At 40.8% G+C, this 260,696-nt stretch overlaps 3 protein-coding genes and 1 long non-coding RNA gene across 15 annotated transcripts; 1 reads left to right on the top strand and 3 right to left on the bottom strand.

The window, feature by feature from the left end:
- Nucleotides 1–10,453: 10,453 nt before the first annotated feature.
- Nucleotides 10,454–11,115, bottom strand: LOC309876014. The gene is made up of 3 exons (XR_014317107.1): nucleotides 11,016–11,115; nucleotides 10,635–10,770; nucleotides 10,454–10,485 (listed from the first exon to the last, which is right to left on the bottom strand). It is a non-coding gene; the product is annotated as an uncharacterized lncRNA (long non-coding RNA).
- A 20,409-nt stretch (nucleotides 11,116–31,524) lies between these two features.
- On the bottom strand, nucleotides 31,525–54,371 carry CEP57L1 (centrosomal protein 57 like 1). The gene is given in 12 exon segments (XM_082757328.1): nucleotides 31,525–31,770; nucleotides 33,945–34,089; nucleotides 35,740–35,981; nucleotides 35,985–35,993; nucleotides 36,078–36,158; nucleotides 36,920–37,018; nucleotides 38,775–38,852; nucleotides 39,138–39,254; nucleotides 39,663–39,784; nucleotides 40,366–40,545; nucleotides 42,231–42,375; nucleotides 54,368–54,371. Coding segments are annotated over 11 exon segments (1,440 nt in total). The 5' UTR covers nucleotides 42,373–42,375; nucleotides 54,368–54,371; the 3' UTR covers nucleotides 31,525–31,545.
- A 238-nt stretch (nucleotides 54,372–54,609) lies between these two features.
- SESN1 (sestrin 1) lies at nucleotides 54,610–125,266 on the top strand. Of its 9 annotated transcripts, none has more exons than XM_082756950.1 (11): nucleotides 54,610–55,033; nucleotides 116,107–116,172; nucleotides 117,071–117,271; nucleotides 118,190–118,372; nucleotides 119,590–119,820; nucleotides 121,091–121,238; nucleotides 121,885–121,994; nucleotides 122,241–122,431; nucleotides 122,748–122,892; nucleotides 123,654–123,707; nucleotides 124,141–125,266. In XM_082756950.1, the coding sequence occupies exons 1-11, from the start codon at nucleotides 54,695–54,697 to the stop codon at nucleotides 124,225–124,227; spliced, it is 1,755 nt and encodes a 584-aa protein (XP_082613076.1). In that variant the 5' UTR covers nucleotides 54,610–54,694; the 3' UTR covers nucleotides 124,228–125,266. The 9 variants fall into 9 exon arrangements, with proteins under 9 accessions (XP_082613076.1, XP_082613075.1, XP_082613077.1 ...); XM_082756949.1 differs by having other exon boundaries at nucleotides 54,611–55,033; nucleotides 121,882–121,994; XM_082756954.1 differs by lacking the exon at nucleotides 54,610–55,033 and adding an exon at nucleotides 111,105–111,164 and having other exon boundaries at nucleotides 121,882–121,994.
- Nucleotides 124,626–193,434, bottom strand: ARMC2 (armadillo repeat containing 2). Of its 4 annotated transcripts, none has more exons than XM_082756945.1 (20): nucleotides 193,388–193,434; nucleotides 193,172–193,292; nucleotides 189,539–189,793; nucleotides 188,195–188,267; nucleotides 185,785–185,953; nucleotides 184,385–184,595; nucleotides 181,061–181,111; nucleotides 171,069–171,139; nucleotides 167,132–167,224; nucleotides 164,061–164,239; nucleotides 161,447–161,549; nucleotides 157,742–157,962; nucleotides 152,761–152,906; nucleotides 150,571–150,670; nucleotides 139,266–139,587; nucleotides 137,705–137,827; nucleotides 135,711–135,824; nucleotides 134,159–134,291; nucleotides 131,689–131,846; nucleotides 124,626–128,928 (listed from the first exon to the last, which is right to left on the bottom strand). In XM_082756945.1, the coding sequence occupies exons 3-20, from the start codon at nucleotides 189,754–189,756 to the stop codon at nucleotides 128,771–128,773; spliced, it is 2,643 nt and encodes an 880-aa protein (XP_082613071.1). In that variant the 5' UTR covers nucleotides 189,757–189,793; nucleotides 193,172–193,292; nucleotides 193,388–193,434; the 3' UTR covers nucleotides 124,626–128,770. The 4 variants fall into 4 exon arrangements, with proteins under 4 accessions (XP_082613071.1, XP_082613074.1, XP_082613072.1 ...); XM_082756948.1 differs by having other exon boundaries at nucleotides 164,061–164,236; XM_082756946.1 differs by lacking the exon at nucleotides 193,388–193,434 and having other exon boundaries at nucleotides 193,172–193,312.
- Nucleotides 193,435–260,696: the final 67,262 nt, after the last annotated feature.

Raw genomic sequence — 260,696 nt, 5'->3', positions numbered from 1 at the left:
CATAGACTTCATTGTTAAACTATTATCAACCTAACTTAACACTGTAAACCAATGCAAGCTACAATCAAAGCTTCCCGTTCTGGATTTCACCTCCTGCTTGCTCAGGATGGATGTACTATAAATTCAACCTACTTGTTGGTTTACTATGTCACTCAGCAGCTGGTGATGAAGTTGTAAACAGATGCATTCGTCTTTGTAGGTGTTCACAAAATATTCAAGCTTGAGATCAAACCGCGGATGTTTGTGCATGATGTCAATTATTGCTTGGGCCAAAGCAAATCTTTCTTCTGGGTCCAAAGCATGTTGGTAAGCTTCAAAGTAAACATCTAAAAGCTGCAGAGATATTCAGAAGCACATTGAGAATTGTTTATTCACCCAAATATTCATTCTTTTTTGGCAAGGGATTTCTGAATATGGAGGTTGCCACCTGTATCAAACCAACAGTGACCTGCCATGGCATCTTATTTTTGACACAGGATATTACCAGGTGCTTTGTCAGAAGGATCAGGAACAGAAAATAGAATCACCTGCCCACAAGAGAAATTTCTTCCACAGCTTGCGCAGTTAACATGCTGAAGCATAGTGGAGCATGAAAATTTTTATTATACATATTTTTCCCCTTGAAAAGTAGCACGGCAACGTACGTTCTACTCAAAAAAACACCTACTTCTTTCCAGATCAAATACCCTTTTTTTTTTTTTTTGTCAAGCACACATACTAGTTTCATGTCTTTGAAAAAACTCCATTTTCCCCTGACCTGAAACCACCAGATTTCATGTAAGACTCGGTTATCTCACGTGGCAATGACTGTCACAGTTACTTGTCAGTTTCTGGAGAAACTCCAAATTAATTATAGATGCGATTAAAGATGTATAAAGACACATGCCCTCTTCAGGCTCCTCTACCAAGAGCAGCTGTAAAGTTTAATTTAAATAAAATAATAATAATTACAAATTCCCATAGCCTAGGACAGAAAAAGAAATATGCCAACTTCTTGGCCGGTGGCAATTATGAGATTAAAAATATGAACTTGTGCTGCTGTTGCTTCTGGACAAATTGGTTGTATCAATATAAAAAGATCTACAGTGGGCTGTTTTGCATTGACACAGAAGTAGAAACTCACTCATGCTACTTTCCATGCTGAGACCAGAAGACTGTGGAAGAGGAAGATGCAAAACATCTCAGAGGTAACTCAGTAGCTAAGAATAAAGATTTCAATGGAAACAGTCAAGTTCTCTGGTTTAGACCTGTCTGACCTGAACTGCTCTGCACGAAGCTAATACAGAGCTTGAGCAATAGGCCACAGACAAGTTTTTTTGCCTGCCAATAGGCAAAGGCAAGCTGTCTCAGCTGCTGAACAAAGGGCTATTGTTTCCTCTCTCAGAAAGAATTCTGTCCCAGTTGGGAACAAAGCTAGGGAGACGCATTTCTATTTCATTTGAGCTAAAAGCAAAAGACCTCCAGGAACAACACATCTGTACATCTAATGCTGCCTAGAGAGTTGAGCTGTGAGAGTAGTTTCAGAATATGCTCTTTGATGTTGTTGAAAGAGTATTAGTGCATTGTTGGTGCAGGAGTTTCACTCTTCACTACTGGGATGTTTTGTGTTTGGTTTGTTTGGTTTTTGTTTGTTTGCTTTCTTTTTCTGAAAAAAAAAATCTTTATACAGAAGGCCTGTGATAAAAATAAAAGGTAGATTTGTTGAGGTAACTTCACACAGCAATGGAAAGTGAGGTCTATTGGGATGAGAGCAGAAGCTTAGTGAAGTAGGCAATTAGATAGCATTTTATATAGTTGCCACATGAAGCCCCTCTACTAAGGTCCCTTTTCCACTTTCATAGAGTTCCTACACTATATACAACCATTTTAGTTTAAAAGGTTTTCTATTTAAAGCTACTTCAATGGTACACAGGAGATTCCCTAACACCCCCTGGCATTCCTATTTTGAGAACTGCCCTGCGCTACTCCAGGGCTGAGAATAAAACATTTCAAGAGTGTGAAGGTGACCTTAAGTAGAGACATTTCTCCCTGCTTCTGAAGTGGGCTATCTGCTCTTTCACACTTCCTGATACTCACTGTATTGTCCTGGGGTCTGGTGAGTCCCATACATAGAAATATATTTCCAAGCTTCTCTGGGGCTGTCACTCTGAACTTGTCAAATCTTCATCTCAAGACTGTAATCTTTGGGCAGAAACGCTACATGCATTCACGTCCCATGGCAAAATATAGATGTGTGACTAGACTCGGGGAGTGGAAGGGGAAAGCAAGTAGAATATGCAGCACCCCTAGTGAATGGCAAAGCTACAAACCACTTAATATGCATATCTACTGTTTTGTTGTTTTTTTTTTTTTTGTTTTTTTTTTTTTAAATATGTTATACCATGCAAAGTCATGTCATTTTGTGCTCAAGTGGATTAACTAACAAAGAAGAAACAAATTTATGATATTTACAACCATATATACAAAGGATTATTTTTTATGGTGTAACAAGCAAAATACCTCTCTGGTTCCTTCTGACAAAGGGTAACCCAAATGATGATCCTAGCCAACTGCAGACTGAGTCTCTTCCACCTGGGCTTCACAAAGGTACAATGATTACAGTTCTAATGACAACCATAAGAAATTCTCTGCACCAGTCCCAGGCAGCAGGGACAGCCAGGACCACAGAAAAAAAAAAAAAAAAAAAAGCATCTCAGACTCCCTGGTGGCCCAGGCTCTGCAGAGCTCAACCTGGTTCTCCCAGAACATTCTGAAGTTTGGCTCTGGAGATGGCCTTGTCCATCCCAATCATCCCTTACACTGATGGGTGGTATCACTAGGGCCTCGCAGAAGTGCTCCCAGCTAACAGCAAGATCCCAATGCATCTGGAACCTGTACCACTACCCATGGTCACCAGCCCTAGCACCCATGTGCATTTGCAACGGGAAATGCTGCTGAAAGGCAACCTTAAACAACCTGAAGATTGCAAGTCACTGTTTTCAAACCAAGCAAAGCTTCTGTACCTGGCATTTTTTTTCCAAGAGAGCAGCTTCACAGGTCCAAAGGTCAAGCAACACAGCGAATCGATCCACAGAGGCATGTGCCCAGCCAAGGATTTTGCTGCCACCATACTTGCCACAAGTTACATTGCCTAAGAAAAAACATAAGTAGGAAACAAGCAGATGACAATATTAGAGGGATTTCCATATGCCTAAAGTCCCAGGGCTTGTGATAATTATTTTTATTTATAGTCGGGGATTATGGTTTTTTATTGCCAGGGAACCTAAGGTCAGAAAAAGAGGAAAAGATTTCAAGTCCCATAAGCTTTGGAGGGCCCCAGAGTATTCTATGAGGCAAACAAGTGGACCAGGCATTTGGTTTAACACATCTCATCTATCATCTTTTAACAAGGTGTAAAGGCAAGGACTGGAGTTCAAAGAGACCCACATCAAGAAACAAAGACAGAGAAAGCACAATAAAACTACTGGAGGAAAGAAAAGAGATACATAACTCTTCACAGCATCAAATCATGTTGGGATAATCTTCTCCTCCCCTTCACTCTCAAATCAAAGAAAATCAGCACAGACTGATCAAAGATAAATTTTACAAAGAGATATACCAGGTGCCATGGTTTGGGCTGGGACAGAGTTAATTTTCTTTGTAGAGGCTCATATGATTCTGTGCTTTGGATTTGTGATGAAAAGAGAGGTGATAACAGGGGGATGTTCCAGTTGCTGCAGAGCAGTGCTCGCACAGAGCTGAGGCCTCTCCTGCTCCTGGTGCTGCCCAGCCAGCGAGGAGGCTGGGGGTGCCCCAGGAACTGGGAGGGGACACGGCCAGGCTGCCCAAAGGGATGTCCCACACCGTGTGGTGCTGTGCTCAGCGATAGCAGATGGGCGAAAGGAGGAGGCAGGGGGGATGTTGGGGTGATGGTGTTTGTCTTCCCAAGGAGCCGTGCTGTGGGGTGAGCCCTGCTCTCCTGGAGGTGGCTGAGCCCCTGCCTGCCAATGGGAAGCAGCAAATGGATTCCTTGTTCTGCTGTGCTTGTGTGCAGTGAACCATCTTGGTCTCAAACCATGAGGTCTGGCATTTTTACCTCTCCAATTCTCACACCCATCCCACCTGGGGAGAGTGAGTGAATGGCCGCATGGGGCCAAGGCGCCTGACAGGGTTGAACCACAACGCTTGTGCAGAGTGCAGACCCAGAGGAGAGTTTTCTTTTCAGATAGTTTGCTATTAGAAAAGTCAGTCTTCATAACTTAAAAATTACTGTGAAGAAAGTAAAAGGATTGCTACAAATATTTCCGCATCAGCACCGCATTAGAAATCCTGAAGGAAAAATGATTTTGGTGTCTTGCTTTTCAAACAATCTAAATCATACCTAACTTTGACCCCCCCAAAAAAGATAATACAAGCAGAGTGAACCTGAGATTTTTAGAGTTTTGCAGAATTAAAAATTAGTCTTGGGATGAACTGAAGAGGCTTCACCAGCTACTCTTCAGTTCTAGACTTTTAAGAGCCCCATCTTTCAAAAGTTGCAAGAGAGTCATTTGAAGAGCATGGTTACTGAAGAAGTCAGCATTAGAAGCATTAGCGTCCATGGCAGTTGAGTTCCCTGCTTCTTCAGCATGTACTTTCTTTGTTCACCCACAGAAAAAGACCATAAGAAGGAAAGAGACCATAACAAGAGGTCCTAGCTTCCTAAGAAGCTAGGATGGGTTGTACATTACTAGAGGATAACAAAGTGACCTGAAAACATAGGAACTGCTATACCAGACTACCAGAGCACCCTACCTCGTTCAGTAGTCTCTCTCCTGTAATGACAGAATCACAGAATAGTTGAGGTTGGAAGGGATCTCTTTGGACCCTCTAGCCCACTCCCTGCCCCAAGCAAGGTCAGTTAGAGCGGGTTACCCAGGACAGCGTCCAGATGGGTTTTGAGTATCACCACAGATTTCACAACCTATCTTGGCAACTATAGTAGCGTTTGACCACTCGCACATTAAAATACATGAAATTCCATCTGAACACAAGAAAATGCGTTTTTAATTTGTGCCTATTGCCTCTTGTTCTGTCACTGGGCACCACTGAGAAGTCTTGCTCCCTCTTCTTCATTCCTTCCTATCAGTTTTTTATACACTTGATGAGATCCTTCCTGAACCTTCTCCAGGACAAACAGTCCCAACTGTCTCATACTCTCCTCATACAAAAAAAATGCTCCAGGAGAAGGCCCATACTGAGGACCTTCAGGGACTCCAAAAAAAAGTCCTAGCAGGTAGTTAGGCATTCACATTTGTAAGGAATAAGGGTTTGGGTCTTCTAAATCTTTGGCTATGACCTGTGTTGCATGCCCACACATTCAGTTTTGGGGAATCATACTAAAACTCCAAAAACATTATCCCATCCATATAGAATGTTATTCCAGTGACTCAAGAAATATTTTCTGCAATTCTCTGAATATCATAGATGTACGTGTCATTTATTACTGTTTTCTAATGGCCCTTCCCCCCCCCCCCCCCTCCCAGTTTTCTACAGTTTCTGGCTTCTTCCTCCTCACTGTTCTAGAAATATGGCCACTCTTTTTAGAAATCTGTAATCCAGTCTGCCTTATCTCAGTTCTGACTACAAAAAAAGCAACAGGAAAAAAAAAAAAAAAACTCTGCAAAAAAATTATTTTGCAGCTTCATTTTACAAACTGAGAAAAGTTCAAAGCGGTTGAAGGTAAAATTTAGTTTTGCAGAAAAGCAATCCAATACATTAATTGAAAGACATTCAGAAACAATTAACATTTTTCTTTGCTGACTTGCTCTATGCCTTGAAGATGTGCTTGCTCATTATATTACTTAAATACATCAGTAAATGTCCCTTCTGTGTTATTTTCCCCTCCAGGATGACTTTGATATCTATTACCCTGAATAAGTGCACAGCTTTGACATCAACAACATGTGACATGCAATTCCATGTGCTCAGTTAGATCTTTATATAACATTCATCACTTAACTAACTAGGAAGATAAAGAAAGGTCCTAAACATCCAGTCAGAACTTGGTCCTGTAGATATTCAAGAAGTCATAGGATCAGTCTACCTTGAAAACAGCAAACCAAATTATCACAAGTGTTTTGGACCTGTAGCTATCTTACTTTTATCTTTCTCAATGTACTGACTGGCCACAAGCAGCAGCTGGTTCTCAAGCTTCTTCAGGTCCTCTAAAGCCACATCATACATTATGTAAGCCCCTCTCTGGTCCTGTGTGTGAATATAGCCATCTTCACGAGTGTGGAAGTCATCATGGTTTTCCACCTCTGCAAACTCCATGAACTGAGCACTATGCACCTATGTGTGAAAAACAGCCAGAGACACAGAGATATAAACAGTCAGTTCTACACGGACTCCACTTCTGTATAATATGCAGATCTAACAGTGGACCAGGCCTAGTAACATGGTATTTTGTCATTAGCAAAGAACAAGAACAAAATGTTGCTGAAATATTTTTTTCCTGGTAACACCTACACTGTGATTTCATTTATACTATAATGGTGTAACACAAACTGTATGAGATTTCTGTTGTGTCTAGTTTTTCCTTCAGGCATGTAAGTCCACAAAAAGCACCAAGAAGGTATCAAAACTGGAAGATAAGCTCTCGACCTGGGGTACAACTTCTTCCACTTTATATAATTTAGCTCAAATTTGGCAAAAGAAGTCTTAAATTCTGCCATTCAAATATGAAGTCAACACATTTTGTAAAGCCTTCTTGGGTAATAACACTGGCAAGATTTGGAGATAAGCTCAAACACGAGAAGACTTTAGCACTAATTAATAGGAATGCCCATTGACTGATGTCCCAAATTGCTGTAAGGTCAGAAGTTGTTCAACAGAATAGTTTAAGAGTGAGTTGTTAAGTGAGCTGAAAAGCTTAAGGCTTTCCTAAAAAACATCAATGTTTTTAAAAGACAGTCATCTCTGTGTGCAATGAGTCACTACTAACTTGGTAACGCCCTGGGCAAGAATTCAGTTCTACCTCAGTAGAAGTGGCACATTAAGTTTCAGAATATTGTCTCTTCACTAAGAGTGCCACAAAGGCAATTACACACATCTGTCTTTAGGTGTATAATTACAGAAATTAATCTCCCAGTGTAAATAAACAGTATGTCTATAGCATTAGGAATCTTTAAAAATGGTTCTTCTTTTAAGAAGACAGCAAGTAAATATACGCTCTAGTTTTCCACTGTTTGTCTTTACTATTTCCTTGTTTGTAATGCACCTTTGTTCTCATTTTAGTGCCACACAATGGTGCACAATATATTGGCACTTCCTCCTTTCACTGGCTTTGCTAACATTTGCCTTTACAAAATCCCCAGTGCTACCCAAACTACCTGCTATCACCTGGATGTGTTAAAATTCTGTTTTAAGAATGGACAGAGAAAAGGAAGAGGTATTTGTTTTAGTCATGGCAAACTTAGCCAGTCAAAAGTAACTGTGCTGGGAAGTACAGCTTGCCAGCTTCATAGATCTATGTTGGATCAGGATTCACTCTTTACCATAAAGGTAATGAGGGAGCCCTGCAAAACATACACGTAATTTGAACATAATCTTGGATCAGCCTGGGCAGAGATTCCTTTCCTTTTTTTGATACACTGTTCTGCACTCTCTGTTCTTTCCTTGTTCTTCCAAATGGACTATTTGTTTCACCACTCTTAGTGACAGGCTGCAGAATTTGTTAAAGGTTAAATCAAAGCCCTTTGCAGAAGAATTAAATTTTACTTGGTTTAGGTAGCTAACTGAGCAAATACTAGTCCAACTTCCCCACAGAAGGTAGAGGGGTTTTCAACTGTGTTTTTAAATATCCTTATGGAGAACACTCATTGAAATGCCTACCCTTTCAACCTCTTGAATTTTTTCAATGATTCCTGCTCTGTACCATACCAAAAAATCTTGGTTAATGACAACTGCATTCTGCAGAAGGGGCATGTGACACAAAACTGGAGAGTTCTCACAGAACAACAAAAAGATTTTCTCCCTGCAGAGTTTGTTATGAGAGTCATGTTCAAAGATTACTATGCCTTTTTAAATACATCTTATTCCATAAAAACATTAATACCCAGCTGTACATCTGTAGAAACAAATCAAGCAACTGGATATTTATGTGAGATTTTTTGCCTGCAGATTTTGGTTTTCCTCCAGTAACTCTGCTCAGGTTTACTGGGGCTTAGCAAATCCCTTTTGGGTTATAAAATAACACTCATGCTCCTACATATATTTTATCTATTTTCTTCCAAGCTGAATCTCAGCAGGGGACAGAATGAGGTTTAATTTAATGTAATGCATTGTTTGTAAGGCCTTCTGTCATTGAAGCTAACATTGCTGATGACCTCCATCCCAAGCAGTCTGCTATTGAGGGTGCAAAACTGCTTCAGACTCAGTTTCAGACATATTTTGTGCTGAGCCATCACAATGGCTCAGATTACAATTTGAAAGGATTCATAACACAATTTTGGACATAGATTAGATGTTGAAAGTATTTAAAAAAGAGTGCCATACGGTCCTCATTTTATAGCTTACATCAGAGAGTGTGTTAGATAGGTCTCAATTAGTTTGCCAGGAAAATGGCTCTATTATTGTTTCAGTTCTTGAGAGACAGTCTGTGCAGTATATTAAAATTAAAAAAAAAAAAAAGAAAATCACATTAGAAACTATTGTTAAGGAAATACTGTTGTCCATGCTTTTAAATTCATTGCCAATTAAACTGTAATAGGATTAGTAAATATTTATCTAGGCTCTAGTTGAAGTTCAAGCATATATATCCATATCTATGTATTAGTCTAGGGGAAAGAGAGGCCATGGTGAAACAACGCCTCCCTCACTGCTAGGGGCTCTTTGAAGTATCTCACAGATAATCACCAGAACAGTGAGTGCTTAGATAGAAGGTCAGAATTGATCTTTGCATCATTTCTCCCACTTTGCAACAGGAAAAAGGGAATGAAAATAAAGATGGATTATGCACAGTTCTTCCAGAATCAGAAGAACAGTTTGTCAAAATGCCGGCGTCCAGGAAAACTAAATTCTCCACTGGAAAGAATAATTTTTTAATTACTTTTTCTGAACTGAAAATTTGGAGATGCTGGGCCAACCCATTCAATATTGATTAAATGGAAATTTTCTAGTTCCAAGTAGCTTTCCATTTAGGCAGTTTAAGAGGTTGGGTTTTTAAAGATGTTTAAAGGATAAAAGTGTTCATATTAGAAATAAAACTAAAGATACCTTAAAACTATCAGCAACTTCATCTCCTCCCCAAAGGTTTTATTTCTAAAGAGGTCTAGACTTTTATCATGTTTAGAGACAGGAAGGTTTTTTTGGGGGGGGGTTGGGTGGGGTTGTTTTTGTTTGTTTGTTAGTCTTAATGTAAGAAAAGTCTTAATGTAAGAAAAAATGTGGGCAGGAAACCTATTTCCTTTTTAGTTATAGCCACAATTCCTCCATGAAGTAGCAATGTGCTTGTTTCTATGCATTTCTACAGCAAAAACAAGCAAACAAGTCTTCAGTAAAGGGCTGAAGAAGTAAAGTGCTCTAGTGCTTCTTTAGGATTTTTATATGAGAATTTTAACTGAGTTTTAGGTAGCAGAGATTAAAAGAAATTTTACAGCTCAAAAGACAAGACATTTTATCACATCAAACCACTAATACCAGCATGATATATTCATTCTGCTTGGTATATTTTACAAAAAAACAGATGGGGAAACAAAAGCTTGATATAGCTTAGGAATTTAATTGAAATGATTTTTTCCAGTCTGTGAAGGTAAGTGTACTAATTTTATCAGTTCAACCACATACTCTCATCTAAGGTTCAAAACAAACCTTAAACTGTACCTACATCTAAATAAATCGTTTCCTTAGATCACAAAATGCCTCAGATTTCTCAGGAACATCTACTGTGTGAAAATCCCACACATAAAGGTCTTACTTCAAGCGAGTCAGCAGCGCTAGTCTGAGTTAATGGTTATCTGGCCAGTGTTACTCACACTGAAGTATTGCATGCCTGAAGTTTCTCATGGGTTTGTTACAGACTGCTGGCAGATATAGGTACAAAGTCCATAAACGCAAGACACATGGTTTTGAGGAACAAGTTACACCAAATCCCTCAGGTGACTCAGCAATTTATCGCAACACAGTTTGCATGGAAGTAGAAGGAGAGATTAGACACTTCTACTGAAGCACGTGCTTTGGGAGACTTAAGGCTAGGTCTGCAAACCTGAATGTCTACTTAGAGCTAGGTCCGCTAGGCTTAAGGCTAGGCTGACCACTCACCTTGTAGTCAGCTGGCGTGTAGTGAATATAGGGCTGAGAGCGCAAGCCACCAGAAACACCAGTGCCTCCTTTGGCAGCATTGACCCAGGAGGTGTCTTCTGCGCAGGGAATTAGATGACCAGCCTTGAAGGAGAGGCCTGAGGTACTGATGGTCAGGCTTCTCTCCACAGACCTGAAATAGTTCAGGATCCCCAGGCATACTCGCTGAAATGAACCAGAACAACATACAGTTGTGTTTGCATTTGGATGACAGCCCTCACTGTAAAAAAACAGCAACTCTGATCCATGCAGATTTTGAGGTTTGTTTTTTTTGTTGTTGTTGTTGTTTTTGTTTGTTTGTTTGTTTTTTTTACCTTTAGCTCTCGGAGCCTCAGGTGACGTAGGAGAAGAAAGGACAGGTAGGTTCCTCTTGTCACCACATGTTCCTTGTCAGCAATTGTTGATCCTTCTTCCAATCCTAGCAGCTGCAAGGTGCTCATATAACTATACCTTTTTCCAGACAGAAAAAATGTAATTATGTTTTTGCTACTCAAGGAGATTTCTAAACCTTTTTAAAGTAAAGACTTTTGCTATGTCTGTCGCTACCTCTGGGACTCACTGTCATGGAAACCTACAGTTTGGAATAATGAAAAAGAAGAGGATGGCGCTACTGCTTCCATCAGAGAAATATTGGCTGATATTTTTCTTCCTTCAGGTTTTATGAAATGCAAACATATATACAAGAAAATTTTTACCCTCTTTCACTCTTCTTTCTGCAGGATCCTGGGGGCTTACTGGAGCTGGTGTTTTCTACATCCTCCTCACCATGAGCCACAGCTGTGTGATCATCCTTAGTACTTAGTTCCTAGTTACAACACATACAGTTAAAGACTGCTTTGGTAAGTATGCTTATGTTTACCACTTGACAGCTTTATGCACAAGATTTATTAAAAAAAGGAAAGAAACTGCCATACAGGAACAAATTAATAATCCATCCAGCTGTGAAATTACAGTGGCATAGAAGTCGTCAATATTTGATTGCTCTCCAGTCCTTAGTGTTTTATCCTCATAAAATCCCTGGGCTGTATGAAAGAACTATCCCTATTTTAAAGACAAGACAGCAGCAAGGGTCAGATTAAGGAACTTGTCCAAAAAAGTTCAGAAAATCTGTTTCATCAAAACCTCAACCCAACTATGGTTAGTTACATGTTTGACCTACTAATCTGTCTTTTCCCTTCCAGTAAAAAGTGATTTCTGGGCTCCAGTAGACGATGGGCTGAGGTTGGGGCAAAATCATAGTGTGGCAACAAAGAAGTAACATCAGACGAGGCTGAGGAAAAGTTTTACTGTGATGTGTACACAACATCTCCACCACAGTCATATACTAAAAACCATAGTTAACATCCTGTAAAATTAAACACAATCTTTGTTGTTTGGTTTTCCCCCCTCACTCCTTTCCAGCACGCTCAACAACGCAGTATGAACAGTAGCAGAAGGGCAGCAAGCAGTACGTATAAGTACATACACTTGCTTTGTTATCAACTCCAAGGCTTTCTCACATGAATCAGGAGTTACTCCACCAACATCAGTGAAATTAAATTGGCATTAGTAACAGTGTAAATGAGAAGATTGCTATGAGTCACACAATATTTATTAATTGTGGAGCATTATGGGCAGTGATTTACTAGGCGTCATCCAATTAATTTCTGCAAATAATCAGGTAGACGTGAAAGATTTGTCCTCTTAACCCACTTCCCTATCCCAATTTATTTTACTACTTCATTTGAACTTGGATGGCATAAGTTGGAATACTTTTCAGTGTGCTAAGGATTTTATAATATTGATTCTGGCACTGTCTTTTTCTGGTTATCAAAAATCATATTAATATTCACAAATATTAATTCACAAATTGGTACTTTTAAAAAGGCACATGTACAAGCAACACAAATGAACTCCAGACTTGGTTGGCTGTTATATAAATTTGCAAGTTGACTTGATTATGTTGCCTCCAAAAATTCCTTCAAGCTAAACAAGTCATGAGAAACTGTCAAACACTGATACATTTTTTTTGTATAATCACTGCTATGATAGATTATCTGTTAACTGATTTTTCTATTCTTATCTTTCTCCCAACCATGACCATCCTCATTCATCCTGTTCCTGTTGATTCCAAACAATATCTAATTTCTTAAATTTTAGAAATACTAGGTCCTTCAATCACTATTATTAAAAGTAATGTGAGCTTAAATAGAATTATCGTATAGTTTTACGAATCAAAAGCAGTATTTTTGCATCTCTATTAAATATCATCAGTGTAATTATTTGAACTAAGCATGACATGAAGCATGTCCATTTAAAATTTCCACTTTAAAGCAATACAGAAACTGCCATTTTAAATATGCCAGTGAACTGACTAAGAAGCCTGATGCCATATATTTGAGTAAAAGTTGAATTTTGTTTTTAAAAGCACTGGGACCTACATAGTGCTTTTCTTGTGGCAGATCTGAGTTTAGCCTTGCTATACCATCATGACCAGGCTGATTTCAAAATTCTTTTTTTAATTAACCTAATGCTACTGAGATCAGTCATGTCCCTTGCAAAAGAACTCTTTCCCAGTCCAGTCATGGAGTCAGTGTACTTTTCAGGAGAGGTACAGTGCAAATTTATTTATTTTTTTATTTTATTAATCCTTATGTACTTTGCATTAGTCAACCTAATGTTTTGTTTTGTGTTTTTTTCTTTTTTTTTCCTGAAGTTTCATTAAGTAATCAAATATTTCCTGTATCCTGGGTTAAAGTCAACCTGAGGTAAGAAGAATTGCATGTTTTTACATGTGTGAGCTTTTCCTAACAAAAATATGTGTTTTTATTTTTATGCACAGGGTTGGTAGCAGACTTGGAGCAGATTCATCAGCAGGAAGGAGGGAATGGGGAGAGATTAAGTGATGTCTTTCTGCCTCTGCGGTCTTTCTGCCCTGCTTCTACATCACCCACTGCCCTGCTTGATCCTGACCACAAGCAGAGATGCAGGACCTTCTAATTGACACTGGGGCTGCATCTAGCTCCAGTAGCCGGGACTTTTCCTCTTAAAATAAACAAACAGTGGGCCAAGGAGATTCTTCAGCCCTTTCTTAATTTGCCCAGGGCCCACTGGTGCATGCGGCCTGACACTGGTATAGTGAGCCAAATGAAGCATTCGACTGGTGATACAGAAGATTCTGATATTTAAAAGTTCTGTATGTAATGCTTTTACTTTTGTTAAAGCAGCAGCTCTGAATGACTTTTGAATCAGAAGGGTGATAAAGAGGTAATCAAAGTCCATCAAAGGAATACCTTCTGATTCAGACGATTAATAACAGAGTTTGAGTATGCCATATAAGAAATGCCACACATTTCCCAGATACCCAAGAGGTAGACCCTACTTCTTATTCACTTCCCTGTCAGTTAGGCCATTTGTCTTTTTTTCCCCCCATCTCCAAAACTTGAAGATCTCTCACAACTTTTCTTACAGCTACTGAACCTCCTTAAGGCCATGCCCACAAATTCCACTTCCTCCTTGAAAAGAGGAACTTGTTCTCTTGCAGGTGTGAGAACAGGTCCCTACACAAAGCAGATATCTGCTTGTGAGATTCACAGGTGCTCAGCTGCTGGACGGCCTCCAGCAACTGCTGCACAGCCCCTAGTGAGCTCCAGGGAAGAGAGGGCATCATGTACATAGTTTGGACAAGCAACCATACATTGCAGCTGGGCAGATATTGTCTAGCAAGTAAAAGGAGACTAAATTTTGAAAAAGGGAGACTTATCAGTTAGAGGAGCCTCCTATTGGAACTGACGAATACTAGCTAGACACATTCATTGACTATTACTCATCTTTTCCTCTTCCAAGTACCTGTTGATGCTCAGAGAAGGCATAGACCTCCTTCCAGATATGATCGTAATTTGGCTGTCCTGAGGCATGAGAGGTGGCAGAACTTGACTGCGAAGCATGTGGTTTGAGCACCACTGCTGCATGATTCTGGAGACCCTCCAGCACCCTCTCCATGTCCGAGACCTTTCGACAAACCACATGAAACACAGAGGAAAGATTCACAAGGCAAACAAGTCAGCATGCCAGAAAGCGAGTCAGTCAATTCAGAGCATGTAGCGAGGGAGCACAGCATTGCCCACTACTGCTTCTCTATTTGGGAAAGTTGTCTGCTGCCCACTCTCTGGGGTGAAAATATAGAAATGGACTTGTCTGTCATTGCATACTGAAGGAATGCACCAGGCTGTAAAGGACACAGAAGCACTTTTTTTCTTACTGGGATTTGTGGAGGGGTGGGACTCCTGGGTAATTCTTTTGCTGTTACTCCTTATCCTTAAGAAGGTATATATATTTCTTGACCAAAACCAAAAATACAATATTTGCTGAGCAAATTACCATGGGAGAAGCAAAGAAAAGGATTCTTTTTTCATTGTCTCAGTGAGCTGAAAAGCCATTTTTTACTTTTGTTAGTGGTGATGACGGCTTTTGCCCAAGCTTTCCAGAGAAATTATACGCTGTGGCAAGATCTGAAAGAATGGTTTCTTTGTGAAATATCTGGCGTGGTGAAAGGGTCTGAAAACAGGAGTCATAAAAGAAAGCTTACTTTAGTCCTAAATTAAAGAAAAAAAGCTACAGTAAATACCTAATCTTGTACTGCCAAAAACACGTTAAATAAAACCTGTCATGGTACAAAAGGTAATTTCTGAAAAATATATCTAATCTTGCAGGATTTTTTCATCACTTGTTTCAAATATATAATTTGAAGAACATTGTCATGCCTTAGCAAAGAAATGAGAGGCAGTAATCTCGCCATCTGATTGCCAGATCAGTTGTGTATTCTGAGGTATTTATACAGACCCAATCCTATAGTACTAGCTCACCATCTTAAGTGTATTAATTCTCCTCATCCTTTAAGAGGCAGAGAACAACTGTTATACCAGTTTTACAAATGAGGATGCCAGACACATGAAAATGTCACAGGAAAAATGTGATAAGACTCCAGAAAGCCCTGCAGTCCCTCCATGCAGTTGCAGCAGGTGTGAATGAGCAGAGCTTATTGGGTACACACAAGTCAGCCCTTCAGCCGTACAGGCGTAAATATGATTTAATTAGGACAAATGAATATTACTCTTTACAGTTGAAAGTGATTTGCAAGACAATGATGTGAAGTGTTACAGGTCCCTAAAACCCATTGTGGATGCAAAGCAGGCCTGATCTGTGAATGTGCTGGAGGGCAGGCAGCGTAGATGGAACTGGGCTGGCCTGCAGGACATATCCAAAATGGCCAGAAATGGCAATATATCACCAGAATCAAGAGAACCTGTGAAGCTTGGTTACCTCTCTGTGAGTCACAAGCAGTCTGTGTTGTGCCTTACCAAGTTTTAGACTTGTGCTTCACTATAGGAGCATCTCCCTTGTCTTTTGACCACAGGCCTGAACCCTGGTCAAATGAAAAAGAAAAAAAAAAAGAAAAAGAAAACAAAAACAAGCTGTTCTGAGCAATTCCTCTGACACTTTTGACACAAATTCTGGGGCTGACTTGACCTGACTTAGGTGAACTTCAGAGCTTTTGAATATTTATGCAAGTGTTCAAGCTGCATTTTGAAACCACTGAACTGAGAAAGAGGGGAAAAGAAATCTCTCTATAGCACCTTAGTAATGCATCTTTAATGAATTTAGGCATAAACAGATGATACACAAACCTGAGGCAACCTTTTTCTAGATATTCAATTTACCTGGAAGTGTACAATAAATAAATTACAGTAACTTTAAATGAGAAGTTACATTACCTCTACAAATTTTGAATGAAGGTCCATCATCTTATCCACTTTTTTCCATTGTTTCAATTTTATCAAAAGCTTTTGCTGCCAGGGGTCTACTTTAGGCTTAATCTGTTTGACATAAAAATAACCACGTAATTCATGAATATCACTACATGTTTTTGGGATAAAAGGCAATATTTAGCAAGGAAAGTGCAAGATATTAACTTTTACTTTTTTATTTTCAACAGACATGAACAGGAGCTCTTGACTATGCAGATATATATGCTATATATATATATATATATATATATACACACACACACACACTATATATATATATGCTATACTTAAGTATAGCAGGTACTTAAGACCTGACTGTTCAAAGATCATCATCCTATTTGTCAAAAAAGAATTATTTCTTGAAATATATTTTGGTACGTCCTGAAAACTGGTTAGGACTTTTTACTAAGACAATTAAAAAGGAATGTTCCTCACAGTTACCTTTAAAAAGGGAATCCAATTGGCTCTCTTCTTCAAAGCCCTGGTTGGATCTAACATGCCCCATTTATCTGATCTAGAAGCCTGTGTGTCATAAACTGGAAACGTTGTCATCGTCTGCTGTTTGCTGAAGATGCTTCTAAACTTTTTGACAACCTGAAGTATAAAAGGAGATGGCACGGTGATAAATTTCACAAGCAGCGTATTAAATTCTATAAAAAGTAATAGTGCATATAATCAGCTGAAACAAAATAAATAACTGGAATGGTCAAGAGACAAAGATGACATTTTGGTTCCTTTTTTTTTTCTTCTTCTTTCACTTCCAGCAGGCAAAATGAAACTCCCTGCTATTAACTCCAGAGCCTCCAAAAAGAACACCAGGATTTTCAAAAATACTTACTCTCTTCTGGTCAAAGTCAGTGATAAATCTATTGTCATCAACTTTGGTAGGAATAGCATTCACCAAGAGGAGGTTCTTTGAAAATCCTGTTCAAAAATTAATCAAGCACCACTGGCCTACAGTGAAGGCAATTTGCATTATTTCCTAGTCTATACTTATCTTGGGTAGTTCAGTGATTTCAGCAGGGCAAGTCAAATTTGATGGCAGACTTACAGACCAGTTTATGTAACCAAACCTTTGTCCTCTTCATCTGTACCACCAGCTCCACTACAGGCCATGGTTTGTAAGACAGGACACATATTTAAAAGCAATGCTCTTTATGTTTCACAGCTATACATCTCTTTTGGGCCCTGAACACAAAGTGGAGGTTTGGGGTTGTTTTTGCCTAGTAGGTGACAGAACAGATTAAAAACAGTTTTCCTGCTGATAACCCCTAACTGTAGCAGCTTGGCAAAGTCCCTCATGATGGTGTGTAGAAGCCGACCTCTAGTGGAAGTACCACAGCTCTGGGATGCACAACACAGGGGCAGGAAAACTCGAGAAAAACACACAAAAGGCACGAGTGAGAGATGGGAGAGCAAAGGCACAGACTCAGAGCAGTAACACTGCAAAATACAAATGCTGTAGAACTGTCAGAGTTTGCCACAGCTTAATGGGAATGATCCAGGCTTTTCTGCCACTTCCCATCAAGAACAAAAGTGACCATAACCTTATTTTTCCATGACACAAAACACTGACTTGTCATAAATGGAACTTCCTTGCATATTTTTAAAGGCTTTTTTTTTTTTTTTTTCCCTTAAGTATAAAGAAACACATTTCAGTTACCAGGGAAAAGAGCTCCATCTCATTGGCTGGGTTCTTCAGATCCTCAAGGTTGTAGTCAATACCAAAGTGAGCCATCAGAAGCTGGAGCTGGGGTCTCAGCTCCTCGGTTTCAGTGCTGTGCTGTGGCAAAGTGAATCCAGTGTCCTTGTGACAGGATTCTGCAAAAAGCCATAATCAGACCAGCTGGAGAACATTTTAAGCAACATGACTGCAAAGAGTACTGTCAGTGCCCTTTGCTTTGCATCCATACAATGATGTAATTTCCTTTTTCCAGACTGAAGCAGATCTATGCCAGAGAAAGAAAGAGGGAGGGAAAAGCCCACACTCATACGGATTTTTATTTTTGTTTTGCTTTTAGGGAAGGGCCTTCCACCAGACCCTGAAAGTCTAACAGCTGTTGTAGGTCAGGTCACCTCCATGGTCCTTGGAGGAGTGCCTATCTTCTAGCTGGAAAGGATGCCAGCTAACAAATCCTACTGCCTGAACAAAGAGTCATAGCTCAGGGGCGTACAGCATTCTTATCACACACACACACCTCCCAAATCTTCACATGCCACAAGAACTTCAAGTATGTTACTATTTTAGGGTTACCACTCCTCCAGTATCTGATACTGGCATGATGCTGTTATCACAAACCTCTGAAACAAGGGTGTACTAGGGATGGCTGAGTGGCCTGGTATCCGTGTTGAAGAGTCTTGTCTGCAGTATAGCACCCATTTTTAGAAGAATGGAAATGTTTTCTCCTCCTTTACCTCGTCTCAGGTTTGCTCGAGGTTTTGGTGCTCCTTCACCTTTGATCAGACAAAACTACTGTGTTCCTGTATGTTTTGTCATCTTTTCACCTCTTTAAGAAGTAAGTTTAACTCTATCTTTTACGCAGAATCTTACAGTTTGCCCTGTGCCATCACCTTTCTCTACAGAAAGATTACCACTATTCCAGCTGCCTGGTTTCTGTCTGGGGCCAAGCTATAACAAACTGCAGCATTGTATCTGCTACTTCTTTTCCAGAGAATTTTGAAAGTCTGAAAAAATGCCAGCTCATTCTCCTTTACCCAATACAGATGGGTACTGCAGATACACACAATGATTCTAATAGGTAAGTTATTGTTTGCTAAAGTTCAGCAAAACTCTCGGGGTTTAGTGGAACTACAGGTAATCTAATTTATTATCTCATTGTTTCAGCAATAAAGGGCCATCTGCTCTTCTGTTCCATGCTTTACTTCGTCTTTGTTTTTAATGTCTTGTTTAATCATTCTGTTGTTTCATCTGTGAAGCTCAGATCTAGCTAGGAGATGAATGAAGCTTATGGTGGTAATATGCTACTGTGCCTCGAATATTAGATAACTAAATACTGAAGATCAAAATGAGCTAGATCACTTCTGAGTTGCTTTTTAAATACCAGTAAGCATCTGTTTCTCAGCAAAATGAATGGCTCACATCAACCCTATAACATATTGGAGGTCTAGTGCCCTTCTCCATGCAATATTAGCCCACCATATGTGGGATCATGGCTTATCCCTCCCTCTCCCATCCCACTCGTGAGAGAAATGTGGCCTGTCTGAGGGGTTTTATCAGGGAAGAAGTGTTTAATTGTCCTCTCCCTGTGCCTTAACACTGACAGTGCTGCTTTCCTGGTGCAATGCTGCCATGCCATGCCTGGGACCCCTCTGGGGCTAAGGTTAGAAAGAGTGCTGCACCAGCAAGGCCAGTTAGACCAGTCTGAGATTAGGCAGACAACAACTAAGAGCTAAAGGCCCTGTGTCTTTCCCAGGTAAATGTGCACCCTCCTTAGCACTGTTCTTCACCTCTTCCCTTCCTACACCATTCTCCACAAAGTGTCCCTCACAGGGCAGCATCATTCCAGGTCAGTGTTGTGGCCTGCTCCCCCTTGCAGGCCCACAGGCACACACCCTCTGGGAGAAGTTTTCAGTGGAGAAAGGGAAGGAGGAAGACAAGTCCCAGTCCCCTTTTGTTCCTCCATCCCATCAGTCCGCTTTCTGACTGCATACACCCTGCCTCACCCCCAGGAGAGAGGCAGGGGCTATGCTTTTCCAGAGACAGTCCCGTGGGCTCCTACAGTGCAACACCATTCCCACTCTGTAAAAGCACAGGTTAAATTATAGGGTTTAAACACTCTGCAACAGGAATGCTGTCAGGCTAAGTACCATTCACGTGGGTAATTCCACATAAGCAACATCACTCCCTTCCTTCAAAAGGAAAGAGAACTTGAAAATAACCACAAGGAGATTTTTCTAGAGATAGTTTAGTATGGGTCTGAGAACAATAGATCCCTTTTCTTAGTTTCTCCAGAAACCGGCCACCCACTGAAATATTTTAAATAGTATCTTTGCAGAAAGTTGGAAGGGTGAGTTTCAGGGTTTGGCATAATCAGGACAACATCCTGGATTCTCCACTGAGCTGATCCCACAAGTATTCTTCTGAACTGCCTGTTTCTGCAGCCCAGTGCACAGTGAGGCCAGAGCAGGAACCGCCACAGATTTAGGGCTCCACACTTTGGAATTTGGACACCAGACTTCCAGGATTCTTGCTGACTTCAAAAGCCATGCTCCAAATTTCTCAAGCATGTAAACCAAGGACAACATTCAGTATTTCCCACATTTGCACTGTTGACCTTTCTTAAAGAATGTACATAAACAAATGCATTATCCATAGGACTTTTAAAGGAAAGCTGATCATTTCTCACCATTTCCTAAAACTCTTGAAGAGGAAAACATTAATAGTCAAAATACCTGAATTCTTGTCAAAAGCACTTAATTTGTCCCAGTTGTCTGGGATCACATCAGGACATTTCTCATCAACCACATTCAGTCTATGAGAAGCAGGCAAATGCTGGAGAATCTGGATTTAAAAACATATTTGTTGTTATTCTAAGTCAGTTAGAAGGCATACAACTATTCAACTGCAAATTTAGTAATAAAATAAAACACAGAAGAAAAAAATATAGTTATCCATTCTGTATAATTATAGAAGTTCATTCACTGTCAATGACTTGTAGCACTAATAAAATCATTAAAGAAACTAGATAAAATAAGGATGTACTCAGATTTGTCTTCAAAAAGCAACACTTAAACAGATACTCCTCAAATCTACTAACTATTCATCAAGATGAGTCAACCGTTTCATAACATTCTGCTCTATCAAAACAGTATCAGAGTAACAATATGGAAAAAACTCTCAGGCTTTCTCCTCCTCATTCTAGATCTTCTTAAATCCAAGAAGCCCAAAGCTGTTTACCCTGCAGCCAGAGAACTCATTATTCCACTTACAACAATGACAAAGCTGAATTTAGGTGTTTTCTTTCCAGCAAAATCAATATGCTAAAAGAACTGAAAGTCATATATATGCAGTTTGGCTCAGTACCTTCAAAACCTTTAGATTTTTTTTACACTGAATTTTATCTTACTGAATTTACTTTCTTACCCAGGATTTGAATGCTGTGTAATTATATTTTCACTGCTCAAAATGTTTGTCTTACCTGGAGAAAACGGTGAATGCCCTTCAAAGAGTGGAAGTGGCACACTAACCACTGAGTATAAATCATCAGATCTTCCTGTGTCACCAAATTCATTGGATTTTTCTTTCCTGTCAGGAAATTCTCCCTTGCAGCTGAAAGTCTTGCGGCCCTCTGAACTGCATCATTGTATTCCTCCATGATGTGACTAACTCGCTGCTATTTAGGAATGTAGAAGAGAAACTATCATTTTTGCACTTGTGCATCTTCTCTAATTAGCTAGAAGACCATTGCATTCCCTAAGAAGTCTCAGTTTGAGAATAATCTCTAAGGTTTAATTTCTTCCTAAATGCTTAAGAATGGTATTTCCAACGAGGAAAAACAAATTTCACTCTAAATAGTGAATCTCTCTACGCAGCTAACACTGACCATAAGCAGACAGCTCGGAGTATACTAAGTCATCAAAGTGTGAATGCAGACAGATTAATAATAATGTTGAAAAACATGTAGGGATCTTTTCACATGTTTTCTCCATTTAAATAGGCCAGACTCTTCAAGTAACACCAGAAAAGGTGAGACTTCACATACAAGTGCCCTGCTCACTCAGTATGTTCCATTAAAAGACTGGGCAAAAGTGCAGTTTTTTAAAAACACATCTTGCTGATGTTAGAGAACTTCCCGTTAGGGAATGGCTCATCTAGATGCTCATCTATGCTGGTCAGAGGCAGCCTGGAACTGGCCAGGAACTGGAAATACACTTTGGCCATCATCTACTCAGCATTTTCCTTTTCATCAATAATGGCAGAATGAGTTACTTAAGTAGTTTTAACAGCACAGGATCTGGATAAGCATGCACATAGTTTGCCACTTTCTCTGCCTGCACCAGAGCATCAGTTTTCTCTCTTTCCTGGCCCTCAGCTCATACGTTTCCCAAATAGTTCTGTTGCAGATCTGCTTCTTGTCATCAAGCTCATGTGGGAAAATGGTGGATCTCTTCACTGTCTTCTTTACCAAAGCTCTACCACCATGATTCCCAGCAGTCACAACCTTCAGAAAATTCCACCCACCCAAAGAACAAAAGATTTACTGAGAATACTGGCACGACCGTGCTTAGCAGAAAATAGAGTTGTTGACAATAGAGATGATTTAACAGAAGATTCCATCAACAAGTATGAATTACAACTATAAAGAAGAATAGTCACATAGTAGCAAGGCAGTTATTTAAGCTATTTTGCGTGACATTTATTTGTGTCTGAAGGGGAAAAAAACATTTTCACCTGTAAGAGAACTCAGTTTATTTGCAGCAAAAACTGCTTCTCCTGGAAAATTGAAAATATTGAACTGAGAAAAATAACTGCTATTAAAGTAAATAGCAATAAAAGCAGAGATAAAAAGTAAAAACTCTCAATCTTCCTAAACTGGACTTGAGATGCTGCTTGGCTACAAGTGCTTACATTTTTCAATAAACCGTAACAACTGTAGTTAAATAGGGTTAAATGCCTATTACATACATAATACGAATATTATGTACTAACAGGCGGAAGACAGGGATGTGGTATTCCAGGCAAGCATTGCATTGCTTGAAAACTTATGACTGGATTATATTAGAGGTCTTTTTAAACCTAAATGATTCTATGGTTCTATAGAAAGCATATAAACAGATGGTTTATAACTAATAAACTAATACCAAAATCTAAATATTAAAAAGTCTTATAAATTACCCTTAATAGTATTATTATTTTTATTTGGATGAAAAAAGCAATTGCTAACACTGAAAAAGACTGTTTTTCATGAACATCTACTAAATGTGCTAGAATCTACTTTTTGGATCCTACCTGATAGAGAGGATAAAGCATCTCAATAACACTGCTGTGTGTACAAAATCTCTTCCATCTAAGCATGTGCAAATATTTACTCTGGACTAGCTGAGTGATTCTGTCTGTAAAAAACTTGAATAAAATCAAAAATAACCAACACATCACACATTAGTAAACAACAGCAGTTTAACACGACAGGAAACTTAAGCAGTATATAGATCATCATAAGCATCAGGCAACAACACCAAAACAATAATCAGTCAAAGACCCCTGAGCTGTTATTATTATTAATAATATAAATATTCTATACATTTACATTATGTTGGGTACTTGAGTTGTCACAGTGGAAAGAAAGCAACAACAAGATAATCCACCTCTTACTTTGGGAATGAAAAAAAAACCACTTAGTACAAGGAAAATGGCAGAATTCCATCCATTGGGCCTAGAAATTTGAGCTCCATTTTAAAAATTGGAATAAAAATATCCCACAATGCAGATATAATAGAACAGAGCAAAAGCAGCAGGGAAATACATGAACACCGTTCCAGCCCATCTGATCTGGCTGAGGTTCCCATTCTTCAAAGAAACAGAATAGGATTATTTCACATCAGACAAGGAAATGTTTTAAACTGCAAGCACTAATACATTCATGCCTGTTTTCAGGAAGGAGTTGCATACCATTCTTATTTTAAAATCACAGTGCAACCTGCTGGGCTAGAAGAAACTGCCTGGAGCTTTGCAGCAAGCAGAAATCCTACCTGGTGCAGCAGCAGAGGCAAGCTTGCTGCTGTGTACTCCCTTCTCCAACAGCTCTCTAACTCCCTCTGCATGACATCAGCCTGAATAACAAGGGGTTTTGCCTCTGTCACCTGCAAACAGAGCGTATTTTGAATCTCCTGAGTGGTGAATATAGAAAAATACTCAGACTTTGAATTTAGTTGGGAGCTGTGGCAAAGAAATATTACAGGCCCAGATTGTTTTTCATTCCACAAAACATATCACTTTTCCTGAACTTAATTTTCACTTCTGACTTGGTAAAGAGCAAAGTGACCTATTTTAAGCTAGTGTATGATTTAGCTACCTACCTGTAAGACTTTTTTCAGTATTATCTCCCTTTCTTTTCTGAAATAAGTTACATCCTTTGGAACTGGAACAGAGCTGCAGAGAAAAAGAAAACATTCAGCAGAACGTTACATACAAGCCTGTAGAAAGCAAACATTGGTAAGGCCCAGCACAACTCAAATGGTGAGGTTAATAGTGAGTTGAATGGTATAAAAACCTATACTAAAGCAGCATCATTTATTTAATTAGAAGAAATTTTTTGGCACACTACTTTCTTCCACCTCCATTTTCTTTAGTCAAAGTCTTTAAAAAGTCCATCTGGATGCTTGTCAATTTTATGGGCATATATGACAGCCCACAATTATGCAGAGTGCCTTGACAAGCATCCTTCATAATTAACCAGCTTCTTACCAAAAATGTCTGCATCACAAGGGGCTGAGAAAAGTTGTGGATGAAAACTGTTTTTTCAATTTTCACGCATCAATAGACTTGCAGCAAGCATATGTAGCGATTTTTTTATTTAACTGAATAAAAATGTATGCATGTAAATTAAAAACATAGGTGAAACCTGGGCCATTAGAAAATTGCTTCTGAATCTTGGCCAAAAGTAATATATGGGAAATGCCTCTGGAACACTTCAGAACCCTAGTGAGGTTGGACTGGGGGGATTTTTGTGATCATCTAGCACTCCAACTGCTCTAAGGCAGGAAAAGTAAATTTTTGCTTTCAAATATGTATCTATCTTGTTCTTAAAGGCCTCCAATCATGAATGGTCAGCAACCTCCTCGACTAGACATCAGTGTTTAATTAACACTGTATTTGGAAAGTTTGAATTTTAGCCCATGTTTTTTTCCTATTCATAAATGAAAACAGAAATGTGTTCCCCTTGTCTTAATGAGAATCTCCCATGTGTCTGAAGATTTATAATTCAGAGTGGAGTGGAGACAGTAGCCCATCTGCTTTCCTTTTTGTCTCAAGTGTCATAGTCAAGACTGCTTGATGTCTGTTTTCCTTCAAATATTCTCCAGGTGGTCTACAGCTTGCCTGAAGCCAAACCTGGGTGCATTGTCACAGTTTATATCTCATTATGGCTGAGGAAAGTAAGAGCAGCTGTCTTACTTGTGACCATTCTGTTTAGACATCCCAGCATTATGTTTAAAGCTACTTCCTCTTCACCACAAGAAAGAAGTACTTAACATGCTAGGCAGATTTAAAGTTCTGTTTGCAATACATGACATGAAATGGGATTTAGTTTATGCTTTCACATTCTCTTCCATTTCAAATGTAATGGTGGGGTAGACACAAAGAAAAACCTGCTATTCCTGGTTCCCATGTATGTATTGAAGTCACTAAATTGAATATTTAGACACGTGAAATCTATATTATTTGAAAAAAATGAATAAAAGGCAAAAAGAGAGAGATGCAATGCTTTGTTATAATCTCACTCTCTCCTACATGCCTCAGGAAATTATCGTTACCTGTATGCTCTGCTTGGTGTTCCCTGGAGTACCCCATTGTCTTCTATTTGTGCCTTCAGCTCTGCCAGCTGTGCTGCTAGTTCTCTTTCCAGCTGCTGAACCTTCTCAGTAGAAGAGATCTTGTATACTTCATCCATTTTGTGTATTTCCATTTGGCAGACCAAAAGACAAAGCAGTCGAGAAGAGGAAGCTCCTTTCTCAAGAACAAATCACCTGTTAAATCTGGACCTGGACAAATGTCTGTGTAAATAGCATAAATTCCCACTCCTATATATTGTTTATATAAAAATACATAAGTGGATATATAAAAAGTATATCACACATAGCATCTTCATTAAAAAACTGTCTATTCAGCATTTCCGTTAATGAGAATTTTATTTTAATAGCTGGAACAGAACTGGGTGGAATGGATTCTTCCCATTTTGAATACTAGCCTGAGGAAAATAGGAGATAACTGTTCTGGGCCAAATTTTTTCAAGACCCCACCCTAATCCCGCTAACAAATAGTATCTCCTCCCTTCTTCACCCAGTTAATTAAGGACACTCCAGAAACTTTGGATAATCAAAAATGAAATTTGATATGCTGAATAAAACATTTTACAAGAAAACAATTGATGCTTTTTTGCTTTAATTATTTTCCAAAATAAAAACCACTGAGCTTCAAAATCTATTTTTTCACTATTTCTCTCACCTGAAACTATTACTTGAGGTTGACCAGAATACGAGGAGTAGAAAAACTTGCGAGAAATGCCACTTTTTGACAGAGTGTTGTCTGCAAATAATCCCCTTTTACTAAAGTCACTCAGTTCTCATGGGAAAATCCTTTTTTTTTTGGATAATTTCTAAAGTAGCTGTGTTCCTTCCCCACATCTGGAATTATAGTTATTTACTACCTTGTCAGTTAGATGTGTAATCAATTAGAAAGCAAAAAATAAAAAAATTGGAGCTGTCTTTTTAAGGAAAAGCAGCAAGTCATTGAAGAAAGATTTGGGTTTTCTTTCTTGGGGGCAAAGGGAAGGAAGAGGCAAGTTTATTTGTAATCAACCACTAAGCAACAATCTGTAGCATCTGTTTCTCAGTGGTCTGCAGAATCTGTTTGGCAGCTGTGGGCATACGGTTTCTCCCTTTTTCTTAAACAAACAAACAATACAGAGGTTGAATACAGAAGTGTAGGATATACATTATTGCAGATCTTCTTGGTCAACGGTATCCTAAGGTCTCAGGCAAATTCTTGTCTCTGTTAAGAGATAGTAAGAGCTGCAAACTAAGGAACCAAAGAAGGAATTGGAGAATTCAGTTCTCTGAACTTCACATGCAAGAGAAGATAGTTGTGCTCAAAATAAAAGCAGGGTAAAGAGCTTGTAAGAAAGGATGGTGCAGCCAATGAAAAAGTTAAAGGCAGAGAATGAAAACAGGAAAAGAAACAAGTGCTGGGAAGCCCAGAACTAAAGCAAAAAATACCAGCTAAACTAAACACTGGTAAGGAAAATAAAAAGCAGACAATCCTTGTTAGCAAGAGGGGAAAAAAAGATGCCACTATGCAGGCAGTAGAGTTCAGATAAAAATAATTCAGATACGGCTACAAACTAATGGGAATTACTTAGCTCAGGCTATGATATAGAAGATGGAACTGAAGTTGAATTAGGTGAGGGGAGTGAAGCAGCAGGAATATAAATTACCACTTCTCCAGATAACCAGAAAAAGCAAAATTTTTGGCAAAATAGTAAATCTGCCCAGAAATAAACTCAACTTGCAGAAGGAACTCATCTGAAGCATCAGCAAAATACACTTTTATAGTATGAGAACTGGGTATAAATAGTCTGCCTGGTTTTGGGTGCAACTCTATAGGTTTGTGAAAAAATTATAGAGATAGTATACGGTAGGGAAGGAAAGGGCTCCATAGGCCATAAAGGCCTGGTAGTGATCTGCTTCTTCCTCAACCACAGAGCATTGAGACCCTGATGTCCTAGTTTCAGGTCAGTGAGACTGCTCATCTTGGTAGAGTTACCCTGAGAGCATTTTTGAGAAGGGGACCCACACTTAGGCCAGTACATGTGAGGCTGGCATGAAGACAGGAGGACAAATGGTTGCAAGCAGTGTCATGCACAGGACTCGCAACCCATCAGCAGCCCTACACTTAAGCAGCACTTCTGTCACCATGAATTTTGAGGAGTTAATCCAAGATTCCCAGAAATCAGTGGAAAAAGCTCCATGTTCAGTCAGAATTTATCTGACTAAAATCTATGTTAACACAAATATCTTCATTTAAGCTCATCACCCTAGGCTCCCTTTGTAGCCTGTGGTGAGAACCAGGTGTCTGGGATGAAATCCACCTGACCTATTTTAGCTGTTACCTCAGTGTGTGATACATCACACTTTCAGAAACTCTTACTTCCTCTGCCAACTTAAGAAAGACCAAAGGAGCCACACAGGGAGCCTGTGGAGCTTCACATGAGCACCAGCCCCACAACCCAAGGACTTCCAGAAGCTTCCATAGGCCCCAGCAGCAGGCACTGGAGAGGCAGCCTTGCCCACTTCAGTACAGGCACGTTGAGCAAAACAGCAAATGCTTCATCAGAAATAAGAGCATATGTTTTATTATCCCCACTTCCTTGTTTTTCTGCTATAAAAATCACCATGTGTTTGTATGGTATTCTTATTCTGGGAACGTCTTTCGGTCCACATAAACATCTGCACTCGGTTACATTAGCCGCTCTCCAAATCCCAGTGAGATCCTGCTCTGATATTTTGCTAGGAGTGTTTTTGCCAGCTTCTATTCCCAGAACAAACTGGATTTATAGCTATGTCCAATCTCTAGCTTTGCTGGTTAGAAGATTGTAACACACATTTTCAAACTGAATGCCTTTTGTACTGGGACAAAGTCTTTCCAACAGGCTTAAGTAACAAGCCATTAATTTGTGCTAGCATATTTCATTAGCAGCAGGAAAGTGAATTATTATTGGATTCAATCTGCTGTTCTGTATTTTTAATTATACTGTTTGACCTACATCTTTTGTCCAATTTCCTTAAAGTCTAGCCATAAAATACAACCCTAGATTAAAATACTAACAAAACCTGTTGTCAATGATCATTCTTGCTGTGGCAATTTTGCATAACTCAGCATAAAAGAGCCAGGATTTTGAGTAAATAAACCAATTAGTCTTTTTTTGGGATCACTGCATGTTTTTGTCTGCTGCCCTTTATAGCTGGATTCAAAACATTTATTAAAAAAAAAAAAAAAAAAAAGGAATATACAGTTTCACTCAAGGAGACAAACAAGAACATGCAAGATATAAATCAAAACAAGAATCTGTAAAAGAGTAGAGCAAGCATTTACTAAGCCAAAACATACTGTTCTTATAAAAAAGACTGCTCTAACCACAGTGCTTTCTCCAAATATATGTTTACAGAGTCCAAGGCCAGCACTTTTTAGAGCGTTCAGATCCCGCTGGAATCTGGGTGCCTGATCCCCTTGGGACCCGGACCTTGCCAACACTCATGCACAAAGTTCACCTCATCACTGCCGTTCTGTGTCATCGCTCATTGCTGTGTATCTCTCTGAAGGCTTACCTTATGTGGTTGCCAATTGCTCCAAACTGAATGTGCTACTAAATAAATACACAAGCTGATTCCCAACCCCTCCCTGCCCAGCTGCTGACAGGACCCGTTTTAGCAGTTTTTCCCTTTTCCCTCCAGCCCCTCACCCCACAGAATAGCAAGCAGAGCAGCTTAATTCTGGGCTCTGGGACCAGATATCCCCTGTCAGCAGGCAGGCAGGCACATTTTGAAGCCCAGCTATTCAAGGCTTTCATTGCTGAAGCACTGCCCCATCCGATACCTGGCTGCCTGCCTGCCACCAAGCTGCTGCCCTCCGCCACACGGAGAGCATGGGTCCTCCTCCTCCAGCACCAAGATGGCACCTTCTCCCCTGGTTTCCACAGACAACACAAACACCAGGTCAGGGCACAGATGGAGCAGGTGACTGATGTGCCAGCACCCTGCCCGGACAGGCCCAGTTCTCCCTATAGCAACCCCAAGCTACCAGAGCTGTGACGGCCTCAAGCCCCACCTGCAAGGCCTCAGGGCCTTCTGGCTCTCACTCCTGCCCATTTTTATGTATTTGGGGCAAAACACTGCCAATTTTTCTCTCAATCCAACGTCTGAGTATTTTCATGTCAGGCTGGACCTCTACATGAAAGACAATGCTTTAGGCTCCTTAAGGCACAATGAGCCCTTCTCACTTGCACATACAGAGCTTCAGAGGTTATTTAACTACCTCTAGGAATGGCAAAGGCTTATCTCATGACAGCAGGATACATACAATCTGAAAATGTTAATAGCAGAAATACTCATTTTTCTTTTGTCTCCACTATCAGCAATTCCAGCACCCAGAAACATGTAAGCCTACCTCAGAAATGCTATCTATACCAGGAAAATACCATGTTTAAAAATGTGTTCAAGTGCTTTTAAGCATACAATGTGCTTTTCTAAGCCAGAAATAATCCATAACAAAGAAGGAAATGTAGAATGGAGGAATTTCATCCCCAGGTATCTGCTGAAAAACCTGTTTTCCCACAGTCCCCATAAAGATGTTTATGACATATAAACTTCACTGCCCACCTCAAACCTGTCCTAAAAAGCTCTCACACACAACTCCTGTCAAAGATCGTAACAGTTTATTCTAAATTTTAAGTAATTGTCTGAAAAATGTCACAACCCTTTCTCTTGTCAGGTGCCAGAACAAAACAGTGATTTGAAGACCCAACTTTCCATTGTGACTACAAATCACTAGCCTTTCTTCAAAGCCCTAACAAGAAGGCACACTTCCAGGTGTTTTTTTTTTTTTTTTTCTTACCTGTAGAGGAGCTTGGAAAGACCACTTGTTTTCTTTTCATACCTGAGATATGCAGTAGAACATTTTTGAAAAATGGGAACACTTTTTTCTTCCCCTACCCGTCCCTCCTCATTCTTGCATCAACCTGGGTGCTAAAAGAAATTTTACAGAGCCATAAACACAGTCTTGGAATGGCAAGCAAACCAATATTCTCCTCCCAGATCTCACTCCTTGCCATTTCCTCCCCTACATGTGCTTCTTAAGTCCTTCTGTTTCCTTCTTCATGTCAACATTCACTATCACTAGTCCTGACCCTGCAGATGCAGTATCTGCTGGGGACAAACACATCAATTTACTGACTGTTTTTGTGAAAACTTCTACTCATAGGCACAATGAAAGTCATTTAAAATTGCTTATTCTTCTTCAGAGTTTTAAGTCAGCTACTTCAAACTTGTCAAAACAACGGGATGCTTAATAGGAAGTTACCATGAAACAGCTGTTTTTTACTAGGTCTGAAGGGTTATACATGGAAAGCTGCATAGCTATTTGCTTCCAATCCCTACCATTCCCTGACACTAAGATTGTCAATAAAGCTTACATAATAAGTGTAAGTATATAAACAAGAGACAATTCCTCTTTTTTGCCTCGGTTGCGATGATCTGAAGATTCAGATCGTGAACCTTCAGTTAGTAGAGAAAAGGGAAAAACACTGGCTTTCAGAAAAACACTGGCTTTCTTGGAACAGAAGCACTAGCCGTTGTCATTCTGGAAAAGCAAACTTTAAGTATCTTCTTGGCAGGAGGTAGGGAACAACAGGACACCAAAGGCTTCGTATTATTTTAAGTTTAAGAAGGGTATTAAGTTTTATTTGACAAGTTAATGCATAAGCATTTCATCAATCCATTAAAATACTTTATTACAATTCAGTGTAGTGGAATTATAGCTATGCTACATGAAAGTTAATTCTGAGGAGAACAAACTGACCTACTAGTTGTTAAATACTTTAGAATGTGAAATGCTATATCTATTTTATTTTTAAAAGATACGTTGTGAAATTTAAAATTCACTAGCTGTCAAACAACTTCAAAACTTCTAACCCAGTAAACTTCAGAACTACTGTTCCCACATAATATCATCTTTTTTCAGTGTTGACTGAAGCTTCTGCACATTTTTTAGCAGCTGAAGAGAGCTGCTACTTTTCTGTCCAGCATGAGATTTGGACATACTTTGCCTTACAGTGACTGCAATCTCCTTTGCTTCCTTTTGGTTACCATATTTTAGTTTGACATGAGCTGCCTCTTGTTTCAATTTCTGAGTCTTTCGCTTTAATTTCTGCACCTAGAAGAAAGATAAATCATTAGAATGTTACAAACTTGGAAGAACTACTGCTGCATAACTTAAATTTCTACCAAACTCCAAACTAAAGATGCCTAATGGCCTTTTAAAAAAATCATTAAAACCTACTCATCTTGCATACAGTTGTCTTGCTGGAAGTTTTACAGAAAACTGACCTCGCCCACACAGAAAGCATTACAGAAAACTGACCTCACTCACACTCAGAGCACTGTTGAACCTCACCACTCCCTAAAGTAAAAATGCTTGCTTGAGAGAGAGAGCCCAAATATCATCTGTTACCAATTTATATTTATGATGGTCTTTTCACATTTCAGATTTTACTACCCTATTAACAAGAATCTATACAGACTATTATAGATTACCATATCTCAGCTTACTTGGAAGCCTCACAACAGAATCAAGAAACAGAATAAATATGCTTGAATGCTACAGAATGTTTTTTAAATGTCAAATAAGTCTTGACTTGTATTTGGCATGAAAATGTCAGTCCTGAAGGTAAAATTAGGGTGGCAACATTCCATATGCCAATTCAGGCTTTAAGTCTACTTCTAAAAATAATGGATTTTAATTGCATTCTAGAGTATATTATTAACTGTAAAACAAAGATAGCTACAGCATTTTTAACATGACAGGTTCTAAATGCAGAAACATGTACCAGAGATATTAAGATTGATTTGTGTAAAATACAAATAGAAATGTCTGTATGCAAAAGCACCAAAAAAAGAATAGGTCAAGGTTTACAGGAGTGGCTTGTATTGATAACCAGGGCATGATGGACAATAATCAAACAGACAAACATGAATAATGTGCTATTTACATCATGACCATAAAGACATGTGCTTTGATAAGGCTGTACCACAGCACAGATATGTGCCAGCAGAAGATGTGCACTTTGATAACACACAAGGATAACAAGGTTGTACCACACCATACGTGCCATTCCTTTTCCCATCATCCCAAATGAAGGCAGACGGTTGCCATAAAGATATGCAAAATGAAGAAGCAAAGATACAGTTGTTGTCCACTGTCTAAAGTTCATGAAGTCAGCAAGATTCTGAGGCAAAGAATAACACTGTAATTGTTGGCTCTTCAAGAATATAACTTATTTATCCAAAAAACAGTAGACATTGCCAAGAGAGACAGCAAGGACTCAGTCAGTGTCTTTAGTTTATGTTGCTTACATGCAACCCTGACAAGACTACTTTGATAAGTGTCTTTGGCTTGCGAGTATATGAATAATAAAAGGTTTAAGAGAGTAAAATCTATCAAAGAGTGAATGTGAGTGAAGTTGTTCACACTGAAATCAAATATAATTTTCCCTTTCCTTAAGGTCTCACACTGAGTTCTGTTTTATTTCTTATATAAGTAAAGCTCTTAGGTGAGCTTATTTATCCTGCAAAATAAGGTGAAAGATCAGAAGAATATCTGGCAATTATAGCTTGCATTTTTTATTATGTTCCAAACCAAATTGCTACAGGGGGGATAAGCAGCTCATCTACAGAAGTGTGGTATTGTATGGGCATATATGAAAAGCTGTTATTTATGGCTCTAAAACAAATACTGACAGAATGTGTACAGGTTAGGGGTTAAATGAAACTAAAAGGCTTATCCAGCTATGATTTCTTAGAAGTTGCAGTCAATAAACTATTTGGTTAATAAGAAATTCAATATTTCAGTAATATACAAGACATCTAAGCCAGTCTGTACAGGAATTATGCATTTTATTTTCTCATTCCCCACAGGGACAAGGTATAAAGGAATAAAATCTCAACAGTCTGTCTTAACACAGTGAGCAGAAGCAACACACTGAGCAACCTAGCTCTGTATTGCAGAGCTGCTACAGGACAGGAAGGTTTTTTTCACTGTCATACATATCTGGCTGCCAGCTCTAAGTACTTTTTCTTGTTTTGTTTTTCGGGTGTTTTTTTTTTGTTGTTGTTGTTGCTGTTGTTTGTGTTTTGTTTTTGTTTTTTTTTGATCAGGAGAAACTGGGTGTACAAGAACACTGCGCTAGCAAGCTAATTTTAATCATCCATATTGGAACATCCTAGCTTAAGCATTCCAGTGACATTCCAGTTAATGTCAACAGGAGGCAGAATTGTGGTAGCCATTTAACTAGAGTGTTACAGGCTGGACAGTTTACTTTTTTTTCTTACACTAGTCTGGTGCTTCTTCAGCTTGGATATTTGTTCTTCTTTAATGTTCATTTGTTTTACAAGGCAACTTAGCTTCTGTTCTAGATCTTCACGAACTTTGGAGTCCTGAGTTTCTTGTATCTGCTTCAGAAGTTCTTGATGTTCACTATTAACAATAAAAATGGTACAGTAAGTATTCATTATATAGCCCATAGGATTTCCTCCAGTACTTCTAGTGTATTGCATGAGATGCTAGCTGTTTTGTACAGAGTACAGCAATTTAGCATTATTTACCCCTTCACACAAAATACATTCACCTGGAATATATTCTCTAGAAAAGATTTTTCCATGGGGTCTGATTTTCTCACTTTAAATTTGTAGTTGATGTACATCTTATTCCTCTCTCTTAGCCACAATCACAACAACTATATGTCTAACAGTGTGCAAAATGAAAATTTTGAAAGTAAATAGGGGCTAATAGCAGCTATGAAGTACTGTATTTTCACCTCTTGCCCAATTTAGTGCAGACTTTGAAGGTTTAGGATAATACAGGAAAGTGTTGTTTAAATTAGTAACTTTTTTCTAAACCAATTTAAGTTACTAATTGAAGTACTAATTTAAACAACACTTAGTTATTTTCTGATAGATTGTCCAAATTGAAAAATTGTACTAAAAAAAGATTAGCAGCAGGTCCTTAATTAAAAGGAATGGTGTAGATCTGCTTGGTACCTAACTAGCTGAACAAATCAAAAGCAGAGACTCTGTTAGACAAGTAATATCTTTCCAAAGATCAAAGAGTCTTTTCTGACTTCTGAGTAACTGTTGATTCTTGACAATTTAACTGAAGCAACTGGTTGCTACTATAAAGAAAAATATCCCTGTCCTTGAATTAGTATGATTAGGCCAACCATTACTTTTTGAAGAAGAGATTGGTTGCCAGTTTAAATTTTGCCACATCAAGGATTTCAAACCAAGTGTCAACATCCTAACTGGTTTAACCAAAATGTCCTTCTTTGTTCCAACCACAGCTCATCATGTTGACATGTGTACTATGACCAGGTGCATCACTTTAACCCACAATTCTACAAGCTTGTGTTAATGTGAAGATGTATAAGAACACAATCCACATTTACTTGCATGGCTAGAATGCTACGTACACTTGCATCTAGAGTGTTAGCTTCATCCTGCCCCTTTTCTGGCAGGAAAGTGTGCCTCTTTTCACAACCACCTTACAGGACTGGTAAGTTCTGCTATCAACAAGGAGTGGGAATGCACCCTGGACTGCCTCAGCTCAGAGACGTATTAGGTATGCACAGATAGACAGAACACCAAGAGTGAGGACAAAGTAACATAGGCTAGATTTTGTGACAAAGCTATTCCTACCACAGCTACACTAACCTGTTCTACCACCCAGACTGACTCCATGATACAGGCTTACTCAATATTAACACTACCTTTGCAGCATTCTCCAGGAGAGTAGTCTAGGTATACTTTAGAGATCTTAGAGTATATCTTACATTTCCAAAAATCATAGGCCTGAAAGATTTTTCATTTGCTTCAGCTGTTACTTCAGTAGCAGCACAGTTAAGTACAAGAGAAGAAACCCAGCTGAAGAACATGTTTGCTTGCTTCCAATATCAGTTAAATATCAGGACAAGAAGAAATTTTTGAATGAGAAAAACCTTACCAGTCAGGCCTGCTCAGGCCATTCTCCCAACTAGTCCTACATTTATGAGGCTAGGTTTGAGTACAGCACACCCATAGCTTCACAGGGCTACTGCTGAAGCCACTTGTAACACCAGAGACGAGTACTCACAAGCTCATTTGGCTCCTCTCATCCTGTATGGCCAAGAGAAGGTCAGAAAGACTTCCAGTGACAGTTGATGATGTAGAGCAAGAGGATACAGGTTTTGAAAGAGCAGTTTGTCTTGAAATCCCAGATGTAGCTCCATCTTGTCTTTGTGATGTGATACGCGGACAGCGATGCTTCATAATATGCAACACACTTTGTACATTTGCACTAACAGAATGGCTGGAGCTGACAGACTTAAAGCAGAATTAGTAAGTGGTTTACAAAAGTGATTAACAATTACAGTAAAGAGACTTACTGAAACAGTAGGAGCAAATTTAATGAGAACATTTGGTTTCACGCACCTTCCCAGCCACAAAAGGTAGCACGCCCGCCTTTACGTGAAATTGAGAAGGGTGCGTTTTCTTCATTGTGGGATTTTTCTGCTGTAAGACAGACAGAAAATTAAGACAAGATATCCCAATGTGCTGACCCAACTTCTTTTTTCTTTTTTTTTTTTTTTTGGGGGGGGGGAGTAAGTAAAATTCAAATAAAATAGCAGTGAAATGCATCGTCTCAGTTTCCCTCTTTTTAAAAAAAATAATTTCCTTTCTGTATGTGGAACGAGTAGAACTTTCCAACAATAACAGATGAGATAAATAAATTACCTTAACTAAGGAGATACGAAGATGTTCTTACTAACAGATAGTTTGACAATTAAATTGATATTAAAGGAACTGAGCATTACTTGCTTAAGTTTGCAAAACCAGAATTGCAAAATTTTGACTGACCTGTAACATGTGTTGCAAAATATTCTTGATTTCAGCAATCCCCCAACATGCCATCTTAGGCACAATATGCCATCTTAGGATGTCCTACTTAAAATTACTTTGGAAGCTAATGCTAATTTTGCCAGATAAAATGAAAAGCAGCAAGGACAGGACACAGAACAGCATTAAGACTGTAACAGAGGTTATTATCATGCTGGTACGGGAAAGTTTTCCTGTGAGACATTACCAGCCCTATCCCAGTTTTAATTACCAAAAGGAAAAAAGAGGTATTCAGTACTGTTCTTCACTTTGGAAATGGAATAAAGTGCATCAGACAAATCAAGTGGCTCTTACATCACCATTTTTCACAAATTCCAGTCTCTGTGTGAGTCAGATGCTATCAGCAACACCATGCTAATGAAAAACTTTCATGTTACCTTCTTGTGTTTATTTTTCTTCCTGTTTTTCTTTTTACATTCATTTTCAGATGATACTGAAGACATCAAAATTCTGCTTATCTCAAATCCTTTTTGAAGCTTTGTGAATAATAAAAAAAAAAAAAAAAACAAGTATTTAATGTAATGTTAGAAGACTGAAATCACACGGTCTAATTAATTCCCTCTTTCATGAACAAATGAGAGCCAATTAAGGGCACTATTAACTGTTCTGCTTGGAAGATAAGCTATGCTTAAAAACTGAACAGATCACTAGGATGGCACGGTATCAGACAGCTATTGCAGCTCTGTTTTACCAGTTCCCATTTTCCAGCTGCAGCAGGTGTACTTTTCCACTATGATAACCTAGCAATTGAGATAAAACAATCCTTTTGCTTGCTGGGGATCTGAAGATAAAATCCAAAGAATATGAACATTTGGATCTCACAGCCTGGGGGCAGAGAGAAATGAGCCCATCTGTGTAACATAAAGGTCAAGCCTGTTGGATAATCCACAGATTTCTCTGCAGTTCAAAGTTGATATAAAGGCTCAGGATAAACAGGATAATAGCCATTCCCAATCAAACACAGGACAAGAACTTTGTTTTGGCATGTGTAACAGTTCCGGCTAAACAATGCTGGAGGTTCATCACTAAAGTGAGATTATTCTGATTTTTCTGTCATCAAAAGGAAGCTGAACCAGCCATGCCACGCCCTGTGTTTCCCAACACAGATCCAACAGACCTAAATTGATCCTACAGTGAACCAAGGAGCAACTAGTACTAGTTTAAGACTCAATTTACTTCACTTAAGTCTTTTCTTGAGCAAATGTTTATACTACTGCTAATGTCAGATTATCTACTCTGGGAAAGTAATTTTTACCATGTTACTGAGATGATAAAATCTCTGCACTAGGCTTTCTGCTCTGCAGCAACAAAAACAGTTTAAGAAAGAAACCCAAAAAACTGCAAGTTTTCAGCTGTGCCACTCCACTGTATTCTGGAGGTGATCAGATATCTGGGCTACAATCTGCATGTTAATTCAAAGTTCCTGGACTGAGGAATAGGTATAAAAGTGACTGCAGTGATTAATTAACATAAGCTGTCAGCTTTGCTTATGACTGCATTCTCACAACACTGTTCTCCAGCTTTGCACCCCCCTCGCCAGGGAATACCATCATAAACAGCTCTTTCAAAGTGGCTGCTACCTCTCAATGAAGTGAGGTTGAGAATATCTGAAGTTACTTTGCTCTTTTAACAAAAGATCACTGTGTTTCTTTGATTTTGGTTTCTTTGGTGAATATTCCTCAGGTGAATGGTGGCCCAACAAACCAAATGTGACCTCATAGAACAACGTGAATGTGAAACTCAAACTCACACTTAATAAATAATGTGACAGCATCACTGATTAAAGACTTTTCCAGGTATAGTATAGTACATTAGATCTCAGCAAATCTCAACAAAAAAAAAGGAATACAAATTAGAACAAACAACCTTACTCGAAGTATAAGGTTTTCTACATGACCACTTTCTACTTAAGGTTATCTGACTCAGTAGAAGTTTCTCTAGAAATTCACTCTTCACCCAGATCACTGATAGCAGCTTTAAGGCTGATGAATTCTATCATTAACAAACAAAAACAAACAAACAAACAAAAAGCAGAATCTTTCTTGATCAAGACAAGCTTTTTCCTATGTAATTTATAACCAGTCTACTCAGTACTCCAGGAATTCTTCCAGGAGCTAGCACTCTAAGAGTTAAATGTGGAGTTTATATGTAATTAAAAAGGAATTTTGGACAGAGAGAATAGTTTCCTTCAGTAATAAAAAAAGGAGATAAAATAATACAGTTTCAGTGTACCTGAGCAGCTTTGTCTTGTAGTAGCTTGTGCTGATGCTCTTCTTCAGAAAGCTTTTCTTTTAAGTGTTTGATTTTGTCCTGAATTTGAATGTAAGAATGTTTAGCCACACTTCAGTTTGCCGTACTGAATCAGAAGCCTGAAGTAGCTTGCAATTGTAATCTGGGATAAAACAGGGCTATAGGAATTTTTAAGGCCCAGACTGAAAAAAAAAAACAACTTATGCAAATGAATCCAAGGTAGTCAAGCATTCAGTCAGGTATGTTTTATGATCTCAGCTTTAGCAGAGGAAACTTTTGCAAGAACTTTTACACTATTAACAGTACCAAATGAATAACTTTCAGACTAATTCCATGCTTGCTTACCTCTGCAATTCTTTGAGTAGCAGTAAGTTTAAGACACTCTTTTTCTAGTACTTCAAGTTTTTCAAGTTTGGCATGCAGTTCCATCTGGTTCTGATCTTTCTCTTTCTGAAGCTGGGTCTGGAAAATGTAAGCATGAGTGAAGATGCCAGTTGACTGAAATTATTTCAGACAGCAAAAAACAACAAACACACTACAGTAGAAGTGTTTAATTAGTTTAAATTTAATATTTTTTTTAATTGCAAAGTGATGAAAAACACCAGGCAGACGAAGAAGACATAAGTTTCAAGCAGTCTTTTTGTCTACCAAATATGCAAGTATTAGCATGGCTTTGCTCATTAGGAGTTCCACCTAGGGAGTCTTTTCATACAATTGATTGAATGGCTGTCAACAGCCAGTCAGACAGTAAATTGCTTTTGTTTGCTATCACCCTGAACAGAGCTGAGGAAGGAAGATGTTCAGCTCTTACACATTTTTATATATATTTTTATTATATTACTACTTCGTTAGTATGTTAAAAGGCTTCACCTGTTGCTCTAAAACCATTTTCTTTTCCAGTTCCGCACTGGAAACCATTTTCCTCATGTAATCCAGCTGTTTCTCCAGCAGGGAGCAGCGGGATTGTGCTGCATTTAACTGCACACTTATATCTACAGAGAGAAGCAAAGACATTCAGTACAGCAATGGGAGTCATGGATTTAACCATCCTGTCATCTCTTTGAGGAATTCTCTATCTCCAAAAGAGAGAAGAAAAGTTTTGTTAGTCTGAACAAGTCATGTGGTTAAAATATATTTTATATATGACAAGGGAATCAAGATGCTTTTCCAGAGCTAGTCCCTAATATGAATTCCAAAGGTGTGAGCACAGCTGTTACTTTGATTAATATCAGTAGATATCTAACCAGAATCTGGTTCCTTCCCTTCCACTTACTTTTCTCAAGTTAGCAGTGTTATACAAGTAAGCAGATGCTTCGTTATCATACGAGTTAAACACACCACCTGAAATCTGCTTATTCTTTAAAACAGCTCTATGGGTTATGCAATACTTGGTTAATATATGTACAAATACGATCTAAACTTGATCTGCAATTATCAGGCTTCTGCCTCTCCCCAGTTCTGAAGCAAAAAAAATAAAGGGGGGTTGTATTAATCAGCTGTTTGTCAAAAAAAACACTCCCTGGATTATACACTTTGAGTTGCTGTGGCTACAGCTGAGCACTCAGAGAAATACCTTTCCGCTGTTGCATCAGTTCTTGATGTGCTCTGTCTTTTTTGTAGGATTCATGCTCTAAGGCCTTCTTATACTGAGCAGCTGCTATGGAGAGGCTGCACAGATTATCTTCAGCTTGTGATTTCTCCAGCTCTAGACGGTGGATCTTTTCTTGAAGAGTTCTCAGGGCTGCCACCACAGCTAGCAAACAATGCAACAGTTATATTTAAGCTCTTATGACAGTTCCTTACTATTTTAATAAAGCACTTCAAACAGGAAAAATACTACCTAGATTTTCTTTCTAGGATCACCTCTAAAATGAATGACATTCTCCAACAGTACAATAACACACTCGCAATGTATCTAGGAGAAAATAAACATGTTTACTGCATAAGTGAGGTAGAAAGCACAGGTCCTGTGAGAAAAGCTATTTTCACTCCAAATGTTAGCAAGCACAAAGAAATCATAGCAAATTCAAAACAGCAAACTCTGGGACTTAGGACTATTAGCATTTGTTTACAAAGAAGCAAGAAACACAGGTATCCAAGTTAGGTCACAAGTTTTGGTGTAATGCAACTGGTGTGGGCAGATAAAGGACACTGGACAGGCGGAAAAATCAGATGCAAGGGACGTTTTAGCAGAGGATGCATTTAAAAAAACTTCATTGTTTCAAAAGGTAATGATTCAACCATCTCACATCTTGTTTTCAATATCTTTTTAAAACCATAAAATCAAATCTGCAAGATTTTACTTTTAGTCACAATACCAGTCAAAATTACACCAAAAATAAAATCAGAGTTCCAACTTCAACTACAAGAAAAAGTTTACTAGCTCTCCAAAAAGCATACATACCTATGGAAGTTTAAGACATGTTCTGTAACAAGTTCAGCTTTTTTTTCCTGACATTTCATAAGCCTTGATATTTTCCTTATACCAATTCACTTGGTAGAGGAATATCCAGCAAATATTGCTAGCTCCATAACAACTCTAATCAGCTTCCCACAGCCTCCTTGGAATAAATAACTGACACCAGAGAGCAGAAAGACGAAGTGGGAGCACTTCCTCTATCTTTCTATTGACATACTATTTAGCTGCCTAATATTAAACTGAACATTTTAATCCAAAAAGCCCAAACGTCGTATGACAGAAGATTATTACTGAAGTCACAGATTCTTCATATGGGGAAGCCACAAAACAAAGAACAATAATGAAACGCACAGGCCATGCTACGTCTGTGCAATATTGCAAAGTTATCTGTGGCATTAAATCCAAGTATGGTACACTTGTGATTCACTGAGCTCTCTGGACATGCTAAGCCCCTAGGCATTTGTCCTATGAGCTCTAGGGAGTAATCATTGATTAAGGCACAAGACAATCATAGTGGACCTGTATTTCACACAGACAAATACACTGATAACTTTCCTGAGAGTCTGTTTTATTCACAAGTTCTCCCAGTAAATCATACCACACACAAAAAAAAAAAAAAAGCTTAGAAGTAATTTTAAGCTAGAGAGAGTTGAATAGCACTGCACAAAGCCAATTTTAAGTCAAAGTACTGTATCTTTTTTTGCTGGATTTAAAGCGTGAATTGCTTCTGTTGAGTTTGAAGCATTCTCCTTTGCTTTTAGAGGAAGTCTGACGATATTTAAGTTAAACAATTTTCAAAGCCAAAGTTTATAAGGATGTTAGAAGACTTGAAGCAGTTTCCATTCCAGATGCATGACTTCAGGGAGACTACTCCCTCAGGACACATACACATCCTGTCACTGTCAGCCTGATAACCACTGCAAGTCATTGAACTGAGTAAAACAGAATGGGGAGTTTGCTCAAGAGATTTCACAAGGAACAATTAAAAACACAACTTTAAAGACATATTTTGGCTTTACCTTGGTTATTGGAGATAGAAGGCCCGTCAACTCCAACAGCTGCCAACTTCTTTGATTCTATATAAGCAAAGGATGCAGGAATCATTTTATCTGGTGGCTGAAGAAAGCTTCCTATGAAACTGTCCTTTGATTCAGAATCCATAGCCTGCAAAAGGAGAGTTAAATAACGACATTAGCTCTTCAATGAACTATGTAGCAAGGCATATCACTGGGCAGTCCCTGGCTCTGTTTACATCAAAATAGGTTATTTGCATCAAAATAATAATTAAAAAAGCCACATGCACCCAGAGGTATTGTGTATTTTAATGCAATTCCAAAACAATGTCTTCTGTAACACTAAAGACAGCTCTCCCCAACCAGCCAAAGTTTTCTAAGATTTTTCTTGGTGTTTTCTAATAATTTATTTCTGGCTTTTTAAAAGCCAAGGATTGACAACATTTTTCATAGTACATATGTACTCTATGACAAGTCATCGAAGCCTCATTTTGTTGTTTACATTGGGAATGCTATGACAACCAAGCATGGTCTACAGGTCATGTGAAGGAGGGCTACAGATCATCCGAAGGGAAGTGGTATAAGAGAAACTAACATTAGAGCCCTCTTTACTAAGTTTGGATTTACAGATACTGTATAAATAAACTTTTTCATTGTATTCTTCACTCCTCTACTCATCTACTAGTTTTACTTAGAAACAGCAGAGACAATTCCAATGCCACACAAATGTTCTCCTCAAAAATACAAGCTTTCTTCCATTTCCAGGGTCCTATCAACTTACACATCTAAAGTTGAGAGAGATCTCACTTCTGAGAGCTCCGACCAGATTTTGCTAGTCATTGGAAGTGTGAACACAATACCAAGAGAGGGAAGATAGAGCACAACACAGCTACCTTTCAAACTAGTACCAAGCACTTCACTTGATATAGTTTAAGAAATGAAGATTATATTCTGCTTCAGTTGCTAAAAAACAGCTTATGTGAAGGTTCAGTGATACAACTGTGGTACCTCTCAAGTTTACAATACAGAGCAAATTGTTCTGATGGAGCAGCAGCAGCAGCATGTGATGCTGTGCTGCAACTTTCAGGAGACCCACTGAGTGGGGTTCCTGCTTGGGCAGAGCTATTTACAGGCACTAATTCCCAAGAAGTAACAAAAAGGAGGAACCTAGCAACAGGAGGAAGAAATCCTAACCCAAACTGGAAGATGATGACAAAGCATAACCCAGGAAAATTCATTCATACTGGGTGGGGAAGAAAGTTTTCAATGAAGGAACAGGTTTCCAAGAACAGCTCTTCCAGCGGTGTTTCAGAGGCCATACAAAACAGAATAAAAAAATCAGCATCCATCCTCACCGCCCCTTCAAGAAGCACACAAAACCAAAGGTACATTAAAATACTTTCTTCCTTCTCCAAGTTGTCATCACAGAGATGTTGACATCAGCAACTCATCGCCAGGGCTTGCTTGACTTCAGGCCTCCCAGACACCACTGTTTTTGCACGCTAACACCCCCAGGACAGATCCCACAGCTCAGGGTGGCCCCCCGGGCACAGACAAGGCCTTCCTGGCACTGAGGTGGCTCCTCCTTGGCCACCTGAGCTTAAGAGGGAGAGCTGCCCACCCTTGCACCACAGGATTTTTCTGGAGACCTTTTGTCAGCCTCCGCCAACATCTCGGGGTTGTGGCTGGTCACACTGAGCCCAGGCAGCTGGCCTTTGGGGCTGGGTGGGCAGGGAGGCAGAGGGTGGGTGAAAGGTCCCACCTGGTGGCCCTGACAGGTATACGGCATGTACAAGTTGTTTGAGGACCTCCACAGCTCTGTCCTGGAGGACCACGAAACCCAACTAACATTTGGGAAGTCCCACAGATGGAGAGATCAGGGTTGGGGACAGGAGAGAACATAATTCTGGCATGGGGCACTGGCAGGATATTTCACAAAGTACCTGGCATGGCACAGTATGATATTCCTTGAAGTACAAAATAAGCAAGACTTACCCGTTTTCCTGTTGCTTCTCAACTCCTACACACTGATGACGAAAAGGACTAACAAAAAATGGTCTTTAAAAATACACATACACACACACACACCAAACTTCCTGCTGCTGCTATTAAGTGGAACACAATTTGGAAACTGAAGTGTAAGGTCATTTTTGCCCATGCCATCTAACCCTTCAGCAGTTAGCACAACTGCAGGCTCGCTTTTTCATCAGTTACCATCCTCCAGTGGAAGGCACCCTGCTTTCTTGCATGTCTGCAGCTGCTACAAATCAATTAGTTTCCTTATTGCCTTCACGTAAACAAGTCCTGCTGTTTCCAAGGAGATGGGTATGCAGACAGTTGTAGGAAGGGCAATGATCCGAAGCAAATAACAAATAAGAGAGGGAAGGAATAAAGTGCCAGAAGATTTGAGAAATCCTGGTCAAGCTCAGCAACACAAGGACCGGGGGGGGGATGCTATTTGGGAGAAAGGGAAGAAAAATACCCTTTAGTTCAGCAGGTGAAGCAGGAAGAATGTGAAAGAGAAGAGGCCAGGTCACCAGCCCAGTGATGGTGATCTAGCTAATCCCACGTGGGCTTTGGCACGCACAGCCACCATTTTACCAGCACAGCAGAAGGTAATACGCACCCTGGAGCAGCACGAGCAGCAAGAGCTCCCCAGGCTGCTCTTCAGATGGCTGTGAAGGTAGGTAGCAATTCACAAAGGAGACGCTGATGTTTGCAGAACCCCTGCTGTGGACACGGTTACAGACGCCTTGTTTTGCCACAGCTTCTCGGAGACTAAAATAGGCTGAGGGAACGGTTGCTATAGCATTTCTAGGTTCTGCCAACACAGTTACTTAAGTCAAAGTGCTCTGGTGTGGATGAGCCCTTTAATATCTTGGGAGGTAAACATAGTTTATAAGAACCATCCCACACAGGAGCAATATCTACAATGCTGCAGGCCCCAGACAAGGAAATGGGATGGGAAAAGGACCAAGTCACTCTACACCTGCAAGACACCATCAAAGATCCTAAACATTTTCAGCCCACGAAACCAAGAAACTTACCAGAAAGTAATTAAGGACCCAAAATATATTTGGACATCAACTGTCCTACAACCAACTTTTTCCCCAGGAGTATTTATGTCTATAAGACCATCACAGGCAAACTTAACTGATTGCTATTTACGGCCATGCTGCCATGGATGCATGTACCTAGCCCTAGAGAGGTGCTTTAAAGCAGATACTCTCCCTGCATGGTAATGTTTGTGCTGGTATACCTCTGCAGGGCCTAGGAGGATGTAGCACTTGAACAACACCAGTTAAAGCAGTCAAACCAGTGCTGTTTAGACAAGCTCCTCACTGCGGAAATCAGTGCACCAGCTGGAGTTTGGGGAACAACCAGGGGAGAAGTGTGAGCATTAAATATAGGCTGACAAAACACCCAGGTTGAGGCTCTGTGGCCCCAGTAGCAGAGCCTGGGGAGAAGCACTTGTGGCTGCAGTTCACATTGAGACTCACCCTTTATTTTTTCAGCTGGAACTGACCCAGTCTGTGTTGGTGGCTGCAGCAATGATGCTCAGATCACCGCTATTATTTAACACAGAAAAATGCAAAATAGGAGGTTATACATAATCAACATCAAGCATGGGCAATTTAGTGCTGCCCACAGGCTTCCCGTTAACCTTTAGCCTGGCATAGCCACCTATGTTGTCTCCAAACCAAAGCTGGCCTGATCCAGGAGGCTTTCTGGCATAGCAAATTAGCTCTGTGACAGCCCTGCACTAAAGCAATTGCACTACCTACCTCCTACCTTGCTGGAGCCGATGTGCTCATGCCCTGGGGGTGAGCATGAGCAGGCCCATTTCATTCCGGCAGGACCACTTCTGGCTCTTGGCTCACTGCCACATGCAGGCCAGAGTGAGCTTGCACAAAGGCTGTTGGATGGTGAACCTGTCTTTAGGTCCGTATATATCTATACATTACTCTCATACCTCTGAAGAGTGCAAGCAGGCTAGAGTTTGTTACTTAAAGCAAACAATTTTCCATTTCATTAAAGTCATGTAAGTACTGATATCTAGCCCAAGTAAGCACATAAACAGTGAGGAGCTACTGAGCATCACCAAAATCAAATCACAAAAATGTCACACAGTGTAAAGCAGCACATGGACAAGCTTTTTAGGAATGAATTTTAATGGGCCCAGGGAATAATGCTGGCCTAATAGTTTCCCTAAAGATATACACCGGAGGAATAATGTGACAATGTAAGGGATGCTTTCACTAAGTTCTCCAGCATTTGCTATCTTAGAGAGGTCCTGGCTTATTCAGATGAGGGCAACCTTTTAGAACTAAACAAAAGAGATGTTGTCAGAACAGCTTTAAAGAAGAAAAAGAAAAATCAGAATAAAGCATTATTCAGAAAGAAACACAAAGATATCTATCTTCTGACCTGACCTGCTGGGCATATTTTTTTCTGAACTGAAAAAAAACTCTCAGATAAATCAAAGAATGATGCACTGTTTATCTGACATTTTATAGGAAAATCTCTAAAGAAATACCCCTACACAGGCTATATCAAGAAACTACCAGAATGCTGGCTGCTGCCTTGTCTATTTGAGCCAAGTATTGCTGGCAAAAGGTTATGTTAGAGGCCATTTTCATGACACAATCCAAATCGGTCTATTTTTTTTCCCCTTTCACTTTCCTTCCAGAACCATGAAAAAAGCTTGATCAGCTGTACTGGATGTGCTGTAATGCTCTTTTAGCCTCATTCTGGACAGACAAAGAACAGCCTTTCCACTGACCAAAATAAATAAATAAAGTTGCAGGCAAACTGCATTGTTGTTTTGGGAACACCCAGTCTCTAGCATCCTGACACAGCCACTTTAATCAGCTTGAAACACACGACCTTGCTCAGGCCATATCTAAGGAACTGGTACTCCTGTGCCTTCTTTGATCTAAAGGGGTTAGATATGCAATGGTGACAGCTGCAAAAGTAATAGGAAGGGAGAGCTAACTGAATCAATAAACCATTTCAACATGTTTTTATGTTCACTTGATCCTCACTGTAAATGAGTTTAGAACAAGCGACTAAAAGTTGTTAGACCAATTAAGGAACTTGGTGGCAGCGGGGAGTTTTTTCAAAAGCTGACACAGGCAAATCCATGGGAACTGTGTTTTTGTTTGTGAGAGTGAAGTCTCAGAACTGGATATATAAAGGTCTAGTGCACAGTTTCTTTGACACTGCTATACCAAAACCTATTCATTTCTAAATCTCAAGTCTCATGCTGAACTTCAATACAATTATTTTTTCACTCTTGGAAAAAGGGGGAAAAAAACATTGTGTTTTCTTATGATCCTATGTACTGTAAAATATGGTAAAACCTAGTATTGTAATGAACAGAAACTCTTAAGGCTTTTATTCATTGTGTCAGTCCTTCTAAACATTCGTATCGTTATTACTGCAGTTCCTGTTTGCTCAAGATAAAAAATAGAGAACAAAAACGATGAATAAAGAAAATGGAGTGAGTTACACAAATAATCTGGGGAAAGAAATAACGAGGTTGGGAAAAAAAACAGATTTGAGATTTTTTATTTTTATTTTTATTTTTTTTTTAAGAATTTTAACCTGACAGCACATGAAGCAATCTTGGGTCATAATGAGTTTTGCTATTTTCTTCTAAGAGTGCAGCAGACCCAATTCCTCATTAAACTGGGCTATCAGTCATATGTACATGATAAAATCATACCTTTGTGGGGAGACTGAGCTGGTGCAAACTGCTTTAACCTGTACGTGCAGCTGATAACTGAAGTTAGCACTCAGAGGAGCAAGACCACAAGTTCCTATCAAGTAACAGCAGATAAGTTAGCATGAAAGCACCTGGCCTGGATTAGTGTTAAAAAAATTACATTTCTATACCTTTAATCAGTCCAAAGTAATGAAATATAACCTTTATGTAACAAGCACCAAATACAAAAACAAATATTATCAATGGTCACTAACATACTTCCTCACTTCCCTTGTAATTCTGTTTCTCTCATCTTCTCCTTTCATCCACCCCCATGTTATAGTTGCTTTTTCTCCCTCACTTCCTGTCTTTCCCTTGTATTTACACCATCCTACAGCTTTGTTCCTTGCTCTTCTCCCTTTGGGCTTCTTTTTCTCCCACTCCCTCTACTAGCATAGATATTTTTTTTTTTTTTTTAAACAAGGTTAGAAGGGACATTTTCTCTCATGCAAGAACAACTATCAAGTTTCTTCCCTTCATGCTTAGGATTCAGTTCCAACAGATCCTGTTTGCTCTTAGTACACTGACTGATGGGGAAATTAAGGTGCTCTTTTCAGTAGTCTTCACAAAGAAAGCAAAAAGTTACTTTTTCTCCCCACTATTTTCTGATGATGATGCCCTCATACTGTCTTTCACATACAGTTTGCTTAGCTTGCTCACTTCTCTTTACCCTCCAAAATGCACTCTTTTGCTCCTTAGACTGGAAGCATTTTTCCAGCTTTTTGGAGAGCAAAGCAGAGTACAAGTGAACAGACAGACTGGAAGGCAGGAGGAAATTACTGACTCTGCCTATTGAACCTTGATTTAAAGAGGAAGACTAGGTTATTGAGCAAAGGGAACAGTTTCAAGAGAAACTATCTCCAGTATAGAAGACTATGTATCTGTGCAGAGGCAGAATAATTAGAGATTAGAAAGGCAAATACAAAAAGAAAGACACATGTTCAGGTAGGGTGTGGGTTATAATATACGTGTGGGTTGACATGACAAACATAATGAAGAAATCTAATGAAGTAGGGGATAGTTATTGCAGGCACTGACTCATTCACAGTAAACGCTTTTACTGCACGATAATTTTCACCTTTTACATCTCAAATATTTAATGGGATCATTGAAAGATGGTTCTCAATGTTGCAACTTGCCCTCTAGGCAGATAAAACAGACAGATTGTGTCCCCACCATTGCCTTGGAATTTATTTTCAAAGTAAACTTATGTTTTTACAAATGCTTTCTCAGGAAAGTGCCAGTCTTCATCCACCATCCTTTAACCTAGAGTGGAGTAGGAGGTAGATCTTTGGCCAGATAACTGGAAGAGCATGACATGGATGAGATCAGAAACAAAGAGAATAACTGTTCATAGGATTTGTCTCCTTTTACCTACTGCCACCCCTACATTTTTTTTCTTATACTCCTGTGCTGTTGTTAACTAGGTACCTGGCAGGGAACAAGAACTCTATTGTCTATTTGTACACCAGGCAACCTAAGAATGACCAAAAATACATAAATAAGTATTAACGAGGAAAATATAAGTTTTTCTCCTGGCAAGAAATGATTCTCATAGTCATCTTTTGTCACCAACAGCTGTCTGTAAAGATGCAGAAAAACTGCAAGCAGATTTAAGAGCAATTCCTCAATCTTCTTTTGGAGATCTCTCGTGCTGAAGAACAATGTTAAAGGATAGCATCCGCTTGCATGACTTAAAATATTCACAGCAAGTCCAGTACATCCACATCGTGCATCCTGAGCACGTACAATATTCTAACTATTAATGCCAGAATATGCACATAGTATGGCATAATGTGTACTCAGAAATGCAAAAAAAAAATGGTGTATCACTATGTTGTCTGGGAAAACTTACAACATTCAAAACCATGCAGAAGAATACTTGCTTCATATAATCTGTATATTTCAACTTGCATGACTTCAGAGGTGCAGGAAAAATCTGAGTAAGATGCTATGAAATTCTGCATGATGTCACATATATAAAACTAATTTCAACTGATTTTAATATAATTAAGAGACTTTTCTCCCCTGATGCACAGTTTCTGACTGCCAGGCAACTTCGAACACAATTGTGGATCTCGAGGGACTTGACTTGTATTCCTGGTGTTCTGTGTGACCTTAGTAAATCACAGAGGGGTGGGACTGATATGGGATTGATGTGCCAGGATCAGCCTCAGAGCTGGATCCCGAGTTTGGTAATGATTGGCTTACATTCCCTGTGTATAAAAGAAGTGTAGGTATATGGCCAAAACAAACAGCATGCTTAGTAGGGAGCTAACAAGAGCTGATGCAGGGAAACGCTATGAACATGGATGTATGTGAAGTCCCACCCTGGTGCTTGGCACCTTTGTCCTCTTAGGACTCAGAATTTGGAGTCCTCTTCTAGTGGTGAGTGCCAGAATCTGCTCTTTAAAACAATGAATAAAGAGTCCCTGTAGCTTCTCCGCTCTGTGATTTCATTTCATGTCTGCTGCCACAGCATTTTTCTTTGTGTTATTACTGGAAAATACTGAAGCCTGTGCTAATACACAGCCTGCCAAAGGTGTTTGAAAGCCCTATTTGGCTGTCAGCAAACAAAAAATTCCCAATAAGCAGCATTCATTTTCTTTTAAAACATAGCTTGAGGAAATAGTGTCCATCTTCTCTACGCTGTTACCCAGTGGTTAGAGCACTGGCCAGGAAGCAGGAATTTAATGGCTTTCCTGGGAAGCATTCATACCGCATCCCTGACCACCATGCTGGGGCTGGGAGGAGGAAGAGTAGGAAGGAAGCAGGGAGTCACCACCTTTTCATTTGAAGTTATGACCCCGTGCAGACAGGGCCTATAAGAGCACAGGACAGGGAGATGGCAGCCGAGGCAGAAGACAAAGTAAAACAAGGATGAGTCTCTGATATGTAGTTAACCACTTGAAGAGAGTCCTGGGCTTTATTTACGCATCTTACTATTTCTATAGTAAATAGTCCCTGGATAAAAATAAATAAATAAAGCAGCACTAGCTTGGGAATAGCCTCCAGAACCCCGGAGTCCCTTTTCCTAGGAAGCGCCTATGGCTACAAAACCATACTCCACCTTTGTGTCTCTTTCCTTCTCTTTCACAACAGTTTTGATGTCAAACCATATGTTTGCCTTCTTCTCTGACAATTTCAAGTAATGAGTGGATGAACATTTCCCTTCCACTTGCAGTCCTTCCGAGCACCTAGGACACTCTCCTGGTAGATACCAGGTGTTCACAGAAATCCCTTTGAGCTGAAAGCTGCTTCTCTCATCACTGGCTTGTCACACTGAAGGTGAGCTCTCCACCAAATGCAGATGGGCACCAAAGCCTGCAGTGGCTATTGACAGAAAAAACTGACCTTACTGGGGTGATTCTGCTGGGCTCAGAGAACTTCTCAGCTGGACCTCTCTCAAAGCTGTTCAACTTACTGCCTAGACCACAAGTGGGCACAAACAGGAGACAGGTACCAAGATGCCCAAGATGCTTGGGGCAAACCTGGACCTTTCTATCCAGAAACAGACTAACAGTTCAGGTGGCAGCTCAGTGGCATGTTTTGGATCAGAAGTTTTCGTTTACACATGCTCTCTCCTGGGGTCTCGCTCTTAAGCCTTTGAGGCTGCATTTATACATTCAACTGGAGCACAGCCAGAAAGCTGGCAAGCACTGCATGACATTAAGAGGTCTGTGCTTCTGGTTCATCGTAGCCAAGCTCTTCTCAAAGCAACCCGTGCTTCAAAAAAGGCGAAGGTGAACTTTTAGAAGAAAGAGATCCCAGGCTAGGTATATGCTAGCTTGAATTAAATCAGCCTCAACAAACAAACAAACAAACAAACAAACAAAAAAAAAAAGGGGGGGCATAAATGACAGCATTTGAAGGAATCTAATTCAAAAAGCAGTTCCTTCTAAGTTGCATGAGTTTTACTGTGTTAATGACAGTTCCCAGTAACATATTAAAGAAACTCTACAGTAAAGTGCTCTTTTGTGAGCATACAGAAGCTGGAAAAGACCTTTTGAAAGTAAATAAAATATAATTTAGGTCTTGTTTATAACTTAGAGGACATGAATACAACTACTTTATATTTTCAGAAAAATAATTCTGCATTTGGGTATGATTTGCATACTGTTATAGAGGTCCTTATGCAGTTAAAAGAGAAGGAAGTTGATAAATAATCAAGGAAGGAAACACTGAGGTTTAAAACAGCCACAGATTTGTTTTACTTCAGCTTATCATTCTAAAAACTCAAATGCTGTGATTCTGGATGGGTTGCCAGATTGTTTCCTTCATAATTCTGCCTCTCTCTTATCCATTCTTTAGGGATCAAAAACAAGCATATTAACTCCAGCCAGCGAACACACAAATCAAACAAACACATTCCCCTAACTTCAGGCTCTGATTAATTCTGCTAGTAGCCTTTGACCTTGATTTCCACAGTGTCTTGCAGTACACACAGGAGCTTGACCCAGTATCGGAAAACTGCAGAGATTTGGTCTGGAAAAAATAAAGCCACCTTCATCTCCATTACCAAAGCGCTACATTAAAATCTATCAAACAAAGAGCTGAAATCTGAAGTTTAGGCCTTGGAGCCAGTTTCACAATCTGTTTCCTGTAGCCAGAGTTCATTCGCAGCCAGTGGAAAAAACAACTTCTAAAAGATAAAAGGCAGTGCTATGACTCTCAATCAATCTTAGCGTTCAGTGTGGGAATATAAGCCGTACTGAAGTCTAACATCAAGGCGTCAGTTTTGATTTGATTTCACCTTATTGATCCCTGATGTATGTAGGTATTGTCAGAGACACCCAGCGAGTACAAACTTACCATGGGAAAAACAAGGTACATCCAACCCCTGAAGATCAAGATTTAGAAAGAAATAAAGCAAGCATTCATGACTTGCCTACTCACAGGAAAACTGGGAGACTGTAATGAGTGACAACAGAACGGGACAGGAAGCTGAATGGCAGCTAACATTAAAAAAAAAAAAAAAAAAAAAAAAACATAAAAGGCCCTGGCAGCATTATTTTCTTTGAACCCATCAGTTATGATGGGTGGAGGCCTCAAGTGCTTAGAGAAGTAAAGTCTCGCATTTATTGCAGGTGGTGATGATTTTGGTAGATATATTGTTCACAAGGGTGCCAAAGGCCTAGAGGAAGCAGCTGCGTGAAGCAGCCCAGGCCTGTTCACGCCACCAAACAATGGTAACTCAGCCTCGCTGCAGAAAGGTTTTTAGAGGAGGAATGGGGAAAAATGGAACGGTCTGCCTTGAAAGCTACAGGTAATGATGGGATGATGTTTGTTTTGCAAGCTTTGGAGAAACTGTGCCAGGAAAACGAAAGGAATGCCTGATGGAGAAAGCAGATTGTTTGCAAATAAAGGAGCTGTTGATGGCTAGTTTTTGTGAGCTGGTCCCAGCTCTGCGCCTGGAGTTGGAGTTCCTACATATTTCTGTGATGTTGCTTGGTCTGTATTTAACTTCAGGCCTGAGTTTTGAATGTCAAGAGCAGGAAACATGCATGCCAGAAATGCAAAATACCTATGCCAGGCCACATATGGCCAATGTCTTGTTTCTGATTTACCTGCAAGTGCTCTTTAGCCCTTCAGCATGCCCCAAGCCATGGTGGCTTCAAGGTGGCAGCCGCACCTGGGTGGCTCTGCCCCTGCCTGCACACTTCCTGCTCCTGACAGCACCAGGAGCCATGCCAGGAGGCAAATTGGCTCGGGGAGCTGACTGGGCTGAAAATTAACTCTATTACAAAAAAAAAAAAAAAAAGAAGAAAAGCCTTGTTTCCTGCAGAAAGGGAGGAAGGAGTCCCTGCAGCCAGGGCAATGGCAAGGCAGCCCATGGGGCAGCAGCCTGCACCTCAACTGCATCAGAAGATTGGGGACCTGCAGCTTGATTTTAATATCACAGGGAGGATTTTTTATTACTATTCCTGTTTTATTTTTAGTTTTAAGAAGGCTGCTGTACTTGGGCATAGGCTGTTTGCCTTCCCTGCTGCTGCATTTACTTAGGCTACACCAAAGGCTGAAGGTACCTACTTGATAAACCTTTCTGGTTGCCCAAAGCCCAGTGTTTTATCATTATTATTACTTATTTTTTACTTATTACTTTATTTTTGCCAACACAAGCTTCTGAACTTTATTTTCTTCCCAACCGTCGCCCAGCTTTTTGCTTTTATTTTTGAAATAGCTGTTCGGAGACTGAAAAGTTTTGAAATGTTGGACTTCGGGGAAAAGAAAAGGGCCCCCGAAGAGCCCTAGTAGAGAAATAACATCGACTTGACAGAAATAACAGCGACTTCCCCCCCCCGACCCAACCCGCCCCACCGGTAAACGGGGCTGAGGCGGAGCGGCACCGAGCACCGCCAGCCCCCTCCCTCCCCACCTCGCATTGCCTCCTGGGACGCGTAGTTCCTCCTCCCACCACGTGCACAGCGCCTCCCTCTGGGCGAACTACGCCCCCCGACACCCCTCCTTATACCCACCTCGCCCCTCCCCGATTGGCCCCCCTTCGATGAGCTCTGCGAGCCGATTGGCTGTTGGGCGCGCCCATCACCCCTTGGGGGCGGGGCGTCCCCTCCCCTCCGCGCCCGGGGGGCGGGGCGGAGCCGCCGGCGCCGCGGGGTGGTGGCCGGCTGGAGGCGAAGCCCCCCGCCGCCGGCTGCCGTTGAGCGGCCGTTGGGCGGCCGTTGGCGGCGCCGCTCCCCCGCCGATGCGCTGCGGGCAGCGCCCCGCGGGCTCCTTCTCCCTCTCCTCGGGGGCGGCTCGGCTGCCGCGGCTCCGCCATGGGGCGGCCGGCGCGGGGCTGCTGAGGCGGCGGCGGGGGGGGAGCTCGATGGAGGAGCGGGAGGGCGACGTGCGCTGGGACGGGCTCTGCAGCCGCGACGCCGCCGCCCGCGCCGCCGCCTTGGAGCACCTCGGGCAAGCCGTGCTCCGGCGCGGAGGGGCGGCCGCCGCTCCCCGGGTGCTGGCCCGGCTGCTGCTGCTGGCCAAGCGCTGCCCCTTCCGCGACGTGAGGGAGAAGAGCGAGGCCATCCTGAGCGGCGTGCAGGTGAGCCCGCGGGGGTGAGGGGAGAGGGGCCGGCTGCGAGGCTGCGGGGGCTGGAGGTGGGCTCGGTGAGCCCTGGGGGTCCCTTCCAGCTCGGGGTATCCTGATCCTCTGACAGCTCGGGTGCCTGTGCTAACAGGGCTGGGGTACCCCCGGTGCAAAAGCAATAAAGGTTTGGGTCTGCGCATCCAGCGGTACGTAACATCTCCCAACTTCTCTTTTCTTTCCCAGCTCTCAGGAGCAGGCGAGAATCCAGCCCGCGCAGGATTAGCTTTACAGACCTGCTATGCTAACAAAAATAAATGTTACTTTGTACTCTTCCCCCGGTTCACAGTCTAATTATAGGCGCTGGCGTCGCGATTTGCTCCCTCACCTGCAGTTTTTGCGAAGGTCCCGAAGTGCCGCTCGCATCAAAGGGCGCTGCTAAAAATACTGCTTTCTGCAGGGTAGGAAAAGGAAATAAAGGGATTTCTTTTACTCACAAGCACACGCATAGAGCTGTACTCAGCGTTACCTCCCCGATTCCCACTATTGTGCTTTTTCCCCCTGAACGTTAACAGTCTTCATATGGGGGAATCAAAGGAAGAAAAACATCCCTGTGTGTGTGTGTGTATATATATAGGCTTTGAAGGAACTTGTAGCTCTGTTCTACTTTGAACTGGTTCAAAGAAATTCTTGGTTTGGATTATTGAAGCTGACAGAGGCTTATTTTGTAGGACTTGTCAGTAGCATGCAATGTGATGAATAAATATGCTATAATTTAATTTATACAGTGTGAGCTGTATGGGGCATGTTTCTTGAGGCAGATTTTACCAGTAAAAGCTGTAAGCATATACATGTTGTATATATGTGAAAGGTTTGAGGATCATACTGTTTCTCTTAAACAAACAACAACAAAACCAATAAAACCTTGAGTGTGAAGTTGAAAACTTAATCTGGCACCTTTGCCTCAGTACCTTGCCAGTTAAAAGATACAGCTGAGAAGAAAGGTGGCCCGTTACAGTGAGAGTGGTCAGTCACTGGAGCAGACTGCCAGAGAAAGACTGACTTTTAGCAGGCACCACTTGTCAGAGCCCATTCAAAGGCTAAATATGTGGTAGTCTCTGACCTGAATCTTGGAGGGGGTCAGGCACCTGATCTCCCAAGTCTCTTTTAGTTTTGCATACATGAAATTACTGGCACGTTAAGCTATTAGTCTTGTTTAGGAACTTTATTACTAGCTTTTCTGATAGTTCCAACAGAAAACGGGCAGCTGCTTCTCCACGCAGCATGCCCAAGTTCAAAACCCATGGTTGTGAAAGAGGTACATGGATATGAAAACCATTGCATTTACACAAGCTGCAGCAAAGGGTTTACAACGAGTTAAGGAAATAAAATCAAATCCAACGTGACTTGAAAAAAATCTTTGAAAGCTGCTGTTGTAGCTTTTCTGCTTAAGTTCATTTTCTTCTTAGGAATAGATCTAAAAGAGAAATGTTTTATGATTATAGAGTGGCAAGTCTTGGCTCTCGTACTCGGAAATAAAAGTGTTTGTTGTAATCTTTGGATAAGCATTTGTGGAAGAAATAATCCCATCCAAGTATTCTACTTTGGATGCTGCGGACTATTGTCAGGCATGAAATGGTTTTTGGTTGATGGCCAAGAGGAATCTTATTCAAATCTCTGCAGTGAAGATGGCAGATAAAGCAAACTATTAAATGTAGTTACCCCATAGAACTTTTAGCAGTGTTTCTAAAGTTAAATAGCTTAGGAACGTTATAAATGCAAAATCCTGCTGAGGATAGTATCCTTGTTACAGGATTCACTTGTATAATGCTATCTCCCTGTGCTGGGATAAGGCTTTAAGCCTACATTGATACATATCATTATGCTGTCTAAAACTTATTCCCTACCAAGCTAAGGGCATAGAGCCCAGGGCAGGGGGCGGCAGCTCTGAACCCAAAGGTTTTTCTTTTGGGAACGGGCGGTGCTGCTGTCCTTCCTCATGTAGGATGGTCAGTCTCAGGCTAGTAGTCAACATAGGCTGAATTTTTTGCATGAAATGATTTGGAAAATGTGCTGTCTTCATCGTTCTGCTCTGCATTCAGGATAGGTCAGTGAGAAAACCAAAGACCTGGATTTTCCATGTTGCCTGGTAGCTATTTCTTTCAGCAGCTGGTGCCTTCTTGCCTGGTGGGGTAACCAACGACTATTTAGGTGCAAGCAGCTATACAGCTAGTGTTCTTGTGGATTTCTGTCTGGAGCAGGCTGGTAGAATATATTACGTGGCTAGCATAAGCTGCAGGCTTGGCAGCAGTTTATGTCAGCATGGCTCCTTTTTAGGATCCTAGCTTGGCATCCTCAGAGTCTGTCTTTGTTATGGACTTCTATTTTTTCCTGGAGAAAAATTGCTCGGAAATATAGTGGAATCCTAAGTGTGCGACTTTCTTTTTTTGTTTCTGAATAATAAATAGTATTATCTGTATAAAAACGTGTAAAAACTGTTACTTAAAATCAATTCCTATTTCTCTGACTTGTGTGCAGGACCACGAGTTTTTTAGTGTAGGTGCTAACTATCTACATATATAGAATAACGGGTTTTTAGCCTATGAGAATATATTTGATTTCTCATTCTGATTAGACAAGTTATTTTTGCAAGAATTATTACAAAGAAAATATCAGCACACTGACCCCCTTTTTTCTAATTTAGACTTCCTTGCTTTTGTTAATGATATCAAGCTGATAAAGTCACTTTATCATCAGCTTTATCACCAAACTTTAAACATTTCAAAGCTATTTCATTTGCAGTGTTTTAACAGTGACAAGATCAACTTTGTATGTTTTCACATTTTCAAATATCTCAAAAAAAAAAATCAGTTATCAGATAAAACCCCAACTATATTAGAGCTTTTTGATGACTTCCTGTAAATACATTATTGTGCACGTATTTATGTCATAATGCTCATGACCTTGCAGAACAGTGGGTCCTTCCACCCGGTCTCCTAGGTGTCTGCGTGCCAACACAAATAGGTGGGGACTGGCCAGCAATGGAAGGTCTTAATGCGTGATTGTTAAAACTGTTCTGCTCAGCCTCTGTCACGTTAATTAGATGTACGTAACTGGAATTTGTATAAGGTGTATGTCAGGAGCTGGAGAAGAGTCATCCAATGTATGAGTTTTGCTAGTTAAATTCTCTTAAAACCATCCAGTGTCTTCTGGGAATGACTGTGCAGAACATACTACTCTGCTGAGGTATGTAAATTCATGAAAGTAGTTTTTTAGATTAACAGGGGAGTGGACTGAGAATTCATAGATGGAAACGAGGTTCTGCATGAATGACCACAAGGTATTAGCCCACAGAGCATGGAAGATGACAAAACAGCAGGATAAAACCCACAGGTGTTAAAATACTCAGAATTTGGCACGTGAAGTGTAACTGGAGGTATATCTAAGGAAGAAAGAAACTGGTCTCGGAATACTTCAGAAGCAACTTGATAGTATTAAACACTTCTCTTGAAGGGAAAAAGTAGCAATGAAAGAACTTTGCTCTCTGTTGACCTCTTCATTGATGTGAAACTTGCAGAATACAGAAAACAGGAAATGTAGGTTGCTGAAGATGCATGTGAAGGGCAGTAGGATGTGTTTGGTTGTCGCAGTTCTGCTTGTACATAATAAGGTGCATATTGGAAATAAGTAAGGAAGAAAAGATCCAAAGATTAACGGATTAAGAGATGGTGCTGAGATGATTGAAACATTCTCTGAAATAGTTAATCCAGCAAGTGTAGTTAAGTCATGACAAAATGGTAAATAGTGCTTGGCCTGGATTAGGCGGGGGGAAACTGCAGATTACTTAGATAAGCAACAGATTTTTCAATCTGGTAGGGCATGATGAAATTCATTCCAAGGTGCTTAAAAAACCTAGCTGAAGTAATCTCAGATGTGCTAGTGGAGAGATGTAGTAGGCTGAAAAATAATAATAGTGCATACCTCTTCAGTATGACACAAGTGGGGTGGGAAGAAGAAGGAACTGGTGGGTTTTACTTAAGCTGAAAGAAAAAAAAATACTGGAATGGTGATAAAAACACATTTTGAGTGCCTAGAAAAAAGGTTGAGCAGCAGCTGAAACAGACTTACCAAGGATAAATGATTTTAAGTCCAGTATTTCTTCCACTTCTGTGATGGAGTAACAGGTCTTACAGTGCAGAGAGACTGATAGATTGAAGTCCTTGACATTCACACAGTATTCTCATTAACAAGCTAGGTAATTACGAGCAAGAAAGTACCATGCAGTGAGTAAAGTTAGCTGGAAAACTTGCCTCAGAAGGTGAGTGAGGTCAGGACAGCCAGTGCTCGGTGCGGGTTGTGCAGGTTCTGGCCAGCGCCACCTTGATCAATGAAGATGTGCATGTGATGAACTGGAGAGTACAAGCTGGCAGGGAGGGTCAAAATACTGGAGAAGAAGGACAGAATTTAAAGTTGCAGTGATGTTGGATGGCAACCTGCAACGTGTCTTTGCGATCTGACTTTTATTATTTGTTTTTGTGAAGAAAGGTTGAAGAAGTTGGTGGTATGGTCAGCTAACAGGAAGGCTAACATAATATGTTCCCAGATCAATGGGGGATGGAAAGGATGAAAAGACTCCTGTGAAGAATAAAACATGGGCTGGAATGAATGAGCAGTTGATCTGAAGTTTAGCAAAACTTGAGTTGGACATTTGGAGGAAAAAATCAAGGATTGGGGAAGTAAAGCAATGGCATAGCCTGTTGAGGAAGAATGAGTCATGTTCATCACTAGAACTCTTTGTCTAAACTGCTCTTAAGCATCAGTCAGGAGTGATATGTTTGTTATCTCCCTGGGAAAGGGCGAGCATTGCCAACTGGCTGGCTTTTACTTCCAGCCTCTGTGTTTTGTGATTGTGAATGCTGGGGGGGCCTCTGAGCGCTTTCCCTTTGATCTCCAGGACCATGCTTACCAGATGGGTGGCACCAGAACGTGGGGAGCCTCTGCCTCTTGCTGAAAAGCAATGGTTGACTTGGGAGGACTGCAAGTACGTTGTCAGTGGTTTGGTTTTTGTTTTTAGGTCTGCCGCTCTAGAGAATGAACGTTCATGGTTGATCTCTGTGGCGCTTAATTGTTAGAGTAATGAGAGGGAAACTCAAATATGCTCCTTGTTCTCAAATGGCTTATCCCGATGGCTCTCATATTAGGGTGCAATTCAGGAGACTTTGGGTAACTTCCCAGATCTTTCATCTGCTTTTGATGTAGTCTTTGATAAATGACTTTAGAACTTCCTTGCCAATCTTCACAGCCTTCCTGCAATAACTCCTTAGTCAATGTGAAAATCTGGAGCTGAAAAGTGCTAGGCACATCCACCAGGTGATGGGGTTTCTGCCTAAGTTATTTGACTGTGTCCAACTGCATGATAGTGGTGTTTCCCCGTGATGCCTGCTGCTGGTCTGTCACTGCAGAAAGGTACCTCACCGAAAAATTATGGGTTGTTCAAGCCCATGAATTTAGTTTCCTCACTGGTGGTGGTGGATCGGCCCCATCTGGAAGCTGACTCGTTTCCTTGCATAATGCAAATGCCCATATTGTTTTTTGTTTCCCGTAGTACTCTTATGTAAAGTAACTGAAAACATATCTTTCTTTTTTTGTGTGTGAATTCACTTCAGTGTAAAAGTATGTTCTGTTTCTTCCAGCCATGAGGTGGAATGGGTTTAATTATCTATTGTAGGGTGCTCCCTTCAAAAGCCACGAGTTACTCTGCCAGACTGCTAATTTAGAAAACATTTTGTCTCTTGGCTTTTTTTTGCCGTCCAGATACTCTTGCTCTTACTGAAGTATTAATATATGATGCATTTAAATGATAAGGCTTATTTACAGCTTCTGCTAGCCTACCAAAAGAACAAGCAGTATCTCTGCCCTATTTATTGTAAACACGCTGTGCTGCTGCTGGGCCTGTATCACGTATGCCTAGCGAGGCTGTGTGGAGAAGTTAAGGGAGGAGACCTAATCTTGAAATGTCAGGGAATGTTCCGAGCTGGGGTGTGGATATACATAAATATACATTTATATTTTATATTTAAACTTCAATTGTTAATAGTCCTTAGCTGGCCTTTTCTCATCCCTCCTTCCTTCAGCCTACTTGCCTGCTTTCTGAAGGCTTCGGTCTTTGTGTTGAGTGAGACTTCAGGAAATTTTCTGTTGTTGAGTTTGTCAACTGCAAAATTGCCTCACCCTGAGAAGGTCTTTGGCCGGAATAAAGAGTGGCTTGAAAACAGTGGAGGTTCACAAAGTGATGTAAAGTGAGGTATCTGGGTCACTTCGAATGCTGTTCCCGTGTTTGGAGCCTTTCCATCCTTTTCCATGCTAACTGTATTCCATTCTTCTTGCCTGGTAATGGGCTTCGCTTACTCAGCTTTTTCTTACAATTGTTTGGGATAAGTTGGTCTGCAGCTGTAAGGGTTTATGTGATTCTGGTTTTCAGGGCACCAGAACTAGAGTTGTTTTGAAAAGAGGTGTGAGGTGAAGCAGGCGCTTGACACTGGCTTGGTGATTTTTTTTTATTTTGTGACTGAATTGAAATGCTTTAAAGTGAAGAAATTAAACACAGACATTTCCTCATCTCTATTTACTGCTAAGGAAAGCAACAAATGTACTCCCTACAGTTGCTTCCATAAAAAGGAAACAAAAAGTTTTGTTTCCTAATTTATTTTTTTTCCTAAGAGGTATATGTAGAGATCTGCAGAGCCAGAAATACTTGAGCTTGAATGCATTTTGTAAGTAAGAGCATTTGTTCTTCTGATCTAGCAGGTGGGACACTAACTGTTTTAGACTTATTTTTGCTTCTGCTTTTCTCACTAGAGGCTATTGCAGAGGTTGGCTGTCCCTTTAACCTCCGAACTGGAGATGATTCTTTCCATACTCGTGTATTTAAATGTCAGTTTAGGCTTCTGTCTTAAATTATTTTTCACATCCTGAAGGTAATGTAGCATGGGTAGCAGCGATCCTTTGCCTCTCTGCACGGATTTTGCTAAAAGCTCTGCTCAGCTTTAAATTGCCAAAAAGCCAGTTTATTTCTACCCTCTCTTTAAAATACTTATAATTTAGTTTCCCTATTTAATATATAAATAACTGTCTGAATTTTGAGACATTGGCTTGCATTTGGATGCTTTTTTATTCATATATGGAGAAATTTTTAATATCTTCAAGATGTTCAATCAAAGTGAAAAGCGCTAACAATTTGGAAAGATTTGGAAGTTAGCATACTATAGAAGCATTAAGTTAAAAAAAAAAAAAGAAAAAGAAAAGAAAAAAGTATGGGCTCCTAGGTTATATAAAATAATAAATTTTCATCTAGTTTGACCAAAATAGATTATTTAAAAGAAAATTGTTGTCTCACTGTTACTACCACCAAGGAGACTTTGAAGAAATTCTTGCTGCTTTGTCTTCTTACTCCTGACTTCTTCAGGTCCGTGTTTCTCCTTTTCAAATAAACATGTGGAAAAGTACTGAATATACCATTGTGGGACAGAAAATAGTTTTGAAGGCTTGAGTATATTTTCCTGTGGATACTGAGTGTTGAAATTTCCAAAAATATGATTTGCTGTCACACGTATTCCAGTAAGTTGTTTACAGTTTAAGGATGAAAAAAAAAAAAAAAAAGGACAAGGCTCAGAGCTCTCTCCAGAAATCAAGTCAAACATGGAAATCTTCACTTGGACCTACATCCATGAATTAAATCCAAAACGTTAAGTGGTGGTTTTTCTGTTGTTTACCACTTTCTTGAAGTTTCCAATAACTTTGACTTTATTTTTTTTCTTTGTGTATTCTTCTGGAAAGCTTGGATTATATCATTGCCAGAAGTTGGCTTGGGAAGGTGAACTGGGTTAGTTCTTTTTAAACCTAGTATGCAATTAACCATTTTCATTATTCTAGCTTTGTGTAGAAACCAACCTTCTTCTTTCAAGTCCCTTTGAGTCAAAAGTATCCAGCGTTGTGTACCAGTGCCTGCATATCACCCGAAAATGCATTGGGCTGGTATTATGTTAAAAATAGAGGCAGTGCTACAATGCATACTGCTAATTATGTCATGTAATCTGATATAAGTCTTCCTTCTGTGCATCTACAAGCACTTGCTTTCAATCCAGGCATTGTGCTAAAAGAACGCACAGTGCTTCTGAAAACATGTTGGTTTTTAAATGAAAATAAATTAGAAGTTATAACTTTTTTTCTCACTTTTCTATTCTTTCTGAAGTCAGCAATAAGATTTTCTCACTTGCAGTTCACTCCTGCCAATTCCTTTCTTAACCTAAACACCCAGCTCTGTGAGCCCAAGTTTTGAGACTTAAGGCATAACAACATCTTTGTTCAATTTTCTTCTCTAGGATATTCTTGCTTGGTGTTGAATTGTTTTTCAAGTTTTCCTTCTGAAATAAGTGTTTTAGTTGAAGACTTCTTAACTCCTAGAGAGTAAACATGAAATAACATGATATTTGCTCAAAGGAGGAACAAACTTGAGAACGAAAACTTATTTAAAGCTCTAAAATCTTTCCTTTGTGCTTTTTCTTTTTTTTTTTTTCCTTCTCTCTCCCTTTGAAGGAGAAAAGGAACCTCTGTTCTGAAAGATGTTTCCATTGCAGCTTGTTGCTGAGCCTCCACTGTTTCTGGTGTTTTGGTGCAACAAAACTTTAAACTTTAAAACGAAGCCAGTTTGCCAGCAGTACATTCCACTCAGATTAAACTGCTTGTTTGGGTTTTCCATTTATTTAAATTTTAGTTGTAATCTAGATTTGCATTGGTTTCCAAGTAGGAGAGAGACTGAGGAGAGGAAAAAGCTTTTCTCAAGCTTCTTATTTTTCTGAATTTCCAATCAATACTAAGAGCAAATTTATGTCTAGGACTAGGACTGCTTGACAGTACTAAATATTTAGCAGTTGCCATGATTTAACATTTTCTGGAGTTTATCATGTTATTATGTATCTAGATATACACTTATAAACTGCCTGTTTAAAGATGATTTCAAGATGACATGTCTCGAGGTAGCGTATCAGATATTTTGCAGGGGGTGCTGACCAGGTAGAGTTGTTTTGTGTTTTAAGAAATAAGTTATTTCTTAAGAAATAACTTGAAGCAAGGCAGGAAGTCCTTCTTTCCAGTTAGTATGTTCAGCCAAGAAGGAAAGATTCTTGGTTTTTAACTTCTAATTTCGTATGACATGGAGGAAAAATCTGGACAGAATGGTCCTTTGAATGGTCCAGTTTAGTGTCTATACCCCCGAAGTAATGCTTAGAACTTTTTCACATCTGTTCAGACTGCTCATCTCAGTCCAATTTCATCAAAATTTTGGGGTGCTTCTTGTAAATTGTCCATAGGCAATCTGAGATTATTCTGAAGTTAATGGGCGAAATGTAGATATATCCCCAAATCCTTGTAACATCTGGATTTGAGGCTTAAGTGGTGTGCTGTCTGGGGATTGTTTGGAATTCTTTTTATTCAGAGCTGGTTACGCTAGGTGCATCAGTACTTACCTTTTCTTGATAAACCAGGGTAATGCAGCAAATCCAGCAAAGCAGCACTGACAGATGACTTCTCAGTGCCAGCCCCATTTAACCCTAGTTTGTAATGGCCTGTTTCAGTTGGCAGTGGGAAGCTGCCTTTGCGCTCTGTGTCTGCCTTTATTCAGGCAGGGGAGGATCAAAGCAAGTTGTTTCAGTGGAAGTCTACTACCTCGTGCTAAAGATATAGCTTTGTGGCAGACTTATCCCAGGTCATTCTTTGCTATTATAACCCGTTTGGCTCTGTCCTCTGTAATCAAGCCTGGTGTGCATGTGGAGATTCTGCAGTAATAATACTTTTCACCTCTTATTTCCTCTTCACACGCAGAAGTTGGCAGTGAGATGCCTTGGACCAAGTGGAGCAGGTGCCACAGTGGTCATCTGCTCGAGTGACCTTTGCTGTCTTCTTTGCATGTCTCAAATCAGTGACCTCAGAAGGCAGTTGAATACATGGAGTCGATCTCCTCAAGCAGTAGGAGTTGCATGTTTTTCTCCTAAACAGTAAATATCTTTTTAGAGCATTTGCCTTGGATGAATGAGCATCCCATTCAAGCATGAGTAGCATCTGGACTGAACTGGAATTTAAAACCAGGTCTTCCTCATTTCAGACTCCGAACTCAGTTTGCAAGGTCTTGTTTGTTGACAGGATGTCAGATGGTGAAATAAGTATCCGAGGCCTTAAAACTTCCTTGGGTTAGAAGAGAATACCTGCTGTTCAACTGGTGCAAAATTAATTTCCCTCAGTGCAGAAGTGCTTGATATTAAAGCCTAAGTAGCAAAGAAGTTTCTAAGGCCTTCTGAAGTGCGATGGTGGATTTTGCTCGACCATGTAGTTGTAATACAGTTTTTAGATTAATGAGGTGAGCTGAACAGTGATTTTAGTTAAGACTGACACATGCTAAAATTCTTTTGTCAATCACAATGTTCAGTATGCAAATACTGCTTCTTTTCTAGAACACTTCTAAATATTTTAACTTCAGAAAACCAGGATAAATTTATACGACTTTTTAAAGCTACTGGGATCCTTTAAATATATATATATATTTATATATGCATTTTTGTTGTGCTACAGCATCAGGTCAGAATTTTCTTGTCCCAAAAGGCAAAGCATTTTTCCTTTTTTATTCAGATGATGTTCCTTGTTATGATATTAAACAAACATATTCATTTAATTAGAGGACTGTTGTGCATGGCTCTTCATGTTTTTTGTTTTGTTTTCCTGAGGATTTTCATTTTGAGCTGGAGTGTTTGTTGTCTTAGCATTAGTACTTTGGCCACCTACTGTCACATTTGCAATGGGAGCTGTTTGCTGAGGGTAGTTACATTATTACCATCTGATCAAAGAATTAGGCATGGAAAATAAACCAGCAGGTACTTCATTAACAATGTTGTGTATAACAACATTTTTTTGACATTAAGCAGTTGTGATTTTTTTTTTTTTTTTCTTTTCAGGAGAATGTTATTGGGAGCAGCCCTGAGTTAACAAGACTGCCCATGTGTGGTAAAGTGAGGCATACATGTGTTTACAGGATTAAGGCTGTGTGCTGGCAGGCTTGTCCAAAAGCATCTTGATACTCTGCTGCAGGACTCCATTTCAAAACACTGTTACTGCTTCCTTATATTATGAACACTGGTGCGTTTCCTCTTACAGGTTTCAAGTTTCCTGGACCTGTTGTGACCACTAAGTTTGTGATCACTATGCCGAGCTACCTGGTCATGGTTGTCTCTTAATTCAAGATGTTACACTATGAGCAAAGAGGTGTAGGAAGGAGTTTTTGTGCTGTGATGAGCCTGGAAGCACAGGATCTGTATTACCCTGATATCATAACTTCTAGCAGGGTTTAGGAGGTTAAATGTAATGTCATGTGAATGCAGCTGCAGTGTTTGCAGGACCAAATTGGCTTGCTGATTGTGAGCTCCCAGGTGTGCCAGTTACCATAGCAGTAAATAGATAAATCCATGCCAATGCTTACATTTAAGTTAGCTTAAGTAAACTCTTGTTGACTTGTGTGCTTCACATGAGAATACCACATAGAAAGGGTTTCCTAGCAGGTAGCTAGCTGCCTTGAGCTGACAGCCTGCTGCTGTTCAGCTCTGCCACGCTGCTTGGAGACAGCAGTAGCAGTTTCTTAGATTCCTATCTGTACTGGAGCAAACCATTTGCTTTGGATGGTGTCCATATCTTTTTGTTTCTTACACAGATTGTGTTTTAACTTGTAGATCACCTACATGAATTTAAGCTGATGTGCTTGCTGCAGAAAGATGTAATGAATTTGAAGGAACACTTGGGGGAGACTTCATGTCTTTTGTTTTATTTCCAGTTTTTCATTTGTTTGCAATAGACTTCAATTCGGTGATGTTATTATTCTCAAGCTCTTGAAAAATGAAACTTCTGTCGTTAACTTATTTTCTTGTGCTATTTCTGGTTACAGAATAGTTTCTACTGAAAGCTTCTTGAGATGGGGCACTTGCTTTTCTATTTTTAGTTGTGTTTTTTTTTGTGGTGGTGGCAGCGATGATATCTTAATGCAAGTTTTTGTTAAGAGTGATGTAATTGTAGCTGACTTTTTCTACCTAGATATGAAAGCAATGATGAGCGATACCTTTGTGAGGAAAGAAAAGAGAATGCATGAAAAAGAAATTTGTGATAGTAGATGAAATATAGCTGTAGCACTTCATATTTTACAGCTACGAACACTCACCACTGTATCAGTTGTATACCTGTTTGTATTTTAATTCCTGATTTTGCAGTTTCTCAGTATTAAAAATAATTTATCTGCAACTGAAACTTTCCAGATTTTATCTCCTTTGTTAATCAAGACTTTGCATCAATGTCTTTGATGCAAAAAAACAAAACTAAAGAAGTCACACAGCAAGAATTTACCTCTTTTCATCACAGGAGAAATGCTTTTACCTGTCTTTAAAGCAGAGCAGAACAAAAATATTCCACACCACTACCAAAAAAGAAATCTATCATCCCAGCTACAGTGACATTTCAATAGTTGAAACAATTGGGGTCAGAAAGCTAATCCATTCCCTTTTTGAGGGAAATCTGTCTTCTGAGAATCTATGATGGAGTGTTACATTGCTGGACACTGAGTAGACTTTTCCTAATCTAATCAGAATATATTAGTGTAGGTACTAGGAGAAACATTGCTATCGGTCTGTTTTCTTTTTTTCTGAACAATCTAGCAAGAGACTGAAATAGAATTTTTGTGAATATCTAGATTTCTAACTTAAATTATGAGCTTAGCAATAAAAAATTTAAATTAAGATAGTGGCGGCTAACAAAATTTCTGATTTAGGAAGCCACAAAACAGTAGATTATAGTTTGGGGGAGGTGGGGCATTATTTAACATTTTGTATTCTTATAGCTCATGTTAAATAAAACTGGTGAATGTGTTTAAGTTGTTACTAGAATAACATTATTTGCTGAACTATATTATCTGTAAAATCATAGGATGCATGTTAGTGTTACTGCTTGCTATTCTACCTTTTTTTTTTTTTTTTTTCCTATTACAGGCAAATCAAAACTACTTCTGCATTGTCCAGGGTGAGTTTTGGAAAATTCTATTTAAATACTGTTAATCTTCCACTATGGCAAAGAAAGATAGTGGAAGAGAGGGTTTCTTTTGTCATTGGCAGTTTACACTCACTAGAAAGAAACAGAGTCCTTGTGCTCTGAGTGCTCAGTTGCAAAGGTCTTGCTCAGATGTGCTCAAAAGGACCCTGCAGGGTGGAATATCCTGGCTGCTGTGCTGCATTTTAGCTTCCCTGCTGCCAGGTGACGTGATGGCAATGACTTCTCCAGCTGAGGGGTGTTCTGTGTAGTTCAGCCTTGGCTGTGGTCAAGACCCAGCAGACCATGTGTCCCCTGGGTTCTACTACTGGTCTCTAATGCATCAGAATGTAGATTACTTCTAGTTAAAGAAGTGGGGAGCTTAGGTGAAAACAATTCTAAAATTGTTTCTGCTCCTTTTATTATATGTGTGCAAGTGAAAAAGAAAGTTACGCAGCTATATCTTTGAGGAGTTGTCATCTTCAATACTGTACTTCTTGCAGCTCTGGGCATTGGATTGCTTCCTTGAGCAGTAATTCAGACATTTGTGTGTATGCTTAGATCATGTATGTGACAAAGTATGTTTATATGATGATTGTGTCAGAGCTTACTCTTCAGTATTTTCATTGATTGCTTTGTCTCTGCTTTCTTTGCAATGCCTAGCTCACAATAACTGAAAGAGGTGAGGTTCTTCAACAGTTTGTACTGTAGGAAGCATGACACCAATTGAATATTTTTCCCTACAACAGAAAGTGAAGTTGGAATCATCTGGGTAGGCTTATTTCTGATGCTGTGAGCTATACCAGAGTGCTTTGTTTTTTCTAACTTGATGCTTTTATAAAGTATGATTTTTTCTGAAAAATGGAATGGGGTATCTTAAGAGTTGTGGCAATTGTGATCAGCACCAAGGGGATTCCTCTGTCCTGATCATTATTCAACAAGACAAAGGTCCTGGTGTTTACTAAGTCACTGTAAGACAATTCTGCAGCCTGTAGCCGAGTTCCAGAAAGCTTGTGTTTATGCCTTAACTCAGCTCTTCAAAGCTCAAGGTCCTTTTAGCCCTGCAGGTGAAATCGGTGAGCTCCTAGGCAGCAGAACCTCATCAGATGTTCAGCCGTGCATAGAAATGTTTCGGTTCTGGAAGTGGGCGATGATTTCTTGCCTCTGCTCAGGCTCGCTCTGCATCCACAGATAAAACCATTTCCTCTGTCTCCTCTCGGCGCTCGGGGAACACGCTGTTCTTGGAGCGTGTTTATTGAAGACCTATCAGATGGGCTTTGCACAAAACAAAACAGAGCTACCCCTCCTACTCCTGAGTAACAGCTTCGTGGTTAGAGCATGCCCAAAGAGCGAGGACTCCAGGTTCGGGACCTTTTCTGCCCGAGGTGATTCACAGTCATGTCTCGTACATGCCTAGGCTCCCAAGGTGGGAGAATTGCAGTAGGTTTTGCTCTCATTTCTGGGCCAGCGAGCACCTTGGGGATTGCATGTGAAGCGGGACCAGTGCAGTTGGAAGTGCTGACAGCGTTGCCATCATTAAGCAGCTCAACTTTTGTGTTTTAGGGAGGAGACGTTGAAATGGCTTTGGGCTTATTAATAACTTGAACTTGGCCTCTATCTTACTAAAGGGATCTAACCACTGAGGTGAAAGAGCCAGTCTTTGGGCTTCAGGTTGTGGTCTTGAATAGATGCAGGTCCTTTTGGTGGTGGGCAGCAAGCCCTAGCACACTGAGAGATGAGGCTGAAGATGCACTCCGGTTTTCAGGGCTTCCTGATGGCTAATTTAGGTGGCTCCCAACTTGATCTGCAGGCTTTTGAGAATGCTAGTCTAAGGTGCATTGCCCTCACAACCTTTATATAAATATAATAAATATTAGTTTTGCATTCCTTGGTGATAGACTGAAGTGCTCTGAGATCTAGGCACTGAGAAAGTGTTGTTGTTCAGAGTATCATTGGACTTGTCTCTGCAGTGTAAAATTTGATCCTCTACTAAGATACTACTTCTTTTAAATACTATTTAAAGGCTTCTATACCAGGTAACTACTTTTGTTGCATTCCTGTGGTAAGAACAAACATGAAACTTTCAGCCCACAAGCACTTGAAAAGGCAGTTGAAAATGGAGCTGTTTGTCATTTGTTTCTTGCACCTGTTTATAGTACGTAGGCTGTAATGAAAAAGGGCAAAATTTTTTATTTTTTTTTTGGTACAAGGACATGTGTTTTTCCATTAGTGAAGGTTCTTTTTCAAAAGCCCAAGAGCTTTTCTCTTCCAAGTCTATGTCCATACTTCCACTTCACGTCCCCTCACACATGAGGGCACTGTGGGTTCAGTCTTTCTTTACACTTGAATGCTCTGCAGGGTCTTTGTGGGCGTCTGAACCAGAACTGGGTGTCCCTTGCATCTTATATTTGGGAGTTTTCCCTACTTATTTCTGGTTTTAGAGGAATACATTGTGATCTAGAAAGGAAAAGTACTTCAAAATTCCGGCGTTGTTCGTGTATTACTTTGTTTTACAGTTTGGCACTTGCTCTTTGGTGGACTTTCAACTTGCTTTCCAAAACCAGGTGCAGCAAGACGTAAATATGTAACCTGCACCAATGCAGCTGAGTGGCTGAAACAAAGTCCCAGAAGCAGCAGGACGGTGTGGAAGAAGAGCAAAACTGCATACACTGTACTGAGTTTAATACAGGGTGAAGTTTAAATTCTTCTTGAAGAGAAAAATGTAATCTTATTGCTATTAACGTTTACTCGTGTCAAGCTTTCTTACTTGACTGTACTGTACAGGAACTAGATCATTACCATTAAAAGAACCTGAAGTTCTTCCAAGTTTATATTCAGGCCAAATGAAGTAAGCCTTTAGCAAACATGCAACCAGATGACATAATAGCACATATTAAATGTGCCGAGGCCTTCTTGTTTCCCCATCCCCTAATTATATCAAACAATAGGAGCTGAAACACGTCTCTTTAGTGATGCTGTCTTTCAACTCTGTTTAATAGCGCTTCATTCAAACACAGATCCATGTGCAGCTATGTCTTACTCGCAGTGGATGGCCGCAAGCATCCCAGAACTGCAGAGGTTCTGCAAGCAATGCTGTGAAAATCTGGAACCCGAACAGCAAACGAGTCTTTCTTAGAGACAGATCTCACCGGGTATACTGCAGCACTTCCCTTCCTATCCAGGCTTTCTGATTTAGGGGTTCTTCACATGACTGCCTGTGAACTAAAAACTACCGTGTCTTAATGAAGTTCTAAGTAGCTCATCTGTAAAAACTGACTTGTCTGATTTGCTGTGTTAAATGGGAAATACATGGCCAGTTGCTGTGGCTGAATTGACAAGACTTAACTCACAGCCATGGTAAATTGATTGTTTGCAGTTGTGTGAACCTCTGGTAAGAGCTCTGACTAATGCTTGCCTTGATTTCTGTGTTAAAGCATGCCTACATGTTAAGGCATATATCCCATCATCTTCAAATATCTTTTCTTAAAAGATTTTGGACAGGAAGGAAATGTAGCAAATGCCAAACACGAAGTGATGCTGTAGACAATTATTGGTTTAATCTCTTGGCACAAGATTAAAGAAGGTGGCAGATGATGGCCACTTCTTTCCCTGTTTTCCCACAAGGCTGGGCTAATAGTTTCCCCCAGCCCCCTCCAAGTGACATGAATTAGTTACACAATTCCTGGGGTGAATGTTTAGTGATGGCCTAGTTGTAAAAGCTTTTCTGAATGTCAGAAGTCTGGAGTTATAAATACCGAACTTCAAAATGGTGTGGGTTTTTCAGTTCTTTTTGTTTGTTTGTTTCTGGAATAGCTAGCAGAAAAATGGAGCAGGCTTCCTCTGTGGCGATGCCTTCCCTCTTGTGAAGTCTTAAATCTTCAAAATATCAGATAAAGAAGCAAGAAATTGAAAACACATGAAAATGAAAAGGTAGTTTTTCTTTTAAGGTTCAGTTATCAGCCTTCCTGAGAGGAGGGACAGACTGTATTTGGTTCTTTATTGTGCATTATTATGCTGAGTGTCTGGAAGCAGGGAATGTAGGGGTGTAGGGAGATTGTGCTTGTGTAATGCCCAACTGCTAGTGTTTGATTTTTCTGTGCTGGAAATCTGGGAATCTCCCAAGCCTAAACTATGTTTATTAAAGTATTTTATCCCACAGTGACTTGTTCCATTGTGGGCCTAAAATGTTTGTCAGTGAGGCTGTTGGTTACCAGACCCAGCTGGATGGGGTGACTAGTACAGAGGCTTTAGTGACTATAGCTGGTCCTATGCCTGGAGCCAAGAGACTCCAGGAATAGCAGATGTAAAGAAAAAGTAACAAGCTCTTTGGGCTCCAACAATTTACGTCTTCCAAGTGTTACTTTATGAACTATAACTTCTAAAAGAATAAAGTTTCAAGCTGAGGGGGATAACAGGCTTTTATCTCCAGCATTAGGCTTTTGTGGAATGAGGATCCCATTGCTTCTAGTCATTTCTTTTCTTTCTTAAGGTAGAAGAATGTAACATGAGGTTTCAAGATAATGACAGACGGAGTTGGACCTCTGGCTCGAGATCCATCCAGCCTCTTGAAGGGCTAAGGCTTTGGGTGAGATTGGAGCTAGGCAGAGCCTTGCGCAGAGGTGCTGGAGGAGCCATGCTCAGAACTGAGCAGGGATTGAAATGCATGCTGTTTGCCTTGTTCAGTGAAGGGAGAGGTAAAACAAGAGGTGAAGTCTAGTTTCCACTTCTGGAGTGGGAAAGAGAGGTATTGGCTGGTGGAAGAGGGATCAGTGCAGTAGGTTGGGAAATTAGAAAAAAATTTCTTATGCTTAAGAGTCACCTCTCTTTCATTTAGGGTACATTTAGGGTAAGGAAAGTTCCATACTTAATAAAGTTTGTAATTTATTTATTTATTTATTTATGCATGAGAACATTTAAAATTAAGCAATATTTCTTAGTAAGTTAGAATTTTGTCTGGGTGTTTATATGGAGCAGTAGGGAAAGGTATGAGGAAAAAGTATAGCGAATAGGGGAACATTTATGGTCTTACTAAAATGTATCCACCTCTGGCTGCTTGTTGGGTGTTCTTTTCCATGAAAGTGCCCTGTGGAATATGCAGATTTTAATGGACAAAATTTTCAAAACACTTTCTTTTGCTTGCTTTTAGCCTTTTAATAGTCTGATAGGGAGAAGTTCACTCTATGCTAGGTTGTTGAGATAACCAAGCAGTAGAATCATCTCTCTCGTGTCAATTTTGTACCAGCTCCCAGATAACTCTGTACTGTTGGAATTAAATAGTATATATCCTGCTAAGTCAGAAGAATACTTGGCAGTGAGCTATCAGGCATTTCACAAAGCTCTGTAATTTAGGGAAGAGTGGAACCTGTAAATGTTAGACTGGAAGAATTTGGAAATGAAAGCAGTGTGAGCGGTAACATCCATTTGATAAACATCTTTATGCTTGGCTAAAGATGGTTTTGTTTTGTTTTTTTAATGGTAGTGGTTTTGTTCTGTATGCCCAGGTCAATTAAACTTGCAGTAGATTATTGTTGTAGCCTTTTTAACCTACACCAGACCCTTCAATGTTTTCTCTATTAATTTTCTTTGAGGCATTGGAATGGGCTGCCCAGAGAAGTGGTTCAGTCACCATCTCTGGAGGCCTTTAAAAGACGTTTAGATGTAGAGCTCAGTGATATAGTTTAGTGGAGGACTTGTTAGTGTTAGGTCGGAGGTTGGACTTGGTGATCTTGGAGGTCTCTTCCAACCTAGATGATTCTGTGATTCTGTGAGGTAGACTGCCTCTTGGTGTCTGACTTGTGGTTTCTGTTTCCTGTCTGAGTCCTCTGTGCACAGACCAAGTTCATGTTTACATCTGATGCCTACTGTAGTTAGCAAATCCCATATCGAACTTTCAGTCTTTCCCTTCCCAAGTTTCTCATTAACTTTGTCTTCTCATTGCTCTTGCGTACAACTTTTGCCATCATCTTACTGTTTGCTTATAGTATTCTTATAGTGCTCTGTATCTGAAATCTTGATGTTTTCCCTCCATTACTCTGAAAAGTGTTGCCCAGTCTTAGCACAACCCTCTTGTCTGTATTTGTCTCATGCTCAATTTGGTATTGTATTTAGGCTTGTCTTTAACTTCCAAGACTTCCTACCCCAAATGTGACTCTGAGTCAAGTGTTTTTTTAACTTCTGTGACACTTATGAAACCTTATCTGAGATGGCTTTCAGTCTTATGCCTGCCTTTTAAGCCTTCCCTCAACACGTTTACCCAAATATTCTTGTGTAGAACAGAGAAAGACAGGTATGTCACAAAATCAACCTATGTTCAGTGCCACTGAGTGCGTGAAGCTATTGATTTCAGCATCAGCTGTACAGACAGGACCTGACCTCATGTGCCTATGAAGTGTGTACAGCACCATGCCTCTGCCAGCCCTAGTCCTTCCAGATTGCAGGTGCTTGCATCATGCAGCGGGCTGCTCTGCAGCAATGCGTGCCTCTGACGCACCCATAGGAGCGTCATAGAGGAACGTGCTGCTGGGGCAGGGCAGGAGGTGAGGAAATAGGGCAAACAACGTGTAGTTGTCTGAAATCCCGAATGAAAGAAAAACTGTCAGTCTGTGGGGAGCAGCGACCTGGTGTTGCGGCTGCTTGACAGAGCATGACAACTTAGCAGCATCCGCGTAAATCGACGATACGGCTCTCAGAGCTGAAAGCAGGTACGTGGAGCAGTATTTTTATTCTTCTAGGTTAATTTGGCATGCCTTTTTTAAGGCATGTTTGCACAGCGTCCTTTTGCACTATCTCCCCAGTGCTTTCTGGTGAACCGAAAGAAAACACGCTGGTACATTGACTAAACTGAGTATTATATCACCATTAGCATATTATTCAAAATCTCTAGTTTGGGCCCATCTGAACATAGAAAATGACAGTCCTTGTCCTGAAATTCTTCTTAAAGGTGCTAAGCTTTTCCAACAATCTTAAACTGATTTCAGGATGAAAAGCTTCTCTAAGGTGAGACTTAGGAAGTAACATAAACTGTACAAATAGCCAAATGTACAAAATTCCTCTAAAAGGAATTTTGATTTGTCCCTGTAATGATTTGAGATTGTGGTTATTTATTCTTTTGTTAAGTTGTCATAGTTGCAGAGTTTTACAATGAATGTATGAACTTGCCAGCTTCAACTTCTGCTAATAGAAGCTATTGTGGGTAATCTTTAAGATTGTATCTTAGCCTTTGCCAGCTTTGCGTTCTTCCGTTGGAAGGTACAGTCCCATTCATGCGTCCTGTTGTTGAAAGCTACAGTCACATTCACGTGTCCTTCTGTTGAAAGGTACTTTCAGCGTTGGTTTCTTGTAAGGAGTGGAAGGAAATATAACTGAGACTTTGATCTTGCAAGGACTTGGCAAGTGCATATTCTCTCTGACTTCCCAGGACTCTTTACTAAGAAAACCCACTCTGGCATTTCTTCCTAAAATGCACCTTCTGGCTTCAGTAATACTGAAATGGGCATAACAGTTCTGGGATTGGGCTGGAAGCACAGATGAGCTACTGCCCCACCTCATTTTGCTAATAAGAAAACTGGCAATAATGCTCATAAAGCTACAGAAATTTTAAGTTTTGTGGAAAAAACAACTGGAGCAAAGTCATAGGGGTATGGATAGCTGAAGCTGCAGTACTTGCAGTTAACTCAGACACTACTGCACTTCAGAAAACTTCTACAGTGCAACATATAAATATGAAGAAAATTTTATATAGAGACCAAATGTAATGATCTCTTTTTAAGTTGTGAGCAGGCAACCTGCAGTGCTATTTTGCATTTTTCATTTTATTGCTATTTCACTTCATTTTTAACTTTAAATTTGCTTTAAACTCAGAATGGCTCAATATATGTTGCTCAAATGTATATTGGGGGTGGGGGGGTTGCTATTCTCATCTTTAAGACTGAGCTTTTCTTGCTTGCCATAGCAATGTAGCTGGTTTTAAGAAGCAAGTAAATTGTTTCACAATTTACACAACACAACAGTGCAGCACAGTATCTCGGGATACAAAGAATAAGGTACTTGGAAGCCTAAGGGAAAGCAGGATTTGGCCCAACTGGGGTCTGGCCAGAAAGCTTGGGCTTAATTTAGTCAACTTGTTTGAAAACAAAACATTAAAAAAAAACCTCTTTGCTTGTCTCAATATGTTTGCCAGCCTCCTCAGCTTAGTATTCGGTAATGGGCTGCACTTGTAAAGCTTTCCTTTGAAACAGTGACCTTCAGAGCCAAACGAGATTGGCATACTTGATGCTCGCACAACCTCAGCGCCACTGCAAGACAAGCAAAGCTTGTGTGTTATGCTTTTGTCTATTTGAAGGGCATATTTTAATAAACATATTCTGCTTGCAGATTGCTTCTCCTGCCATCTTACAAGTCATACTGCACAGTGGGTCTGGCAGCAGGAGGGGGAGAGGTGGAGAATGCCATCAGCTGGAAGTCTGCTAGCACTGCAGTGCTGCCCTTCTAAAAGCTGCAAAATCATGTTAGGCCAGGTCATTTACTTTCCTAAAAAAAGGCATAAAACTGTAGTAAACTTCCACAGCTGCTTGCAGAAGTTTCCACGCTCAGTTCAAGAACAGAAGAACAAATCTAAGCCACATTTTCACTTACATAAATGATTTCTCTTGTGCAATTCCTATGTGTTTAACATAGGGTGCCTGGCTGATCACTGCAGCTGTTTAAAATAGAAAAGCAGATGGGACAAATAGAAAGGTTTACCACACAGCTCGATCTCCTCACTTGAAGCAGCCATCCATCAGCAGCGCTGCTGACACAAACAGCCCAACAAGTTTCCCTTCAAAGCTGTGATTGGGCTCGGAGAAGCTGCAGCACTGTGCTACAGCCTGGGGATTGGGCGAGCAGGAACACACCTCTGGAATCTGTTTATTTCCTAAAAATAAGATATAATCTGTAACATTTCAGCTGGAGATCTTTTATCTTGCATTTAATACCCAAATAAACTTGAGCAAACATAGTTAACCTCTTTGGAACTGCTGTAAGGCTTCAGCTGAATGAGTAGAATTAATTTTTTTTTTTCATCCTGAGCACAATGAGGTCTGTGTGAGTTTTCTAGATCTGTTTATATTTTTCTGTGTGGAGTATACATGACAGCTAAGATGCAAGAAAGTGCTTCAATAAAGCTGAAAGTTGCTTTTCAGACTTCATCATGTACTGACTTCAGCTTACTATGAAAGGAGTTATTCTTTAAAGCTGTTTTATGTCCCCTCAGTAATATTCTGTTTACAATTGCAATCATGTTTTTCCTTTTTTTGTAAGTGCCTAGTAACTACTCCTGATCATGTTTCAGTGAATTATGGCTGTTTATTTCACTGAAATCAGTTTAAACAGATCTAATCTGCTTGGAATTTTTTTTTTTTTTTTTTTTTTTTGGGAAAATTGATGACTTAAAACCCTGAACTTCTATGCAAAGCAACTTCAGATCATTACCGAAGGAGAGATTTGATCAGCTGCAGTGAATGTTCCAGCTGAATGAGTATTTGGCATAACTGAATGCATCAGGACTCATTAACCTACTTCCTCACCAAAAGAAAGGGAGGAAAACTATATGGAAAATAAATACTACTTTTGTTGTGGTTCAAATGAGATGCACATAGAAAAAAAAAAGAGCTTTTTCAGCTCATTTATGAAACAAACTAATGTATTTATCAAGTAACCTATGTTTTGACAAGCACCAACTGCAGGAATACTGACTTATAGGGGTTAGTGCCTTCAAAAAGAAGAGGCAAAGATACATAGGAGAATGAGAAGGGAAACAGGGATTAGAAGTGAGACTAAAAGCAAAGAAAAGACACCTACCACAAACATCTTTAAACCTAAGTTCAGATTTTTTTTTCCTGAATAGTTTTTCCTTATGGTATATTTAAGTAAGAGTAAATTTAGTAGCTGATGATACTTGAATTACCAGCTTGCTTTTGAATAAGCACCTATATTTTCCTGATCTATATGCAATTAATGTCTCAAGATTTTTGGAAGAGTAGCCTTGCTATATTAGTACTAATTGGTTTAGCTTAACCAGTCTTAAATGTTACATTATTAAACTCTACACCATTGCTGATGATTTCATAAACTTTGAAATTACCCCATTAAAATTCTTTGCTCTTCGGAGTGAAGTGCTGAGGAATTAACACCTGCATTTATGGAGGAATCGCCAGCAAAAGATATTTTAAATTGTGATGCACAAGTCTATGTTGTTTTAAATTCTTAACCCAGAAAAGTGGCTAAATAACAAGCTATATAAAAATGTAATTAGTTATGTGGCAAGCAGAAGTCATTTTTGCTATAAAGAACAACTTTTTCCTGTTGGAGAAGAATGGAAGAGCTTGTTTATGGTCACTTTAATAACTGGTGACCAGTTTATTTTTGAATTAGGGTAATTAGGGATAACTGCGTGAAGGAGGGGTGCTTGCTCTCTGATAAAGAGGCTCCTAAAGACCTGCTGCTTGAAGAAAGGGGCTTCTCTGACTGCTTCCCCCAACCCTCATTTTCTTTTGTATGCTGTAGGAAATCCCAAGAACCTTTTATAGGAATGCCATAGGGTTTCCTTGGCTTACCACCATTATGCTTGCACAACCTGAGATTTAGTAAGCCTCAAGTACGAATGTAGGCTTTAAGAAAGGATCTGACTTTGGAAGATAGCTTATAGGTGTCTTCCAGTTTGCATTTGAAGATGTTGAACAGTGCATGCCTCAGCACAAAGTCCTTCCCTCTACATAGTTTTTGTTGCTGTTCAACCCCTCTGCAGGCTTATGGACACTTCTCCCTTTCTCCTAGAGAGAAAAAGATAAGGAGAAAATGCCGAGAGGTCTTATTTTATTAAGTGACGATCTCTTAGCCTCTTGAAGGATTTGTTGATACTACGTTAGTTAGCAAAACTGGCAGCTGATCACAGAACTGCAGAAAGTGTGATCTGATCTCAGATGACACTGCCTATTGACAAATGCAAGACGTGCATGAAGAGGAACCTAGTCCTAATGGGACATCCTGTGGTGGGCTGTGTTTGAAGCGTTTGCCACTCAGCGAAATTTTAATAGGTTCATCCCTTGGATTCTTGGTCAAATAGCAACCAAAGAATGAAACAGACTCATTATAACAGTTCATCCTAGGTGTGTTCCAGCTGAAGAAAGAAAGTATAGAAAACCATAGGAAAAAATTGTGAGCTGTACTGCTCAGGGAGAATCTCAATTGCAAGTAGAAAGAAAAAGGGCAAGGGTCAAAAATGGAAATGAAAGGAGGGCACCTGCTAACAGGGTTTGCCTTGTTAAAGGTGTCCCGAGGAAGTTGTTGGAGGCTGAATGCTTTTTCTCAGAGCTCTCCATAAGTCTGTGAAATGAGATATGGAGGGAAGAAAATAAAAGCAGAGTCTGTGGCTGCTTACATACCTGCAAAGCTGTGGCTCAGCAGAACCGTCCTCCCCAGCTCTGGGGGTCCTCAGGTGGGAAAGGGTGTAAGTAAAAAGGGAAAGGGAGAAGTGCAACCAAAATCTCAAAATGATAGTTTGAGGAGTTGATGCTATTCTGGCACGAATGAGAGATTGTCTCCTCCTTTCTGTGCAGTGAACAGCCAGGAACTTCACAGCCCCAGGGAGGGCTTTCCAGCTGATGTGCCTCGCATGCTGTGTATCAGCTCTCAACAAAAGCAACCAGAACTGTTAAAGCCTTAATTCTTTCATGCAGCATAACTTGTCCCACAAATCTCTCGCCAACTCAAATTCTTGACTTTGATATCAGAGAAACGATGCCATTTTTAAAGCTAGAGGTGTAAGTACTTTGTTTTGCATGCTGTTGGTAACATTTGAAGCAATTGAATTGCTAGGGGATTTGGTTTCTGTTCTCATTTTAGGCTCAAGAGGCCTGGATCAGTTTTCTTCTTCAGAGAAGAATGTGTTACTAAAGTAATATTACGCAGTGTTTGAAACAACTGCTAAAGAAGGAAATTCGTTTCAGTAGGTGTGGGTGACAGGTGTTTAGAGATACTGATAGGAAAGAACTTAGTGCTTGTTTTTCTCGGGGAGTCTGTCACCACACTTTTGACCTAAACGGTGTAACATTTGATTCTTTTTAAAAATTAAACTCAGCCATTTTTCTTTTGGCTTTGTAGAGCATTCCTGGATTTTGTCCAATTACTTTCAACGCTTAAAAAGGTGCACAAGACCTCAGGAAAAAAGTCTCAAAACCAAAGGCTGTCTTTGAAAGCTGCATTCTTGGATGCACAGCAGGGACTTCAGAGGCACAGACTTACTTATTTTGCATCTGAGTGTTTCTAGATTATGAATTACATACCCATGGGGAAGCCACGCTCAAGGATGTTTCCACCTGATCTTTTTCCCCTCATACGTATAAAATAGGTTTATTCATCAAGGTTGCTACTTCTGTACACATGCTGTTCTCTTCCTGGGAAAGGGGTAAGAGACAAAAAGGGATACTAGCGGCTAAATTTGATGACACTTTACATACAGCTGTAAGGCGCTGATATGCTGATAACAGCCAAAGGGGATCCTTCACAGAATAGAACTGTGAATCTATGTAAAAGGGGCTTAACACCCTTGTTTGAGTCAGGTATGCATTTAATCACATTGACTTTATTAAATAAAATGACCTTTTAAATGACACTGAACAAAGGCAAAAACATGTAAATGTTTAACAATGGTTACAGTAGTTTATGGGAATGTGTTTGCATGGCTTGTAAATAGTCTTCCAGAGAGACCTTCTCTAGGTCTCCTGATCTGCTTCAGACCAAATGTAGCCTGCATTTTTTATAGATAGATGTATTTGGACTCCTTATTCTTGCCTTTGCATTTGTCTTATTATATACTTTTTTTTAATCTCTTCATTTTAATCTTGGAATACCTAACGGGTATGAGTTGCCCAGAATTAAACAAAAGGTTTTTCTTTCTTAAGCAGAGGAGACAAGCCTGCGCTTGTCATCCTTCATGCTATCGCCTCCGTTTAGTGAAGGGGAAAAGATGGAGTGATAGAAAAGAAGGAAGGCATCCTCATTCAGGAAAGCACTGATCCATTGTCTGGTGAAACTGGAAAGGAAGTTGCAGCAATTAAGATGGTAAACTAACTCCTTCAAGAAGAACAGATGGGGGAGGGCAATTACAGATGTTTGGCTGGGAAAAATGGAAAGTGGATTGGCTGGGATAGCTCAGAGAACTGATTAATTCCTCATGCTGAGAGGACACAGTAGGTTCTAAATGCTGAGAATAAATTTGAGAGAAAAAAAAATCTCTTAAAATTTCTTTTGCACACTAGTTTCTCCATTAAGTCTTTAAGGAAAACTTTTGTTTTGTTTTGTTTTGTTTTAAGTCTGGAGTTTTTTAGAAGGTAATAGAGAAAGGTCAAAATTCTATCCTTGAATGAAGGAAATGTTTAGCTTAGATTATGCTTGCTTGCTTGGCCAGGACCTTTCGTCATGCAGCCCAGGGAATAGGCAGAGCACAAACATTTAATGAATTCAGAGATTAAATTACTTGTCCCCTGGAGGAAGTGGGAACATGTCTGTTGTGTCAGCAATTAAAAGCTAAATAAAGAAATAGGTTTTATCAAATCTGTAGTGATTTCAAGGTTAACATGAACTCGGTACCAATTCCAAACATCAGACGAAGTATTAGCTATATCAGCTGGTGATAACAATTTCTTACAGTGATGTATCTTAATCTAGAAATGGAAGTGAAAGCCATATAGGAGTTTTTGGAATAGCACGTACCACACCTGTTAGATGGTGAGACCTGACAAAAGAAATCCAGAGTTGCAGAGAGGGTTTGTAGGTATGCGTGTGTATATGAAACTGTCAGTTTTCTCTGTAGGGTTAGATGTAAATTGTTCATAGTACTGTGAACAGTTTAATTTGGGAGCATGGGGAGGGGGGCAACAATTCCTGAATATACCAACAACCTGCACGGTGCTGTGGCTAGACATACATTAACAGTGTTTGCTTTGGTAGGAAAGTATTCAGAGTTGGAAACCTGTCAGGGTGGTTGTTAGAATTGTGTTCCCTGCACTGGGGGACATTACCCTTTCTGTGATAGCCTTTTTATCTTGTGTTTCTTGTTAAAATAAATCACAGGCTGCTGTGATAAATGGCTGCACAGGAAACACCTTGGTACCCTCAGTGCCTTAAAATAAGAGGTAAGAGAAAGCTTTGCCAAAAGGAAGCTGATAAATAAGTGCTCCAACACAGAGGGGTTGGACTGTGTTACAGCATTTTGCTTCAAGTGGAAACTAAGGGGAAAATATGTAAACAGTTTGTTCGCTCACTGTAAAATCTCCAGATCCTTAAACCCCCTCCTGTCTGTCTTTATTTATGCAAGCAGATGGCTGTAATCTCTCTTTACAGAAAAACTGAAGGAAAACAGAGAAATCCCCCCAAATAAATTGATTTAAGAATAAAGACAGACTTGAAACAAAAGGATAGGTTACAGGTGACTGATCTAATGCTTGAGATGAGTAAATCTGAGTTGGAGAAAATGCTGAATACCATTTAATTTAGGGGGAGCAGGTGCTCGATTCAAGAATTTGAGTTGGTGTATTGGCCTTTAGGTCAAATAGAACATGGAAACCACCATGTGTCAAGATAAGGTTGGTATTTTTACACCTTCTAGGGCTTTTTTTCCCCGTTTTATAATGCTACTACTCAGAAATATTTCTGCCAGTCTAAAATGTCCACAGCACAAATTCTTCTCCATCTTATCAACAGGTATGAAACGTAGCAATGGATGTACTTTTATATTGGCATTACTCTCTCCGCATTTGGGAGTTTTACAGTTATACCCTTATTGTTTTTTTCTAAATCAGTATTGCTTTGCATTACTGTGGCAATACTATGTGCCAAAATGGCACAAATATGCCCTAATTTTTCCTTGGAGAGGATAGTTATGACCTTTCCTATGTGAAAGCCTTGCCCTATCCATTTTTTTTGCAGGTGGTCTTTTGATATTTGGCAGGAGCAGATGAACTACACAGGAGGCCTTCTCTTTGTCCTATGTGCCTACCACTCCCATTTGTCAGGCATGTAAGTGCTAAAAAGAGGGATTTCCCTTTGCTCAGTTACATCCCTGTGAAAACTTTGCATCAGTTTGGGAGCAGGAGGGAGCTGTCAGCTCAGTTGTGATGGAAGGGAGGTGTGAGAGGGTCAAAGTGGGCTCTGCCCACAAATCTGCAGCCTGGTCACGTAGTCCTGGCAGATTATCTTTTCCCCTGGAGCTGAAATGGAGGAAGATCAATACAGTTGGAAAATGGGTGTAAAAGTTTCTGTTCACTCAAATTGCCGGAGTTTAAAAGTCTGTGCTGTGTAAAGAAGCTTCTCCGGGTGAGCAAAGATATTTCTGCACCCCATGGTTGGCGATGTGCCACAGAGACAAAGCTTCCAAGATTGAGGTTTAGTGAGAATTTAAGCAGGGTGCTGGTTACATTTGAAATCATTCAGGCAACCTAAATTCTGTCCCCCTTTTTTTTTGATGTAGCATATTATATGGATCAGGGGATCCTGAGACTCAAAAAAGGGAAGTTCCTGTATTTGCGTACATTGTCTCAGATCTCTGGTGGAGCTCTGTTTCATTGTTGTAGTCTATTTATGCCTTCCTGCAAGTTCTGGAAGTGCTGAAACTGCAGAAAACAAGAGTGTGGTGCTGAGCAGCTTTGCAACATGTTCTATTTTAATCGCTTTCATCAGCTTTATCCTGCAGTGAAAGCTGTGTGCCGTATCTTCTCATCATGAGAGGAGAAGGGGGAATGGAAATTGTAATTAAGGCCCATTTTAATATATGGTTTACATATGAAAATCATAAATATAAGTGCTGCAACCTTTCCTAGGACTGTTTGAGTGCTATGAAACAATAAATGGCAGGCTGAGCAATTGCACACCAGCAGTTAAAATACAAGCCTATTGGTATTTCTTTGTCCATAGATTCAGAATTAGGAAAAAAAGATAGGAAATCACAGTTTGCTTCACATAATAACAGCTTCATAACGTTAATTTGATATTAAGTAGAAAACTCCAAACCGCTCCAGATTCTGGAGAACTGCGTATTTGATCTCTCCCAGGCATTTTTTATTGTCTGCTTAAAGCAGTTTGACTAGGAAACAGCTACGCACTGTTGGTATTGGTACAGAAGCAGGGGTGAAAAATATCAGGCAGCCTGACTTTTTTGCCAAGTTTAGAGTTGCACTTCCTAGGTAGGTTGCATATGCTGTTAGCTTCCATCTGAACGTCAAAGTATTGACCAAAGCAGGCAACTTCTGATTGCTCTGTTCAGCTGATGAATAGTTTGCTGGAGGAGGGGTAAGTCCTGGCTGAGTAAAGAGGCATTGCTGCTAAAGCATCCCTTGGGTCTTAAATAGCTACAGTTTGGAATTTCACAATCAGCTCGAAAAACAGATATTTACAATGATAAATTGGGGCTCAGTAAGTATGAGTTAGTGTTAAATATCTACCTTAAAAGCAGTTCTCCAGAATACTTCAGAATGTGATGCTTCTGTTTTAAATGTCATTGATTGAATGTGCTGTTAGTCAGGCTTCTGTTTTAGTGATACCACATTGTTCTTCTGTGTAGGAAGCACTGTTTTGAAGACATCTGAACTTCAATTCAAATGTTATGAACACTTAAAATCAGGATTTTAGAGGTGTTGCTAATCTTAGCAGTTCTAGAAGAACACGGTGTTAACTTGCCAGTTGTTCAAGTGGCTGAAAAGTAGCCAAAGCATTCAAAAGAGGAGCAGAACCTACCTTACAATACTGTGAAAAATCCCTCCTGTCTCCTAAACAAACATGTCTCAGTATGCCTGGCGGAGCGTTTTTTTTCTCAGAATGTTTCCCGTGTTTGTTAGATGGCTTAGCTCCAGAAGTGCTTTAACACAGTCAGCTTGTTCTTTTCTCCTATGCCTCGCTGATGACATTTTCCTTCTCTTAATTATTATAATTTCCTTTTCTTCCCTGCACATCCCCAATGCATGTATACATTTCCTCACAGATTTCAACTCTTTCATATTCTCTCATTTCTGTGTTGTGTATAAAATAGGATTTTATCTTTCTGTCCCATGAGCTCCAAATTTCGGTTCAGGCAGAAATGGGACTTCAGGATTGAGCTGCTGTAGCACAATCTATTTTTTAAAGGGCACATTGCCATATTGCCCTCTGTTCATTGCCGTATTGCCCTCTGTTCTGTGGGACATACAGCACACCTATAGAAACACATGGTCAATACACATAAGATTCCAAATCCTAATTATTTTATTACTGAGACTAATGGAAGGATAGCGTAGGTCTGGCTAGTACAATGAAATCACATTTTCACTTTGAAGAAATTCAGAATCCCCTTTTATTTTCCTGCACATGACAGCCCCAAATCACAAAGTTCTTTCCATAGCCATTTTCTCGTCTAATATGTACCACACTTAATCCTGTCTGTGGCTGCTTTGCTTTGCTTTTACTTTTCTCCTGCACTCCCCTTTGTCTCTTAGGGTTCTCAGGCTTTTGGAGACAGCTGTAGTGTCACATCCTTCCATTCTTCTATTCGGGGACTTTCCAATCCCCACATCGTCATCCCTTAGGACTCCTTTCCAAGAGTTCCTGTCAAAGCTCCAGTACCCACATTGCTTAATCTAACTGCATTTTTTCAAATGTTACTAATGCATTTCTTCCAAGCTAGAGTTTGACTGTTTTCTGTTTCTCTAACTTAATTTACTGTGAAATATCCTCCAAAACAGCAAAGAAGTCCTAAATTTTCCCCTCTTCTATTATGAATTATCTTGTCTTGGCTACTTTGGAATCATATATATGGACACAACTTAATAAATCTTTCTCCTTTGTACATTTTTAGGAATCCTTTCTAAATTAATGTCTTCATTCAAAAAAACAGTTATGTTTAATTTGTTTTCCAACCACTTCATTATTTATTTTGACATGAGATTTCATTATTACTATTTTATATTTTGTTTTGGTGGCAGCATTGTGGCGAAAACATTGAGACCTTAAGCCGGGGAGCTGCAACTCATCAGCATGTCAAATTTTTTGCTGCCACAGAAAAGAACCAGCTGTACCAGCATTTTTCAGTTTTCTTGAGCAGACAGGTAGCATGAATTAGGTACCTTGCTGAAGTTTCCTGCTGAACATCCAGTAGCAGCCTTGACAGTGTTTTGGAGTGCAGCTGGCTGCACTGCTGGCCAAGGGGAGAATTTGTTCTAGCAGTAGTCGTTAGGATGGGCTGAAGGTTAAGTTGTTATGACAGTAACCACACTTGGAAACAATCTATTATTGGAAAATTCTCCCCTGGTTGTTAGTACAGGGAAAGGAAAGATTCCTTTGGAATTGCTAATAGAGTAATTAAAATGTAAACACTGACTATATGTGAAGGGCATATACTGGAGGTTTAGAGGTGGGTTAATCAGTGCAACAATAACAATAAAATGCATCCTTTCTGTGACATCCCTGCAAGCAAAGCGACTTTGAACTGCTTTGTCAGGCAAGTCTGTGGCCTCACAGCCCATGAAGAGTTAATAGAAAGCCTCAGCTCCAATTAACATAGGACATGTCAGGCAGCCATCAGGGAAAGTGGAAGTCTGTTTTTTCTTCCCATCTCTTTGGGGGTAGATGAGCTTCGTTTCTTTTTGCATGCATTTCATGCCCAGGGCCTTTTCAAAAGGCAGCTCACCATTTCTTAACTGAGGGATAGTGGGCATCTTCCTCTTGCTGTATTGGTTTTTCTCCTTGCTTCTTTCTTTCCCCTGTGGCCCTTCGAGTTTTCTACTTTGCTGAGTCTTAAAGCTCCTTTCTGGCTTTGTGAAATTGAAGGGGGAATCTTTCTGTGGCTATTGCCTTTAAGGGACCTGAAACAGCATTCTTTCTGCCTGTTTCTGTGTCAGGTCACTTCTGCATTCGGTCCCTTTGGCTCTCTTCTGCTGCAAAATGCATAGACTAGCAGCATCTCCTAGAACAGCCAAGGGAAATAGGTGTTCAGGCTGTTAGGCCAGGTTAGATAATTGTGATTATCTGATTTGATCTCTTGTATATGTAGGTCATGGAGTTTGTTTTTCTCCCAGAAGCTGAAAGTAAGCTCATCTTTCTGACAGATCTCTATTCTCACTTAAGAAAAAAATTGAAACAGGGGTGTTCATTTCCCATAGTAAGAGCTTTCAGTGTTTAATTGTTTGCTGCTAGGAAATGGTACCTCTTCAGGATAAAGTTGTCTAATTTCAATTTCCATTCATTGCAGTTTTTCTGTGACTTTATGAATCTGAAAAATCTCATTGTTTCATTTTTTTCTCCTTTTCTGAAATCTTAACAAGTCTAGAGGTTTATGTGTATTCATATAAATGTGTGTGTGTGTGTATATATATATATATGTGCAAAAAATCAAGCCATCTTGCAACTTGCTCTGTTATAATTTGGCTTTAAGCTTTGTACTACGAGGCTCCTTTTCCTTATCAAGTTAAACGGGAGTCTTACCCATCTCTCCAGTGTTTCCAAATCCTTTGTAACACTAGGAAAGTCACCATATTCTTAAATGGTTGGATCGGCATAGTGTATGGAGGAGAGGTTGTTCTTTATTCTACCTGATATTCCTATTTGTATACACTTAAGATCAAACTAGCCTCTAAGCAGCTGAACCACACCATAAATGGACAGTGGAGTCTGATCTGCAGTTCCCAATTTGTTGGAGTTTGCTTTCCAAATTACTTTCCCATGTGTTGATTAGTTTCTTTGTCCTTATGTGTGGGATAGCTTACTACATTAAAATGTGTTTTCATAGAACCATAGAATAAGGAAAGTAGGAAAGGACCTGAAGAGATTTGTTAGATCTGTCAATATGCCCCAGGGAAGAAGCAATTATTGTACCTAGGCCATGTCTGGGAAGTTTCTCCCACTTGTTTAAATACTAACCAGCAGTCAAGACTCTGCAGAATCTCCTTTCTCTTCTTAGTCTCTTCCTCCATAGGTGAAATGTCTCTGGTGTTTTGGCTTTGCTCCCTGTTCCTGGTCTTTCTCCATCCTCTTTTCTAGGCCTCTGATGATTTTTGTTGCTGAGAGTGCAGAGAGCAGCATTCAGTTCACATCTTTGATATTAATTGACCAAAACGACGGGGTATTCCTGCTTGCTTCCTCTGTCATGCAAGCTAAGTTACTGTATACAAATCACAGTAAGGTATGTGGGTTTTTGTTGCGTTCACACCAACCTCATGATGCCATAATACTTTATTATGTTTAGTTCTTCAAGCAGAGTGTCCCTAGCATCTTGTTTCCCTTTCCTGTCTTTATATAGTCAGTAATTTCTATTGAAGACTAATAATTGAAATTTCTTTCATAAGAATTTAATTCTCTTTTTAAGGTGAATACGAAACATTTTCCAGTTTTCAAGAGTTTTTAGAAATTCATCTGTCCTCCAAAGTTTTGCAGTCTTTACAAGCGTTAGTTATTGGCTCATTACTTCAGACCTTCTTTTGATTCCTTAATTGAGGTAATCGTTCTGTGTAGAACCAGATTTAGGGGTGTTTCCTGCGGAATCCCACTCACTGTGTCTTTGCATATTGGCACTGAGCCATTAATGGCTGCTTTTTCAGCTGAAGACAGATTGGTGTTCCTATTACAGCAGTCTCATCGAGGAAAAGCTTTCTTGGCTGTCTTAAAGTTAGGATTGTAATATGCTGGCTTCTTCCCTGTCCTCAGACCTACTACCCCACTGAAGAATGCGATTTACAAAGGTTTGTTGAGGATCTGTCCTCAGCATGCAGTTCAAACTGATTTTTGGCTTTCACTTAGTCGCTTATTATCATCTATGCACTTACAAGCTGTTTTGCAGAATTTTTGTCTTTTTTTTAATTATTATTTTTTGTTCCGTTTTGTTCAATAATTGAAGTTTAGCTGGCTGAACTGGTTCCTTTTATATTTCCTTCCTTAAATAAAAGCGGTGTTTCTTGTTCCTCTGTTTTGTGATCCTTCTCCCATCCTCTATAGTTTCTTGAAAATACCACTAACCAATACCACTATCTCACTAGCCAATGGACCTCAGTCAATTCTTTAAGGTGAAATTAATGAAGCCCAGTCAATTTAAAAAGATGTATGTACCTTAAATTCATTTTAGCCTGACTTTCCCTTTTCTAGTCTGACGATTTGTGTTGATGCGGAGATCTAGTGGTTATAAAAGGAAACTCAGATGGTTTTGTATGAGTAACGTTACTTTGTTTTTTTCCGACCCACTTATGGCCAAATTTCAAAATTTTTGCTTTTAATTTCAGGTTAGAAAGGCAATAGATGCTGAAATACTGAACCTGAATTTCTGGGGTTTTGGTACCTCTTGAATTGTATCAACTCTCAGGGTTTTATAATTGTGTTCCATGATATGTCTGTGTGTCGCCTGCGTCACAGCATCTTGTGAGGTCCTGATTGCATATGTTAGTGGGCGTAACAGCTGTGGCAAACCATCCACTTTATTTTTTTTTACCATTTTTTTACCATTAAGAATACAAAACAAAATAAGATAAGCAAACGAGAATGACATTTCTAATTGGAAGATGCCAGAAGATCCAAATGAGGCTTGTTATTAAGGTAGTAACAGGCTGGCTTGGCCTTAGTACTTGAACTTTTTAGCAGATTGTTAGATGGCTTATACCAATGTTTTCCTGGAGAAGTAGCAATGTGTACTTTTTTTTTTTTTTTTTTTGGCCTTGACACATTATTTAGGTCTAACGAAAGAGCAGGAAGTCAGCTATGGCTTTTGTAGCTGAGACCAGTTTCCTTGTCAGGAAAATACTTTAATTTTAAAAATGCATATTGTGAATAGTATGGTTAATGCAAAAATTTTTGGCTGCTGAACAGGTTTAAAAACAGATCTCTATAGTACAAGATTTCTTGCCATTTTTATGGAAGATCTTCCCAATTTATGACTGTCATTTAAACAGTGCAGCAGTCCCTATGTTTACTGAGTAAGTGTGAATTGTTTAGTAAAGTCCCAGTAATTTACTGTCAAATAAATTATACAAATGGTTCATTAGCTTAGCAAGTAAAACTTCTTTACCTCTCCCTTACTTTTTGAATGGGGAAGAAGAGCATATCACGCAGGCTATCTCAGCTACTTTAAAGACTGCTGCAGATCCACTTAAACTTCTGTTCTGGTAGCATTAAGCAATGCAGCATACTTTGTTTGGGTAATATAACTGATGTCTCTGACAATTTTTGATTTGAAAAATTATGTATGTTAGAGTATCTGTATTACACTACACTGTGGAGAGACAGTTCCCCATCATACTTGACTTATGCATTCCCCCAAAACCACGTTATTCCAATTCAGGTAATGTAATTTTTGGTTTAGAGCACATATAAATGTATCTGAGAAATAAGGGAGGTTGATCCTTCGGCAAATGAGCTTTGTAGATGCCTGAGTAATGGTTGAGTGATTCTTGTGTTTCTTTCCTGTCCTCCCCCATTTATACTAAATGTATGAAATTAACATTTCAACACTAAATTGACATCAGCAGATTATTTTGAATGCCATTTTTTTTGAATGCCAACTGCTCGCTACGCCTAAATTACAGTCAAACGATATGCAGATATTTGAGTTATGCGTATATAAATTTGCTAATTTGGGAGATAAGATTTTCATAAATGTATGGTCTGAAGCTGAAAAGGACTAAAAATTGGAATCCGTCTTGGCTCATCCAGTATCAATAGGCAGTGTCAAGTTCAAATACTTGAACTTCTATGATTCTATGACTTTTAGTTTTCTTGTTGAAAGTCCTGAGTTACTTGCCCTTACGTCACAGAGAGCTTTTGTTATCCTAGGCTATTTATTAGGATGAAGATTTAAAACTGAATTCTGTCTTTATTATAATGTACTCCTACAGTGTCTCTTATCAGATCTTAAAATGCTTACACTTTCACAAGGAAACCACAGCAGTAGCTGTTCCCAGGCTGACTTGACAATAGTGCAAGAACAACAGTGTAGCTGTTGTCAGTAGTCTGTTTTGCAAATGATCTTCCATACATGCCCAATTTACCAGTAAAATATAAGCTACTTTAGCTCCTGATGTAAATAAATGTATGCTGGCTTATAAAAGCTTCTTATTGACTCAGTTTTTATCTCTTTCTTGTTTAAGCCATTTGTAAACAAGTGTTTAAAAAAGTACACACACAGTCTGTGACAGTTTAACCAAACCCACTTTAAATACTTGGTAGCAGTTTAACTACAAGTATTGCACACAGCTGAGGCTATGAAGGGGATGCTTCCTCATCAAGTCTCCTCTCCTCTCATGATCCAGTTATCTGCTGAGCACAGCAGCTTGCATGAATGCTCACTGCTTACAGGGCCTGTAAGTTTGGGGAACTGTAAGAATGAATCAGGTGGTGGTAGTCCAGGATTAAGAAGCATCAGCAAAAGGCAGCCGATTTCCTTCTCGTCAGATGCTGGGTTTAGTTTGCACCATTATTAATGAGCTGAGCAGAGTGAGATTGCATGTATCTGGGATGTAACTTGACCTTCATTATGGTTGGCTGTCTTCCAGCAGGCTTCGACCTGTTTCTCATATCAAGAGGCAGGGTTTAATAGCTCTGAAATGGTGACAACGGTGTCGTGGTTGTACGTTTTCTGGACTGAAGCTGGGTTTCATTCAGGCGCCTTGTTGCACTGGCACAGTAAGTGTAGGATGGACTACTCTCTGTAGGCATCTGCTTTAGGCTTTTGAACCCAGGTGAATTAGTAAGCCTAGCTATGTGTAAAAAAAAAAAAAAAAAAAAAAAAGTTTTAAAAGCTTTTGTTCATGGGCTAAGTATATTTCATACAGAATCACTGAGAATGTACTGCAGGGGTGACCAAATAATGCTGCTTGAACAAAACTACATTTTAAAGCAGATGTAAAAACTCCTTCAGATGTGAACTGTCTAAAAAGAAAAGAATTGCCTCTCTTGATGATGGAGTGAACTTTCAGTTTCAGTTAAGTACCATACTTTGATAAATAAGATCAACATATTTAAAGAGGACAGTAATAGTAACAAATCTTTATCAGTTATTTGTGGAGTGGGATTTCACACTGAGTTTAATTGCATACGTGGGCTTTTTGCCTCGGTGGATTAGTGTACTAATTCATATTATCATTTGACACACAGCAGATTTCAGCAATTTTCCCTATGTATTCATTTATTGTTATTGTGTTATGGCAGCTCCTAGAAGTTGCAGTCGATTGCCTTCCCACTGTGGTAACTGCTTTAACATGGTGCTTTCTTTTTGCTGTTCTCTGGTGAGATTGTAAGCTTGTAGGCAGGGAAAAATAAGTGCCTTTCAAGGACTTTGTCTTCATGGGAAGTTATTTTGTATAGATAGATGTACCTGATCATTGCCTCAAACTGTTGTTCAGTAATTAACAGAAATCCTGAGTCATAATGATGAAAAAACAACCAGTTTGTTAGAGAAAAAGCATAGCAGTGATTCACAAATAAAGGGAGAAATAGGACTTAAGTGCATGACTGAAGATTTTTATTTCAGGGGTTCTTGAAACGAAGCAGGAGTCCCAAGTTACTTTTGGGATAGGAAGACAGGAGTTAGTAACACTGGATGTGAGCAGACGTCCAGTTTTCTAAGAACCTCCTTTCCCAGATTTTGCTATGCCATTGTGGATATGTCCTCTCTCTGGAGCAAAAGTTCAGAAATTTGTCCAGAACTATGCTGGAGAGAAAGGTGCTCATCTCAGTGACAGCGTCTGTCAGAGCTAAACTCGGCATTTTTTTCTTTTTTTTTTTAAATTTTTTTCCTATGGGATTTATTTATTTATTTATTTATTTTTATCACATGTTATAGGGCAGGCAAGCAGTAGTGTCATTGAGCTACTGTAGGCAGGTGAAGAGCATGTGGGGGGCCTGCTGTATGGTGTCTTTCTTGGCTTTCCTGAGACATTTGGGAAGATCCACATAAATGAGCATGTCTACCCTGGTACGCATCCATTTGTGCCTGTCCATATTCCTTCCTTGGTAATAGACTGAATGTAACAGCTAACATATTGAACTTGCCACGGACCATTTAAAGAGGTCTTAATGGCATAACAGAGTGTCCTGTCACTGAAACAAACTGGAGGAGGGAGAGCTAGTGGCCTTTGGTGTGCATCTCTTTTCTTTTGGATCAGACTGCCCAAGTTGGCTTTCCTTGAGGCAGCTCTGGCTGTCTTGGTTGACAAGAAGCGCTGCTTCAGTCATGTTGAATCACCTCCAGTTTCCTTCCCTCAGCCTGTGTCATGTCTCATTCCCTTTGTTCCTACATTGGATTTCAGAGATGTTTATTTGCCTCTAACCACCCGTCTCAGCTCTGGAGATTTCTAGCTCTGAGGAGCAGGAAGACTCAGCTGCCGCCTTTCCTGGTAGCTCCACTGCCCGCTCTGGAAACTGTATTGTTCTTTAGAAAATTTTAAATCACCCTTTGCTTTGTCCTTGTTCCCCTGCTTCTCAGTCACAAATCCAGTGCGGCCATAAAAGAACTGAGAACAATAATGCTTTGAGCCATGCTGAAGTTGAAATGCCTGCTGTCAGCTGTACTTCTGTCACGCATTACGCTTGATGCTGTTTGTTCCTAGACTTACATTTGTGTCACTTTTGTCTGGATGAGTATGGTGGCACAGACATGCAGTTAGTAATGGGGTAATAAAATCTTTCTTAGCAATATCTACTGCGGCTATGAAAAAGAAGTGGTGGTGCGTGAACTTCTTCAGCGTTTAGAAAAAGAAAACACTTTTTTTTGGTGCGACATTGAAGAGTCATTCTGTGCTCACAGATTAAGTCAGATGGTGGTGCCGGGTAAAATTTAGATCTTAATAATCAGGATAATCAAGCACTGATTACCTTGGGAGTCATGGCACGTCTGTCCTTAGAGGCCTTCGAACACATTCATCAAACCTCTGCTGGGATGCCCAAGCGGGAGCTGACTGAGCCGCGAGGCAGGAGCTGGCATCCTTGCCTCCAACAGGCCTTCAAGGTCCACCTCTCCTTTGTCTACAGGCACAGTAACTTCCTAATTTATTTGCGACTGTCGCCTAAATATTTTGCATGCTTTGTTTTACAAATTTTTCCAGGTGTATTTCTGCCAGTGGTTATGGAGGTTAAATCAGTGAATAATATATAATACTCTTCTGTCACTGTTCCCATCAGGTAAGCCAGGCAGAATTCAGTAGCTATATATTGAAACCAAACAGCCACTCACTTTATGATGTTACCCCCAAAATAGCAAAGCCCGTGGCTAAAGCTCTTCATCACCTGACTAGCATGAAGTTTTTCTCTGAAATCCTGCTTAATCCAGAGCATGTATCTCTAAAATAAGTAGTCTGACCAGCATTTCTTCTGCGCTGGCAAATGTGGCAGTGCCACCATCAAGGAAAGAATTAATTGCTTTTTTATGGGGAGAAAAAAAAACAAATAAAACCTTTTAGCAAATGTTCTAAACCTGTTCTTTCTTTTTTTGAATAGAAATAGTGTTGTAGCTGTGAAAAGAGCAAACCAGACCTGTGGGGAGAAGTAGTGGCTTTTCTTAGATCAGCTCATACAGCTGGGAAAAGTAGATAAGCTTTTAAGCCTGATCTGAAATGGAGCTTGCCCCCTGTAGTTTTCTGGCTACATTAAGGTTCTTCCTCCTGATAACCCTTATTTTCTCCCAGGATTCTGTGGTAAATAACTTGCAAACCAGCAACTTCATATTCAGTGCTAGAACTGATGTATCTTAATCTTCATAAATCAGTATGGAATAAGGACGTGAGAGGTGGCTTCTGCTTCCTAAGAAGCACCACTCATCAAAGATACGTTGAGCCATAGTCCAAATTCTTCCAACCTTTTCACAAACCTTTGGTTGGAAATCTTTGTCACAGTGAAGTGCCAGTGTAGGATCTCAAGTCTTGATTATGCTTAGCAAAAGATGTTTCTGCTGTGTTTTTTTGTGCTTTGTTTCTTAAAGTTGTTAAAGGACTGCCATGATTAAGTCCTTAGTGCTCTTAGAGATGTTTAGCTCAAATTTAAAATGCTTGGATCTGGGAGGTTTTGTTATGAATGTGTAACGTTTGAGTATGGTTTTTAATGAAATTTTTGCTTCTCCAGTATTAAATCTAAGTGGCACAGTGCTCAATACCAAATGAAAGGGAAAGATCACTTATGAATACTTTCTGCCATGAGTGTACAATCAAATTAAATTTGATTTGATTGTTTAAATAGTGCCTCTCCAAAATGCATTCGTGGGGAGAATCTGTCCCAGCAGCATCCATGTGGTCAAACGGGAGCTCTGGAGTGCTGCTGGCAGTTCTTGTCTGTAATAGCAGAGTACTTCCGAAGGGAAACGGGTATTCAAAAAGGAAGGCTGCTGTTTTGGGAAATACTGTTTAGAAAAGTTCTTCAGAGCACGGTATGGTAATTTACCGCAATAGCAAGAGACTCTTGTGAAGGAATCCTTGTCCTTTCCATAAATTTCATTAATGGAAAATTCTGTAAGGGGGTGGTAAGGAGGGGAAGAAAACTCCCGGGAGCCCTATTTGTGTGTTTCTGGGCAACACAGTAAATGTTCTTCATAGAATAAGCATAAGTACTCTCAGAAGCTTGTTTTTTTTGTCTGTGCTGTGTTTACACAAGCTGCCTAGGTGAGATCACTCACTCTGTGCGATTGGTATGTGCCATGCTATTAGCAGCTCTCCTGCACGAAGATCTGACTATTCACAAATGCCCAAACAACATCATGAGGTTACGGTGACAAAGCCAAACTGCACTTTTTTAGCTCATAATCCTCCAACTACGTGCACTGCAGCAGGGGACCTGTGACTAACACTCAGAAGGAGTTTCAGTGAGGCTGCTGCCTGAGTGCATTCAGATGCAGGGCTGACTGTCAGTGTTTAAGGTTCACTTCCTCTTTCAGAGCCCTTCTACAATGCCAGTCTGGTTCTTTTTCCTGTCACACGATCAGGTATGGGCACTGATAAGAAGACCCAGCTGTCTGATCTATGCTGGCTCTGCAGCCCAAACAGAAATAAGTACCAATAGACCCCCTTTTGCAGCAGTGAGAACTCTTAAGAAAAAGAGTGATGAGCTCAAAAGAGGGATTGGATTTGCTACGCTTGCTTTCATCTCCTTCACGTGGTTCCCTGCCTGTGTCCTCCAGAGGAAGGGCTGGACTGTGAACTCGTTGCTGCAAAATCGATACTCACAAACATGTTTTGAATGACTGTACCACAGTGACTTTACAGGATGTAAACCCATACTTGTAAAATGCAAGGATTAACACTCATCAATACTGAGAGCATGCAGTAACCAGATAAGAATTGTATGATGAAATCTGTTGAATGAGGCATTCACCAAACAATATTTAGACTAGGGCTTTAGCTTCCTCACCTATGTGAAGACAAGGGAAGTCAGAGAAGTTTCTGCTGTCACGGTAGTTTCACATGCTGGCAGACCAATGGAAGCAGGGATGTGCTGACATACAGTAAAACTGCATTTTAAAGATTAACTTTGTGGTCGTAAAAGTTAGGAAAGTATATCTCCAACAGAATCAGTGTTTTCTGTGGTTTATACCAATACAGCAAGCAAGCTGATTAGCTGTTTGAATCTCCCTGGGGCTATTGTATGTTGATGTTCTTCATTTCCACCCTAGGTTTGCATGAAGGTAATGTACTCTCAAATACCCACGGCTTGCTTGTTTGTTTCTTAAATATAACTCTGCTTCCCAGTGGAATAGCTGTCTCTTTCCACAAGTAATACTCCGGTTATATTTACCTAATGGTTTGCACGATCCCTTGGAGAAGAGCATAAGCTGATAAACATCGCAGATAAGTCATCAGGATATGTTTACAGCATGTTTTGTGGTGCCCTGTTGGGGACACCTGAACTAGCTCTGACAGGCAGGTGTGGCGCAGGGAAGGGAAGGGAAGGATGAGGAGAGAAGCTCAGGTCCCAACACCACTGCTCTTCTCTTAGTGCCCTGCGCTGAGATGGACATGGTGCTGACCAAGCTGGCTTGTTGAGCTGTGCTCATCAGTGCTGTGTGTCATGGCTAAATAGTCCTCATGCGGATCAGTGGCCTGGATTCTTAGAGGGCTCTTTCATAAGGCCCTTATTGTAGCCTGGATGAGACCAAAGGAAGCAAACGAAATGTTCAGCTATGTTACAGGCTATGGAAAGCAAGACAAGACGTGGCATTGTACCTTTTCACCTTGAATGCTCTTTAGCTTTGGCTCTCTTACAAAGGGCTCATCAGAAATAGGCAACTTAGGTTACCAGAATAGGCTGGAGTTTGGAGTGAAGATGAGAAAGGGAGGGATTAATGAATTAAAAGAACAAATTGCATGCTCCGGTCTTCTTATTCTAAGAAGTGGTACAGAAATTTAAAGCTGTAACAACCTTTGTGTAAAGCAGAATACTTCTGAGGCAAGGAAAAAAAAAATTAAACCAAAAAAAAACACATTAAAGCCTGGTTCTTATCTCCCACCCACTCCTCCTCCCAGAAATCCCCACTTGCCTCCCCCATTGTCAATATTTACACGAGTTGTATTGAGGTACAGTTTTAAGTCTAGCAGAGAACAGCAAGATCATCAGTTACGTAAAGGAGGGAAAACACCTAATGGTTAGAGCATGCCTGGACAGACTCTGGCAATTTATGCCTTTTTGGTACCTGCTAGCTGTACCTGCTGGGGATGGTAAATGATGATTTTCAGTGTGTAGCTTTAAAAGGGGGGAGTGAGGAGGGAAGGGACAATATAGCTCAAAGCACTCTACAAGCATTAAATAGTCCAAACACAGAGCCCACCTCACCGGCTGTATGTAAGGCAGCCTGTTTTATCCCCACCGTGTGCCAGGAGACGGGAACACAGATAAGGCTAAACAGCATGTACAGAATTCAAGGTCACAGTTTCTTTTGACTTCCTTATCTGTGCAGGCTTGATTGGCTTTTAATCCTTCTTAAATGGGCCGTTTAAATCCCATCAACACCGTTTATAAAGGGAGAATTTTTCATAACTCAGCCATACTCAAGCAGACAGTTTGCAAATGGCTCCTGAATTCAGTAAATCTCTCAGTGTTGCCAGCTGCCCACTACTTGTTGCCTATTGAAAGTCTTTGGATCTCTTTTTATTTGGGGACTTAACTGTTTATGTTAAACTGTGGTAACTGGTACTCCTATATCATTTGTCACTGGCCTGTAGTGTTAATTGCAAAGGTAATGATAGTTGGATGTCTCTGAAAATCTAGGTGAGAATTAGAGACTCTTTGTAATTGTGCTTTATTGTGTTTATTCTGAAGTGAAGAAATCAAGAAAGGCATCTGGATTTTCTTTCTGTAATTTTATTAACAAACAAGGTTATCTTTAAATAATGCTGCTGGGTTTAGGAGATAATTATAATAAAATCCATTGAGTTGCACTGAAGACTGATTTTTTTTCTTTACCACTGCCATGTGAACCCATGATGTAACCAGCTGGAATAGTCCCAAGCTTGGGTGAGTGTTTGTCCAAAGAGAGAAAACAAATACAGTAGCTGTGGTGGAAGGAATAGATAGGCCACTTTTTTTTTTTTTTTTTTTTTCCCACATTGACTTTGTGTGTTTCTGTTTGCAAGCAGCTCTGCTTAATAATAGAACTGACAGCGCCATTCGAGCAGCTGAATCTGTCTGCAGAGTTTATACAGCAAACCTACAGCCCATTGGGAAGGATTTAGCTGCAATTTGATCACACTCTGATAAAATCTTTGTTTTTGTGAGATTCCTGCCCAGTCTTTCACTACTCGAAACTTGAGTGAAGTTACCGTGTTTAGCAATCTCATGCCAAACCTTATCCCCCCAAACTGCTTCCAGGCTGAGGGACGTGGTTTCCGCTCATCGCTGATACACTACCCAGCGACTTATGGAGCTGCTGTCCTGGGTGAGTATGTACAGTCCCTGTGCTAAGGGGGACTGGACTGTCATGAAATCAGATAGGCAGAGGGATGCTTTTCCCTAGGAGTCCTTGGCTCTTTCTCCATCTCCCCATCTAAGGTCTGGTTTGTCATCTTTCAGTTCCAGAAACTGCCTTTTGTCCCTAATGGATCCAGCTGTCAGACAGCGGGCAAGAGTGCGGCCTGATTTCTTCTTTGAAGGTGGTGTACAGGGAGAGTTTTCAGTCTCTCCTTTCAGAGCTCTTCTGAGGTGGAAGGAAGCTGCGGTGTGAAACTGGCTGAAACTCAGTCTGCACTTCGGGACCTCATGCGAGTTTCAGGTTCATGATAACGTGCTCAAACCCAGGGAACTTCTGCCAGCCTCTGTGCTTCCTGGGGCAGCGCAGACGTTTCGATTTGTGCCTTTGATAGTGAGCCACCAGCAAAATAATAACTTGCTCTTGTAGAGCTAGAGATCTCATGGCAACAGCAGCAGCCTGTGGCATAGCAAAAATTGGACTCTCCCACACCTTGAAGTGGGGTCTTTGCAGGTGAAGGCTTAGAGGAGTACTCGGGGCCTACTTTGCTTGTGGGCATTTTCCTGGAGCTTTAGTGTGGCACCTCAGCACCTTGTAGTTCTCATGTCATGGAAGAGCTGAGCTGTCCTAGAAGGAAGCAGTGAGGGCAAGAGAGACTGAAAACAGTAGAAAAATGTTATACCAATTTCTGCCAGTATTGCCTGGTTTCGTATGTTACTGTGTGTTTCTATGCCTGCTAGGACTCGGCTAAGCTCTGAAGGGAGGACTAAATCTAGACTGAATCTAAAGCCCTGCTGTTCTCTGGAGGTTTTCATCCCTTTGAGATGTCTGCTTTGGTAACTGGTCTTTCTGTTCTGAATTTTGTGACTGAGTTTGCTGGAGGAGCTTCTTACCAGGAAAGGACATGGTGTACAGGCACTACCAGTATATGTGTGTTAAGGTCATGCATACATGCACAGGTCGGTGCCATCTACCTGTAAAGAGTTCCACTATCTACATTTAATGCATATTTAAGCAGATGTAACTTTCTATTGCATAAAATAGACCCCATGAACCTGGGGGCTTGCTGAAAAGTCTCTGTGCACTCATCTGAGTCTGCTCTCTGTGTTTGGCTGTATGAGGCACTTTTCAACAATACCAAGCAAAGCAAAAAAAGTTGGAAAACAAATTCAAAGCATGGAACAGATGTACTAATTCCTAGAAGAAACGTAATTGAGAAATTAACTGAAAACCTTGGAAGCATTTGTTCTGGGTGTTTCCCAACCCACTGTGACACTCAAGCTGGGCTAAGGGCACCTAAGATGGACTCCTCCGCTCGATGTGAGCTGTTGTTTATAAGCGGCAAGCCACGGAGGTTTAAGTCTTTCCCCCACACAAACTGAATGCTTTCCAGGGTAACATACACAATGCACTTCTGTAGCACTGGACGCTGTTACCAGACTAAAAATACATGCTGTTTCTCCTGGCAGTTCACTTAAATCTTCCAATCTAATTTGTTGACTCCAGTTGCCTTCGTCTTCCTTTCACAACGTGCTGATAGCTACAGACTTGCTGAGCGGCTACCCACTCCCTTTGCCCCCCGAGACAACCGGGAACAACACGGGGGTAAAGGTTGTAGGTGGTGTGATCAGGAAGTTCACGTTAGTGTCACACGCAATAGTGTAATCTTTTTTTTTTTTTTTTTTTTTTTTTTTTGTGAGGAGAGGAGGAAAACCATGTTTTTTTCCTCTCAGGGAAAGAGACTTGTGTAATACATGGGAGAAGAAGGGGTACAGCTGTGTTCCTTCAAATCTGATGGTGAACAAAATAGCAGGATAAATGCCATCAGCATTTAGTTGATACTTTGCTAGCTGACAGAAAAAACACGGAATGCATTCGCTTTTATAGCAGGATTTATTTGCTGTTTGAAAACCATGATGTGAAGTGTTGTTACTTGATTCTGTCAACAAACTGTTTATAAGAAAGAAAAAAAAGAAACAGTTCTCATGATGTTTGAATTTTATACCTTTTTTTTTAACCATGCATAACTTAGTTATGTTATTAGTAGGATACTCAAATGCGAACTTGAGATACTTTAAAAAGAGTGGAGGAGGCATCTACTTGCCAAATTCAGACTCCTGCTTCTCCTGCAGCTCATGATGACATCCCTGCCTCTTAAATAAGCTTCAGGCCTGTCCATGCTCTGTGTGCTTGGGATTGAGCATGTTTTCAGCTGGTGCTGACTGAGGATCATTAGTTGATAACTCTCAACGTGATGTTGATTGCTTGAAGACACTTTACTTGGACACCTCCGTGTCCAGCCTTCCTTAGTGTGGTACTTTTTTTCTACAAGTTTTGCGTGGTGACTTGTTTGTGGCTATTCCCTCTTTTTTAATAGCTGCAGAAATGTCAAAAAGCTGGCACGCAGGGCAGCGGCATAGCAGGCTGGAGGATGACTGGAGCCCCAGTACCTTTTGGTCGGTCACTATCCAGATGCCGTCTTAACTTACCCCCTCTTGGAGAGGATCTTGGGATTCTTCTATAGTCAGAGCTGGCTTTGGGCCATCTACCCCATAACATGCTTGTTGCTTATGGCCGGGCAGGCCCGTCTGTGCTCGAGGATTGTAGTGCCCCTCTCGTGGGGAACTTGTGGCCGGTGAGGCTTTCTTAAAACAAAGGAGCATTTGTTGATATAGAGAGCAACAATTCAGAGGCAAGAATATTGAGCCAAAAATCTAAATGTATGTTTTGTTTTATGTGAACGGCTGTCTTGTTATGAGGCTGAGCAGACAGTTGTGTTGTTTTTTTCACCAGCCAGTGCCCTTGCAGGGAGTCACTCTGGTGTTAGGACCCCATAAATAGCTCTGTCATTACCCACACACATTCCTGTGCCTTCCACCCCTCCTGCAAGACTGTACAGACAATGGGAAAAAGCAATTTGGCCATTTGGGGCTTCTGGTGGTTAGAAAGCCTCTGTAAAATGGCTGCTATGTGCATACACCCAGGCGTCTGATGTGTTTGGGACACGTTCAGACTGACTGGACCTGCCATACTGGGATGGCCAGGCAGTGCCTGGTGACCTAGGTGCATGCTGGATGCACTCGAGTTACTTTTCGTATTTTTACAGTCACAAAATTTGTTGAGCTAGCATCACATATGCTCAGCTGCCTGGGCTGAGCCCGCGTTCCCATCCAGAAATACAGGGCCCCTATCTGATGGTTTCTTAAACTGAGGCTCTCTGTGGGAACCAGCCTGTCTCAAGCTTCTTTCTTCTCCTTTCTGTCACTTGGAGCAGCTGTTAGGACAGTTTGTCCACTAGCTATATGTGAAGCAGGGCAAAGTCCACCACTCCTAACATATTTACTCTACAAGTTATATGGGGGTTATCTTCCTTTCCTGTTCAGGTCAGCTTAGGCGTGGCCAGACGATGAATTTTGATTGCTTGTACAAGACCATTTCCCTCAGCCAGGGCAACGTTGCTGCCAGAATCAACCTGAGGTCTCAAGTGGCCCTGATATAAACATTCCCTCCCAGTAATGTCTTGATTGTATTTCAACAAAAGAATTAATGCAACCCAGCTATTAAGAAAGTGCTTGCCTGTGCATGTAATGCTGCTGCGTTAGTCTTCTGGAGCCCTGAGAACAAACTTACTGTAGAAAACGTGGCCCTTGGTTGTGAAAGAAAAGGAAGAATACAGATGATCTTGCAATATGAGTTCAAGGGGTGTAGGGCTTTATTCATTTATTCTTACAAAGCAGAGAGTCAGCCTCTTAGAAACAACATTCACGCTCTTATTTTATTTTTTAAACCCTTCAGGTCATCAGATCAAGTTGGAGCCAGTTCACAACTGATCAGAAATCATGGCTATCGAATGGGCACATGCCTGCTGTACCCAGAGCTGCTGGTCTTTAATGCTGTCCTAGCAAAAATCCTGCCTTAGCCTGGGGTTCCTTCTTGTTTGCCACAGCTGTAGCTGCCCTTCTGGATCCTGATGCAAGCTCTGGGCTTCACCTGCAGGCTGTAGACACTCACACACCTTGCCTTAGTAAATTGACTCCCACCAGGCTTTAGCCAGGTGATCCTCAGTAGAGCCTGGTTCTTGAGTCAGCCCTGCCAGACTTTGCTGGTTGAAATCCTAATGCACACCCCATTTCTCTGTGAGCCCCAGGCCTAGGCCCACCCCAATGACTTCTCCTGGACTCAGCTCAGTCCTGTTTTAGCCATCACGCAGTGATCCCTGACAACTCCAGACCTAAGCTATGCCAAGTCATTCCATATTAGCTGCAGCTCCAGGAGTCAGACACTGGCCCTTGGTGGCTACAATCCTAACCTGGGTTAGACTCAGCCATCCTTGTTGGTGAAAAGTGTGATAGTACGTGTAATTTTTTTTCATTTTTTTTTTCAAGTCAAATTTCACATTGGCATAAACCATTTGCTGCTCTTGAAACTTGTCTTTTAAAAGGGGAAATACATTTACATAAGTAAATGCAAATAGTTAGGGCCTGTTTTTTTCCAGAATAAAGAAATAAGTGATTTTTGTGGCAGTCTTGTCTCATGAGTAGTAGTTAGAAGGTAAGAAATAGGGGACAGGTATGATTTGTAGCTTTATTGACACAATGAGAGGGTTTTTGAACGGTATAGCTTCATGTCCTGTAGACCAGATTTGTGAGATCAAATGTCAACTGTAAACACCAGAGCCCTTTTTTAAGGCTATGATCCCTATTTTAATACTCTCTTAGTGTGTGCTTAGTATTGTATGTGTGCATTTGTATTTATTTACTCGTACTTATCCCAGAATTCCTCTGACATTTGAAAATACCATAAATCAGGCTTTAATGTTCTCGTGATTGCAAAAATATTGATTCTGCTATGGAAACCTGAGAGCATTGTGTCTTTTTGTGGCATGCCTGCTGTACATATTTTATGTGTGGTTTCAGTGCATTTGAATCTGAGGGGCTACCCGTACAATGCTGGCCTTTCTCAAGACTTTTGAAGTGTATCATATGGGTGAAATGCTGGACAGTAATTAGGGTGGTCCAGCAATGGTAGGTGGCCTTTAGTCTCTCACAATAGCAACGGATTTAAAATTATAATTGTTAATAGTGGTTTTATGGCTAAATTCCCATATTGTGGTTAACTTTGAAAAACAAACAAAAACTGTATTTCAACAGAAAGTGCCAGAATTGGTTTCAAGCCTGCTTTGACTTCGGTCCAGTTGCAAATACATCTTTGAGAAGGTAGGTGGGTGACGGCAAGGACAGATCCACAGTTTAAATGTCACCGATGCAGGCAGCAGGATCGCAAAGCCCAGAAAAGTCTGTGGTTTTGTTGAGATCCCAAGCAGCGCAGTTGCAGAAATCTTCCTGTGATTTTCTGGTTGTCCCGCAGGGACCCAAAGCCTCTGTGGCCAGCAGTAAAGGGCTGAGGTGGCCGTGGAGGTAGGAGGGCAAGGAGGTGGTCCTGCAGGCAGCTCAGTGGCAGGCCAGGCTGTCCCAGGTGCCCCGGAGGAGCTCTCCAAGCTCGGGACAGCTCCAGGATTTAGGAAGATGGGCTGTACCCCAGGGACTTGCAGCACCCAGAGGATGGTCTGTTTTCTTTACTGCTGTAATTAGACATCAGGAGATGTTCTTCCACAATGATGTGCTTAACTTGTTGCCAACACAATGTTCTGAAGGAGTTGACAAATCCTATAATATTGTTGTACTTGGCTCTGTGTATTAAACAAATACGGAGACAGAATCAATCTTGAGGAACTTACAACCGTAAAACATCAAGAGAGGTCATTACAGAAGATGCTAGGAAAATAAAGCTTTATAGGTATTTAGATTTTTTTTTTTCCTAATAAAGATCTGATGGTTTTCTCCAAGCTCACAAACTCAGATAAATACTGCATGCTATTTGGGTCACAGCTAGACCATGGAAAACTGAAAATAAAAAGTGTTTTTTAGTGTTCCCCCCCACCATCTGCAGCTCTGGGCTGTATTGGGCACGTGCCTGAAAGTAGCAAGTCTAAGAAAGCCACAAAACAGTTCCCCAAACTGCTGTTACTGATATAAGGGCTCCTGAATCTCTTGTGGTACTTCCCATATTCGTTTGGTATTGTTTCACTTGATTTTATCTCACTTCAACAACCAAGCTGTAGAAAAAGAGTTGAAAACCTTGAAGTGCATTAAATGACATGACACGCTTTTACTGCATTATATTCTTCTTGATTTATTTTCACGGGGAAAGCATTGAATTTATGGGGGGAAAAAAAAAAAAAAAAGAAAAGAAAAAGGAAGAAAACCGGTTAGGTTTTGGCTGTAGTGTGAGATTAAGGGTGGACTCAAAGAAGTGCAACTGTAATAAGCATTTTATAAACAGCCAGTTTATAAAAAGGCTCTGGGTCGCTTGCTGTCATGGTCTCACCCAATTCCAGTACATCAGGTTAGCACTAGTACTCCTTCAGGTGTTTTGTCTGTTTGTTTTGTTTTTCTCAGCGCTTGCTGTTGTGTCTGACGTCTGTCAGAAGCTAATAGTGAGCTGCCTTTCAGTGCTTTCGTTTCTGTTTTCATACAAGGACTATTTCCAAGGTCAAATGTAGTTCTAAAAAAGTAGAAAAACTCACTCGGGGGTGATTCAGCTCATCTTCCCTTGCTTCGGAGATGCAGGTTTGCAGTGTGTAACAGGTTTTGTTTGCAGTGGATCACCCAGAGTGATAAGGCAACTTCCATCCCTGTAGGAGGGGCGTTCCAACAGCACCTTTACACGGCAGTGGTGGAGCACTGTCTGACAGCATTCCAGCTAGGGTAACAAATAAGGTATTGCATGGCCTCCGTGCTCTTAATTGAATCAATTATGAGGGCTCGGAGTTGCAGGAATTTCCCAAGGGTGAATTTTCACTCAACCGAGAAAGGATATTTGTCCCTTTCCAGTGTTCATTTTGGGGACAGAGCGCCTGAGAAAAGAGAGTAAAATGGATCCCAGCTCCAAGGAGCTGTTGTGGGTGTTGGTGTGACCTGGCAGTTTGGTAACTGAAGTGGAGAGCAGAGACCTCTTTAGACAAAACCGGTGCTAGACGGTTATAAATTCAGCGTTCTTTTTCTTGAATGAACTCCAAATGCACTCTTATTAAATGAGTTTTGTTTTCAACTTCGATGTTTATGTAGTCTTGAGAAAGACTGCGGAGTGGCTGGCAGCCTGCAGATGCTCTGCTCCCCAGAGAGTGGCAATGTGCAGCTGGACAGCTGATCCCCTCGCCTTACACCCTCTCCTCTGAAAGATCAGCAGTTACCAGCGAGTTACCAAGGTCAGTTTTGGAGCTGGTTAATACAGACTTTCCACCTGGGAGAGCTGTGCCTAAGCGGGGAGATGTTAACCAGAGTATTCTTGCGTGGTGCACAAGCCCCAAGCCACCTCAGAAGAAAGAGCCCACTTTGCTAACATGGGATGTTCACAGCAAGCCAGATGAACAACTTCGGTAGTTCACTGGCTGGTTATCAGCCTAGGAGGAGCTGTGTACCCTTACGAAAAGGGGAAAGGATAATCTGGTAAAACATTCTTTCAGTCTGCTAATCTTTAGAAACACATCTTTAATCTACCTAGTTGGAGTAGTCTTAGAAACCCTAAATCCGGTTTTGTGCCAAAGCGTGAATAATCTCAAGATCTCAACTTCTTGTAGCTCCCTAAACTTCGTACTTCTGCTACCTAATGACTGCAGAAGGGGATGTTAAATTTGGGCAAGCTCTGAGGGGGAGGAAAAAAACAAAGCAACAACTTGTGGTTTAGAGGTGGGGCTGAACTGTCGAAATCTAATCACAGGCAGAAATTGCTAGAAGAAGAATGACTGTTTGGGGATGGGGGGCATAAGAGTCCTGAGTGACAAACCAAATAGTTCAGGGAGCAGATAGAGGCATTGGAGATGCTGGAGCTTGGTGAGTTGAAGGCAGTGAGAGCAGCTCAGATGTAAGAGCTGAGCCTTGCAGCTCGGTAAGCTGGGAGAAAAGAGGCTGGGGCTGCAGTGGGCTAGGAGTTACCTGCTTTGTAATTACTCACAAAAACCCTTTATTACTTGCAAGTCATTTGCGCATTAGGGTTGAAGGTGTTGCCATTAAGAAAGCAGCATGTAAATAAGAGCTGTAAACAGAGAAGTTGCATTTCAGGGATGCACATGGTGGACAAGAACAGACAATAAATATTGTCTCTTAATAGTGTAAAATGTTCAGTCTTAGCCTTACATTCCTAAAGACTGCAAGGTGGAAAGCTTCTGTAAATTGGTCTGATCTTATTTCCTGATGTGGCCGATTTTCAGCCTTTTGTTCTCCTAAACAACTTGTTTTTGTCCCTGCTGTAAAGGTATCAGGTGCAGTGCCGTTCCTAAGGGCTGGTCCCTTTTGACACACACAGCAAGAATTCAGGCTCAGGTATGCACAAAGAATACAGTTTACCTTCCTCCCTAGAGTTATGCGCTGATGCTAATAATAGAGTGCAATTTTTTTGGAGACTGACAGATCAGATTGTTAAGTTTAAGTAAAAAAGAACGCTTTGAAATACTGATCAATTTTTCTTGACCCGCTGATGGGCTGATAGAGTCTCCTATTTAATTTAAATTCTTTCATCGCTGTAATTAGTGGTTCAATTGCTGCGCCTCCCCTCCTGTTATCATGATAAAGATTTTTGCTATTTTAGAAATAACAAGCGTATAATAAAGGGATAGAAGAGATTAGGAGATATGTTTGAAATTTGTTATGAAAAGGGTAGTGGCTGTGGACAGCCAGGAACGAGAGGAATCCACAGGGAAACGTTCAGAGCTGCTGCTGTGGGGCTGCTCAGTCATTGCCGAGGCACCTGGCGACTTCCTTGAGGCACCAGATGAGGCAGAGCTGCTCGAGCTGTTCTTCTTGAAGAGATCATTGCCCCCGTGCTCTTTGCACTGCTGCTTTGCTAGGGGTCATTGCCCCCTGGGATTTGTTTGTGGCTAGGAGCGCCTAACCTCTGTCAATCAAAATGTGCTAAAAATTGCCCAAATAATACAAGAAAAGAAATTTAAGAAACAAAACAAGTCCTGAGTCATTTGGACTGTAAGCATCCCGGTGTGAAGCTGGGTGGAAGAGCCCCTTCACCTCTGCAGGCCCCAACATCTTGGGCTGTCAGTTGAAGCTGGGAGACAGCACCCTCAGCCACTGCCTTATGGAAGAAAACACAACAATGCAGTTCAAAGAACTAAAGCAAATCAGGTACCTCAGAGCACCAAGGAACTCCTTGTTTGCCTTTGTAAATATTTCTGGGAAAGAATTGTCCGATCGTCCTCTGAGCTGCTAATTGGATGTCCAGCGCGGAGCAGCACCAGGCGTTTGGAGTGCTCCTGCTTGGATAACTTTCCTATGGAAAGAATTTGAGATGCTGGCTTGCCAGTTCTTCAGAGTCATCTGTTTGTGCTGAACTTTCCTCAAAAAGTCGCCCTATTAGACTCAAATGGCCCTGCTCCAAGTCACAGAGGGTAAGCTCAGACGTGTGTTTGCAGGATCAGGCTTTTCACATCGTAACTGATTGGTCTCTTCATAGCTTCTCTATTACACTTCCTTCACTGCAGCAACAAGGAAAGCTTGCATTTCTGATGACCAAACCTCGTGAGCACAGATGTCGAGTGCCATCCTTTTATGCAAACAACTTTTATGGAAGTGCCTGCTGAGAAGTATGCTTCCATGCTGTAGGTGCTGCTCGCCTGAGGTGACCCTGTGCCTGTATCTACCATATGCTCTTTCTGGGTGAAAGGAAACTTGGTATCTCCCTATATTCTCACGTTAAATATTTGTTGTTGGTTTTTATGCAAACTGCACCATAGATGTGTCCCCACATCCCCTGGCTGCACGGGATTCTGCGCTCAGAACCCAAACAAGCCTCGTGCCGGCATTGAACCATATTCCTCTTGACATCTCTCATACTATGGGGGGTAGCTCGCCTCGCTAGACCCAGAATGGAAATAATTTCAGCGTGCAGCTGCGTACTGACTTATAGATCAGCTCTTGGCTCCGTTTTGTGCATTCCTTGATCTGGGGAAGCTGCACTTTGGAAATAGTCGTGTGAGCGCTGCTGTGAGACAGCACTTGCAGCAGAGCAGGCTGATGAGCTTCTGCTACAGCAGGGACGTACCTGGGGCCTGAGCAGAGCTTGTGTGCTCAGGCCATATGGGAGAGCTTTTAAGAGCATTATTATTTGTTTGCTACAGCTGTGTGACTTCCTCTTCCCCTTTGGACATGCTTTTTCTGACATGTTGCCACTGCCTTCATCTATCCTGATACAGAAAGCAAAGAACACAGCAGAATTTTCTGCTGTCGAGTTGGCCGTTTCATGGGAGAAAATTTCCCTTGGATGATGTCAGAGAAAAATCTGTATCTACTGAGGTTCTTTGTATAGGAGCAAATATCAGCATAAACAGGCTTCCTCACAAATACTCAGACAAGGCGACCCGCTACAGTGAGGGAAATAGAAAAACATTTCAGGGAACTGAGCGCTGTCCTTTTTAGTTATTTATTTTTCTTCCAAGGACGTTAACAAATTCACTGAAGGGCATTACATTTCATCTGACATCCAGGAAGGCTTCTTAGGGTGAGGCATCTTCGTGCATGTCAACTTTTCAGGCCATTACTCTCTTTTTCAACAGTTTTTTTCTGAGCACCAGCCAGCCCTTTGCCTGTGTTGCAAGAGGAGCCCATTCCTCATCTCTTTGTTAAGTTTTGGCCTGAAGTGAGGAAGTAGCCAGCGGGAATTAAGCAGTGCTCTTCATTAGTTTATTTTATTAGCTCGCAAAACGCAACCCTCCTCGCCAGTGTGGAATTCTTCTTCTTTTTCCATGCTTCTATTGAGCACTTTATGAAGTGCAAGCAGGTATGACACACGCTTCATTTCTTCTGGAGAAACAGGGCAGCATAAAACCAAGTCCCCCAGTAAGGAGCTGTGGCACTTGCACATCTCTGGGTAATTTAATGTGGTACTGCAAAGCCTTTGGAAGCAGAGCATCCTTCCACTCTGCTGAGTTAACTGTGTAGCCCAGAGAGGAGGCAGTAGCTGGAAAGTGGAGAAAAAAAAGAAAGCTTTGAAAGCTTTAGCATCAGAAATTGTTCCCCTGACAGCCCTGACCTTGGTGTTTTCTGCATTTGGCTGCAGGATTCATACACCCATACCAGAAGCCACCAATGAAGGGTTTTTCAGCGTTCAGTTTTGCATTTAAAGGAGTAAAGTTCAGTGTCGTGGAATTTCCCTGCTTTCTTGTTACCAGATAGCTTGCTAGAGCTCAAGATTGAGTCTGGGGCATTGCAAAGCATAGGCAGGAGCCTTCATCCCCCAGGGGACTGTGTCAGAGCTGTCCTGGCCTCCTCCACTCTAAACTGCAACTTCTCTTTGTGTCTGTCATTTTATTTTAATTCACAATATTCAGTGGAACATGATATAACACACTTCAGCTCCGTAAACCCTAGATTGCTTTGGAAGATGAGAAAAACTCAGGGCGTCTGGTTCAGAGGCGTGTTTCTGTTGAGCTGATGGCTAGCCTAACATCCCACCCCAGCAGAGGTGGGAGATGGCAGGCAGCTGGCAGCGCGTCCAGCCCCGGGGGGGGCAGCGGGAGAAGCACAGGCTGCAGCAAACAAAGGCCGAGTGTTTTGCTGATGTGATTGCAAAACATATGTTTGCCCGGGACTGTTATGATCTTGGGAATAGGCGCGAGGCCAAATTTCTGAAGCAGCAGCACAAATATCTGCGAAATGTTAGCCTCCCGCCACGGCTGGGTTTAGCAGGCGGTGAGGGAAGGTGGTGAAATGAGCCGGGGACAGAGATGGTGGCGGTGGTGGTCTCAGAAAGAGGGCTCGGGCTGCCCAGGGGTCAATCCTTGGGGCTGCGTGAGGGGAGGCTGGACGCGGTGCTTGGGGACGTGGGTGGCCCTGGTGGCAGGGGGGCGGCTGGGCAGGGTGATTTTGGAGCCATGACCACGAAAGCCAAGCGGGGGCGCTGCCCGAGGGCTCCAACCTCCCCTCAGCCGGCTCGGGGCCCGCCTCACGGCCGGGGCCCGCCTCACGGGGCGGGCGCTGAGGTGAGGCAGGGCCCGGCCCCGCGCTGCCGGCACAGGCTGGGCCGGGCGGGCGGCGGCAGCGGCAGGTACCGGCGGGGGCTGAGGGGCCGGGGGGAGCGGGGCTGGCCTCGGGCAGGGGGTACAGCGCTGCTTCGGAGCTGGGGTGCCTTGATACCTGTCTGACTCGAGCCCTGCAGCCTGGGCTGTTGATGAAACGCGGTCTTTTAAAGGATGTTGAGGCATCGGGAGAGCGTTCCCGTATTGATTCTTAAAGGGTTTTAATTAATATAGGAGGAAAACGCGCTCGGTAAAGCAGCAGTTTGGCTGCTGTGCGCTGACAGCGCTTTGGAGCTTGCTCGCAGGTCTCCGTGCGTGTGCGGGCATGGCCAGGGCTCGGGCTGAGGGACACCTCCGGGGGACCCAGGGAGTGGAAGCGGCGTTTGGGGTACGTGGGCATCTGGGGACTGCTATTATGGGACCTTAATAACAGTCGGGGTCGGTTTGAGAGAGACACAGCGATTGCACAGGCTTCTGGATTACATCAGTGAGCAAAAGAGGAAAAACTGCCTGGTTTGGTTAGCCCTGCGTTTAGAAACTGTAGTGCTCATGAGCTGTGGTGTTTTTTTGTTTGTTTGTTTGCTTGTTTGTTTGTTTTGAGATAAAATAATTTCCTTTTAATCCCTACTCTTTGTTTCTTAATCCATCTGCTTGCAAAAGCTACCCATCCGATAAGGTAGCCACACGAGCAGGACCAAAAATACATCTTTTAGGCTGAGTACGCACCAGCATGGTGCTAAGAGCACAGGGAGAGCAAAATAACTTGTCCTGTGAGCCCAGCCTGGCAGCCGTTGTCATTAAGATCTAAACGAGGAGTCTCAGACTTCGTGGGCTGTCAGTGGCACCAGCAGAGATCTCGCTGTCGGTGACCTTTAAAGGGGAAGCAGGAACCAGACAGAGCGAGGGCAGCAGCAGCCTCCCAGACGGGTAAGTGCCAAAGCCGCCCTTGGAGAGGCAGTGCCAGCATCTCGGACACGGAGGTCCTTTGGGTCTTGTTAGCCTAAAAGAGTGTAAAGCTCTAACTGAATGTTTTTAATGTCTGCTGCAGATGCCACAGCATCCTAAACTGAATTTCCAGCACTGGCACAGTGGAAAAGTGGGGGGATTAAGTCTACCGGGGAATTGTGCTGAAGAGGTTTGAACCCACAAGTCGTTTATTGTGCTGTACTTAACCCTGAGCTTGGATAGGAATGTGCTTAGATTACATAAAATGACCACTGGCCGTCTAGGGAAAAGTTACCCACAAAAAACATCACCTCAGACTCATTTCCCTCTGTATACCTGTGCTGATTCATTTATATTGCATTAAGGAATGGGACTTCCATAAAATTTTGTTTGAGTCGAGCAGTGCTTAGTGGTTAGTCAGGATACAGATGATTCGGGTGAAGATGTTAATCCAAGCGTGGTTTAGTGAGGTAAATTGATAATTCTCTTTTCACTTCGCATGTGGCTTGTCTGTGACAAAATGTTCTGTTCTGGCTGTTTCGAGGGGCTGAAGTGGGTATATAGATCAGCATCTCCGGGAGATACAGCATTTGATATTGGTGCTGATGGTACTTGAGGGGAGCAAAATGACTCATTGTGTTTTAACCCAGGCAAGCAGTCTGAAGATTGTGGTTCACGGTTAGTGCTCAGCTGGTGAATCCTGAATTACCGAAAATCAGAAGTTTGGTGGCTGTCACTGTACTCGTCTGACCGAACCATGATTGAGTTCTGGGAGAAGTTTGGTGATAAGAGGCAGAGCTTTAGCTGCCAGGAGCTGGTAGCAGGGATCTGAAAAAACATTTAGGCTCAACTACGGAGCAGTAGCTGTAGCTGGGGTTACGTGGCTGTTCCTGGTCTCAAAGCCCTGCATCCCTGCACGTAGCTCAACTCTGCTTCAGTATTTCTAGGTGGAATTTCTCACATTGGGTGTCTGCTTAGCAGTGACTTTTTTTTTTCTTGTTTTGAAAAGGTTCAAAACCAAAGTAGATGATGATCTGTTACAAACAGCACTGAGAACATCGTCCCTCAGGTATTAAAATGCATCTCCTAAGCATTTGCAATTCAATTTTGCATCTCAAGCTTTTACTTCCATTTGATAGGAGTGCTGTTCTTGACAAGATACTCTAAAAATTTACCTAAAAACAGGCTGGATTGACAGTGTTAAGCTACAGAAAAGCTGTAAGTAGAGTGAGTTTCTACATGCTGATGGATTTTTAAGTGGCCTTTGCTCTGCATATCTGTGCATGCCGTACAGATTTTGGGCTCAGTTGGCATCATGGAGTTAGATAAATGGAGTGAGAGATGGGTGAGAGAGAGTGGTAACTGGGAAGCTTAATTAAGTTTGCAGACTTGTCTCATTAACTCCTCTGCCTGCATTCTGAAGAGCTGTTTCTTGGTGTAGATTTGCATAAAACACATATTTCCTGGTCGAGAAGTCTCCGAACAGACACGGTCTGATGGTTAGGGCATTAGCCTGTGACTTGTGACCTCATCTTAAGCCATTGGTCTTCCTGTACCAGCCTCGGGTAGACACCCAGCTTCTGCGTTTCTCCTTTTTTGTCTAAGGGGGAGATATTACACTTGGTTGACTCTGCAGGACACAGGAGAGAGGTGCCCTTCCCGTGATTTCTGAGGGAGCCTCCTCCAGCCCAGCGACACAGCATTTGTACAGCTGCAGCCGCCCGCGGTGGATTATCGCTACGAGGTCTTACTTGCACATCAAGCCTCAGTTGTGGTCGGCTTTCTGCTGAGCTCGGAGCTGGATTCAGCTGCGGAGTTCCTGGTTGGAATGGAAGCGGCGCGGCAAGGTTAACAAAGGAGGAAAGAAGCCAGGAGAAGCTTGGTGGGGAAACCGCAGCGCTGAGGTCACCGGTGCGCAACCTGATGGGCTGGAATCACATGAAAGCCGCTTCGGCTTTTGTCAGAAGCAAAATAAATGTTGGTTGTTTGCATCTGCTGCTCGGCCTGGCCCCTGGCTCCTTCGCCGAGTGCTTGTTGGTGTCCTGTGAGGGGTGTCCTTGCCAGGAGGCAGAGGGGCAGGGGTGCTGCAGGTGGCTTGGGAGGTGGCTCGTCCTCCGAAGGAAAGGCTGGAGGGAGGTGTGTCTAGGATGGATATCTTTGGAAGGCATCGTGGAGCTTGGAAATAGAGCAAAAAAACAAAGGAAGGTCCTCCGGGAGTGTTCTGGGCGTTATTTCTGGGCTGTCTGTGTCATGTCAAAGCGTTGGGGTGCCATCAGCCATCATTTGAACCCCTGCCATCATTTCAGGGCCTGAGGAAAACAAGGCGACTTCTTCAGCCCCCCAGGAAGCCCAACGTCACTTTGCAGAGAGGGCTCGCTTTTTATTTTAGCGTTGCCTTCCTAACGCTGCCAGTTCTGTGCAGCGTAAACACAGCAGTTTGGCCCCGGCGTGCTTTAAAAAATGTAACACGTATCGACGTGGATGTGTTTCAGATTGCTGGGCAAAATAGATCAGCGGTCGCCTCGCCTTGTGTCTGAAAATTTATTTTTTCTTCTTCCTTGTAACTCCCCTGGGACAGGGCCGACTGAAACGCAGTTGTTCAGGAATTAAACTTCAAGGTGTTGCTCTTGGAGTGGCTGAGCTGGCAGACAACTGCAGGCATCTGCGAAATTACCCGACGTGTACCGCCGGTCCCTCTGCTGTCATTTGCATGTAAGGTGTTTCTCTAATTTGCTAGCGCGGCTGCAGCTGGGGTAAGAAGCTGCAATATTACTGAGGAAGAGTGATAGGAAGCTTGGGGGAGAGAGGGCTTTTAAGAAATGAATCCAAGTGGCAGTGCTGTAGCACCTCAGCTGACAAGCAGGGTGTGTTTGTGAATGTCAGGAGGAGGAAAAAGCCCCATCACAACCCGTAGTGGGATATCCTGTGGGATACCTGAAAGGGCTGCTGAGAGCTGGTTTTTGGCCTCCATTTACCCTGTAAGAGAAATGAGGGCTGCTGATTTAGGTCTGAGAGGTGCTGGAGGCCGGTGGAGTCTGGTGAGCTTCGGTAGCTCTGAGATGGATCCGTGCTGGTTGTTTCCAGCCTTCAGAAGCTGGTTTTTAGTCTTAGTGGAAAATTCAGGGAACGGGAACTGATGAGTAAAATTGCTTCTCGTGCGATGAACTCGTGCAAATAGAAACCTCAGCTAAGGACAAAAGGTGCACTAGTAAGTGAGAGCAGTATTGCTTGGCTGTAACAGCCTTCACCTATGTAGCAAAACTTAAATTTGGCTTTGGCAGGCAGCTTTTAGGGGCTCTGTCTGCTCTTGAATCCTAAAAGAGCTGTAGGCACCCCTCTGCTCTGTCTCGCCTGCAGTGCCTCAGTACCGCAGGGTGCTCCCCCTCGCCTCCGCGTGAGCCTGAGCAGCTACTTACCCTGTCTTGAAAAGAAAGCCTTGAAAAGAAAGCTGGCGCAGATGTAGATCAGGTACTTTCAGCAGTTTAAGACCTCTTTGAGGTCGGGGGGAAAAAGCAATCTGATTAGGGTTACAGCTGTTTCATTTCCTGACAGATGCACGGAGTGTTATGTGCTTGCTGACTGCGGATGTGCACACATCCATCAGTCTCGTTTTGTATCAGTGGCATAACCGCACAGCAGCCGGCTCTGTACTGAACAACATGTCCCGGACGCCCTGCCAGAATATCTTGCCTCCTGCACAATTTTTCTGTGAACCAGGTTGTGCTGTGCACACACGTATAGCTCTATTTGTGTCTTTTTTTTCTGTGGTCGACAGGGCCTTTGTTGTTGCCGTTTTTGTAGCTTGGAGTGGGGCTGCGCTCTGTAAACAAGTGTGACTGGTCCTCAAGTACTTGCGGAAAAATAATTTGCATTCGTACAAGTGGTACTGGCGAAAGTACCGGTGGCAGAGCACCCCGAGTACCCAAATAAGCTCAGCCCTGAATGGCAAATTCTTGTCTTTCTTGCAGCCGCAGCTAAGAGGCTGTTTATAACCGAGCGCTGAGATGGTGTGTTTTTCTTTTCTAGGAACTTGGAATACGAATTCCTAGACCACTGGGACACGGACCAAGCAGATTCATCCCAGAGAAGGAGGTGTGGTGGTGTTTTCAAGTACACAGTGAACTTTATGCTTTTAAGGAACAGCTCTTTTAGTAGTCACCCACAGTTGGTTTCAGGACAGCTGCTGAACTGCAAAACATTTTCAGTTGCGATCACATTCAGTCCTGGCGAGCCTTTGGCCACGGGTCTGATGTGCAAAGCAACGAGAGCCCGGGGGAGCTCTGGAATAGTTGTGACACCTCCTGCACTGCTCTCTAGCAGCAGAGAAACCCAACACTGCTCTGTGTCAGAGCGTGTGTTTCCCTGTGAACATCCGGATGTAGTTTCCTACTGGTCCCCGAGGTACCTGCCCCTCTGCTCCGGGGTTAGTTTTTCTTGAGCTGCCACCCTGAAGATCTGACAAACTGCCGAGTGCCTGAGCAGTGCTGGGGCTCCTCTCCTGAGCGACTGGTAGGAGAACTTGGAGCAGAGGGCAAGTCAGTAATATGCCTGTGGTTTTCTAGGAATTTCTGAGCCTTAAGCTTCAGTTTCCTTTTATAATTCTCGCTTGTCATCTTAGCTAGCTTTTTATTTTTTTGCTTTTTCTTTCAGTAAAAAATATTTTTTCAGTTAGCTCGCTCTTGATATAATAACTTCAGATGAATTTGGGGCACTCAAGAAACTGAAGGTGAGAGTTAAGGAGAAGTCAGTGTTGCATGAGAGAAAGTATAAAGGCAAAAATCTCTTTGCTGCTGATAAAATCATTTGGGATCCAAATGAGAGGTGCTGAGAGGATCTCCTGCTTGCATTATGTGCACTGATTTAATGCCATTAGGAGAGATATCTTACAATTCCTTTCACTGGGGGCCTGGGTGCTGCGGTAATACTTTTTTTTTCTATTTTATCAGTACTGCTCAGACAATATTATTGATCTCTCTTTCTGTTAACGCAGACCATTCAAGTGGGAAACGAAGACGCCATGATGCACACGCTGTTTGCAGAGTCTTTCGCCACGCTGGGCCGACTGGACAACGTTACCTTGGTGATGGTTTTCCACCCGCAGTACCTCGAAAGCTTTCTGAAAACTCAGCACTATCTGCTGCAGATGGATGGTCCGCTCCCTCTTCATTACCGGCACTACATCGGGATAATGGTATGCTGGAACGTAAAGCAGCGAGCAGAAACAGCCGCTTTGGCAACTGCCTCTGATCTTTTTTAATAGCAGTGTTTTGCAGTTTCTAGTTGGCAGGGCATTTCGTCAGAAGCTAAGGGGAAAAACAGAGTAGGTTTGTTTGTGTCTGTTTTACAAATTGTTTCATAAGATCAGTACTTTATGCTCATAGTTTCGGTAGGAATGCAAGGAAGAGAAAAAAAATCTGTTATAAAAATAAGAGTTGTTTATTCCTGGTTTCCTTAGTATCTCAGAAACTGGTTTTCAAGACAGCTTTTTGTATGCGTGCTCTGTCAAATGCACCTCTCTAACTCGGTAGTCCCATTATCTGCTTCTGAATCTCTGAATTCTGAGCAGGTTTTCTGCCAGAAGTGGCTGATTTTATATTTTTTATAATCTGCTGGTGCAATGGTCAGCAATGGCCTGCTGAAGTTACACTGAAGATTTGCACTGCATCATATTTTGAAGGGAAAAGCATTAATGCTTGAATAAATGACACTGGATCTCTTCTTTGCTGAAAAGCTGCCCTTAGTTCTTTTTGCTCTATGCATTCTGAAACCTGCTTTTCTTTTAGCTGGTAAAGATTTGCCTAGAAGCAGTCTTGATTCCTCTACACCGGAGAGTACTGTGCAGGACACTACAGGTCATAAAATAAATTTATGCCTGGATGTAGGAATGTTGTTCCTGTAGCCAGCATCATTAGAACCTAGACAAATGAGGAATATTTGTGTTATGAGAACAATAATCAAAACAGGCTTTTTTTTTTTTTTTAATTCAGCCTTTGAACACTGCAAGTCTTACTCTTGAATATTTTGAGGAAATGATGACTTGTGGCATTTGTTGTAATGCACCAACTTACTGTCATTGTTTTCTGTACCACAACCGTGTTTTCCTTTTTAGGCTGCAGCAAGACATCAGTGCTCTTACCTTGTTAACCTCCATGTGAATGACTTCCTTCACGTTGGTGGAGACCCTAAATGGTTGAATGGGCTGGAAAATGCACCTCAAAAACTGCAAAATTTGGGAGAACTGAACAAAATGTTGGCTCACCGACCCTGGCTTATCACCAAGGAGCATATCGAGGTAAGTCTTTCATGGAGTAATGTGAATGTACCCTCGTTTTTCAGTAAATGCAGTCTCAGGGTTAAGAGCCAGACAGGGTGAGAGATATTCTGTGTTTCAGATCACTTTCATTTCTGTGTTTAGTCACTGCGATACTGTGTGCACGATGTATCACTTGTGCTAACCCCGTCAAGCTGGCATAATCATTCCTGGTCTCAAACCACAAACCGATGTAATTTATGATAGGCCGCTATTTCAGAATTGGCATGGCAGAATTCTGTTGGTGCGGCGCTGCTGTGGTCAGATGTGCGCTTCCTGAAGTTGGATGCTGGCAGTAACCAGAAATCCCCAAGCACTTCTGAGGCGGTGCCAGGCTGAAGGCAGACCACCATGTGTTTTTTTTTGTCCCAGTATTCGCTGGTTCAAACACTCAGCTTTCAGAGCTCTAATCTCTCCGCAGGCACTTCCGAGTCCCCTGGTGTTTACATCGAAGATAATTTTATTTGGGGGGAAAAAAAGTCAGTACTAAGAACCAACACTTTGGGTGTGCAGCAACAGCAGCTCGCACAGTAGGGGCACCCTAAACGTGGCTACTGGGGTAATTTTCCCTCCCCTGCCCTTTTCTTCACCCATAGCACGGAGGAAGTGGGTGCTGGGACTCGCTCAGCGCTGCCTGCCAGGTGGAGAGCGGAGGCAGGACCCTGGGCTGTGGGGGAGGACACACGCTTTGCCAGGAGGCCTGAACCTCCCACACTTTCCTGCCTGAAGGGGAAGTTGGGGTTTGAAGCTTCTTGTCAAACGCAGAGCATTCCGCCCACGGGGACCGGGCGCAGGGAGCCCAGCCTTGATGCCAGGTTGTTGCACAGCTGATCTGCCAGGAGGTGCCAGGGTTTTCCAAGTCCGTAAAGACAGGTCGAAGAAAGAGGCAACTGTTGTGGTTGCGTCTTCACCAGAGGCATGAAATTTCGACACGAGTCAGTCTGGTTTCAGTGCGAACCGTACGGTGCAAAGCAGAAACCCCAACTGCCTCGATAGCTGCTTTGGGGGCTGGAGAGGGGAGAGAAGTCAGCAGGTGACCTGTTAACAGGACAGCGAGCACGCAGGGAGTTAGGAAGCAATTGTGGATTTTGGAAAGCTAATTTTACCTGTCAAATGCAAGCGCTGATAAATTGCACGAAGGTGGAATTGTTCGAACTCCTTTTTAAACGTAAGGCTTTTGTCTTGCCTTGTTTTTAAAGCAACTTCTGAAGACTGAAGAGAACAGCTGGTCCCTGGCGGAGCTGATCCACGCGGTGGTTCTCCTCACACACTACCACTCCCTGGCTTCCTTCACCTTTGGCTGTGGAATCAGCCCGGAGATCGACTGCGAAGGGGGTCACACCTTCAGGCCACCTTCCGTCAGCAACTACTGCATCTGCGACATGACAAATGGGTACCACGGGGTGGATGACATTCACGCCAGCCCAACTGTGAGTATCTCAGGAACTGTCTGAACACTCTCCTTCAACAGTAGCTTCTTTGTAAACTGAACACACCGAGGTAACCCGTGCAAGCAGCTCTTTTTGTTCAGTGGGATTGATGGCCTAACCTAGCTGAGGACTAACCTGGTGGAAAGGTGTATTTAGGAGGAGCTGAAGTGGCACTGGGGAAAGCTAGCAAAGGAAGAGCCGAAGATACAATCTCTCGTGTCTATTTTTTTGATCTCTTATCTGTTTGCCTATCTGAGGGACTGCTGCTGACCTCAGCTAGATGGTGATACATGACCTGAGTAGCAGTGGCCAGGAAAGCTTTTTATTCCACGTGTGCAGTGGAAACTTGGCTCTTCCTTTGATTCTACTCTTTGATGCCCTGAGGTGTTGGTGGTGCATCACACAACAGATCGCTCACACTTCTCTGACCCTGTGTCTAAAACAGTACTTCCTGCCTGCAGCGCTTGTGCTCGCTGTGCTGCACTTGCTTCCAGTTGGTGAGAAGCATGATGTGAACCGAGCGGTGACAACAGGATATTTTCAATGTAGGTTCCTCGCAGGTTCCTCTACTGTAATAGCGTGGGTGGCACTCAGATCTTGTCAGATCAGCTTGCCGGTTTTCTCAAGGAGCGAGTCGACTGCAAAAGGCAGAGAGAAGAAAAGGGAGAATAATTTAAACTGAAGATAACTTAATTTTGCTTTGTAATGATGGATTTTTACAGGACCAGATACTGAATTAAGAGCATATTGTGGTGGTGTTGAAACAGCTCTTGTGAAGTAAGATTATCTTGCGCTAGCTGTCCTTTGAGGCTTCATTAAATCTGCATTACATTCACTCTTCCTTTCCCTTTCAATATGTTTTCTTCAATACGTGAGCAGAGAAAGGGAAAAATACAGTTGGGTTGTAAATTGTGGTTACTTCCTCTATCAGAATTTCTGTTACAGCCCCTATTTTTTCAGTTGTTGAACATTTAGATTAGATAAAAGAAATCGTTTCAATCTTAGTGTGACAACCACTGGTTCCAAAAAGCTGTGAGTCTTAAAAGATACTAAAAATACCAGAGATCTTATTGAGAAAAGATGATGACTAAATGTGAACTGTTAGGTCAGTACAGATTTCTTTCAAGAGCCATTTTCCTGGAAAAATCAGTATTTAATGATTTAAATGAAGGACACAGCCTGCATTTAAATTTTCTGGCTTGACGATTTCTCCTGTAATTGTCAGTTCTTGTTACACAGGGAAATGAACTGTTTGTGTCTCCTTTTCAAGACTACAGAGTCCGTCTGTGAAGTTGAGGCTCTCATGGAGAAAATGAAGCAGCTGCAGGAGTGCAGAGATGAAGAGGAAGCCAGCCAAGAAGAGATGGCCACCCGTTTTGAAAGAGAGAAGAGGGAAAGCATGTTCGTGTGTTCTTCAGGTAGCGCTTCAAAGCAAAGCAGTGGCAAGATTTATGGCACCGCAAACATAAGTATTAACTTACTGACCAATATTGTGTTTAGTAGAAGTTTATTTCCAACAGCATGTGAAACTTTTAAACCTCTTTCATGAGGTGCTGTAAAAATAAGTCCTTAGATGTAGCTTTTTAAGTCTACAAAACGTTACAGATGACTGTGAAATAACAATCTGTTTGAACCTGAGGGTTGTTGCAGGTTCTTTAGTGTTTTCCTGTAAAATAAAGCTGGCACGGAGGACTTAGAGGTCTTTTTTCAATAAGCTCTCTGTTCCAAACCAAGTTTCCCCTTTACAGTTTTAAAGACCTCCTGAGTTCAGAGCAAAGTACCCCCTAGGCCAGGGGGATAGGGTGAAGACTGGTACATAAAAGAAAGGAAAAAAGATGTTTGCAGATCAGAAAGATTCTCAGTGTTTTTCACGGAATTGCCTCTAAAGAAAGGATAGTTGAATTCACACTGAGGTGTACCAAAGAATTTTATTACAGGTATTCCAGTGAAACTGTGTTTATTTAAAAAAGCACAGGCTCCCATTCTCCTGTAACAGTTCCCCTAGTACATTGCCAGTTTGTTCTTACTGAAATTGCATGAAATTCTCTTTGCAATTAACAGAAGATGAAGAATCAGCACCCACAAGAGATGTGTCTCGTCACTTTGAGGATACCAGCTATGGCTACAAAGACTTCTCCAGGCACGGCATGCACGTGCCCACCTTCCGAGCTCAGGTAACAAGGACGGGGGCTGCTCTCAGGAAGCTTGGGGTGCGGTCTGTTTGGTGTCTGGCAAATACCAAACCCAGAAAGTGCTGTGCTGTAACTTACTGCCCCATGGATGGCAAGACTTAGAGCAAAAACCAGCTGAACAAAACCCCCATACTGGATGATGTGCCCTGAGAGAGATGACATTAACGCACGAGGCCTTCACAAGTTCATTTCTGAAATGCTCCATTCTGCGTTTTTACTTCTTCTAAGGATTATTCCTGGGAAGACCACGGCTATTCCTTGGTTAACCGTCTTTACCCAGATGTGGGACAGCTCCTCGATGAGAAGTTTCACATTGCCTATAATCTGACTTACAACACAATGGCCATGCACAAAGACGTGGATACCTCAATGCTAAGACGAGCGATCTGGAACTATATTCATTGTATGTTTGGAATAAGGTCAGTTTTGCTATGGTGTTTTATACATATCAGCTTTTATCTTATACATATTCTATACATAATTCTTATTCATATACATAATTCTATATAAAATAGCTTTTTTCTTTCTTTTTTTTTCTCCTCGGAGCAAAGCAGAGCTATTTATTAAGCAAACATGCATGTTTGTTTTTATTTTAATCATATTTATACGTTTGGGGAAGGGCCACTAGTGGTACAGATTACACAGTAATTTATTTTCTTGAAGGAACCTACAGCCAAGGCAAGTGAAATATCTGGTTCTGGAAAATGAAAGTGTTTTTCTTTCAATTCTGAACAGATACGATGATTATGACTATGGTGAAATTAATCAGTTGTTGGACCGCAGCTTTAAAGTTTATATCAAGACTGTGGTTTGCACTCCCGAAAAGACCACAAAAAGAATGTACGATAGCTTCTGGAGGCAGTTTGAACACTCTGAGAAGGTACAGTGCGCGTGTGGTCTGAGGGACAGGGGTGGGAGATCTGTTTGGCATGCTAATGCCACACCTACCCAGCTGGCACTCGAGCTTTGGCTGATGTGACTGGGATTCTGCTCGTGTTCAGTAAATTAATTCGGGGGTATAGCACTGCCCAGACTGAAATATTGTTTCTTAATCAGTGTTCATATCAAGGGCTCCATTTCTTGCTAAACTCCTCATGAAAATAGGTTAGAGATACCTAGTTATAACAGGGATACTATAACTGATGATTTAAGGGTGAAACAAAACCCTGTCTATGGTTTGTTTCTTTTTTTGTTAACTTACAAGCTTTCAAGCACATAAACCCTTCTTTAAAGCCCCAACCCTTGCATCTCCTTAACCATCAAAATCCAAGGATCTTACATGTTCCCGAATGCAATCACCAGCCAACTCTCACCGTCCTCATGGAAATAATATCAGTGAAACCAAACACAGCCCCTACATGCCAAACCAAACTCTCAGCCAACCTGCTGCCAGTGAGAGAATGCTTTTCACCCCCCTCCACCACATAGTTTCTGATCTCCTCCCCAAAGAAATACAGTAAATACATGGAGAAGATGAGCTGGGGCACTCAAATTCGTACCTCTGGCAGCTACTGAAAGCCTCTACCCCAACGGAGACGATAGTTTCACGGCATGTTACAATTTCTGGCGTGCCTCACCTCAGCTAACCACTCCTGTGTTGTTCAGGTGATAATTACCTGTGTTTCTCTCTCTGTCCCACAGGGGCAAACGACCTTATCACCTCTTCCTTTGCTAACAACCCCCTCCGCTCCACAGGTACCAACCACCCTTTTGCCTTTGACTAATTAATTAACTGAATTAAGCTCAATTTCAGCAGCTGTTCCCAAGCTGCACATAGTCTGCTGCTGATGAAGGGCTTCTGTGCTTGAAAGCTTGTCTGTTTTTTTCCCAGCTAAACCAGTTGGTCTGCTAAAGGTCACCTACCTCTTCTTATGACCCTGGCCCTGCTTAAACGTACCCGTGCCCCATTGCTGCGCCGTGCTACGGTACCGGAGCGTTCCTTAAATCTTCCCTCCTTCAGCAAGCTTTCCTGATAGAGCTAACGAGCTGGGTAGCTGAAACCTGCAAGGCGCTCCCCCTCTGCTGAGGCAAAAACTAATACGAAACCCACAGCCCCACAGACTTCCTTTTACCCGAGCACGTCACTGCGAGCGCTTTGCTAATGCTCAACTTGTTTTGTTTCCGAAAGGTCCATGTAAATTTGCTTCTGGTAGAAGCTCGGATGCAAGCCGAACTACTTTATGCTCTGAGAGCTATTACTCGCTATATGACCTGATGCCTCCGGCTGCCTGGCGACGTTGGAATGTTGTGCAGCTGCAGTGTGGCAGAGGAAGATATGAAGCCTCAGGACCAACGGTAGCTATAAATTAAGACGCCCATTGTGCCATAACTCCTTTAGTTTCAGCTATTTCCGTGTTTGGAATATCGCTGCTGCCAGTAGGCAGTGAACGCTTGGCAGTTGAAAAGACAGGGTTGTGCAGAAGTGCTGCCTGATCATGGTATTTTGGCTTTAGACAGCACGGGACACTCTATGAACTTGTGGCAATATAGCAAATGATAGGCATATAGATCTTCTAAGGCAAATACGACAGGAGTTGGAGCGTGAAAAGAAGTGGGACTTGATGACATTTGCTTTCCCTACAAGAATAATCTTAGAAAACGTTGATGCTGCTATTTGTGCTGGTGGAGTGAACAGACACAGGCTGTTCCAGTTAAGCTAAAAGTGAAAGTGAGCACTGCTATTGTCTGAGCCTTTATTGTGTGTGGTTTCAAAAAAAGCCTCGTTACTTAGCTTTTTAATCAGAACTCAACCTCTTCTGTCCACACTGATGATTTGAAAGATAGCAGTCAATTTTCTCAAATAATTTAGCCTTAAGATGCTAGAGGACGTTTGTTCAGCATTATTTGGTGAGCTCCAAAGTGCAATGGTCTTCCTATGGAGAGGAGAGGACATCGGTCCTCCGAGCTTTTTAGAGATCTAACTACACGAAGTGTCAAGTAGCTTCTTGTCCTGTTTTTCAACGGGGAAGCGATACCTGTTCAGGAGCTAGGACAAGGTGTGGGAATGTTGTTCTAGACTGCCAAACAGTCCTACTGTATTACATGCCCAACGCTGGTCTTACTGATTTTTTTGCAGTTGCTTAAATAACTAGGCTAAATACGATCTATTTTTAGTAAATCAAAACATGATTAAAAATGCTGACATTTAATATACAGTGGTTTTGGAGAACACATGAATACTTTTGTATGAGTGTGAATCGCTTTTTAAATTTGTCAGTATTATTGGTATTTTTTAAATAAAGGTAACAACTTTTTCTCTTGGTGGTTGTGTGTGGTTTAACTTCACATTTCTCTTCCTGCTGGTTGACTCACTCGTTCACATACCTGGTATATTGAAGACTTTTAAAATGTCTGAAACAGTAACTGAGCAGACGTACTTAAAATGACAAACCATGATGTTTTCAATTGAGTCTAAAGTGGTAGGAGATAAAGTTTTAAAAAATGTACTTAGCTCTTCACTAAAATTACAGCGGGAACACCTCTCGCATACCCTCCTGGTCTCCTCCCTCATTCCGTCCCTCAGCCCTCTACCCACTATCCAGGTAAGCTCTGCCACACAGGGTTTTCTGTTTCCTCACAGGTAACAGGCATGAGGTGACTGGAGATACCAAACGCATTTTTTATACAACCACTTCTTTTCAACAGCTAGCTCTAAATACCACTTGGAGATTAACATGGATTTTAAAACGGTCCAGCAGTGAACTTAGTTCCAGATTAGATTGCTAGTTTTCACAGACAACTGCCAAAAAGGCCTCTGGCATCAAAAGGGATATTCACTTCTGTGCAGTCGGGCTGAGGAATTTATGGCAAGGGGCACCAGGGAGTGGGACGGGGATTTAGAACAGTTCAGTTGGAAGGGATCAACAGTGATCAAGTCCAACTGCCTGACCGCCTTTGGGCTAACCAAAAGTTACAGCATGCGATCTAGGGTGTTGTCCAAATGCCTCCTGAGCACTGACAGCCTCGGGCCACCAACCACCTCTCCAGGTAGCTGCTTCCAGTGTCTGACCACCCTCACAGTGAAGGATTTTCCCCTGATGTCCAGCCTGAACCTCCCTGGCACAGCTTTGTGCCGTTGCTCTGCAACCATTTACTGCAAGCCCATCAGCCAGGTCATTGCCCAGCCTGGTGTGAACGTGTTTAGCTCACAGGTGGGCAGTTTGATACCATCCTTCTGGACAAAGGCCTTATTGAAATCCAGAAGGATTATGGCTGATGCCTGAGTGACCAACTTTTTGGGACACGCTCCTACAGCTGGCCGTAATGGGGGTAGAAACTTTGACCTGCTTACAGGAACGTAGGAGCCTACTGCGTAAGGCAGGAAAGCAATGGATTTACCCAACCCCACAAGTGGAGTTAAGCTAGCTCAGACTGGTTTCTGTCACCACAGCCCGCTCTGAGAACACTTCAAATCCAAGAAGCTAAAATATCTAAAATGATCTAGGGGAGAAATTAATAAACTGTTGAAAATTGTGACTAACAGGAAGCATCTGCTATTTCCTCTTAACTAAAAATACAGGATTTCTGAGGTTCCAAAAACAGCAAAACTTTCCTGTCTGAAGGCATATCATCAAACTAACTTATGCCTAACGGCGTACAAAAAAAAGTGTCTTCCCAACCTGTGAGTGGAGTTTCTGCAGCATCTGGTCGCCCTGCTGTCCTTTTACTGGTTCAGAGGTAGACAGGAAACTTCCAGAAAGCCCAGACTGCCTGGTTCCAGCATCAAACCTCCAGACACAGGCTGGGACATGCACACACTCGCTCCCCTTTGAAGCAGTAAAGAGCAGCGTGTGCGAAGGGCTTCACACCGTCACATTTTCAGACAGGACTAACCACAACCTGCGATTGTAACCATGCACAGAGCTACTCACCTTGGAGCACGGGGCTGAAAAGTGCTCGGGGTTTTCCCCCTACCAACGCTTTTGTGGTCCTAAGCAGTGCAGAGCAAGCAAGACTGTTAAGAGCAGTGACAATATCTTTAAAAACGTGAAAACAATCAGTGACAGTGGCAAATTGCTATCGCTGCACAGAGCAGCAGCAGCGTGGGATGCCAAGGTGTGAGGAAGGAACAAGCCACGACACCAGCATAGTCGCTGACGTGGTGTGAGCTGCCCTCGGCTGCTGCATGGCGCAGCAGCAGCACCTCGCCCGAGTGTCATGGGTGGGAGTTGTGTTCAAAACTCACCCCAAGAGGTGTAGGTGGGGGAAGCTGCCCAAAAGGCCTGGCAACGCGTGGAAGGAGACGGTGTGAGCGTGGCCTTGCTCCCAGCGGCAGCGTGAACACACCCAGTCTGCGCCAGCAACCTTTGAAAGAAAACCAACCAAACAAGCAAGAAGAAAAAGCACAGCGTTTTCTTTTGAACCTCTGGTTACGGGAGCGTGACAGAGCCACCTGCCCCATGAGCAGCAATTAACAATCCTCTCCAGCAGCCCCTGACTTTCCAGCTCGTATTTTCAGCTCAAAACTTTGCATATCTGCACATGTTCAACCAAGACAAAAGAAAAAAAGACAGCGGCAGAGGCTGGGTACTTGGCCTCTAAATAGGAACGGCTCCTGAAGTCACAGGAGAGCTGCACTGAGGTTTGCCACAAAGACAACCAGATGGCGGAAGATGTTGTAAGAGTACATCAGAAATTCAGCATTTTGGGGCTTAGAATTGTTAACCACCAGTTTTGTTCAGGAAAAGATGTGGACCTGTGAAGCTCCATGAGTGCTCTGAGGCCTCTGCTGTCCTCTCTGCTCCACCCAGCGCTCCCGCATGTGCCTCTTCCTGAAGCCTCCACAGGACAAACTCTTGATAACGAGGACAGCGGTGCCCCAGCTTCTCTCTCCAGCACGGGACACCCAGTTTTGCCGTGCTACAGAGCACACCACACTGCTCCGGGCCTTTGTTCACAGTTCAGCTGGTCGGATCCCTGAAATAACTTGCATTGTCTTTGAACAGATCCTAACTGCGCGCATTCCTGCCATCTCAGGGACTCGAGCAAAAAAAAAAAAAAAAAAAAAAAGCCAGTTTCAGGCAGATATTCAGCATTTTTCAGTTCTGATTAGACCTTCTGACAGGACGTAGCCACGAGGTCTTTTCCACTGCCTCCCCACCCAGCACTGCACAGCGTGGTGGTTGCCTGCCTCTCGCCTTGATGCGGCCGCCAAGAACAAATGCCTGCAGCGCTCTCCTCACAGGGGAGCACTTCCCCATCGCGCTGCCTTTAATACCCTCAAGAACCAACATCCGCTCGTTTTGCCAAGAAGCAAATGGGGCATTGAAGCCATTTATCTTCCCCCCTCAAAGTGGGAAAAGAAGGGATAACGACTGCGAACGTTTTGAGTTCAGCAGAGCTGTTGCTAGAGCCAAACCATGCTCAACAGCTGGGCAGTTCTCCTCTGTGGGCTGTAGGGACAAAAGGAACGTTGCAGATTTCATTACCTTCGCTGAAGCTTTCTCCTCACCAGTCCCAAAACCTGGACCGTGAAACCTTACCTTTGTTTCAACTTGCCTGCCAAGCAACTACATAATTAATCGACAAATCACACCGAACAGCTGCTTGATGCACTCAAATGTATTGTAAAAAGCAATTACACATGCAAAAAAATCATACAAGCTTCTCAGAAGATAGTTTCCAGTATATAAACGCCAGGCTTTACTAACTTCCTAAAAATTAACTTCCTGTGCTCCCCACCATACTTACCAATGGCAATGACCAGGTACATGAGAAACCTACAGCTGTACAGTCTACATCACAAAAAATACGACTGATTAAAATGCAGTAATGGTCACAGCTGGAACCAAGGAGTGATGGCTTTGAATTCTGTCAAGAAGTTTTTCTGCCACAGGTTTGAACTCTCTCTCCCAATAGCGTTTGTGGTAGTCCCTTAAATCCCTGTCGAGGCTGTAATCCTGTACCAGCTCCTCATCTGTAATCAAGGAAAATGCCACCATCAGTTCCGAGTTAATATTTACCAACTACATACTTTCTGACCACAGCACAGACAACTGTCCAGCTGCATAAGTTCAAGACTTAAAAATAACCCATGCTGACGACAAATGGAGCATCCCTGTCTCAGGGGCTTGCCTTTGACTGAAAATAAAGGATGTCAGAAAATGGTAAGAAGTGTATTGTAGCTTCTACTATTCTCACACCTCAAGCTATAGCTAAATTGTGTCTCTGAGGCCAAGCACTTATTGTGACTGTCAGCCTGGAAGCTACATGGGTTTTAATATTACCTACAAAAATTTTGCTAATGTTAGTAAATCTGTTCATCTAACTCCAACTGTGGTTTTTGTGTCATAATTACTTTGCCAATCTGGTTTGTGAAGACTCTGTCAAGCTGTGTCCACTGCCATGCTTAAAGCACTTGACCCAGACTAGTTAATACACTACTGGTGCCCTCCCTTCCTCACAAACTTCATAAATAAAACAACAGTCTTAACAGTGATGAGGAACGTTAGGAATGAAAGGACATCATCACTTGTTCTTTCCCCTCCAGTGTGCCTGGCACTGGGTGTTGCAAAGAAGCAAACCCTCACAGGAATCAGTCCACAACCAGGAGCATGCTCCTGAGTCAGGGCTCTACGAACACGGCTGATAACACTGAACAAACGTTTTCCTGCAAGAGCGTGGCACAGTTTAACACACAGAAAGCATATTTGACAGCACTTAGGCCCTAAACGGACCAGAAACGAAGGTGCAATCCCCCACCTAATGGGCAGCGTGACTTATCTTTGCCCTAGGCTGTGAAAGAGCACCAGGTTCACAATCTGTTCAATAGCTCTTAAAGAGAGCTGCCTGCTGGGAGCTGAAGGGCAACTTCCATTACCCACGCTGAGTCAATGCTTAAACACCAGCTATTAATGTGTAAAAGAATGGCAAGGTGCCTGGGAGAGCAGGGAGCCTGAGCTGCAAGCTGCAACAGCCATAAAAGAAGAGGCTGAAGTATTCATCCGTGGAGATGGCTCCATTTCATAGGAGGTTACCAGCAGCAGCAAGTGATGTTTGATTTCCAAGCCACTGCAGGGCTTCCAAATTGCCAGAATGAAAGAGAAGCTGATGGTGAAGTAGCTTCCAAAATCACAAAATGCTAGCCTAAAATGGGGGTACTGCATGGAGGGGAGATGCCTCTTAGGAGGCTTTATGTAAAAAAATAAAAAAAAAAAATAAAGAAAACAAACATTCAAGAATGGAAATGCCACATCTCTGCAGGAGGAAACCTTGTAATCAGAGATAAAACCCAGCCTTAGACAGTGGATCCACATTCAGGTGAACCACGGGATAATTTAGGTTGGATGGGAGCTCCACGGGACACCTGGGTCAGGCCATGCCCACCGCAGAGCCAGCTCAGACGAGGCTGCTCTGGTGAGGTGGTGTTGGGTTTTGAGCACCTCCAAGGAGGGCATCTCCTCAGCCTTTCCGAGCAACCCCTTCCCCTGCTTGACCCCTGTCACGGGGGAACCTTCTCTGAAGCGACACAAGGCTACTTCCACTCCCCTTTGGTTCCTGCATATCCACTGTCACCTTGTTCCAGGTACAGGAAAGACAAAATAGAGGGGAGGAGGCCACGCACAGCAGGTGGACTGAGGTGTCTGCTGTGCCGTGCTCCATCGGCACGCCCTCAGGAAGCTGGAGGACAGTCTGACCGTCAGAAGTTGCCTCCTGCTTCCTGAACCATAGAACCAGAGCAATGGCAGGTCAAGGCTGCTGCAGGATACAATGGGAGGATGAAGATGTGGGACAATATTAACCAGCTGCTGTTACTGGGAATTTGTTGGCTCTTAACACACAGAGGAACCAGATCCAATGAGTAACGTGAGCTTTTTTTTTGTTGTTCTAAAGCTCCTCCTGTGACTACAGTTTGAAGGAAGACAAGCCTTCTGATTTACTTCTGACCTATTTTTGATTAATTGTCATTGCATGCTGGAACTGGAACTGTGATTGTACACGAACGGCCAATTCATGAAAGCTGTACTCGTTAACGAGAGTTCCAATTACTCCACAGCCTGGGCTCTGCAGTCAATTTAATTGCTGGAATAAGCAGTGTTAAATGCAGAGGGAAAAAAAAAAAAAAAAACAATTAAGAATTATCCAAAACAAAGATACATATTCATTGCTGCATGCCAGAAAATTCAAGTACAGTTGTGGCTGTGAAGTTTGCAGTTCTGTTGCAGAATATTAAAAAGTGCACTCGTGATCTTGAAATACTGAGCATTTTCGGATAAATAAACGGGATTACTTCTCATATTAAGGTATGCTATAACTATCATTACAACAAGGGATATAATGAAAGCAATGACTTATGAAGTAGAATTAAAGAATTTTTTTCTCTGACCAGAAAAAAAATCCTCACAAAACCCACCCAGTTTTCTGATTGTCTAAAACAAAATAGACCACAGGGATCTCAATTGTATCTGGGTATGACTAACAGGTAGTCTTCTTTACAGCAAGCATTAATCTTTATTAAATTTCCCCTTAAAACCAAATCAAAATTAGTTAAGGTCTGCTCCAATTTCATTTACATTTTAAACGTGCTACATGACAATAAACCACCGTGTTGCTGGATATTCTGTATGGGCCAACCACTTACGCCCCACAGACAGACTTCCCACCCAAACAATGCTGCTTTGATTTTGCCCCTTCTATTTCTATTATTAATTAAAGGGACCAGCACTGTGAATCTCACCTAAGAGCGACGTGAGCAGCACCAGCAGTGTGTCAGTATCTTCCCCAAAGCATGAGGCTGCACTTGTGATGTTTTCACTGTAGTTCCACAGGGTTTTGCAGATCAGACAAGCCAGCTGCCAGTCCGCTGGCCCAAAGTCTCGTAAACAGTCGACTAACCTGTCAGTATCAAACACAAACAGTGCTTTGCTCCATGCAGTTTTCTCCTGAGCCCTTCAAAATCCAGGCCGTCTAGAAATGTGTAGATTCCATGAAAGGTTGCAGGAAAATTCTACGTTAATAAACTTAAGATGCTATTCTCTTCTTTTTCACTTAGTCTAGTTCCCTAAGGATGCAAATGTGCCTTTTGCTCACATCTGTGTACGTATGCCTGTCTGCATCTGTCCATCTCCAGTAACTTTTTAACCCAGCTGACCAATTTCATTCACGTATACGTCACAAATGCAACCAATTCAAAGATGCTGAATTCCAACAAATTTCGTGGCCATCTGTGACTGTCCCAAATCTGTAGCTATCACAGCAGAGATTGCAGTGGAAGCAAACCTTATCAGGCACCAAAAATTCACCTGGGAAAGATGATATGAATGCAGAAAAAGCTTCAGTCAGAGCTTCCAGCTTATTACACATCAGAGGATCTAACCAGAAAACTTTCACCAGAAGACTTGTCCAAAATAATTTGCTATTTCTATGACTCACAGAATTACCTCTTAGGTTCAGTGGAGTCTGACTATTTTGCAGATTTCATCCCTTCTTGTATTTGCTCAGCCTGCATTCCCAGTGGACTCCTCTCAGAACTGCTGGTTTTATTAAGCACCGTTAGGTTCTTGGCCTTTCTCCCAGTCTCACCTCTTTGCAGATATCAAATGCAAGCTAGATCATAAGCAGGACTCTGAAATTAAGCTATAACTTTTCTGCGTGTACCAGTTTACATACAGTACCTAGCCACAGTTCTCATTACCAAACAGCATTGTTCACACGTCCTGGGGCAGCAGAAGTAAACACTGTTTTTCACCTGCTGTCCCTAGTGATCTCTCTAATAGCAATCCTTCGCTGCTGTTCTCTTCCTGGACACTATGATGCCCACCTTCCCTCACTTCCTGGCTTCATCGTGAGAGTTACAGCCTGGTGATTAGTAAAGGAACCACAGGATAGCTATCACATTCAGGCGTGGCTGGAAACACCAGTAACTGGAAGGCAACCAAAAGAAAGTTTGCTTTTTTCTTCCCTCTCTGAGAGCACTTTCTGCAAGAGACTGGCATGCATCCGATGAAAAAACAAAGGATCTTGCTTTAATTTTTTGAAGTTTATCTCTCTGATGAGACTAATTCCTTGTTTTATTAGAACCACTATATATTGGTAGAGTAACCTCATTCCCAAAAATCCACAGAGCTGACTTTTTTTTTTTTTTTTTTTTTAAAAAGGAGGTCACCCTGACTGTAATCACTTGCATATTCTCTGGATTCATTTCATATTGTTAGCTTTTCCTTCCTGCTTCACAAATTTAGAGGCATAGAATAGACAATTTCATACTCTATATGATTCTGTATGGTAGACATTTCTCCTATTTCTCACATTTATTCTTCAATTAGTCTGAATTTTATTTTTATGTCTGTTTTTCACCTTTTAAATTTTCAAAGTTAACCAGAACATGGGAAGGGAAGATAAGCAGACAAAAAGTCTTGTTTACGCTGTATAGAATAAGTAATTATATGATATATGAGCAGGAAAGCATTTCAAAGTTTGGCATATTGTTACATAAATGTGGGTTGTATCAACTGCTTTACAAGCGTAAGAACAAGATCTTTCATGTTGCTCCAATTAAGCTGGATCCGCTATTATCTGCGCATCAAAGCCACAAGTGTTGCATCCACAGTGGTTTTTCAAGATCTATCACCACTTACAATAAAAGTGCCTTAAAGTTGAGCTCTCAGAGAGAAGACAGGAGCTTTTTTTGTACCAAGCACGGGTAGATCAGATTGTTCTTCCTGAAGTACTAAGATGTTACCACAATTTTAAGAGACTGTGTGGGGTGTCCTAGTTCTTTCACTGCTAAAACAGATACACATTAAAAGGTGTCCATTATTTGTACATTTAACCCACGTAGGATCCAGTTAAGTCAGGCATAAGCAGCTACTGCAAAGATATGCATGCTTCAGTTATCGTGTTGTACTCTCACCTGTATATATCAGGAGGGTCTTTGGGAGATTATTCTACAATTCTTGGCACTGCAGCAGGCTAAACCACTTTAAGGCTTTTGCAAAAATTAAAGATAAACAAACAAGCAAACAAAAAACAACCCACCCATACATATGGAAGAATATGAAAGGCTCTTTCTTGAAGACTATTAGATCCTGGATATTTATTAAGGAGGAATCATTGTAAGTTACTGGCTCCAGTGAAAAAGAATCTGATTGAAACTCTTTGGCCAAACTACTTGAATGTGGCCTTTGAAAACATAATCAGGAACTTACTTCCCAATTCCTCCTTCTTCCATCAGAAGAGCTCGTTTGTCCTTATCCACTGTGAGATTGAGCAGAACTCCACAGGCAGAGAAACAGACATCTTGATTCTTGGCATCAAGTAAGGCAATCACGAACTTGTATACTGGATTGTGAAGAAGGAAACGATAAGGAGAAGTTGGACTTAGCATGCAAGTGCCATTATAACACACTTATTAAACATGTACACTCAGAAAGCAGTCAAATACAGGGATACCCTACCCCAAAATGTAAACTGTGTGATGTTTCTAGATTAGTCTTACGAGACAGAGTAATAGCCATTACTACATCACGCTGAACACCAGTTTATTCAACACAACACCTACAAAATTCTGCATCAAAGTAATGTGAAAATCCAATCAGAAGAGCTTAAATTGACCAAACTGGATTACAGGTTACTTCTTAAAAGTATCGCCCTCCTTTCAATTACAGAGTCAGCATAAACTGCTAAGATTAGGCATTTGGCACTCACAGAGGGAAGTTCTTACCTCCTTGAGAGGCAGGGTTGCCTTAGACTGCACCAAGTCCAGCTGGGACTGCTGCAGCCTGGGGCTCCTGCAGGGAACAGGCAAGAAGCAGATGCTGGGCATGCAGCATCTCGCAGTGCTTGCTGACTCTGAACTCAGGAGGCAGTGGAGGGCAACCCCGGCAAGGGAGTCGGTCCTGCCTAGTGGGGAGGCAGCCTCCCAGCTCCCCCTGAGCTCAGCACACTGGCACCAGTCTCTCCAAGGTGGAAAATTCAGTCCTTTGGCTAAGACAGCTCGTTAGCAAGCGACTACTAGGTATCAGTTCTTCCTTTGCAGATCCCTTCTCCCTCCAACAAGCCTTGATGTGTTCACCCTTGAAAGAAGAGGTTGTATGTTGTGGCATATCACCTCACTTTTAGCGCTGACAGGCAGACAGAAAAAAATTAGCAGTGCACTGGTGTTTAATTAAACTTAAGACACACCTTCTCTGGGTAGCAAGGAGTAGCCATTTTTCCCAAAGCTCTTCAAGCAACAAAAGCAAAAGGACTTGAGAAGACTTGTATCCTGCTTCACCCAGAGGCAAACAGGAGGTCTCTTGGTTGAGGCGTATCACAAAGCACTAATAAGCTGTCAAATATCAGAATCAAAAACTTGTGCTAATGAACCTACATGGGAATTGGGTTAGATTTTCATTTCAAATCCAATCACTACAAACCTGTAGGACTTGATGAAATGAAGGAGTGAAGGGAAATTCAAAACTATAGTCTTCAGGAAAAACAGTGGTGTTTATTTTATTTTATTTTATTTTATTTTTTGGTAGTGTTTACCTTAGTGAAGGTACACCATGGCACATTTTTCCTACTCCAGTATTTCCATTTCAATGAAACTGAAATAAAATGGTGTTTATAATGACTACTGTTGGATTCTAAGATTGGCATAATTTGCAAAATATCAGCTAAGATTGCTTCTACCCTTTAACTCAGACAGCTTATTAGAAATTTTGCTTTTTTAGAACTACAGACATTTAAAAACAGGACTCCTACAAATGCAAAACTCACCCTTTTTCTGTACGATGAAGTCACAGATCTCATGATACTGGGAAAGATTGCCAAAGACTCTGACAGCCTCCACAACTCCATCCATACTGTTGCTCATTAACAGCTTTAAAAGCACTATTGGTTTGCAGAGAAATGAAATAAAAACAATTACTTGTATATCACAAACATGCTTGGCTTTTTATCAGTAGATATCAGAATGCAAACAGCAACAGCAATAAATATAATGCATGGGAACATTTATCTAACTGTCTGGTTGCAGTGAAGGGCATGAGCAGATGGTAGAACAAGCACTAAATTGTGTAGGGCTTTGAAGATGAGACAAAGAGCTCCAATATGGGGCTAAATGCAAAGGAACAGATGAGGAGTTATGAAGATGGCCTAAGCACAGTTGCAATAATGGGAGCCAGTTTTGCTATACAGTTTTGAGTGGGCTTATGTGAAAATCCAGGAAGACAGAACAAAAAAAATAAATGTTGTAATATCTAAGAGAATTGATTTAGATCCTGAACAGATGGTCTTATGGTGGGACGTCTCTTTAAACTAAAATTATTTTCTGACATTAGCTCTATTTTCTTTCAGTGCTGCTACAACAAGCAAATGCATTTTCTCTGAACAGCTACTTAATATTGCCCCTGGTCTGAAGCGCTTACTTGCTTGGTGGTTTCCTGCTTAGCAGTTTCACATATGGTTAGCATGCACCTTCAGCAGACAGAATGAGACCTTCTGCATTTCCTAGGAAGAGCTACCATCACAAACAAGCAGCAATGTACAGTAACAAGAAGCAATTTTACATTTTATATTCAACAGTCTTCTCTGAGGAAGAAGTGAATCACTGAAATCAGCGCACCATATGAAGGACGCAAATCAGTGAACCCTCAACCCTTCCGCCACAGAGAAGTAAGAGAAACAAAAAGAGAAAAGAGGTTGGCTTCATCCTCATTACTTCCTTCTTTGAATGTTGCAATACTGAACATGCCTTGAACTTGTCTCAAAGAGACAACAGAAATGACCTTTTTTTGTCTTTGGGATCCACCCACTTGTATCAGGCAGCAAGTATTCTCAAAATGTCTCCTGAAGGAAGCATGCTGGTCTTCTCTCTAAAGGTTTCATCTCTGCTCATTTCAGACAGAGGAAAGGTGATGGGACTGGTTCCACACACCAGCAATAAAAATGGGAGAGGGAGAGCGAATGGGACTGAAAGAAAAGACACGTGGTTCCACATTTCTCCAGCTAGCATTAGCAGACAGCTGGCTGATGGGGGATAAAATGACTCATGGTGGAACATCAGAGCAGTTACCTAGATAGGGAATGATGTCCAGCAGTCAGGGCACTAGGCTGAGAGCCATAATATTTTCTCCTACTCTTTATTCTGCCAGTTTTGTGAACTTCAGCCTCTGCTTCTTCCCATACCTTGCCTATTCAGAGTGTAAGATTTGCAAGATAGAGGCTTGTTGTATAACAGTAGCCTTTTGTGTAATTTTAACACAATGAGTCCCAGAACTCAGACACACCACTGAAATATGACTGTTGTGTGATTCTCTCTCCTCTGATGTTATAGACAATTCCTGTAAAGGCAACAGATTTATAATCCAAACAGAAAACAACTGCAGACACAAAATTTTGCAGGTCTAGGAGGTAACAAGAAAAAAAAAAAACTTCTTACCATGCTCTGATTAGAAGTAAAAAGCAACATGATTATTTTGGTTCAGGCATATGAATTTGGAACAAGTCTAGCAAAAACTGCCACACAGAAAACAACATGGCCAATTCATTTGGGGAGAAAAAGGGGTTTGTCAACAACCTAAATATTTCACAGTCATATAGTTATGTTCCAAAGGAATCAGAAATCACTATGGAAGTAATTCAGCCCTATGACCTTCATATTCCTGCAACATAATGCCACAGAACACTGTCAGTGTCTTGATTTTCTGTGGTATCAAAATCTAGCATGCATAACTTCCACTTTCAGAAGGTACTGGTTTAAAAGTCCTTACTTTCAGCAATGTGTAGCTTCTTGTCTTGAACAGCAGAACCCTTCACTTTGTAGAAGGATAAGTTGTTGATTGTTGTTGCAGCATTGATGACCAACTCCTCACAGACGTCAATTGACTTATATTCTGATATGAAAAAAAAAATAAATGTATATATACCCACATGAGTAACTTAAAAGTGTATTACAGTTCAGAAGCAAACTGAATCATAGTTAACACAGACACTATTTGAGAAAACTTTTATTTTTCATTAAAATGGCAGAGGCTAGCAGGAACAGCTGATGCAAAATGGCGACACAAAATCATGCTTTCTGACTCTTCATCAACAGAAATCATTGTGACTAATGTAACATTGTGTGAAATCTAGTTAAAAGATTTTACAGATCCTATTTACTGTTTTCAGATGGGACCGAGGAGAATTTGCATGCAGAAACAGGCCTGTATGATAGTTATCAGACTGCTGACACAAAGAAACACTGAAGACTATTACCCTGAGATGTCAGCTACTATAAGACATTGAAAAAATAGTGTTCTTTAACAATATCTGAAACATTCTCTCAGAGTTCCTGACAACATTACCAATATAAAATTTCCTCTTATACTAGCAAAGCTGAAAGTTGCATTTCTTGATTTTCTGAGGTTTCTGCCCTCAGAAACCAAGGGTGAAGGAAATAAAATTTTCTTGTAAACTAATATGGTGCTCAGCCAAAGGGGAGCAGGTCAGAGAGAAGCTTTGAGTGCTTACACAAGGATTAAGACAGTTCCAACCCTAAAAGCTCCCACAGGGCTTAAGAAAGAATGGATGAACCTGTGAGTCTGCCTTTGTCTAATCCTGCATGGCCGGTGGGTAAGACTGGTAAAGTAGCACATAAACTGCCTGATTGTCTCTACGTAATATTTAATGTCACCCACACAAATATACTGAGTTCTTTGAAATTTATCTCATCACTGCTAACCTCTGTTACTGGGAGAATGGTCTGCTTCATCCTAGCCTATGTTTAAATTTCCAAAGGGATTGTTAAGTGGTAAAGAAAATGCAGTCCTAAAACTCGGTTTAGAGGTGAAGGGACTATCTTCCCTTGAAAGAGATTAAGGTTGGAAATCCCAAAAAGGATGAAAACAAAAAGAAATTAAGTTTTTGGAGGCTACTAAAAGCCATAAGAATAGGAAAAAACAAGAATACTCAATCCAAGAACAGTCATAAAGCTGTGAACCTTAAATAAAATATAACAATGAGTCCTTTTACACATGAACTCTCACAGTGAGATGTACTTAAAATAAAATTCTAGTTTGCTTATCCTTACTGATCAAGTCTGCAAATCTTATGACTGAATTAAACACTTCTACAACCTCTTTCCACAGACACTGAAAAGTCAATGCTCCCACTGTCTCAAACAGCATTTTACAAAATACAATTTATGAATACCAGCAAATTGACTTTGCTATTTTAGCAACAGAATTGATTCAAGTATGGCTTGATCTAGATAAAAAGCTCAAGTAGAAAAATCCTAAACTCTCCCTCCAGATTGAACACAGGAAACACACACAACATAGATGTTATTACCTAGTACTGTAACAAGCAATTCTACAACACGATGGGCAGCTGCCAAAGCTGCTCCTACACTGGGGTGAATGGAGAGATTGGCCAGCACTCTTATCAGTTTTATCAGAACATCTTCTGCTTCTGAGGGATGTTTTGTTTCTTTTTCTTCTTCCCTTCCTCTTATATGGCACCATTTCTCTGCATTCAAATCAAGTTCGTGGTAGGTTTGAAATAATGATATCAAGGTGTTAAGACTTCCTTTTTCTTTAAAAAATTGCTCACGGGCCTGGTTATTCTCTGCTGTTAAATTACCAAGAATGAAGATGATACGGATAACCAAATCCTGCAATAAAATAAGGAAACCATGTTACTTGAAAACATCAGAAGCTATTAACTACTTGTAAAGAAGATAATACTTAATCTGTTCCACAATTTGGTTAATAACAGGTCCAGAATAACTGAAATAATGCCAAATATAGCAACTAGAAATAATTTCATATGCTACTATTTCTCCTAACCCAGTTTACAGAAGAAATTCAAAACATCTGACAGATCTAGTACACCACTGGGGCTACTAATTACTAATGGTATATGCTTAGTATAGGTAACCCATTTTTATCAAGCCCACACTAATTTTAAAACATCTTAAAATATCACTTTATATACCAGAATAATCATATGAGCCAGACCTTACTAAATTTACAGGTATGCAAATGTCAGTTGTATGGCCAAAGACTGCCACCTTCTCTTCTTCTCTAGGCCTGTTACCCTTTGTAGAGGTTAAACTACTTAACCTTACTTTGTTACTGTTAAATCCAGGTCATTTCCTTGTTAACTACAATTGCTTATAGATTGCTGAATTGTTTGTTCAAGATTTTTACCAGAAATTTGACTCATCTGTTGTTCCCCAGTTCCCCCTCCTTCTCCTTTTCCAGAGAGGTGCCCTACAACCTTGCCATCCTGCATAACTTCTCAGGAATTCCAGAGACATCACCCACCCCTTTCTGACCTCTGTAAGCACCACGGGGTAAATTTCATCAGGCCTAGCTGGTCTGAAGACACTTAAATATACTACATACCACTTAAATAAATTCAGACTGGAATAGAGATTAATCATTTGAGCATACTTAACCCTTTCAAAAAAAAAAAAAAAAGAAACAAAAAAGGCATTTCCACATTTCACTATTCACAGTGTCATGTCAGTAGTTCCCATCTTATCTTCCAAACACTGCAGCAATTACTTTCTCGTCGCCTTCTTGCAATTAACTATAGAAAGTTTTTGTTTCTTTTTATGTCCCCTTCTAGTTGCCTCCCACTGTGATTTTTTTCCTGATTTTGATTTTAAATATTCTTGCTACTCTCTTACTCTTATCATCGGTAAATGAGACCTACTTTCTGGTTTTATATAGTATCTCAACATCTCATGATTTAACCAAATTGCTCTCTTACAGCACGCCCTATCCCTGCCCTTCAGTGGGATATTGAATTACATCTCCATTTACTTTGTTTCTGACAGACAGCTCAGCTATTTTTTGCCAAGCCTAGTGGATCTTAATTCAATGGCATTCTCCACCACTACCACCTTTTTCTTATTCACCTGTATGGGAGAAGAAAAACACATCCTGAAAGTCAGAACCAATCCAAGTGCAAACTAATTAAAATATGTTCTTTTGTCTCTTGCATCTAAACCTGCTAATTTTCAAAAAAGATCATCTACTCTTAGCTGCTAGACTGCTGTACTTGCATTAACACAGCATTTTGGTGTTTTTGTTAAAAAGCAATCGTTCTAGTCACAGATATTTTAATCCTCCATGGTATTGATAATGTAAGTTAACCAGACACCATCCAACTTGAAGCATACACAGCGATACCGAAGGAATAAAGACATGTAAGCAGCGAATCCTTTTTTTCATATATCTCCTTATAACTAAGTTTCAGGTCGAAGTCTTTGCCACAAGACATTGGCACTAACATCTACTTAAGGTCAAGAAGATGAATGCTATCCCTGAATTTGAGAAGCTGTCTCCGAAGGGAGGAACAGGTTCTCTCCTCTCTATATTTAATACAATTGCTCTGTGGGACCTGTTTCCACCTTTTTATTTAAACAAGGCATCATATTTTTGCTAGCATCTAAATGTCATTGAGACAAAAGTTTTTTTTTCTGAACATTCTCACTGACTAACCACTAAGAGCTTTCACCTTTGCTGGCACAATCCCCAATTCACACAGGCTGTAAGAATTTGAAACAAACAACTGATGAATCAGAAGGGAGAACTGAAAAAAAAGCAGGCAGGCTCGTTTGACTCGTCTATATTGACTTGCTAATTTTGGTCAAACCAGTATCAGCCCAGCAACTGCTCTACCCAATCAGCAAGGAGACAAACAGGTACAGTACAGCAATCAACTGATATTTTGAGAAGTGTGATCTCAGCTGTGCTTTCCACCTCCAAGCCAGCAAAACAAACTTCTCAAATACAGCTTCTTTCTAGCCAAGCACATCCGGTTTTAAGAGCATATTACCAAAGTTTCCTTATCTTCCGGCGATAATTCAGCTAGCAGAGTCAAAGAGAAAGCATGTCATGTAATGCTCGAAGGTTCAGATTATTTTGGGCTTTTTTTTTTTTTTTTTTTTTTCCCCCAAATGCTCTTGCTGTAAGCACTGCAAGAGTAACAAACACCAGCTTGGATTTGCTGGGTAAAGGAATACATGCAAAGATGGATGGTGTTTTGAAACTGCTTGCAAGACTAAACGTGTACAAGGCCAAATGTTTGGAATATTAGCTGTATATGGAGTTTCAGACCCTCTTGGACATCTGCAGAAAAATCATACACGAGTCATTTATTAGTTTCATTTATATGATATGTAGGTTTTAATATGCATGGCACTAAAAGCAAATGAGATCATAGATAGGAATTATGTTTGGTTATTTCATCTTTTTATGCAGAGGCATTCATGTGAGACACACTGTCCAGAGTGCACCCATACCTAATGGGAAGAGTATCCATGAAACCACACAATTTCACCTGTAAAGCTAACTTTGAAGAAACATGTCAAGAAAAGCTCCAGAAGGAGACATTTTTTTTCTTTTCTTCCAATCTATCAAGATCCTTCAATATTTTCCTATTTCAAGGGGTAAATGCATCGCATACCTCATCAACATCTAAGTCTTAATTTTCAGACAACTGGAGCCACGTACATTTTATTGCTGGTATAAAAGATTTCTTTGATTCTCTAACTCTAAAAACCTATTCCTTGCACTGTGCTAGTTGCAAAGGTACTCAGTGTACTCACTGAGTCACAGCAGTTGATCTTCGCAATTAAAACGTATCTGTCTTTCCATGTAAATCATGATGAACAGAGCTACAAACAGTACAGGTTTACTTATCAGTAAGAAAGGACAGCCAATTAGGTCAGTGATTTCCAATTAAAACAAGACAAACAAAGGAGGGAAGTTTTCCAGAGTTTGTACACACTGGCCAAATACCTGTTGTTAGTCTGTCTGGACCCATCAGAAGGGGAAGGGTAGTATTAAACAAAAAAATCAAGATGCCAGCAGCTCCCTATCTCCACCTTTAAATGAAATGTGCTTTTTCATGGTACACACAATCAGTAGCAGTAGGCAAAATTTTGCAACCTCCCAAGCAGTATAAAGCTGCTTCTAGGGCTCATTCAAATCCATTTACAAGATTGTCTTTCTGCTTTTTTAGGTACCCTCGGACAGAAAAATTGAGGCTTTCTTTGCAGGGTCTGATAGTCTAAAGACAGACTAGAAGAACGTAGTTATATGTCACAGAATTGCTAAAGTTGGAAGGGACCTCTGGAGGTCACCTTGTCCCTGCCTGCTCAAACACAGGCACCCAGAGCTGCTTGCCCAGAAGTACAGATTTGTCTGTATCACATGCCACAGGACCCTACCCAATAGTTTCTACACCCCAGAATCGGTTTACGTAAACTTTTCAGGATAGGGTTCACTTAACGAATGTTAGTAATGATGAAGTCATGCCCTTAGGTTTGTTTGTAGGCACCTGGAGATCTGGGAAAGGTAACAAAGAAAAGCAAGCACTTTGTCAAGCAAACAACATTTGATGAAAGGCAGTACATACTCTCTACCGAAAAACATTTCAGAAAGCACAAACTGAAAAAGTTCAAAACTATATCCCCCATAGTATTGCTCTAACGATTACTGATCTACCTGGTTACAACCTTTTACTAGTTTGAATTTGTACAGCCTCAGCCACTACTTCTTACTATCTTTTTCTCTAGATTTGAAGGATGGTCTCTGAACAGAAATGTCTTCCTTTGCAATTCTACCAATAGTCAGCTTGCTAATGAGCTGACCTTTGTCACTGATAAATTGATTTGTTTAATCATGGGGTGTTGTGTTTTCTTTCCTTTTTTTTTTTAATAATAATTTTTGTAGTTCTTTTCAAAGCTTGAAAGCTTTGAGCATCTTTTGTAGAATATGAATACAAAAATATGGCAAAATATTTTAGTGAGTGTCCATCGCATTAAGCAGTAATACCATTTTATAACGCAATATTCTAATGTTTACTTATCTGATAATTACTTACACTCTTATTATTGATGAGAGTATTATTACTACTCTTTTGTACCCTCTGATACACCGAAACAACATGCTTCTATATGATATATGCCAATGAAGACTGGTTGACTACTAACCTTGAGCTCTACATTCCTTACCATTCAAAACACATATTTTGCACTCTTCTTACCCATTTTTCCTTTTCTTTTAGACCAAAAAGAAAAAAAATGCTTATACATCACTACCAGAATACTAGGAAGACGCAAATAAACTATCAGTTCAGCCTACTGTCAGAAATCACACTGTAGGGAAAAGGTGGCCTTATGTGGTTATTCAGATTTATTAGCAGGAAAATTCTTTCATAGTTGTCACAATATTTATCCTAAAAATGGATATTTCCTTCTTGGAAAAAACCAACATGTTAATTCAGGAGAAAATGAATGGTCAATTATGAACATACAGAAAACGCAGGAAAAAATAATCATATGAGCCAGACCTTACTATTCTTGCAAGTAAGCAAATATCAGTTGTTTTTCAACGGTTGATTACTATATCCCTTTCATGGCCTCGTTAATTATCCAGGACACTATTATGCTGATAAGATAAAGAGAAAAGAACCACATTATCTAGACCAGTTCTTCACAGGGTTACCTTGCCGAGCATTTCAGCAGAAGTGGTGGCACAACCAGCACTCACTACTTTCCACTCGCAGTTTGGTTCCTGCCCCATGTTGTTTCCTGAGTATTTGTGAGTGAAAAACCATTTGTGTAAACAAATTAGACTGGGAAGTGATGCAGGTCATAACCCAGCAAAGGACTGCTTTTCCCCCCCTTCATTTTTAGGGTTATTGGAAGCTGGGTCAGTTCTATGACCTGTTGCATCATGCAGTCACACAAACAGCTGTCCTCAGCCCAAATGAGGGATGGCACAGAGAGGAAAAGTGAGTAACCGAAGCACAAAAAACCACTTATGTCAGCACTGATGACCATTTCTTTAGAGGCAAAGCTATGGACACAAAACCACAAACACGATTCATCTCTAAAAAATAGAAATAATTAAGAATAAATCAATAATAAATCTTCAGTATCTCATAAGACAATGATGCCACTGAGCATCACTGAGTTCAGTAACACTCTCAGAGCATCTCGGAGGCAAACATGCAAATTGAAACTAAACATAGCTGCAGCACTGGACCCTTGTTAAGAGCCTGTGGTTGTGGTAGGCTATTAGATGACATACTTCATGTGACTGACTGACTGAAACAGACACTGGGTTCTCGGGAGCTCATCACAAAATTGTCCATAAGCCACCCAAAGAAACCATCCAGGAAGGCCAGTCAGTGCATGCAGACAATCCTTTGCCTAAAAAAATAATGCTAAAAACAAAGTAGAAAAATTCTCTGCGTTTACAGGCCCCGTCTGTGACAGTCTTCCCCACTACAGCAATCCAAAAAGCAAAAAGGACTTTCAACAGCCCTGTGAGTCTTCTTCTCAGAGGGAGACAAGAAAAACTCTCACAAAGAGAAGTCTGCTTGCTCACAAAACTAATTTGGGACCTGCTACTTGGTCGATGCATTTGGGAAGAAAGTCTGGCAGCTCCAGGCACACTGAACCCAATAAATGCAGGCATCTCCTTAGAGAGGATGACAAAGCAACTCCAGTCCATTCATTCTTCATTCAATAGAGTAAATTGTGTCAAACTGATTGTTAAATCAAACAGGTAAAGCAGCACACAAATTATAATTGTAAATTAGTGCAATTTACTGGCTGACACAAGAGATAGAAAAATAATAACAAACCTTTTCATATATATCGGGACCAGGACATTTGCCAGAATCTGTAGAATTTACTGATGATCAGAATAAAACAGGAACGTTCAAGAAGAAATTGTCACTACAGAGAAGCTAAATGAGTTCCTTGCATTGATTCATGCCCACCATGAAAGAAAGCAGGGAGATTTCAATGCTGTAGTCTTCTCTGAGGAAGACTCAGAGGATCTGTCGAAAACTGAAGTGATCACAAGCACTTTTAGAGAACAAGCTGACGAAACAAACAGTAGCAAATCACCAGGAACAGAAAATCACCCAAGAGTTCTAAAAGAACTCATTAATCAAATAGCTTAATTACTAAGAGTGAAGTGCAACCTCTCATTCAAAACTGGCTTGACGTCTAAGGACAGGGTAACAAAAATGAAATCTATCTGCTAGAGAAGGATCAAAGTGAGATTCAAGTCTGGTGTCTGTATGAGACAAATTTGAAGAAACCATAAAAAAGAACAATAAAATTTATGGGCAGTTGAATAAATGAAAGCAACTTTAAGATTCCTAAATCCTGACACCCAATTCTTAACTTCTTTGAATGGATCAAGAGACATAAAGCAGATGCATCTGATACAACCTGTATGTCTTTCCAGAAACTTTTGACAACATCACTCAACAAAATTTTAGTGAAATTAAGTAAGGGAGAATGTTCTGGTATAGGTAAGTGTAGAAAGGATAGAAAACAGTAAATTACGGTTTCCTGCAAGGGCAGAATATGGCCAGAGAAGTTCCATAGGTTTCTGTGAAGGGCCCTGTTGTGTTCAACGTGTCCACAAACAACATGGAAAAGTGGGAAACAACAGGGATACAACATCCTGTTGATGACACTAAGATATTCAAAGTATCAAAGATAAAGGCTGACTGAAAAGCAGAAGGATTTGTAGTCATCTGGTAATAAAATAACATGAAATTTAAATGCAGACAAACATGAAATGATGTGTGTAGAGTAGAACAGAACAGCCACACTTTTACATACAAAATTACAACCTTTGTACCAGCCATAACCACATGGAGAGAGATTTTGGGGTTAGTGACAGATTCCTCATGGGGTTGTATTGCTCCCAGGAGGTCAAAAAACAAGTCAGATATTTAGAATCACTGGGAAACAAACTTTTGCAAGCGTGCAAATCTATGATCTAGCTACATCTTAAGAGCCTCATTTGGGTCCCCTCATCTCAAAAAAAAATGCAGGGCACAGGACTGTAAAAAGTTCTCAGCAAAGCCATAGGAACATGTAATGGTATGGAATAGCTCTATATCAGAAACGACTAAGCAAGCAAGGACTCTGAAGTATAAGCAAGGTCTCTTCAGCCTGGAAAAGAGGCAACTTGAAGACTATATGACAAAGGTCTATGAAGTTAGTGTGAAATGAATGACTAGTGATTAAATATTTCCCAGCTTTTCATTTCAAGAACAAGAGGGTATCAAATAAAGATAGTAAAGGCCGAATTCAAAAGAAGCAAGAGAAATTATTAGTGCATTGGTTAGCTGCTACTCCTTGTCAATGGATATTGAGTATTTTAGAAGTTTTTATGGGGTATTTAGCTCCGTACTAACTTGTACAGGGGAGACTAGGATTTCATGGAGAAGTCCATTGAGTTTTGTTTCATACACAGAGAACCCCATCTGGCTGAAGAAGTCTCTAACTCGGAAAAAGCTAGGGGGTTGGTAAGTTTACATAGGAAGTATCATATAGCCTTGCTCTGTTTTTGTTGTTCTCTAGCCATCTGATTTTCACCTATTGATTACTAGGCTGGATGAACCTTTCTTGTGACCCAGTGTAATTATTTTTTGCTTAGCAGACAATTGCCACATGCAGTGATGTCAGATGCTTACCAAGTGTTTTCTAATTAAAAAGACTAGGCTAAACTGAAGTATAAAGAGACTCTTCTGTACAGCAGTCACAAGATCTCTTCTATGCAAATTTTAGCATCACACCCTGTGTTTGTGCCCTTCAGATTGAAAACAGCCTCTTAACCGTATGCTGATGAAGGATTATACAGATGCTGGAAGGGCCCCAAAAGGATACCTAAGCTCAGGCAGTGCCTGACCTACTGACAGAAGCTCCTGCCCTGTTTAGACAATCTCCCTGTCCTAAAAGCAGAGCTTCCTCACGGCTTGTAATATTAAGCACAGCCTGAGAACATCATCTTTACATAGCTTATCTGAAAAGATACTGATCTGGGGAAGAGGAACAGCACCTTGTTCAAAGATTTTTGGAGATGGGCAGAACACCAGACTACAAAGCTGAGTAGAAACAGAAGCATGCAAAGCTCACCCTACAAGATAAAGGCTCTACAGGAACAATTCTGACAGCTTTCACGGCATCTGGCAGCCACTGGGGACTTTTTTTGTTACTCCACACAAGTACGCTCCAAAAACAAGCACGAGTGAAGTCCAGCAGAACTCGTACTTCAGATGCCTTGAAAAGCACTGCTGAATTTGAGTCCCACCTTGCAGATCCATCTTTTCCAATCCTCCGTACTCCCCTCCTTACCTAAGGTTGACACATGGAATTAAGCAAGTCTCATCAATTCAGTTTCTTTCTCACAGAGTTAAATTACTTCTTTCTCATTCTTTCTGACTCTTTTACCCAAGAGAGAGCATGAGCTGAGAAAAAAAGAAAAAAGAGCTGAAACTGCAGTGTGGTGAGAAGAACAGAGACTATTTGGGTGGCAGCTGTGGAATTCAGTGTGTGGTATGGGAGCAAGTCATTAGTCCCATTTCCAGTACTCACATTTTTATTTTCACGATGTCTAATGCTTATTTTTAAAGTCACAGATATGGAAGCACTTGAGAAAGTCTGACTGTTGGCTTTCTTTTATATTTTATTTTTCCCAGTATGTTTCTAGCTGTCATGATTGCCAGTAGAAAAAACATGAACTTTACAACCTTAAAATTCAAAAAAATCCATACACTTCCTCCTTCTTAACGTATCAGTTCTCAGTCCTGAGAATTTTGAATGGTTTGAGTTAATAATACTGATTTATCCTCCTCCTTACTTCTTCCCACAGCAAACAATTTTACCCACACTGCTGTTAGTTGTTTTCTTTTCAAAAGATACCAACTCACTCTATAACTCACTAGCTGTCAGCATTTTGAAAGAAAGATTAGCAGTGCCAACTGTATCCCAGCAAAATCGCTCCCCCTTCTCACAGCTCAAATGTTTATTATACAGTACAGAAAAAAATGGTGCATTGCATTCTCCTTGTTCCTCCTGATTGTGCTGGGTTTCACTAAGCTGACAAATGACAGTTTCATGGTTCTTTAAAAACTGCAGGAAGAAATAACTATTCTGAAGACCCTGCATATATAATCATCATGTTATAATGACTAAGTTGGTTTAATATACAAGCTATTTCTTTACTAATTTGTGTTTTGATAGACAATTTAACAAAAATCAATGCTATTTAGTGAAGAAAGGTGTATTTTAGAACCACTTAAGAAAGCAGATATGAGAAGCTAACTTCTGAACATTACTTGAAAACAAACAATTTGAATTTATATATATGAGCCTAGAATTCATTATAACACGAAGCTATTATGCCAGGAGCTTATACAAGTTCCTGTCAAAATTAAAGATGAAGACTGAAACGAAGATGCTGCTCACTTTAAGCTCCTTACTCCCAGTCCCATCATTTGTTGAGATTTTAATACAGTGCTCACAAGGAAAACCAGCTATAAATCTAGTGAAATACCATGCTTTCAATATTTCTCATATTGTTTACATAGCATTTTACTGAGTGTCATCAAAGACTATATAATACGAGAGTAGCCTGAACCTAGAAATATTCAGCTCTGCTGCTGAAATGTTAACCAACAGACATTTATAAAAATGGAAGTCCCTTAATCTCTCTCCCTCCTCCACATGTACTATCATAGAAAACAGGAAGGCAGGTAAACAGGAAAGGGAGAAATTATTTTTGTATTTGGCAAGAGAAGGAATTGATTGTTCAGCGTAGCTGATATTGTTACCTTCATTAACTGCCTTTAACAATAGCAGCACAAAAGGCCTCCTTCCAACAATTCACCAGGAATTACTGAACCTGTTATAAATTGTACAGGCTAACCAAATGTGCTAAGCTAGTTTAGATGCTGGAGCGGTTAAGAAAGTTCCTCACTTTAAAAAATAAACATAATGCTCATTGTTCTGAAACCTCATTCCACCTTTGAAACATTTATGCTTTAGATAAAAATTATTTTCTCCTTAAATCTTACCTGGCAATTGAGTAATTTGCCACACGTGTGGCACTCTGCTGCTACCAACGTGGTAATCTTTAAAACTGTGGTTCTGTACCAAAATCCTAGAGCCTAGTAATTCCAGTAAACAATAAAGATCACTACAATACAGCAAAATAATACAGCCAACACCTGATCCTTGAAGTTCTAATGAAGTTGGCAACAAGTATACTCTCTATATAATTTTAGCTAGCAATACTGAGGCATTTTGACAAACTCTAAATACATGCTTCTGGGTGCATGTTCCAAATGAGGTCTTACAGGCATGTTTGTTTTTTTCCTGGTAGAAGAGAGAGATTCTGATACCTTACACAGTTTACAAGGAACTAGTTTTCTTCTGCTTTCAAATTGTTTAGCTCTGGAAAATTCACACATCTTTCGGAGGGCAGGAAGGCAGAAGAATCCCTACAATTTCCTACCATTAAATTTTCAAATAAACTATTTGCTTTAAAAAGTATTTTTTTAAAACTAAGAAAAACAATTCAGTACTCAGAGGACGCATGCAACCAATAGACAAGTTAATCAATTGTCCGTCTTCTGTATTGCTTTGAATTTTTAATCTAAGTGATTTCACTTCAATTATTTACTACTTAAAATGCTGTCAATCCTTTAAAAATTTTATTTGGAAAATGCGTAAAAGTAGGTCACAGAAAACAGGCTTACACACAATAATGCACAGACACATCAGAGGATTAATATATAAAAATCAGATGAAAAAACTGACCTGCTGCTTCTGGTGTTTGCTTAGTAGGGCTAAAAATAAGATGTAACATCTGGAGCAGTCTGCTAAAGCTGCACAGAAGTCATCATAGGAAGAAAGTTTGCTACAAAGGTACAAAAATAAAATACAAATGAATAAATGTACTTTTTTCCCACAAAAGATTAAAAAAGTAAAACTAGAAATCATTCTGCTTTTGCATCTCAGAGCCATGTTTTCCAACAAGTGGAACGAATGCCAATACTTAGACTTCTAATAAAAGGCAAACGGTCACATATGACGATGAATTCTGGAAAGAAACAAATGTAAGGAGCTTCCCAACCTGCCTGCCATTTGACACAATAAATTAACAGCAGCACTTCTTAGTATTAAATGGAAGAACCATAAGGTGACATGGGAAGACAGACGAAGAGGAATAAAGGACTCCCTTCCTAACACAAGCCTAGTAGAGCCCAATGTCAGCACTGACGGAGCATCTCTCTCACCAACAAACATGGAGAACAAACCTTGCAGTCACAATATTTAATGTCCAATTACAGCAAGACTTACAAACTCAAAGAAATGAAGAATCTGAATAGATCTGAGCATGTTCTCCAAGGAAAAGCTGCCTAAAAGCTACTGAAAAAGAATAATTATTCCATATTACTGGAAAACAGAACAAAATTCAAATCTGTATTCCATACTGTATAGAACTTTTTTTTTTTTTTTGTGATTGCAATTTCCAGGAAGCTAATTAAATTGATTTTATGGCTAATTTGTATCCTTAGAGCATGCAGATCACTGAATGTAAGAAAAAAAAAATTGAAGCAGCAGGAAATTTTAAATAAGACAAATTACTTTTTCTCCATGTTGAATTCTAGATCAAGTAGATGCCCTTGTCAGAATTACAGTGCAATTACAAAAACATTACCTAACCAGCCACACTTTCCATGGCGTTTTACCAAGTAAAAGAAATGCTCTCTTCTTAGAGGTAGATATGCTCTAAGTGATCTGTAATCACAGCTAGAATTTTACTAATTTTTAGAAGTAAAATCAGAGAGACAAATGCAGACAAGGTGGCATGGAACTGAGGAACAACTCACACACTTTACAGAGAACACACACAGCAAAGGAGCAGACTTTGCCTGTTTTTAACTCTGGGAAGGGAGGAATGACAGATTGTTATGTAGCTGCTCTTCCAAGTGCAACCCAATCTCATCTATCAAGGAGAACGTGATGGATAATTTGGAGGGGCTGAATAAGGGGAAAAGTCCATACCAGGATGGCTGCTCAATGAATGTGGAGCCATAGGCAACATGACTCATGACAGTAACAAAGCAGCAACAGCAAACACTTCACCCAGAATGGCATTCATAAATTGTGTTCATAATCCAACTTCTCCTGAAATTGCCAACAATTAATTTCACAACTTCTATAAAATCCTCAAACTGTTTGTAAGTCCATTTAGCACTGGGTATTGCAAGCTTGTGCTTGGTAACTGGAACCTTTTCAACTGAGAAACTATTGAGACTACAAAAGAATCTTTTGGGGGTGATTCACTCACACTGATCTCCCTCTACTAAAGCACATCTTGGGAAGCAGCCATTGAGCTGCCCATAAAACTGAGATTCTTTCAGTGCTTCCATCTGCACAATCAGGCCCTGATCCCACAGATTAATGTCCTCAAACAGGCTGTAACCATTCAAAACAATGAGCATGGATTTATTTTTTTGTTACTGTATTTTACAATACAGTCCCCTATATAATTTAAGATTGGGTAATTTCCTGCACTTTTTAAAATCATGGCCTAAGATAGGATTAATCCTAAATAGGATTAATCATTAAGTTAAATTGATTAAATTAATTGATAATTAACTTAATCATGAATCATTTATGCAATTCTAACATATTTGAAACGGTACTTCAAAAATTTGAATCTGTGTGAATGGAGAGTGACAAAATACAAGAAAATATTTTTACCTGGGAGAACGAATCCAAGTTTGTATGGATGATATTAAAGAATCCTATCACCAAGTAAAGACATTATTATCACATAAAATCATTAAAAACTATGCAGACCTTTTCAAAACCAATCTAATTAAATGAAAATAAATCTTCCAGTTTTAGTACCTGATGCTGCCCACTTTGAGGTCACTTGAAGGAGTAATGCTGACTTGACTGCAAGCAGAAATAGGCAGAATTGTGTTCCAAACTTACCTGAAAATCCTGACGATGTAGGTGCACACATCCTTATCGTTCAGACGTTGCTCTAGCGCCACACAGAGCTCAGAGACTGCACCGCTGCAAATGAGTTGGCATCTTGCCTGAGGTAAGTCAGCCAAGTTTCGCAAAGTAGCTGTCAGCTGCGTACAGAATATTTAAAAAGTCATTAATCGTAGCTGTTTACTACAGAATCCATACTGTTTTGAAAGTTTCATAAAGCTCGGGTCTTATTTATAATGTCTTAGGCAGACCGAATATCCTGTTAATATTCTGCAGGTAGGTATTTGCCAATAAATCATAACAGGAAATGTGGAAGTAACAAAAGCGTGTATATTAAAATAAATGTTTGAAAGTGAAGGATTGATGCTGGTCTTTGCCTGCATGTACCCTCTTGGAGGAAAACATGTTCTTTCCCACGCATGGATATGGCCACGTGTTAACTGGAAATTCAGTGAAATGCTGTGGGAACAGTTAAAGTGATATATTAAATAACATCTGATTTTGTAAATTTACATCTAAGTCTTGCAAATTCGTACTGATATCTAATACATATTTTGATAACTGTGAGTGACAAATGAAGATGAATTGATAAAATAAATTGTATTGAATTTTATATTTGATCAACAAATTTTCATCAAGGTCAAGAGAAATCTGGCATTCAATCAATATATAAATTAAAAGCTGAAGCCCAAGTTTATTTTGGAGGAAACGAAGTATTTTCACACTGGTCTATTTCAAGGAACTTAAAGCATAAAATAATCTATCACTTGTAAATATGCACAATGAATCAGCTACTGCATATTTTGAGATTCTCTGGTTCTCTTCCTAGTTAAGGGTAGTTAAATACCAGCGTCAGACAGACAATGACATGTAAGTTAACTTTTGATCTAAACTAGAAACTATAAAATTAACGTGAGATCATTTGTTTTAAAGTGAATAGGAACAGTCTTCAAATTTTCCTTATTTTCAGAGCCAAGTATTAAATCAATACGGGTTTAAATATAAGGCATAAAGACTATTTGTTCAAATTTTCTGTAATCACATAAAACTCTAGAAATGAAGTATTTCATCACTGAGTTGTCCTGATTGCCCGGTGATATGCAATTGATCATTTGGAAGGAAAAATCAGTCAAAGAGCAGGATGAGTTGTTGCCTTTGAGCAGCTTTTGCTCATAGGTCACTAAGCACAACAGCAATTCTGTCCGTCCTCCAAAAGCTTTGCTGTCAATCTTAGCAAATTTGGCAAAAACGTACATGTCTTCAGATACTACAAGTTTTAGGAAAGTTTTTTTGTCAGGTAGACAACAGAAACTTCTGCAAGCAAAGTTATTTCTAACTAGCAATAGTTTTCTCAGTGCTCTGCTGCTGTGCAGCAGCAACCAAATGTACGCATGGCACAGAAAAGCAGGAAGGAGCTCGAGGGCTGCTAAAAGTAGCTGATGTTGAGCCAAGAGAGTTGGAAGCACTGCTGGCTCAGGCATGTAACAAACTTCAGTGATCAATGCTTAAAGAATGCTTAACTCTGTTCAAATACTGCAGGTCATTTATTTTTATTAATACAAGGGAAAATCAAGGTAATTATAAACTTTCAAAATGCAAACTCCACAAAGGTACACTGTGGAGGAGTTACACTGTTAAGGAGGAGTTTTTGAATCTCTAGATTTGTAATGCTGAAGTGAAAAACTACCTCAGGAAATTAATTAATACTAAAAATGTAAATAAATCTACAGCAATTCAGACCAAGGCTGGAAGCCTTTTGCAAAGCAAAAATACCAGAGGAATCCAAAACATGTAAAAATGGACCCACATTGTAGGAGAGCTCTGTGATTCACTCTCTCAACCTAATCTGAAAAGTCTTTACACAATATCATAACCATCCACTTTGTTCCAGTTCTGCTGGACATCTACCAGCGGCTTTTTCTCCACCAGGTCTACCATAGCTGCACTAATTGTGTTTTACTGTCTCAGCTCATGCTATCAAGAACTACTTTCTTGCATTTCTTCATTTACTCACTATCTCCTCTCTAGTTTCTAATGGAGTAATCCTTCTATTTTGTTATTCAAATGATAAAATTTCATGTTATCACCACTTCCCACATAGAGTATTCCTTAAATCCTACAAGCATCCAGAAATATTTTGTTGGAAATGGTCAGAAAACACTTTTTATAAGAGCCTTCCAGAAGTTCCTTAACCATTTCAGATCAGGTAACTTCAGATTTACTGCCTGTGGAACACCTTGTTTTCATAGGGTAGTATGACTTACCCAGCATACTTCCTCACTCATATTTTGTAAGATAGAAGATGAGTTCTTATGTTGCCTCTGTACATTTACAAACCCTAAAACCTTTACTGATGCACTTGAATTATCAAGAATTTTACTGTAAGTGACCAGTATCATACAATCTCTGCATGGCTTAGAAATGACAGAAATATTTGCAAAGTACAACGGTAAGTGTATGTGCGAAGTTACTGAAAATTGACTTGCATTTCCTCTAGTACTTTATCAGGGAATCTCAGAGTTCGTCATCATCAGAACTACAGAACTATCTTACAAAAAAAAAACAACAACAACAACAAAAAAACAGTAAAGGCTAGACAGAAATGAAACTTGTATAGAAAGATGGTACAGTTAATAATAAAAAGAACAGTTAGTACATAACTGAAATGTCAAGACTCCAAATTACAAAATAACAGAAGCCAGCCAGCCACCAGATGAATTCAAGAGCTACTCTTAATTTTTTCAACCAGACATGATTCGTGTAGAAATGCCTAACAAATGGCTCTAGCAATTTCCACCACCCCTAATCCTTATGTTGCCATGTGAAAGATCAAATTCACAAAACCAGAAAATTTAACAGCCGATAATTGCTATTTTTAAAGGGGAAGACATTTAAATGCTTTTCAATTGAGGAATATGGAGTACTTGTTAAGTCTTGCCAGTTAAACTTCAGATGCCTTGATTTTTGAATATGCATTCCTGTAATTCATAGAAATATGATCAGAATACAAGATGCAGTAACTTAAAACAAGTCAAAAATTACCTTGATTTCATGTCCTCTGTTAAGGAAAAATGCATGTTATAACTAACATTTTTATTCTTGTATTGTGAAACTTCTGCATAACATATTTTGTTAATAATGAAGACATCAGAGGGAAAGTTTATTCCAACAAAATACAACCTGGCAAGATTATGTATAACACTGCCATCTGGTGATTGTGCAATTATACAGTTAAAAAATGAAGGGTCAGTTCCACTTAACTGAGACACTTCAGCTATCAGGATTTAGAGCCAGCAGAGCCTCCCTCAGAGATCACCAGATACTTAAGGTGTTTTTCTCCTCCAGTGTAATTTGCCTTCTTCTCTTGAAAACTTGTATTAATTCATTTTTCCTGTACATCACTGCATATTTAATCTTTTGCTACAAGCTTAAGTATGGCACAAACACTTTCTGTATTCTGAAGATGTGAATTTTTAATGAAATGGTATTTGATATGATAACCCTGAAGATAGAGCTAGTCCTGTTAGACTGAACAGTTAAAAGAAATGGTTCACATTAATGAAGATTTGCTAAAGGAAATGGCATGAAAAAGTCACACAGCAATTGCACAGCAGCAGGAATCACTACAGTTTAGTGTTTGTTCTACTACAGAAGAGATACAAACAAATGAAACAGCAACCTTAGTGAGACAGTTGTCAGTACTGACTTTCCAAAAAAATAACTGAGGCTTTCCTAGAAACATCCAGAGTATCCGAACTGTACAAAAGACACCTTTTGTTACACTTCCAATCATGCTGAAAAATAGTGTAGATTATAATGACCAAAACAAAAATGTAAAATATTACAGCTTCCTTTCATATATTTGCAAATTAAATATTTGAATTAAAACCCAAATTTATCCACGCAGAAAGTATAAGGGAATAATGGAAGAAAAGACATTCCTGCAAAGTTGCAGGGAAGTTCAGACAGCAGGTCAAACAGCTGAACATACTCTGATTCATTTGTTTTATTAGTTTGCCATTTGCAAACTCTCCCAGGCTATGTTTGTGTAAGATTATACACACTGTTCTGGAGAGACATACCTCACAGCTCCACTAAAATAAACAAAAATCAGTAAGAGCAACATGGTGATGTAAGCTATTTGTTTTCACATAGAATTGCAAGTATCAAATCCCTTGTTTATAAATTAGTAGAGAAATCTGCCATTTAGTATAATCACTGCTTCAGAAAAAACATCCAATTCGTTTTCTTGTGCAGAGCCCAGAAGCTTACAGTTACACCACTGACTAATCTTTACATCAATAATTGACAAATCTACTTGGCAAATCCTCAACAAATACAAAACACCACAACCTATGGATACCTTAAGATGTACTTACACACACATTTTGTTCTAAAGCGCTGTGGTTTAAACAGTTTTAGGGCAAAGGACTACTTTTTATAGCCATCACTCACCAAATTGAAAAAGTTTTGAGCCTCCTGCCTTCAAAAAGCTACTCTACTATTGTTTTTTATACTGTTGCCCCTTCCTTAAATAATATTTCTTCAAAAAGTACTTTGTCAAATTAATGTAGATATATTTTCCAATGCATTTTTTAAACATGCATTTTGCAGTGCTGGTTTGTATTTATCATTGCCTTTTACAGAATTTAGACAAGGAACACGTTTTTTGCTATTTATTATAAGATCCAGAACACTGTAAGCACCATAAAATAATAACCAGAAATTCGTTTTATTAGGTATCTGAAAATATTCCTATTAACTTCAGAATTTATGAAGCCTTTAAAATTAGCTACTAATTATACCTACAATAATTAAATTTTGGTCCTGAACAACTTCATATAAGCTTCATAAAAAGAAGGCTATTCAAATATAGGGACAACTCACAGTGGCACACCGGCGTAGCTCATCTCTAATTAATTTTTTAAATTTCCCCTTGAAGTGTTTACTTTTAGAAATAAAAGCAAATGCTAACCTGGACTAATAGGTGGCCCAAGTTGGAGAAATATGCGTCACTTTCTTTTATGTCATTAATCTGCTTCATTAATTGCAGCAACATTTCAACAGCTCCTTTGCTGACCATTTCATTAAGGAGTACTGCATTTCCAGACATGAATTTTATAGCTCCCATGCAATACAGGAGAGCTTCACTGTTTTTTTGTAGATCGTCAGTTGTCAGGACCTCCAATAAACAATCTAAAATGAAAATCATTATTCAGAAAGCCTCATATTAACATTTTCTATTTGACATAGTTCAGTCACTGAAGAGATTAACATATAAAAAACAACAATCAACCACCTCTAATTGAATTCTTTATAGTACTTTGCTAACAAATGAGCTAGAAAGATTGGGTATTTGGATCAAAACCAAGGAATAATAATTGATGGATAACAGAATGGGCCTCACTTTTGTTTTGTCAGGCTTCAGGTACCTGTTGTAAACACGCAGTAGCAATCATTAAAATCTTCAAGATTTGCAAAAGCGTGTATGCCTGGAATTTTGTCTGTTCGACTTGAGACGTTTAAAGGGTTTTATTCTCACTGATTGCTGAAGTCTAAAAATCTCATAAATGGAGCACGAAAAAGCATAGATGTGTAGTTCACATCTCACATTTGAATGTCTATCTGTAGCCTTTTTAGCTTCACTTTTTATGTAGATAAAGTTACTGTAACACTTTTGCTTTATGCCATCCCTGTCAGATATCTGAAATGTTAAAATTAACACTTGTTAAAACAAGCCTAGCGTATCTTTCCAAACTGAGACATTCTCAGTTTGGTGGGTATATTTTAAATAAGTAATTCTGGCCAACATTATACTTTTGAATTTCTAGTAACTGGTTGAAATTTACATTTACTTCTGCTTCCGTGTTTCATCCAGCTGAATAAAAACATTTCCTCATCTAATTTAAGAGATTTCAAAAGTTTTTGTCTGTTTTGGTAATAGAGGGGCTGCAGGGGTGGCCTCTGTGAGAAGAGCCCAGGGGCTGCCCCATGTATAAGACAAGAGCCAGCTCCAGCCAGCTTGAACTGGTACCCACCACTGACTAGAGCTAAGCCAACTGGCAATGTTGGTTGCTCCTCTGTGATAAGATATTTAAGAAAGCAAAAAACTGCTGCACAACAGCAGCTGGGAGAGTGAGAAATCAGAACCAGCCCTGCAGACTCCAGGTCAGTGCAGCAGGAAGGCTGGAGGTGCTCCAGGCAGGCAGCAGCAGTTCCCCTGCGGCCTGTGGTGAGGCCCCTGGTGGAGCAGGCTGTCCCCCTGCAGCCCATGGGTCCCACATGGAGCAGATCTCCACGCTGCAACCCCCCCCATGGGTGGAGGAGCCCCCGGTGGAGCAGGTGGATGTGGCCTGGAGGAGGCTGCGGCCCATGGAGAGCCCCTGCTGGAGCAGGCCCCGGGCCAGAGCTGCAGCCCCTGGAGAGGAGCCCACGCAGGAGCAGGGGGTCTGGGGGGACCCATACTGGAGCAGTTTGCTCCTGGGGGATGGAACCCGTGGTATGGAGCAGTGTGGGAGCAGTTCTTGAAGAGCTGCTGCCTGTGGGAAGCCCCCACAGGGTAGAGAGTGACCATGAAGGAGCGGTGGAGACGAAGCCTCAGGGACTGACCACAGCCCCCATTCTCCTGTGCCACTTGGGGGGATGGAGAGAGAGGCGTTTTTAGTTTGCACTAGTTTTTTCTCTGCTCTTCTGTTATTAGCAATAGGTAATAAATTACATTATTCTCCCCTACACTGAGTCTGTTTGGCCATAACAGAAACTGGGAAGTGATGTCTCTGTCCTTATTTCAACCCTAGAGCATTTTTTCATCATATTTTCTCCTCTGTTCTTTTGAACAGGTGTGGTGGAGCTTAGCTAGCCATCAGTGTGAAACCACCACTCTGTCTCACCTCAAACTGAGACTTTTTCCACATGTATGGATGGAAGGACACCCTCCCAGCTCTTTCCCAGGCTCTCACCTTCACCAACTGCCTAGTGGTCAGCTAAGTCACTTGGCTTGTGGCAATGTGAGAAATCAGCTTCAAACCACTGCTCTACTCAGTGTCAAATGTGGTCTTGAACAGTCACTATCTATTTTAGGATTAACAGTTAATTTATTTCTTCTACTGGAGATGCTCTACTGCACATAGTTTGTAGGGCCAGAGGAAGAAAAAGAAATTGAATCTATAATCCAGTGATAGAAACAGAAATATGAGTGATTATGAGTATGACAAGGTTGAAGTCTTCAGCCTGGAGAAGGTGGGTGCAAAATGTAATGAAAAACAAACAAACAAAAAAAACTATCAAAAACATTCTTTCCTTCTCTAGTTTTTAAAGTACAGTGAAAGAAAAGCAAGAGAAACAGAAGTGAGTGAAGATGGAAGTGAGAACAAAAAATACCCCAAAAAACAATGCTTACACAGGCATAGACAGCCAACTTGTCCAGACTTTTTATGATGTTTATCTCTACAAAGCTGTAGTTTTTAGTATGCGAGATCCATTGAGTGATCTCAGTTGTTCTCTTTTCTCTGAGCCCTTTCCTGTTGATCTTAACACTGGAAAGGCTTATCTGGTCTTCACTCCTGCCAACACTCATATACTAAGCTTTAAGACCATGAGTGCTCTCATGTCTTATATAAATATATATATATAAACATATATATTTATATGTAATTATATATAAATATAAATAGGTCTAAACTTACACTTTAACTTATTGGAAACATTTCATGTGCACATCTAGGCCTACCCTAATAAAACATAATAATGCTTTAACTAAAGGAATGATCATCAAGTGATATTGACTATCTTTCATACACTCATTGCTTTTTCCATATTTCTCATATTTGTAAAGACTGTGTAGATTCAAAACAACAAATAGTTATAATCAGGACACAGAGCTGTTGCTGACAGTTCTCTGTTGGCTCAATGTGCAGCAGCAACTAAAAAATCCCCTGATTGTTCTCATTATCTTTCTTGATGATGGCCAATGACACAGATAGCATTATCTCACTTCTATAAGACTTCATGCAAAAACATCTTGATTTCTATTGGTAGTTTTGTTCTGTCTATCTCAGAAGGATCTACTGGAGCTAGAGAAGGTACAGAGAAGCGCTACTAAAACAACTGAGAGAATGATGCAATATCCTTTCGAAGAGAAAGCTAAAAGGCTGGGATGCCTCAGTCTGAAGTGGAGAAAGAGATGTGATATGACAGACGTTTACAAAAATCACAAAGCTGGAAGGTAAGTTGAGTGTAGAAACTCAAATCCTGCAATACTATAGCAAAGAGGTTTTAAACAGCAGACAGAGAACTTCTAGAACTTGTTGCTCTGTAAGATTGTAGAGACAGAAAGTTCATAAAGGAGTTGGACAAATTAATGGACAAAAGATCCATAAATGAAAAAGGATTAGATAGGGGTATACCATCTAATGTCCCTAACAGAATGAAACAATTTTGGATGCTGGCGTAGTACAAGGGAAACAGACCACAGAAAACAGCTAGGTTTCCATGATCCCCTAAATAACATCATCTATAGCCATGGGCAAACACAGAGCACTGGACTAGAAGAAACTTAGTTTCATGCTGTAAGCAAGTCCAACATGTGCATGTCTAACACTAACTCTGAGAATGTTTTTTGAAAGACAATCAAACTATTGAATTGTAACATCTAAGCTATATATAATAAAAGAATACATACCCAATAAATTATCATTTTGAATGATATAATCATTTTTTTCATTCTTGCAAATTTTAAATGCAAGCTTGCAGACATTGAGAAGATTTTTTCCATCCACTTTCATCTGTGAAGAAAAAGACACAAGATTCACAACTGAAATCTATGTACAAAAATACATCATAACATTTTATAAGTTCAGACATCATGACAAATTTGTACTCCCACAGTAAAACTCTTAAATTCCAGCTAAAACCCTGACAGGATACTGAGTCAAACTGTAAAGTTTGCAGAATTAAAGGACACTGAAACCTAGCTACCTGAAGCTCTCTTTAGCAAACTGTGCTGACTGACTTTGAAATAACAGATGATATACACCTTTTTATGTATTTTCTGCAGGTAGTATATGACTGCACATCTATTATTTCTAATTCACTCTTCCAAAGAAATTTTGCACAGGATTCACTGGTTCAGCATCTACAGCCATACAACAAAGATATCTTGTACAACACAATATTTTATAATGAAAGTTATTCACAAATGTTCAAAAATAATATCTTACAATGTACTAAAGGTCACTGAGAGAAAGGAAAATATGTGTTAAAATTTCTGATGACATGTCTCTCCCTTTCCTCTGCATTTGAAGGGCAATTTCTTCTCCTGTTCAAGATTTTTAAGTTTCCATGGAAAAATGCCTGTAATGGAACTTTTCTTAATAAGTATCACATAACGTCTATGTCATATTTGAATATATAATTATATCTGCTGATTAAACTAACCTAAATCACTTTAAAGAAGAATCCTTCCACACACTATTTATTAAAATGTCTACAACACAATGCCAGGTGGTATCATTTCACCAGTGACAGTCTATATATACTTAATAGAAGCTGAACCAGTAGGTTTAAAAGCAACAAATTAACTGAGAGTTTTAACAGGCAGCATTAGGGGAAACATTCTTTTATTACGTTAAATCAGAACACGCAAGAACATTTTGCCTAAATTTAATTCTTAAAAATTCTCAGCTCAAGAATTCTTAAAAATTCTCTCTGATGTACTCATTCCAAAGGTAAAAAAGCATCCCTGAAATCATGAAGATTCTTCAAGGTAAGTCCTTGGAAAAAAGACACCATCAGATTCTTTCATAAAAGCAGTCTGGAATAATCAAATAAATGCGGGCTGCTACTAATGGAGAAAAAGCAATCTATAAGGGATGAATTACATGTAGGAACAATTTCTACAGGAATGGGTATGCTCAAGCAAGGTCAAATTACTCAGGAATGCATACAACCTATGTCAAAGCCAAGCACAGATTTTGCTAGGGTTTTTTCATCATTATAAACTTTTAATCTATTGATTACACACATAAAATATAACATCACTGAGATTTCCATGCAGAATATTGATGCTAAAACTGAAGAATAGTTTTAGCTTCCTGCTTCTTGTAGAAACACAGCCGTTCTATAAATCATAAATCTAAGAAGAAAAAAAAAAAGGAGGCTTAAACAGAATGGCATGCTGCATAAAAATAAATTACTATCAAGTTTTTCAAGTACAACTATACTAATGTGATTACTGGGATGTGGAACTCTCCTTAGATCGTGGCAGCAGGTGACTCACCTAACCACGAATGAAAAATGGATAAACCCTTTAGAAGCACAAACCTGCTGTGTCATGCTTGGATCAGACAAGGCTTGTCACCACACCGACATTGCCAGCAACAAAAATGAATTAAAAAATCACTTTTCAAATCACAGATACACTTCTATAAAAATTGACCACTTGTCTACTTCAAATTATACTAATAATTCAGTCTTATTTTATATTACATCTGATTTTATACCTTGTTTTTAGCATAAATTAAGGTTATTTATTTAATTCTTAATACATGTGTCTTTAAGAAGTCAGTTGACTGTACTTTTGGAGGCATCCTTTTCTTTCTATTTTTTAATAAAGATTGCTACTTCTGTCTTACATGCCTTACTTTAAGGCATCCAGAACCATCTCACAATCAATCTCTATACCTCCAATGTCAATCTCTAAAGACTACCTTAGACAAGCTACAGTGTACTGCTCCTTCCCATTGACTTCAGAGAAACAGCTTATTTCCCTTTTTTCAAAAAGGCCTGATGAAAGTTAGCATGTCTTAGCCTACTCTAGGTTAAACAAACTTAATTCTTTCTCTCAGATGGTGCTTTTTGACCTCTGACTATTCAAGACAGATAGTTGCAGGCTTCCATTCGTTACATTCCTCCAGTGACTTGACTTCTCTTTGGATATAATTTTTGGATATAATTTTCCAGCTTATGTTTATGTTCCCTAAATATCAGTTTCATTTAGACCATGTTTCCCTTGCTTGCTTATACAAATATCTTATGAGGTGATACCATGAGACACCATATATCAACTATGGTATCATGTCCCTTCCCCAGATGCAATTTCCTTGCAAAAAATAAGCTCCAATAGGTGCCAGTCTGGATAAATGGAAGACTAATATTTGTATGGTAAGAAACTGTGATTAATGAACCTCTAGTTTAGAAATACTTTAGAATGACAAAACACAAAGTTAAATACAAGTTGTGATTCACAATTTTAAGCTTCCTCCACATTCTATCAAACAGCATTTAAAAACACTTACAGAGAGAATAATCTTTGCCAGCTTCAGGCAAAGTGGATCTGAATCAATGTCTACAAGTTTATATAACGTCTTCAGAAGCACACTTCTTCTTTTAAATCTTTTCCCAAGCATATCTCCTTCATTCAAGGCTTGATAGAGCTTGGTACAAGCCAGACAAAGATTTTCTACTTTGTCTTCTACTTGAAAGGGGTAGAGGAAGGGAGAGAAAAATAAAAAACAATGATTAGTGCCATTTTTTCCAGAGCATCTCAATAGACATTAACACGAGAACAAAATATAGAATGGGTTGCACAACAACAAAAATAAGGTGGCCAATAAATCTCTCAAGATGATAATGCAATCCTCAGAAAAAAGATTTATGTTTGTCTTTCAAAAAGAAGAGAATCAGGCCAAGCAATCACAGAGCCAAAATAATACCTAAACCTAAAATGAAACTCATCTTTAATGCTAATGATCAGATTGACCAAAAGTCCACCAGGAAACTATTAATCTGCAGGCCTTCTTTATGGAGCCCTACCAAATATTACATGAGAATGAGAGACAGTTAAGGAATATTTTTCTGTCAATAACAGAACTAATACAATAGTCAGTAACTAACCTAATACATCAAGTGTCACTGGGATTAAGAACAAAAGAATGTAAAAACTTACTAGAACTCTCCGATGTATAGTAGAGGTGCAAGATGCACAACTGCCCACTCAAATGCTACTGATGAGGTCATCTATCTCCTAATCTGAATCCCTCAAATATTATTTAAAAAAACACAAAAATAAAACTGTAGTAAAATTGTTTTTTAAAAAAATGCATCTCTACATAGAGGAATCAAATACCTGGTTACTTCATAAGGAAAGCAAAAAGATTTGCTTATTTTTTAAAATCTTTTTTAAAAACAAACAAACAAAAAAAACTTTAATCTTACATTTGCTTCTGTTTGTAAGGTGACACTAATAAAGCACGGTATAAACCCATTTAAACTGTCTGTATAAATTCCAGGTTTACTGAGGCTGTACTTCACAGCCGAACTAGTCATACTCAAGGAGGCAAAGCAGTTGGCACAAAAACGTTTAAGGAGATGGAATTATGAGAACCATTATATCTAAGGGCCCAAAGGTGTAGGCAGATTCAAGGATCCACCTCTAATGCTGTGTACCTGGAGGCTCTCAATTTACAGTTGTCATGCTCAAGGAACAGCAATGACCGGTCCACATCCACTCCCATCATGACAGAAAATACAACAAAATTTACCACGATTCTAAACCCTCTGCTTCAGTACGTGGTGAAACAGGGGAGGCAAAGAACCAAAACTGAAAGGTCTCTGCCCCATTTCATCAAAATTAAAAACAACAATTATTCATCATGCATCCTGTAGCACATTTTCGAAGGTTATCTTCCCTCAAGTACTGGAAGGTAACAAAATAAAGTATTTGCTCCTACAGAAAGAGAGACTTTTGGGTTATATGTATATATATTTCTTTCAAGTAACAGTCATCTCAAATCACATGATATTCTTAAGATTTTAAGGTAATAATTAAGTTTCAAGTCGAACTTTAGCTTTGTTTTTGAACAAAAAGCTTTGTACAAAGCTTTTAGAGGGAAAAAGGGCAGGAAAGGCTTCCCTATTAATATAGCAACACGTAAAACTAAATGTGACCTAAATGCATATGCAGGGAATTATCTGAAAGATATGAAGCAAGTAGCTGCAAACAAAGTTAAAATACACTGAATTGCCAATAGATCCGCTCAAAACATTAAAATTATATTAAAATTATTATTTGAATACTTATTTTTATAGGAAAAAAACAGCTGTGCAGTTAACAACCTAAATAAATCCATATAACTTGCATCTGCAGGAGGTAATGCAATTTAGTCACAATGTATGTGAATATTCAAGAAACAGAAAAACTCACAAGCTCTAAGGGTTTTGTAGTACTATATTCAATTAACTGATATGAAAGTTCCATTAGATAATTTATTATTAGAAAAATTAAGTCATAATCAAATGGGGAAAAAAGCGTTTTGTTTTTTAAACAGAGACAAATGCAGACTAAGCCAAATCAAATAGGGACTGAAGAAAAGGGGCCTGAAAATTATTTTCCTTAGTTCCAGTCATATCAAGGGAATGACATGATTAGATTTTACCTTTAAATAGTATTTTGCTTGCCTATAAAGAGCATGCCACTATGAAAAAGGTTAATTCAGTGGCTGATATTTGACAATTTCAGCATTAAGCAAGGAAAAGGTGAAGTTGCACAACTGTTTTCCAATTTTCTGACCACTGTTTTTTCTACACATCAGTTACAGATGTGGGAATGAGAATCTTGGCTTTTTAAAATAATGGTGCATTCAGGGAATCAGTCAGCACTGTACAGGTGCTCCATGCTCATCTACATTTTCAGAATTATGCAAAAAAAATATATATAACTTTAATCTGTAGCATGCTATAACAAACTTCTGCAAAAGATCCTGTTAAGTTGAATCAATCCCCTACTTTGATGCTCACTTTTAACTGCTTGTAAAAAAAAAAGAACTAAAAAAAAATCTACTTTCTATATACCCACCATTCAAATAAATATAATGTTTATACAGGGAAGTTAAACAACCTTTTTCATGAAACTAAAAGGGATTTCAGGGTTCAATCTTTCAAGACACACTTAATTTACTCAATTTTGCTTTGATATTCTGGGTCGTTACATGCTTTTCTGACACATCTAACACTTTAAGCATAAAGGGAAATTTTCTTTAAGATTTCCTCACTTTTCTAAACTTAGTTTAGACCTTCAATACAGCCTATGCTTACAACAGTGAATCTCTGAAGTACTTTATTCTTAAAATTATTACCTCTCCACTGACTGCTAAGCTGGCAGAGCTATGACCTCTAAGATAAACTATTTTAATCAGACAAGATCTCTAAACCAGTGTTTATTTTACACTGCTAAGTCACTGAACATATGAAAGCATAAAAGACTACATAGTTCAACTACAGTTATTCTTCTATAGTAAATACAAATGAGTCCCATGTCTCCTGTAGGAAGCAGAACAGAAAACAGATTCTCAAGAACAGCGTTACCCACCGCTTTTCAGTTCCTGTAGAATTGGTAGAACTTTCATATGCCAAAAGATTTTTTCCTCTTCTGATTCATTTACTCTTGTGTCATCCTCTAAGCCTTCAAAACACATTCAAAACAAAAGCACATATTCAGTGAAGGTTTCAACTTCTACACAAATAAATCATCACAAACACTTTATTCATCAATCAGGAAAAAAAAAAAAAAGTCTTATTTTTCTATATTCTAGGTTATTCTACCTATTCAAGATTTTGTTTCTGTTTACACTTTTTCCAAAATAAAAGTTTCAAGCAAAACAACATGGATAAATGTTTTGATATGTCAAACCGCAGTGTAAATCCAGATTTGTTTCTGTTTGCTGACATTAATGTTTCATTTGATTGCTGAATTGGAAGGTAATGACTACATTTACATCAACATGTCCCACAGTCTTTCAGCTCTGCATCCATGTGACAGCTTATTCTGTGTTAAAAACATCCATACTACAGACAACCCTCTGGGACTAAAAATTTTATCTAGTACACATGCACAATATTACACAAAGCTTGATTAACTGACACTTTAGTCTCAAGCAAGAAGTAAGGGAAAAAGTCTTACTAGTTAAAACATCCTGTTAGTAATTCTAACCACTTCAAGCAATCAGATTTTGAAAACTTCCTGATTAAATTCACGTAAAATGCAAACTTCTCTCTATTCTTTGTTACTCGTTTGACAATTTCTTATGCAGCATTTTGGGAGATAAATGGGAAAGTGCAGATATCTGAAAGATGTTTTGCTTCCAATAAACATGTCAGGAAGTTTGAAGTCAACCAATTCCCAGCTCTCTTGGCCACCCTCAACCAATTTCCTACAAAGTGAATGAGAAAGAGCTACTGTTTGTTGTCAGAAACCTTATCCCCTTCAAAAACAGAAGTTTCAAGAAAGAAAAAAAAAGATTTTTTCTATAGTTTCTTTTGAAAAGGAAACATAAAACATGTCTACCAGCAAACAGAAAGTTAAAAATTGGTAGACCAAAAAAAATATCAGTGGTCTGGAAATCTTCTGGAAGCAAAACTGAGAGCTTGGATCTCTTCTCAGACTGAACAAGGCTGTTGGTAAAAATGGGTTTTCATAAAAAAAATAGATTCCAGTACTGACTTGCAAAAGAATTCAGCATCACTGAGAATTATTTCAATCTGCTGTACATCCTTTTCACATTTACCTGGCACTATGCGAAGTGACAAAATTCTGGTCTTGACCATTGACCCACTACTCCTGGAGAGCCAGAGTTTCTGTACAACTTTAGTTTGGAAGGAGCTAACAACTGCTTAAAGATGCACGCAGGCATATTTCTGGAGTTCAAGATCAGGTTAATCTCCTTATCTTGATAGCAAACAAAGTTGTTGTTATAATGTTGAGGTTTGGTTGTGGGTTTCTTTTTTTTAGTTTTTGTGAGGTTTTAACTTTTTTTTTTTTTAATAGGGAAGTAAGCCACACAACTCCACTAAGTAACAAGAACAAAGTACTTTTAAGGGACAGATTTGTCAGAAAGTATCTCCTACTCTTTGTTACCAACTCTTGCATTTAAATTACAACGTAAATTCTGAGCCAGTTCAAACATAACGATAAATCTAAAACAGAATACTATGAGGTTTGCGTTCTGAGGACAGTATCTCAGACCTTAAAAAAATGAATGTGCTGAGCTTTACTTGAAAGAGTGAAACAATTTTAAACTGTTTTAATGTTTTGTTTGTTTTAAAAATCCAGAGATTAAAAAAAACACTTTTTTGTATATCCATATTGACTGTCTGTATCTTTTACACAGAGTAAATCTATCAATAATATATGTTAGCATAGATCATGCAAAAAAAAGCTGATGTTTCATAAAATATATTGCTGGTATGTGCATACATACATATTAGTGTAAGTATATATTACTAGGTAACAGAATTATTATTTTTTACTTATTTTGCAGACCTTTTATTAAAGTTTCCAGATCAAATGAACTCAGAGTCTTAGATTTGAGGAGTAGTTTAACAAAAACACTGCAGTGAAAATTCTGTTCTGGATAAGGTAAGAGCATGGCTGAAATGAGACCATTGGAATAGCTTCCACTTATCTTGCCTACCACAAAACCCACATATTTACTTAACTATCCCTTTTCTTTCTAATTGACAGCTACTTCTTGTAAATGCTAAGATGGGATCAACTTCCTAACCATGCACATGCTTAACTTTATGGAGCAATAAATAGAAAAGTTCAGGTATGTATTTACAGATATGACCAGATGTTTTACTAGAAAAAAAAAAAAAAAGCCATTTAATTTTTAGTTCAGAACAAAAAGAACTGAAGTTTTGTGCCACTCTTCTGCAATTGTCTCATATCCATCAGAAAAAAAAGAAGAGTAAAAAAAAGATTATATAAAATATAAGTTGTATCATAGTATATTTTTTTAGTCAGGTATCTCTTGTAACTATCAAAAAGAAAAAAAAAAAGATTATTAGCTTTTAGTAAACAATATTAATCCTAGCAATAAGAATAAGCAGTGGATATGTGATTGTAAAGAAAATTGACATTAATAAATTATAAACTTGCAGAACTCCCAGTCCTGGGAGATTTTTAAGGTGCAGATGAGAAGTTATGGTACTAGTTGTAGTTGAAATTTTGCAGAAACAGTCCTGAACCTCCTAACTGAGCAAATTGTAATTCAATAGGAAAAATACTCAAGCAAAAGAGTTTAGCAAACTGAAGTTTGTTGTCTCAGTTTTTCACAGGTCTTAACCACAGCTTTGCATTCTGGTAAAAAAAAAAAAAAAAAAAAAAAAAAGTCACTAATCAGCCTACATTTATTGGTTGCTGTTTTTAGCATGTAAATACAAGAGCCTTAGCAACACTGAGCTTTCAAAAGCTGTGTACTGCCTGACTTACCGTGTTTAACCTTTTCATGGAATACTTACTGGCTACGTCTATACCAATATGAAAATAGTCTACCTCCTCTCTAAAACGTGAAAGTACAAACAGAAATCTGAAAGTAGAAATAATCTGTGAATGAACACTCCTTCTGGCTTACTGAAGTTTCTGAGAATTCCTATAGCTATCCAACTATTTATTCTGGGGTTAAGGATGAAGTAAGGAAGCTATATGATGTTAAAATAAAAAAAAAGTAGATATAAAAAGACAATCATAATAACACACATGATTTTTCTCCAATAAAATAGCAGAAATAGATTAAAAGGCTTGTAAATGGAGAAGATACGGCCCCATAGAATAACAACTCCCATGATATGTTAAGTATTCCCAGTTTCAAAACGTAAACAAAAGCAGAGCATATCACAGCTTCTGCCAGAACAATCCAGAATCACAAAGCTGCTTAGTTCTAATGAAATAGTAATAAAGTAACAGCAAAGTAGAAAACTTCAAGTTTGCATACCAGACTCTGAAATATGCACTTGCTATGTACGAGCCATGCCAGTTCTCAGAAAATATTACTTAAAATCTGTTATGTAAAAATTAGCAAAATGCAGCCCTGCAGGGGAATCCAGAATCTTTATCTTCAGCTAATATAGCCTGAGGTAGTCTTATTAGTTTCAGTGCAACTATGTGAGCTTACAAAAAGTGATGGACGATGAAGTGTTAAGGGATTGGCAAATTTTTAAGACTACGTATGAGAAAACGTCAACAGGTCTTAGAGTGAGTATCTCTTGAATATTATTCCTCTATACCAATACTAAAAATACAATGCATTTAGGAAAAAAAAAGAAAAAAAAAAAAAAAAGAAAAAAAAAACAGGGGAAAAAAAGATCTCCAAATCACAAAAAATAGATTATATCTATTTGAATGTATTTCACAACTGCAAATGTAAGAATAGATTACACACACACACATATATATACACAAAAAATATAATGATAATTTTAAAACCTCCGTTTCTTTGACTGGAGATTGAAATGCTTTATATGAGTACCTGCTAGTCGTCTCTTCCACCCCGCACTTCTTGGCCACAATGAACCTACACCAGGCTTTCTCATCTGGTCACTAAAAGATACAATATAAACACACAGAAATATAACAGAATACAGTGCTCAAAATGCTTCCTTCTTCACACATACTCAATACAAGATCCATGTATTAATAACTGATTGGAAAATATAAACTACTTTTACTAATCTGTTAGTTTATTTGCTCATTAAAATGACACGTTAAGTACAACTTTCTTCAGTATGTATTACAGAAAGCTCCTTCAGAAATGCTGACATATTTACACCACAAGAGGTCACCCTTAAGGAATACAAACTGATGCATTTCCACTTGTACAATAAGACTGGAAGCTGAACCAAACTAAACTCAAACTGATCCAATTTTTATTACCATGAATATAAAATTTACCACTTTAAAACTGTAGGTTTATTCATGCACAAGGACAATGGTTTCTTATGATAGAATTAACACTTCTACAAGATTTAATGAGAAGATTTTTCAAAGAAACAAACCTTGACAAACTTTAATGTAAGTATTAGAATTTTCGGATCTGCATGGGAACTATTTCTAATTGCATAATGTAGACTAGTTTTGTTAGTAAAAGAAATGCATGATGTTATTTTTTGTAAAGCAATGCCTTAATTCTTGTTGATTATATTAGTAGACTTTTTTTGGGCCAAAGGAAATTGCTACATGCATCTGTGAATAAATCTATCGTTTGCAGATCTATACACCCAAGAGGCATTGATGTCCACGTATATAACAGACTCTCTTTATTATTAAAACAGGACTCTTTCCTCCCTTAAATTCTCTACTGAAGACAAAGGTCTTCATCTATGTTTTCTATTCTCAATACATGCTTTATTTCACACTTCTTATTCCATTTATAGTTCATATACCAATACAACCTAATCTCCTAAATTTCCTTCTATGGCTAACAGTAGCGTGTTAGCAATGTTATTTCATTTATTTTTTTTTAACCTGTTAATTTAGTTGCTATAAAGCTTAAAGCTAAACTGTTTTTTAAGTGGTTTGCTGGATTGGCGCCTAAATCCTGTCTGCCAGTCCAGACAGAGATGTAAGTCATCCTATCAACAGATGGAGACAGAATAAAACACAAAGCTCTTGTAAGATGACTTCCCTATAAAAGGGACTGGAAAGCTGACTGTGATCAGTCAAAAATTTCCCAAGCAATCACATTACAGAGGAACACTTGCTTTATTATGGCTAACAGTGAATCATGCTTTCCTTTACAGCATGAGGATTTAAGTGCTCTAAAATCCAAACGCTTGCACAAACTGTCTTGAAATTATTGAAGCTCATATATAGCATTTCCTAGTCATCTTGGGAAGAAGTTCATTTCATTTTTTTTTTTTTTTAAAAAGGTAAGTGCTTACATCCCTAAAACAGACCAACATCTGCACACGCATAGGCTAAGAAAGAAGGTTCTATAGTACGCATTAAATACAGTTTAGTGTTTTAACACAAATCAAAACCTGATTTCATTCATGTGAATAAGTTGTCCTACAAACTCCAGAAGTTTCAGAAATAATTCTATAAGGTTTTGTCATCCCTGAAACCAAGACTATAACCTCTGGAAAGGACACTGAATAAGCAAGAGAATAACTACTTCAGTCACTTAATACTAATCCAGCTATATTCAGAAATCAGTATCCTAAAACTTGCGTGTAGGCATAATGACACCATGGCTACCTATAGGCATGACTGCCTATACGAATATAGATGTTTGAGTTTGCTCTCTTCAGAAAAAAAAACACCTATATCCTGTCCATTTCTCTTCCTCTAAAACATTAATCCATAAGAAGAATCGAAGAAACTTCAATAGAGACAATCCCACAAGTTCTGTAGCATACAAAACCAGCTGAATAGAAGAGACCCTGAAGCAAAGGATGTGGTAACCTGAACAGTTACCAGTCTACGTATGAGCAACGAAGGGGAAGACCATGTCAAAGTCTGAACTGAGTTTTTAAAAAATAAATAAAAGCCTGGTTAAAACCTATGCTTCCTTAAACATCAGTATCAATAGGTTTAAAGACATAGCTCTTTGCAAAAGCAGGCTGCTCCACTGCTTGTATTCACAGAACCGAGGAACTTTCATTATTTTCGGAAAAAGAATACCCTGAATACATATATAAATGAGAGCAACTGGTGGGCATGCTTATCTTCAGGGAATATGTACAATTTATGAATTTTGTGAGAGATTATGAAATCACTTTATGTATCTTTACCATGCTGTCAACTCCATTTTAGTCAGTCTTTTGCTTCTTTGTTATCTTTTCACTTTCATGTAGGGCTGAAACTTCTGCAGCAAGATCTTGTTAAGAAGTATGCAGTTAAAATGTAATCAACCTACTCTAAAAAATAAGTTACCTACTATTGAAGGGAACTGGCTTGTCAAGAGAGCAGTTGCCTTGGAAACCAAGTCAATTGGCAGAAATCTGATCAGCTGATAAGGGACTCATCAAGAAAATCAACTGACAGAGGCTCTGATGATTTATAGAGGAGGAAAAACTTGGCAACTGGTTCATCTTTATCCCTCTTGTATGAGGGAAATCACAGTAGCCCGTATGAGGAACATTGCTTTCTTGAATGTAGGCAGACCATGAGGACTGAAGTAATGCATACTGAAGGGAAAGTAGTATTCATTCAGAAACCCTGTGTGTTTATATGTTTGTTTGTTTTTCTAGCCATGAGCCTCTGCTAATGGTTAATCTGTAACCTTTCACATTCAGAAGTATTGCAGGAAATGGTACATTTTTAAGAACTGCATCACAGAGGCAAAGGATTGGGCTAGCTCCTTCCAAAGATGCTGCTTATGACAGCAAAGTCTGTCTCCCAACCATGAGTGTAAGAGCCCAACAGAGAAACAGTGCCTGGGCTCTTTCAGTTGGCCACCAAGCTGAGGTCGAGCCCTCTTTTACTTTTATTGATAATTAGTACAGACATAGCCCTGGTGCCCCAACGATTATCTAGCTACCAGTTAAAAGGGGTACACAGAGTAATACTAACCCTAAGTTAATGCTTCTCTACAGATTTGCCTCTTAAGAAGCATGTTTGATCAGTGAGGCAGCAAAGTTTAACGAGAGGAAGCAGGGGTTGTATGAAGATCCCAAAATAACCAAACTCATTTTTGTTGACAAAAAAATGGAAGGAATTGACATGCAAGAAGTTTCTGGAGACTGGCTAACAAAAAACCATCTTCTCTCCACCAGCTCCATATAAAACACTAGTGTATCTCAAACATCAGCAACACTGAATCCAGAAAAGGTTATGTGGAAGACAGCTTGGCAGGACAAACAGCAGAACCTTGTCTTCTGAAGGTACCATCTGCAGAAGCTCCAATACTACTAGAATTTACAGAACTTACACTTCTATAAAAATATGAAACTAAACATGGTCTAGTTAGGCCAAAAGCTTGTCTTCAGCTACTCCTTTTAGTATATAAACAGATGACAAGACACAGAAGTACAGACACTCACAGAGAGACGTATTCAGAAGTTCCTTCCTGATAACGAGCTTTAGTCTGCATTGCTGCCACATGAAAGATCTCTTATCATCCACGTGCTCTCAGGAACACATTGGTCTCAGTGCTAACCTATAGTAGCACTTTATAAAGTAATATTTAGTTAGGGTAGATTTAGATTATTTTTAAATAAATTTCTAGAGCATCTTAGTTTATCAACTGTTTTCTTTCATTTTTGATGCTTTTTTTTTTTTGGTCAGAAAACTAATTAGGAGCACACAATTGCTATACATAGATATCTGCACAGCATTTTCATTACCAATTAACCACAGTTCTAATTTTCTCAGTTCCTTCCTCATAAGCAAACCTATCTACACCACTGCTAGTTTCACTGTTTGGCATTAGAGCCATTTTATTTCTTGTCTTTATTTTGATTAGGTAAACAAAATCAGCAGCACATAATCTAAAAGTGCACTGGACATTCATGTGACAAAAACATACAAAAGCCACAATAGGTCATGCAGAGTTCATCTGTGCAGTGTCTTCTAACAGTGACCAACAGGCTTCTTTGATGCTTCCAGAAAATAGAGGATGCTCTTGGGGTGTCTCACCTAGTTGTTCTCCTTCAGTTACTGCCCTCACACTGTTCCCCCTCATGCATTACCCCCTTCCTTTTTCCCCAGTAATCACTGTAATCATTCCATCTCCTTCCTCCCCCTTTATTTTTTAATTCTTTGCCTTTTAGCCCCTACAAACTTACTTCCTCCTGGTTAATTTAGAACCCAGAAATGTGATTCAAGAGCAATTTTGTTTTGGATAATTGGCGTACTGATGTTTTCAGGTCTTCAAATGTCTAGAAGAGAACCAAACTCTTCACAAGGCTCTGAAAGCAGACTAGGCACTGCAATAAGATGCAGACTCTTATACATAAATAGAAGCACTGAACATCATCATTAACACACATTGCATGCATTGGGAAGCTAGACAATGTACCTACACCCAAAATCAAGAAGTCTGACTAAGTGATGAGAAGAATAGACATAGAGCAATGCTAAGCAGATCATGGGGGCCTGCTCAGGCAAGCCTGTAGGACAAGTATCAGTAGGATGACTAGACACAAAGGGGTTTAATTCCAGGTTAAATCATAGCAGTGTCTCCTCCAGTAGTGGGTAGTCCTGAAACAGGTGTGCCATTTAGAAAGACTGTTCTTTGAGGCGTTACTGACATGTATGTTCAGAGCATGACTACAGCTACACTATAATTCAGGTTTATTTTTAACGCTAGCAGTATCCAGGACAGCATTGTTCTACTGTTAAATGATCCTAATCATTTAACTATTGAAGCAGGTCTGTACTTTTCTTTCAACTGAAGATTCACAAATGGACTACAAAGGGAAAACCTGCAAGGATAAGTTGTGGAAGTATATACAACCAATAAGTCTCTAAAAAGAATGGGTAAATAACTAGTTTTCTTCTTTTGAGTGCTCATCATACTATGTTTGATTACAAAAAAAAAAAGTCACAATGATGATTTTCACGGACAGAAAAATATGATCTGGAAAAGTGTCTCAGAGTGCCCTTTGGGTCTTCATTCAGCTGGACAACACTATACTGTGAAGCTTCAAAAAGACCACAGTGTTTATTCAAATATGAACAGAACTTGTTGACAACTCTGCAGAACTCATCTACAGGCATACAGGTACTTGCACTATAATTGAAGAGCCTTAGCTAAAATCAGGAGGGTAAAAGGGAAGAGCTTTTACCACACAATCCCTCAAGAAATCCCCTAGCTGAAGTGCATATTTTCTACTACAGCTCAATAACAACCACAGAATTTTTCTGAAAATTTTCAGGTCGACTATATAGGAAGAAATAATGACACATCTCATGCCTAACACTCGTTAAGTAGATTTTAATTGTGGAAAATATGGCTTAGAGAAATACCTCACAGATGAATAGCTCTGATAAAACACAACTCTGAAATAAACTGCTTGATAGGCTAGAGGAAAACGTAAAGTCAGTACAAAAAGTCATCTTGTCCCTACAGAAAACAGCAGGACTTGCTGCAAGAACCTGAATCTTTCTTGCTCCCCTAATTAATGCATTATCTGCCTAAAAGGGTATTTTCTTACACACGACAAGAACAAAGGCTCTCCTGATACATGTTAATAGCAGACTGAAGCACCTTTGTGGAAACACATGTCAGGGACAGGGTCTTGGTGCACACAAGTGCATAGAAAAGAGATCTTGAAAAAAGGGAAGGGTTCTGTGTCTCCAAACTTAAGAGAACTTCAGATACATGAGGTCCCAAAAATAAATAGCCCAAGTCATATTAATATCAAATATAAACCACGTCTTGCCACATCTTACCTGTAAGACTATACTGAACAAGAGGAACTGGAATCACACAGGAGACACACACATGCTTCCCGTACTATGAAACAAGCAAACTTCCCCAAAAATTTTTTTGTTGACATGTATAAGATACAGAATATCAGGATATTCAGGTTCTGAAAAAATTACTGCAAAGTCACTGCATACTTATCGTTGGTCAACCATCAATTTTAAACACCCAAAATTTTCTACCACAAAGCATAAGAACCCCCAAGAAATATGTTTCTGAAAAGTGAACTCTTTATCATAACACCATGCATTGCATTGGTGGGTACGACATGTAGCACTGGTATTTTAGACCATTACTTGAACATGCTGCCCCCAAAGGTAATGCAATAAAGCACATTCAACGATTTTCTACTTATCTGCAGTACATTAACAGAAAATTAGAACTCTTCCATCATCCTTAAGCCTTCAAAACACAAAAATGTTCCCCTTCACCCTAGAGGATGGGCAACTTTGATAAGGCTTTGATAAGAGAGAAAGGCAGGCCACTGCTGTACAGAACATTACATCAAAAGTTGCAAACTTGACTTAGAAGAGATGCTACAGACTCCGTGGAGTAAACATGAAAACTAAGCAACTCAAAACTGTGTGTATGTGCACTGTGTGTTTATCTTGCACATGGGTCAGAGGCAGGCTGGGATCAATGCTGTCCATCTGTGTTAGAATATTCATTAAAATCTGAACAGTTAGCTCAAGGCAGAAAAGGGTTAGCCACTAAACAGCCCAACACGCTCTTAAGAGCTTTTGATATTATAGGCAAACAAGTACGATTCCCGTATGCTTTCCCTGAGATTCAGTAAATACACACCACTTAAAATTAGACTGAACATCTAACTCCCATTGGAGTAATTATACTTTGCAAGCCAACAATTCAAGATCGCTATCCTTTCTTCTTTTAGGTAAACAATCATTACAATCAGAAAAGCTATGCACTGTAAAAATAATAATAATAAAAAAAAGATACTTCTAATGCAAACACTTCGTGAAGATGGCAGTAGCTGTCTTACAGGTCAAGATGCAAACCAATCTTCTTTCCATGGCATTGCTGCTAAAATTTCAGATTTTGAGTTTAAAATAATACCACTCAAATCATTTGGATACAAAAGCAGTACTTAGGAGGACTAGACTTGAAAATTTTATAGGGAGACCTATGTGGGTGCTCAGTATTCCACCAAAAGTGCTGGTCAACATCCACAGATCAGCTCAAATTTCACGCCAGCTGAAACACAATCAGAATTTGACTCCCCACCAAAACAAACAAACAAAAACAAAAAACCCACCACGCACCAAGGTTGACAATTCTGCTTGATCAAGACTCATACACTCAAATCCTTCTGCTAATAACAGGTGTACTCTGCAACAGAACTAATCATCTGAAGACTGTGAATATTGTAGAAAAACTGGATTGCAAACTCCAGCCTGACTAACCCAGCTGCTGGGTTTACTATCCTTCTGGTCCGAACATGAAGCCAAAGATGGCCTTACACTAAAAAAGCATTTTTTTAAAAAACACTGAGAAGTAAGAGCAGATACATATTTAAGAAACAATTCAGATAATGCATGTAAAGAGAATTAATGCATGGTATGCAAACCTAGCTCCTGTTTATACACACTTCCAATTGACACTTTCAAAACTAAGCAACTAATAGGAATTGTTTTTAGCTTTTGGCAAAAATCAGAAAATTAATATTTTACTTAATTATTTGTTCTTACAGAAATTAATTTCCTATATGCCATTTAACATTTGCATGTTTATTAAACCACTTATTCTTATTTAATTATACTATCCAGGTATTTTACGTTGTCAAAGGACACCAGAATTAGTTTTCTCTATTGTAATTCATTGATCAAATGGGGAATATGTTTTTTAACTTATTTTAAACCAGGTGATTTCTTCCAGACCCACAACATAGTACCTGCAAGGCATTCTATCTTTTTAGACACAGCATTGACCTTCAGTGAGCTACTTAAGAGAACGTGTTCCTATTTTGCTCAACTACTACTGAACTTTCCTTTCTATGATGTCATCTTAGGGACAAACAATGTAGGTACAAACACAATGTGGGAATAAGTAATAGATGTGCCTCAAATTAAAAAGACAGTGTAACAGCTCAATATTTAAAGGCTATTTTTCTTTTAGAAAACATAAGGAAGACTGTATTACTTGCAGACAGCTAAAAAAAAGGTATAAATTAAAGTATTAAACCAATTACACAAATCTTCAATCATTCCTGTTTCTCAGCTACAAAGATTTTCAAAACATACAACTGATTATATGTCCTGAAATTATTTCAAGAGTTAGAGGATTATATCATAACTAACAACACCAAGAAGGAAAAAAAAAAAAAAAAAAAAAAAAAAACAAAACACAACAAAGGGAGTGAAAGGTATAACTGAGATTATGTGATACTACTGATAAGAGAAAGGATAAATAATACAGAGGCAACATAATTTGCAAAAATATATTGACAAATAGGCCAACTACACTCTGAGTCATCCTGAAGACGAGCAAATAACAGTTCCTCTATAAACACAGTCATGGGCATAGTCCATTACTTATGACAGATCCAGCAATAAAAAGAATAGGGTATTCTGTTTATACAGGCTGTTGAAGAACTTTGTGTACATATTAAATAGCACAGCTTAAAAGAATAATAGGAATTGATGAAAACCCTATATCCTCATCCTTTATATTCTTCGGACTTTGCATTTTCTGCCTAATATGCAAAGTACTATTGACAATTCCTATTTGTGGCAGGGTATCTTTAGGAAAGCAGAGAATCGACAGATGAATTCTCATGATTAAAAAAATACACCTGAAATACTAGCCTAAATATTCTAGTCTGAAAACCACAGCATCTTCATCTACCTAACCTGAATCTTGTATAAGCATTCTCATTCTAAACAAAACTTCAATCTAAATTCATTATTATTCCAGTCCTACCTGGACTGTCCATTGCCTTTCCTTTACTCCTTCCATGGCAGGCACTTCCATTCTGGTGCCTCAATTTCAGTTAGGAATAAGAACTCTCAAGACCTAGATATCCCACATTTTGAGACCAATAACCTAAGAACTAGAGCAGAAAAACTCCCTTTGGACTAGGCAGCAAAAGCATGCCTGAACTCTGCGCTGTCTTTCACAAGTGAATAGATGTTGCCTGTTGCTCTTTTCCTCAGAGGTCTGTAAAATTTCTATTCTGCGGATATCTTCTTGGAAGAGCAACTATCACATTTTCTTCGGAAAACTCCTTAGAAAACCCTGCAAAAGCTTTTCCACCACTTGATTGTTTCTTTCTTAGATCAGTAGTCTTAACAACTAGTAAAACTGAGGCAGAAATAGAGAAATGTTAGTTAGGAGTAGATTAATCTTCTGCTTCTGTATAGTTAGGAGTAGATTAATCTTCTGCTCCTGTATCTTCATAAGAACTCCAAAAGTTATGAATATATATAATGAGAAAAGACAGATCCTGAAGAAAGTCAGGATAATCTGCAGCAATATCAGCTAAACAACACAGCAAGCTGATATTCATATTGTGGCATTAATTTTAAAAATTCAACCAGAGCAAAATAGAATGGGTACTCTCATCAGGAAAGAAATCTCTCTCCTCTGTAGGTATTCTTTACTTTGAGGAAAAAAAGAAAAGGATATTTTGGGCACAGATGTGGAGCTAGTTCAAGCTATCAGATAGAAACAATTTCCAGCATTCATCCACTGCTTTTATTGTATTGTATTAAAGCATTCCAGAATTCTAAAAAGCACTGGAAAGAGAACACTGGAAAGAGAAACTTGTCTTACAGAAACAGTTAATGAATACTTAAGAACTACGTCAAACAGGCATTTACTACAAACAGCAGTGGTGATAGAAAACAGGGCATGATACACCTTCCTTACAGCACCTTCTAATCCTTTTGTAGCTATTTATAGAAATCATTAATTATTATAAGTGTAGAGCAGGCCACTTGGGAGCAAACTGTTTGCCATCAAGCTTTTCCTTGCTGAAGGCACCCATGTTTCTAAGCAGTCCTGGGATGATATCTAAGCTTTCAGAATATTGAGAAATTGGAGGAGGAGAAAAAAAAATCATCTTTTCTCACCAGGGAAACGGTTGCTCTTCATCAGCAAATCTGCCATCACCGGTGACACTTCTGTTGAAATATATGAATGCAGAAAACATTTTAGAAGTTTCATTTCTATAGTAATCACAATAGATGGCAAGGCACAATGGCTGGATGAAGATGAAAACAAAACTCAGCTTCCTTATGATTGTCAGAAACTGCTCTTTGCTTTCCTGAGGCAACATGTCAATAAATTCAATCTGCTTCAATTAATAGATTTTTTCTATTATAACTAGATGGTTATTTGAAAAACAGTATTGCAAAACAAATGACAAATAACCCTTCTCCCAAAAGGTCTTTTTTTTTTTTTTTTTTTTTAAAAAAAAAAAAAAAAAAAAAAAGCATCTTTATACAGTAGTAGTGATTTCATTAGTGCTGTTCATTCTTTTCATCAGTCCTTTGGACAACAAAAGAATTTGAGGTGGAAAGTGAGCTAGAATAAAATACTTTCCTCTTGTTCCCTTTGAAATAAATGTAATGGCATTAATAGCAGTAATCTGCCATACTATTTTGGCATGCCCTACAGTTCCACTATTAATAGAAAAACAAGTTCATTAGAAAAAATATTTTGGCACACACACAGGAAATGCAGGGAAAGGACAGTGAGGAGTCTCAGGCACCTTTTCCTGTTTTTCCTTTACAACCCTCTTGCTTAATTATTGCAAGGGCTTTTAGATCACTGGGAAATAGAATTGAGGCAGACACAACTGCTTAACATGGAAGATGACAAGATTCCAGATAATAAGTGTTTTCACATTCCTCTAAGTCCTCACCATATTATTCCTGAACTCAACATACTTTAAATAGAAAATATCTTTTAACTTTGTACAAGATGCCTTAAGTATGTACAACACAGGAGTAGCTGCAATCTAATCAGATCAATCTCCTAGCAAATATAAACATGTTCTGTTGAGAAAGAACGCCAAAGCTCTACTATTGCAATGATCCCTCTATGGTAGTGAAACCGTGTATATAAAACTCCTATCAAGAAGAAACTCATGGAAATACACTGGAGGACAGATTTGTGATACCTTTCAACTGCCTTGTCAGATGAAGAATGACATCTCTGAACTTAGAAAAGGATATAAATCAAAGCCTGCCTGCCTCATGTAGTATCACGTGAATACTGAACGAATGTGTTTATTGGCATAAGTCTTAGTAATGACTTAGAATGTATGAGAGCAGCTGAGATTACTTAGAGCCATTCCATCATATGATGACATGAACTGCTTGGGTTGATTGAGATGGGAAAATAGCCCGAGGGACCCTTGTCCTTTACTAAAGCAAAAACACCTGGTATTATTCTTGTGTACTTTGCAACATCACAGTCATGTCTTACTCAAAAACGTATGAGCACCTAAATGTTGCTGGTGATCCTTGGGACAAGAGTATAAGCCACACAGGCAGATCTCTTAGGAAGCATTGGCAAAAGTCATTTTTGTCTCACACACACAGAAAGCATGCAGAACCCACAGAAGGTGGTAAAGATGCACCATTCAAAAATACGCATCTTGAATTAAACACCAAAAGAGGGAAGAATGTTACGTTACTCTTCTGTTTTAGAGAAAACAGGTTTAAAAAATCTTAAACAAACACACAAACAAACAAACAAAAAACACACTTGGGGAGCTCTCAAGCTTATCATAGAATCATTCAGGTTGGAGAAGACCTCTAAGATCATCTAGTCCAACCTTTAACCTAACACTCAAGTCCACCACTAAACCATGCTACTAAGTTCTACATCTACACATTTCTTGAAGACCTCCAGGGATGGTGACTCAAGAAAGTCACCAATAAAGGATAAGCACGCGTTTTTTGAATGGATAGCATGGATGTATGACGAGCTCTAAATTAACCATTTAAGCATACCTGCAAGATTTAAAATTATGACTCAGAAAGAAGGTTATTCTTTCCAATTAGTAAAAGTAGCAAATGACCTTTTCTTTTTAGAGACACTTGGACACCATTAACTAACTACACGTTTCAACTGCAACACCAAATTACTTCACACCACAACTTACTACATAAAAGTCAAATTACAGCAACTTATGTAGCATGATAATCCATACAGTTTTTAGCTAGAAAGTCGTCAGGGTCACTCATTGTCTCCTTTTCCCTCCCCTCGGATACACAAAACTTGTTCTTTGCTCCCACAGCTCCAGTCTTTCGGAATCTTTTTTTTTGTTGTTGTTGTTTTAAAGCTGCTTTCAGTTTAATATAAAAGAAGAGCATTACAATAGCTCTGCTACGTATCAGTTCCTGTAACAGCTTCAACATTCTTTAAACTATTCAGTACCATCACCAAGTTAATTAATGAAAGGGTGTGTTTTATTGTTTGTTTGTTTGTTTTTTTTAAATAAAAAATAAAAAAAATACTCCCTAGTGGCAAAGCATTTGAAAACCCAGGGAAATAATTTCTTCCTAGGCATAACAACAAACTAGAAAGAAGATATTTACTGACAAACATTTAATGGTGACCAATTGTTTATATAATATGTTTTGAAAATTGTTATTCATTCTTTGTTGTAGAGATTGTCAGATCTTTCAATATTATTCAAACCAAACAGCTGTTTGTCCAGCTAATGCAGCAACTGATACATGAGACTGACTAGTCTCACAGAAAATTCCTCCCTCTACAAGAGATTTTTTTCCTCTCTTTAATTCTGATCTGAAAAGACTTAATTGTGAATTACAGAATGGATAGCATCTATGTTCACTAAAATCAGGCTGTGTGCATGTAAATCTCACTAATCTGTTACAGCTCTTTGATCACTGACAAAACTGAACTAAAAAAATTCAAAGCCCACATAAAAATCTGCCTGCATTTCCAACGAGTTTATGCCAATTTTTGTGTATGAACTTATTTCCCCAATACCAGAACTGAAAATATGGCTCTACTTATCTATGTACCTAAGGTAAGAATGTGTAGAATGTTAAAACAACAGGCTTCAACTTCAAAAAAAAATAAAAACCACATTGAATTTAAATTTGAGTATTCTATATGGATCTATTAAAAGACTAAGTTTCGAAAATGTGAATGATGAAAAAATTAAAGTTATAGCATAGCAAGCAACTCCCTACCTACAATTTTTGGACAAATTAGTCTTTTGAGTGTGGAAACTTCCTGAGAACACAGCTATTAAATTCTTCTGCCAACTAATCTGAACACAGCTTTGGTTTAATGCACAAATAGTGTTACCTTAAAATCCCAACAATTCTAAATATTTTGATACTCACACAATTGAATGACTAAAAAGAGCATTGTGTGGAAGTTGTACATTGACATACTTGAGCAATACTGACCTTTCACCTTTTCGTTGAAATAAAAAGTTTCCTGCTGTGCCTTTTAGGACATCTTCCCTCTCCAATTTGCTGCTGCTATGCTCATTACAAATTAATTGTCCACTTTCATCATTAAATGGTGTGTATTCCCTTTGCTCTGTCAAGCAGGTATCATTACTTCTGCAAAGATTACTCATCCTAGCTGGTTCTTCAGAATCTAGCTTCTCTTCATCTGAAATAGCCAAAGAGAATATATTTTGCAGGACTGTTCTTACACAATAAATACACAGGAGGGAGCTCAAAATGAACTACTTGTTTGTCATGTTATATTATCAAAATTTCCTTGTATTAATATAAAAAGTGAGAAAGCTTAAGACTATTTTGAGCAAAGTATTCAAAGTTTTTTTTATGAACATCATTTATTTAAGTTTTCTTGATTTGTTTTTAATGTTTTAATCTCTCAACTTTTTAATTGCCTTTTTACAGACAAGTGGATTGTACCTTGTGAGAGAAGTGATTATTTTTTAGAATTTGAATATTAAGAAGGCAAGAAAAAGGCAGCTGTTAATTTTGTACCTTGGTATGTACCCGTTAGGAAAACAACCTGCAATAAAAACCTAGGTAAACACTTACAGGACACCAGAATCAGAAGAGGCAACACAAGGCAATAACTATGTTAGGTTCTCAACTTCTCCAATTAGTCACTTCAACATACTAGGGCTAATGGATACTCTACAAGATGTACACAGTAACAAAGTAAGCTTTTTTGTGCGTTAGCCTTATTTTGCAATAAAGTAAAAAAAAACGAGATATTCAGTTTATCATATAAAATGACAAGAATTATCATTATTACAAATGAGTCATCATTAAAGACAGAGTTCCACCACATACAATGAGCCAGTGTGCAGGAAACCAAGATCTCAAGTAATTTAATTTCCCATCTGCAAGAAAATTACTTTTACATCCCACATTTAGTGACCTTTATTAAGTCTCCACTAATGAAACTTAACAACAAATATGAAGTAGCTGGAGGCCTGTCGAGACATATCACTCCTATTTACTCTTCCTTTTATGCTCAAAAATCCATCAGAGAATCTCCTTAGATGATGCCATCTCCTTATCTCGTTAAATATTTCAGCATTTGCTGTTAATTTTACTCACTGAAGAAAGCTTTCAGAAAAAAAAAATAATTACTTAAAAACCTATAGGAAACAAAGGCACTTGAGAAGCTTCCAATTTATTTTCAGAAGTGAAAGCCAGTATCATTTTTTTTGGAAATCACATCATCAAAATTGGTTTTAAGCCATTTAGTATTTTTAAAACTTACTCTGAAAGGACTTGAAAGTTCTTTAATACAATAATTAATGTAACTAATGATAACTTCATGATGGGTTTTAATATATAGGAAATGAGATACTTACTCTGATCAGGAGGAACCATTTTAGCAGGAAAGACATTTCCCTGAGAAGTTCTTCTAAATAAGCGTGCCCGAGCACTGCTGATTTTTCTAACCTCTGCAGCATCCACAGCAGGCTTTGGAAGGGATATGGAAGGATCTTCATCTTTTGCACTAGTGACTAGTACTGGCTTCTGTCACAAGGGTAAAGAAGAAATTTTAATAAAAGCACAATTTTCATTTAAGCAGTTAAAAAAACAGCCACAAATGATTTATATAAAGAGGTAAGCTCAGAATAGAAGAGGTAAGGAGTTATTTGGGTTTGCTCATTAAGAGGACATATCCAAAATCTAATGACAACATTCCACTGAATGAGCCAGAGCACTTATACCAATATCACCACAGAAAGCCATTTAAAAGCAAACTTTCAAGGGTACAAAAAAACAAAAATTAACCGACTAACCTAACTTGCTCAGCAAAGCAATTGAAACTTGGAATTGCTTCCCTCAGAAATACTTATTTAACATCATCTGCAGTGCACTTATTTATTACAAGAATGTTCTGCCAAAGACTTTTGCTAGCAATTCTAGAGGCACAACTGTTCTTTACGATTTGTTTTTGAGTGCTAAAGTAGTATTTTCAAAACACTTCAAACTTGTTCATATCATATATACCACTTCCTATCACACTGTGACAAATCATGCAGATCCAGAAACTTGCAAGTTCTCATTTTATTTGTCAGTATCTCACATCTTAGAGGATGTGACCAACACTCTGAACGTCAAAACAATTTTTTGTGCCTTACATAAACATTTCGCCCTCTAATATCTGGGTTCTCCACCAATTTTCTTATAATAAACAATCTATATGAAAGCCTTCAGTTTGATCCTCTGGAGCCCTCCCTGGCATTAGCTGAAGATAAGTAAGAGCTGAGACCTACTGCCCACAACTAATTCAAGCTCTACATTTACAGTGTACTAACGTGTCTCGGTTGGTAAAGTGATAAAGGCAGGTTTTTTGCATTGGTCTTAACAGTAATGAAGCTGCATTGAGCGTCCTCCCCCAACTCACACACACACTAAACCAAAAAAAAATAACACCAACATTTAAATCCAAATATAGATATATTTAATATATACTTATATGGTATGGCATCTCTTGAAAATAGTTTTTCTTGCCTAACTTCACAAAGAATGCCACATTTAGATTGCTGTACTGAAGGAATAGTACTACAGCAAGCACACGTAACTGTTTTAGCACACTCTGTTCTCTCTGATATTAAACAGTGACTGTGACAATCTTATATTGAAAGATTAAATATAAAAATGTACAGAGCAAATACATTTATAAAATGAAAATAATTCAAATTTTTCACAGAGGGAGAAAAGTTTTTTTTTTTTTTTTTTACAAGTACCTCTACCCAATTTTTAAATAAATGGCAATCAATTACACTTTATATATGTGAAAGTCAGATACAAAACACCATTAATTAAATTACTTTCATATTATTGATCACAGGATGACTGAGGTGAGCAGGGACCTCTGGAGGCCATCTGCTCCAACCCCCTGCTCAATCAGGGACACCCAGAGCTGCTGCCGTTTGAGGATCCCCAAGAGGGGAAGCTCTCTGGGCAACCTGTGCCTTTGCTCCATCACCCACACAGCACAACAGTGTTGCCTGGGGCTCAGAGGGAGCTTCCTGTGTTCCACCTTGTGCTCACTGCCTCTGATCCTGGCACTGGGCACCACTAAAAAGAGACTGGCTCCATCTTCATTGCACCCTCCCTTCAGCTATTTATCTACATTGACGAGATCCCCCTGAGCCTCCTCTTCTCTACACTGAACTGTCCCAGCTCTCTCAGCCTTTCCTCACAGGAGAGGTGCTCCGAACCCTTCACCATCTCTGTGGCCCTTAATGGGCCACCAACTCTCCAGTTGCTCTGTATTATTGTAGTGCTGGGGAGCCCAGAACTGGCCCCTGCGTTCCAAATGCAACCTCATTAATGCTCAGTAGAGGGGAAGGATCACCTCCCTCAGCCTGCTAGCAACACTCCCCCTAAAGCAGCCCAGAATGCCATTAACCTTTTTTGCAGCAAGGGCACATTGTTGGCTCATGTTGATGCTTGTGACCTTTTGGTATTTTAGTCATCTTAAACGAGAAAGCTGACTCAAGTTTCCGTCTTCTAACTCTTGTTAATGTCACTTATAATTATAATGCAATACGGCAATATTTAAACAGTATAAAATATTTTAAGCTTTATTTTTGGAGGAAAAAAAGACATGGCTGACTTTATAAGTCCTGGACTAACATTATGACAGACTTATTTTTCTCTGCAACTATTTCAACAAGATCCTTTCCTACCACTGTGTTGCATTGTATAAATTCATGTATTTTCCATGTCAACATTGCATAGAGTCATGTCCAAAGTACTCACAAAATCCAGTGGGCTAAGGCGAACACCAGAAACTGGTCTTGATTCAGCCAAATCAAAACTGGAAGCATGAACACTAGGATAAAGAAGCATAAAATGAATAAAGCAGCGATTATATTTGTGTATTGTTTTATTTATTTTAAATAGTATGCTTCTGTTGTTTGCCAATGACTATATAGAAAAGGATGAAGAAAGGAAGGGTAAGAGAGCACTTTTACATCACCACTCTTCTTTGATGAATGCTGTTTAACTTCAATATCTGGCTATTCAGCAGCATCAGGGGAGAAGAATTACCAGACTGCCTGTACATGTGCTGTGATACAGTATATTTCATATACATCTACAACAATTATTTAATATAAGCCTAACTTCATGCACAAACCCAACTGTGGTTAGCACCAAAGCTGTCTGACACATACTGCAAAACACTGCAGGGCAGAAAAATCAGGTTTGTAAAGGCATGAGCGTGCTCCTTACTACAGCACAGACAGAACAAGCATGGATGTCAGCCTGAGTGATCTTATTACCTGGTCACCAATAAGCACAGCCAAGTCACTCTCAGGTTCCTGCCTTCTGTCAGAGCACAACTCTACACAGCGTGGAATATAAGACGTGTAGAGTGCTTGAAAACATCATGGCCACTGATTTAACTCGTATCACCATTCAAACATGGTTTAGCACCCTTTCTGGCAGACCTCACACTTAACATTACAAAGACAGCTGATTTCTCCTCCCCACAGTCATTACAGCTCTCCAGGTATGACAATTCTAAAAAACGACTGGGGAGATGGATGTAAAAAATAAAAAACAAAAGGGAGAGGAGAATATCAATAATCATAACCAAAGCTATTGAACTCTGAATTATGCTAGGTAACAAAGCCACATACAGACATGTAAGAAATAATTTACGTAGTAAAAAAAGTGCTCAGTTTTAAACAGAATTTAATCTCAAGAGCTACAATTATATATTTTAAAAGATCTGAAAAAGCTCTTAAAGAAGATTTGGCATACGAACAGTTTATGTGGCAATAAGCACGCTTTCACAGTTTCTAAGGAAAAGCTGAAAACTATTTCAATTTTTAAAATATTGTCTTAAGAAAAAGGTTACAAACCATTTTCTTATACTGTTCTTTGCATATGAAACTAGTGTAACAACTGCCTCTTCTAGCTCTAATCCACAGGAACATCTGGGACACGTAGATTTACAACAGTAGACATTATTAGAATAAGGTAAAGGATGTGATTAGGGATACAGACTAACACAGGAAAAAATCACCAGAACATAATTTGAGAATCAGATCTTTTGCTGCTAAAGAATATTTGAAAAATCTTAAAAAGTCATTGTACCTAAAAACCGAAGGAGGCCTCTTTTGAGGAGCTAGTGAGGATCTGGATCCAAAAAGTTTCCTTTGGTTCTCTGTAGGTGTAAATGGCCTCTGAGTTCTTAGTGTTCGTAGAACATTTCTGGCTTCATTTATAATCTCAGAACTGGTCTTCTGCTTCGGCATTGAAAGCCTGTAGAATGGTTCCGACTTCCCTGTATTTTTATTCTTTGAAGCTTGCATTCCTCTGCAAAGCAGCGTACAGGAAGAACACTAAAACCTATAAAGAAGACACAGAATGTATTGCTGGTTTTAAGTTACAAATTATTAATGCATTAGTATTTTTTTTTACCTTGATATACTAAAAAAGGATATAACAAATAAATAAATAAATATCTGAGTGATGAAGTGGTAGAAAATAAGGACTTACCAATACTGTTTCCCTTTCTATTTGTTAGTTCTGTGGGAAAATACTGAAGAAAACCAGAAAGCATCTGAGGTGGAGGACCTTTTGTTTTTTAGCTCCCACTAAAAAAAATGAATGCTCAATACCACCGTGATTTCTTGGTCAAACATGGTGCTCTCCAATACTACAGAAAATTTGTTTCTTCACACCTGAATACTTGTAATAATCAAAACAGAAATTCAATAATATGCTGCAAAGAGATACTTTATTTCCTAAGCTCATTGGAAATAACCAATATAAGTTATTAGGAAGCTGCCCTTGGTGAAGTCAATAAGTGAAAGAGGTATTGTTATCAGTAAGATAAGACAAGGCAATACTTTTTTTTTTTCTGAGAGAAATTCCTCCCCAACCTGCCCCCAAGCACATGCAAACACAGGTAACACTACCATCAGATAAATCAGCCCGAATTCCAGTCAGTATTCTGTCCTGCTGCATCTTCTGGCAAACACAGTGAGCAGTGGAAGATTTGCTTCATCAATCTATCAAGCCCCCCCAAAATCAATCACTATCCTGGTGCAGTTCTCTGTAGATAACATCCTTGTCATTTTGCGGCAAACTCATCATGAGTCTTAAACCAACCAAAATTCCATTTGTTTTTCAAACTTCCCTAAACAAAAAAATGTTTCTGCACTTCTTTTGACACAGACTGGCATCTGGGAACTTCTATCTTCTCACACAGTTTATGACAATGAGCTGACAGTAGATCAGGTGCTGCCATCTTGGTTATTTCTAAACTATGGAACAAAAGTCCTATTTCTCTAGTTTTTTAGTCCACTTCTTTGTATTCTGCAGTTTCAAGTTTCCAGCTACCCCTTCTGTTCTTTCTTTCAGAGCCTGTACGTGCTGGCACAATCTCTTTATTTAACACATGATCCACTCCTTTCAGCTGAACTACACCAGGTAAAAGTGGATGTTAAGGAGAGTGCACCAACACAGAAATGCAAAACACAGGAACAAAGCAGCAGCCTGAACCTCTCAGTGTTTGTAATCTTTTCTGTTACTATTGATACATTATTTTTCCTCACTGTAACTGAAACTGAATTTGGCTACAATTCCCACTCTTCCCTCTCTGATGATTCAAGAGAGTTCAGTAAGCAGTTCCACTGCAGCAGGCTATTTGGCACAATTATACAGCCATTTCTCACTGAACACAGAGGGTAAGTTACCATTCACTATTCTCCCTGCTACCCAGAGTCAAGATTTTGACTTGTAAGTTGAAGGTCTTCCGTGTAGGCCATATATCCAACATGGTTCTCACCAACAATCCACGGAAATGATACTAAATCATAACTCACATGATTCTACAGATCAGAGATTCAAAGTGATTCACATTTTTTCTTTTATAGTCCATGTATTTCCAGACACATTGACTAATTTTAATATAAATGTTAATACCTTAGATTTAATATCTAAAGTTTTAATATCTTGATTTAATATCTTGAAATCTCTGTGCTCTGACTTTGGAATATGTATTTTATGGGATTTATGCAAATGCTCTCCATAATTAAACTAAGGAGTTACCTGAGAGATATGAAGTGTTCCAGTGGATTGGCACCATCTCTGATACAATTGGCCTAAATTCTTTGTTAATTCTATTGTCAACTGCAGATTGTATGTCCCAGAAGTTCTTCCATTTACCAGTTGCAGTTAAGGCCAAACTTCCATTATAATAACTTTTCATTTGTCTTCACCTCTCAGGTCTTTCATTTTCTCTAGTAACAGCGCTTTTCTACCATCAGCTTAATTAGCAAGTCCTACCATTTGGCTGCTGCCTTAATCACCCTTCCAATCCATTAAGAATAAAGTTTTAATAATTAATGCTGCAAAGGGAACCTATGGCCTATTCTGAATGCTTGACTGAGCTCAAGTGTGCATCGCTACTGTGGCACATCGCCTTCCCCTGCTGCTGCTGCTGCTGCTGCCAGCATGGTCTCTGCTGTCAGTCGCTGAGTGGGGAACAGGGGCTGCCAGGCAGCAGCAAGGACAGCTTAAGATTCATTGTTGACCCCACCAGAGCAGTAACACTTCCTAATTGTGGCATACTGTAGCATTATGCATGTTCCAAACTGCAGTAGTGATAGGATACAAATATATTTGATTTTATATTTTGATATTTGATTTTATATTTTATATTTGATTTTATGATTTGATAAATTGATACCCCATTAGCCAGAAAATGTAATAGAGCACAGAGAAAAAGGCAAGCAGTGTCATTAAAATATCAGAAGTACACACGTGATAGGGTAAGAACACTTTCTCTTGCAAGCAATTAGGAACCATGGTAATTCTTTACCTGAACGAGCCTGGTGGCTGAGCCATCACAGCATGCCACCATGAACAGTATGACCACTGTCTCTTTCTCAAAAGGCAGACAGAGAAAGATTTGTACCCTCTATTTTATAACACCTAAGGCTGAAACATTTAAGCATCAAGCGATTGCTCTGCTGCATCATCACTCAAAAAAGAAGTTTCACCTGCCCTCCGGTGTCCCGCAGTCCAAAAGCTCTGAGCAAGTCCCACCAGCTATGTTATGCCCGCTCTCTTCCAAGAAAACATCTACCCAGATCCACATTTAAGGAAAAACCCTCCCGGTCACCTGAAGCTCTCTTGACTTTGATGAGCATAAGGTGCTCAAATCATTCCATTGCAACAATCTGAAACAAGGTGCAACAAATGAATATAAATAGTAGAAAGAAGTATAGAATGAAGGAACGAGAACAACTGCACCAGCTGCCTAGTGCGCCAGCTGCTTTTACCCTTGTTTTTCATTTCTTTTTTTTTTTTTTAAAGACTGTATTTCTGATTGTTTTTGTAATTGTAAGATTACCTATATAAACCCTTTTTCACAAGCTCTGCTTATACCTTTTTCTGACTAAAGGGCAGATGCCAAGCTCCTCCTTGTCTCTCTACTGGAAGGCAGAAGAGTATTACACTCCAAAAAACTACACTTGGTCTCTTACCTTTTCTTCCCACCTCTCCCAGAGGTCTTGCCTTTATTGTACAATAGATACCAGCAGAGGCTCAGGGAACCCCAGCTGCCTCCAGAAGCAGGATAACTGCACCCTGGCAGCACTCACCCCGGCTTAACGAGCAATGCATGGCTGATCCCACCCGCTGTAGCACCACACTAAGCACTATCCCACCTCAGATCTCCACAGCAGCACCGTTTAACCGCTACCACACTTTACTCACCGAGAGCTACCTCAGCACTCCCTCAGCACAGCGTCGCGCCTCGCAGCAGCCCCGGCTCCAGCCTTATGGAAGCAGAAAGCACTTCAGCAAAGGAATAACCTTCCGTGGGTGTTAATCAAATCTGGAAGAAGAGACCCAAAATTGCTCAAAAGCGAGGGAAGAGTCGTGTGATATCCCCTGTGTGTGTGTCCCCCGCCCCCCCCCCCCCCAGCTCACCACAGCGCCGGACGCCGCCGGTCCCCATGGCAACCGCGCGCGGAGCCGCGGCACCCGCGGGCCATGGCGGAGAGGGACGGGCGCAGGCGCCTGCGCATGCGCAGGGCGGAACGGGAGGGCTGAGGGGGGGAAATGGCGGCCGCCCCGTGGGGTGTTGGAGGCAGTGGGTGCTGCCAGCCTGAGTCCCCGGGGAGGGTCCTGTTGTGTTATCAGTCCGAGGGTGGTGGGTTTCAGGCGGTAGGAGCTTCACTCAGCCTGTCCTGGGTCGTGCTTAGGGCTTAGTGTAAGCGTAGGGTTGCCAAGAGTTGCTCAGTGGGAGCGTTGTGTGTGTGCTGTTGCCCTGCCTGCTCTCCACGCTGAGGCTTACTGATTTAAATCACTGATGTTAAAAGTCCTACAGTGAAAGGCAATGGTTACACGCGTTGGGCACACCAGGGGGTGTGCACTGTATAAAGCACTGTATAGCTGCAGCCACAAAACCACCAGTCACACACACGCGGCTGGAGGTGCTCATCTTCCCAAAGCGCTATCACATCTCCACATCTTTTTCTTGGGGAGGCCAGGAAATAACCAGTTTCATACCATCCTCTCTTAGCAGATCTTTGCCATACGTGTCCCCGTGTGCATACAGCAAAGCTCTCCTGGCCTCCCTCCTGTGGGACCCCAGTTGGGTGGCATGAGGGGGTCGCTCAAAGTGTGTCCCTCAAACTGCTTCCAGGCCAGACCCCGTTTACCAGCTGCACTGGGCACTCGAACAGCTCCCTCATGTGCCCTCTGCTAGTGGGATGGGTAATGTGATCACAGCCCCTATCAGAAAATCTCCAGACATGTAACGACAACAAAGACAGGCCTGTTGCGGCAAGTGGGTTGTTCATGACTGACAAGAACAGTCTTTGTTCTCTATCTCTCTCTGAATGCATTTGAAATTTATCTAAAAACTGCTATACAAGGGTGGTTATTATCTGTGAACAATAGAAAAAAAAAAAAAAAGTATAGTTCCATCTGATCAAGGTTCTTCCTTGGTTCCTGTCGAACAAACTTCAGATATATCTGAAAGTATCTCTCTCCAAATAAATTTGTTATATAAAGTTTAAGTCCTATAGATATTATATATACATACACACACATGTATGTATAAATACATGTATATACATATACATTTTACTGACTTAAATTTCCTTTTGCTAATTGCTTACTGACATGATAACTTCTACTTTCTCATGTTTGTTAGAAAAAACACTGTAGACATTAATTTAATTAATCTTTCTGAATATTGTTATAAGCTTGTTATGCCCCTTTATTCTAGAAAAAAAAAAAAAAAATATCTCTTCCAGTTTCTGTTATAATTCTGACAGTAATATGATATTAGTAAAGGGATAGCCATGTGTAACCCTACCAGGTTTACATTACATATGCCATCATCTCTCCCAGTTTCTGCCTTATCTCTAATTATTAAACATCTAGCCCTCTTTCTTCTACAGCCAAGTTCGATACCTCAGAAGTAATGAAAACCTTGTTAGTATTCTCCTTGCTTTTCATTTTATATTCTTCCTTAACCGCCCAAAGAATGAGTATGTGCGTTTGTGCATTTTTGTGTGCGTGCTATTTCCAGATCATACACAGTTAGCTCATTCTCTGTTATTTTATTCTGAACATTTCTTTTGTTGAGATAATACAAATGAAGTTTCACAGAAAAATCTGTAGATCTGTTTCCTGGTAAAGCCAGTTTGGATCTCTTTTTACCATTATCATCTCATCATTCTTTAAACAATTTTTAAATCCACCCAGTTAAACCCGCTAAGCCTTCCTTCTTGGCTTCTTCTTTAATCCTTTTCATATGCACATTATTTCTCCTCTCTCTATTTTCTGGGTCAACAATTGAAGAGTTAATTTTGTATTCATTTTTTGAGCTTTGGCAATTATAGCAAATATTTCTTTTGTGGTATTTTTCTGCCATGTTTCAACTGTTGCAACTTTCCCACTTAAATCCCTTTTCTCGTGCTTTTTATTGAACAAACTCTCTCAGCACCTCTTTTTAATGTGAATACTTAATTAAATCTCCTCGTTTGCAATAACACGGCTTTAGGATGGAAGTATCATCAAAACATATACACTGACTAGGTCTAGGCAAGTCGGTATTTGCCAAGGAGATTGCTGAGGTAAAAACAATGTGTTTTGAGTAGTTCTGTCTGACTAATTGGAAAACACAGAAGTATTCAATTATGTCATGTTCATTGAAATTACTTTATTTTTTAGGTCTGAAAATCACGAAAGGGATTTTGTGTTGGTATCCAGTCTCATTTTCAGTTTGGCTAACTTAAATATATCTAGAAATAAAACTTACCTGAATATCGAAGCATACATGGCCTGTATTTCAATACAATTCAGAATTATTTGTTAGACACTTTGCATACCAAATGTTCATTGATCGTACTTGCCACTTCTTGTTGCCAACCTGTAGGAGCAGCCTCCAGTGCAATTTCAGCAACACAAGCAGCAATGCAATCCCTCTCCCCCTATTTCTTTCCTCCCTTTTTTTTTTTTTTTTTCCAAAACAAAAGAGACCCACCTCTGATCTGAACAAATCATCTTCCTATTGTGTTCAGCTTTGCATAGGCCATCTGGCATGTGGTGTTAAATAAGATCTGTTTCCTACCACTTGTAGCTCATTACAAAGACGGGTTAGAAACAACCCCTATGTTTAATAAGTTTAAATCAAAAAGTTTTATGAAGGAGTGTGCAGTAGGGGAAATTTGTCAGGGGTGAAGACCACTGGTTGGTTGTACAATGAGATGACTGACTTGGTGAGTGAGAGGAGAGCAGTGTTTCTTATGTATGGCTTTCAACTGCCTCCCATTACACCCTCCCCGACAAACTGAGGAAGTACGGGCTAGTTAAGGGGATAGTGAGCTGAAGTGAAAACTGGCTGAACTGCTGAGCTAAAAGGTTGTGATCAGCATTGTGAAATTCAGCTGGTGGCCAGCCTGCAGCAGGGTGCACCCTCAGCAGTTTGCCAACGATAAAAAACCATGAGGAATAGCTGATACCCAATGGTTGTGCTGTGTGACCCAGACAGGCTGGAGTAATGGGCTGAAATATGTCTCAAGAAGTTCAACAAAGGGAAATGTAAAGTCCCACGCATGGGGAGGACCAGCTCCGTGCACCTGTACTTGCAGGTGGCCAACTGGCTGGAAAGCAGCTTGGCAGAAAAAGAGCAAGGGGTCCTGGTGGACAGAATTTAAATGTAAGAGCAAATTTTTATGGTGGAGGTGGTCAAAGACTGGAATAAGTTACTCAGACAGGTTGTGAGGTCTCTGTCCTGGAGATGTTCAAAATCTGACTGGAAAATCCTCTGAACAACCTGTTCTAGTTTACTTCTTGGAGAAGGGGTGCAGGACTAGATGATCTCTAGAAGTCCCTTCCAACCTTAAATATTCTGTTATTATGATGTATTATTACTATTATTATTATTATTATTCCTTACAATCCTATTCAGATTTGGCTGAAATTTAACTTTGGAAATTGCAATGAACGCTCTTTAGCTTGCATTGCTCAGTGTGATTTGGTCCCTCTGCCAGCATCCTGCAAACTCTGCACCTTACCCTCTGGGCAGCACTTGGTGCCCTCAAGTTCAGTCCTGTAATGAAAACCTGAGCCTTCCTGGTGAAGTTATGCTAGCTTCCCCAGTGAAATACCCCATGGTCGGTAGGTTTCTGCTGACACAAGGCATGCAAGGACTTCTTATACCAACCAAGCACTGTGAGCCATCCTATGAGCCCATTATACCCACTGTGCGATTGTTCCTTCATCAATGAGTGCTTTTGTTGATTTCCTGTTAATTGTGCTGCCTCTGCCAGTGACTGGAAATCCCTGGCGTGTTATCAAATTGTCTGCTTTTCTTCTAGTTCACCATTTCGCCTGAATAGCTGGGTGGGACTCTACATGACTTTGGTGCTGCTATACAGTTTGAGACACAGATTTCCATAGCCAGAGCAGGAAGGGTTACTCGGAGAAACAGCCTTTTTTATGAGAATAAATAGATACAGAGGGAAATTGTGAAAATTGTGGAGGCCACAATCCAAAGGAAAGCCTAAAAGCAGAGATAAGAACCAATGCCAGGGGAAGAAAAACAAGAGGCTGTTTGTATTCCCACAAGATGCAGCCTTAAATTTAGTTCCCTAAGGTGTTCCTTTTATGACCATCTTGTTCTGTGCTCCTTGTTATGGTTGTGCATTCATTACAGACAGCACACTGAGCAGGGATACCGTGCTCAGCAGTCACATAAGCCTGTACTGAAGGCCACCAAGAAGAGGCTAAAACAGGAGAGATTCTTGGGAGGGGAGACATGGATAGAGTCAAAACTGCTGAGATAGGGAACCACTTGTGAAGCTCCCTGCACGCAGGTAGCTAATTCAGGAAGGGAATTCACTGCAATGGGGCTGGCACATTAACACAGTGATTGGGTTTATTTTGTCAGAGTTTCTAAATCAGCATTCCTTGCCTTTCCTCCTAACTCCTTCTCCTGTCAAATTGTATCTACCAGCTGCTGGTGGGAGGGACAGGGGAGTGTATATTAAGAGTAATGAAATGTCAGTATTGGGCAAAAGTCCAAGAAGTCAAAACCAGAACTTTCAGAGAGCAGAAACAAGGCTTTTGCAAAGCAGCGAGTGAGCAATTTCGTCATTTACAGAACACACTTGCTTCAAACCAATAAAATGCACTGTTGTTGGAACAAGACCAAATCGCTCTAGATGATTTTTATCAACACTGAAAACAAAGGAGTGAGTATACATTTTAAATGTATGGTTCTGTAGAGCTTGGGCTTCCTGATTTTTATCCAGGAAATCTAAGAGAAATATCAGTCCATGTGCAGCACAGCACATACACAGTCCTGCCAGACCTGTGCATGCATTGAGCAGAATATCTGTGAATATGTGATAAAATGGATGTGTCCAGGACACATTGCACATACTGCTTGTATACAGCCTGCCTGCAAACCACAGGTGCTGTGTCCTTACCTTATCAGACTCATTGTTCAGGTATTCAGGTTACGTGTGTGGCTATCTATGTAGAAGTCCTATAGCTTCCACACATGTATAGGGTCTCTAAGCTCTATGTATTTTCCAGCCATCTGTGTGTCCTACATGTACGATGGCTATCTAAGGAATACACTTGTCTGTAATATCTGGAAATGTCATGGGGAAAAACAAAGCCCTGTCACTGTCTTTGCACTGAATCTGGGAAATGGGACAAAACTCCACCCAGCATGTGAGGGAACCCTGTGAAACCCTTCATGTTTTTTGCAGAAGACTACTAATTTTCAGAGTTTTGTGGCTTGGTGCATATTTCTGTTTGTTTTTTTTTTTTTTTTTTTTTTTTTTTTCCAGTTACAGTGTTTTGTTTTTACCTACAGCTTTCCAACCAGAGCTGCCTTGTCTCTCTTGCCAGAGCTGGTTCTGTAACACCACTAATGACAACGGGATAGATGGGGAGGCAAGCATGGGCTTTCTCCCAAGCAACGTTGATGTAAAACACTGTCTAGAGAGATCACCATGGAGAAATACTGCTTTCATTTTATGTATTCAAAACAAGATAGAAGAGAATTGGACATAAACCTTATTTACTGTTCCACCACAGTTAGCAAAGCCCATTGTAACAGGTTCATCTCTTATTTCCAGTACATTACCCTGCATGAAAAGACCGTGCAGCAGGAAATACTTAACTTTATGTACCTCACTGGAGACGAAACTCCGCAAGTAATGCCAAAATGCCCACATCAGCACAGCTTTCCAGAAAGCTGGCACCACCTAGTTCTCCGCTGTCTCCTCTTTAAGCAGCTCTTAACTCCGGGTGAATGTGCTGGCATGAATTTAACATCCAGCCCTGAATTTTTCTCTCTTACGGTGCTCACAGCATGGCTCAAAACTACAATTTGTTCTTGTAAAGTAGTTTAGCAAACACTTACTGCAAATAGTTAGCTACCATTCATTGTCTCTATGTTCTACTTGTCCCCAGTACCCAATACTTTAGGCTGCTCTTTAGATAAGAAAGAATCCTTTCATCTGCCCTAAATGAACAAGAGAGCTCTGCTGTTTGATACAGTCTGGGGTTCTGGCAATGACAAATCTGCAAGATGGGAAAACAGCACATGCAAAAATAGGGTATTGCACAAAAGGGAAGATTTTTTGAAAATCTGACCCAATATTTGCACAGATTTTATGACGTGACCGATGGTATCTCACAGTATACAACGGCAGCTCCACAAAAAATGCTGCAGGAAACCACCAGAAGGCACTCCACCGACCGTGGCACAAGGTGTTCTGGGTGAGCCTCCCATAATGCCAGGCTGCCTCTGCTGATAACAGCCTGATGCTCTGAGGACACGTTGCGTCTTCGAAAAACAGCCAAATTCGAGCGCATCCTGCCAACACCTCTATGTCTGGAGCACACGCCAGCAGAACTGCCAGGAAAACTTTCTGGTGCAAACAAGGCCAGCAGCAGCTGGGTGTGCAAACATACTGGTGGATGGGGCACGGCAGCAGCACAAGAGGCGAGGGGAAAGCCCAGCTGCCCTCCTCCTAGCCACATCTAGGACAACAGATGTCCTCAGAAACCTGCGTGTCACCTCTTGTATGTTCTCTTTGCTGGCCTTGTTTGAGCAGAAGTTCTGCTAGCATGAAGTGTTGGAGTTCAGCACTTGACTTGCACAGGACTCTGCATTTCCAGTTATTTTGGCACTGTGCAGCACTTCTCTCTGGGTGCTACTGTCCAGCTTTGCTGTATTTCCTCTTCTCTACCAGCAGTTCCCTCTCAGCAGTATCGTGCAGATGCAGCAAACGTTGCTTCCAGGAGGTCATTCTCTGCTAAATGATAACAAGAGGCCATTTTCAGTCTTATAGGAAAAAAAACCCGAAATTTTCACTCTTCTCAATCAGCAACACAAATGTAGCGTTAAACGCAGCTGAGATGGGGATAAGCTTCAGCTAGGGTATTAGAAATGAAACATTTTCTGCAGGGTTTTGATGAAAGATCATGAACTGCAGTGACAATCATTCTGCAAATAACATACTGACAGGGGAAAAAGGGAACATCAATGACAATTTTTAAAATATTTTCCTTGATTTTGCTAACACCAAACTCTCCAAGTGGAAAAAGATGTAAAGTGGGGAAGGGTGGACAAGGCCATGAATCTTGACCCAATGTTTCTTGCAGGAAGAGTGATATGACTGTCCAAAGTGGAGAAATGAGGAAATTTGAACCCACAGAGGACAGGAATTCACAGACACTGTGATCTTAGGTGTAGGGATCTTCTTCTCCAGGGAAGCTGTGCTTTTCTGGAATAGTATGAATGTGGAAAGAAATTAAATATAAGTCTGGCTAAAGAGTAAAGTTGACTATAAGGTAAAAATAACTTTAAAACAAATCTTTTAACAAACAGAGTAAAATGCTTAAAACCAAATTCACCACTACACCATACGCACAATTCTTACACTCCAAATTTTTGTAGCTGTAGAGATATGTACATGGAATTATGAAAATAGTTCTAATATTTTAAGCAACTGATATTAAATTTTAGGTAGCTGTAGGTGTGAGATTGTTCAGAATTTAGAAGACAACAGTTTAGATATTTTAGATCCACCAAGATCTGAAATGTAATTCTTACAGAGCTGAACTGTATTTCCTACGAACATGAAATTGAAGAATTCAGTGCCCACTGTTGTGATACTGACCTTTGGGTGGTATTTTACTAAAAGGATACATCTTCAGTCATATTTTTATTCATTGCCTTAAACTGGGAAGATGGAGCTTGTTAATGAAATTTGCTGATGACCCAAAAGTGAAAGACATCATTGATATGGAAGGGGATGGCAATACGATACAGGAAGACCTGGATAACCTTGGGAGCCAGAGTAGTAGAAACAGAGTGAAATTTAATCGTGCAAATTGCAAGCTTGTGCCCTTGCGGACTAAAATAAATTTCTGTCATAAGTTGCAAGGTCATCATTTCAGAAACACGGATATGTAAGTTGTGCCTGGCTATGCAAGTTAACCACTGGCTTCAAATGTTATGGGATGGGAAAAAGGCAAATTTGGTCCTTGGGTGTATTGGGCACATCGCTTGCTGTGATGCCAGTGGCCTTTCTTAGTCAACGAGGCTGCTGTTTGAAGGCTCAGGAAAAAGGCAGCACAGCACTGAGAGCTTTTTGAAAAGAAAACAACTGGTTTTGCTCTGTGTGTGTGTGTGTGTGTGTTTTCTCTGTTATGGTTTGTTGTGCAACAGCAATAATCTCTATTGCTTTGTAGTATACTCACAATAAATGGCTTTTTAGATTGATTACATGCCTCAACTTTGCTTTGGCTATTAATCAATCTCAGCAGCTGTTTATTGCTTTGTACATTACAAAGCAATAAAGATTATCCCTTAAAGAGCTGTTAATGCCTCATGGAAAAGTTTGAAAACCATTATTTTTAGAAATAGTACTGCTGATATATAATTTTCTGCCTTTTCTTTCTTCCTTCCGTGTTATTTTAAGAAAGCTCGTTGCTTGTGAAATGCACAACCATGTGTCTAACCATCTTTGTTGCTTTTTTGGAGTCTTTTCTATTGCCTTGCTTATCGTTCCTAAATTGCTGAATATGGTGCTCCATTGCTGACAATGGGTTGTGTAATGGTCTGGATTTTTTTCTCAGTTGGCAATGGATTCTGCAGACAGGAGTAGCATCCCCAGGACATCCTAGCATCCCGCTCTTCTTCAGTGATAAATTCAGGACTCGGCTCCACTGAGAAAGTGAATCAGTGGAAATCTGACCATATCATCCCAGGTGAACACTTTTATTCCATGATAAGTAAAGTAAGGAAAAGCGTATTCTTTGTTATTTTGGAACAAGGACAGCCAAGTGGAGAGTGGCACTATCGTATACACCAAACTATGATACCACCTGTGGAATTACATTGGAAAAAAAAAAAATTCCAACAGTATCTGAAGCTTAAATATTCAGAGATATTTGTGTGACCTTGTAACTCCCTTAGATGTACCCTCTTCATACTTGTGCCAAACCCACCTACTTTTGCAAAACTGTTGCCCTGCTCAGTATGACCTCTGAAGAATGCTTGGGATGCTCTGTTTTTTTGCAGCTGTTTTTCATCACTTCTTGTATTCTACAATGTGGCTGTGAACACACCGAGGAAGGACTGGGTAAATGAATTATTTTGCCATCTGTCCATCTGCCCTTGTCTGTATGTGTATTTGCCCAGCAAGCTACAGTCTGGCCCATCGTTTCTCTCCTACTGCACACGAGAACTGCCTTGGAGAAAATGTTAAACCACAAGCTTAGTTTCTGCAAACTTTTTTGTGGTCTCCTGTCAGTGCAGCCTTCGGTCATGATGTAAGCAAAACCATTTCTAGTGGTGAGAAGCTAGGTCACATTCAGGCATTTACTCCTTCTAATGCAGGTATCAACAAAATCGCAGTGTGTGCACAAAGTTTTGTGATCATTACAAAAAATTGGGCCTGCCCCTTCTTATCACATGTGCTAAGAACCAGTCCTAAGCCATTTGTTGATGCTGAACTTGGTTCCCATCATATCAATGATGACTATGTTTAAATACTCATTTAAATATGAACGTGTGTGCAACAGGCACATGATCACCAATAACAAAAATACAGAAAGTGCCTAGAAATAAGTAGAAATGTTCTGTCATGGAGTGACAGTGTAATCTAAAATATGCAAAAGTAAAGAAGAGGAAAAAATAATATGTACAAAAAGGTGAAATGAATTTGGTGACAGAAAGCTTATCTGATAAATAAAATGGAAACAGTGAAGAGGAAGAGATAAGTGTGAAGGGATGTCTGGAATCCCTGCTCTTTTCATTTTAATTGACATCTGATGATTTTTTAATCATCATAATGTTCTTGGAGGATACAGTTTCACATTTGATAGTAGGTGCGTGCAGCCCATTCATCTCATGAGCCCTCGGTTTTGTGAAAGTAGTTACAGAACTGGATCCTGCAGACTGGCACATGCAAGAGGAAAGGATTCTCTCATCTACAAAGAGCTATTTTTAGTAGCTGTATCAAATGGAATGGATAAATAAAGTCGGTAACATGCCATGATGAATTTCCCTGATGAAATTCATGTGCAACATCTACAGGACTTACCGTAGACAGAGGGTATATAGTGGAAGGTTATCTTCTGAGGCATCACCTGTCATCATCCTCATGTCTGAGGAGAAGATGCAGAATACAGGCAGTGCAAAAAAAAATAAATTGCTCTTAAATGACACAAACATTCCTGCTCAGCAAGGTTGAATCTAATCAGAAAAGCCAGTGTTGCCAGATACTGTGAAATGTTAATAGCCAGTGTTGCATAAACATAGCTCCACTCTAGAATTAGTATGATTTTTCAGCTACATTTAAAGACCAAACATGATGGGAGTAAGTGCAAGTTGCTAAAACCAACACTGCAACATGATCTAATTTACTTCTATTTCAACAATATAAATACTTGAAAAGTAAATCCCTTATTTTGAAAGCTGAGGTTAAGCTTCTGATCGTAAGCCCTGGCCACAGATAATGTGTTTTCATCCACGGTTCCAAGGTTGCAGCCTGGTCCAGGAAGGATGTACCTAGCAATCGGATGACATTACCGACAAAGGTCTGCACAAACACATTTTCTTTTGCTGTTCCCCATGGTGGTTATAAATTCTGGATTCTTTACTGCAAAAATCAGGCAGGCCCCTTGGCATCAAGTGACTGAAGCTTGCTCGCTCTACACCATTGTTTTAAAGTGCTCAAGTCATGCGTTAAAAGGCTTTGGCACAGATTCAAGCAATGAAAACTTGGCCAAGATGTTTAACTTCTGTAGGTACAAGAGGTCAGTCAGTAACAGGACTATCATTAAGCGTACCCCAGAGTCACACTAGAAAAACGACCTTTCCAGTATGGCATATGTTTAAACATAGCAGACAGACAGGAAATAAGATAATCATACCCTCAGGGGTCTTGCAGCTGCTGACACCTTCATTCCAAAGCTGGGGGAGTTTTGCAAGGTAAGCATATTTGGCAAGAGAGAGTGTAAGAAGCAAATGAAACTGAAGGTCCAAGAAACAGCACTGCTGGGTGGGAGGGGTTTAAAGAAAAATGTCTTTCTTTTAGCTGTCTTCTTTTACCACATTACCTTTTTAGACAGGTCTCTTCTGCCCTACTTCTATCCACTCAGTGCTCCTGGAGCAAGCCAGTACAAGGAAAAAACAAAAAGTTTTGCTCAGTAGGCTCCCAAATACTTTCTAACAGTCTCCTGCTGTGATGCAATCAGAATAACTTAACATTAACAAACGTGAGAGCAAATAAGTGCCTCTTATTGTATAGCTGCAACCCTAACACTGCAAACCCGTGACAAAAGGTAAGTTACTGCCAAGCTGAAACCAGCCTGGCCTGTTTTATATGGTATTGTATGGTGTTGGCCAATAACCCTCCTCCTGCCTCCTATGTTCATCTTTAGGACTGTATTTAACAACAGATCTAGGTTGTCTCTAGGGCTGGAGTAACTTTTTGCCAGCGTGTTATACAACATCTCACGTTAGAAAGACCTGCCCGTGGCTGTCTCCAGGGTGTTTTCAGTTTGCAAGTACTAGATAAGCCAAACAAATTAAGTTGAACCAGAGAGAACAGGTTCAAAATGAAAAAAACAAGGATGTTTTGGTAACTTAAAGAAAAATTCCTAATCTAAGCTTCATAGAAGACAGTTGTTGGAAACTTCTCAGACAGTGAGGTTTTCCCGTATGTCCAGGGATATAAAAGGAAAGACATTTATGGAGAACTGGTCCGCTCACTTCTGAAACAGCTGTGGCCTTCCCTTGAAAATTTGTCTCCTGGCCAGCTCATCAAATGGGAATTTGGAGCCATCAAGTTCAATAGAGAAGTTCTCTCTTCATACCCTGGCAGCAATGTCAAATGCGAATAAGAAAATACTTGTTCTAGTCCCAGGAAGTTCTGTGGGGACCCTGATCCTTGAACAAGGTACAAATTCACTGTGTTAGGGACGTGTTTCCAAGAAAGGGATGCACTGCAAATTTTAACTGCAAATTAAACATGGAATCTAAGTAGGAGATTGTTTTTCCCTGTGAAAGAAATAAGACCTCCATATGTAGCAATCATGCTCTAAAATTTGAACGCTGAGAAAAAAGTTGTGTAAATACATGCCAGATACAAGAATGCACAGGAATTAATAGAAACCCCAAACCCTTATCTTAACAGAGCGTTGTTTAAAAACAAGCAAACAAACAATTAAAGAAAAATGTTTTACGTGCTTTAAATTATTTTTATATATCAGTCCAATGGTGAAACTTGAGCAACTAAATTAACAATTTACAGACCATCATCACATAGGATTTGTTAGGACTGATGGTAGAAGACAGAAAGGGATTCTGTTCCCATCTCTTGAAGGCCAGAACAATAATTTAAAGTCAATTGAGGAATGTGCAGAACTGTTTTGATTCCCTATTTTGTTGGTTTCATTCCAGTTGTTTGTAAGGACCAAAATCTTTCTCCAGCAAGGGTTGGCAGAGGGAGATCCTCTGGCTTTTGGCAGACCATGCAGGCAGCAGAGCTGTTTTTCCCCACTTCATTGTGCAAGATGCCCTGATTTCTGCCCCATGCTCCCAACACCAAGCCTGTGCAAAGCCCTTTCAGAATACTCAGGGCTGGAACAAGTAATGCTGACAAGAAGAGACAGCTGTTGCAGAAAGGTGGAGTCAGGGCAAGTGTGAAAGTCTTTCTTGAAGAGTTCTGACACTCAGCCTAATGCCTCAGCCTTTCTTTCTCACTGGTGGTTCTTAACTCTGCTGTACATATGCTTTTGTAGCAGCTGGAAGCTTGCTAAACTACCTCACCTTTTTGTCTTGTGTTGATAAATAGCATCTCATGTTTTACACATGCAGCAACAGCTTTTTAAATAATTGATATTTTGGAAGATTCCTGCACTCCTTTCTCAATTGTCTGTCCCAATCTCTCCCATCCTTGACATCCAAAACTCATGAATTTGTCTCTGATGTCTGCATGGAGCCTAAGTACCTATGCAGTGTGAAACTTCCACAGCATTTGATATTGGGTGTCTGCCCTGTGGCACAAAGATTTGACTAAAGATGACCAGGCTTCAGACACAACAAAAAGGTTCCTTCCATCCCCCTTTCTCTCTCTTTTTGCATTTCAAAGAGATTTCTGATATTTTTCATTTGCTGTCCCCAGGGGAATATGACCTACTGAGCAACAATTCCATTCCAGTAGCTCATCCTAGCGGTTTCCAAGAACAGCATTTCTTCTGTATTTCATATTTATACCGAAGTAAAGAATTATCTAAATGCACCATATTTTAAATAATTTCAATTATGATGTTGTCACTTTTCATAATGGATTGTAGCACAGCAAAACAATAGTCCATCACTGTACCGATGTAAAGAAATTAGTTGTGATTGGGTGAAAAATTGAGCATTTTTTCCTATGATTTAACACGTCAGAGACAAAGTTTTTTATATACAAAGCAAAATTTCACCAATAAATCAGTAAAAACAGCTTTTGGACATGTGTTCTATACTTTCATTAATATGCTTTTTTAGATTGGTTGAGTCTCTTTCTGTTTTGTAATTAACTTATCAAGGAGTAATGGTCTAATCTGAAAAAGCCGACTGGATGACAGAAATACTATTTGTTTTAAATTGAAAATATTTCAGCATCTGCCAAGATTAGATTTCCTTAAATTACCCTTTAAAAACATTGATTTCGAATCCCGTATTTCCTTTTCTCAATAAAATAGAAATATGTGTTCAGAGGAAGCCGTTTTAAGGAGACATTGCTGAGAAACAAAGCCATTCCAGTAATATTAATCCCTCTCCGATGAGCTGCCAAAAATATAGTTTCCATTTAATGCTATGAGTTTGGTGGGTAGTCGTTTTTTACTATCCACCAGACTGAAATTAAATGTTCAGTAATATTTGTATAAATGAAGAACCCCCTAGCTCTATCCTTTGACATAACTAGGACACACTAATGTAATAATTTTATATAGATTAATTCTCCCCCAAATTAGTACCTGACAAAAACATATGGCATAGTGTTTATCAGAAGGGAGAGCTGTGGTTATGTACGGGGTTTGTTGCATTCACAGCATATGAACAATGCCACTTGAATAATGCCCAGTAATGCCATTTTGTGTATTTCAGTGCTGTTATTGAGGCAATATTAAGCTAAATGTAGTATCTGAAATATCCTTTACCTGTGGTAACCTCACATTATGTGGTTATTATTAGAAGCCTCATTAAAGCCATTTATTTTACTAGGAAAGTAGAAGTTTAAATGTCTGTACTTGGGCAGACCAAAGGTCTTCATAGCTTAGTTCTCTCTTCGCCACAATGGCCAATTTGTGAGTGCTTATGAAAAGCTCATTAGACATAAAAATTGATTCTTGCCAGGGCATATCCTTTAGTTCTCAGCATTTCCAAGCAGGAGAATTCTTTCTAGACCACTCTGCAATATTCTTCAATGGACTTGTCTCCCAGATCTCTCCGATTCCTTTTTTAACCCATCACATTTTTGTCATCCTGACAGAATATGTATTCTGCATTCAATTCTACATTAGGGGAAAAATAAATATCCTGTGTTTTGAACCTGCCAGATGACAATTTTAGACTCCCACTCAGTTCTCCTGTTGTGCAAAGCTGTACATAACTGCTCCCCATCTGCCCTTCTCCATACCAGTCACCATTCTCAAAGACATCTTGCATAGTATCCCTTCAGTTTTTCTTTCTCTAAAAGTCTTAATCTGTTTAGTTTTCATTTGCTATCTCCTCATATGGACATCTTTGATCATTCTTCTTGCTCTTCTTGTAAACTAAAGAGTGACATACCAGTGTTTTCAGTTTGTTCTCAGTTTCCTTCCTGGAGGTTTGCCTTTAGACCATGACCAAGTATTTTCATCAGACTTCTCAAAATGATTCTACAGCCTCTTTCCTGAGTGGTACTAATATTAGTTTAGAAACCATCACTCTGTACTGAAAAGTTAGGATTTTCTAAAATTAACCTAATTGTGTCAGCTTTTTTACATTTTTTTTTTCTTCCTCATGCAGCTATTCATGGGCTCCTTCTGCAACACTTTACAGTTGGCACTTACTTTTAGTATCCTAAAGAACTTAGTATCATTAGTAAAGCTCATCACCTCATTCTTCAGCTTTTTGATTTCACTTAGTAATAAAATATTGTATTGGGTTTACAAGGGAAGGCTTTGGTAGCGGGGGACTGCAGAAGTGGCCTCTCTGAGAAGAAGCCTCAGGGACTGACCACAGCCCCCATTCCCCCTTCCCTTGCACCACTCAAGGAGAGGATGTAGGCGAGGGTGGATGTAGGGAAGGTGATTTTAGGTTTTGTTGTTGGTTGGTTGGTTGGTTCTCAGTGCTCTAGCTTGTTAGTAACAGGTAATAAATTTTATTAATCTCCTTAGGTTGAGCCTGTTTTGCCCATGACAATAATTGTTGAGTGATCTCCCTGTCCCCATCTCAACCCTAGAGCCCCTTTCATCATATTTTCTCCTCCTTTTCCTTTGAGGAGAGGGAGCGAGAGAATGGCTGTGGTGGAGATTAGCTGCCCAGCAAGGTAAAACCACCACAAACAACAGCATGGATCCCCAGTGTAATTGTAACAAATATCTGTTGTAAAAAAAAATAATGTTATTTTTATCCACTGCTGCACAGCTTTTAAACAGTTACTGACCCACAGAAGATTTTGTCCATTACTTCATCATGATGTCTCTTACCATCATGAACTCAATTTCTTATAAGCCTTTACTCAGGGACCAGAGCAAAAGTGTTTTGGAAATCAAAGTGGATCACTCTTAGCTCCTTGTTCACCTTTCTACACTCATCATAAAGAACTCTAATAGATTTCAGAAGTACAACTTCCCTCTGAAAAAGCCATATTGACTTTTCTTATTATATCCACTTACTGTATACACTAGTTCTAGTTTTGGTAACAGTTTTACTTTATCTTCTTGGTACGGAAATCAGAGATACTGGATCATGCTTACCAAATGCATGGCAGAGCCTTAAAACAATCATAAACTATCCAATTTCCATTCTTCTGTTACTTAGGACACTTCAACAAGGCCTAAAGACATTACAAACAAGGCAGCACTCATATTTTAGCTGGAAGTCAAAGAGCAGATACTGTCAAGTCCTGGCAGTTTGCACAGTTTGTTTCTATCAGCCTGTTTTAATACCTTTTTAGTGAGAGATTTTCCCAGCTTAAGCCATCTGCATTGCTGCTGAAGATCAGACGACCTTACCTCCTGCCCCACTCACAGTCTTTTCATCATTTTGTGATGGAACCGACTCCTGTGGGGTTGTTCAGTCAGGGAAGGGACATGATTAAGCTGGAAAAAAAAAAAATCATTTCACATTCATTTTCACAACCCATTCCCTTTCCAAAAGCAGCTGTTTCTGCCAAATCAGGCAGCTGATACAGGTGAGCCTGTAACTGTAGGACAACTGGTGCTGCTGGCAGGAGGGGGGCATGAGGGAAGGATGCAGCAAAATGGATTGAGGTCACCCTAGGCTGATTGTGAAACTGCATCGTGATACTTCAGCTGGAGGCAGTTTGCTGTCATTACAGTTTTACTCGTTCACGTGCATTAGGAACTTCCACAGGAACCCACAGCAGCGGAAGATGTAGTGGTACTGTTGAGAAAGGAGATTGATGGTCTCCAAGAGTGCTGGAAGCCTCTCTGGCTAGCAACACCGTGTACAAAAAATGACCCCTTTTGCCGTCACAGGTACAAAAGAAATATATTTAGCCAAGAGCTGAGAAAAGTGGGAACTCTGTCCATTCAACTACCCATTCAAAGAGGATCAGATAAAACGTGTGGTTTGTTTCTTTTTTTCTTTCTCTGCATCTTTTTGAATTCTTTAAGTAGAAATTAAATCCACCTTCGCAGAGCTTTCAGGGCTTGTATGAATACTGAGAACAGGTATTCAAACAAAAGTCTCATTCTACTTTTTTAACGTTCCTGTAATTTCAGTTATAAAAAGACACACTACTTCATCCACCTGCCTACATATGGGTTTTGCATTTTGTGCATTGGCCTAGGATTATCTGTGAATAGCAGTTCACCTCACATTTGCTCTTCTTATAGGCATGTATATATAAACCTGTCCTTTTTAATACACATGGGCATACACGTATATTTAATTATGTACATTGAACTGTGAGGGATTCTTGCAGAAAGGGAACACTGAGTATACTAACAAAGCTTCTTTGATAGTGAGAAAACACACGAATAAAAGACCTTTGGCAAAACAAAACCTTACAGGGGTGTGATGTAGGATCCAGATGACAGAGTGCTGCAGATTGACTTAAATACACAGTAATACCCACTAAGGCCTTAATGGTGCCTCAAATTGTTCTCCAGACTGTGCTCTTTCCTCGTCTAATAGGGACATTCATAAAGCCAGACCCCTGATGCAGCACAGCTCGAACGTGAGCTGTGACTTGTGGGCTTGCAGGATACTAGAGAGCTAGAGTTGAGTAGAAAGAAGGTTGATGAGAAAGTTTGTCTTCATCATCAGATCCACTGCTAATAACAGTCCTAATCCATGAAAGCACTAACCAGAGTGGGACGTGGTCACAAGTAAATATTTAATATCTGTATCCTGCCATGGTGCATTCAGAGATCTGCATTACGGTTTTTGTCCCTAGTGCAGGAAGAAGAGTGTTCCTGAGCTAGGACAAACATTTCCCAAACTCCAGATTCCCAACAGGTCTGGGATTTTCAAGTAATTTGCAGGAAGGTCATACAATCTACTTTCCTAGCTTTGATGATGCTCTTTCATCTTCAAATAATTGTTAGATTTGTTTTAATTGTAAAAAGATGTTCAACAGTTCTACTTCAAAAAAAAAAAAAAAAAAAAAAAAAGAAAGAAAGAAAGAAAGAAAAAAAAAAAAAAAACCTTGTATTTTGGGGCTGAGGGAGGATATACTTGGATTTTTGTGATGGTACAGCCAGATGGTATCCCTTAAGAATCTAGTGAGATTATACAGTTTAGAAAAATCTTTTAGATTAAGTATCTAAAATATACAGTTGCTGAGATTTTTGAAATTATTGAGTCTTCACATTCCAGCATTCCTGAAGTGAAGGTAGATCCGGTTCATGGTCTTGTGGTGAGGGGCCAGATAAACACTAAAAGTCTTGAATACCGATTTTAGAAATGAAATAAGGACTGCAATTTTACACGCTGCATGGATATGAAGACCCTGATGAGACCAGTCAATGGTAATACCTGAATGAAAGGGAAGACGGTTAGTAACCTATGTCAGGAAAGCTTTCAGGGAACAGAGCTGTGTTTTACTTATGCTAGTAGAAAGAGGAGCAATATCAACGAGGTGGAGAGGTCAGCTGGCCAAGATTTTGGTTGGACAGAAAACATCTGGAGTAAAGAGAAAAATTTTGGATTCCAACACACACTCAGTTAGCATTACTTCAGTTCCTCATTAAACTAGACACAAAGATGCAGCCTCTACATATACTGAAAAGTATGGAGAGGAGAAGAAACTACTGCTCTCATCAATTTTCTTCTCACAGACCTATAATCCTCGTGTGCATTACAATCACCCCTTCCTGATGATCACTGCACTGGAAATCATACTTGGAAGGGAAGCAGAAGCAGAGTTTTCAGAGGGTGTGCAGGAAATACCTACCATTAATTGATCCTGGTTTAGAAACCTACAAGACAGGCTTGAACTGACTCAGGAGACTTAGGCATGTTGTGGTTTAGGACAGGATGGGCTAAATGCACGCATTAATTACCATGCAATAATTGGAAGTGTGTAAAGGACTGTGGATATTCATTACCTCTGTGAAAGAGTGATTAATAATGGAGGAGTGGTTATTGCTACCTGCCCATTCCTTGCTGACAGGACTGTCGGTGAGTAGCCAGGAGGAGAAGGGCGTTAAGGGCATCGGCTTTGGATGTGCAGCCTTGGTCCCAGCTGTCCCTGAAGGTCCTACACAGCCGGGTGACCCTGAAGATAGCTTTGTGTTGCTTCTCTTTGGGCTGAGCTAGATGAGTTTTATGAGGTGGAGAGCACTTTGGCTGATCTTTACCAGTTAGTGGTGCACTTTAAAGTGTTGCTCATTGATTGGTGTAGCAAAATACTGGGCAACTATTCTTGTAAAGTGTTAGTTTTGGTACTTTTACCAATTATGTTTTCTTCACAACACCTGCCAGACTGTGCTTTACCTAACAAAAGTCACATCCCTAACAACTGCACAGGAAGACAAGAAAGAAGATCCTGGCAATTACAGGCCTGGCAGTCTTACTTCAGTGCCTGGTAAAATTATGGAGAAGATTATTCTGAAAGTTACTGACAAGCACCTAAAAGACAACGCAGTCATTGACCAGAGCCAGCATGGGTTCACTAGGGGAAGGTCATTTCTAACAAATTTGCTTCTACGACAAGATCACCCAGCTAGTTGACCAAAGGAAGGCAGTCACTGTAATCCTTCTGGATTTCAGTAAAGTTTTCACTACCATCTCTCACAGTATCCTTGTGGATGAACTGGCCAGGATACAGTTAGCTAAAAGCATAATAAGATGGGTGAACAATTGGCTGACGGGTCAGACCTGGAGGGTTCTTGTAGGTGGGGTTACGTCAGGCTGGTGGTATGTCAGTGGGGTTCCCCGGGGCTCCATTTTAGGACTAGGCCTCTTCAATGTTTTCATAAATGGTTTGACTGAAGGACTTGAAGGTTTTCTGAGCAAGTTTGAGGACAATACCATTTTGGATGGAGCTGTTGACTCCTTGTGGGTCCTTTCCAATGGGGTATTCTGTGCACAGCAACAAAACTAAGGTCAGATTGGGCCTCTGACATCAGCTCGACAATTCGAGTGACATCAATTCAGTCGGCCAAGACAAGGCAGGAGCAGCTGAAGACTGCAATGACTTTGCCTGCGTCCTCTTGTTCTGGCCTAAATGGCCCTTACCCACCTTCTGCCTCCTCTTTGCTTTGTAGCAGGAGTCGCTCCTGGCATCCTTTTCTTTTAGGCAGAGAATAATTAGAAGCTACAGCAAAGCCATGAGGAGGTGTTTTGCTTTTTTTTGTCTGGGCAACGTTGAGTTGATAGAGAAAGACAGCTATAAGGGGGGAAGGAGACGGCTGTGGGCTTTGGAAACAAGCTGGGAACTCCAAGAACATGAGGAGCCACCCCTGGGGAGGAAGAGATGGGTGCAGGCTAATATAGGAGAAAGAGACTGAGTCCCCCCAACCCCAAGTTTGTCACAGACCTGTGACACCCCTCTGGCTTTTCCCAGATCCCCTCCCCGTCCCTCCACACCTCTCTCAGGTGTCTTGCAAATTTTCCCTGAGATTTCCCCTCCCACTCCCTGGAACCTGCTCTACTGCCGCAGAAACTGAAAAAAGGGCAGCTGCTGCCAAGGAGCTTTACACTGCAAATTCCTAATGGCACCATCACCGGGAAGCTTGGTCTGAAGAACTTCAACCCAAGCAAACTCTGAAACCAGAAACACCATTGTTTGACAGCTACAGCTGTTTGAACCACAGAACCAAATGTATTGAGGCTCTCCTCTTCTTTACTAAGCTTCCTCCCCACATACTAGCTTATGAGCAACCACAGGCACCAGCATCTGCAGACTGCAGCAGCTGAACTGCTTTCAGTGCTTGTCTCCACGTTGCAGTATGGCTTGCACATCCCTTGTAGAAATATGACAGATGAAATAATTAGATAACGGGGTCTGCCATGATGAGCAAACAGCACTGGTACACGCCTCAAATTTCCCACATTAGGCCAGAATGGTTATACCTCCAATCCCTCTTTGCACTCCCTGCTTGTTCATTTCTCCCTCTCCCTGTATCCCTCTGCTCTTCTCCTGAAGAATCCTCTCGCATCCTCCAGTTGTTGCAGTACCCACTCCAATTGTCTATGCCACTCAGGTTCCCTTCCCTGGAGTCCATCAAATAACCTTCAAATTGCCGTGAAACAGCACCAAGCAGTCACAACAAACAAAAAGTTAGCGAGAGATTAACTGTTCCATGCTGGGCTGCTCAGCCATCACACAAAGCCGGGGACTCTGCCACTCTTCTGTCTCTTCAGCATTTGAATTCTGCCTAATCAACAGCATGTGACACAAGTTTATACACAACATGTCAGCGAGTTGGAAGTTTCTCACAAGATTCCCCAGCAACATGCTTCTCCACATACCCAACCAGCTTGTTTTTCCATGCATCTTCTTTCCACCCACACCTACAACATGGTTGTATCTCTCCAACACCAACATCTTATCAGAGCTCATTTACTGGTAAATGAGTTTAAAGAGTAGCATGTGCCCTTAGCTCTCTGCAACAGACCATAATATCCTAAATCTCCTTCTTTTTCTGAGGATACCATACAGAGTTTCACTCTTTTTTTTTTTTTTTTTTTTTTTTTCTGAGTAGCAGCTGACTCGCCACCAGTCCCAGTTTCTACTTAAGAATCCTTGTTCTTCTTATCCTGGAAGAAGTCATGCCAGATCCATGCGAATGATTAAGACCACGTTGTTTCTTATTTTCTCCAGCAGCCTAATGTGGTGCATTCTTTAATAACATTTTTACAAGCACTGTGCACTTTGGCCCCGTACGTTACCTATTAGATATTGAATGCAATGCACAAAGGCAGTATACCATAGCACTTCAAACACCAGTGTGCCCATAAATACCTATTTGTTTGTTTAAATTTTCATATGAATACTTGGATAACTTACAAATTCCAGCTATATTCTACTCTAAGAGATTATTCTTGCCAGCCAGCATGAAAAGTGTACTTTTTCTCCCTTCTACTACTGCGTGCTTTGCTGTCTCATAAAATCTTCTTTAACTTATCTATTATAAACCCCGGTATGTATATTCATTATGGACTAGGAACTGTTTATGCAAATGAGTTATGATCCCCTTGGAAAAACAAAACAAGACACCACTCAAACACACAGAGGCAGCTCTTAAACAGATAAGTAATGCTGGATTCCCCCGTTCCCCCAGGGGCTTTTGCTCTCTGTAAAGACAAGTTAACCCAGTAGTTGCTTGAAGTTGTGGATTGCTCAGGACAAGAAGCCATAAGCCGTCCTTCTTGCCGGTGTTGCCTCGTGAATAGCTGACGATTCCATTTCAGCCCATAAATTTGATACACACTTCTCCTGCGTGCTGAATTATACCCACTGAAAAAAGCACTGTGTGACTTACAACTGCTAGCAAAGTAATTTTTCCAAGGATGCAAAAGAAGTTGAGGTACAGTATGTGCACAGGAGCAAAGATGTCCATTTTAATGTCAGAAATTAAAGAAAGCCTAAAAAGACAGCACTAAGGAAATTTCCCTCTTTCTGTCTACCTCGGAGTCAGACATGACTGCAGTTCTTGTGTTAAAATGATCCCTTTCCTTACTCCAAAACGGGAATTACAGAGACACCAGGGGAATATTGCATCTTAAGTGTTTGTGGAAAGGCAAACAGTCCCCTGCAAGCATAGCAGATGACATAGCTCAGCTCTGAAGACCGTGGAAGAGGCTGTGCCATGCTTCCACTCATGCCACTAAGGTGAGCTCTCTCATCCAGTAAATGGGGATTGTCTGAGAGCCCTGAAAAGCTGATTGCATTGGCAAGACCTCTGCTGTCTGACTGTTAAGCAAGAGGTGGGCAATAACCCTCTCTGCTGGTTTGCATTCTTGCCTGGAAGTAGCTCTGCTTCGAACTCAGTAGTCTCCATGTACGCTAAAGATGCATCTCTCTTCATGAAGCTGTTCCACACAGGATTAGAAGGGTGTCACAGGGATGATAGCGTCTGCATGTGCTCAGATGATGAAGAGGTAATGAGTGGTTTACACGGATTTCCTTTTTTTGAAATGCGATGCTTAAACCCTGCCTAGATTATACTCTAGGACCGATAGATAAATATGTATACGTACAGGATGTGGGTTTTATTGCAGAAATTTTTGGCAAGACGTTGTATTAAGTGACATGCTGGTATTTACTGTAACAGTCATCTCCAGACTCAAATTCTACGCTAGCTATTGAAGAGACTGTTTTTCAGGGTTGAGAAAGGGTGAGGAAGACCCATTAAAGGTTTTTAAAAACTTTTAAAACTTGAAAACAATCCACATACTGGGAAAATTAGCTGACATGCTTCCCTGTTCATTATATGGGGCTGTAAAAGGATATTCCTCTCAAGTTTCCTGCCCTTTATTGTAAATTATGCAGAGATTAACACTACTTACTGACATGATATCACATTGTGCTTGGCTTTGTTCTAAATACGAAAGTAGATTCCCAAACAGGCCAACAGTGAAGAAACAGACTGTTATATCTGCATAGATAGCTTTCATTAAAGAATAGAGTAAAATTTTACACTACCTTAGGAAATACTACACAGAATTCCTCCTTCTGTTATTTTGAACACATTATTATAGCCTCCTTTGGTGTTACCACCTTTCGATATCTGGTCCCAAGCTACTGGCAAACAAAATACCAAAATACTAGTCAGACAGCTGTACTGCAACAGGAAAGCTATAATTCAAGACAATTTTTGAAATGCTGATTAATATATATATTTTTTTTAATTCCCCCAAGCCCCCTGATGTTAAATAACCCCTACAGTCTTCATAGATTGGTCTATTTTATTCTGCTCCCTGCACTTGAGCACACAAGAGCTTGCCATACTCAACGGCAACTGAGCAGCATAAATGGTGAAGCATGTCTGCATGTCATTTCCATCAGCATCAGTCTCTGCAACGTTCTGGAACAGCTTTTGCCAACCACGGTGAGGCTGCAAGAAAACGAGCGTTTCGACAGTTTGGTCATCAAACTAGAGAATTAGGTTTCTGCGAGTCCTTGATCTTTTCCCTGCCATCCCAGTTGGCCTGACTGGTGACCTGGCCTTTCAGCAGATCTGAGTACCTCTGCAGTCCATCCTCTTTACAACCCCAGATGGCCACCAGTGTCCTACGTGTCCGTCTCTGGCGAGCTGGAAGAGACTTTTCTAAAGGCTTCACGAGATTCTTGTTGCTAGTGAAGATCGATGCATTTTGTTCCTCCAGAAGTAGTGCTGTCAATTGCAATGCTAGAAATACAAAACCATCTCAGAAGTTGGTCTCAAAGACAGGACAGAACGGCTTTCTAGGAAAATGGATGGAACAGTTACTATTTCGTGTTGCTTTTGGGGGCCTGCTGGTTTCTGCAGCATGGAAATGTACAGAGTTGTCCGCAGCAGAGCCATGAACACACTTCTGACACAGCCATCTGTTTAAAGAGCCTCGATAACAACAACAACCTGATCATCTAAATGAATTAAATGGTGATTTTATCCTTCATTCCCTAAAAACAATCATTAGTAACTCCATTTCTGTGAGGAAAAGGTTAAATCTGAACAGCTTTTTGTGCCAAATGCTTTAACACAATTTGTATCCAGTGGTGCCTAAGACTAATTCACCCAACAGCAATTCAGTGATGATTTTTTCCCCAACTAAGAAAAACTGACACCGAAATGCAGGATGAGGCTATGTCAAAGGTAAAATAAACAAACCATTACAGCCAACAGCAGCCAAGACAATAAGATCCAGCACTGCGATCCCTTTGTACTGTTGAGCCACTCACTCTCTGTTTTTCACATTTTCAGCTTGTGCAGATTTTTTCTCTCTAAACTGAAATGTCTGCTGGGACTGGGAGTAGAAGGAAAGCTGTGGTTAAAGCCTTCTTCTGTCCAGCCCCATTCCTTGAATAATTGGACGAAAAAGTAATAAACTATGAAGTCCCTCTTCCAACGGTCAGAGAATCACAAAATAAATCGCGGTTAATCTGTAGCGACAGAACTGTCCATTTCTTCCAGGCAGATGAAATATAAAATATGCAGTGATGCTTAGAGCACTCGCTAATTATTTAAGAGGGATTTTACACACAAAACACGTTTAAAATTGAAAAGCTTCAATATTCTCGACCAGCTTTTCATCTCCTGCTAACACTGATCTGACATCTCGGAGAAAGCTGACACTTCCCCAAGTCACTCCAGAAGCCGTGCAGCCAGGGACTGCATGGAAAAAAAAAAAAAAAAAAAAAAAGAAAGAATGAAAGAAAGAAGCGACACCAACAAAAAAATATTTCCTGAGCCTTGCAGGCAACTCACAGGAAATCTGGCGTGTGGGATTACTGGACAAATACAATACATAAACACCACCTTGTGTGTGGTAAATTCATCTTTATTGCAAGCAGCTTTCCAAATTGGGTGGGAATAGCAAGAAAATGCCAGTGAGACTGAAAAGGCACAAGTCAGTTCCTGAAAAGGGCTCTCGCATCCTTCCATCTGACTCCCAGTGAGAGAACATCCTGAAGAAGGAATCCAATTCACCTGTGGTATCACAAGCTTTGACAAGCCTTTCTCTTCCCTCAAAGAAGCCAGTTCCATGGTCAGCCTTCCCCTGCTGAGTATAGTGAGGATCAGGACACAAGCAGGATGGTTATAGGACTTGGGTCGGACAGCTCTGTTTTAACCCAACTTTTCAGCCCTAATTAGGCTGAACGAGACGAGCTTCGGGACGGGCCCCCAGCACATTGAAGTGGAGAACAAATTCCAAGACACTTCCTGCCAAGACAGACCAGTGCATTTGGATTTTGTTTTCGCTTATCATCTTCTGTTGTAACATAACACCATTGCAACTCCATCTGTGATTGCGGTGCTGGGAACACAATAGCAAACAGATCACTTGCAGCTAGAAGCATCTATTGGGTTTCAGCTTCTCAAAGTCCTGCCTGTGAGCTACCCTGTCATTACAGGAGTCAGAAATGGGAAAGGAAGATTGGGCAAGTGGCTATACTATGTGCTTTGGTGTATGTTGGTACACTTATTGCTGCCTACAACTACCTGAAAGTGTGGGGAGCTGAGGGTCGGCCTCTTCTCATAGGTGGCAGGGGTAGGACATGGGAATGGCCTCAAGTTGTGCCAGGGGAGGTTCAGGTTGGCAATGAGGAGACATTTCTGCTCAGAAAGAGCAGCCAGGTGTTGGGACGGGTTGCCCAGGGAGGTGGTGGAGTCACCGTCCCTGGGGGTGTTCAAGGAGAGGCTGGATGTGGTGCTTGTGGACATGGTTTGGTGGTGACATTGGTGGTAGGGGATGTTGGACCAGATGATTTTGGAGGGCTACAGGTAAACCTGTGGCAGCCAAGGGACGAACCGTGCCCCCGTGAAGGCAGAGCTCGGGGGGGAGATGCTTAAAGACGCACTGAGGCAGCGTCGGGACCTCCTTTAAGGCAGCAGCCGCTCCTTAAACACTCGCACGAGCCTTTTCCAAGCAGGCTGTGCACCTTTTCTCCTCCAGCAGCCTGCCCACACGGCTTAGCCGACGGCTCCCCCAGGCGCTGAGCCCCCACCTCAGGGCTCCTAACGGCTCCTAACGGTCCCCCCCCCACCCGCTCCGCCAACCGCCGCCCCGGCTGACGTCACCGAGCCGGCTGGAAATAGCTCCCCGTCCCCCCAGCCTCCCGGATACAGCGCTCCCCATTGGCCGGTTCCCCTCAGCCAATGGGCTGCGCCGCGCCGCGCTCTCCACCAATGGGCGCGCCGCCGGCGCCGCGCCCCTCCCCTGTCGCTAAGGGAGGGAAATACAGCGCGCGGGGCGCGCGGCGGGCAGGTGCGCACGGCGCGCGCCGGGGGTTGCAGCCGCGGGCGGGAACGGGGCTTTGCTTTGCTTTGCACACCCCCCCCCTTTTTTTTTTTGCACCCGTTTCCCGCCCAGCTCCCCCGGCGGGCAGCGGCTGCTCCTTCCCGCCTCGCGCCATGAGGTAACCGCCGCGGGCAACGGCCGCCGTCCTGAGGCGGCTCCGCTGCTGTGGCCGCTGAGGGGATGGGGATGATGGGGACTGATGGGGACGGGGCGAGGGCAGCACAAGGCAGAGCCGGGGGTGAGGGAGGCGGTGGGTGGCGGTTGGCAGGGAGGTGGCCCGGCTTGGTGGCAACTTGGTCGCAAGGAGGTGACACAAGCCCCGAGCGGCCCCCAAACCGAGAGCCGGGCTGACGTCATGGTTTTGCTGGGCAGCAAACCCCCCCTCCCCCCCCCTTTTTTTTTTATTTATTTTTAAATAAAAATTTCCACGCTACAAGGAGCACGGTTACAGGTGCTGTGAATAACGTGAGAGACGCACCGATAAAAAAAACAACAACAACAACAAAAAAATACCTCACCCTTCCCCAAAAACACGCACACACGGAGGGATCAGGGATGCGAGGTGCCTGCCTGCTTGTGTCCTGGTGACAAAATGAAGTTCCTGTCAAGGTTTCCTTCAGAGAGGGGAGCCTGCAGTTAGAAATCCTCCCCCCCACCCACCCCCAGCGTTTCTGTTTCCCCCTTCCTTACCTGTTTTCCCTGCCAGCGGAGGATGAGGGTTGTGAAGTGTCGTTTCCCCTTCTGTTACTGCAGGACTTCTTGGATGATTCGGGAATAAGCACCGCGAAGGGTCGGTGCTTTCCATGGGAGGAAGACGCAAGCCAGCAAGGCCCCGTGTTCCCTGCCATCTTGAGCCTTTCCTGCTGATCTGCTGCAGCACAGATAAGTATAAAGCACTGAGGGACTGAAGTCAGTGTCTAAATCCGACTTCGTTTCAGTGTAAATGACCACACGAGGCGGAGATCAGCAGAGAAGCAGGGGTAAAAGAGCAGAGATGTTTCAGGTGCCTCTTCTGAAAGTAAGCTTTCGAGTATTTAGTGATTAGTGAGGTTTTTAGAAAAGACTTCTCTCCACATGTGTTTATGTTTACGTGTCCTAACAGAAGGTGACGCGTTATCTTACGTGCCAGATACGCTTTGGATGGATCTGTATCACCGTACTGATTTCAGGGGAGCTGTATCGATACGAGTTAGTGAAGAAACTAACCCGGCTAAGTTTAAAATAATTGGAATAACATTCTCCATCTCTTTCAGTCAGATTTGTCCTTCATGTTACTTGTGTTTCATAATCCTGTAGCTCTCCATTTCATCAGTACAAGACCAGGATCCCTATTGTAAAAAATGAGCAGGGAAAAAGAAGAAAAGAAAAAAAAAAACACCTCAAAAGGCAGTCTTTTTACTTTCCAATCTTTATTTTCATGTTTAAATAAATTTGGGGCACAAGCTCATCCTATTTTATTTTTTTTTAATGGGCAAATTTAGCGTTGTTCTCTTACACTGATATTTTATAAAGCCAGAAGGTCTCAGAAGGAGAATGTGTTCAGTGCACCAGAACCCGTTAAGGCTCTGATAAAAGACACGATATCATGAGTAACATTTCCACTTCTGTTATTCTTCTTATATAGTACCGACAAGATTGAATCACCATTTTTAGCTATTCTTCAGCAGAACTCGTAATCTATCAATGTGTCAGCTCAACAGCAGTTTTCCCTTCACACTAATGTGAACCAGAAGGTCCAGATATCACTGATTTTGACAATTTTATTTTATCTGAGATCGCATATATTGCAGAACCTTGAAGAAAATGAATTATAGAACCTATTATGTTTTCCTAAAGATGCACGAGACATAAAACATGTCCTCTAAAACATTTTACACTCATTTGTACAGGATCACATTCCTCAGTTAGGTGTTCGATAAGCATGAGGCTATAAGCACTGTAAAATAACAAGTGTAAGATCAAACGTGGGTCCCGGATCTTTTTAAATGTCTCCCATTGCCCTCTGTGTTGTTACATAATGCATCATAAAGAAATACGTGCCTTCATTCTCTTTAAATCGCTCGGGCATGGGTAGTGCTAAGCCTCCCTTCAAGTCCTTGTTATGCAAGTCCTTGCTACTGTTAATAGCTGTCAGCTCTGCGAGCTTACTTAAAAAACAAGGTAACTGCAGACTTTTCGGGAAGCTCATTGCATTTCTGGAGTTCACAATGAGTCAGTTCTAGGTGCTTCGCTCCCTGCCTCGTCTATAAATTAAATTATTATGCAAAAAAAGGTTTTTCTCCATGAGAAAAAAGTCCCATTCATTCCACTGTATCACAACATAATCTGCTTTTTCTCCAGTTGCATCTATAAGCATATTACGAGTATCTGAATACACTTCTGCAGTGTCAAAACACAAGTGGAATAGACCAGAACAGAAGAATATTTTTGAAAGTCCGTTGAAAAATGCAGACACATAGCTAAGTACTGAAAAAATACGTGGGATAGTAAAAATCCACGACCAATTTAACAAAGTTAAAAGATACCAAATAATATTACTTAGTGCTGATATGGGTTATGTAAAGTAAAATCTGTGTTACACAGTATAAGCAGCATTCAAATGAAATTGATGAGACATCTGTAAAGAGCAGAAAGACTCATTTTTAAAGCTAGGATTTTTCGATGTTCTGTGTCTCTTTACTTGGGAAGTGGAATTTTCCTTGTCTTTTTGGAAAGGCATAAAATTAACAACAAGCACTTTAAAGAATTAGGTGCATTGCCTGGTATTTATTTTTTTTCCCTCTATCAAGCATAGATCAGTTGTGGAAGAAAATCAGGAAAAACGTAGCTGCGTTTGCCGATGTCATAGAGATCTTTCCAAGTAGCCTCTCCTTTAGCAAGGCCTCGGTTTTAAAGATACTGAACTAGGAATACCTCAATATTCATAAAACTGACTACATAAAGAAAAATTTTGCTCTGGGTTTATAGTTGTATAAGTAAGCAAGTGTAGTGTCACCAGAAAAGGAGGGTTCTGTTTCATATGCTGTTGATCTATTAATTTAACAATCCTATATTGCATTTTTACTTTTTTTTTTTTTTTTCCCTTTTGTTGCTCTTGAAAATTTGGGGCTCTAGATTATTTGCTTATTTCCCTTCTCCTAGTAGTAATCATTTTAAACGGTCTGACTATGTTCTGTTCAGTTTTTGGTACAACATGTGGAAAATAATATTTTTTATTCCTTTTGTAAGCAGTAGGTTGGGGAAGAGGTCTGCACTACAAAATGGTATACCTACAAAATTGTGCTCGAGTGGGAGATTAAATAAGAAAGAACAGAATAGCTGAGACCAGTCATTTGTCACAGATGTTCGTGCAGTTCTGTGTTTTGTTTTAAGCTGGATTCATCAAACATACCAAGGAGTAATTTATGTCTGATACAAAGTTTTCATCCACGGAGATGAAGTAGGTTAAGTTTAAACTGTCGTTTGAAAATACAGGGAAATGCTCCGGACACACGCAAGAAAGTAAATTGGAGAATGCTATTTTTGCAGTGTCTTAATTCAGTATTAAGAGGCAAAATGTATCAGAATTAACTTGGTGTAGAACATAGTTACTTCAGTTACAAAATGCTTTTGTCTCCTAAGCACAAATATTTTACCATAAATGCTTGAATTCTATAGATTATAAAGGGCACCTAATCAGGAAACGTTGATGTGATAATGTCTGATGTTGAAGTGGCATATACAGCTTTTACAATATTTCATAAGTTTATAACATACATTTAGTAATTAAACTTAGAGAAAACGAGCAAGATAAGCACTAGCATATTTTTTTTTCCATTTTGATTATCATATTTAATAAAACAGAACACAAATGGGAAGGCCCAGGACTCAGATTAGTTCAAAAAGGGAATTTTAAAAAATGAGCATCAAACTCATTTTTAGTTCCTTATTAGTTGCTATCTCTTTTAATACAATTTTCCCTTTTGTAAGTTTCTTCCTGTCTCTCCTCCCTCATAAATTCTATGCTCCTGCCCCAAAAGGGAAAAACATAATGGCTACAATCAACTTCTGCTTATTGGAGCAAAATGATTTTTTTTCCTCAAACAAAAATATATACATTAATTTGCTAGATTTTCAGCAATTTTTACATGCGTTATTTCTGAGAATAAGAATACCCACTTTATGCAGCTCACTACAGTGTAGTAGCTGTAATCTAGCATTTTTCTCTTTTGTAACCAGATAGTCAGAATTGACAGCCTTTTTGCTTGTAAGTGCCTGAAAACTGACTTGGTAACGCTATTTTTAATACAATAAATTTGGCATTTCAGGCTGCGCTTCCTTTTTTAGTTTTCTGAGTAAATGTTGACCAGACCGATTATCAGAAAAATCAAGGCTTACATAATCAAGCCATACATTTTTATACTCTTCTTTCCCTTCCCCCACTTTAGCCTTCGTTTTTCTCTGAAAAATGAACATTTTCAGTTAGAAAATTACTATGGCATACTAATGATACACACACTTTCAGGAGACTGCACAACTAAGCTATTTGTATGAATTCAGTAAAAGAAGGCAGTAAACAAAATACTAAAACCTCGAGACAGCTAACCTTTAAAATTACAGTAATTATTAAATACAGCATTATCTAGTGTGATGTACCTGGCTGTGTGCCTTTGAGTCTCACTTCTTTGCTTGGAGAAACAGGGTACTTCTATTTATTCCTTAGTCAGAATAATAAAAATAAGAACATCCTACCCCATTTTTTTTTTACTCACCGTAAAGCTGATGCTCCTTCGTAAAAGCGCTGGTTTTAATATTCAGCTTTCAGAGGATGTTAAATGGTTGCTGTGGAAAAAGTATATAGCAAATGAATTGAAACTCTGTCCTGCTAAAATAATTACAAATTGAATTAATTACAAAGAATAATATTAAAATTTTATCTAAATATGCTAACATGAGCTCCTGCCCATAGGTGGCAGTCAGCCTTCACAGTCGTAGGGATGCCAAACTTTTGGTTCACGGTATTCATGCTTATGCTGAAATAAATGTGATGGGGTATGCGTATGTGCAGGTACAGAACTATTTAAATGTCTGTTCTGGGAGAGGGGGAAGGAAATAAAATGTTAAAATGAATTATTAATTAGGAGCAATCCTAATTACTATGTATAAGCAAAATAAATTCTCATTTCCTGGAGAAAAGATCTAAGTAAAAACACAAACCTAAAAGAAGCAGTAATAATTCAGAAACAAGCAGGTGCCCCTACAAATTGAGTAGAAAGGCAAGTATCTTGCCAGCCTTAGACAGCGTGACCTCATCCTATGCCCGGTCCTCTGAACTACGTTTCTATTTCATAGTCCATTGTCTGCAAATTACAGAAGTGCTGCAGTGATGACATTCTGTCCTAGAAATCCCAGCAACACACTCCTGTAAGCATACAGCAGCTACAGAAAAGGTACTAGGAACGAGCGTGGCCTTTCTGCCGTGGAGAGCCAGTCAACCTGTGGCCTGTGATTCTCTTTCTCTTTGCAGAGCTTCCGTTGACACCCGTGGCAGCACTGCACAAGGGGAGGATGCTGCCAAGGAGAGCAGAGATCCACTCAATTTTGCCCTCAGCTTTTTTAGGGCTTTATGTGGTTTCTGAGGATTTCCTTTTGCAATATAACTAAGGAGGCACTTGGGACCCCACCAAAACTGGAGGGGATAGAAGGAGCTAATAAGGCCAAGTTGTCTCAGTCTAAAACAAACAGAGCTGGTGAAACTACGTGTGACATACTAAGGCTATAGAGCTCTCGTGAGAAAAGAAGACCGAAAACTAAAATGCCTGAGTAGATAAAGTCATATTCTTTTTACTATTACAGCTACGCTGGGATTCTTTTCAGTTAAGATTAATCTAATTTTGTGTCAAGGTAGTCCACTGTATCCATTTACCTCAAGCCAGGAACTGGCATCTCACAACATGGAAAATTTGAAAACTACACCAGTATTTGTTGCTACAGGAATGCTGTATTGTGATGCAAGATTAAGGGCTCAGAATTGAACGGAATGGTGCAGCATTATTAAAACAGAAGGCCTAATTCTCCTTATGCAAGAGTAGCAACTACAGGCATCGTTGTATAAGCCGAAGCCTTCAGTGTGATTTCGTAGTCAAACAGGGTATTTCCACATACATGCAACCACTACATGACTAATTAGATACTTGCATATGCGCAGCCCCATTTGTTCCCCAACTATAATAATTACGAGAATTGCACTTCACGTTAATTTACACTCTTGTGTAACACAATTGAATGCAAGATAGCAGGTGGTGATAAACTGGCTGGTGGCAAATGTGTTAATTTGATATGCATGTGGAAATTCAAAGCTTTCAGACTCAGTTCTGATCCTGACATAGAAAAGACTGGTGAAGACCTCCTCCGCCATTGGCTCTGATCCCAGCTGTTGTGGACAGCCATGTTGTGCCATGCAAGTTATTTGCAGAGGTATCGAACTCCATCTTGACAGTACCCTTGTTGTAAGGTTGCTCCTAATTTCCATTCCTCTAAATGGTTAAAGATTTCTAATAACGTGTAGTCAAAGCCAGCTGACACCCTCATGTTCTGTAAACGTCTTTGACTTCGGTTTAAATAGCCTTTCTCCCTCCCTAAGTAAAAAGTCCCTTCCAATCTGTCACCTCTTGAGCTTTCATGGATTACTTGCTTTTCATAGATTACTCCCCAAACCTACTCAGCCTTGGTTCTGCCAAAATAACTGTGCTATACCTGTCACAGAAGAGGATGCCTTTCCCCCAGCCATTTTTCTAACCCTTCTTTGCACCTTTTCCACTTCAGTAAATCTTTTATCAACATGCTGGATTAGAAGCATGCACAATATTCGAGGTAAGATCTCATCAGGACCTTTTGTGGTGGCATTAACACCTTCCTAGCCCTGCTAGAAATACAGCAGCTAATATTTTGATATTTTAACTTCTTTTTTATTCTTTGCAGAGCTGCATGCTACCAATATCTCACAAGCCTTGAGGATTTAATGAGACACCTAGCTTACCTTTGTTTTATGGATGCTGATAGTAAAGTTCTTGTTACTCATTCCAAGGTTATGACCTTGACCTTTGCACTATTACAATGGCATTGCATGAGAAGGGTGTCAGAAAGCTTTTTACAAGAAGGGTGTCATCAGTTTCATCCAAGCCCCAGGCTTCCTGTGAGTTTTCTGGCATGCCCAGATTTGTTCAGGAATCTCTACGCTTTGCACGACTATAGACGTGAGCTGGTGCACGCAGCTGATACGGTGCAGGACTAGAGATGAACCAGCCTGGCTCATGAAACAGAGGTTCTCTTGAGTATTGCAATACCTCAGGCACATCACAGGACGTTATTCCAGGTAAGTTTTCAGAAAGAAGTACACTGCTCCTGACTTAGTGTCCTACACTGGCTTCATTTGACAGCTCTGGGAGCAAGAGACCAAATTTGGAAATATTTTTCCAGGATCAACGGACTTAGTGTCACATTGTATTGCTTCTATTGATCTAGTAGTTTAATCTCCAGTTTGCAGATTATGTCTGTAAGATTGAAGGGAGATCAGGATGCACAAGGGCTGAGTGGCACTCACAAATAACTTGTAAAAATAAGAATTAGATTATGCTGGAGGATTTGGGTTGTTGTGTTTCTGCAAGTTAAGTAACATTATGATTGTCTCTAATTAAACAAATAAAAAACAATTTTTCTTGCCTCTCTTTGTCTTCCCATGGAACTTGCTGTATGAAATTTGTCTTTAGGCATTTTTTTGAGCAATTTTATTTGATATATTTCTGTGCCTGCAGCACAGCTAAGAAACGTGACCAGTGGGGTTTATCTTTATGGTGAAAATACCATACCTGAGAGCTTTTGCTCAGTTCGGTGTGTGCCAGGTTCCAGGATATTGAATCAAGCCCATCATGTAAAATGAGTTTTGTGCCCTTTGTTACATGAAATTTCAGTCCTCCTTTGTGCTAACAGTGTCCCAGCTTGGTGTCATCAGCTGATCGTATGCTTAATTCCTTGGTTAAGGTACTCCACAAAAATAATTAATACAATCTGGCTGGGATTGTTCTGTAAGTAAGTCCACTAGTAACCTTTCCTTAGCCTGAGAGTTCCCCTTCAAAACAACTTCGCAGGCTTATATTCAGAGTTTATTTAGTAATTGCTGTCTTCCTTAGCTTAATTCTTTTTTTGTTTGGTTGGTTGGTTGTTGTTTTTTTTGTTATTGTTTGTTCATTTGTTTTTCAAGTAGTGTACTAGCAAATATTTTCCTGAATTCCAGTAAGATGAGGCTTACTCATTTCCCTGATTTAGAAAAGTGGTGTTTTGTGTTTTTTTGTTGATGTTGTTTTTGTTTTAATTTATTTGTGTGGTTTTTTTTTTTTGTTGTTTTTTTTTTATGTGTGGCTATTGTGGCATAATCTACTCTTAGGAAAGCTTTATGGCGTTTTTTTAATTTTCCATTTATTCCATTCTTTGCTTCCTATTCAATTCCTGTGCTTCCTTGTGTCTGATTTCTTGGTGGGTGGTCCCATTTTTTTCCAATATTTTAATCAGCAGCTCTGCTTGTTTTTAAAATCCTATTTGAGTTGGCTGCTTTTCTACTTGGATCCAAAGACCAATCTACAAATTTTCCCACTCAGGAATTAAGAAAGTGGGAACAGAACTAATTTATTTATTTTTTTTTGTCATTTCACCCCCACGTAAGTGATTCACAGAGATGTTGGTGAAGTAATGGATTTCCTGGAGTTTTTAGAATGTAACTGAGAAGGCCACAAAAGTTAGAGCCTCTAAATCCTGCCATTTGCTATTCCAGGATTTTTGCACTTCTAGGCTAGCTGAGGGCTAATCATATCTTGACAATTTTATAAAGTCTTAAAAAGAAAATGAGCAGAACTAAACAGCTTCAGTAAGGTTGCTTCAAGTTAAAAGACAACTTCTAAAAACCTTAAGTTACCTTGAAATGCTCTGACCCTTATTTGCACCCGTCTTCCCCTCTGTTATCCTTCCAGATCACATCTATTAATAATTGTGAAGCTGTTGTTGCAGTGGCACGCTGAAAATCGTTAGTCAGCAGGAGAGAGCCTTACCACCAGAACTGTGACACGCACATGCAAAACACTGGGTAAAAGATGTGGTGGCAGGCTGTTGACATGGTTTCCTAGATGAGGCAATCAGGAGTTCCTTGATGATCAGGGTTAGTTAGTGCTGTGATTAATGACCCTCACGAACAGCATCAGCTGCACTGCTGAAATCTGCCAACAGCACATGAGGTGCGAGTTGCTGTCAGTACAGAAGAGGACTCAACTGTCCATTGTAATAAAAGCAGGTAAACGTATTTAAAAAGCACACTAAGGAACTAGTAAGTGTTTCAGCTGGGAGATCGGGAGCTGGACTCTACAACATGGACATGAGTGTCTGAGAAGGTCATGGGATGACCCGTAGGCCACTGGTGTGATGCAGCTGGGAAAGAAGCAAACACAGGTCTTGCTTATAACAAATGAGGGGTTTCCAGTACAACCACAGCTTTCCTGTCCACATCTCATCTGCGGCAGCGTCTTGTTCTGGTCACCTGTGCTCAGGAAATGGGAAACGGACAGAAGTAGAGCTGCTCAGGACAAAAAGGAGGTTGTTTTGTGAGAAGTTGTTTAAAAGGATTACATTCATTAACCTAGTAAAAGAAAGACAGGGGATGGTTTTTAAAAAAAACGTGTGAAAGAAGTAAACAAAGATGGGAAAAGAGCTAGTTGCTACTCAGGCGGCATAACAATGAGTAAAATTGAAACTAGGTGGGTTTTAGTTCTGAGAGTAAGGTTGCTCTAAGAACAGCTTCTCAATAGGAATAATATTCACAGAAACTCAAGACCAAGTCCTCTTAGGCCTAGTGAATAGGATTATTTGCCCTGGTAGAGCTTTGCGATGATCTTCCTATTCTTTTTCTGTTCTATTTGGGGTTGCATTACAAATTCCCTTTGCCCCAAAGAGCTCTCCCTCTCCGACTCCCACAGCTTTTCTCTCCTGTGCTGCTCAGGTACCTGTGGAAAACTGAGGCCAGCGAGAAAGCAGATCCTTCACAGGACACGAAGAGTGATTGTGGAACTGTTGTTCTGCCAACAGGTCTGCCATATGTATGATGAATGCTAACATTTTTCACCGCTGTAAGGCAGCAGCAAGCATTTTTAAGCACAATGATCAATTTTGTTCTCTAGCATCTAGTTGAACATCAGTAAATACGTTATTAAGAGGCTTGACAGTGTGCTCCTTTGCAATCAAGGCCAAGATGTAGCCAGATACTCATCTTAATCTCTCCAGGCACATTTCTAATGAATTTTTACAGTGCCTGGAACAAAGGTCCCTGGTTTGAAGGGGGACACCTGGATGATAAAAGCAAATTAGAATAAATAATACATTAGGTTTACGATGGCAAATTGTCATCTAAAGACAGTGGTAAAAGCTCGTAGTATAGGCTCCTGCTAGAATCCTATTAACAAAATTGCTTGCTTTAAATCACTCTCAAGGCTAAGGTAGGGCGTTCTCTTGTCGGCAATGCTTTCTCTTGAATATTTGTATTTAACTCCCTGTTTATGTTCTAGCAAGTAACTACTCAATACTGAGAGGAACTGTATTTTGAAATAACTCCATTGTATTGCGCTATTTTTGTTGTCATTCCATCCCATAAAGTTACAGATAAACTTCCACTTGTACTCAGCAGAAATATAGGACAAGGGCAAGGCTTTATACCTGCTGCAGAGTTGCATCCAGGGAGGAAGGAAATACTAACCTAGGATGTCTGCCGTCTCCTTGACTACTCAGCCCTCTACTTCTCGGAGGGATCAGTCGCTACTTCTGCAATGTCAACTTTCTGATCTTCTGTTTGCTGAAGTACCTTTGACAGGAGTATGATTATCCCCATCTTTATTTTTATGATTCTTTTGAGTTTCTTACAGAACCTGAGAAGTTCACTGAGTTCTACCATATACGAAGGTCAAACACAGCAACGCATGCTACAGAAATGGATTTTGGGTTTCATTGAAATTCCCATTTCTAGTCAACCTCAGTTCACTACTAAAGCATTTTGGTTCCCTTTGTTAACCAGATTTTCTTGTTCTTTTTAAACGACTGAAACATTGGTGGAATCCTGGCCTCATTGCAGCACTGCAAAACATGCAGACAGCCACACTGAAACGAGGGCCGAAGTTGTTTGAAGCTCAAATGAAAGCAGTTTGGGCTGTGGAGTTGGCTTAGTGCAGCCTTCCCAACTGTGTACTTCATGTAAGTGTAACCCATATGGAAAAAAAATAAAAATTAAAAAAAAAAAAAGCCCCACATTTGTCACCTTGTACAATGTAGCCACAAAGCTTTTGATTAATAATAAAAAAGACTGAATTAAGAACTTTAATGTCTTGCTTTTTTATTTATTTTTTAATTCTATACTTAATATAACTGATAATTGACTACTACATGCATGAAAATCATGCACATATGATTCCAAACAAACAAACAAAAAAAAATGGATGCAACAGTTTTGCAGACAATTATCTACTATTTCACATGCTCCAAATAGCTCCTGAATGGCAGACCAAGGAAATCTGAGTTAAGATGGCATGAAAACTAACTGCATTAAGTTATTTATCAGGAATGCCTGAAGCAACAAATGATGGACTAATTTCCAATCAATCATATTATCAGGTATGAAGTAAATTCTCCATAAATTAATTAGTACAGTCTTTGGACATTCATCTTCAACCTATAGATTATTTTCCTTTTTTTAAGGAGACATCAGCATGTGAAATTTTTATTACTGCAATGACATGGCAAAAAAAAAAAAAAGAACCAGTTAAGCGACTGCAATCGTGGTGCATTCATAAAGGCGCTAATACAACACGGCTGTTTCTGCACGGATTGCAGAGTCCGGACGCCTGGTCTGAAGGGTGCCACGTTGGAGCTTCGGGGCATGGTCACAGAGATAAAAGCGGAGAGTGGAAGAGTACAGCAATCTTCAGGATGTGGGGCATCGTTATCCTCAGGAACTGCATCAGCCTGTTGCGGTAGCTCCTACCACGTTTGATTTGAGCTTGAGCTACACCTTCTTTAGGGGAGAGAAACATTTTCAAAATTGCCTGAACATCACAGCATTTTTAAAAGGTGTAATTTTCGGCTCTTCCATTGACTTCCTTTTGGGCAAGTCAGTCGCTCCCTTTCCCCCGGTGTATTTGTCTGTGTCAGAGGGATAACTGTATTTGCCTGCTATCATGAAATGCTGGAGGGTCCTGCAATTTATGTAGTTTCCAATTGCACTTTCTCTTGATGGAGAACAGTATTCTGAGATACAAATATATTAATTTCCCTCCTGGAGAAGGAGGTTTTCAGGACATAAAAGCCTATTCCTAATCAGGCAGAGAAATGGGGGCAGTATGGCATATCCAAAGCGAGATAAAATACTTGCAATTTTAATAGAAGATGCATCTGTAAGGTTGCCTTCCCCCCTGCTGGGTTCTTACACACGTGCTGGATGAAGAACAGGTTTCATAATTTGTAGCATCGCTGACCATAGCACAGAGGAAGAGCTTCGTAATCAAGACAGATCCATCCTGCTGGGTATGGATACCAGGATTTAAGAAGAGGACAGGTCCACCTAGAGCCAGGCCTCATCTGCCAGGGGTTGCTCAAAGACTGCTCATGTCCAAAGGCTTTCTCTGAAACCAGATCTCATCTGGCACAGCCGGGGAGCAGACCGACACCGAATCCTCCACACTTCCCCACACCTGCAAGCTTTCTGGGTTGCCAAAACCAACACGGTGGTGAAATGCTTTTTGGATGAATAGCATAGCAGTGAGAATTACCTCCCAGACTAACCACTGTCTGTTAAATCCCAACAGATGCATCCTTGTTCGCAGCAACAGCTCTTGCGTTGCCCTCATTTTTTAACACGTTAATCCAAGGCTAGCGCTAAAATCTGTTAGTACAGCTCTGCTAACAAAAAAACTTTGCATTCACCTCGTCTTTAAGCATCTACAGCACACGCCTCTTGTCTGAAATCCCATTTATGAGAGAGAAAGAGGCACTGCTATAGCACAGGTCATCCCAGGCTGAACTAGCGACCCGAAGCAGGTCGTGTTGGTTGTGCTCCGGAAAGCCCATTTTGTCCATCGACTAAAGGCAGGCTGCACAATTTGTTCAGGTTACGAGTGTTTTGATGCCATACAGCACAGGAAGGTGTTTTTTTTTTTTTTTTCATTTAATGGTTTAATTCTGTCTCATTTGCAGCCAGTTCCTTCTCACTATCAACAATGGAGCCGCACAAGCATACTTAAAGGCAAGTTTTGGTTCATTATCTCAGTATGTTAATGAACTCCGATCTTTTCCTATATTGTATGCCCAAAAGCTGGTTTGGGGGACGAATACAAACCTGTCTTATCCATCAGATCTGATTTAGAACCAGGGATACAAGAAGGCTTTCACCGGGTGCAGGACATACTTTCTTCATTTCATAGATTTGATTTTGCATCTCACAGAAGTATTAGTTTTGATGGAATCTCAAAACTTGTGGAAAAAGAAACGTTGCCACCTGCATGTCCTTCCAGCAAGCAAGCAAACAAACCAAAGAGCCAAGGTCTCCTGCGTGGTGCTGCTCCACTGGCAGCGGCAGAATTAGGCCACTTCGCACAGGCAGAGCACACAGCCTAAGCCACTGTAGCCGTATCTTTACAGATGAAAAGCAAAGGCAACATTTCCAGGATTTGGCCTGAAAAAGGCTCTCTACTCATCTGTGCACATACCAGCAGCACCTGAAGGCTGGGGCAAGTTTCATCTCCTGGTGACACGAATTAAATACCCTTTTCTTTCCCCCTGTGGCTTGCCCCCCCCTTATTTTAGAGCTGTTGTATAACTTCTACAGAGAAGGGGAAGAGCATTTGTTTTCTCAGTTGCTCACACACAACAGTTCCTACTTTATATGCAAGAAAACAGGGTAAGCCTGGAAGAAACAAGAACAGGGGGAGAGCAAGCTGCATTAACTAAATATGAACAGGACAGTCCTTAGGAGGATAATTTGCTCCTTTTAAAGCCGGTGCCCACATTAAAATTTCTCCCCGCAGCACGTGCATGACTGATACTTACTCAGCTGATAGCACAAACCAACAGCAACCCTGGCACCAATGCAGAGGCAATATTTACAAAAGGATGAACTATTTTCGAACAATGTCTCCAATGTACTAAGCACAAACAGGCTTTTCTTCAGCAGCAAGCATGCATGCTGTCTCGTTCCAATGATTTTGTTCGTGTACAAATGTATTCATTGTGGACAATGCAAGGAAAATGTCATTCTCTATTTATATCCGAGTTTCCCTTTGTCCTCTTTACAGCATCTCGGGGCAGCGATGCAGAGCAGAGCCTTGCTCTAAGCTCCTGCTATTTTCCTCCCCATCTTCTGAAGCTCCATCAGCGCAGAGCAACAGAGAGTTAAAAGGCTCTCTACAGCAGTTGTTGTTTTTTTTTTTCCAAGGCACAAAGATTGGTCTCTCTCCCTCCACTTCCCAGCAGAGAAGATCTAAGTCCTGCCTCTTGCTCCATCACTCAGAGCACATAATGGCCTTGGCAGCGGAGGATGTGGTGGTAGCAGCGTTTTGAGCTGCGTAAGTGGATGCACCTGGCACATCAGCGTGAATAGGCTATGTTAAGGCAATTCTCCCACAGTAATGTATGAAACCATCCACTTCATGAGCAGCCTCTCTTGATAAAGGCTGCCTTTCTGTTGACTTGGATAAGTTCCCCACTATGGCCAAAACAGAATAATGGAAGACTTTGAAAGAAGAGCCCTTGCACGGAAAATAATTAATCTCACAGTGGAGGAGCAGGGAGAAAGATTTAGTGACACTTGAAAACAAAAAACAAAACCCCAAGTCCTGTGACTAAACTAAAGCCTTGGTGCAGGCTCGCGCTTTATTTCGGTTTTGTGGAACAAATAATCAATCCTGAACGAACCATTCTCAAGCAGGTTGGCCACCTTTCTGAGTAGAAATTGGGAACTTTATTTTAGAGGACATTTTAGGGAAACACTGTTTTGCCTTTCGAGTATCGTGTGCTATTCTCTAAGGTGGAAATTTCCACTGCTCTCAAGTGAAGCATTCCACTGTGATAAGCTTCGGTGTATTGGCAAACAGATAAGCATCATTTTAGTACATTTAAGTACATCTTAAAGAAATCAATTGATAAAAAGTTCTTGCTTCTAGAATTAAAATTGCTTTCATTTGGAAGCTCAACCTTAAGCAGAGTTTGTCTTTTCTAGATTTCTGCAATCTTTCCAACTACATGTATACAAAGAAAATATTCATCCATGCCTTGGATGCAACAGTGAAATGAATGTAACACAATCCACATGTTCTAAGAAATTGAAAACCTCGCATTTCTAAAGAAAGGATATGTGACTGTTTGCCAGCGTGAGTCTCCTGAGGCATGCACACTCACTTGAATGGATCTCCCAGTGAAGAACATCCTTTATGCACAAGACTCATATCCAAGTCATTGTCAAGCATCAAAACATGCCCTAATGTGTATGGACTTCCTCAAAAAATTTGCTGTTTTCCCAAGTAAAGTATCTCAATCAGGTCGAAGCAATTTTGTTCTCTGAAAGAAGAGTTTATTTGAGAACCAGAAACTATCACTAAGTGATTTTTTAAAATGACAATGCATTTTAGATAAAGGTTATATGTAGCACCATGTAAATGAACACTTCTTGTAATTCATATTTCCAATAATGCATGATTTCATGTGCTTTAGCACATAAAAGATTAGATAGCTTTAAAATTAGAGCAGTCAAACTTTTAGCACAGCATGAGATGAAGATAAGGAGTATTCAGTCACTGAAAACATCTTCCCTTCATCACTTTCTCATCCTTAAAGAATTTAAGCATTGCAATTGAGCAATTCTTAACTACTGCACAAAAATAACTTCTATGAGCTGGAAAACATTTTAAGATCTTTCGACTTTAGGGTATAGAGAGAAACTGTCATGCGAAGGCATGCCTCATCGTTCCCATGAATTGATGGCTGACAAAAGTTTGTAATTCTGACATTTTGACGGATGATTAAAATCCCTAAGTGACTGAAAGCTATGCATAACCCTCAAGATTAAATGATCATCCCTTAATGGCCCTTGCTCTACATGCAATATATATGATTTCAACAGTTAGCCAGAAGCAGTCATTCATTCTCATTTTTTGCTTTACTTACTCTCATTAGTTTTTAGAGAGTATATACTAGCATTAATATACAGCGTTAATACTAGCATCTCTAAATCAGGATATTATTGAAATTCAAATAATTTGTTTGTGATATAGCTTATTGTTTTTACAGATACTCCTAACATGGCTTCATTACAATGTTGCACATACTCGGGCAAGCAGCTGATAAGTCCCCTTTCAGATAATGAAAAACCTTTGGAAGCGTTTTAGTAAGATTTGAGGCTCCAGTGAGCAAAGGGAAAAATATGCTCTTTTCAGCAAAGTTTCAAAAACTGTTTTCTCAATTTACAAAGAGCTTCGCTATGCACTTGTCAATACAGAAGACCTTTCCTGCCAAGATGTATCATTTCATCTAAGGGCAAGTCTTGGAAACTACAACTCAGCAAGTTCTCTTAATCGGATGATACACAATGAATGACTATAGCTAACGATACTGTACGCTTTTGTTGTTTTTCCATCAATTGGTATTACTGTTTCTTATAATTTCACATTTCTTAGCAACAACAACAACAAAAAAGTTTAACTTCTGTTGTTGGAAGCTGTGCTGGGATTATTTTCACAATCTGCTCAATTTGTCTGCTCTTACATCTGACAATCCACCATAAGCAATTTAGAAACATTTTCTGCACAAGCTACATTAAGCCTCATGGCAATTATTGCTGTCTTGACTGATCCATTCAAAACCATTTCTCCACTTAATCCGAAAGCCCAAAGCTCTTTCTTTTTAGGCTGTATATCTTGCTGTGTGGAAGGCATCTTACCACTCTGGTCACGATCACAATCCAGGTACAGGTGTAACTTGATTGATTAAAATTACATCAACTCAATCTTGGGTTATAATCACTCTGTTTATTTCCCCTTTCTGCTGGGTCAGTAGACCTCAAATACTCTGCTAGATTTACAGGCAGTATTGAGCCTATTATAAGAGTATGTGATCACCATTTTAACATACCAAAATATTGAGTATCACGCAATCTTCACTGCAGTTCTTCTTGGTTGACCACCTCTAGTCTGGGCATGCACTTAAAATTCCTTTCTTTACATTTTGGTGATGGTTCAATTTGGAAAGAAGTTTAGGATCTTCTTGATTTAAAGGTACTGTATGGGTGTAACACCTGAAATAAGAAGATAAAATGGGAAATAAGAGAGATTTCAGCAAAGGCAGCTGACGTTCAGCATCTCAGATATCCTGCTGGGAGAGTGAATACTTAGCACTTTCCTTACTTGCAACCAGATCTTTATTTTGCTCTGGACAGATGCTTCAGTTTTCAGGCTGTAGTGTCAGCTTGGTGTCCAAGTCTGTAAGGTTTCTCAGGAGTTTGCAGGCCTAACACAAAGGACTGGATAGCTACATGTTTCAAAACATTCCACTGACCACTACATTGACTGGACATTTGCAATAGAACATACTGTTTTCCTTCTTTAATGAGCTTTTCTTATGTGATGATGCCTCAGGCCTGGAGCCCTGCCTATGATTTCTATTTTGGGCAGGATGCACCTGTAGGCAACACAAATACCCACACTCAGGAGTGGTGAAAAGCAGAACATTTGAGCATTTGAACCAGAGAAACATCTGATGCTCTGGGAGGGAGCAAACCCATGCAACACATGAATTAAGTGGCTGTTTGTAGTGGGCTGAAGAAGTGTGAGCATTCATTATTTATTTCATAGTCCATTGTGTATTTTATGCTCCCAAGTTAGAAGGTTACTTCATATAGCTGCAGTGATTTTGCAAGAAAGAAATCTGCTCTATGAAGTGTCTGGCTCCAGAGACAAATGCTGCACAACTAAACTCTCCATTAGTGAAACTAAGACTTTCCTCTAAAACTGTAAGCACTAGAAGTGTTTGGGATTGGTGGCAAGAATAAACGATCTCAATAAGGCCCATAGCTCAGTGGCCAAGGACTCAGGAAGCTCGTGACTGGGCTGGCTCTGCACATGGGAGTCACATACATGTGGATATGGTCCCACCACTCAACAGCACTTGAATTTATATCACCATGTGGTTTATATCACCATGTCACACATTCACGGACCCGGACCAAATATTTCTTAGACGTGGGAGCATTGGGAGAAGGGGCCAGGCAGATTTCACTCCTCAAACCACTTGGGAGTTTGCATGCGGGGCTGAATGGAAACATAGCACCCTACTTCTCATCTGGCAGAGGCTGAGTAGTATCACTGACTTTCTGCCTAGCCTCCAACTGAATGTTCCCACTCTCCTCTGGCCAAATGTTTTAAGAAGGTGCTGGGCCACCTTTAAGTTTTATTTAGACCTGAAAAGTTAAAAATATAGATAGGGATAAAAAAAAAAGTTAGGTTAAAAAAAGATAGGGGTATCCAGACATCTAAAAGAAGGGCAAATTTCATCATGCTGATCACTTTGTTTTTGGAGTTTTCCTTTAACAATAGCTCTTCCTGCAGAACAGGAGGATTTTTCTGATTAAATTTCTATTTATTGCAGTGGATTCCTGGCAAATCAAGCCTGCAGTCCGTAACTGACACTCCACTGAAAGGTACTGGAGGACTTCACACCTTCTAGGCAGGGCGGTCTTGATTCACTTCCTTGTGCAAAAGCTTCTGTAGGACAACTTTTCCCCGTACTCCTTATTGGCATTAAATTTGATAGCGAAACTGCTTCCACCCTCTTTATATCAGTAATTGCATAAAGGTAGGTTAGAGCACATGGTTTTAATTTAGCCTTTAGTGGTTTTATTTGGCAGGCAAGAAAAAACTGTTGAGCGCTAACCTTGAATTAGAAGCTGACCTCTGAATTAGTCAGCCTTTTTCTTGTAAATGTGTTTTGTGGAGTATAAACATGAACCATCTATTTACATAACGTTAGTGACAGCCAAATGATTTCTTACAAGCATTAATGCTGGAAATCCCAAACACTCCTTCACTGCTGGAGAATGCTTTATAACTCATGAGAATAACCTCTGCACTGGTTAACTACAAAGAAAAAAAGGCCAATAGTTTGCCCCTGAATTGAGGATTTCTATAGTTTTTCACTAAGAAACCAAGAGATGGATTCACGTGACATGTTGGATGACAAAAACACAGCCCTAACTGCCAGAAGCCCATGGTACCATCGTACTCTGCATTTTATCCACCATTCCTGTTTCCTGGTCTGCAAAGGCAGTGAGGACCAAGAGATGATGGTTCTGCTGAAGCTGAGATGACCAGGTCCAGCAGGTCTGCTCCCCACCTCTGCTTTCCCCATTAGAAACCCACAAAGAGGGGGCAGGTCTGACCAGAGGGACCCCACAAGCATCTCATGCTTGTTCGGAGCTCATGGTAACGTCCTCTGGGATTTCTGCTTTGCCTCATCCAGTAAAAATTAAAGTCACTGAATGCCATTTAGAGGTGCCTGTTTCTTCAGTGGTTAGCTTTGTTATTTTTAAGTCTGAAATTTGATAAAACAGACATATTAAGCATGATGAAAAGCAAATCTGAAAAAAAGATACAAAACACTTGAGTGGAATATTCCGCAGGCCACAGAGATGATTAACAGTTTTCAAGAGGTGAAAAAGTATCTTTCTGAGCCTTGGTTCATTTTAGTTTATTTTTACCCACTTTAAAGAGAGGGCATTGTGTGGATGTCATCACTTTTTTTTTTTTTTTTTTTATTGTTGAATAAACAGCAGAACATTCTTTCTTCTTTCAAAACTCTATTTCCAGAAGTTGTTTTTTTTTTTTTCTTTTCCTTATTGCAATAAGAGTACATACTGTAGCAGAGCACTTCTACTTTGCTCCACATTTATTGGCATGCCCTGCCATAATGTGCCATAATAAGTCTCTAAATTAAGATGGTATTTTTCATGCTTTCAGCAATGGCAGCAAAGGACTCTGCTCTTTGCTGTGTGTTATTATCAACTCCACCATGACTGAATTCCAGCCTTGGGCACTGACTGTGATGAGGCCTAGCTCTGATGGCAAGTTTCAGCCCCTGTTTTGTCTGTCTGTATTTGCCCTGCCTAATTCATGGCGGGATGCACAAAGACTCAGCTGAACAGAAGGGAAGTGCATGGCAAATTCAGCTATCAGCGTGCAGTTTGGGGCACCACACGATAAGAAGGACACAAAACAATTAGATAGTGTCCAAAGGAGGGCTGCAAAGATGGTGAAGGGTCTGGAGGGCAAGACGTGTGAGGAGCGGCTGAGGTGCCTTGGTGTGCTCAGCCCCAAGCAGAGCAGGCCGAGGGGAGGCCTCATGGCGGCCTGCAGCTCCCTCACGAGGGATGAGGGGAGCGGAGGGGCAGGCGCTGAGCTCTGCTCTCTGGGGACAGCGACAGGACCCGAGGGGACGGCATGGAGCTGGGACAGGGGAGGGTTAGGATGGGGTTAGGGAAAGGGTCTGCACCCAGAGGGGGGTCAGGCACTGGGACAGGCTCCCCAGGGCAGTGGTCAGGGCACTGAGCCTGCCAGAGTTCAAGAAGTGTTTGGACAAGGCTCTCAGACACATGGGCTGGTTTTTGGGTGGTCCTGTGTGGAGCCACGGGTTGGACTTGGTGATCCTTGTGGATCCCTTCCAACCTGGGTTATTCTATGATTACATGGTTCTGCCTTCAAATTACGGGTTATGACTTGTTCCCAAACTAAAATAAAGTGACTTCTGTTTAAGAACTTTTCTCAGGGCAGAAGGTATGAGCCACAGCAGTGCCTCCAGTAGGTGGGAATAAGAAACAAAGCATCTGAAGACCTCTTAGATAACCACCAACAGGCCACCCTCCACGGCCCAGCACTGCTGTGCTAGTTTGCACCTTCAGTGGGAGCACCAGCAAGCCTTTGGTGCTGGGAAGCAGTTGGAAGGCAGGCTGCAGAGAGCACGGGTGGTGTTTCTTTGCTCTTCACCTTCACCAAACACTTAGTTCAGAGTAATTCCACTGGTGCTTCAGGCATCGTGGAGCCATTCTTCAAGGCTGGGCACAAATACAGTCACTACCACTACTAAAACAAGGCAAACACCTTTCCCTGCCTTTGGAGGAGGAGGATGAATCCCAGTGGAGGACACGATCCATTCCTCTTATCATGGCAAATGGCCTGAGATGTCCATCAGTGTCCACGTACTTACTGTGAGCAATGACTCCTGCAGGTACATCCCCTGCCTCTCTAACAAGGCTGGGGCTGATGAAGCTTGTCCCTCCTTCCTTTGAAGGTCTTCACTGTGCAGCAGAAAAAAAACAAAAAACACAAAACAAAAAACTATCCTATAAATAAACCAGCTCCCTCCAGGACCAGAAGCCAGTCTGAGTGGTCACAGGCATTCCCTATGCTCATTTGTATTCATTTTGTTCATTTTGCTCACTGGGGTCAGATACAATAGTGGCACTTCACAAATGGAAAAGCAATCCCTCCATCTCCTCCATCTCATTTTAGGATGACTTTCTGGCAATGTAGCACTGTGAGGTTGAGGCTCATGTCCTTCTGAGGCAGGAGAATTTTTCTGAGTTTTACCAAAGGCTGTAGAAGTTTTTTTGGCAGCCCTCTGAAATCTCCAGTTCTGGGCATGGGCACGGCTGATGGGAAATAAAGTATCGTTGGCTGTTTCTCTTCAGTGTGCAGCTCTTGAGCTACACAAGGACGTTAGCAGGTTGCACACTCCTCTTCTGTTAGGAGAGCTCCTTCTCCAAAGGAAAAGGGTTGAGTGGAAATCTGAGCATGGTTAAAGCACAGAGCACTTGGAAAAAAATACTGTGGCCTTTGCCTGGCCTAGGAAAAACATGTCTGTAAACAATATGCTTACCCTATGTTTCAGGATAAATTACAGATCACTGAAAAAACAAACAAACAAACAAAAAAACTTTTCTAAGTAGTTAATGATATACACAAAGGACGGGAAAAGTTCTTGTCCTTTGTGCATGGCTTGCTTGTTGCCCAAAACTGAAGCTCTCTGCTTGCTCTGGTTTCCAGGGATAAGGTCCCTTGCACCCATTATGTTCTTAGTTGTTTATTTTGCATACAGGAGGAAAATGAGAAATCTTAACAGAAGTGTCTCGATCTCACTCACCAACACCATCAGTCATGGGGCATTTTTGGTAGTGGGTCAGGTTTTTTAAGCAGAGGAAGGTCCCTGTGGCAGCTCCTCCACCTGCACAACGAGTGGGAGCATGACACGGTGGGGACCAGGTGAGCTGGAGCACTGCCGACTTGCTGCTCCTCTGCAGCCCCCAGCAACCTCCCCAGCACACAGCTGCCACCGGGCTGCCCTTCACCCGCCTCGTGCCCCTCCAGGGCATGGAGCCTTGAATTAGCTTCAGGCTCTGTTATGGGCAGCACCGAAGGCAACTTTTGTACTCTCCTGTTGTCTCTAGAAACCTCTGATTGGGTTCCTCCCGGCGTAGTTTAACATGCTGACTGCCTGCCAAGTATTTTTTTTTAATCCTAAATGCCTTTCTGTTGCTAGGTGGAAATTTTTCGGCCTTTCAGATATAAAGTGGCTAATGGGATACATTTCATAATACATCGGCAAGTGCAGTATGCTATTATCACATCTCAGTGCCCTTTAAATATTATCAACCTGCACTGGAAGGATGAGGCAGTACATAAATTAGACACAATAAAGAAAGTAGGAGGAATTCTTTGTTCTTTGCTAATCACATTTTGTAAGTTTAACAAGGTTTATTGCATTAGGTTAAAGCATGTTGGGTTTATGCAGGAACGAAGGGACATCCGACAGCAAATGTTAGGGACTGAGGTGGGATTCAGATGCCATAAATCTTATCCTGGTCTGATGCAGATCTCCCATCACACTTCCATGTCCACAAGCACGTGGGAGCATGTGTTCCCCCATCCCTCCACCTGTTGGTTCTTCTGTTCCTGCTGCTGCCTCCTCCAGCTCTGCAGCAACAGACAGGACAAAACGTCAACCCAGAGGAAAGCAAACGACTGGAGAAGAGGTCATGTGGAGAAAAGGGAAGAGAAAGACAGAAGAAGTACAGGGAACTGGTGGACTGGGAACTATGAGATTTGAAAGAGATTTTTATGAGGGAACTTACAAGCATAATGCTATTTGCTTTGCCTTGTGAGAAGGGGTTTCCTCTAATTGGAAATGTGAGGTGAACATATCTGACAAAATTCACCAAAGAAGAACATTATTGAAGGAAATTGAGTATTATTCAGCAAATCAGAGATTTCAGTACAAAACACCATCAAGGCCATGCATTCCTGCATGCTGCTGGCCATTTCTAGCAGGCACTGCAGCTGCTGGCGGGTGGCAGATGCAAAATACTTGCAGGTTTTGTGCATGGCACTCAGTGGAGCAGGTCCCTGTGGCTGGCTTTCCTCCCTTCCATCAGTGCACATGTCTTTGAGGACATCCCAAAGTCCTGCAGACTTCTCCTTAAGGAGCTCATCTACAAGCTGTACACAGAGCCTGTGTGAAGGGGATGGGGCGGACACTGAGAGTAAACACCTTGGAACAGCCTAAATGCAAATCAAGGAGAGAAGCGATGATGCCATTCCAATCAATAAATGCAATTGCCATTTTTGCCTTTTAAGCTTCTGAGGAGCTGCTCAGAAGCCTTTGTGCTACTGACAGCCACTCTTGGCTGTTAGGTATGTAAACCACAAACCACATTTGCAGGTTCTCAGATTCTAGAATAAATAAGATTTATGTTCTTCTCAGCTGCTTTCAGGACACTGTGTGATGTGTGTCAGTGTCCCGTGTTCCTGCAACCGAGCCAGCACAGTACTGGGGTGTCCATACACAACCCCTGCTGCCATGCCTTAGCACCCCATGGACTGATAACTTCAGTGCATGCGTGTGAGAAACTTGTGTCACGGTTTGTCTGCAAAAGTGCATTTAAAACATCAGGCAATTTTAGTTAAATGTAGTGAGACTTATTTATTTGGTAATAAGACATAAGTGTTGTTTGTTTGTTTGTTTGTTTGTTTAGTTTATTGAGTATTTTGAAGCTGTTAAAAAATAATAACAACTAGATTGTAATATTCTGAAAGTTATCTTACTGGTTCTGTTCTTACGCAATAGTTGGAAGTGAATTAGCAAAATACTTTGTGCTCTGGGTGGGTGTTATTGGCGCCTTTCAGCATGTTTAGTTTTTCTGGTAAAGAATTTTTGCTGTAATATAGGAGACCTTCTGGAGCCTGGCCATATCTCTGAGCTTAACTGGCAGTGCTAGACTAGGTCATGAGACTCCTCTTGAGCACTTGTTCACTCTTCTTAAGGAGACACCAAGAGGTCTCTACAATTTTGGATCCTTCTGGTTGAAGGTAACATTTATTTATTGTAACTTATAATGTGAAGAGATGAATGAATTCTGACAGGTTTTGATAAAAAATGTGTTTGGGTCTGGAAGAACTCTAGATTAAAATAAGAGTAGAATGAATAGTCTAAAAATGATGAATTGACAAAACTTGATGTTAGTAATGTGGAATAGGATGGGTCAGAAAAGACCTCTAGAGCTCATATTGTCCAACTTCTTGCTCAGCACAGGACCTGTTCCTGCATTAGTTCAGGCTCCTCAGTGCCTTGTTCAAGTGAGTTTTGAATATCTCCAAAAATGGAAGTTTTGTTTTTATGCATTCTCTTATTCAAATCATTTCCAAAGAAACAATTCACTCAGTGTTTAAAAAATATATATATAAAAAATAAAATTAAAAAAGGTTACCTGGTAGTGCAGGAATTTTGTTTTTAGTGGCAAAGTTTTGTTTTTCTTTGAAATTCCTTGACATATCTGAATAGCAAAGAGTAATAAAAGAAATCACCATTTATACTCCTGTAGAAATAAAAGCATAGAAAAAGTCAAATCCCATAATTATTTTTAACAGATAAAAATGAAGTTCTTTTGACACTCTTAACTGTGGAAAGTGCATTTCTAGGTATGAATTTGAATATATGAAAAAATGTTTCATGCCAGTCACTGGAAAAAAAAAAAAAAAAAAAAAAAAAAAAAGTCCTCAAAATACATTACACATACTGATTACTTTCACAGCTTTATAATGCTTAATTTTACAAGTCCTTGACAAAACTGAGTGCCTTTTGATGAACTCATATTGACTCAAAGCCTGCATCAGGAAGAGGGGGACTATGCAGAAGAAAGGTTTCTTTCCCCCAGATTTAAAAAAATTCTGCTAAAACTATTAAAAAATAATTGAAAAATCAGATTGAAATTTGAAGAAAAAAAAAAAAAAGAAGAAGAAATCAGTTATCTCAGATCACTCTTAAATGTTATTTCAATCAAAAGAATCTAGGTTAGATTTTGCCAGCCATTTTGTTGGCATTTATTTAAGATCTACAACTGCTAACTTCCCCCTGAGCCTCCTCTTCTCCAGGCTGAACAGCCCCAGCTCTCTCAGCCTCTCCTCACAGGAGAGGTCCTCCAGGCCCTTCATCATCTTGGCGGCCCTCCATAAGACTCTTTCCAGTACATCCAAGTCTCTCTTGTGCTGGGGGCCACGGGACACAGTCACGGTCTCAAAACTCTTACTCTCACATTTCTCCTTACTCTTTCCTGCCCACCCTTGGCTGTTATAACACTCCTCTTTTATCCCATAGAAAACGTAACGTAAAGGGGAGTTTTGCATTAAGTATCTCCTCCAATTATCTCCTGTATCAAGTGCACTGCCCACACACATTTGGAAAGACAGATAAGTAGAACAACTGTCCAGAGTATCTCGTGACAATTTACATTCACAGTTATTACCAAAAAAAAACAACCATCCAACCAACCAAACAAACAACAACAACAAAAAAAAAAACAGCTAACTTTTGCTTAACCTCTAAAAAAACAAAATGACACAGTTCAACCACTTTTCCCCACAGCTTTCCTATACAAGTCCAAAACCCATCCTACTGAAAAACCTCCGTGGAATAGGCCTTGAACTGAAGATGCATCCAAAACATTTAAAGGCTAAAAAGAGAGAAACGAGGCACAGGACCAGGGCCATCCCATGTAAGAACCAAAGCTCAGCACTGGGCCAAATCCACGATTGCTACGAGTTGTCCCAGCTCCGCTGGCAGTTTCAGCAGGGCAGTTTTCACAAACTGAGCACCGTGGCCATCAGCACTCTGATTTGGGGTCCGCAAACAAAAACAGAGAGGCAGGCTGGGGACCAGGTCCTTCCACTGCTGCCCTCAGAGGCAGGGCTGGCAGCAGGGCGGGGAGGGCCCGCATGCCCACCTCCGGTGGCAGAAGCAACAAACTAGTTTTTTTGTGTGTGTTCGTGCGTTGCATAATTCAGGATCCAAACTTAATCCAAACTATTTGGACGGCGTCCCGCCCCGTGCTTGCTCGGTGGAGCAGGAGACGTGTGCCAAGAGCGGCACCGAGCAGCTGTGGAGCCCGCCATGGTCTGGCTCCCAGGCTCCAGGCCCTGCACCTGCACGGAGGCACAATCCAGAGCCTGTGCAAGTCAAAGGGACCCTGTTTTTTTCAGTCGGCTCTGGAGGCAGCTGAGGTTTGCCTTGGTGAAAGCAAAGCAGGGAATGGCTTTCAGCCCATGTGCTGGTTCCAGGGCTGCCGCATTTGTCCAGGGCTTTGGCAGCGCCTTGTGCTGCAGCTCCCTGCCCGCCCTGCCTGCCTCTCCCACCACAACTCCCCAGGTCTTTCATTTCTTGTACTGTTTTCTTCCATTGACCACTGGGAAGCATTTGGCAAATAACTGCTCTTTTAGAGACGGGAGCTCAGCTAAACCACCCCTAGCAGCGAGGTGGGTGTGCATACAACCTCCATACACAACTGTGAATGTTTGTTTGCCTTTCAGAGCTGCTCACAACCCAAGATTTCGTTTTAGCTGCTGTAACGTGCTTGCATCATTAGCAACAATTACCAGTCGTTGTTCCATTTGGATTGCTCTTGCTAATTAGCTTCACTCCGACAGTCTGTAAGGCCCATAAACCTAACCCCAAAAGGAGTATCTTCCCACAGCGAACAGAATGGAATATGAATGATCAGTTTAATAATTGTATTTGACTTAGCTTCTCAACACCAGCACATCTATCGATACGCTGCCCCTGGTGGGACAGTCCTGCTCTGCTCCAGGTTGCCCTCGCGAGAGGACCGAGCCCTCCTGGATGTGTTTCCAAACCTGCAAACACCGTGCTGGTCTTACACAACTTCCACGAGCCTCCACTTCTCATTCTTGTGGTTTAGTGTGGGCATCCAGCTCTTCTTTTTCTTATTTTCTTTTCTCTAACAGTCTCCCTTCCCTCCCTTCCCTCCCTCCCCTCTCAATAGGAAGGTAGCAATGATGGAGGCAATATTAATTCCTAGGAAAGCCAACGACATTCAGAAACGTAAAGGGGTCAGCTCTCCAGCCTGGTTCACACAGACCCAAGCACCTTTGCTCCCCTTGCTGAGCTGAATATTTGGGAGGCAAACTTCGGCTGGAAGCCATTTCTTAGCAACTTGCTGGGTCTTATCTGATAGCCCCCAGCAACAGCCCCTCTCAGACAGGGCGATACCACTTCCAGGCTGGGGTTGCTTCATGTCTGGCTGGCTTGAGGCATAGCCAGGGGCTCTGACTCTGCTCCTACCTGTTTGTTAAGGCTGAATCTGGGGCTCTCCTGCAAATTCCCTTTTCCACCACACATGCAGAAGAACTCCTCTTCTGCTCACCGTGCAGAGCAATCCATAGTGTATTGCTCCAGCTACCAAGTAGCTGGCTGTATTAATTTTAAAGCTGTTTTTCCAGGCTTTAAGGAAAAAAATATATTAAAACAAAACCTGATTGCACACATCTGCAGCCGCCCCTCACCGGGAGCTGTGGTTAGAGCTGGCACTGCGGGTGGGAGCGCCGGCAGCTCCCAGGAGTGGGGGCGAAGCCGTTTGGCACCGCCGAGCTGTGCCCAGCCCGGTGCTTCCCGCTTCTCCCTGCTTGACCCTCCGCTGCCTCCACCACTTGCCTCGGGGGCTGCTCATGCTCCTGAGCCAAAGAAAACAAAATAAATTTCAGTGCAGCAGCAGCCAGGACCTCCCTGCATCCTCCTGCAGAGAGGTCCCCTGCTTTTCCCCCTGCAGCTGCTCATGCACCTTTCCTGAATAAAGGGAAGAGGGAAGATGTATGGTTGGTACTAATATTTCCTCATCTCATCTGGAAATAGATGCAATGTAAAGATCAAGCCGGCAGCACGTGATTCTATGACTGTCTAATGCTGGTTTTTCTTTCTTCTCAGTGTTTTCCCTGATTGATTCACTCCCTGTTAATAGCAAAAGCCGCCTCTGACACCAGGCTTCACCTGTGTGACTTTTTGTCTTTTACTTGAATGTCATCCTCCTTTTATTACGGCCACTCTCGACGTGTCCCATTCGTCCTGCCTGGCCTCCAAACCACCTCTGTATCCACCACGCGTCACAGCCGTGTGCTGGCACATTTCATCAGCACGGTGCTCATGTGGGCCAGGAGCATGCCATTAATGGAAATGTTAAATCAAAATTGCTCCCAAACCTATTCAAAAAACACTGCCATGTAGCTTCTAGCCTGGCATTTCCACCCTCCGTGCTCGTTGTCTCCTCTTCTTTGCAACCAGGCGATCCCTCCGCTCACCTATTTTGTCTCCAGCAACATCAGTAGTTTCACACTTGACGTCATACCAAATACATTAAAGTAGCCCAGATAAAGGAAATCTGGCAGATATCAACTGTCTGGAAAAATAATTGTGTTATCAAAGAGAGCCATCGAGTCAGTCTGGCATGATGTACCTCTGGTTGCATTTTATCCCATTTTTTGATGTGCCTTTGCATTTTTAATGAACCTGCCAGGCATGTTCCAAAGCCTTGCATACCGGTGAGGTCAGAGCTACAAGGACTGCAGCTGGATGGATTATTTTTTAACCCTGCACAAGCAAATGTGTTGTAAAAGATGTCCTGCCATCACATGGTCCCTCACATCTACCAAAACGGTTGCTGTTGGATGTGCCACCTTTGACGCTGGTCTTTCCAGAGTCTCTTCCCTCCCCAGGAGCAATGCAGCCGTGCTGGGAGCGCTGCTTCCCCCATGGTAGCAGTTCCATTTCCATATCCTTGTTCCCATTAACCAGCCTGCTTTTGCCCCTAGGATTTGTCTTCCAAAAATGAGAGCAGAGGTAAAATACTCCTTTGATTTTAGGCCATGCCTAGATTATCTTTAATCTCATTTACTGCACAGCAGCCTGACTCTGCTTTTCTCTTACATTCGTGTTTGAAGCTTTCCCCATTTTCTTTGGAATACTTTGCAAGTTCCAGCTCAGGTTTACTTTTGACTGTCCCCACTGTAAACCTGCATTTCTTGGCCTCCGAATGATCGCTTTATTTGCTGATCAGGCCCTCCCTCCCACCTTGCAAAGGGCAGGCAGGGTGCCCCAGGTCCTCCCGCCTGCCCCGTGCTCCAGCTCGCACCTTCTCCACCCAAGCCACCTTTGCTGGCCAGCATCACCTCACTTCATCAGTTTGCCTGTTGGAAAACTGTCTCAGATGCATACCTGTTTGTTTTTATTTCCCCATTTGCTTCAAGCAGTGAGATCTACTCAGTTCAAAGCTCTTTTCTGTGACTAGATCAACAGCAACTTAATTGCACATCAAAACAGCACCATCTTGTACTCGTTCGCTGATGAAGATGCTTGCTGGTTGTCACATCCAAGAAGATCTGGGTCCTACCACTCCTTGCATGAAGCATCAGCAAATAATGCAGTCTGCCCAGATTGCCAAAGCACGGAATGAAGATATGAATATTTACCAAAAGAGCTTTTATCTCAGCCAAAAGCATCAAGTGGCAGCAAAAGGAAGAAAGACGAAGCACGTTTCTGCCCCCTCCGCTTTGTTCCTGCCGAATTTCCAAGCCCGTATGTGAGCATCAGCAATGCAAGAGCTTCTCAGCAAAATGTTGCCAGAAACTTTTAGGCTGGGTGACGCAGGGCAGCCGGGGTGGTGTGCAGTTAGTTATCGTCCCGATGTGCCCTAAACATCAGCAGAAAATGTTTCTCACGGCCTGGAGGCCAGGAGCGGGCTACATCCAAGCGATGTCAGAAGAGATTTCCCTTGACCGATCTTATCTGTGCTCACACCCTCCGAGCAAGGGGTCTGCCCTGGCCTGGACAGGGCTGGGATTTGCCTCAGGAGTGCGTCTCTCAAGATCTGCTCCTCGTTTTATCTAACCTCATCAATCCACTGGATGTGTCAGCTTAGCAGCTAATGAAAAATAACTTCTCCACCCAAGAGCAGGTGCACCACGAGTGCTGTTGTGAAGGAGAACCCATAGGGGTTTCTTGTTTGTTTGTTCCTTTGTTTTCCCATTTGATTACATGAAAATATCTTCTCACAGCAACAGCAGTTGCTTGGTGCCTGAAGTGGGGAGCTGGGCTTTTAGGGTGGCTGCTGGCAGCTCAGACCATCTCCATGCAGTCTCTGGAGGAAACCCCCTCTTCTGCAGTTTTGAGATCAAGCCACGTGTCAGAGGACCATACAGCAATTCCAGCCCAAAAGAGCCATGGATGCACCCTGAAAATGGCTGAGGGACGTAGAAGCTTTGGGGTCAGCCCACACATGGGGTCAGCAAGGCCTATAGGATGCTATAGGACAGCAGTCAAACAAAATGTGTAAGAGGTTGTTGTTGAGCTGGACCCTGGCCTGAGCAGAAGAACCTTAGCAGAGCCAAATCCACGTCTCGTGTTCCACATTCGGTGGCTGGGTGCGAAACAGCACCCACATTGTGAAATACCTTGGGACATCTGCGTAGCTCCAAACATGCCAGCGTCGCCTCCTGGTTGTATCAAGTCACGCTGATATTGCTTGAGCGCGTGCCTGGCTGAAAGAACAGCAGCGAAAACAAAGGGACGGGGCCAAGGCTTGTCTGTGCACTACTTTATCTTCCTGCCTTTCCAGTGCACCCATGGCAGCGGTGTCTGGGTGAGAGGTCTCTTTACAAAACAGGAAGACCGTGGGCTGGTCGGCTTCTCTGACGAGCTATAAATTACGTGGGCCTTCCCTGGCTGCCAGCCCAAGCTGTTGGCTAGGTCAGGGAGGCACTAATGGAGGGTGCTGGCGTGGCCAGTGGTAGGGCAATGCCTGTTATTGCATTAGGAGGGAGTAGCTGGGACCTGAGACCCAGAGGGAAAAAGGAGTACCGGGAAACGGAGCCCCAAAGGCATTGATAGCACACAAACATGGCCAACATATAAATAACCCGACCTCTTCGTTCCAGTGAAATGGCACAAGAATTAAGACCCTGATTCAGGAAGAAACTTAAAATGCATGACTACACTTGGCAGGGGTGAGCAGACCTATTGACACCCGCGGGGCCTGAAGGCGTTTCTGTGCTGTGACCCTTTGTGCTCACCTGGGACAGCAGCTGCTGGAGGCATCCCATGGCCAGAGCTGCCCCAAGGTCGATTACTGAAGGCAAATGAGGGAAAGCATCCCATTTTTTAGTGGGTCTTGTCAAGAATACCCAGGGTTCAGTCAAGTACTTTCTCAGCTAAGAGGCTTGCAGCTGAAGAGAAGCTCAGGAAAATCAGTAATCTGATAATAGTTAGCAACTTGAAAACAAAATGCTGACATGTCAAGTCAAAATATTAGGGAAGGTGTTAGAACATAACCTTGACAAATGCAGCCCAGAAATGTGATAGTAAAAGAAAAGCAAAATAAAAGAGAAAAAAAAAAAAAAAAGAGATGAGCCAGCAGCAGGGTAGTTCACCTCCAGGTTAGCTTCCCTCTGCACATGCATCAACTCTCACATTGGCAAAAACCCACCCAAAGTTGTGCTTGTTCAAAGGAAAAGGCTTACCACCAGCCTCTAGAGGCTCGATAGCCTCCAGCCTTGGCAGCGCTGGCAAAGTCGAGCTTCCTGTGATGAAGAAAATGCTTTGACGGTTGCCTCGGGTGTGGAGTAGCACCGTGTATAAATTGTTTTGTTTTTCTTTCTAGCTCTTTGTGATGGAGACTTACAAGAACTTTGTCTGAAAATTATTTGTAAATATAAATAGACCATAAACCTTTCCTAACTTTTCCTTTTCATCCTTGTGGTAAAGAGACAAATATATATATATATATATATATATATATTTTTTTTTTTCCTCATACAGAAGGTGCACGAGGAAAAGGACACTCTCCTTTGTCCTGGGAGTACCTAGACGTGAGGAGCTCTCTGAGCCTTTCATCTGTACTGTGTTTTCAGGCAGCCAGGGCCACCAAGGATGAGGAAAGAAGCACGCAACCCCTTATCCCAGTCCACAGTACCCTTCCACGACATCGCTGCTCCTCCCCATGCCTCGCACGTATACATAGCCCCTATAGCAAGCACTTTAAAAAGTCTGGAAGCAAAACCCAAGTTTGTGTTACAATTTTTCCTACACAGCTTAGCCACTGGCTACTAAGAGCAACTAAGAGCTATCAGAGACAGCCAGGGTCTTCTGGTTGCTTTCTCCAAGCTCCCAGGACCATTTTGGCTGAACTCCTGGATAGCTCTCAGCCTCGCCCTGTCGCAGAGTATTATATGGCAGGAATTTTAGAGCCAACTATTCCGCAGTCACACGTGGTGTGCGCCCTGTGTTTGTATTGTTTCGTGCTGGGAGCCACGAGGTTAAAGCCGTACCACCCGCCTGTTCCTCATGCTCCTCCGTGCGCATCACCCTGGTGTCCCAAGGAGGCGTGAGTCTGCAGAAGAAGCCAAGAGGCAAAGTTCATCTTTTTGTTCTGAGGTAGAAGAGAGCCTGGCCTGGCTATTTTTGGTCCATGACTCAGGGCACAACCATGTTAGAAATAAATAAAATGAAGAAGGAGAACATTTTTGAGCCCACATTTGACACTTGTACTCCAACAACACTTCATGTTATGCAAACCATACTCATCGGTATGGTAGTTATTTTGACTCATCTGTTTAACAATCGTTTTATTTTAATCAATATTTGTTTAACTTACCGGCTAGACAAAAGCTGCTTAATTTCTTCATCTGATTTAATTGATGTTCCCTGACAGAATGAAGCTGGACTGGATAAGACAGTACAAACCCTACCGGTCTTCTTCATCTTTGGGTTGCATCTCTTCCGACGAGTTGTGTGACCATCGCATCGCATCACTTACACACCACGGGTGAGCCGGGACAGTACGTGCCTGTGTACCTCGGGACATGAAGCCAAGAAACACAATGAAACAGCAAGTGTTGACACAATAATTAGCATATTGATTCCCATTGCAAATCAACTCCTGATACGTTGTGAAACACTTCGCAGTTTCAGGGGGCTTCAGAGGAGCCTGTAGTGTCTTGTAGGCACCATGAGAATTAAATACATGTCTTTGATTGTAATATTAAGGTATAATTCTTAGTGAATGATCATAGAAAGAGACATGAACATTGAGAAGATAAAACTATATACCTGATATTCCCCTCCTGTCCAAACAAGCACCATAAATTATATTCCTGAGGGACTTTTCAGGCTGTAGGTATTTCAGGCCTTCTTGGAAGAACTTTTTGCTTTTTCTTTGAAGGAAATAGTCTCTACCCTGTGTCACCTCAGCCCCGTGCCAAGGGAGAAAAGTGGTTGCAGGCTGAAGGACTGAATCATGAAGTTTAACCTTAGCCCAGTACTCCATTTGTCTGGAAAGAAAAGTTCATTCTAGCAAACCCAAAATAGCCTGGCTTTCAGAGGAGCTAATTTTTCAGACTCCATCACAACAAGCGCAGAGGAAAAAATGAGGTCTCACATTTACATACGGAGGAGTTGCAAAGAAACTCTGGTCCTGAAGTCAACACGTGGAAAAGTTTAAGTGAAGCAATGCCACAGCTGTAACTTGCCGCACGGATCAGTTCATAGCTAGCTCTCACTGCCAGCCTGTGAAATGCTGAAGCGTCAAGGGTTGTGCTGGCCCTCTAGTCCAAAAACAACTGGTACTAGCAGAGGGTGGGATAATTTTATGACCATTAACAACATGAACAACCCCGTCAGCCAAGACAAAAAGCTGCCAGACCTTGTGCCACAGAACCACCTCTGCAAGAGGGAAAATGCTTGCAAGCATATTCAAACACTTCAGATAAGTGCTTTTGGGAGGAACAGAGACAAAAGGCCATAGAAAGACCCAAAACCCTTCTGAGGAGCTCCAGGGAGCAGGAGACAATTGAAGAAATTTCATCTTCTGCAAAGGCATTTGGGTCAGCTCAGGATTTGCTTAAGTTGGTTGTCTGTGGAAACAAGCTGAATAAGGTCAGACACAGCCTGTACAGAAGCTCTTGAAAGTGTTGGCTGGTTTCAGTCAAGCATGACAGGAAGGGAGAACCTCTGTGATCGCCCCGTGCCCGTGTGTTTTCACGAAAATGCTCCTTTTGCATGGGGAGAGAAGAGAGGTCTTCCTGATGCACTCACTTATTATATGTCAGGAGAATGAATGGGGGCAGAAGCCTGTAGCTGCAGGCTTTCTGCACGCTATGAGAAAGGGGAGGGACTGGGTGAAAAACACCTTGGGCCTTTGAAACACAGAAAAAGTGTCCGAGTTGGTTCAACGGCCTGTCCCGGACTTAAAAAAAGGTTAATCAAATCATCTGAAATGCAAGCACATTCGGCATTCCTGTCCCAGGGTTGGCAGGGATGCAGAAGCATCACGGGGTTTCCTACAAGTGATGCTATTATTTGGGAAAGGCCTTGAGTACAATCCTATGGGGGTTGGACAAAAAACACCCAAAGCCCAAAAGGCTGCATGGCAAGACTTATGATAAGAATTTGCACTTTTCCTGCCTGTGAATGTAATTCATGCAGTTAGCACTTTATCAGAACTAATTTAACACACTTTTTTTTTCATATACACTAAAGGCAAATGAGTTCAAGTAGTTTTCTGTAGCATAAAGGACATCTTTTAACCCAACTCTTGCTCTGGTTCACCCCACTCCCACCTAGTGCTATTCAATGGCTTAAAGCATGACATAAAAATACATACCTGTCCCCATGGGTTGGCTCTCCTTGCTATAGCAGCCCCTATCAGCATTCAGCAGCCCTATTAATGCAGTCCCCCGCAATCAGCAAGACAAAGTAGCGCTCCGCACATCTCTGATCCATCTCTTCCCGATATCACAGCCCATTTCTGGATGCAGAACAAAGAGCAGGAGCTTTTTTCATGCCAGCAGCTTGCTCTGTTACAACTGCTCTGCATCCTCGGGTCCCCAGCTCTCCGATACCCCGCAGCAGACCCCTGTGCTGCCTATCCTACATGAAGCTGCACTGCCCTGGGGCACGGCTGCTGGCACCCCTGGTACTGCCACACCATGCACCCTGCATGTGGCAAGCCCTGAGCCTGTGCCCTGTTTCAGGCACACATGTTTAGGAGAAGATTTGCCTGGATAAATATTACACGTGCCATGCTGCTAAGTACAAACTGCTCTGAAGAGATAGCGTAGATTTGCCTTAATCTTATAGTCCGGAGATATGGTGGAATAACGTGCTGGCAAACCATTCCTTGGCATCTGCCAGGATTTTTGTATTAAAAAATTTGTGGATACACACTCCTATGGAGCCTGCTGCAAGAAGAAAAGCTTCAGGAGTTAAGCTGCTGGGTGACTGGGAGCTGGACATCCTCGCTGGGCACCACATTTGACTTCCAGACAAAGGAGACCTGGATTCAAGCAGATCCATCTCCATTAGTTTTTAATACGGTTATGCTTGCCATTTTCCAATCCTCATTGCAGATATTGACAATCCCTTTACTTACTGCTTTCCTCTGTTTCTTTTGCATTCATGGGTTGCTGTACTTGCTCTAAGATTCGCAAGAAATTACAAAATAATACAAATGTGTTTTCAAAACTGCATCTCTCTTTGTCCCCGCTGCTCTGAGGAGCAGAGAAGCACGGGACCAGGCTGTCCTTGACCAGCTACTACCCTTGACTGTAGCCAACAGCCTGAGAAACAGAGTCAGCAAAAACAGATGGAGGAAGGATATTGCAAAACACCGGTGAAATCCTCCCCCTTGGGATTTTGGGTTTTAGGAGCTGGGCAGATGGTGGGGCAGGAGAGGAGGAGAGTGTGCCGACCTCTCCACTTCTGCTCTACATGAGGGCAGGCTTGCCCGGAGAAAGCCTGTGTTGTGCAAATGCCTCTCGGGCAGAGTTTACACCGAGCGTGAGAGGTTATGGGCAGTTTTTGGGGCACTCGTGTAAAGTGTAGGCTGCTCTGCTTCTGCTCTGCTTGGCAAAGCCCTGGTGGGGTTTGCTCAGGTGTTGTCTTTGCCAAAGCCACAGTCAGGGACGTGACGGGGAGGGAAGAGCAAAACTTGGCTGCAGGGAGAGCAGGCAAACAGCCAAGCACGTAGGACCTGGGGGAGGAAGGGCAGGCAGCGAGAGGCTGGATGGAGCCTACCTGAGTGCTCCCCAACACCTCTGCAGTGGCAGGGGACCTGTGGATCCTTTGCAAAACCATGGCACCCATGGCATCTCTGCAATGTCGGCGTACCCACAGCATCTCTGCAATGTTGGGGTGCTCAGCTGAGCTCAGGAGCAATCCCTGGGTGCCCCCACCCCTCATCCATTCTTGGGGGCCTCCAGCCTGTGAAAGTCCTGCTGCCATTCCTCCAGGTCCCCTGGGCAGCCTCGGCAGCCCCATCCATCACTGCTCCTTCTGGTGGCCTGCTGGGGACAGGAGGCAGGCAGGGAGGTGTCAGCAGGAGTCCCCAGGGGCTGGGTTTTTCCCCTGAGGGCTGGTGGCGCTCCGTTGCAAGGCAGAGAGGTCAGGTAGGGAGACAAAATCTCCGTGTACAGCTTCTGTTGCAAGACAGAAACTGTGCAAGGCATGCTTGCTGGCTATGAAAAATTATCCGGGGAGAAGGTTTCTCTCTTGTGAAATGTAACTCCTGATAGTCCTGCGGGAACAACCCTCACCCTTGCTGGTGTTGCCACCGCGCAGATTTCCATTTCTGTCTTTGATTTTCTTACAGATTTTTAGAAGCATCTCCAAGCCACTCTCAAGCAGTGCTATCCTGGATAAAACGCACAGATTCAGTTAGAGGAAAAGAAACCCCTAAACCCAACCCCAACTCACAGCATTGATGCAAATGTTCAAGGCTTTGTTGGACTTTATCATATATGATTTTCCTCATCTAGAGGCAATTTTCATACTCGCAGTCTTTATATATGTATTATTATTCTTTAACGTACTGTTCAGAGGCGTTATTGACACATGAAATTGTGAGACTTAGCAGATCTTCCTTTTAAGTATCTAATCCCCACATGCACAAAAGCAGAGACGTTAATGCTTGCCCGGCCATTTCACTTCTCTATTTCCAACATCGTTCCCCAATGCCTGCAGAATTACTGCAGATAAGAAAGAATCATTCCTCAGTTAAATAAATGCACCCGCACTTTTTGTAAGAAAGGAGGAAAAATCAGGTATTTTCATATAGTCTGTAAGAAATTTTACCAGTGCAGGAGCAGGCTAAATTTGGACCAGTGTCCTATAGCTGGAAAGCATTTATTTGAGAACTGGTTCCCTTGTTGTAGACAAGTTGAATCCGAAGGCAATCTCTGAACATGAAGCCCCCACACACAGTTCTTTACTAAACTGCAGGTTGAATGGTGTAGCTTGCAGAACAAGTCTGTGTGGAGACATTTAGGTACAAATTTAGGTAGCCACAGGCCCTCGGTGCCCTCTGCATGAAACTGATCTGTTTCCTGCTGCCCGTTCGCAAACATCTCGTTAGGACAATTAGTGGCGACAAGCAGAACTGGGAGGGCTGACGTGCTCCCCTTTCAAAACTGCTGGCTGGGATTTATAGGAACCACCATTTCAGTCACACGAGCCCACAAAAAGCCACGTTTGCTTGCGGTGAATGCAGTTTTACTGGGCAAAAGGAACAAAACCCTGCAGCCAGCCAACTTATTGGTCTTTTATTGTTGTTTTCAGGGAGTGATCTAAGCGTGACTGGGGAACAGGCTCTTCAGAAGCCGCGCGCGTCACAGATTGCACAAGGCGTGGAAAGCACGACAGTGTCATCACCACACCTCTATTTTTTTAAAGGCACTTCCTTCTTCTTTTAGGTTGGGTCCAGTTATTCACCTGGCCCTTTATGAGGAAGCAGTGAATCCTTCTCCTTTAAAGCACGCAATGAAATTTTGCTCAGGGATTTTCCACCAGATCAATATTTTCTCAGTAAAACGTGACACCTTTTTTTTTGCATCTTGATGAAGCTGATGAAGCAGCACAGCCTCCCAAATTCCTCTGAGGCCAGACTTGAGGGGATCACAGCATCACAGGAGGGCTGAGGTGGGCAGGGGCGTCTGGAGGCCACCTGTTCCAACCCCTGCTCAAGCAGGGACACCCAGAGCTGCTCCCCAAGGACCATGTCCAGGGGGCTTTTGAGGATCTCCAAGGGAGAAGACCCCACAGCCTCTGTGGACCTGTGCCTGTGCTTCGTCACTTGCACAGCACAGAAGAGCTGCCTGGTGCTCAGAGGGAATCTCCTGTGTCCCAGTTTGTGCCCATTGCCTGTTTGCTTTCATTATTTGCTCTGGTTTTTCTCCCAGGACCTGAGCCACAACCCTTCAAAATACCAATGCAAGTGCGAGGGAGAAAAATACCAACTTATTGTGGTTTGGAAGAAACTACTCTAGCTTAAGGAGTACGTAAGGGAAGTTGTAGACAAAACAGCAACAACACTAAGACCCCTTTTCCAAGACTTTTTTCCAAGTGCGTGCTCTGGGCAGGGCAGCCAGATAGGATCTGCGGCACCATAAATCAATTCACTGCAAAGCAAGAAGAGAAATGGATTGTGAAACGGACTGTAAAATAAACATCTAATGTAAACACCGAAAATGTGGTGGTTTGTTTTTTCTGTCTGGGAGCCCAAGTCCAGTCCAAGTTACTGGCTGGCTGTGCTGCTTCTTTCTCCAGCCCTGGGCTTTCTGATAAGCAATTGCTCACCAAGAGTCGCCTCTCCTGCTCCACCATGCCTTCCCCATCCCAGCCCTGTCCCTTTGGTTGGTGGGGCCTTCCCACTCAGAGTGTCTTCTGATCCAGCCCATCAGACCCTTCCCCATGAAGAAGAAACCTACAGGGCAGGGGATCTTCTCTGAGCCTCCAGTCTCACCAGAAAGTGGAGTAAATGACTTCTGTTTGTGGCAACACGTCTCCGGAGAATGAACCAGGACAATGTGCCGCTTCTCTGGGGGCAAAGGGAGACACTAGAAAGCAGGAGGAAACCAAACACACCCAGGCTGCTCAGCAGGCAGCTGGGTCATGTCAATACCTCTCTGGGGTCCAGGGCAAACCCTGGCTCGTGTGTCAACAAACTGGGACAACATTGCTCAATGCCTGCTATGCTCAGCCCAGGGGAAGAGATAACGATTTGCTACTGTACATAGAGACCTCTGCCTCAGGTAGGAAAGAGCAGAAGACTCTTCACTTTTTTTTTTTTTTTTTCCTTTTTTCTTTTTTTTTTTTTTTGGAGTTTGTTTCTAAACCTGTTTTAACTCTCTGAGGGAAGTCACAGAGCATACATGTAAGATTAGAAGGAACCTGAGGAACCAGCGTATCTCCAGTTCTGAGGCAAGACCAAGGCAAATGGTTGTCTCCCAAAAACACTCTTAATGAAGAAGAGTCCACACCTCTAGGAAAGGTGTCAACTACCCTCCTAGCTAGAACATAAGCTACATTTGCTGCAAATGAAACACAGGTTTATGTCCTTTCCTTAGTGGGCAGGAAGGGTTTTTCAAGTCATCTACTAAATAAAGGGAAACTTGTGGCCCCTCTCAACCTGTTCTAACATACGGCTGGCCTTTTCTCATAGATCCCCATCCTCTCTGTCTCCACTCATTCTCTCTACGTGTCTCCAGAGTTTCTCCAGTGCCCAAGGCTGCTACAACACCTCAGCAGTAGCTTGGGCAATTTCTAGCTCATTTTTGCCCACAACACCTCTTTTTTTTTTTCTTTTTTCATTGTGGATGTTAGTGCCCCACATGGCATAAACATAACTGATTTCTCCTTCCTTAGCACGGCGATGTACACTTTTGTCTACAACATTTCATCTTGTTGATTCTCTCTCTCTGTTCCTCAAGGCCACTTTGAGCTTGCTGAAGGAAGGATTCAGGGAAGCCTTGCAGCATGGTGTCTCCTGCAGCCTTTGTGAGTGTATATCCTACCCCATCCAGCCCAAGCCACCACTGAAAATTGCTGAAGAGAAGTGGGATGGGGCCAGAGGTCCCCTGAAATGCCTGTGATGCAAGGAGGGAGATACTCATCACTCCTCTGCGAGACCGTGTGTGTGTGATGAGTGTGCACCCACCCCGGGGAGTGCTTCTCCGAAAATGTAGAACAAAGCCTTCTCCCAGGGTTTATGTGGGAATATCTGGCAGTACCCCATGTTCTGCATGTAGGCCCTGCTTAGGGTGTGCAGCACGTGTCCTGAGGCTGCTGGGCCAGCAGACAGAGGCTGTG

Source organism: Aythya marila (genome assembly GCF_965140915.1).
Source record: "Aythya marila genome assembly, chromosome: 3".
In the NCBI taxonomy this organism is placed as follows: Eukaryota; Metazoa; Chordata; class Aves; order Anseriformes; family Anatidae; genus Aythya; species Aythya marila.
The sequence above is the reverse complement of the archived record's forward strand: the minus strand, read 5'-3'. Positions and strand labels throughout refer to the sequence as shown.

What these genes read in the sequence shown, in the direction of transcription:
- SESN1 (XM_082756949.1), top strand. Translation starts at nt 54,695, where the DNA reads ATGCGCTGCGGGCAGCGCCCCGCGGGCTCCTTCTCCCTCTCCTCGGGG. An exon ending in CCATCCTGAGCGGCGTGCAG is followed by an intron (nt 55,034 to 116,106) that starts GTGAGCCCGCGG and finishes TTTCTTTTCTAG; the next exon opens with GAACTTGGAATACGAATTCC. An exon ending in CAACCCCCTCCGCTCCACAG is followed by an intron (nt 123,708 to 124,140) that starts GTACCAACCACC and finishes TGTTTCCGAAAG; the next exon opens with GTCCATGTAAATTTGCTTCT.
- ARMC2 (XM_082756945.1), bottom strand. Translation starts at nt 189,756, where the DNA reads ATGCAAGCTTCAAAGAATAAAAATACAGGGAAGTCGGAACCATTCTAC. An exon ending in TTTCAACGAAAAGGTGAAAG is followed by an intron (nt 181,112 to 184,384) that starts GTCAGTATTGCT and finishes ATATTTCAACAG; the next exon opens with AAGTGTCACCGGTGATGGCA. An exon ending in GTGGAAGAGACGACTAGCAG is followed by an intron (nt 167,225 to 171,068) that starts GTACTCATATAA and finishes TGTGTTTTGAAG; the next exon opens with GCTTAGAGGATGACACAAGA.